Source organism: Thunnus maccoyii, chromosome 3, assembly GCF_910596095.1.
Source record: "Thunnus maccoyii chromosome 3, fThuMac1.1, whole genome shotgun sequence".
Lineage (NCBI taxonomy): Eukaryota > Metazoa > Chordata > Actinopteri > Scombriformes > Scombridae > Thunnus > Thunnus maccoyii.
Window position 1 is genome coordinate 11,662,723 of NC_056535.1, and position 285,532 is coordinate 11,948,254.

General features: G+C 39.8%; 17 protein-coding genes, 2 long non-coding RNA genes and 1 other non-coding gene across 34 annotated transcripts; 14 read left to right on the forward strand and 6 right to left on the reverse strand.

Annotated features, from left to right (window-relative positions):
- Window positions 1–888: 888 nt before the first annotated feature.
- LOC121894321 (coiled-coil domain-containing protein 63-like) lies at window positions 889–7,684 on the reverse strand. The gene is made up of 10 exons (XM_042406846.1): window positions 6,751–7,684; window positions 6,546–6,662; window positions 5,339–5,461; window positions 3,722–3,903; window positions 3,444–3,622; window positions 3,090–3,301; window positions 2,929–3,003; window positions 1,557–1,719; window positions 1,190–1,303; window positions 889–1,040 (listed from the first exon to the last, which is right to left on the reverse strand). The coding sequence occupies exons 2-10, from the start codon at window positions 6,654–6,656 to the stop codon at window positions 967–969; spliced, it is 1,233 nt and encodes a 410-aa protein (XP_042262780.1). The 5' UTR covers window positions 6,657–6,662; window positions 6,751–7,684; the 3' UTR covers window positions 889–966.
- Window positions 7,685–31,133: 23,449 nt separating this feature from the next.
- On the forward strand, window positions 31,134–41,860 carry LOC121893344 (paxillin-like). 2 transcript variants are annotated; one of them, XM_042405549.1, is made up of 10 exons: window positions 31,134–31,346; window positions 31,532–31,617; window positions 31,892–32,025; window positions 32,232–32,427; window positions 32,578–32,713; window positions 38,489–38,647; window positions 39,484–39,657; window positions 40,506–40,587; window positions 40,714–40,862; window positions 40,968–41,860. In XM_042405549.1, the coding sequence occupies exons 1-10, from the start codon at window positions 31,134–31,136 to the stop codon at window positions 41,232–41,234; spliced, it is 1,596 nt and encodes a 531-aa protein (XP_042261483.1). In that variant the 3' UTR covers window positions 41,235–41,860. The 2 variants fall into 2 exon arrangements, with proteins under 2 accessions (XP_042261483.1, XP_042261482.1); XM_042405548.1 differs by lacking the exons at window positions 38,489–38,647; window positions 39,484–39,657; window positions 40,506–40,587; window positions 40,714–40,862; window positions 40,968–41,860 and adding exons at window positions 33,482–34,972; window positions 35,958–36,487.
- A 3,973-nt stretch (window positions 41,861–45,833) lies between these two features.
- rplp0 (ribosomal protein, large, P0) lies at window positions 45,834–48,786 on the forward strand. Its single transcript, XM_042405551.1, has 8 exons — window positions 45,834–45,924; window positions 46,230–46,337; window positions 46,440–46,615; window positions 47,164–47,251; window positions 47,604–47,750; window positions 47,916–48,101; window positions 48,225–48,365; window positions 48,566–48,786. The coding sequence occupies exons 2-8, from the start codon at window positions 46,284–46,286 to the stop codon at window positions 48,719–48,721; spliced, it is 948 nt and encodes a 315-aa protein (XP_042261485.1). The 5' UTR covers window positions 45,834–45,924; window positions 46,230–46,283; the 3' UTR covers window positions 48,722–48,786.
- Window positions 47,368–47,497, forward strand: LOC121894865. Its single transcript, XR_006095639.1, has one exon. It is a non-coding gene; the product is annotated as a small nucleolar RNA SNORA63 (small nucleolar RNA).
- Window positions 48,787–50,403: 1,617 nt separating the features above from the next.
- On the forward strand, window positions 50,404–53,471 carry LOC121894080 (golgin subfamily A member 7-like). Of its 2 annotated transcripts, none has more exons than XM_042406409.1 (6): window positions 50,404–50,525; window positions 51,016–51,138; window positions 51,230–51,382; window positions 51,507–51,608; window positions 52,173–52,232; window positions 52,579–53,471. In XM_042406409.1, exons 1-5 carry the CDS (start codon window positions 50,517–50,519, stop codon window positions 52,218–52,220), a joined length of 435 nt encoding a protein of 144 aa, XP_042262343.1. In that variant the 5' UTR covers window positions 50,404–50,516; the 3' UTR covers window positions 52,221–52,232; window positions 52,579–53,471. The 2 variants fall into 2 exon arrangements, with proteins under 2 accessions (XP_042262343.1, XP_042262342.1); XM_042406408.1 differs by lacking the exon at window positions 50,404–50,525 and adding an exon at window positions 50,547–50,678.
- A 1,052-nt stretch (window positions 53,472–54,523) lies between these two features.
- r3hcc1 (R3H domain and coiled-coil containing 1) lies at window positions 54,524–62,525 on the forward strand. 5 transcript variants are annotated; one of them, XM_042407690.1, is made up of 9 exons: window positions 54,524–54,667; window positions 54,956–55,137; window positions 56,059–56,196; window positions 56,842–57,415; window positions 57,536–57,711; window positions 57,925–57,995; window positions 58,085–58,201; window positions 58,435–58,573; window positions 60,887–62,525. In XM_042407690.1, exons 2-8 carry the CDS (start codon window positions 55,094–55,096, stop codon window positions 58,542–58,544), a joined length of 1,230 nt encoding a protein of 409 aa, XP_042263624.1. In that variant the 5' UTR covers window positions 54,524–54,667; window positions 54,956–55,093; the 3' UTR covers window positions 58,545–58,573; window positions 60,887–62,525. The 5 variants fall into 5 exon arrangements, 4 of the variants coding, with proteins under 4 accessions (XP_042263624.1, XP_042263625.1, XP_042263623.1 ...); XM_042407691.1 differs by having other exon boundaries at window positions 55,006–55,137; XR_006095623.1 differs by having other exon boundaries at window positions 54,524–55,137; window positions 58,435–58,598.
- Window positions 58,785–91,330, reverse strand: loxl2a (lysyl oxidase-like 2a). Its single transcript, XM_042407688.1, has 14 exons — window positions 91,208–91,330; window positions 89,052–89,351; window positions 85,543–85,718; window positions 74,436–74,644; window positions 71,938–72,154; window positions 70,165–70,348; window positions 67,797–67,948; window positions 67,543–67,710; window positions 64,585–64,750; window positions 64,169–64,409; window positions 63,606–63,721; window positions 63,314–63,450; window positions 62,708–62,819; window positions 58,785–60,279 (listed from the first exon to the last, which is right to left on the reverse strand). The coding sequence occupies exons 2-14, from the start codon at window positions 89,326–89,328 to the stop codon at window positions 60,209–60,211; spliced, it is 2,226 nt and encodes a 741-aa protein (XP_042263622.1). The 5' UTR covers window positions 89,329–89,351; window positions 91,208–91,330; the 3' UTR covers window positions 58,785–60,208.
- Window positions 91,331–93,832: 2,502 nt separating this feature from the next.
- tacc1 (transforming, acidic coiled-coil containing protein 1) lies at window positions 93,833–122,197 on the reverse strand. 2 transcript variants are annotated; one of them, XM_042407683.1, is made up of 13 exons: window positions 122,016–122,197; window positions 107,153–107,262; window positions 101,955–103,356; window positions 100,842–100,905; window positions 100,042–100,231; window positions 99,468–99,532; window positions 98,905–99,021; window positions 98,699–98,775; window positions 98,522–98,565; window positions 97,188–97,351; window positions 96,991–97,097; window positions 96,727–96,847; window positions 93,833–95,860 (listed from the first exon to the last, which is right to left on the reverse strand). In XM_042407683.1, the coding sequence occupies exons 1-13, from the start codon at window positions 122,084–122,086 to the stop codon at window positions 95,795–95,797; spliced, it is 2,598 nt and encodes an 865-aa protein (XP_042263617.1). In that variant the 5' UTR covers window positions 122,087–122,197; the 3' UTR covers window positions 93,833–95,794. The 2 variants fall into 2 exon arrangements, with proteins under 2 accessions (XP_042263617.1, XP_042263615.1); XM_042407681.1 differs by lacking the exon at window positions 122,016–122,197 and adding an exon at window positions 108,804–109,451.
- Window positions 113,805–121,507, forward strand: aggf1 (angiogenic factor with G patch and FHA domains 1). 4 transcript variants are annotated; one of them, XM_042407687.1, is made up of 16 exons: window positions 113,805–113,895; window positions 113,981–114,042; window positions 114,305–114,501; window positions 116,352–116,451; window positions 116,543–116,730; window positions 117,041–117,172; window positions 117,285–117,485; window positions 117,688–117,757; window positions 118,988–119,096; window positions 119,376–119,427; window positions 119,529–119,630; window positions 119,745–119,910; window positions 120,064–120,143; window positions 120,240–120,367; window positions 120,462–120,561; window positions 120,665–121,507. In XM_042407687.1, the coding sequence occupies exons 3-16, from the start codon at window positions 114,316–114,318 to the stop codon at window positions 120,917–120,919; spliced, it is 1,869 nt and encodes a 622-aa protein (XP_042263621.1). In that variant the 5' UTR covers window positions 113,805–113,895; window positions 113,981–114,042; window positions 114,305–114,315; the 3' UTR covers window positions 120,920–121,507. The 4 variants fall into 4 exon arrangements, with proteins under 4 accessions (XP_042263621.1, XP_042263620.1, XP_042263618.1 ...); XM_042407686.1 differs by lacking the exon at window positions 117,688–117,757 and adding an exon at window positions 118,350–118,788; XM_042407684.1 differs by lacking the exon at window positions 117,688–117,757 and adding an exon at window positions 118,350–118,788 and having other exon boundaries at window positions 120,064–120,367.
- A 9,777-nt stretch (window positions 122,198–131,974) lies between the features above and the next one.
- LOC121894356 (neuronal vesicle trafficking-associated protein 1-like) lies at window positions 131,975–137,451 on the forward strand. 2 transcript variants are annotated; one of them, XM_042406896.1, is made up of 6 exons: window positions 131,975–132,022; window positions 132,167–132,488; window positions 132,787–132,940; window positions 133,218–133,334; window positions 134,927–135,037; window positions 136,065–137,451. In XM_042406896.1, coding segments are annotated over exons 1-6 (906 nt in total). In that variant the 5' UTR covers window positions 131,975–132,021; the 3' UTR covers window positions 136,266–137,451. The 2 variants fall into 2 exon arrangements, with proteins under 2 accessions (XP_042262830.1, XP_042262831.1); XM_042406897.1 differs by lacking the exon at window positions 131,975–132,022 and having other exon boundaries at window positions 132,143–132,488.
- A 411-nt stretch (window positions 137,452–137,862) lies between these two features.
- Window positions 137,863–154,340, reverse strand: stx18 (syntaxin 18). 2 transcript variants are annotated; one of them, XM_042407219.1, is made up of 11 exons: window positions 154,101–154,340; window positions 143,879–143,946; window positions 142,062–142,177; window positions 141,724–141,801; window positions 141,518–141,584; window positions 141,333–141,424; window positions 140,018–140,109; window positions 139,526–139,584; window positions 138,974–139,043; window positions 138,792–138,872; window positions 137,863–138,660 (listed from the first exon to the last, which is right to left on the reverse strand). In XM_042407219.1, exons 1-11 carry the CDS (start codon window positions 154,251–154,253, stop codon window positions 138,565–138,567), a joined length of 972 nt encoding a protein of 323 aa, XP_042263153.1. In that variant the 5' UTR covers window positions 154,254–154,340; the 3' UTR covers window positions 137,863–138,564. The 2 variants fall into 2 exon arrangements, with proteins under 2 accessions (XP_042263153.1, XP_042263154.1); XM_042407220.1 differs by lacking the exon at window positions 154,101–154,340 and adding an exon at window positions 145,810–145,848.
- Window positions 154,341–154,399: 59 nt separating this feature from the next.
- Window positions 154,400–157,642, forward strand: LOC121894553 (myb/SANT-like DNA-binding domain-containing protein 4). The gene is made up of 4 exons (XM_042407221.1): window positions 154,400–154,491; window positions 154,711–155,012; window positions 155,248–155,380; window positions 155,913–157,642. Exons 2-4 carry the CDS (start codon window positions 154,715–154,717, stop codon window positions 156,301–156,303), a joined length of 822 nt encoding a protein of 273 aa, XP_042263155.1. The 5' UTR covers window positions 154,400–154,491; window positions 154,711–154,714; the 3' UTR covers window positions 156,304–157,642.
- A 34,435-nt stretch (window positions 157,643–192,077) lies between these two features.
- LOC121894294 lies at window positions 192,078–201,153 on the forward strand. Its single transcript, XR_006095515.1, has 3 exons — window positions 192,078–192,458; window positions 198,984–199,040; window positions 199,174–201,153. It is a non-coding gene; the product is annotated as an uncharacterized LOC121894294 (long non-coding RNA).
- Window positions 201,154–221,382: 20,229 nt separating this feature from the next.
- Window positions 221,383–223,499, forward strand: msx1a (muscle segment homeobox 1a). Its single transcript, XM_042406877.1, has 2 exons — window positions 221,383–221,905; window positions 222,134–223,499. Exons 1-2 carry the CDS (start codon window positions 221,473–221,475, stop codon window positions 222,550–222,552), a joined length of 852 nt encoding a protein of 283 aa, XP_042262811.1. The 5' UTR covers window positions 221,383–221,472; the 3' UTR covers window positions 222,553–223,499.
- Window positions 223,500–230,098: 6,599 nt separating this feature from the next.
- LOC121893763 (cytokine-like protein 1) lies at window positions 230,099–232,420 on the reverse strand. The gene is made up of 4 exons (XM_042405777.1): window positions 232,283–232,420; window positions 232,128–232,172; window positions 231,458–231,604; window positions 230,099–231,364 (listed from the first exon to the last, which is right to left on the reverse strand). The coding sequence occupies exons 1-4, from the start codon at window positions 232,418–232,420 to the stop codon at window positions 231,263–231,265; spliced, it is 432 nt and encodes a 143-aa protein (XP_042261711.1). The 3' UTR covers window positions 230,099–231,262.
- LOC121893761 (limbin-like) lies at window positions 232,283–244,752 on the reverse strand. 2 transcript variants are annotated; one of them, XM_042405775.1, is made up of 25 exons: window positions 244,620–244,655; window positions 244,154–244,333; window positions 243,723–243,804; window positions 243,315–243,496; window positions 243,059–243,115; window positions 242,732–242,918; window positions 242,512–242,612; window positions 242,293–242,358; window positions 242,047–242,181; window positions 241,698–241,837; window positions 240,973–241,297; window positions 240,581–240,820; window positions 240,181–240,356; window positions 239,812–239,971; window positions 239,493–239,669; window positions 239,055–239,365; window positions 238,718–238,892; window positions 237,904–238,047; window positions 237,446–237,673; window positions 236,322–236,554; window positions 236,122–236,209; window positions 235,741–235,916; window positions 233,897–233,998; window positions 232,660–233,664; window positions 232,283–232,512 (listed from the first exon to the last, which is right to left on the reverse strand). In XM_042405775.1, exons 3-24 carry the CDS (start codon window positions 243,739–243,741, stop codon window positions 233,262–233,264), a joined length of 3,825 nt encoding a protein of 1,274 aa, XP_042261709.1. In that variant the 5' UTR covers window positions 243,742–243,804; window positions 244,154–244,333; window positions 244,620–244,655; the 3' UTR covers window positions 232,283–232,512; window positions 232,660–233,261. The 2 variants fall into 2 exon arrangements, with proteins under 2 accessions (XP_042261709.1, XP_042261707.1); XM_042405773.1 differs by having other exon boundaries at window positions 244,154–244,752.
- Window positions 244,753–245,254: 502 nt separating this feature from the next.
- LOC121893762 (ellis-van Creveld syndrome protein) lies at window positions 245,255–253,379 on the forward strand. The gene is made up of 20 exons (XM_042405776.1): window positions 245,255–245,922; window positions 246,041–246,166; window positions 246,413–246,499; window positions 246,788–247,011; window positions 247,147–247,231; window positions 247,335–247,433; window positions 247,585–247,713; window positions 247,813–247,974; window positions 248,116–248,332; window positions 249,287–249,435; window positions 249,654–249,752; window positions 249,845–250,057; window positions 250,197–250,306; window positions 250,462–250,663; window positions 250,869–251,093; window positions 251,233–251,368; window positions 252,326–252,428; window positions 252,559–252,685; window positions 252,790–252,883; window positions 252,967–253,379. Exons 1-20 carry the CDS (start codon window positions 245,743–245,745, stop codon window positions 253,113–253,115), a joined length of 2,916 nt encoding a protein of 971 aa, XP_042261710.1. The 5' UTR covers window positions 245,255–245,742; the 3' UTR covers window positions 253,116–253,379.
- A 638-nt stretch (window positions 253,380–254,017) lies between these two features.
- Window positions 254,018–259,407, forward strand: minar1 (membrane integral NOTCH2 associated receptor 1). 2 transcript variants are annotated; one of them, XM_042406566.1, is made up of 5 exons: window positions 254,018–254,404; window positions 255,396–257,415; window positions 257,970–258,188; window positions 258,410–258,535; window positions 258,676–259,407. In XM_042406566.1, the coding sequence occupies exons 2-5, from the start codon at window positions 255,406–255,408 to the stop codon at window positions 258,730–258,732; spliced, it is 2,412 nt and encodes an 803-aa protein (XP_042262500.1). In that variant the 5' UTR covers window positions 254,018–254,404; window positions 255,396–255,405; the 3' UTR covers window positions 258,733–259,407. The 2 variants fall into 2 exon arrangements, with proteins under 2 accessions (XP_042262500.1, XP_042262499.1); XM_042406565.1 differs by having other exon boundaries at window positions 258,410–259,407.
- A 2,983-nt stretch (window positions 259,408–262,390) lies between these two features.
- On the forward strand, window positions 262,391–268,878 carry LOC121893952 (rac GTPase-activating protein 1-like). The gene is made up of 17 exons (XM_042406171.1): window positions 262,391–262,545; window positions 262,974–263,067; window positions 263,591–263,793; window positions 264,049–264,203; window positions 264,511–264,580; window positions 264,748–264,801; window positions 264,978–265,055; window positions 265,190–265,307; window positions 265,460–265,608; window positions 265,766–265,930; window positions 266,034–266,129; window positions 266,305–266,503; window positions 266,673–266,778; window positions 267,010–267,142; window positions 267,488–267,596; window positions 268,494–268,602; window positions 268,792–268,878. Exons 2-17 carry the CDS (start codon window positions 262,983–262,985, stop codon window positions 268,865–268,867), a joined length of 1,905 nt encoding a protein of 634 aa, XP_042262105.1. The 5' UTR covers window positions 262,391–262,545; window positions 262,974–262,982; the 3' UTR covers window positions 268,868–268,878.
- Window positions 268,879–276,019: 7,141 nt separating this feature from the next.
- LOC121894521 lies at window positions 276,020–278,570 on the forward strand. The gene is made up of 5 exons (XR_006095555.1): window positions 276,020–276,218; window positions 276,834–276,947; window positions 277,126–277,304; window positions 277,655–277,741; window positions 277,895–278,570. It is a non-coding gene; the product is annotated as an uncharacterized LOC121894521 (long non-coding RNA).
- The last annotated feature ends 6,962 nt before the right edge of the window (window positions 278,571–285,532 follow it).

Genomic DNA, 285,532 nt, shown 5'->3' on the forward strand with positions numbered 1-285,532 from the left:
ATCAAGTAACATTAAACTTCATGAAATATTACAACAATAGTCTGAGTCCAGGAGCCAGGGAGAGCAGCAAGGAAGCAAGTTGTCAATCACAACTGTCAATCAACACCCACACAGCAGACATCAAAGCTATTATAAGGCTTCGAATCTTATTAACTGAGCAATAATTTCCAAAATGACCACCAGCACATTTATAAGAGTGTTCGGATTTAGTGATTTAGACCATAATGGCTTGCTGAAAAAATTGAGTGACTTAGTATTTCTAGAAAGAAGTTGACGCTTTTTGAATGGGAGTCTATTGGAGCCATAGATTTTTTGCAGCCAGCATCTAGTGGCCATCGGTGGTGTTACACTTTAAGGTACTTCTGCATTGGCTTCAGCCTCAGGCCATGGTAGTTGCTGCTTGCTCCACACGCAGCAGGCAGCTGTTTTCGGTGACACAGCTCTGCTAACCTACTATGCATTCCCTGCCCAGCACCAAACTGCTCACAAAGTTAGCAAGTAGCTGGTAAACACAGTGGAGCAATTGCCAGCTTAAGAGCCAGATACTTTCCTCAGGAGATGTTAGATGATCAAAACAAAGGAGAACCAGGTGGCCAGAAACATGACTCCACATGAATCCTAATATTGCTTGGTGTCTGCTGGATGTGTAAATTGGCAACTGTTTGCTGACATGTGCACCATAAAGACCTAATAAGGAGATGATATGCCAGATGTTGTGTTTTCAGCTCCTCTGCCCCTAGTGGCCAAAAAATTAGTTAATGCAGCTTTAATATTCATGTTCTCATATGTCAGATGCAACAGACTGTCTCGGTATGACTTATACCATTAAAATAGATTTTTGTTTCATAAATATAAAAACCCTATTCAACAAACTGTGTTCTACATATAGTAAATAACCAGCAAATTATGCTGAAATGTGTTTATTGCCATCACAAGTGTGTAAGAGACTGTTTGACTGCACCATTCTCAGTCTGATCGGGCAGACTTGAGCGAGAGCGCAGGAGACCTGCCGCGCTCGGTGTCCACAACTTCCTCACCCTCTGTAACATACACATACAGTGTACAGTTTATGCTTTAAAAACTCAATATATTATTAGATTTGATCAAGAGGAGTATTACAATTCTTCAGTCTTTCTGAAGTCTTATCTCACAGTTTCCCTGCAGGACTTAAAGAGTAGGTGTTTCATACCTGGTAGCAAGTCAAAATTGGCCAGCAGCAGGTTTTGAGGAGGCAACCCTGTCTGCTCATCTTCCTCAGTGTTGGCCTGGATCATCAGGTCACTAATACTCTGTGCAAGGATACCTGAAGTTGAGAGAAAGTAACAGGAACAGGAATGAGCAGTTTCACAGACTTGCGGAGGACGCAGGGTTTGTACTAGGCTGACAGCTTAAATCAGACATTTTTCACTTAAAACTTGATTTGTTTTAATCAGGTGAAAACACATATATAGTAATGGCATGTTTTTTATGTAATTAAAAATCAATCTATGCCTCCCAAATGTGAAAATGTATTTTCAGTGCCAGGTAAGACATTAAAAGTTATCAATTCCACCTACTAGTGAAGTGTGTGATGTTGTCAAAAGTGACAATGACGGCTGTTGGCATTATCTCGCTGACAAGGCCAGTGATGGCAGTCTTTAGCTGGTCCAGAGCCTCTTGAACCAGAGCGCACTGATTCTCCAGAGAGTCAGCCAGGCAGCTGTACTTCTCTAACTCAGACTACAGCCCAGAAAGAGACAGGAAGAGAAAGATAATGCAGCTTTATCTGATTTTTAAGAGCCAATGTCATTTTATCTGTACATGAAGTATAAAGATATATCTAGAACAAAGAGACATTACAGACACTGGGATATACAGCATTTTAAACAGGCAACACGTCTTAACGAGAGCCCATTTCTTTTGTCTTGTAATGATACCACACAATGGGGAACAATGAATGCATTTATTTATTTATTTGATGATCCAAAACAGACAGATTTAAAATAGTCACAATCATCAAGGATTAAGTCATAAAAAAGCCTGAAAGGCTTATTTCCATTGTGGTCTTCTAAATCCATGCTGACAAAACCAAACAAGGAGCACTTGACTGTAACATTGGTCACAATTGCTGGTTGTTTAGTACAACAGTAACTTTAAGGGAAAATGAACAAATTTAGCATGTCAAGTATATACAGTAACTTTGTAATGTCCTGTTGCTCCATTCATTAGTGTCTGACCACCCTTTGACCTCTTTTAGACAGGAGTTATATGAATCAGGGGACTGACAGTGCACTGTATTTAGTTGTATGAGCTCATAGGATGGGAGTGAACCATGCTCTGCTTTGTAAAAGAAATAAATTAAACATTAAAATTATATTCTTTAAGAATGAAAGGAGACATCATATATCCGGATACATGGCAACAATATACTAATTAAACTCTGGGGCTTGCCGACAGCCAAACTAATAGACCACATATCATTGCATCCAAAAAATTTGGAAAGTAGAAACCTCTTCATATTTGACGATTTTTATATATTTACATGAGTCAGTGAGAAAATTCTCTAATCTCCTCTTTCTCTTACCAAACAGGAGTGGATGATGTTAGATTTGAATCAAGCTCAAACAGAGCTGTTATATTATTCCTATACATCTGTACAAGCTTTGTTCCTGAAAACATTTAAGTTTAGACCATTTTACTGGGCTTGCGTTGCTAAGAAACACCTTGAGTCCAAGTTCACCTCTTGCCAGCAACCTGACATTACAAAATAATTATATGTTATGACAATTATAGTAGGCTCCAGACATCAGCAAACATTGCAACAGGAAATAAACCTGGACCCATTTAAAATAGTAATGTCTGAAGCTATGAAATGGTCCATATATTACGTATGTGTGTGTGTGTGTGTGTGTGTGTGTGTGTGTGTATAGCTCAGAGAGTGAGGCTCACCTCTAAATCCTTGAACTGGCCCTCATTCTGCTCATCGTGTGTGTTCTTTTCTTGTTCAAGGAACATAATGTCGCTCTGACGGACACAAACACATGCACATAAATAAAACGTACATATGTGTATTTCTGTGCAACCAGACGCTTCACAAGATGTGTACATGCCTTCTTCGTGCCTGTGCAGATCTTCATCATATTCTTTCTGTTGTGCAGCTCGTTGATATAGTTGATAAGAGCAAAATTCTTCTGTTCGTTCTGAATAAATGACTGGCCTATCTGACACAGCTCCTTTTCACCAGTGACCTCCACCAGCGTACTGTGTCCCTGCATGTACATCTCCAGCCTCTTAACTCCACTCTGATATTGCTGCTGTTTCTCTGTACCAATGGAATAAAACTAATGAGTTTATATCTTAAAAAAAACATTAAATTATGTATGATTGCTCAGTGTAACGATGAAGATTAAGATGCTATTTTCCTATGTGGAGTGATTATACTGGATCCTTGTGGAATATTATACTTCTCGTCTTGGAGTCTTCCTCCTCTTTCAAAGGAATAATTTCTTGGGACTTCTTCTCCATGAAACTGCGCAGTTTGGTGTTGTGGACGTTGAGAATCTTCTGCTGCATCTTTTTTTTGGTGTCTGCCTCAATTCCATCCCTCACCTCTAATTCCTTCATTCGAGTCTGTGCCTCTGACCTGTAGCATGCACACACACACACACACACACACACAAAATATCATGTCTCAACCCTTCCAATACACCAGTTAAAGTTTTCCACACGCATACAAACTAACCTCTGATTGAAAGCGAGGGTGGACTTCTCCCCTAGTTTGTCCATGATGCCTTGCTGCGTGGCCAACTGTCTGTTAAATTTCTCTTCGATATTGCACACTGTGCCCTTCTGCTGCAGCAGGTGAGCTATTTCTTTATGGTAATCCATGTTGCTGCATAGCATCTCATCAAACTTAACAGTGTCCTATAGAAGACCAGTGAAGAATTGGAGTTCATAGATTTCAGGTAAAATTTACTACAGAATTTAGCATCACCTCAAACCTGTTTAGGCATTAAGACTTAATGTCTGAGCATTTAAATGAGTTATTGAAATTGATTGATATTTTGGTAAATGCATTTACTCACTTTGCTGAGAGTTTGATACAAAGATTGATACCACTGTTTACAGTTTTTTACCATTGGTTACATGCATGTACTTCAATACTGTGTCCACATCTTCAAAAGTTTACATAGTCAACAACCATTCATTTAACACACAAAAGCAAATACTTCCAGTAAACACTAACACTGGATTTCAGATGACAACAACTTATGTGTCCATCAGAACACACTGAGATAAAAAACACTAACAACAGGCGACATATGATGGACTTATTATGGCAGTCTTTGAAGTTAAATCATTTTGTGATCTCTAGGTTTTGTGTGTGTGTGTGTGTGTGTGTGTGTGTGTGTGTGTGTGTGTGTGTACACATTTGTTCACACAATGTGTACATTGTATGAACAAACTTTTTATTACAGAATACCTGTACCATCTGTATAGAACGTACTGCAGTGTATTCTACAGGAATGAATCATAGAAATGCTGCAGGAAAGGCCTCAATGGGCTTTATTCTTTTTTTCTTGTTTTTTGCTGAGGAGTTGGGGGAATATAGATGTATTTCAATGTGGTTATAATTTGGCAGATAACTGTCTATATGAAGTCATGTTAGTTTTTGAACATAAACCCAAGAGATTTGAAGTGATTATGTAAACATTTGCAAAATGGGCTGCAGATCCATAGAGTTTTGTTGGTTGTTTGTGTTTGAGTGCACAAAGTATTCAGGAAATTTGAAGGCTGTAGTCACTGAACGCTTTTTGTGTGTAAGCAACACAAGTGTCATCACAGTTTGGTCCATAATTGTTGCTGTTGTGTTGACTGTGTGAAGAGTTTTGACGATGCATACTCAGTATTGAACTATGCATGTAACCAATCGTAAAAAACAGCCAGGAGATGCTTAACCTAGCACAAAGAGTGGGAGGGATAACAGCCAGTCTGGTTCTGTGCAAAGGCTTAAAAAGGTCAACCTACCAGCACTTTTAAAACTCAAACTATTATACCACGTCTGTTTAACCAAAGTGTAAAAACAGCAAGATGTGGTTTTACAGCCTGCAGTCTTGTCAAGCCCTGTGCTTCCAGTCTTTGTGCTAAGCTAAACTAACCATAGCTTTACCTCAAATATACAAATGTGTGAGTGGTATCAATCTTCTCATCTAACTCTTAGCAAGAAAGCGAACAAGCGTAAATGTCAAACTATTCCTTTAAGGTGCTGATAAGTAGGAGTGATGCTGGAATTGTAGCATCAAGGTGTGTGACAAGGTTATGGTTTAGGACAAGTCGAGATTATGTGGTTTCATAATACCTGGTTTAGTTTGTTTTCTAAGATGCGGATTTGTTTGCTGTGGCGGCGGGGTTTCCCCTCTTCTTTGAGGATGCCACCTGGGACTGCCAACTTTTCCTGAATCCTGGTCTCTGCTGCAGTTAGCTGGTGAGACGCAGGAGCAAGACACAATATATTTAGTGCAGTCTGTAACCATGTAGACAGAGACACATATATTTGTTCAGTACTCCAACACAATGAACTTAAAATATACGTTTTAAGGTGTTCACATCCATTTTGCTTCAACTATGTAGAAACTTTTTTTTATACATGGTCCTCTCCAGCACTACACAGTGCATCACTACAATGATGGGACCACTATTCCTACTCTGTTTATGAGCCAAGTCAAGTCAGCTTCATTTATATATCTCAAAATCACAAATGACACATTTTCCTCCCCCTCTATCCTTAAACCATCAATTTAAAAAAAACACCCTCAAACTAAAGCTGAAAGTTTTCTGTGATTTGAGCTAATTCATTCATTTTTTAGTTCATTCTTGGCCTTGGAAACAGTAGGCCTACTTTGACAAAATTAATTTATTTCAAGGTCCCACTACTAGCAAGTTGCCAAAGTTTCATACTGAGGCCACATGATAACAACTTGGTATTCAGTTTTTGCCACAGTGCAAAATCCATTTGCTAACTATGAAATATGGCTGAAAGCTCCAGAAATCCTATAGTTATTAGACCTTGAATTGAAGGTAGACCTTGAATTTTTTTTAAATCAAATTAATTGTCATTGTTTAATTCCAACTTCAATGGGTTTGAATACAGCCAAAACAATACAAATTCCAAATACTTACAAACTGCACTGTATGCCACCCTGTTAATGTTAAATTAGTGAATAACATAAGATTATATGGTTGAATGCCAAAATTCATAATATCTGATCACATAGCTATCACAATAGTTTACCTTATATATTACTACTGCTACTGCTTCTGCAATCACTGATCACACTACTGCTACACAGAATATATATACTGACTTGTACCACTAATATATTGTATAATATCATAAAATATCTCAACAATAAAAGTGTTAAAAATAACAAGAAATGCAATAATAATAATAACACTTATAAGCCTAGAAGTGACACACATTATATACCCCTTTGATTTTAAGCCAAAACCTTAAGGTGGTCTAACTTTCAAAGAAGGCTACAGTACATGTGTGTTTGGTATTTTACCTCCTTATCCAGAGAGACCAAATTCTCTTTCTCCTGACTGATGAGCTGCTTATATTGATCATTTTCCTCCTGGATGTCGTTGTATTGCTCCTCTAGAAATTCTGCTGCCATTTTGGTCTAAAGACATGACAATATGATGAAGGTAGCAGTTCTAACACAACTCCATGTATTTTGGGATTAATCTTTGTAGAGGATGATGACCTACCTGCCCAATATGGGACAAAATCCTCTTTGAATCCTCTTTGAATCGGCAGTATAGGACAATATTTTACTCAGAAGAAAAATATTTTCATCGATTGATCTTTTCTACAGTAAGTGTCTATCTTTCATAATGTGACGACTGAGCTTCAAACATAAACATTCTAAAAGAGTATGTGTTTATATCTATGCTTACTTGCTGTAAAAATGCCAGGGTTATTAGAAGATTAACATTTATCTAATAATCATAAATATGTTGGAATTCTAGTTGCAGTGTTTACTTTTTTGCAGCAGTTGACCCAAAAACATTTTCAAAGAAACATAACTGAAATGCACAAGAAATAAGATAATGCTGGAACTAAATGGGGGTAAAAACCAAGCCATGCATAAGTGGTGGGACAACTTGTCTTAGTGAAACTACATGACTACCCTCTAGTGGCCATTCAAGAAAAAAATAAATAAATCAAATGGAGCTGAATGCTCACCCAACAACCACAATCAAATGTAACTGGCCAAATAAATCAGAATTATCGAGTAATTCTTAGACAGCAGCCTGGTAAATTATCATGCAGCAAGCTAGAAATGATAGCTTTAACAGAAATCTAATTGTGAGGTAATGCATTAAAAAGCTGTTAGGCCATGATAAGGTCACAATAATATCACTGTAGTGCTCTGCACATTGTAAATCCCTGCAGGAATATTAAACCAATTATTTGTCACAAGAGGCATTTTACAATGTGCTGAGGGTGCAATTAACACTTTCTCAGAGAGTTTTATATAGAGATTAAATACAGCTCAAGTGGCATTTAGTCTATATCCGCCATCGAGAAATGATGGATGAATCTTCTGTGAGAACTGTCGATTTGTGCTGAGTGTGTCAGCGAGTGCCGATGGGTAAGGTGTCTGTGTGTGTGTGTGTGTGTGTGTGTGTGTGTGTGTGTGTGTATGTGAGTACAATTCAATTCTAATTCCTACTGCTCTATTTTACTCCACTGTGTTCTATTTAATTTTTTCTTTTTTGAATGTGCACTCCGATGAAGGCCACTGAGATGAAGACAATGTAAGATTTTGTTATTTCAAAGTGATCTAAACTATGAACTATTAAAGAAGTTTGTGTATTTGTACTGTATTTCATTTTACAGCCAATTTAACACTGGTTGGAGTTCTGATATGTTCTGAGCAGACTGTCTTGAAACCCACAGAACAAACAGTATGAGTCAAAAGTTTGGACACACCTTCTCATTCAAGGGTTTTCTTTATTTTATCTTATTTTTTACTATTTTCTACATTGTAGAACAATACTGAAGACATCAAAACTATGAAACACATATGTAATTATGTAGTAAACAAAAAAATTATTAAACAAACCAAAATATCTTTCATATTTTAGATTCCTCAAAGTAGCCACTGTTTGCCTTGATGACAGCTTCACACACTATTGACAATATCTCAACCAGCTGTGCCTTATCAAAAGTTAAATGGTGAAATTTCTTGGCTTCCTAATGTGTTTGAGACCATCAGTTGTGATGTGCCAAGGTAGTGGTACAGCAAATAGCCCTATTCAACTACTGCAATAATCCATATTATGGCAAGAACCGCTCAACTAAGTAAAGAGAAACGACAGTCCATCATTATTTTAAGACATGAAGGTCAGTCAACCCGGAAAATTTCAAGAACTTTGAAAGTTTCTTCAAGAGTGGTGGCAAAAACCATCAAACACTATGATGGAACTGGCTCTCATGAGAAAAGAAGACCGAGAGTTACCTCTACTGCAGAGGATAAGTTCATTATAGTTACCAGCCTCGGAAATTGCCAATCAACGGCATCTCAGAGTGGAGACCCCGTCAGTGCTTCCCAGAGTTCAAGTAGCAGACACATCTCAACATCAACTGTTCAGAGGAGGCTGCATGAATCAGGCCTTCATGGTTGAAGTGCTGCAAAGAAACGACTACTGAGGGGGACCAATAAGAAGAAGAGAATTGCTTGGACCAAGAAACACAAGGAAACGGACATTAGACCAGTGAAAATCTGTACTTTGGTCTGATGAGTCCAGATTTGAGATTTTTGATTTCCAACCATTGTGTCTTTGTGAGACGCAGAGAAGGTGAACGGATGGTTTCTGCATGTGTGCTTCCCACCATGAGCATGGAGAAGGAGGTGTGATGGTGTGAGGGGGCTTTGCTGGTGACTGTGGGCGACTTATTCAGAATTCAAGGTACACTTAACCAGCATGGCTGCCACTATATTCTGTAGCAACACGCCATCCAATCTGGTTTGTGCTTAGTGGGACCATTGTTTGTTTTTCAACAGGACAATGACCCAAAACACACCTCCAGGCTCTATTTGACCAAGAAGCAGAGTGATGGAGTGCTGCATCAGATGACCTGGCCTCCACAATCACCTGACCTTAACCCAGCTGAGATGGTCTGGGATGAGTTGGACTGCAGAGTGAAGGAAAAGCAGCCAACAGTTGCTCAGCATATGTGGGAACTCCTTCAAGACTGTTGGAAAACCATTCCAGGTAACGACCTCATGAAGCTGGTTGAGATATTGCCAAGAGTGTACAAAACTTCATGAAAGCAATAGGTGGCTACTTTGAATAATCTAAAATATGATAGATATTTTGGTTTGTTCACTACATAATTCCATATGTATTATTTCATAGTGTCGATGTCTTCAGTATTGTTCTACAATGTAGAAAATAGAAAAAAATAAAGAAAAACCCAGAAATGAGTAGGTATGTCTAAACCTTTGACTGATACTATATATACAGCTGGTCTTGTCTTCAATTAGGTCAAACACAACTGACACAGGAAATAGCACTCATATGGGGGACTGTTATATTATTATAACATATATATTAGGAACACTTCAATATAGTGCAAAGACAAAACACAAAAAAAACATAAAAGCATTTTAAAAAGAAAAAACATTTCAGGAAACATTAGAACAACATGAAAAAGCACAACCATTCAGTTAATCAATTAATTAATTGAAAGTGCATTCAATTCAAAATGCATGTGAATGCCGACAGCTGAAATAAATCGCAAAGCATTGTTGAAAATGTAGAAATCTGAAATGAATTTTGCTTGAAAAAGCTGAGAGCTCAAGTGCATTGCATTGCACTTCTGAAAAACCTGGAAGCTGAAATGCAAAACTGGCAGAATTGGAAGCTGAACTGCATTAACTACAGAGGCTAAGAGTTGAAATACATTGCTAGAAAAGCTGGAAGTTAAACTTTAATACTATCAAAGCTGGAAGTTGAAATAAATTGCCTGAAAAGGCTGAAAGAAGAAATTAAGAACTGCTTTGTATTATTATCACACTTTGGAACAGAAAAGGCATTGGCCTAAAGAGCTGAGAGTTGCAAAGCATTGCTGAAAATGCAGAAATGTGAAATGAATTGCTAGAATTGGAAGCTGAACTGCATTATCTAAGAAGCTATGAGCTGAAATGCATTGCTAAAAAAGTTTTTCGCTGTTATAATAAATTGTTGAAAAAAAGCTTAATATTTTAAAAATTATAAAAGGTAGAAGGTAGAAGCATAAATATCCTTAAAGACCAAGTTTAACATTTGAGTGGTTTCTGTAGCTATAAGTATGCAGAAGTAGTAGTCGACCGAAAAACACACAGAAGAAGAATAAACTGCAAAGCATTGCTGAAAATGCAGAAACCTGAAATGAATTTATTTTGAAATTCCAGCCTTATCCGTGGCTCCTATTACCATCTGGTAATACATATGTATGTATGTATGAACAGTATGAATATATGAACAGTATGCATGTATGTATGTATGTGCAGCATGAATCTATGCATGTATGTATGTATGTATGTATGTATGTATGTATGTATGCATGTATGAACAGTATGTATGTGCAGTATGAATGTATGTACAGCATGTATGTATGTGTGTGCAGTATGAATGTATGCATGTATCTTCAGTATGTACAGTATGTATGTACAGTATGAATGTATGCATGTATGTACAGACTATACAGTATGAATGTATGCAGGTATGTACACCATGTACAGTGTGTATGTACAGTATGAATGTATGCATGTATCCACAGTATATACAGTATGTATGTACAGTATGAATTTATGCTTGTATGTACACTACGTACAGTATAAATGTATGCACGTATATACAGTATGTACAATATGAATTTATGCATGTATGTACATTATGTACAGTATGTATGTACAGTATGAATGTATGCATGTATCCACAGTATATACAGTATGTATGTACAATATGAATTTATGCATGCATGTACACTATGTACAGTGTGTATGTACAGTATGAATGTATGCATGTATCCATAGTATGTACAGTATGAATTTATGCATGTATGTACACTATGTACAGTGTGTATGTACAGTATGAATGTATGCATGTATGTACAGTATATACAGTATGTATGTACAGTATGAATGTATGCATGTATGTACAGTATGTACAGTATGAATTTATGCTTTTATGTACACTATGTACAGTATGTATGTACAGTATGAATGTATGCATGTATCCACAGTATATACAGTATGTATATACAGTATGAATGTATGCATGTATATACAGTATGTACAGTATGAATTTATGCATGTATGTACACTATGTACAGTGTGTATGTACAGTATGAATTTATGCATGTATCCACAGTATATACAGTATGTATGTACAGTATGAATTTATACTTGTATGTACACTATGTACAGTATAAATGTATACATGTATATACAGTATGTACAGTATGAATTTATGCATGTATGTACACTATGTACAGTATGTATGTACAGTATGAATGTATGCATGTATCCACAGTATATACAGTATGTATGTACAGTATGAATGTATGCATGTATCCACAGTATATACAGTATGTATATACAGTATGAATGTATGCATGTATCCATAGTATGTACAGTATGTACAGTATGAATTTATGCTTGTATGTACACTATGTACAGTATGTATGTACAGTATGAATGTATGCATGTATATACAGTATGTACAGTATGAATTTATGCATGTATGTACAGTATGAATGTATGCATGTATATACAGTATATACAGTATGTATGTACAGTGTGAATTTATGCATGCATATACACTATGTACAGTATGTATGTACAGTATGAATGTATGCATGTATCCACAGTATATACAGTATGTATGTACAGTATGAATTTATGCTTGTATGTACACTATGTACAGTATAAATGTATGCACGTATATACAGTATGTACAATATGAATTTATGCATGTATGTACATTATGTACAGTATGTATGTACAGTATGAATGTATGCATGTATCCACAGTATATACAGTATGTATGTACAATATGAATTTATGCATGCATGTACACTATGTACAGTATGTATGTACAGTATGAATGTATGCATGTATCCACAGTATATACAGTATGTATATACAGTATGAATGTATGCATGTATCCATAGTATGTACAGTATGTACAGTATGAATTTATGCTTGTATGTACACTATGTACAGTATGTATGTACAGTATGAATGTATGCATGTATATACAGTATGTACAGTATGAATTTATGCATGTATGTACACTATGAACAGTGTGTATATACAGTATATACAGTATGTATGTACAATATGAATGTATGCATGTATGTACAGTATATACAGTATGTATGTACAGTATGAATGTATGCATGTATCCACAGTATATACAGTATGTATGTACAGTATCAATGTATGCATGTATCCATAGTATGTACAGTATGAATTTATGCTTGTATGTACACTATGTACAGTATGTATGTATGCATGTATCCACAGTATATACAGTATGTATATACATTATGAATGTATGCATGTATCCATAATATGTACAGTATGAATTTATGCATGTATGTACACCATGTACAGTGTGTATGTACAGTATGAATGTATGCATGTATCCACAGTATATACAGTATGTATGTACAGTATCAATGTATGCATGTATCCATAGTATGTACAGTATGAATTTATGCTTGTATGTACACTATGTACAGTATGTATGTATGCATGTATCCACAGTATATACAGTATGTATATACAGTATGAATGTATGCATGTATCCATAATATGTACAGTATGAATTTATGCATGTATGTACACCATGTACAGTGTGTATGTACAGTATGAATGTATGCATGTATGTACACTATGTACAGTATGTATGTACAGTATGAATGTATGCATGTATGTACAGTATGTACAGTATGAATTTATGCTTGTATGTACACTATGTACAGTATGTATATACAGTATGAATGTATGCATGTATCCACAGTATATACAGTATGTATGTACAGTATGAATATATGCATGTATCCATAGTATGTACAGTATGTACAGTATGAATTTATGCATGTATGTACACTATGTACAGTGTGTATGTACAGTATAAATGTATGCATGTATGTACACTATGTACAGTGTGTATGTACAGTATGAATGTATGCATGTATGTACACTATGTACAGTATGAATGTATGCATGTATCTACAGTATGTACAGTCTGAATGTATTCATGTGTCTACAGTATGTATATGTGTATGTACAGTATGTATATGTGTATGTACAGTATGTATGTGCAGTATGAATGTACAGGATGTATGTATGTATGTATGTATGTATGTATGTATGTATGTATGTATGTATGTATGTATGTATGTATGTGTGTATGTGTGTATGTGTGTATGTGTATGTGTATGTATATATGTATGTACAGTATGTATGTAGCCCCAACCCCCCTGTTTACAAACATTACTCATTCCTCTGGGACTGACCTGCAGCCCCCACATCCCTACCCCAACTCCCACTCTCACCTTCTACGTCCCTCCTCCTCCTGAGCAACGACCTGCAGAAAGTAACAAACCTCTGGGTGGATAGCCTCCTCTGGGACTCCAGTCTGGCTTGCTCCTCAAGATCATCGATCCTCACTGTCTCTGCACTCTCATAGCGCCTCCTCCATCCTGGGATGAAGATCCTAAGTATTCTCCACCATAATGACAGCCTGTCTGGTCCACTCCTCAAGTCTTGCTCCTCCTGCTCCATAGTCAAGTCCCTCTCCCACTGCAGCAGCTCCTCAAGCTCCCTTACCTTTTCATGGAGGGCTTCCAGCTCCTGTTTTTGCTGCTCCAGAATCACCTCGTCGAAGCCGTGAATTGCTTCCATCTCCTCCAGCTGATCTCTAAGTGTGTCCTCCATTGTATGAACCCTGGCCCGTGCCTCATTTATGTCACTCTGCTGTTTTTCATTTTGGAACAACACTTGAACCTCCTGGATTTCTCCCTGAAGAGCTTCGTTGACTTGCATGGCTTCTTTTTCATTCTCCTCAGCATGCCTCTGTTTTTTCAGGATCACATTCTCCTTGTACAAGATCTCCCTCTCTTCATCCAAGGCCTTAAATTGCATTTTCACCACTTTGATAGTCCTGTCCATCTCTTCCTGTAGAGCTTCCTTGTCCCTTGTGAGTGTAATGAACTCCTGATATAAAGCCTTCTTTTCTGCCTCCCAGGCCTTTTTTTCTTGCTGGAGGATTTTGTTGGCATCTTCCATTTCTTGCCACACATCCAAGGTCTGGGTTTCCTTTTCATGTTTTTTAGGGGAAAAAGCTATGTCTTCAGAGCTCTTGCTGGTGGTTTGCTCCTGGACGTCCATCTCATCAGTGAGCTCTGAAGCTGGTGTATTCTCATGGAATTCCATTTTGTTGGTCAAAATGCTGTTTCCCTAATTTGCTCTCCAAAATGACTTAGCCTACTCAAGGTGTTAGATTGCACCACCTGTCAATGTGCACTTCTTGTGTCTAACTGAAAATGGCTTATCAAATATCTTAGAACTGAAACACGTCACAAAGGGAATGAAGGAACTGCGAAGGAACTTATTGTTTTGGGAATAAGGTCACGTGTCACCATGGCAACAGGTAAAGAAAGCGTGAGCGTGTATTAAACCCCCCCCCCCCCCCCACAAATCACAGCGAAAGAGAGAGCGTGATCGCGAGAGTCCATGTGTTTGTTACACTAGTTTTTGTTATTTTGTTGAGCAGGGCCTATCAGATGGGTTTCCTAATTGTTCAATAGAGAGATTGTTCTTATTTAGCTCAGGTCATTATTTAGCCTCAGCTCCGATCTGATGGACAGCTGATTTATGGTAGGTCGCTCGACACTTTTGATAAGTGTCTCTCAACAGAAATTAAAGGGTCGCGCGACCTTTGCAATTTATGCTTCTGCGAAAGGTTTCAGTCGTCTCCATGGTAACCGGACGCTATCCTCCAGCCAGTTTGTTTAGTAACATTGTATCATTCCGACCGGAACTAATTACACAAGGACGTTATAAGTTATCTAAAGTTACAGACCACAATAGCAATAAGGAACTTTAGTGGAAACTACAATCTACATGGCGACGTTAGTAACACTATCTAATCACACTGCGCGACATAACACAATTTTCCAGGTGAAAAGAAGAGCGACCTACTCTCAGCCTGGAGACAAAATGAAGTTTGACAATTGGCAAGATTCAGATAGTTAGTATTATGGGCCTACAGGCTGACCTACTAAGCATGGTTTTGGTGATTTGCAGTTAAAAGGCGTTCAGGTTAAAAACTGGCAACTGACAAACCTTAGACTGTTCTCACATTTCCAAATAGGTTAGTCGCTGAAATGCAGTTGAATTCCGTTGAGTTTATCACTGTATGACTTTTAAATGTTATATTTTTACTTGAATGAAATAAAATAAAAAACGTTTTTTTTTTGGTCACTGTTGGTAGGAGGTGGATTTAAGAAAAAAGCCTGTTTTCTACAGGCCTATTGTGTGTGTATTTCATTTTAATGGACAGCAGGTAGGAAGGCATGAACTTTCTCAGAGCTGTTCAAGGCTATTGTGTGCCAGAGTGACCCTGTCCTCTAATTGTGTCTTTTAATTGTAACTAAATTATGGAGAAGATTGCATTTCTGGTGTGACTGTGGCCCTAAGCAAGGGACTGAACTAGTGGCTGATGGTCACCTCAACTCTGGCTGAAGTCCTCTGGGCAAGGTTGAAAGTCTGCTGAGGTCCAGGCTGACAATCAGGGGTCAGGGGTCACAGACAGCTGGATGGGGGTGAATTCTTTGCCACCAAGTAGATCACCATCAAATGAGGATACAACGTGGTTAAAAAAGAACACTGTCTATACATTTTACAACAATTTGCAAATCACAAGCTCAGCCTAGACTGATCATAAATTTGTGAAAGAAAAAAAATAGAGATGACATCATTAGCCTACATACATTACTATAAATCACAATACCTCCGAATATATAAAAGAATTGTGCAAATATTTGTGTGAATATACTGTATATATGCATAAATAATGACTCAAGTAGTGCAACTGGGAAATTGTTATTTAGATGGTAAATAGTAGACCTGTGATGTGACCTAGATGTGAAAAAAGTACATTGTGAAATAAAGAAAACGATTGGAAGACAAATTCTATTTACCTGCACATTAATGCAGCCATTTACACCATTAAATGAAATGTAAGTCCCCAAGTCTCCTCTCCCTTTTCTTGTTTTCTTCTCCTCTACTCTCCCACTGCCACTAGATGTCGCCGGTCCCTGTGTGTTGGGGGCCGGTGGGCAGGCAGGGGGCTGGATTGTGGACTGCTGGAGACTCCAGGGGGGCAGCTGGTTATGTGTGTGTGTGTTTGCGAGTGTGTCTGAGGCTCGCCGAGCAGGAGGGGAACTTGAGAACTTCACCGCATTCAGCCAGGAGATCCGTGATCGGAGATTTAGTGATCGGGCGCTGAATCGGCGGCTACAGTCCAGCTGTGATCGACAGAGGAGGACCCGGTGCGGCTCTCGGCATTGGAACGATTTCCGGCCAACATGGATGATTTAGGTAAGTTCGCTCGCCTTGAACGCAACATTAAAACAGCGCGCGTGTGTGATTGTGTGCCGTTGTAGCGCAAACACGTAGGCTACATTTCACCGAATAAAGGTGTGTGTGTTTTTTTCAGTAGCTCGATAGCTACAGTTGTTAGTTTGGGTCAGCAATGTTAAATGTGTCCAGGTAGGTTAAGTTCAGCTGAGCGCAGCGCGAGCTTACATGCCTAGAAAGGCCCCGCGTGCTGACATAAGGAAGCGTTACAATCAGGCTCATTGCGATATTTATTAGCCAGTATTTGAAACGTTAAAACGTGTTTGCGTGAACACGGTGCTCCGGCCAGCTGCACTGGTAGTGATTTTGGGCGACTTATTCCTCTTTTAGTTCCTCCACATCACTCAACCGGGCATGATATGGGCAACCGCAACTTTTCCATGCTCAATACTAGCAGATACATATAAATTGAACCATGGGTCACCTGACATTTGATGAGACCTATTGAGCCCCTCCTACTTGACTGTCAGGATTACATAACTGCCCCTAACACAGGTGAGATGGCAACAGTGGCTCCAGTGATGAAAACAATCATTACTGAAAGAGAAAGAAATAGAGAGGGAGGCTGTTTTTCAGTTTGATCATCAGATCCCCTGTAGTCATTTAAAGCAGATCATTTCCAGCCTTTGTCTCAGCTGATGCTCACACATGCAGTAGCAGATTGATGCAGAGGAGCTGGTCTGTCGTCCTGCCTGTAAGGATGAGGTTAATGCGGTGAATTATGGCACACTTAGTGACAGCAGAAAATGTAATGCCTAAAGGGCAGGTTGTGGTGACAGGGAGGATGTGTAGACTAGAGCTCAGCACAGTTTTTGTTGTTGTTGTTGTTGCTGCAAACAATATCCCGGTTCTCCTCTGTGACAGTTCTTTGCTATTATTTTAGTAATTTAAAATTCCTGCCTTAAGCCATACACCACATGATAACAAGCCTCTCTCTTTTGGCTTGAGTTGAACTGTGCAGTGGTTGTAATGAGACTGCTGCAAACCTTGTAGGATCGTTCACAAGTTTATTTTTTTTTTTAAAAAAGTAGAATAATTTAAATAACCAACTACGCAGGCCCCCTGTCAGTGATGTAAAAGTGTGTGCTGTAATGAAACACAGAGGGAAATCTCAGATGCAGCTCGCACAGTATTGACAGGATTTGAGGTTTCTATGTTTGTATTAATTTACAAGCATTGACTGTAAAGTTTGTGTTCTGTGTAGTTTTTACCCCGGTAACTGTTAGGTTAAGTTTAGCAGGACATCCGTAAAGTGCATTTAAGGAGTCAGGTTCATTGGATGCTAAAATAACACCAGAATGCATTCGGAAAGTCAAAGATGATAAATGTCTCGTAAAAGCTATCCAAAAACCACCCTCTGTGAGCTGCAGGTGGATACAACTCCCATTCATTCCCATTCCAGACAGGGCAAGGCTATACAGAGTGTCCTTGCTTCATTTATAGAAACTACAGCAGAGCAGCTCATTACAAGCAATCTCAGTATAGTGTTTTCTTCAATTTTGACCATCCTGTCCCACTGCAGAACATCTGGATGTATCTGATCTGGGCCATAACCCAGTTCTGTGAGTGACATCTCGGTGGTGCGGGTGAGACTATGGGTCATTCTATATCCAGTCAATATTTATGGATACCCTCTCAGCTTACGTGGGTGAAGGGCTTTCCTTAAAGTAGTTGCTTAAAAAAGAGCGTCACACAACCCAGTGTAATTACTATGTCACAGGGTTGTAAATTCTGTCATCATTTTAGCAGAGACCTATAAACATATGGCACACAAACTTAGAGAAATGTAGGCTACAGACCAGTGGTGTATGCACGTTATGGTCTTGGGATGGTAATCACAGAGGGAAATGTGCACAGCCCCTAGCATCTTTTCCTCCATCAGTTAATGAAAATTGAAAATATTGAAGTCCGGCTCTGCTTTGAAGTTGTTAAATGCAGTCAGAGATCTGAGAGGAAGAAGCAACTTAAGCAGACTTGACGGGAGGCGGTGAAGGTATTCATCCACCTCCAGGACAACAAATCCTACATATATTTTTAGCAGAGAAGAGCCCCTTTTCTCAAGAGCTGAGCCAGCAGCAACTTGAAACCTTCTACTAACCAACTGACATCTTTCTTTCCCTCTCTTTCACTTTGTTTCCTTTCCCTCATTTTTATTGTTTGATTTTCATACAACCTTCACTATCCCCACATTTGCCCACAACCTCCTTGACATGAAATGAGCGACACCGGCAGGTCTGCTTTCTCCTAATAGCGTCTTCCCCTTCAGTTGAAAAGCTGTGATTTGCATGTGTACACACTCGTCTGTTATATCTGCACGCTTCCTCCAGCACCAAGCCGTGGGAGCAGACTAGTGCTGCTCGCAGGCAGGACGTCAGGGTGGATCAGGCCCACATGCAGGGATTGGGCCTGAGCCAAAATTTATCCTCCTTAAACACTGCACTGCCCCACCCTCTCTCTTCCCACTCCCCATCATTCCTGTGGTGAACCACATAGGAAGCTGCAGGCTGCAATCTATTGACAGTTTAGAGCTTGGCTGAGTTTGTAGGAGAGCAGATTAGCCTTTTGGAAGGTTTGGATCAAGGCACATTGTGATGCTTGATGGCTGGAAATTATCGGGTTTTTACTCCGTAGTCAGTGTTGGATATAGTCATCTGAATTACTATACAAAAAAGCTCTCTTTTTTGAGTATGACAGACAGATTTATGTCACTGATGTCTCTTTTTATTTGTGCAGTCTTTGCAGTTAAGATGCTGTGGCATGTTCCGAGGCAAACTTTCACTGACCTCCCCTCCTCAGCTATCAGCGCTGCCAAGCGTTGCTCCTTGCTTCACTGCTCTGGGCCTGCACCAACAAGACATGAATGTCAAATAGCCTCCCAAGTCAACTTCCTTTCACTGACTTTGATCAGCAGTACCTTTCAGAATTTCCTTTTAGGTCTGCATATACAGTAACTGCTCTCTTTTTCTCTCACTGATTTGTCCCACTGTCACTTTAGTTGCATCATTTGAAGTGAAATGACTCCCCAGAGCCCTGTCAGCGCAGCAGCTGCAGCGTTGGAAATGTCACTCATGGAGTGGGCGAAGTACTTCTTTACTAACTCCAAATGAGATCTGATGTAGCCTGGATACTCAACTGAGTCTAAATTTAGGTTGGTTCATTGTTTTTACACCGATAGAAAAGTCAGACAGCATACATGTGGGCATTTGTCATATCCTCTACATACTATATTAGACTGTGACACACATGTCATTCATGCCTGAGTGGTAGGTTGTCACTTTATCAGGGAGGGACGTAGTTTCTATAATAACCTAATCTTCTCTTTCCCTATTGGCAGAAAAACCTTGTCACTCACTGTTGTATTCAACAATAGTTGACCTTCATATTCCCGTTAGCTTTATGACGCAGTAATGCATCAGTAACACTACAGTGCCTACATTGTAATAACTGATGAATTACCTCAAGATTTCAGGAATCTGTTTGCAGAGAGTGACTATGCAAACACATAACCCATGTTTTAAAATCGACATTATGCTCTATAGGGGAAGCCATTAACAGGACTTTCAGTTTCGTTAATTTTAATGAAAACAATTGCCATTTTTCCTTTAATCTTTAAAGGGGCAATCTGACAATTTTACATATCCAAGTCAAGCCAGCCTGGAAGACTTGTGTTTACCAGGCAGTGAGAGTCTAACAAAAGATGTTACTGAGTTGCATTACAGGAAGTGTAGGATCCTGCGTTTTTGGAGCTTGACCCATTCTAAGCACTAAAAGTAATTATTTCTTAGCCTCTGCTGCTACTTTATGGAAGTACAATACTAAATCACTGGAATACATTTCTAATTCTGAAGTCAGTCTGTACTTGGAAGTTCCCATTATTAAAAATCCCCCTCCGCATAACTTCCTCTTTACTTGAACTCAGAAACCTGGCAGGTTGTGGTTTTTGCGAATTACATCTCCAGTGACGCTCTGCTTAACGCAACAAGGGGCAAGCCTACACTAGATGATAAGTCTCTTGTGCGTGACACATGCACATAAATCACACACAGAATCAATGTAGCATCCGAAGGCTTGAGAGAATCCCTTGTAACATCCTCCAGGGTTTGTCCATCTGTTCGATTTTAAAATGAAAATAATGCTGCCGGGCTTTGAAACATATGGTGTACGCACACATACACAGACACACAAAACACTCATACGCGCTCCTGATCACAGACTGCTGGTGTGGACAGACAGCTCTGAAAGGGAAGCTGACTAAGCAGCGACAGCTCTACACTCAGCCAACCGTCATGTCATCTCTCACGGGCCCAGCACAGCATAACAACAGCCTGCAGGGTCGATACCCAGACAGCTACTGTAGGTTTTTAGAACCAGGGTTCATGTGGAAATAAGCCTTCAAACAAAAAAAACATACGTCTCATATGGATTCAAGCTAAATCTGGTCTGTTTAGGCTATAGACTAGCAGCATATTATATTGTATAGTTACTGTATATGCAGTCATTTTCCTGTGTCCTGCTATAAGTCAGTTGAGCTCAGTGAGTCCTTTTCTGAGTAGTGGCTCATAATTCGACTAAACACATACTTCATGGCAGGAAGTGCCCTTACTGACCTCTCCGTTGTAGTGGCAATCATGAGGATTCTGTGCCGACAACAACAGAATAGCCTCCTGCAGGTCACAGACACAATGTTAGTCATACTAACGTGTGGACATGCCTTATCCTGTCCTATTTTTGTTGACTTCCTTAATGTGATGTCTTAGGAGAAGGAACTGGTTTGCTTTTTGCCTCATTAAATCCTAAAATTCCTTTTTTTTCCCCCCCTCTCACGCTGTTTCCCACTTTGTCTCCAGGCAACCAGAGCAGTTCATTAAATTCATACTATATTTATGTTAATGTAGCCTTTACACTATATGCTTACAGTATAATCACGCCTAAAGCTGTTATCAGCCTTCAGCCTTCCGCCATCCTGTTGTGCTCTGATGAATCGAGTTCCCGGCTGAATATGTAGGATTCTCATCCCCACACTCTGTTCAACAGTGACTGACAGCTCGGTTGATGTGATGCCGCTGATCCTCTAATGCGAGCTATATCGGGAAAACAAGCGGGTGTAACAGTTTTGCGTAACAGTGAATGATGCCACAGTAATTGCAAACTTTTATTGGTAGCACTAACAGGAATCAAGCACAGTATTCACAGTGTTTCAAAAGGAAACTGCTGTTAGTAGAATGATAGTGGTCCTTTGCTCCAGTGTAAGAAATGCTTATTCATCATATCTTACAGTGTTAGATGGCCTTTTGAATACACATGGGTGGTTCTGTTGTGTTTCCTCTAATTGGCTCTTAAATGTTATTTTACTAAGAGGTTGTATGGTTGACGTGAATGCGGCTTTAGATAACATTTATTTTGCTATTTTATTAGGAAATGGGTTTATGCTCAGCAGGTTTCCTCTGGCCTTGGCACAGGTTTAAATAGTCACTAACACACTGCTGGTACTGGCCTATTTGGGATATAAAGCTACCACAATGAAGGCCTTTGATGAATCGGGAAGGTTGGGGGGTGGAGGACGAGTGAGTGTGCACATGTGAGCAAAAGTGAGCATGTGTGTGTATATGTGTGTGTGTTTGTGATTGCCTGTGCTTCAGTTGGATTTACAGTCAGCATCTGGCTTGTTAAAGGGGATCATTCAGGAAGCTCAATCTAGACCCCACTCGGGTTAATGACAGCATCAGTGACACTGTGTCAGGATTACTCCTCTACAGGTTTATAAGGGTGTAGGCTTAACAAGAGTTTACACACATATACACACACACATACATATGTGGGTTTGGGCGCACAGATAGAGCTGATTGTTTTCCAGTGGAATGATTTGGCCTGCTTTGCAGACCTCACTAACTCTCCTCTCCATCCTCTTCCCTCTGTCCCTGTCCTGCCGGAGGGGGACAAAGAGCAGCTTGTTTCTGGTGCTGTGACCTACTTCAACCCAGGAAAGACACAGAACCAGACAGAACTGATTATAGATGAGGAAAAAGATGTCCATCCATCCATCTATCCTGCTATCTATTTTTGGCTACTTATGCGTGTCTGGGTTATTGATGGTAGCAAGCTAAGTGAAGTGGCTCAAAAATCAAGTATCATTCTTGACCTTATAAATAGTATTTAGACTAAAAAAAAAATCTGAACTCAAGTTCCATTTATTAGCTTTTTTCAAGAGCTTTCAACCACATTTCATCCTCTTAATAAATGGATGGAGTATGCGCATTTGAAAGCTCTGGAAGTGGACCTTGAGTCGAAGATATCCTCCAGACATGTATTAAGATGTATAAAAATGCTCTGCTTGGAACAATAAAGTGTGTCTGATGTATTTTTTCCACAAAAAAGTATGATTATCACATTAAAATCTTTAAAATGGTGTCTACTCCTTTTGGCATCTACTTTAGAATAAACTACTTCTAGTACTACTTTAGAATAAACATATTTTAATGTATATTTTTTAAAAGTTTCACATTTTATCGCAGAGAAAGAAGGATATAATCTTCTAAAAGTCAATGTTGATGTCGATTTGCAATATTTGTATTGATGTAAAATTTTAAAAGTCTGTGTAAATCACCAACGGAATGGATGTCATGTTCAAACAGTACCCCAATTTTGTTGGTGCACGTTTCATCCTCTAGTGTGGCCTAAAAATACAGCTTCTTTCTGTGGGCGTAGTGGTATCACCACAGGACAAAGGCTGGGAATTTCCTGTCTGGCAATAGAGCTGAAGAAGCTGTGGATGAATGGTGAAATGTCTTTAGTTTCACAACAATAGTTGAGTGGATAGTTTCACTCCCACTTGCCATTGTAAAATCTTGATGAATGACTTCATTCTGCGCAGATATTCAGAAAAACTGCTCTTTTCCTTTGTGCTCCGTGTAGAACGTCAAAAGCAAAATAAAGATGCACATTTTTGTTAAAGTCTGCAATTCAACAAAACCCTTCAAAATGAACATCTCTACAATATTGTTCATACTCTCTTTAACAAATGCTGTACTGCTAAAACAAACATGCTTTCACCAATGTCTAGTGCACAAAAATAACCACACAGGCAATATGTAAACCACGGTGCTCACAAACTACATTTTGTGTTTCTCTCTAAGCCTTCCACTGAGGGGGAAGAGAAAGGTGGGGTAGGTGAGAGATAGCAAGAGTAGATTGTGTTTTATCTTTTAACTTGTATTATTTTAGTTTCTTGTCTCACATTTTTCCTTCAATTTACACCCTTTATTCATGTGTAGAGCTTGATGCATTATTCAGTTATTTCACTCTTCCCTCCAATTAAGCTAAGTTAGGTAATTCTTTAGTGTCCCTTGTGGGCAATTGGTTTGCAGCAAGGATTAGAAAACAATACAAGCCATATCAGAACACCAAAAGCAGTTAAAACATTTATCATAAAAGATAGTATAAAAACATTAAGCAAGATTATTAGAAATGACTTACAAAGAGACATGAAAGCAAGTGAAAAGTGCATGTTAATAACTGAAACTGCCTCAGAATGACAATGATGATGACAAAACAAAAATAATCAATTCTTCATAGTGATGATAGATATGATTTGTAGTGAGTATGTTTTGCTCTAGAGCTGTACAAAGTAATAAAGAAATTTTATTGCCAGGCGTGCCTAATATGGATTTCCCTCTCACTTTTGTAGTAGATTTAAGAGGGTGCAAGACGTAATAGGACATCAAAATACTAATAAATTAAACAAAATCCCACACTATCCTGTTTTAGGCATCGTTGCTGTAACAGTACAAAAGAGAAGCAGCATGGCTTGAGTTAAGTTGTCAGGAAAGATTAACTGCAGACAACAATTATTCACCCACATGAGTCAGGGCGTTTACTTGCTACCCTGCTCTTAATTTCTCTCTTTATGGTAATCTTTAATTTCAGATCCTTATTGCAGTTGACTATTAGTTAGAGGAAGGGTAGTTGAACCCTCCCTTTCACACGTCCAACACAACAGCTTTTTTGTACATATGTATGAGGATAAAAAACCTACTCATGAGCAGACTAATAGGGTGTTACTTTCGGGTTGAACATGAACAAGCAATGCGGTTTCAAATTCGTGACTATATCTGTGGTCAACTGTCAACTTGTGGCTGAACCCTTGTCATAGGTTTGAAAAGCACTGGGTGAATGCAATTTGTTTTAGTTTTGAGAATGTACCAAAGTTGTTGAAAAGCATTGGTAGTTCTATATTCAAAGTTCAAAAATATACCTACCAAGCTCACTAATTATCACATAATCCACACACAAACAGAAATGTAAAAATGACTAATGGTGGAGAGGTTGTAGGCCTGTTTCTTAACTTTGGAGAAAGCCATTCAAGCTAGCTGTTTCCCCCTGCTTCCAGTGTTTGTACTACCTTAGCATGAAGGCTCCTGGCTCTAGCTCCATATTCAACGTCACATATTGTCTTATCTACACACATACAGGAGTGTGTCATTTTCCACAATTTGAAAATTCCCATATGACCACGTCCACAGTATCACTAGCAGTGTCTTCTAACACTGGCTCTGTTTCGCAGGGGATTCAGTTGGTTTGCATCACTTAGCATCTTGATTAGCGGACTTTTTCTGGGCCTGAGTGTTGACTATAGTTATGGATTGCATGTGTCGTAATTGTATTGAATAGTTTAGAGTGGAGCGTAAGCTGCTGGGTAAGCAGTCGTGTTATATGACTTTATTGCAAGTGTGGGCTGTGGTGCCATTTTCATTTAATACCCCATAGCAGCATTTCATTGATTTTAAGCGTAAGGAAACTGGAACCAGGCTTTTCTTTACACTATGGCTATGAGGCAGTACAGTGAATGTAATCTAATACATAGCATCAGCTGGTTGGGTGGTCTGTACTGTTTCTTTGACCGGCATTACCATCCATCATCTACTGTATGTCTTGACTCCCACAGGTCAGGGTCGGGCGGGAAGGTATTTATAGTGGGCCTGAATGCCTCAGTCTGTCTCTGGTATGTGTAGGCAGCCTTAACTAAAGAGGCACCTGTGTACAGTGTTGTTGTACTGTTGCACCTGTGTGTGTTTGTGTGTTTCTAGTGTGATTTAATTTTGTGCTCGGGTGTCCGCCGAAGCGCTCCAAATGAACACAGGCACAGGCCATCTGCTGTCTAACACCAGCCCAGAGGGGAGGAAAGCGTAAGTGTGCACCCATCTTGTCCTGATTTTTTTTCATCTGGTGCAAGCAAAGAGGGGGATTCATCATCTCTGTGATGGTCTGTCAGATTGTGTCGCTCTGAAAGGCCATCTCTCTCACAACAGAACATGAGGCTGTCACTTTATGTTGACGTACACTCACGTTTGAAGCAACCGACTTGTAACCGAGGGTTGGTGCTCACAATAGAGATTGTTTTTACATGCTAATTTTTTGAAATATTACGTTCAGACTCTCCCTTTTAATGAGAACAGATTATACACACAATGTATTTGTCTAAAAGCTGACATTTTTTTGTTTTATTTCATCTGTCCTATCTTGCTTTTAGCCCTTTCTTTTCTGCCTTATCACACTATCTTGCTCAGTTGGTGCGCAACTCCTATTTCTCTCTGTCTCTCATATATGGGAGACGAGCTGTGGCATGTTAGGAATTCATATCAGCCAGTGTGCACCTTGCAAACACATCAGATACAGAGGGGAAAAAATACGGGAAGGGGAAAGAGGTGTAGAAAGTAGGACACAGGAAAACATAGGTGAACTTGCAGCACAGAGACAATCTTGCAGGTTTACAGCTGATATTTATCCAGTCTTGTTGGTTTCACTGTGGTGTCAGCTTTGTAAATGCCTTGGCATTTATGAGCTTGGCAAGCCTGTACTGTCTATCAACCTTGAGAAGAAAAAGCCAGAGGCATGCTCGGCTCTCACACACAACTCGACATCACCCCCTGCAGGTTGTTAAAGGCTGGTATCTTGTTACGTTGCATTTGATAAGGGCTTATTTCCTGTAATGAATCACTATCAGCAACAAAGTCTCTGGAGCTACAATGATAATGTTACACGGTGTGGATGTGTTGAGTAGTAGACAGCATTGATTCACTCTATGCAGTCGTCAGCACTGATAGGGGCTCAAGCTGTGTGTGCAGTGTCAAGTAGGCAGGATGTCCTGTCAGGGATAATGAAGGCTTGTGCCTGTTGAAGTCCAGGACCTATATTGATTAAACCTCATAGAATAAGAGTTGTGCTTTAGGATTCTTTTGTCTAATTAGATCACACTCATATTTGACGTTGACTTTGACTGTAATCAACATCAAATATGTGCTTGTCCAACATCTGTCCTGCCCTGCGCTGTTTACATATTTGACTCCTCAAATGGTTAAATGGTTTCGTTTACATTCCCTCATTTTCCTGCATCCCCCTCCCTTCATTTCCATTTTCCTCTCTTTTTCAACCCTTCTCCTACCACCCCAATCTCCCCAGTCCCCTTTTTATCTCCCTCTCTCTTCCTCTTTCTATCTCTCTCTTTCCTGTAATGAACCCTTATGCCGAGCAGCGTTGGTGTAATTAAAATGCACACCATTCATCTGGGAGGAAGGGAGTCTCCTTAATCTGCGTCAACCCACATTTTAGCCTCTGAGGATTTGCCTGCTGCGCCACGCATACACGCTCCCTGGTTGCACTCACTATCTCACCGCCATTTATCATTGTTTCAGCCCAGATGTGCCCTACTGTGTCACACATAGTGGTGTGTGGACATGGAAGCTTACAGAATGCTGTTGTTTTTCTGTCCTCATAAAGTGTGTTGGCTGCAATTGAAGAGGGCTGACTGTGTTTAATCGATGTAGGTGGTTTGTTAGATCTACATGTAGTCTATTTTAGGTGGTGAGTATTAGATCCTTCACCCTCTCATAACCTCCAGCTTCTCGGGAACTCAGGTCTCTAAGGGATTTACATAGCTTTGTTCTTAAAACACATCCAACAGAAATTATATCCCTTGTGGAATTAATTGAGGGGAGTGCTCTGACATGTTTTTAACTAATAAAATACTAAAATATGCTCGACTCTCCAAAAGTTCTTGCCTCTCCTTACAAAGCATACAAATGAGTCTCTCATGAGTTCCTCATTTTACTGTAGTTCCATTTTTGGTCACTGGGGAACTCGACTGTGCTTTGCTGTAGAGTCTGTGTGTCATGGTATGTCCTCTTGGCAGAGTAGGCTGACACACCTCTGTGTGTTTGTGTAGTTTGCAGATGAGCCAGAGCATGCCTAACACAGTGTTCAGTGAACACAGGCAATCATGAAACTGTTAGGTCTTCTTATTTAGCTTTCTATTGTCTATATCCTTTTAATTAGGAGTGTGCTCAAACCACTTTGAGGGAAATGAGCTGTGATTTCAGTTAACTTGCTTTCATTTTGATGCAAGACCTCTTAAAATTTACATTAAAATCAGTGCCTAAGAGAATATGTATTTCATCTAGCCTGAGGGTTTGTGTTTGAGCAGTAACTGTATTTTGGAACAGCAAATTCTTTTTAACCAGGGTTAAAACCAGTTCAGCTAGAGAGCTAAGTTGATTAACAACTCTTGTGTAAACCATCTGGACTAACATCTGGTGAATGAGGGCTCCACCAGCTGCAGTAAAACTTTGTTCTGACATCAGCAACAGATATGTGCCCAGATATGTTTGCAATTTATTTATGCAGTATTTCTGAGAAGTATCTGATGAAATCTAAATTATGTTCTGGCCTGTTTTCATTTTATCTTAGATGAATGTCTTGACTTGTTCTGATCTAGTCTGATCTCATCTTTTTTTAGTGTGTATTTCTTGATGTGTAAATTTGTAAATCATAACTAAGAATAAGCTGATGGATGTTCTGCGTAGGCTGTACGCCTATATCGCCATTTTAAAATGATAAAAAACAATCAGCAGCTTCGTGGGAAATGTTGCAAAGAAGAAGTGGTAACCTCTAGGTTTCAAATCCAGTAAAACCTCAGAGTATATATTGATCATCATGTTGACTTCCCCTTCTACTGTACTAGAAGTTGCACTTAGAGACTGCACTATTGAGTGCACCTGTCTATATACTGATCTTGCTGTTGGCTTGAAACATCTATGGATGTTAAATTTTACACCATACTTGGTAAAAGCTATCAGTAATGATGCTTGTGTTGTTTTTGCCTTCTTACTTCTTTGGGTGTATTAACTTGCTACTACCAAGTAAGAGATGAGGATGCACACACACGCACACACGCACACACACACACACACACACACACACACACACACACACACACACACACACACACACACACACACACACACACACACACACACAGAGTGCTGGCTGCAGTAGTGTAAACAGTGGGCTGTGCTGTATCCATAATGAACCTCTGAGGAATGTCTCTGGGCTTCTGTGTCCAGAAAGGAGTCTCTCTGCTGTGAAACCCAGTCAACTGGCATGTTAGCCATGCTAATGGTCCAAGTGGATCAGGTATGAATCTGGCTCTGCCTCTGCTGTGTCTCCTCTCTGTCTGGGAAACATTGCAGTCCACATAACCACTGTACTGATGATACTATGGTTTACTAAGCATTAATTTTCAGGTTAAAAAGTCCCTGATAGAACCTTGTTGTACACAGAATCTTGACATTATAAAAGAGATCATGTTTTAATAATCTGATTCTTGCTGTATTTAAAGACTAAATTTAATGTAACATTGCCTCTCAGTCAAGGTCAAGATAATTGATACTTCAATAAATTTTATTACTGAAAAGATGTGGTAACTATGAGTGTGAGTCATGAGTAACTGAGGCACAGTTTGTGCTACCAGTGTGAAGGAGGGGCTGATTATACCTCTATATACCTTTGTCATACCACTCCCTTAGTTGGGCATGCCACTATTGATAAGAGCTCTGCTTGCTCTCAGCTTTCCTTATTTCACAACAGCGTGTATTCCATGATCTGCTGTAACGTGCATAGTCTGCCAAAGTTGGACAGCTCCTGAGTCAGAGACTGTTTCCAGCGGGTCGTCATTTGCGTGAGTTGTATCTCTTACTTCAGCTTTCAGGCAGCTAGGTTGGAATTGGCATAGCTGGGGGGTGAACCTAAGCTGCTGCCATTCATTTTAACCCCTCCTTCTCCTCTTTACCCTGACCCTCTCCTCTGCTCTCATTTGCACCCAACTCAGCCCCCTCCTCCTCCTCTCTTGTTCTCCTGTACTGATGGTAGAGTTAAGAAAGGCAGTTCCTGCCTGGCAGACAGTCTGTTTGGGTTGTCCTCTTCCTCTTCTTCTTTCTCTGTGTTCTTCTCCACTTCCCTGGGTGTAACTTTTTTGTCGTTTTCTAAGGTATGTCTCATCTCCATTTTTCTTTACCTATAGTTTTGTCTTTCTGCTCCAGTGCTTTATTTTAGGATGGAGCCTTGATGTAGTTGTAATTGCTGTTTGGTACACCTTAGCAAAATTGGCAACACTGCAGTAGAAGCAGAATTGCTCATCGAATCAGGTGCAGTTTGAATATTTATAGCTTTATATTATAGCTTTCAACTATAAGGAATAATACTTAATTTCTACAATGATAGCTGTATATTTGCTGTTCTCACTATGGTTTATTGGCTTTGGTCTTGAATGGAACTCCATAGCCTATGATGTGTTGGTGTAGTGGTAAATTATGCATTTATGTACAAACAGCAGTTATGTACAAAGAGTTTATTCATATAAGACATCTCTTATTAGGGCAAGATTGTTATTAAATTTGGGCTTTTATTTTTTAGGACTTGTGAAATTCTGCAAGAGAAACTAAACACTGGTGTGGTGAGTGAGCGCGCTAAAATAAGCCCAAGTATTCAGTAATACAGTCTGTGCACTTCATTAAATCCCCTATAATGTTATGTCTCTCTCTACCTGCTGGTTAAGACTGCTAAATTAGTAGTTGTTTTCAAGGCCCTTATTCTGCTCAAAATACCAAGTAGCCCCTTCACGCAGAGATAGCAGCTTCTGGTGTGTAGATGGTAAATATCAGCATATATACCTGGTTATATATATATATACAGGTATATATATTATATATATATACCTGTATACCTGGTTGACTCTTGGGTTAAAGCACATGTCTAGACTCTAGGAAGTCAAGGGTCAATGAGTAACCAAAGGAGTGGCTATGACAGTCTGCATGATTCAAGTTTTACAACTCCAATCCCCAATGATGTCACTGCACATTGTTTTTGATGATTGCGAAAGAAGCTGTAATTATTTGGTCTTGTGTATATGGATGATGTTATCATGGTTTAACATCTTGGGACCCTTTTGGAAATAAGTGTTTTCACTTTAACATATTATCCATTGGATTCTTGTTTTTGTGTCTGTTATCCATAAATAAATCATATCATCATCATGGTTGACGTATTGTTTTTCTGTCATTTCACTGTATAAATTGTCATATTTTCCAACCCTGTCTGAATGTCTTCAGGCCTGTGATGATAAAATCTTCATTTTGTGTTTCCATAGATGCTTTGTTGGCGGACCTTGAGTCCACAACGTCCCACATTTCAAAGCGCCCACTGTTTCTGTCTGACGAGAACGCCTATTCCCTCCCTGTTGGGGGTCAGACCCAGCAAGACATCTGCTCTCCACCCCAAGTCCCACCCACTCCCTCAGAGCAAACCCTGAACGGACTTGACGAAACAGAGGTAAATGCACCTGTACATGTACTGTTTATGCCCTTAACAAGATATTAAGTTCAACATGAATTCCTGACTGTAAAAAAAACACTTTCATTTGCTGATGAATACAAGTCTGTATACATTAGTTGCTCCATTTAGGAATGGTCCTCTGCATACTTCATAGTAATTAAAACTTCATTTCCTCCCCTCAGTCCTTCAACTCAGCTCAGAGAAGCCCCTGGTCTAGAGATAGCAGCAGTCCGACCCAACCCATTGGTGAGGAGGACCACGTATACAGGTAGGACTTGAGGCTATATTAGTTGGATAAACAGTATATTAGCAGTCTCACAATAACTTAAACCTAAAAGTGAGTAGAATGTTCTGGGAGTATAAATTAACATACTTATTTTAGACATCAATGTCTAAAATGAGCTGCACTGACTGTTCAAATGATACCAGTATCAAAATATATCAACATTTTCAGTGTATACCATTTGCATTATTTGGCCCTTTGTTAATGATAGATATTAGTGCTGAATTAGTTCTGAATTTTGTCTCTCTATTGTGTACAGCTTCCCCAATAAGCAGAAAAGTAGTGACTCATCAGCCATGACCTTATCCTTGGGCAGCAACCTGTCAGAACTGGACCGCCTGCTGTTGGAGCTCAACGCTGTCCAGCAAAGCACCCCTGCTTTTGCAACAGAAGGTTCTCACATAGATTATTTTGCAATTTTTGAAATGTTCACTTACATTTATTTGATGAAACTCAGATGGCACCACCTGATTTGGATGTCTCTGTTTCTGTGGGGTTGCACAGAAATGTCTCTTCCCTCCACTGTATTTTGTTGTCTTGAAGTTTGCATGATGATAAACTATGTTGATATCATATTCATATTTTTTTTTCTGCAATAGAAGAGGCAGCTCCACCGCTGCCTGCCAGCAGCGTAATCCACCATATCCAGGAGAATGGAGTCTCTACTGCAGGAAAGGCAGCTCCACCTGTATTGGAGAAGCCCAAACGCAGCATGGCAGCTCGAGGAATAGAGGATGTACGACCAAGTGTAGAGAGCCTTCTAGATGAGCTGGAAAGTTCTGTGCCCACGCCCATGTAAGTGACAACTTTTTACAAAAGTATGTGGATGTTAAAATAAGTGCTTGCATATGTTAAGGTAACATAAAGCACTGTTTTACTGTAGATGTTTTTATATTTCTATTTTAATGTGAAAACAGTAATTTTAGTTTATCTTTTCTTCTTTAGTCCCACACCTTTGGTGGTGTCTGACGAACAGGAGGAAACACCAGCACAGCAGCAAGCCAGAATGTCTGCATCCTCTGCCACACGAGAGCTAGATGAGCTAATGGCCTCCCTGTCTGACTTCAAAGTTCAAAGCAATGTAAGTATGTTTTATGAGTGGGTAGAGATTGCACACTTTATGTGTACAATCATGTTTTTACATACTCATGTGTAAAAACGCAGTGGATTATATTATTTTTTATTCAGTTTCTCTTCCTTATTTGTGGTTTTTACCATGTTACTATATATACTGTAGATAGCTGTTGTTGGCAGTGTTTCACAGAAATGGAGAAATACTAGATTTCTTTGAAAGGAAGCTTCAACAGAAGCTTGCACAGAATTCACTCAGTGAACTTTTGCAACTGTCATATAGTGGCTGGGGCTTTTATTTAGTTCAACTGAAGAAAGAGCTTTTAATTCAGAACATACTTCAATATTTTTCGCACCAAACCGAAAAACTAATTTATAACATCTATAGTAGTTTTTATTATGCTTTGAATGTATGACTGTGCAATTGCAAATGCAGCAAAATCAACATATGTACCTCCCATTGAAGCCCATTTACACATAGCAATAAATGTTATCTTCGTGAACATTACAATTTTTGTTGAGACTGTGGTAAAGAGTGGACTGTACTGTATCCATAATGACTCAATGGAATGGGCATTCTAGTAATTTTTGAGATTTGAAGATTTTTAACTAATTTTTTTGTAGTATTTTAGAAGCAGATACTTTTGAGATAAGACACCTGAGTGAACTGAGACACTTCATTCTCAACGTGTTTCTCCTGGTCTCTTCTCTTTTCTCTACCATTGTGTGTCTTGTGTTTGTATGTACATTGCAATCATTACATCATTGCACCTGACAGTCTGGCTCTCAGTTGTCTGTGAATCAGGAGGCTGTAGAACCCTCATTGGTTGCTGGTACACCGGTTGTCCAAACACTAACTGCCCCATCTATAAGTCCTCATATTGGTTCAGTGGATAATGTTCTACCCTCTAGTGACACTACACCTTCCTGTACCCCTCTACCATTGGAACTCCATATAGATGAAGATGGTTGTTCAGCCACTACATCTTTGACTGGTTCTACTGTAGTGATTGCATCGTCCAAGAGCATTCAGTACTCCCAGATCCAACAGAAAGATGATGCTGACAGTGTTACTTCTGAGATCTCACATGTAGAGACCCTCAGTATCTCTAATACCCTAATGCAACCTAGTCAAACTGAAGTCAACAGCTCTACGCATGTGTCAGTCACTAAAGTCTCTACCAATGAAGCCTCAAGTCCATTTGGAAAGAGCTCAAGTCCAGTTACTATTGGCAATAGCTCTAGTCCAGACTCCACTGCCAGGAGTTTTAGTCCGGCGGTCATTTCCAAGAGCCCTAGTCCTGTCACTGTGTCTAAAAACCTCAGTCCCATTCTTAGAGCTAAAAGTCCCAGTTCACCTGACATTAAATGCTCCAGCCCAGTCCCTAAAAGTTGCAGTCCAGTACCCATAAGTCATAGTCCAGAAGCAGCTGCAGAGAATGAATGTCAGATGACGGCGCCAACCACTACAGAAACGGTGCCAAAGACAGCTAGTCCAGTAACAGTTCAGAGGCTTTCAAGTCCAGTTTCAGATAGTGCAAGTGCTGTGACAGTCCCTAATACCTCTAGTCCATTGACCATCCCAAACAATGCTAGTCCAGAAACAGTTCCCAAGAGTGCTAGTCCAGTGTCAATTCCAAGACTTTCAAGTCCAGTTCCAAAGATCACAAGTCCTGTGACAGTCCCCAATATCTCTAGTTCAACAACTGAACCCAATAGTTTTAGTCCAGAAACAGTCCAAAAGAATGCGTACCCAGTAATACTTCCAAGGCTTTGTAGTCCAGTAACAGTTCCAAAGAATGAAACTGCAGCGCCTAAGAGTCCTGCTTTAGTCATTAAAAAAACGTATACTGCTCCAGATAGCAGTAGTCCCAGAGCTTCGCCAGTTTCACTTGCTGCTGTGCCATCAAATAGCCAGTCTTCCCCTCTTACAGAAAAGCAGGGAGGTGAAGCACTGGATTTATCATGGCCATGTCGGGAGCCTTTATTAGATGATACCTTAGACAAACTCTTAGCCCCTGACTCCACCCAACCTGATGAGAACCAGCCACCTGCATCCTTTATGTCTGGAGATGAAGATAGACCTTGGGAGGAGGAAGATGGAATTTACCCTGATCTCAGCCGAGAGGGAACCCTGACACCCATGACTGAATCCAGCTGGATAGATGAGTGTTTCACCCCCTCCACCTGCCCCGGGACACCAGATGCAATGCTGGAACTGCCCACACAGCAGCCGTCTGCTGTTGAACGGCTATCTGCTTCTGGCCAAGTACGAGGCTCAACTTGACTCTCCCAAAATAAGCTGCTGGTGTTGAAGCTGGAGAGGCTTTAGGACCCCATGTGGTCTTTCTATTATTTGGTTGACCATGTGGCCTAAAATATTAATTATCTCTGACAGTAATGGCAGAATGACTTTGTCACATGATCGTTCAAGCAGAACGCATCTCTAGTTCCTAAAACAAGCTTATTTTGGGAGAGCAGCTCCTGCAAACACTCTAGGAGCTGTGCAGAAGTACAAAACACAGTGTTTTGATGAGGAGAAATTCATCTGTCTGTGTGGTGTGATGCATGTAGTGTCATTGCTTAGCAATTGCAGAATGACTTGAGGGAGAAGTCTCCCTGTAGAGGCTTCTTGTTGCTGATGTTGAAAGCTTGGCTGAAAGGATGTCTATGCACGCCCCTACTTGCTTCAGTCGACATTGGTGTGTTAGTCACAGGGCCTGGCCTGTCATGTTTATGCAACCAACGAATGATGCAAACAGTGTGTTTTAAATCACTGACTGTGTCAATACAAAACAATTGACAAGAAGATTCCACAGTAGGGCAGATATTTTTCTATTTCTTTTTGGCAAATGCATATATGCATTAATAAACAACATTTAAAAAACATGTAAGAACTATACTTCTTTGATCCTTGGCCTTGTTTGGCACGTGCAGACTTATGTGCAAGCATTTTGTGATGGACTATGTTGTCTTGACTTCAGTTATCCAGCATGCCTTTCCACAGACATCAGAGTAGTAGTAGTAGAGAATGATTTTGAATAAAAGGCTGTACTTAGCTTCTGCTAGCAAATTTAATTGGATACATGCGTGCCTGACAAAAAAAATTTGAGAATTTTGACAGAAGAATAATCTAGAGCGTTCTTGAGTGTTTTTCCTGCGCTGGGCCTGTCCTGTGTGTGTAACTCAACATGGACTTTCTGGTGAATGGTGCAACCTCAGCTTCCTACACCTCCTTATCATCTACTCTCCAGCTCAAGTCGGTTATCCGCCGCACCAAAGAGACTTCCAATGTGCATCCGATGTACAGGGAGGGACTATTGCGACGTAAAATGGGACCTGTCATTGTGAATAAGAGCAACTCTCAAGACCGACTCATTGAGGAGCTGCAGGGGAAACTGGGAATTGGGCGAGTGGAGCGCCGGCGTAAACAACAGCCAGATGATTGGCTGACAGAAGGAGTCATCGTGATGTCCAACCCACAGCGAGCACGGGAAGAAAGGGCTCTGCCATCTGTGGATAAGGTTTTGCTCATGTTTTTTTGGCCTATGGTCAAGGAACTAACTGGCAAATTTTAAACATATATCACATTGCCATAGAATACTGTTTCTTTTACTGTTTGCCTTTCTTCTTTCTTACCCCTTTATTTGTACCTTACCTTACTTGTTTGCTCTCCTCTCTTGGCTGTTTCCTTTCTCCTTCTTTCCCTCAGATCATCATCCCTCCTGAATCACCTGCCCCACAGAGAAAAGTCCTCCCCCCTCCGCAATCTCCCCCAGCACCCAAAAAGCTACCCCCAGTCAAGCAGACTCCTCCACCACTACCTCCTCCCCCTCCAACCCCTCCTCCTCCTCGAGAACCTACCCCTCCACCTCCCAAGGAGCCTACTCCTCCCCCTCCCAAGGAGCCTACTCCTCCCCCTCCCAAGGAGCCTACTCCTCCCCCGAGGGAGCCTACACCTCCCCCCAGGGAGCCCACACCTCCCCCTCTCCAGCCCCCACCATCACCTAGCCCCCCTCCCAAGCCCGTCACGCCACCTCCTCCTCCCAAGGAGTTTGTATCAGTGGGTTGTCAGACCGAGTACGACCCCATCTTCCCACCACTGCAGGCACGGTTCACCTTTTCTCACCTCTCCCTCTCCTTCTCTCTGACTTCTCTTTCCACTTTCTATCATCCACTTTCTTTCACACTTGGAATGATTTAACTCTTTTCTCTGGTTTGTAGAGTTACTTTGAGTTGTTCTACTTGAGCATGCTTGTGGGTCAGTTGTGCCTCTGTATCTATGTGACCTACAGAATTTGTCTGGTCACTGGGTCTTTTTTTGGCATCTGGTCTTCATGCCAGCTTGGAAACAGGTAGCCTCTTTAAAGCTTTGTCTGAAATCCAGTCAGTCCAGGTTATGAGTGGTGCTGACATTCAGGCTAGAGACACTGAGCCCATTTTCTAATTCTGACATCTGATGGCGCCAAGAGATGTGTGTTCAGAGTGGAGTGGAGAGTTTAAGAGCTTAGAGGCGGGTTGAGTGTATCCCCCTATGTTCCCGTTACACTAACTGTCCAGTCATGCGCAGGAATGGTAGGCTCGCAGTGCAACTGAAACCTAATCTGCCACATGACAGCACTGTTACCACCACACTTATAGCATCTCTCACAGGACTTCCGTCAACAGGTCCCACTAGGTTAAGGACCAGCATGTCCATGTTGAATGCCATGTACCATCACCTCTTTCAGAGTCCACAGTGTCTTCAATGAGGTAGTTTTGGTGAAGACTTGAGGAGTACTAGATTGACATAAGTAGTGTTTTGTATGTCAAAGGCCCAGTAAGAAGCCTGGCTATTTTTATTTGGTCAAAGGTAAGGTGGGTCATTTTGTGTTTGCGTGTGTTAAAAGGGTGCGTCAGTGTGTGTGTTTGTGTGTGTGTGTATGTTTGTGTGTGTGTGTGAGGGAGACTACATGGACCAGAGATGCTATTTTCTCTCTCAGTGGAATGTAAGAGCTCCAATAACCACACCATCTGAGAAGGTCTGTTACGTTACAGTAGTTGCATTACTAATCCAGACAAACATTCACACACACATTATAATCATATGATAACCAAAGAGACATCAACATGGATCAGGGTTTCATCAGAACATATTTTGTCATGGTTAATTTGTCCATGATTTAGGTGGGTCTTGGTATTCTTTTTCCATTTCAGCTTCAGCTCAATCTTTGTATTCCCCAAAGAGGAGTGATACCATCCTCTACAGTACATTCACCACTGCCTTTGGAGACTTACAGTGGAATGAAAATGAAGATGTCTGCTTCTTGCTCATTAACTCAGTCTAAACCCTATTAAACAATATTCAATTTTAGTGCCCTTAAACACAAATGACATTTAGATTCAGTGCTATACAGATTGGTATTCCTATACAATAGCATTTGCACTCATAGCAACCTGCATTTAGTGCAGCATATTACCATTGTGTGACTGTGAAATTGTTCACCTTGTGTACTACCAGACATTCAGGCAGAGACTATTGTACATCACAATTACAAAGACAGCTACGTAAAGGAGATTCAATAGGTTTACACAAGTATGTAATGTGATGAGGTAATTACCAAAATGATGAGAGTATACTGAATGTGAAACGCAAAAAAATCTTCAATGAACAAAGAGGAACAATGGTCATTACACCCACGCCAACAATGGCATTATTTGGCCATTTGACAAATGGCACTATTTGTCTACCCCTTGTGTATCTGAATGGTATAATGACACCATTTTGGTCTTCCATCTCCATCAGATCCAGTCGCAGGGAAAGACTTCTCCCACTGGTCCACCCAAACCAGCCAACAAGCTGGACAACATGCTGGGAAGCCTGCAATCAGACCTCAACAGACTTGGAGTCCAGACTGTGGCTAAAGGCGTCTGTGGTGCCTGCAAGAAACCCATTGTTGGACAGGTAATGATAATACAGAATCATACACAATCAAACAAGTCAGTTGTGCACATACTAAACATATACCATGTGATACCTATTGCATACACAAGTTTGTGTCTGCACACACAAATTACCAACTGAAACATCATTTAAAATACCCAATAGGTTTATAAAACATCATCATAGCTTGGTTTTTTTTTTTGTAGTTAAGAATGTGGTGAAATGAAGATTGCAGTCAAGATTTATTTTCCCAAGTTGGATGAGATGTACAGCGTTGGCTCATGTTCTGCATATCTCGGTGTGGTGCTGATTGCTTGAGGTCAAAGCCGCTTAATCTATCAATAATTCAACCAATAAGTGGCGTAATATAAAACTTGCAGCATACATTCTGTGTTTTATCAGACTTTCACTTCATGAATCCATTTCTGTGAAGGCCACATTTTTGCTTTTGAATTAAGAGTAACCAAGGTTAGCTTTTCTCATGTGTGCTACCACTTAACTTGTATGACTATTTCTGACAGCAGGTAGTATACAGGATATTCCCTGCGGGTTTTGCATGCAACTTATCAGAAAGGATGAGACTTAAAAAATATTTTAATTTGAAGAGTCCCAAGTGAGATGAAAGGAAAGCACATCAAGACATCCGTTCGCAAGAAGCACAAAGATTTTGTTTTCTGGGAATTAAAAAACTGTAATTTAAAATTTTCTAAGCTCTGAGTTTTATTGTCTACATCTGCCGCTCTTTGCCTTCTACCGTTTACGTCTTGCATGCAGAGCTCTGTCGATTTTCTCTGCTGAGCAAGGCTTTTCCTTTTGCAGCTCATTTCAATTTAATGCACTGTGTGTCCCCACTCCAGGTGGTGACTGCCATGGGCAGAACGTGGCACCCCGAGCACTTTGTGTGCACCCACTGCCAGGAGGAGATAGGCTCCAGAAACTTCTTTGAGCGTGAGGGGCAGCCCTTCTGTGAGAAAGACTATCACAGTCTGTTCTCACCGAGATGCCACTACTGTAATGGACCCATACTGGATGTTAGTAATGCATACATTAACACAAACACACACACAAACACCAGCATGGATGGGTGGATAATGATATTTATTTATTCATAACTTAATGGATTAAGTCCCTTGCTGGAAAAATCACTACATGGTGGAAATTGCCTCTCTTTCTCAAGTCACCTTTGAACTTCCTTTTGTCATCTACATCTCAAATTATTACTACCTTTGAAAAATATTTTAATTCTGGCCTGTACGTACATATCCACATTTAAATCCTTCTTGATTGTGAATTCCTCAGTTGTGTAATGAGTTTGGTGATACTCAGTAGTATTCAATATTTTTATACCTTGCCATATTGTCATTTTAGTAGCTCCTTTTTACCTATACAGACAATGATGTTGCTTGTTGTTGTTATTCTTAAAAAAAAAAAATTCTCCTTAAAAAAATCTTTGACAACATTGCGCCCTCTGGTGGCAAAGCCAAGAATCAACTGTGGGCTTAAAATGTCCAGGGGTTTGTAACAGTGGTTTATAATGAGTAATGCCTGGCCTGCTGCAGAAACTTAACTATTGTGGAGTTTTAAAATCATCTGTCACACAGTATGAGTATGAAGCTCCTAAAAAATGCTATCAGGCCTGGAAAACATGAGCAAACAGTCATAGCATTCCAGCACCTCCCACACTGTCTCTGTGGACTTCGCCTGCCCTCTACTGGCCTATGAATCACTGATGTGTTAGTTTATCCCGTAATGACAGATACACATGCCAGAATGCTGACTTTCCTTTAGAGCAACATGAGAAATCACTTAATCACTTAAGTGTTAATGGATCACACTTTTAGAAGAAATTGATTGATTGATCCCTTCTTTTGTTTTACAGAAAGTAGTGACTGCTTTGGACAAGACTTGGCATCCAGAGCACTTCTTCTGTGCCCAATGTGGAGCCTTTTTTGGACCAGAAGGTAACCAGCGGCTCTTCCATTTGTGTCACATCACCTGGCTTGTGTAGAATAAGAGCAGAGTTTAATTTTCATTATCAAAAGGAACATGCAGAGAGGGTGAGTGTGTGTTTTTTTGCTGTCCTCTAGGTTTCCATGAGAAGGATGGAAAGGCTTTCTGCAGAAAGGACTACTTTGACATGTTTGCCCCTAAATGTGGGGGTTGTGCCCGTGCCATTCTGGAGAACTACATCTCAGCTCTCAACTCCCTCTGGCACCCTGAATGCTTTGTCTGCAGGGTGAGACACTTTTTGTATCTGTAATGAATTACAATAAAAAGAAATCACTGGATCATTCTGTCAACCTCTCATAATAAATTCTTCCTCTCATCTTTTAATTCCCAGGAGTGCTTCACGCCATTCATAAATGGCAGTTTCTTTGACCATGAGGGCCAGCCGTATTGCGAGTCGCATTACCATGAGCGGCGCGGCTCTCTGTGCTCTGGCTGCCAGAAGGCCATCACTGGCCGCTGCATCACAGCCATGGGCAAGAAGTTTCACCCAGAGCACTTTGTGTGCGCTTTCTGCCTCAAGCAGCTCAACAAGGGCACCTTTAAGGAGCAGAATGACAAGCCCTACTGCCACGGCTGCTTTATTAAACTCTTCAGTTAGACTGTGTGTACAGCCATGCACACATTTAATTACATGTCTAAATGCACGTGTGGATGTGTGTGCACTCACATGATATGTATGAGTCAGTTTGTTTTGAGACAGAGGGCCTCATGTTGTGGTGGATCACATCATGTAGAAGGGTGAAAAATGTCTCTCTGACTATCAATTCTTGACTTGACACTGAAGGGACTTCCCTGGCTGTCCAACCTCTCAGGCTTGGCATTTCACACTTTTGCTAAAGACATTTTAACAGAGCCCAAAGAGATTTTTATTTAGAGTTTTATTCCTGCGCTGCGTGCAGCAAAGAAAAGATGCTAATTTCCCCCTTGTGCGTGTTGATGTATAGGAGCATATGAGGGTAGCGTTTAGACTCCCTTAGGGCCCTGTTTTGTAAATGGTTTTATTCCCCCATTGCAGGGCAACACTTTGCATTATAGGGTGAAATAGTTTTATGCAGGTATGAGTCAGCTGCTTGATTGCATGGACCATGGAGAGTTGACTTACAATAAGCAGTCATGAAATATGTTGAGTGTTGGATAACCAGTGCTTGCCCAGTGAGTGTTGGAATAATCTATGAAAAAGATGTATTTTTCTAGTTTTGGAAACTATTGAGGTGCCATTTAAAATAACCATGAAAACACCCCATATGTACATGCACACACACACACTGAACTCCTTCTTCTTCACTTCTTTAAAATACTAGTTCAAACTCTCAGCACACTCCAACCGCAGATCTCTTGATGAGACCGTCTTAAGGTGCATTTTACAGTTTAAGATATGAGTTTTTATTTTTCTACTGTCCTATTTTTCCTATGAAAATGAACCCAGATGTTCACATTCATGCTCATGTAACTTCATTTATTCCCAGTGGAACAGTAATCCAACATTTATTTGCCCAGCAGTTCTTAACACAAATGGCTACTAGTAGATTTATATCACAGATTCCTAAAATAATCATATTGAACTTTCTTTTTTCTGTAACAACTTGGAACTTTGTTTTTACTTTACTACTGCAAAGTATGTGTTGTATCATTTACTTCAATAATGTTCAAATAAAGTTAAACTTTTGCAAGTAATGATGACAAAATGTAGGTAAATAAGAATAACATGTACTATGGTCATAAATGTTGAACTTTTGGTGCAGTTTTTTTTTTTTTGAAGAAAAAAAAAGAATAGAATAAATTCAGAAGAATTCTATTCAGAAGAAATGACATTTCAGTTCAACACTTTTCTCCATAATTTTACTGTTGCTACTGTTGTGAATGTATCACTGTATTAAATATATTAGTAAGGCTGGTTCAAGATTTAAAATTTGGTTGTGTTAACATTAGTAGGGAATTTGGATTAGAAGCATGCTACTCTATTATGTAGAGTTTTATCAGCACTAGCTGCCAGTCGCTGCTACAATCAGAATCTAAATTTATATACCTATATTATGCTCGACTTTGTGACACAACTGTGTTTTGTCACTGTTTTGATGAAAATATATATTTTTGAGCTGTTAGGGCTCACATTGATATGCAAAGAGCTGGCTCTATTGGCATGTAGATTAACAACAGTTTACCCTGTTCTCACTCACTCCTTCACTCACAAACACAGACGTACCAGCTTGGATTCCAGTGTGTCAGACTTCCAAGGACACGCGGCCCTCCATATTTTTATTATGAGTCATGAACTGTGATCCTGCTGTATGAGCTGATATCAGTGCGAGGCTCACTGATGGTAGCTGGACGCACGTGTTAGCTGGTCAGGAATCAGAATACATCACCAAGCCCCCGCCAAGCCTTTAGCTAAATTTATTTAATGACTCAGTACTTTACTTGTAGCTGTTTTATCAGATATATAAGACATTGTGTGATTTTTTTTATTTCTGTTAAGGTCATTATTGCTTGTCATATTGTTTTTCGGTTGCTTTTATTTTTGATCACAAGGTGTGCAAGGAATTAATACACATTATCCACATTCAGATTGTTTTTAAACTTTGAGAATTGCTCTTGTGCCAAATGTTTCAATGCAATAAGGTCGTATACACTGTGGAGTTCTCAGTCTTTCCTGTGATTTGAGTCTTTATGGGCTGAACTCTGGGAGAGGCTTCATCTACTGTGGTGCATCTTAACTCTGAACAAATTTTACACTGTAGTAGACAAGCCAAGGGGAAATCCTCTGTACTGAGTCATTCAGCAGACAGTATAGTGTACACTTGTAGCTGATTTACAGGAAGTAGCTAGGTGAACATGGGTGTTAGAAAGACTTAACATTTGCACCTTCAGTTAAACTGTATGCTTATGAAAATGAACAGGAATTGAGTTCATTTGACCCCATGTATATTTATCTTCTTACAGTATATTGCCTTATAGTCTCTGCTTCTGTCAAAGAATTCATGAAAAAAAAAATTAAAGCCTTTTACTGTTAATTAGATCAAGTGAACTTTGTTTTGTAAATGGAGACATTCTTGTAATCTTTTACCATTTGAATTTTCTCATGAGCCAAGAATTTCTCTGGCTCTTTGTGTGGGTGGGGTGTAAGCCTATGTGGGTCCTGATTACTGACTGATTATTAAAACTGCTGCAAATAAAATGTTCTTTATTTCTGGCATTGTGTTGTCTGAAGAGTGATTTTTGTAGTGGTTTCCCTTTTCACACATACTATTAGTATTCAGTGTTTGCATTAATTCAGATCATTTAATCATAAAATAACCATTCAAACACTCAAATTGTTTAATGGTTTAATTTTTAAAATTTAATGTGGGACCGTAATAATAATTTACATGGGTTAATTTAATTTACAAGCATTATAAATGAACAGAAGATATTACTTTTACCTGAGTCTAATGCATAATAATATGCAAGTCCCTAAATAGCAATCTGTCAATGTGCAGAAGTTCAGAAAATGTAAAAAATAAGGTGCACTTCATGTGTATATCAAATGGGAACAGAACATTAAATATACAGAGTTTAATACAGTGTACAGTTCAATACAATGTGATTGGTTTCTTAGGAGACAGTTCAATACACCTGACAAACGCAGGGACAAGCCAGTATGTCTGTGTGGTGAGAGGTTGTGACCTGAAGTCTATAATTTGTGAGAGTTTGGAGCTTGATAATAAGCTCAGAGAGGTTCGGCCGACTATCCAGAATCTCCAAGTACTTCAGGTCCTGAAGCTTGTGAAGGTGCAGGAAATCCTTCTCTGGTACATGTTCATGTCGAAGTTTGAGACTTTTCAGCTTTGGAAATAGATGTGGGATTTGAGCAGTGAGAGCTCCCAAATGTGAGGGCCAGGAGTCTACGTGAAGGTGGAGGAGATTTGGTACTCGAGCTGCCACGGCTGCCATCTCCTCTGAGGATATTCCTGCAACACGCAGTGTGAGACTGGTCACTGTGGCTGGAATGGAGCTGACATACTTGTTAACAGGCGGGCCCTTGACAATAACCAGGGCTGTCAGTTGAGGGAGATCACGCAGCCATGTTTTCAGGTGACGCACAGGTGGCCCCAAGTCTTCCAACTCGTGATGTGAATGCTGGTAGACAACTGCAAGAGTCTGCAGACCGGGCACCAGCCTCATTGCATCCTCTGGTAATGAATGATCCGTGTAGTTAATAAGTTCTAAACTGGACAAGGCCGGGGCACCATCTTGTCCATGTGCTCCTCCTAAGGGACCTGGATTGGGTCTGGGATCACTGGTCCATATACGCACAGTGGACAATGACAAATGCTTGAGCTTAGGCAGGCAGCTAAGTATGGAGTGAACCATTCGAACTGATTGTTGAATGGTCCCTGTCTTATGACACACCAAAGATGTGAGATTTTTAAATTGGGAGACAGCAGATATGAGGCTATCAATACCGGGTAATGTAACACCACACACGCTGAGGTGAGTCAGCTGCAGGGGTTGAGACACTGCGGAGGCATCTAGCAAAAGACACTTAAGACTGCTTCTAATAGCCAGACGCTTTAAATTGGGAAAGTTCTTCAAGGAGTCGAGGCTCTCTTGTGAGCTTTGGTCCATCACCACTGTGGTGAGAGCAGGAAGGGACTGGGCGAGCTGTTTCCAGTCCTTAGCTTTAGTGCTCCTCACCACCGCACTGGTGACTTTCCTGCGGCGAAGGCTGGCCCAGAAATGGCTGTTGTAAGAGCCGTTTTGAAAAGCCAGAACTACTGCCCAGTCTTTCCACAGAGAGCCGTGGTCAACAAGTTTCTTGAAATACTTGCAGCATGCCCGGACGCTGAACTTGTCTGCCTCAGACAGATATCCAAACACGTGGTGCCAGACCTCTGACGGAAGCTGCGAAGGCGACACGTCCATCGCTTTGCTCTGCTGACGGATATGTTAGCTCGTTGCCTAACATCGGCATTAGTTTTAGTTTGTTTGTTTTTGTTTAGTTTCTAGTTGTCGTAACGTTCACTCTGTTAGAAGGTCATAAAAATCATTTTTAAAACCACGCTTGTCTTTTGAAGTCAGTACGGGATGTGTGTGAAGCGTTGATTGTAGTGCAGTGGCTGCAGAAGTGATTGACACAACAATAATCCAATAGTTCTTCTTCTTCCTTCTCTTTCCGTTTTATGGCGGGTAATCATCCAATAGTTGTGAAGCTCACGCCCATAACTCGACTGTGATTGGTCACTTGTCTTCTTATAAATTCCTCTCGCGTCATTCTTCTTCCTCTTTCTTTCACGCGACCCTTGTGCGCGGTAAGAATTTTTCTCTCGCTCTTTCTGTTAATGGTTAAAGTCATTTTTAGTGCAATATCACCGTATAGGATATTTAGATTTTCGAGATGGATATATGTAGCATCAGAGAGTACGTCTTTTATGTCCCGTAAGTGTCCGTAAGTTCGACCTTAAACGAATGTGGCCTGTTACCATTAGCCGGCTAATGTTAGCTAGCGTTAGCTGTCGACCGCATGTCCGGGTCTACAACGCAGATTGTAGTAGTTGTCCATTCGATTTCCCAAGTATAACGTTAGTAACCTTTTTCGTTTGTCTTTTGGATGTAGGTATTACCTTGTCTTTAAACCAGCTCTTAAGCGATCCTTGGAAGCACTGCAAAGATGCCCAGGGAAGACAGGGCCACGTGGAAGTCCAACTATTTTATGAAAATCATCGTAAGTATTGAGTTTAGATACAATCACTTGTATTTTAAATGGTATGTACATGTGTGTAAATGGCTTGTATAGAGATTAACATAATATTCCCTTTCTTTACAGCAACTCCTGGATGACTACCCAAAATGCTTCATTGTGGGTGCCGACAATGTGGGCTCCAAGCAGATGCAGACCATCCGTCTGTCTCTGCGCAGCAAGGCTGTGGTGCTGATGGGTAAAAACACCATGATGCGCAAAGCCATCCGTGGCCACCTGGAGAACAATCCTGCCCTGGAGAAGTGAGTTACTGCTCCCTCTGTCTTTGCTCTTTTTAAAGGTATACTATGCAGGATTCTTCCACTGGTGTTTGTAAACGCACAGCATTCAAAGTTGGTCCCTCCTCTCCTGCTGGAACAGTGTGGCCTCTCTGCTCTGCATGTAGCTCAGCCCTGCCCTCGGTCAAACACACCCAGAAGTGTCCCAACACAGCAAAAATAAGACTACAGGCAGAGGGCAGGGTCTCTGCAGAGAAATGCACTGCCACACACTTCTAGCAGGTCATCAGTGATGATTGAGAGGGATTATTTTTGAGTCTACATTGTTTTTAGCAAAATCCTGCATATTATACCTTATCTATCAGTTTTGATGTTGCAGGATAGTTACAGTGCAGCTTGTGTGGTGCTGTAGTGTCGTTCCCCCTGCAAAAAATAACCTGTCTCCAGCTATCCCTGTCTGTCTACATCCCCTGACAGCCAGGGACGCAAGGTCTCAGACACTTAAAAACCTTTATTTTGTAGAAATTACAATCTGCTTGCATATTGTAACAGTCAACCCTATAATTTAACAGACTCCTTCCCCACATTAAAGGAAATGTGGGCTTTGTCTTCACCAAGGAGGATCTGGCTGAGGTCAGGGACATGCTGCTGGCCAACAAGGTAAGACTCAGTTAACACCTGACTACCAAAATACAAGTGCCTGGCAGAGATAATCACTTATTGGCTTTAGTTTGCTGTCACACTTATTATATTAAGGACCAGAATGATTCCGCAAAGTGCAGGATAAGTTACAATGCAGCTAGTTCGGTACTGTATTGTCGTTCCCCCTGCAAACAGTAATCTGTTTCCACGCTATCCCTGTCTGTCAGCACCCCTTGACAGCCAGGGACGTATGGTTTCAGACAGTTTCAAAACTTGATAAAATGAGTGCCAACCATGTTCAAACCAGCTGCATAAGACTTAGTCAGCCCTAGCAAAGAGATGTACTAAACTGTTGCCCTTCACTACCAAGGTACCTGCAGCTGCCCGTGCTGGAGCAATTGCCCCTTGTGATGTGACTGTGCCAGCCCAGAACACTGGTCTGGGTCCTGAGAAGACCTCTTTCTTCCAGGCTCTGGGTATCACCACAAAGATTTCCAGGGGAACCATTGAAATCTTGGTAAGTTAGAAAACAATTTTACTGTGGTAGTGAGTTTCACATCTACTTAAGTGCAGGAAGCCTTGTCTTCTCCCCAGAAGTATACTTAAATTTATCCATTACATGTATGTTAAACATGTATCAACATTTGAATCAGTAACTAACTGGTATTTCTGTCTCCCCCAGAGTGACGTCGGTCTGATCAAGACTGGTGACAAGGTTGGTGCCAGCGAGGCCACGCTGCTTAACATGCTGAACATCTCACCCTTCTCGTATGGACTCATCATCCAGCAGGTGTACGACAACGGCAGTGTTTACAGCCCTGAGGTGCTTGACATCACAGAGGCTTCTCTGCATGGCAGGTTCCTGGAGGTAAGATGAAATTCTTGAAGTCCTTCCAAAAATTTTAAGGTGATTCACTTGACATGTTTGCTTGGATATCTGTTTAATAAATTGTCAATTCACCATGTAACTTTTTTTTTTTAAAAAAAAAAGGGTGTGAGGAACATCGCTAGCGTATGTCTGGAGATTGGCTACCCCACTCTTGCTTCTGTCCCCCACTCCATCATCAACGGCTACAAGAAAGTCCTGGCTGTCGCTGTGGAGACAGACTACTCCTTCCCCCTGGCAGACAAGGTATGATGCCTATGCACATGAACTATAAATTTGTCTGAAGTTAATCAGCAGGATAGTTTATGATGTAGCCTCTGCACTACATTGATCACCCTGCAAAGAGATTAGCTTTTTAGTCTCAGAATTGCCTTGCATGCACAGGAAACCACTTCATGTACAGGGAAACTAATGTTATACTTTTTTTTTTTTTTTGGTCATCACAGGTCAAAGCCTTCCTGGCTGATCCATCTGCTTTTGCTGCTGTCGCAGCACCTGCAGCAGCTGCCGAGACTGCTGCAGCTCCAGCTGCTGCTAAGGAGGAAGCTAAAGAGGAATCTGAGGAATCAGATGATGACATGGGCTTCGGTCTGTTTGACTAAATGACAGCAAACAGAACCAGAATTGAGTCAACAAGACCATGATTCAATAAAATGTGTCCTTCCCACATTGTGTACATTATTTGCATTAAATTTTAAGGTTGACCTCCGATCAGCATTACTACAGTGTTGAGCATAAGGTACTTGCAATTTTGACTGTACAGGTTTACTTGTATAAGTGGATGCTCAAAGCATCTGGCTATTTAATCCCTGGATAAATTCAAAAGCTCTCAAATGTCATTGTAGGATAAATTAAGCCATGCACTTTTGGGGTTGCATCAAATATCTTCCACCAGAAAACAAAAGGGATTTACTAGATTTACTCAATTCCTGACAAGGTTCAGTTCTCAAAGGCACTGAACTAAATGTAAAAAGGCATACTATATGGAACAACTACAGATGAGTCTTAAATGCTGCTGTAAGTGAATTTCTATTAATTGCTACACAGTACAGTGTGCTTTAAAATTTGTATTTGGGAAGTGATCCAGATTATCCTGCAACTGAATTTTGAATCAGAAATGGACTGATATTTAGAACCTTATTTACTATAAGGTTCTAAAAGGAACCTTATTTACTATAAGGTTCTAAATGGTGGATGAAATGTTTGGTATGGAGGTATACTGTATCATCCAGGGACAACATGCAGTGAGCAACTGTCAAAAAAGAAAACATCCTAGATATCAAGAAGAGCAGATGCTACATTCAAATTAAGGGTATAGTTTGGACTGAAAGTCAAAGATTTTTTTGGTGAAACATAACATTAATGGCAATATATTTTCAGCTTCATTAGAGTAAGCCAGAATAAGGTACTAATTAATCCCCCTAATCTATTTTGGAAGAAATCATGATTGAAGACAATGTAAGCAAAAGTTATGTAATAGTTTAACAGTCTAGTATCGAGATCCCTGTAGAACTCAGATTACTTAAAAACTTATGAACAACTGAGGGCAGGGAATCGGCCTGCACTGAGGCTATGCTCAGTTAATAATTACTGTTTAGATTAATACAGCATTATCAATTAATGCAAACATGTCATTTAAATCAATACAATAGAAATCTAGATTTATGCACTAAATGTACTGAAGTGACAGGGACATTGTTACACTAAGTTTGGCAATAAACAAATACAGTTGGAAAGATAATTTCTAAAAGAAGTCAAACTAACAGTTGAAGTCAAGAACACAAGATTATATAAGAGAAATAATAGTATTAATAAGTAAACAGGATATGTTTGAAAAGGACTGGGGATTACTGATGTATGAAAAGAGATTTTGTGTCTGGATGACTTGTTCTGTTTTTATGTTCTTATTTGTTTGCCTTAATGTACTTTGCTTTATTTTCTGTGTTTCTGTATGTATATAAGGCAGACAATAATATATTTATTGATAAAAACAAATATACATAATTCATAATACATATACAAAATACAACAAATATTGTTATTAGTCATGTATAATAATTACATTTAATTTAGCAGCACCTGTGTCTGTCTCTCGGTGTCACACCGTATTTGGTGATCCATCAGATCTGTGACCTGCAGTGTTGGAAGAAGTACTCAGATCCTATACTCAAGTAGAGGTATCCATACCACAATGTAAAAATACCTAATTATAAGTAAAAACCCGCATTTAAAATCCTACCTAAGTAAAAGTATAGAGGTATTAACAGCTAAATTTACTTTTACTTTAATTTACTTTTACTTTAGTACTTACAATGGGCGTTTGCCAAACACCGGAAATTGCGTTTGCAGGCGGAGCTGCGTCACAGATACGCAGCAGCTACAGAGGAAGCGTCCACTATGGCTGAGGTATGTTATTTTAGGGTTTTATTCGTTTTTTAGAAGATTTGCGTGTGGTTGGATGCTTGAATAACTTAACATGTTTACGATTTTTCGTTGTTTTGGATGTTTATAAATGCTAATATTGCCATACTTTCCAACAGCGTAGATGGGCCATCAAAAGTAAGCTAACGTATTATTAGCTAATGTAACGTTAGCCCGCATCATAAGCGAGTCTTAGTGTTTAGTGTTACTTTACAAATACTTTGCAGTAGCCAGTGTCTTGTCAACATCACAAATGTGGTAATTGTCACCTGCTTAGACTGATATAATAAAAGATGTCGTAGCTTTTAGCTTGATAATAGTTAATGTAGCTAACAGCTGTGTTATTGACACTCAGGTGCTGATTTCCGTCTAAATTGAAGTGTTAGCTGGCCGTACAGTAGGTGCTACTGCTCCAACCCTTCAGAGAGATACTGTTCATGTTAGAAAGTTGCATCATTTCTCATTTTTCGTTTAGACCCACAGCTTACAGGACCTCCAGCAGCCAGCTGTTTTCTCCAAGGTGTTTATCCAGAGAGACTACAGCTCAGGGACCATCTGCAGGTTCCAGACCAAGTTCCCTTCTGAACTTGAATCAAGGGTATGTAGAGAGTTCAACACTCTGGATGTAAAGGTTGTTAAATGCATGTTAAAGGCTTGTGTTTATGTTTAAACTTGTTGTGTGCTTTTAGCTTGACAAACAGCAGTTTGAGGAGACCATCCAGACTCTAAACAACCTTTACGCAGAAGCAGAGAAACTAGGGGGGAAGTCCTACTTGGAGGGCTGCCTGGCCTGTCTCACTGCTTATACCATATTCCTCTGTATGGAGACACACTATGAAAAGGTAAAACCACGTTAACACTATACTGTGTATTGCACCAGGTTTCTGTTTTGTGTCTGGTGGGGTACACAGATCTACACATCACTGTATATCTTTTAAGTTTAACTCTCTATTTCTCTGTCTTCAGGTGTTAAAGAAGATAGCCAGATATATTAAGGACCAGAATGAGAAGATATACGCTCCCAGAGGCTTGCTGCTCACTGACCCCATAGAGAGGGGTCTCAGAGTTGTATCCTTCATTTGGCTAATGTCAATTAAGTTGCATAAAGACAATATACAGCGCATGTTGTATAGTTGTAGAAGTGTATGTCTGTCTTTTTTGCACATAGCAGCACATTCATCATGTCCACATTGTAATAATGAGCTGTATCTGCTACGGGAGGTAATGGTAGTGACTCATCTCCAGATCAGCTAGAATTATCCAGGACCAGGTCCATACATAGGAAGACAATTAATAGTTGAATAGGAAAGTGTGGAAATTATACAGAGGTAAAATCAGGGTTATTGGTAGCTTGTGATGATGTTGCCTGGCCCACCTAAAATTATTTTTGTCTACATATTTTAGTTAGGGTGTTCTTAGACAATCAGAAGTTTAACTAATTTTACACACCACGTATTAACTAGTGTCTATTCAACCAAAGGGAAATATGGGACGTAACTCCATAGTTTAGGCGTTAAATATAAACATAGCTTGTGCAACCTTGTACACTAAGGAAAGCAAACTGTTGTTAATTCTATAAGATAAGTGCTTGTAGCGTTGTGTTTTTTTTTTCCTTAACCTGCTGTCTTCTAGGTTGAAATTACCATCTTTGAAGACAGAAGTATTGGCTCTGGAAGATAAAGAATCTTGGGGGTATGTTCTCACTCAGATGCATTTTTAGTGAAGAGTCAGCTCCACTGGGAAAATCTCGGGAGCTCCAATATGACAATGACAATATAACTTTAATTCAAGAAATCTGAATTTCAGAATTTTCCCAAAAGGTCAGGCATAAAGCTTGTTGTTCAGCTGTATTCAAATCAATCTCTTACACTTCATCTTTAATTGCATCATTTCATAATGACTGCAAATCACTTGGCAGGACATTTATTACCATGTAGCCTACCCAATAAGACATAATAACACTGAAAACACCATTGGCTTTACGTTTTGCTTATTCTTAGTGCTAACAGATTTTTTTTCCTCTTACCTCTTTGTATAGGATGATGACTTTGACCAGATACTGTTCATTTGTCTGGCAGCACATTCAGACACCTGCTTCACCTGAATGGATGTATATAATTTTGATCTGATCCCTTTCTCTGTTATTTATACGTACTCTACTGTCTGCCTATCTTTATGTTTATAAGTGTGTTTTCATGTCTTTTTATACATGAGGTGATGTATAAATCATGTCCAAGTTGATCAAGACCGGTCCCTATGAATAGTGCCATTGTGTGAAATGCCACTTTTGACCATGGTACTCATGAGTGATTTGACTTGTGTATTGTTTTGCAAATAATATAAAGTCGAATAATGTGTAGTCACCAAGAATTGTCATAGAAATAGGTTGAGATGGAGTTGTTGGCACCATCTGTAAACAGTAATTCTGTTATGGGTAGCACTCCACAGTATTAAAGTGCTGGTTGTAGCCTTTGTTGAGGCCAATCTTTTCTTATCTGTGCATGAATGTGACTTTTTTTTTGTGGGGGGGGGGGAATCACGTCTTGTGCAACATACATATTGGAAGTTCTGAGCTGGAGATTTTTGTGACTTCAAAAGTGGAGCATGTTTACTGTTAATAAGTCCATCACAAAATAATGATAACATGACCTAGTGCACTTTGAGAAATGTCCTGCTCTCTGCTGTCATAGTACAACTGCACTATTAATCTCCTCTCTCATATTCAGCGTTCCTTGTTATATGTTTCTCTCAAGGTTCTCTGTCTATATTGCGAACATCATCCTCTTTTTTTTAATTATCAACAAACACCACAGAAACCTTAAACACTCTGAAATCCACAGATGATTGCTATAGTTGGTGTTTGATACGACATGTCTACTTTTCTTACAAATATTGTTCTGATTATCTAAATAAATTGTCTTTTCCTGGGAATCTGTAGAGCTTCTTGTGTTTGACCTTTATTTCAAAAGGCAGATTACATCAAGCTTTGATAAGAATGAGCTATTGCTAGTATTGTAGGCAGTGGATTCCAAAATCTGTATTTCACCTCATGTTAAGTTTAAGTTAATTTATTTGTATAGCACATTTCATACACTATTTGTAACTCATGGTGTTGTACAAGAACATTAAGAATAAGAAAGACAAGACATTGAAAAAAAAAAACAAATATTGAAATACACTAAAAATGACAGAACATTAAGATGCGTTAAAATAAGAGAATAAATGCCAGTTTGTATAGGTAGGTTTTTTCTTGTCTTTTAAAGGTTCTCACTCAGGTCACCTCTTTAATTTTTGCTGGTGAAGTGTTACAGATTTTGGGTGCATAAGCAGAAAGCTGCATCCCCAATGTTTGTAAAGAGTAGCATGTTAACTTTTTATTTTTATTTTTATTGGGATAATTATTTCCACCAGTGGTGGAAAGTGACTAAGTACATTTGCTCAAGTACTGTACTTCAGTACAATTCTGAGGTACTTGTACAGTACTTGAATATTTCCATTTGATGCTACTTTATACTTCCATTCCACTACATTTCAGAGGGAAATATTGTACTTTCTACTCCACTACATTTATTTGTCAGCTTTATTTGTCAGATTTGACACAATGGATAATATAACAAGCTTTTAAAATACAACACATTGTTAAAGATGAAACCAGATGAGACCACCAAACTAGCTCCACCTCCAGAAGCTACAACAGCAACATGCTGTTTACACACTGGTGCTTCAGTATTGATAATCTAATGATGTCATATATATCAGTCAGAGGGACCAAACCACTACTTTAATACTTTGACTAAATCAAGCTGACAATACTTATGTACTTTTAATTAAGTAGGATTCAAATGCATTACTTGTAATGGAGTATTTTTTACATTGATGTATTGGTACTTTTACTTAAGTAAATGATCTGAGTACTTCTTCCACCGAGTGATCTTCATTTTTACAGCAGCTTTGGAGGCGCGTTGCTCTTATTCTGAAGAACCCAGACCGGATATGTTGTTGCTTCTGGAGGAGCGGCTTCCGGCAGCTCTGTGATGCTAGCTAGCGACTGAGCCACTGCCGCCTGTAAATAACTAAACGCTAACCTAAACCAGCCCAAGTCAAAACAGTACACTTTTACCACAACGGTAAGCCAACCGAAATTAGTATACGCATTAGCTAACGTCAGCTAACGTTAGAGTGGCAGTTACCTGACGTGCGTTATCGTTAACTGGAGGTTAAGTTATCTTTGTTTAACAGTTTTTAATTTGGTAGGAAAAAAAATACATCATAACTGGACAGCTTTCTGGTCTACTTGGCTAACTAACGTAGCTATTGTTTCTCCTCTTGTTTCTGGCTTAGCCTCTTTAACCCTAACTAGTTGCAAGCTAACGTTACTGAATTTGAATTTGGCTCAATTGGCATTGATTTTGCAGCTCGCGTCAGTTAGGTCAGTAATAAGTTCACTTCACGACACCGTCATCAGGAGCGATCCTTCTTTGTCCACCCTGGCGTTTCCTTGTTTCGATGGCCTATATCTACCAAAGCAAGAAAATGAATTCGTGCATCAGGTTATGGATGAGCTGGAAGCATACCAACAGAAGAGCAACCGCAAAAGGTAAAGTTGCCACCAGTAGAGAAACACAAGTATACTGGCCAGCTGAACAAGTGTACCATTTACTCATGTGACTGTTTTCATTCCAGTTATTTACTGGTCACACGAAATGTGTCTTTTTTGATCCAATAATTTCATTTTACATCTTCCCGCCATCTTCTTGAAGTCGTACAGTCTTATAAATAACTTCACGTGGAACAACTGTCACAGAAAGTGAAGATAAAAATGTGTTTCTTTTAACAGAATGAACCATGTTACTATCTCGAGGACAGAAAAACCACTGTGCAATTGCTGCTCATTCAACTTTAAAAAGAAGTTGATGCAGTTTACCATTGGGCCTTGTGTTTCATTACAGTAGATAAAAATTATGGCTATTGTGTACTATATGAAAAAATGGGTTTGTCCTCAATAGCAACAAGAAGAAAGCTTACACACTATAAGATGACTAAGTATTTCACATGTCCTCTTAACCTTCTGGTCACTAGACCAGATCCCAGAACTGGCTAACTCTTGACACTTGATGGGTAAATACCAAACTAGTAATATTGAACTATGAAGTAGCCTCCTTTTTATCCTGCAGTATACTACGAAGGACTCTAAAATTGAATGTTTTATCCCATCGGATGATTTTAAACCTTTAGTTTTGGACCTTTTTATATAAATGTGATTGTTCTGATGTTGTTTGAATGTACAGTATGTGCTTGTATGTATTTCCTTCATTTTGCTGTACTTGGGTCCCTCTTACAAAGCAGATCCTGATCTCAATAAGATGTTTTTTTTAAATGAAGGTTACATACAATGACAATAAAAGCCTCAACACCAGGTTTATGCTATTAAAAGTGACCCTGCTTTTATGCTGCCCCAAAAAGATATTGCCCTCTGACTGTCCATCCCTGTTGTCATGACCTCTGTGTCCCTGTCCAGTGTGCTCCTGTTCCCCCCTCTACCCAGCAGACTGCGATACCTGATCCACAAGACCATAGAGGATCTGCCAGAGCTCACCACCTTCTCCGTAGGGGATAGCTGGTGTCGTAGGGTGGTGGTCTGCCATTCTGAGCTCAGGTACCTGAACGAAGACAAGTAGATCATATGTAAAGTGTTGGTCACACATTGATTAAACCCATCTTTGAGCTGTTTGTCTTATGCATTTTCAAATATATGAGAAGCTAACTTGTTTTGATCAGGTGTGATGACGCAGTTGACACATGTTGAAGAAAAGATTCAATTTTATACAATGTACATTTCTATAGTACTTTAAACTCATCTGTTTGTTATGACTGACTGCTTTGTCTAGTTTGGAATATATGCATATTGAACAGATCAATTAAAATTGAATTAAAAGGAGAAAAATGTTACAATGATTAATGGCAAATTTAAGGTAAGTACTAATACAAATGTGGATGCTCAACAAACATTCTGTGCAAAAGTTCAGGACTATGAAAGATTAGCTTTACCACTTGCACCTGGGATCTCCATATATCTTACTTGGTCAATGTGAAATAACCATCCTGGCTAAATTGCTTAGTGTGTGCCCTTTGCTGTTGGTGCAACCAAAAGACAAGTTGGCCTGTTTTGATTCACATTGCTAATGTTTGTTTTCTAAATCTTCATGGTTGTCTTTAGTTTTAAATTGATTTTCAAGTTTTATAGAATATGTTTGAAATGGCTGTTCCTATGTAAGGACATTTGTGTGTTGTATTTTTATAGGGGTGAGATAGGAGAGGAGGACAGTGACCTGGAGGGCAACAACAGCTTGTGTGAAGAACTCCCAAGAAGTAAGGTGGAGATGGAGGGCAACGCCAAGCCTAAATCTTTAATCTCATCACGAACCCGAGGGCCTAAGAGACCAGACATGCCCCTTTACATGCCAAGAGCTGCTCGGGAGAGACTGAACTTACAAAACTCACAAAGACCCTCAGGAGACCAAGAATTGCCCAGTCCAGCATCGAGTAGCTGCAGCTGCATCAGCAGTTCATCTGACTCTTGTTCCTGTTCTGAAACTACAGAAAACACAAAGCCCTCATCCACATTCAAGCAAGAATCTCTCCCAAGTTCAGCTGATGGTATCTTCGACAGGTCGGTACTTTGTCCTCAGGAAAAGAAACAAAACTTGGTGTTAAGGCTGCATGACGATGAGCCCCTAGTCTGGGACCAGACTGTGACCTGCTTCACTGACATGACCCTGGAGGGGGATGTGAAGGAAGAGGAAGACCTTACTAGTGTGTCACGCAGCACCCACACAGAAGACACAATCACAGACACTGATGACTTAACTGAAGAGGTAAATTTATATTTAAAAATACAAATACTTAGTAATAATACTTAGTTAGATATACAGATGTTATCATTATCATCTTCACCACTATAATTGTAACCCATTTTACTGTGTTTGTCCTGTCAGATCAAGACACATCTGAAAGAGGCAGTGACTGTTTCCATTGAGCATGTCCACAATGACTACTCCATTTATGAGAATGTGTGTATCAACCCGATTGAGTTTCGCCACGTGATCGAGATCTATGACTTCCCAGCGATGTTCAAAACAGATGACCTCCTGGATGCTTTTACTGACTACAGGTGTGAGCAGAGATCTGAGATCCTTTAGCTCTCTTCAGCTCTGCCAGTTTGTCTCTATAGTTTTGTGTATTTTTCTGTATTTACTTTGCAACAAATGCTCAAAGTTTAACATCAGTGTATACCCAATATGATGAAAGATAATCTCAGACAACTGATCTAGCTACCAAAATAACAATTAAGATGTACTAAAAAGTACTTCCCTGTCTATCTCAGTGATGGTGGAATAAAGATCAAATGGGTGGACAACACACATGCCCTGGGGGTTTTCTCTAGTGAGTCTGCAGGTAAGAGCCTTTACTATACAGTGAAAGTAGTTTGTGGGTTTGAAGTTAAAAGCTGATTGTAAATGACTGAAAATGTACTAACATTTCAGTGTTTTCTGCGTCATATGCAGCACTCCAAGCCCTCTCCATCTGCCACCCACTGCTGAAGGTACGTGCACTGGCTGAGGGGAGTAAAAAAGCCAAAGGCAAGGCCATTAGACGGGCAGGTAGGACATTCATTAAACATATTAAATTATTCGTGCCCTGTAGCTACTTGAAATAATGTGTTTATTGTAGCTTAGGGGATATCTTACACAATTAAAAAACTGAGGAAAATACAGCTTTATATTGTTAATATCCTGGAGCCTTTGTGTGGTATCTAGTATTTATTCTGTGAATCATTTATTGTTTTAATGCTGGGTGATATGGATCAGATCCGTATTTCTGTGCTGTTTTCCAGAGTTTATCCAGCCAGTGAAGGAACGTCCGAGGACAGACTGTGCTGTTGCCAGGCGGATGGTGACCAGAGCTTTAGGGATACAGGGACGAGGACGGGTGCTGCGATACTGAAGAGAACTGTTTACTGTTGGCAAATACAGGTGAACAGACTAACAAAAGCCACAGGTTTGAAGCATTTTTGGTTCTCCGTTTAGTTGGCTGAGGAGTTGCTGGAAATTCATTCAGAAAGACAAATTTCTTTTGTTCAACCAACAATTCAAAACCCAAGATATTAAATTTACTACTGTATGTGACAGAGAAAAGCAGAAAATCTTCACATTTAAGAAACTGGTATTAACAAATTTATGGCAATCAATCTGCAACAGTCTTTATTATATTTACTTAAGCAAAACTGTTTATGTTACTACCATTGTGATGTGAACGCTAACATGTGGGCTAACGGACATACATACAACACGTTATCTTTCACTTTCACTTTTTAAACATATTTATGTCTCTTTACTTCACCTTGATGTCCTTTTTACAACGTTTCCACACACTGAAACATTTTGAAGTTGTAGCTTTGTCATATAAAGTGAGATTTGCTTTCACCATTCTTTATTACAGGAAATGTAATGCATTTCCACATTCACCCATGCATACACAATAAAAACTGTTGGGCAGCAATTGACATGTACCCTTATAAAATGAAGGGTCCTTGAATTTGCCACATAAAAAAAACTAATTTACACAACAATGGAGAGGCATTTTCACATACATTTTTGGCTTTTACAGTACATCCACAATGTTACAATTGTCCCTGACGGTAATAATTTAACAAAACTCAAGACAGTGAGAAAGAAAGAAGCTGAGGGGATGTGCAGATCATGAAGATGAAAATGTGAGTCTGCTATAGTGACCAAGAAATAAATCAATAAATAGAACATTTGAGCTCAAGTATGTGGAACGTAACACCTGGAAGGAAAAATAAGCACTTCCACTCAGCTTTATTCTGACTTCAATGTATGGCTGAAAATCTTTACAGATTGTCAGAAATACTACAGGGAACAAATCCAAATTATTGTCGTCATACCTCATTCTGACAGACAATTCACCTTTTGGTACCCTATATAGCAGTTGTCATCCTTTGTAGAAAGTTTAATACAGTGCTTGTAAGAGCAGGAATGATTTGTCTTGTCAGTTGTGCTTTTATAAAATGAGGTTGTTCTTAATTTAAAGCCATTGACTTTCCAACACTGTAGAAACGTACGCAATTTATACACCTCCCCTTCAGTTCAACTGTTTTGAGATAAAACATATAGTGCAAGATAATGAGCGGTTGTAGCACCAAAATATATATATTTTTTTATCTATACCAAACAAATTACAAATTAGGGTGAAGGTTTCATGTAATGGCTTTTAGTTTGAGGTTTTTTGCCTTCTAACACTTTGGCTTAGAAGGGAACTTTTGACACACTTAAAACATTATTTGGCAGCAATCTTACCTGACATCTTTCCCAATAAGCACCAGGTCAAGATCTACATTTCACATACAACAAAGGCTAGAGACAATAAGAAATAGGAACAGTTTTGTAGAGTGGAATGTGGTTAATAGATGTGGTAAGCAAGCAGTTCATTTTCTCATTGAATCATTGTCCATTAAACCAGTTGAGCCCTCAGCTCAACAATCCAGCACTGCTCCAAGGAAGCAAATCAGTACAGCCCCCTCTAGTGGTTGTCAAATATTAATATATGCTTCCCTAATGTCCGTCCGTCTTTGTTGTCCATCTTGGGCTCTACCTTCGTGAAATCTGGTTGGTCAGCAATCCAGGGAACGTTTCTTCTGTTTCTGAACTGAGTGAGCCACCTGTGAAGATAGAAAGAGAGAGAGAATGATGAAAAAATGCTGAAGCTCCAGGACAACAAATATAAACATCTGTGAATACCCAATCTTTGAAAGATGGTACCACGCTTTTTGATGTGATAGAATTGCACCATCTGATGACAAATGATATGCAGTATCTTAAGTTTTCAAATTCAGGGTCTAAAAGAGGTTCCTGCTCTGCTGCATGTTATTTTCAAATATGATACGACAAGAGGGGCAGTGTAGTGGATCTGTTGTTACGGTAATGATCTTCAAACATTTTCATTTCTGGTTGGTGAAACCTAAAAACCTTGGTGCAACAATACATCAGAGATGTGCTTCCTTGACATGCTGCAGTCACAAAAATAGGAAAGTGACCAGTCCAGTGAAAACCAGACCTGGTTTGTTGGCAGTAAAAGGTAGTGTTCTTAAAATCAGGCAAACTCTTGTCTGGATATGGCACATCAAAGAAAATCTGGCATGTATGGGTTTCATCCTCTCACTGAGGATAAAGATAAAGTTTGTCTAGTGCAAAAGGTTTATTGTGTACCATGTTGCGATATTACACCTTTTCAAAATATCATCTAACAACATTTCTTTTTGTCTACAGAAAGGCCCAGCAGATGTCTGCCACCATTCATCGGCCCTCTGTAGAAGCTTCATGGTGGCTCCTAATCGCTAGCTGATCATGACGAGTACGACTACTATCTGACACGTTTGCCTCCTTCACTGATTGCTACAGCAAGTTGGCACGCTGAAGATGGAAACTGATTGAGTCACTGCCCCACGTCACCAGCATTCGCCCTGCTGAAGTATCCCTGAGCAAAACGCTGAATTACCACCAGCCTCACAGTTGCTGTTCTGTAGCTGAGCCTGACCCCTGAACTTTGGACATTTTGTCGTGGTTTGCGTTGTTCACTGTTAAGATCACTAATAATAAGGAAATGACGTGTCAGTATTAACAGTGGAGTTTGGAACAGTCATGTGCAAATGGTGATTTCAGATAGCTGAGGAAACATTGGAGAAAACTGGAGAAGCTCTTGGCTTGTTTTGATTTGATTGCATGTTGCCTTCAAACTGAAGTTTGTTTTGAGGATGTTATATTTCTTGGGAAGGTGTTTTTTGTTTTGTCTTTGCCCAGGTAATACAGGATTGATTGCATACATTTATGTAAGTAATAATTCCTTAAACTTAAACTCAAAATGTTCATTTGTTTTATAGATTATTCATTCTCAGGACTTTGTTTAAGCAATCGGTTTTGTTGTGCACTGCAGTTTACAGTTTTTTTTTTTTGTACAACTCCAACAGGAAAAAAAGGAATATAGGGATTCCTTATAGGATTCCTTTTTTGGAGTTTTAAACCATAACAGTGTCAGATCTATTTAAAGTAAAAAATAAGATATTTAGGCACCCAGCTTATACGACACACACACACAACACTGATACACACAAGAATAAAAGAATAAAAACACAGCAGTGAATGATAGTCCAGCCACCATGCAAGGTGATTAAACTGAGAAATACAGTTGTAGAAAATAAAAAATTTAGTAGCAATGTTATACCGGTCTCAACAGAGTTTTTGAGACCAGTATTTTATTGTTTTGTAAACAGGTTACAAGAGGTTCATTTGTTCTTAATATTTTTCATTAAGAACATTTGTTCATTTGTTCTTAATAATTTTTTGTCCCTCCAAATAACACAAAACTATCATAAGGTTGTAGCCTCAGAGTTTAAGTTCTTTCGCACTCCACATTACAGAAAACTAGATAGTTTCAGAAATTTGAACAGTGGAAACTTGAATGTTAGGCCTTCTGTATCTGTTACACTACTGTTATTTTTATGTAATTTTGTCACTGACTTAATACCAGTCTAACTTCTGTAAAGAGGGTGTCCACAAACACCATAAAGTGAAAATTGTATAAGTTTGTATTTAGAAAGAGAAGATGTTCATTATTTTTTATTTTTTGTCATACAGAAATGGGCTCTTTCCCTGGAATTATCTTTTGTGCCTGATGTGAGAATGACAGAACTTGTTCTATGCATTACTTACAGTATGTTGCTAATCTGTAGAATTGAACTACATCCATTGAGTAATTTCAGGGAAAAGAAGACTTGATGGTAGCATTAAATGCTGCTCAATCCCATGAAAATATGAAAGCTGTACGTGTTTTTTAACTTAATACACTGTATAAAACAAGTTTCAATGTTGTACAATTTTAAATTAAAGATGTACAGTGTTAGGACTGTAACACTCTGTTTGCTGCTTGGATGGTTTTAACATCTGTCAGATGAGTGAAAAAATGTGGCCTATATTGACTTAATTGCCCAAAACGTTAGACTTTAAAATTTTGCTTTCATAAAAAAATAAAAATCAGTAACAAAGCAGCCTAAATTTCCACTGGACTTGACTCTTCGGTGGTAAAAGTCTCACCTATATGACAGTTGTACGTCCATATCCGTTGTCCATCATACCGGCTGCGGCACTTCATAATGTTGTTGGTATAATCTGATTCTGCAACCTCAAAGGTGGGATTTATCACAACCTGGAAGAGCACACAACAATGTTTAATGTTCATTTGAAAGCAATAAGTTTTCCTGTCACATTTACACACTATTAATATGTAATTCTCAGTATTTTTAAGGACCAGAAAATACAGGTTTAGTGATTGGCAGCAGATTGATGATGACAGAGTGACTGATGCTTTGTAGTTTTAGTCACCCTTGATTTCAGTTTAATTTAAAGTGTCTTCTAGTGGTGGAGGCAAGAGTCTGTCTCACAATTTGGACATTGCAAATGTAGTTTCTGCAGCAGGAAGTGCCCATCAGAAAGTTCCTTGAGTGTCCTTGAAAGAAACTGCTGACCCCACGTTTTAAGTTTGTATAAGAGTGCTCACAGGCAGAACGCCAAACACAAGCAGATGCAGACTTGTGGAAAGTGTTAGTATGAGTCTGAGCTGGCTGGAGATTAGACAATCTTTCCAGCAGCAGCAGATGTGCTATATCGACTATGGCTAGACTAGAAAACCAAATGTTTTACCTGGAAGATGTAGTCACCAGGCTTCACGTCTGTGATGTCGATCCACTGACAGTCGATGTCATGTCTGTAGGTATCCGAGCAGCCAACTGTGATGCCCTGTGATCCGAAGTTGGCACATTCGTACCTCTTCTGAATACCTGTCAGCATTCATATCAGTTTAGGTTTTGTATTAAGCCACTCAGATCTGTCTTTGTTAAAAACCAAACATTCCTCAGCATCATTGAATACACTGATATATATTTCAAGATAGTTTTACTGCATTTTTTCTGTGACAGAAAAGGACTGTATTTACCCTCGTCACAATGGGTGTCCTCCAGACAGAAACTGGCTTTGTGTCCCTCTGCCACTTTAGTGCCATTCAGACTCAGCAGGTCATAGTGGGTGAAAACCTCCATACTGTGGAAATGTCTGGATTGGACAAAGGGGGAAAAAATGAAACATTCTATACATATTTATATTTAACAATAACATGCTCTTATCTCTGTGCACCAAGTCATTTTGCCTTCTTTCAAACAACTAATACAGTATGTGCCTTAAAGATTCAACCCGTATGATTTCTAAATTTCACACAGTTTCACAAATACAATATTCCATACACTGCATTTTTCTCTGTTTTGTTTAAAAGGATAATTAACAAGATGTTACATATGAGTTTCCTGGACAGTCACGCTTTAGTCAAAAATCTTATCCTTATATTCCTATAACTTTCCCAGCACTCAGCATTTGACATCTGGCATTAGCATTAACAACATTCACAGCTGTGTAATTATTTGAAAATAACAGATCATGTTTCATACAGTCAGTCAGTATTAACCAGCAGCGAACTACGATCTGTGGTCCTGGTTGAAGTCTCACCTGTGGCATTCATGCCAGACCCAGGACTGGGGTCCAGACAGCGGCCTGAAGTCTGACATGCCGTTGTTGTGGATCTGGGAGGAGAAACGCAGAAGACGGCGGTAGGAGCTGGCGTCGGCTTTGTCGGCACTTGAGGACAGACACTTCTCCTCCTGGGCACACTGCAGCACGTACATGGGCCTGTCCTCCAGGTAGGTGGTCTGCTCCACAACCTGGGCATCCAGGACCAGGTCTGGGGCCGCTGGGAGGGAGAGAGCATCAAGGGACATGATGGTTTTAGGTCTGAATTATAAAATTTAAAAGCACTTTTTCCCTCATATTTCTTATTGTACTGAGCCCCTAAAATTTTCCTACTATAGCACAAGTCTTTACTGATGTAAGATTTTGATTGTGAACAGAGTTCTACAGTCTCTTACTGTGAGTACAGGAGACCCCCGCAGCGAAGCGTCCTCCTCCTCTGGGACAGTGAATGTGTTCCCCATGATGCAGACACTGATCCAGAGTCAGCTCAGTTCCTGAACACCTCACTCCACTCATCACCACAGCATTAGCTGATGGATCTCCTTCCCAGTACCATGTTTCCTGACAAAAGAGATGCACAGAAGATACATGGTAAATCATTCAGCTGAAGCTGTGTCAAGTCATTCAAAACAAATCGAGTCACAATTCTTAAGTCTTTAAAAAGTCTTCATAAGCAAATTGTAATTCAAGTCACAAGTCTTTCATGTTCCAAACAGCATCTTCCTGTCAAAATTGCTGCTGGAGGTAGATTCATATTTATTGTGCAGACATGGGAGTTGTATCAATCTTCGCATCTGACTCTTGGCAAGAAAACAAATACGCAAAATTTAAAGATAATATTTCCCTCTCCATAGACTAAAGTACATAAGTCCATCTATTTATGTTAAGAATAGCTGGAATCAGACAGAAAAAGATCAAGTTGCTTTGGAAAAGAAGTCTTGTGTGGGAAGGTTTTAAGCAGAAATATTATCTTAATTTTCCTCCTGCAGATGATTAGTCACACAGTAATCCTACTTGTCCCACAAGGCAAATATAATCAGAGAGTCTATCACATACACAGTTAGGGGTGCTATGATGTCCTCACGGTCCTGACTCAGCCTCTTTTCTAGACCACAGAGAGAGCTCATACTTTCCGGGAACTTCTATGGATGTGGGGGAGTCATGAGAAAGAAACTAAGCTGAGGGAAAAGATGGATATGGGAGTACGTGCTGGTGGGTTGAGGAGAGGGACAGACACACAGCAGTATAGTTTAAACTTGGTGTCATTTGTTCCATCTGGTGGTGGGACTCGCCTGCAGGAGTATTAAAAAGTCAGACAGGAAAGAGACTCCTGAGAGGATGATTGCCTACTCTGCTACAGTATGATAACAAAAGATAGACATTTATTATTCCTGAACCTGCAGTTAACATAAGAACTCTTATGTAATATGTAATTACAAGGTGATATGTTGTTTTGATACCTTGACCTGATTGTTTGACTTGGCACAGAATTCTCTTTTTTTTTAATAAAATGAAATAGCTACTTGTAATCACAAGTAGACACTTTATTTCAGACACTGAATGAGAAAAGCACACTGTTAAAATGTACTTAACTAAAGGATGAGTGCTCAAGTGACTACAAAGACTACAAACAAATGACATGTTGTTCCAGTAGAAGTGCATTACGCATAATTGTCCCAAACACAGTTTAGTGAGACAAACATCCTCCACCAGATTCAGTCCAAGTTCCACTTATAAAACTCCCTGATGTTATCAAAGCACATCCTCATGATTCACACATAGTTTCCAGACCTATATCACTAGCTACAGCATCTTTAACCACACATACGCCACCGGTTTCAGCCTTAAAATAGAAGCATATGTAATAAAGAACACGAGGGAGGTCTTTAACTAAACCAGCCTGGACCAGCCTCTTACCTGGAGCACTGGGGTCTCCTATAAAAAGCAAGAGGTAAGCGTAAGCATGACGAGACTGTGACGCTGCCAGGTCATGCCACAGGCTTCAGTGGTGGAGGGTCCACTAAACTTCAAACAAGAAGCCAAGGTTTTTTCCCATCACTCCCACATTTGTGTCAAAGGTTTAACATGCCTGGCCTGCTTTCTGCGTTCACTGTGTGTTTGTGATGTTTATAAGTCAGTGGCATTTTTATTTTGCCCTGTGGGATCAATAAAGCTCAAGCTTGTTAGAGTGAGAGTTAATGGCATCCACTGACACGTACACACAGAGACACACACAGAGAGGCATTTAAATGGCTAATACTGCCAGACTTTGTCCATATCTCACACAGCTGTAACTTTCATCTCCTGCACACTCAAATTCGAGGCCAGATCTCAATCTAATAATATAGGTTTACTTTCGCAGCTGCTAATGAAACTACCATAAATTTTCTCAGCTACTAATGACGCAAAATTTAACCAATTCCACCAGGTAAATCTATTTAAACTTCATGACAACTCAACATTATTCACAACCATCTCATTATCATGTTGATGCACAAACAGCATATTGGAAATAGAAATGATGAAGTCTACAAAATATCAGTCGACAAAAAATACTCTGTCCTTGACAAAAAATTAAAGAACAATGGTGAAAACTAGATGAGATTTTCATTGACTGTGTTCAGACTCACGATGTGTCATCGAATATGACAGTGACAGTGTAAGTCAATAACAGTATATATATTATTATATATTATTTTGCAGATTCATGTTTTTAATGTTGGTTAATATGAGGAGAGGTCCACTGTATAAGACCAGGGCATCTAGATTCAAAGTGTGAGTGACTTACCCTTAAAGGGGACGTATCATACACATCTCCAGGTCTATATTTATATATAATGGAATAACATTGCATGTTTTACAGTTCAAAAAAACTCTTTATTTATCTTGTACTGGCCCTTTATGCAGCCCCTCAGTTCAGCCTCTGTTTTAGTTTGTGGATCATCATGAGGAGGAAGTATAATAGTATCGCAAGCGAAGCATTCAGGGCAGGCTGGAGCCCTGGCTTTTGACTTTCAGGGAGCATTTTACATATGTTCACCTCAAGTTTTGGAACTTTGACCATGTTTAACATAGACATCCGACATTCTAACAGAATAAAAATAACAGAAAATCTCAAAAAGCATGATATGTCCCCTTTAAGTATATTAAATAAGCTGCAATGACAGTATATTATAAAATTATAAAAAAATTATAAAAAGTTCAGTTTGACATGCTAATTTTGAGTCAGAGCCTGAACTACATCCAAAAGCATCTCCTTTATACTGAAAACCTGTGCAGTAAAGATAAGCTCATCTTAAAAATGATTTAATGGCAGTGGGTGTGGATGGCAACCTTTATTCTAGACACCTTACCTGGAAAGCGTGGTTGGCAAAGCCCAAACCCAGCTGTCTGCACACAACCATGGCCTCAATGGTCCCCCAGCTGTCACTGCACACTGTGCCCCAAACCAGCGAGCCGTTCCTCTCTGTCAGGACCTCCACACGGCCCTCGTAGGGATTACGGCCACCATTTAACCGAAGCTGAGGACAGAGAGGGACAGATATGGCTAGCAGTACTATGCAAATAAATTCAGTGTTTGTTTTGCTCTACAGAAAGAGATACTCACTCTATTGCGAAAGCCCATGGCAGGAACATTACACCTGACTGCTGCATCTTCGTCATGGTTGCAGCCCACAGATTCACGGTTGAAGTAGCACTCAGTCAGAGACTTTTCAAACCCAGAGCACTCCACCTCATTCATGTGGACCGGCCCAATCCCTACAGGGACACAAACACATCAAGCACATTGATTAATTCTCAGTTTGTGGAATATGTGACTGCATTCATTTTGACTAAAATTTAGACAGCTGGAGCATTAACATGATGTACATAAGAAAACATAATTTTTGGACAATAGTCATCTATTTCCATTACTGGAAAGAAGAGAGTTGATCTCTGGATTACACAATAATTTAGGGAAACACAGGCCAGTACTGCCCATTATTCCAGCAGTAGCCTCGCCTGCCTGAGTGTTTTTTGGAACAACGAGTCCATCCAAAGACAGATGTAAGATTTCCTGCTCCCTAGAATTACAATGCAAGGTAAATGAACAGTCAGCTATGTTAAATGAAAATGAGACACTTGAGGGCTGTTTAAAAAAAAGTAAAATAAAAAAAAGTCATTTCAGTGGAGCAGATTTTCCACAATAACATGTGTGAGTACTCCCACCATGCTGGTTCCCTTCCCATGTGACTAACCAGTAATGTCTCTAGTGATGTGAGCTTTGAAACTAAAGCCAGAGACTGAGATGGACTGGCAGCTAGTGGAGAAAAAATAATTCACAACAGGCAGAACACAATGCTGATGTAACTACACAGTTAGTCTGTAATTACAGACAGTAATTACAAGACAGTTTACTATGTATAGTACATTGAAATTACGTACAATAAAAACATTTAAATCATCAAATGCGTGACACAAAAAAATCACTGTAGGTCAAGCAAAACTCTGCAAAATATTTTGTATCCTTTATTAACTGAAATGAGGGAAAAACTACATAAATGAAAATAAAGGAATATTGTATATGAACTAACACACTTCAGAAAAACTGGTTCTATTGATTACAAATCAATATCCTCTAATTGCATAGTCTCAAATGCAAATCAGGGAATCACTCCATAGAACCATTTTCTTTTGTATTTTTAGTCTAGTTTATTAGTTTAAGTTTATTTCACACCAGTGACTTCTGAAAACAAACACCATCATCTATTTCAAGTCTATGCTCTGCATGTGGTACCATCTTTGGGTCCGGAGGTCTACTCTTTAAAAAATCCCCTCAAATAACCTTGTATACTCTCCAACAAAGAATTCCTCTTCTGAAACCCATAAAGACTGTTTTCTTTGCCGGAACATTTTGTGCACTTTTCTGTTTTGCTCTGAGAATAAATAGAAGACAATTGTTCCAATGAACATGAGTCTTATAATGCCGTGGTATATTGCATTTCACAGAATCAGGTTCTGGGCCAAGATATAAACATAAATGTGCTGCTCCATATATTCCCTGAAGTCTCTTTCCTATTTGGCCTGAGCCTGTATGTGCTGACTTAAGGTCTAGACTGATTGAAGTGAGACAAAAACAGTTGGGGATATAGAGGCCAAAGATAAGGTGGAGCTGGATGTCTTTGGTTTCAGTCTACACCTTTCATTTTGACAGCTGGGTATGAGGTTTGCTTGAATTGCTTAGTGATCGTGCTGTAAATGTGAAACGTAATCAGAGCTAAAGAAAAACCTGTGGACAGTTCAATTCAATGTAATCTCGAAGCAATCCCTAAATTTCTGGAGGAACTGTTGTAGCCTGTCTGTGTGTGTGAGAGTTGTGACTGTGGTCTCCCATGCTTCAATGGAGTCTGGAGTGTACCACTAGAATAATAGATTTTTTTCAGTGTTCATCAATTAATAAATTGCTACATTTTAAAAAGGAATTACAATGAAATTAATTACATGTGCAATTAAATACGACTTTAAAATGTCCACATAAAAAAGCAGATTTTTTTTTTCAGGACTTGTGTTTTCTCAAACACATGAAAAGTTGAGACAGGTTTTTTTAGATTTCTGTTTGGTTTGAAGTGGACAGGAATCAGTTAGAAAAACTAAAGGTGATGTCATGTACTTCTGAGAACCAATCAGAACTTAGCAATATTCAAATCAAAATTTAATGACAGTTGTGAGGTTGTTTGACGATGCCAGCACTGTTAATCAATTTTGATAAAGCATCACCCACACAGTCTTGATGATTGATTGTTGCATGTTTAGTCAAGAATAATTAAGGTTATCAAAAAATACTGAGTTTTTTGTGGGGGCATTATAATTTTTAATTTATATTTTTTTTACCTGAGTTTCTTATTTTTCTGGCACACTTCAGCCTCCATACCAGTGTACCACTATATAGTGATACATTAAACTGCATCATAGCGTGACTGATTTGTAGATCATACCTTGTCCCAGTCTGGCGCCGGTCAAGGCCTCTTTGGCGCTGCCGAACCCCAGCTCTCGACACACCACAGTGGCAGCTTGAATGTTCCAGTTGTCGTCACACACTGTCCCCCACTCGCCGTTCTTCAACACCTCCACTCGACCCTCACCTATCATAGCTCCGCCTTTTAGACGCACCAAGGGTTGCTACGGAAATAGTCCACAAAAAATGAAAATAAGTGGAAATGGAATAACATTGTTATATAATACAGGAATAGTCCAGGAATTAGTGAAGTAATCTGGACATAATGACAATATGTACCAACATGTGACTAAGTGGGAAATTATTTTCAACAACATGACATAATATTCTTCATCTGTTATACCCAGAATAAATGTTGCAGCATGGTCAAAATAAAGCTGCAAACTTTACTGATAACTGCAGCAGAGATGTAAATAAAATACCAGTTAAACGTTTAAATTCACATGTGAGCTCCCTGGTTTTATTTGGTTTGATTTGTTGTCTGTTTATTTACTGGAATGCCATTGTTCAGTGATTTAGTGGTCCAGAGAGAAAATAGGTGTCTCCTTGGAAGCAAGTGAACAAATAAAAAAATAAACACCAAAAACATATACTGATATACTTGATTGTGCAAATGACAGATGTTGCGTATTCATCCATTCAATTGTTTCCAGATGTTTGACTAGAGGGCTACTTGATTAATAAACAGGAAATGTTGCAATCCTGTGCCGGCGCCATGTGATGCATTGATTATAAGATAGTGTTTTATGTTCATACACAAGTCTCTATTTACATTAGAAGTATTAGTGCTTTTTATAATGTGATAACAATGTAGAAATATATCTGCATACACAATAGATTTCAAATCTTCATTTGCACTTCACATCTAACGATTTCCTTGACTAAAGAGTCAAATTCAGGAGTTTTTAAGAGAAGGCAAACATCTGCAGTGTGTCCAGTTACAATCAGACAATAATATCAGTCATATGGTAGTATAAACTACTTGTTATGTCAAGTGTCTGTGATTCTGTTAATATTTGTCATTTTCCGGTTGCTCTCTCACACGAAGAAAGACTCCAGATGGTATTTCTCTTAACAGAATATATGACTGTTTTCTCTTTTTTAGAACTACTCAGTTTTTCCATGCATCTGATTCTGCTCAGTCTAACAAAATCACTTAAATGCAATAATTGACCATTACAACCCCTTCACTGTATTACATACTGACTGCATTCACAAAGGCATTTATTGAGTATTTTTAAATACAGTCTATGATAAGTTCTGTAGTTAAATCCACTTTGTTCCCAGGTATATTATTTGTCTATTCACATATGCCTTGAAGACATATTCCTGTACATTTATTGTACTTGTTTACTGTTTTACTGTTTTCTGTCTAATCTCAATTAAACTCCAGTAAGAACCCTGATGCAGTTTTTATTGCATCTGGATAGTTGGACTTCTCAGGAGACTCTCAGAAACTGAGTTGAAATCATGTTAGACTCAGGATTAAATCTTTTCTGGAAATTATTTTATTCTCAGGGTTACTGAAAAATAAGTTTTACTTTATTGATCCCCATGGGCAAATTCAGCCCCCATATTTGACTCATGCTAACAATGTTATAGCACTGGGTATCATGCAGAAACCAGAAACTAACTTGAGGCCATGTTGAAGGGTATTTGCAAGATTAAGGATACTTATTTACATAAATTTAGGACTTTCTTGCTGTGACAAGAGGTAACCACTCAGCTGTCAAAAGTGCACAATCTGACCTACCTCCACCCTGTAGGCCTTCCTGAAGCCAGCGCTGACACTGGGGGCAAAGGCACGTCCAGGCATACAGCTGACCACTACAGGCATGCCCTTCTCACAGGTGCTGTTGCCCTTCATCTGTATCTCCCGGCCCAGTTTGCAGTCAGACAGGTCGGCCTCGTTGCCTGTGCAGTTGACAGAGAAGCCCCAGTAGTTCTTCTTGCGACGACTGGCCAGCAATCTGAGAGGGAATAAAATAACAGAGCCATAGGCATCATATAGTCATGAAAAAAAAATTATAAATTATACTATATACACAATATACATAAGTATACATAACTCATTTTAGAGAGCATGACAGAGGAATGTTAACATTTTTTAAACTTTTCAAGCAGCCTTTGGTATCAGTTCATGCCAAAATTTTCAGACTTGAAACTTGCTTCATAAAGGCAATCCATCACAGGCAACATATGTACTTTTTGTCATTTTATGTTATGTCATTGTTGCATGGTAATACACTTGAAAGCATAGATTGTTTTGAAAAGTTTTCCACTTTGGTGTGTTCAAGTGCTGCTGAGAAGCTCCGACATCTAAGACGTAATCATTGCTCACTTTACGGCACTGCACATAGAGGAGTTTTCATCTGCATTATCTGACAACAATGAAATAATGGACATGAAGAATTTTCTATATCAAGTAAGTTTCACCTTCAGTAATTTCAAAACCACAGAGGTTTAATTTTGAAAATGGTTGGCACCACTGTTAAGTATTTTAAAACAGCATCCATGTATGGTCATCGCTTCTTTCATGCAGGACTTCACTAAGACATTAAGGAGCAGTTATGAAGGAGCTGGGAAATTGACTTTTTATTTATTGTGCATAATACAACAATTCCCTATGCTGAGGAGCACTATGGGGGTATTGTTGTCAGAATACCTTAACGTTCCCATGACTGTATAGTTAAATGGAAGTCATCAATTAAGGGTCATTGAGGAACCCAACAACAGTGGACCTTAAAGCAGGTCTGGGTCTTGGAAGAAGCAGACCGTGTAATGAAACCAGTATGAGCTACATTTACAGCCCTCCTTACAGCTTATACAGAACATGGCTTCAAATTATTTGCAATTTATGGTCTGTGAAATTTGAAGAAATTTGATTGAGAGTTTTTAATATAGTTGGACTGTTATTGGCACATTTGGTGAATAGAGCTGTACTTTGTTGTGCCAGCTAAAAGACAGACTGGGTGTGATCTTTCACCTCTGTAAAACAGTGAACCTTGTCAGGCCGTGACTGCAGTGCACACCACTCAAGCTTTGTGATCTAAAGTGGAAAACAAAGTCTTTATTGCTGGTTTTACGTATTTCATGCTTCCCTCAGTAAAACGCATCCATATGTAAGATTAGTATCAAATCAGCTGAGGTCATGGGCTCACAGCTTTAAAAAGAGAAGCATTTTTAGTCAAAGTCACCCTCCTCGCCTTTATCTTACCATATCATAGACATCCCTACCAAAGGCAGAGGCAATAATACAGGTACAGACACATTATAAAAATAAAATATGTGAATAAATGTATTTTTGATGTCTCTCTGGTCTTGATTTCACTGTTGTTGGAGTGCAGCTTTGTGAGCCTTTCAGAATATTGTAGAGGCCAACACTGACTAGAAGTGTATGATGAATATACTAAACACAAACTCACATCCATTTGTATATGTGTAAACTTCATTAAAGACCAAACCAACCAAGATGTGTCCTTCTAGGAAGGTAGATAGCCACATTTGTTTCTAAAAAGAAAAAACTGGATGGATGGATGGATAGATGGATTCATGCATTTATATTTGAGGCTGAGCTGTTTAAGAGAAACATGTTTTTCTCTTTCGTGCATCTGCCAGATCAGACGGTTTTCTCATCTGGTTTATTTTCATCTGGTTATTCTCTCATGTGCAGTGTTTTATTTTGAGCTTCATTGTTACAAGATCAAAATTAAAGACACAAATCATTCTAGGAAGTAGCTGGTTTTATTTTAAGCTACATATTAAACTGACATGACATGTGAGAGGGTCAGCAGGGACAATTAGATGCAGGCAAAAGAGCCACTGTTTCACAGCGTATTGGACTCTGTTGTTTCCAAGCAAGGCCCATCCTTCATCCGCTAAAACTTCCTCTGGCAGTGTTTGGCTTCTTGTCAAAAATCTCCAGGCCCAAGCCTGTTTAAACTCAGTGTGGAAAATGGATGAAGGGTTGAGTGATGACCAGAATAAACAAACGTGGTTATGTAACGTATCTAACGTCAGTTTGGTATGGTACAACATTCCTGCATAGACTGAGACCTAAAAGGAACCTACAGGAAATGCAATATTTAAACACATGAAAGTGTCTGTATAATATTCGGATGTGTGTTGTACTTCAGATGCTTTTTACACCAGGTGTAAATTTAAAGGGCCTCATATTAACTACGTTAAGCTGTAATTAACTAAAAGCTAAACGTTTATGTTAGAGTTTGAGTGATGTGCACCATTACTCACTTGTAGGGTCGGGTGTTGAAACGTTTCTCCGTAGGGAAGCCGTACATGCCACAGATCACCCTACTGTTCATCTCCGTCCAGCCCTCGTTGCAGATCTGCCTCCACTTGCCTCCATCTTTCACCTCCAAAAAACCTTCAGTGATGGGAATCCTTTTCCTGTGAGAGTATGTGGCCCTGATCCTGACATCCTCCACCTGCACCGTCACACCCTGAGGAACAGAACAGAGGTAATGTTTTGTCACTGTCCTGGCTATTACAGATAATATACAGAAACTTTGTCCTCTGATGGTAAACTCCATCTTGTCTCCATCTGGAGACAAGTGTTATGAAAGTAAACCAGAAGAGTTTTAGTCAGCAGATTAAATTCTTTGTTAGTGTTAATTTCAGCCTGGGTTATGATCAATCTTCAGTGACAATTAAATCTACAATGCAATTTTATTATGTTTGCACAAATTATTTGATTCCATTATATTGTAAATGTATTCTTCAAGTAGGGTAGTGATCTCACAGTAATACTGTAGGTCAACCTGTGTTAAAGATAAGCTGACCCATTAATCTGTGCTACTTTTTAGATACTTATGATGTTCTGAATAACATTTGTAAAATATTTTCCACCATAACAGATTAAATCAGGGCAAAAGGGGAATAGCCTACTGAAAAACTGAGAGATATTAATGGCAGAAAATATAAAATAAAGCTGTTGGTATCTTATAACATGACAACAGATCCTTTCATCTGCAACTGTCCTTCATAAATGTCAGCTTGACCCCTGATCAGTGTTTCAGATGATACATTGAACACACTTTTTTTTAGTGCTAAATGTCAAATCAAACATATGGAGTCCAGGGTATTATGTTCCAGTGCATTCAGTTTTTATTCCTTCTAAACCATGTTTCTGCATGTTATATTATGCAACTCACAGTACTACCTTAAATTCTATCTTAAATTTTGTCTAAACTATACTGACATACTGTATGTATGTCATTGCTTAATGAACACATTTAGATAAGTAGTGAAGTGAACATAAACTCGAATGAATTTCCAGCTATCCAAGAGGCAAGTTAAATGATGTTCATAGGATGTATTCTAAACACAATACAGCCTATGACTCAGGAGAATAATAGTGTGCAGGAATGCAAAACTGTTTCCAAAAAGAGAATTTAACTGTGGCCTTTTAGGGCGGCCTTATATCCGTCGAGTTTGAACATAAGCCTCAACATAAAATGAGTCAAGGTGAAAAATCTGAAGATGAAGTCTTTGTTTAAACTTGTTAAGTGTAACTGAGTGGCCTTAGCAAGTTGGATGAATGTGTGGAATTTTTCCTCCATCTTTGTTGCGTGCTCAGAGTTTAGAGCACAGATATAACGGCCCTTAAGAAGTCTGTAGACAACATACATCACACTTGGCAGCACAGTTTCATTAGTTTACTGGATATTTACAAATGAAACTGAAATGACAAGCTCCCTGAAACAAGCCAAAGAGAAACACTGGTCTTTTCCCTGCAGGGAAGTGTGGGAGGAATCCAGGCCAAATGTCTCTTCAATGATGTCACACCCAGCATCTTGGATAATCCTGAATTATCAGAATTATCAGATTATCAGGTAGCATAGATAACAGGAGAAGTTAAAAATATGTAATCCAAGAAATTCTAATAGTAAATCGAGATTGTAAAGAAAGGCAGAAGCTGTGGTGAGCTGACCTGCTGACAGAGTTCAGGATTGGGGAGTGTCTGCGGGTGGTCTCTGGGCTGCTATAAAGGGCTGTAAAGCCAATTGGTCAGTCCAGGGGTCACCAGTTAGCATCACGTGTCCTGAAGACCCCTAAATCAGGAAGGAATGGTAACCTTTGACCTCCCTGGCTTTATGGGAAACAGCTCCCCTAATAATTCTGCCATTGTTCACTTCCCTCATTGAGCCAAGTGCTGCAGTTTCTTCTAGGCTGAATGTGAGGCTGCACTGAGAGAGCCAAAACTCTGAGCTGCTCTGTGGTATGCAATGCTGATCTCAGTAATTTCGTAACAGCCAGCTTATTTAACTCTGAAAAAAAAACCCAACATCCAGGCATGTCTCCTAGAAATATTAAACGTTTGCCCACAGGGTGGTTTCCTGAGATGGCGTCAGCCTGCGGGAATGTTCAAGGCCTCAGGGTCTCTGAACACTGAAGACTGCAATGAAGGAGGAGCAACGACTAAGTCAGACTATTTCAGCAGTGACCCCAGTCCCCCCGCTGACCGCAGTGTTTAGAGTGGGTAAAAACTACTCTCTCATGAAGAGATTCCTGCTGGTCAGGGCATGACAGAGTGTTTTCCGTCAGCGAATACTGCCCGGCATGATGAAAAGGTGAGGAGATGTGATCATGATCAGGGATCTGAGGTTATCAAAACAAAAGCTATCTTAGTGTTTAGATTTATTTTGCTTTAAGATAGGATGATAAAACATAGCAAGAGAAGAATCACAGAGATTCTTATTTAAACACTTATTTAAACACAAGTGGGAATTGAAAAATTAAAAAAATAGAATGAACTTAAGTACACCAGATACAGAAGATGAAATCAAAAAAAAAAAAAGAAAAATGTGAATGATCAAAGTGAGGCCAGGTGTGAGTGCTAAAATACCAGACAAGACAGGGGGTATGAGGTGAGTGTGATGTGGGGCACTGAGACGGGACTGACCAGTGTTGCTTTTGGCTCAGAAGGCGGAAACTGGTCGTCTGAACGTGTGAGACTGAAGAGAAGAGGACAGACACCCACAGCTGGGATTCAGTCTCAGCACCCCCCACTAAACCCAGACCATCAGACATAAACTCAGCATAATCCTGTTTGGCTGAGGCCCAAATCCACACACCAGTCACTTTCAGCACTCACTTGTAAAGTAGTGCAAGAAAATTCTGACCACAATGCAAGCAACATGGATTCATGATTATATTTTTTCACATAGATTATATTTGATCATGTTATATGTCTAAAAAAACAGTGAAAACTATAAATTTGGAAATTTGATCTTTACAATATGAGGTGGTACTTATAAAAAAAAAACATTTTACATATAAGAAATGTGCATGGATATCATCAGAATCAGTGTAACCATAAATTGTGACAGCGAATCAGGAACATAAAACTAGTTGTAATGAGTGCAGGCTTTCCAACCTACAGGTCATATGGAGGTTATTTCACAACTCTACATTTTTATAAAGTTGCCTCATCTTTATTCCCTGACTATGGTTGTGATTCATTCATCCAGAAGAATACTTCTTTGCTGCTCAGATGAACTCATAGTTTTGTTTGTAAATGGTCAGTTACAAAAAAAGAAAAGAAAACATTCTTCATTTAGCTCTATTCAGTTGTGTCTGAAGTGAGCTTTGACCGTTACTGAACTATTTCCAACTGGAAAGCAAGCTTGTTTTTCTGACTGGGTCCCCCTCAGAATGTAGATGTGTGAACATGAGACTGTGGTCTAGCCAGTGTCTGACTAATGCTTCCACTACTGTGCATTTCTTCCGCTTTATTCAGCCTCCCAGCCCCGCTGCACGTTTATCTACACGTGCCCCTCTCATACCCAACCCCTCCTCCCCCCCTCCCCTCACGTCCCACCTTACTAAACACGGCAAGTATGAACGATAATCACGCCAAAGTTCAGATGAAAAGCAAGAGAACAGAAAGGCTCTTTGAAATGACTTTCACATCTGCCCCACCCCACTTTCTGCCTCACTGGCCCCCAGTTTGCCTGACTGAAGTGTGTGTGCGTGTGTGTGTAGTTTTGTGCTTTGCATCTGGAATATCTATCACAGAGTACTGCTCCCGATATGGTAGTGAAAAGGAAAAGAATCCTTACAATAGGTAGGCTATAGGTATAATTCAACGTGCAAATGTTTAAAAGCTAATATTTCACATTTGAAATGTTTAGGATTGGCTAACATAGCCCTACTACACATGAACTATTACCTATTAATCAAAATAATACAGTTTATTGCAATATTGTTCATGTTGGAGGGTGATTGCCTTTTTTGTTCACTTCACATCTAGGAATTGATTAAAATATCTTTAAAATATCTTAACAGCACAGCCTTTAAAACTCAAGCCTAAGCCCTACTTTCACCAATAAATCATTTACATTCAAACATTGCTGCACATGCACAGGAATAGTTTGGCATTTTAGTAAAGGCATTAGATGAGAAGCTATAGCTATAGCTTAAAGTGACAAGGGACTGCAGATGAAAACTAGCTATAAGCTAACCCTGATACAGTGCATCAAATGGCAACATTTATGTTTAAAACTGGTCCCTTTCAAATAATATAAAGGAAAAAAAAGCTTCAGTATAGCCAGGAGATGGTTAGCTTAGCATAAAGACTGGAGACAGGGGAAACAACTAGCCTGGTTCTTTCCAAAGATAAAAAAAATTGCCTACAGACACCTCTAAAACTCCCAGATAAACATTTTACATCTGGTTTGCTTAATCAGTATTTATGCAGATTGAAAAAATGAATTACAACATGTTAGCAGTATTAGTCTTATATGCTAAACTAAGCTAACTGTCTCCTGGCTGGCTTCATATTCAATGAACAGATTTAAGAGCGGTGTCAGTCTTCATATCCAACTCTTGGCAAGAAAGTGAGTAAGTAAATCAAAATGTCGAACTATTTTCCTTTAAGTGCACATGGTGTGCATTGGACTGCTAAAACAGCACAGTACACCAAACTGGGGATTTACTTTATGTGACTGCTATAAAAACAACTTTGCATTTGTATATGAAATCATGTTTACTGCATCATATTAACATTTCTTTGTGAGGCAATGTTTTTAAGCAATTCATGAACACCTTTCTTATCTAACATTTGAATAGTTCAAATTATGTAATTTCTGAAAGTAGTCTTGATGCATATGTGCACTACGCAATGATTGACATGTAATGAGTCAACACAATGTGTGAATAATAAATCATAAAGTGCAGGTTTAAATAATAAAAGTCTGGACTTTGTGCAGCCTAAAGGAGAACTGAGGCCACTGTGGGACACAGCTGTTGAACATGTGGTGGATCTGTCTGCTACTCTTAAGAGAGAAACTAGCTTCAGCCTCCTGACACCCATCAACCTTTTCTCCCCTCGATCACTCTCCTCCTCACAAGCCTCTTGCATACATCATGTTGGAGGCAAATCCAACTTTGGCTCGGGTTTCCTTTTGTTGTATAGCAGAGAATGTGAGGAACTGAAATTCTTGTAAGCGGACACCGTTGTGCCTAATGGAGAAGCATAGCCTTTGTCCTGTTTAGATGTGTGAAGAATCGAAAGACTTTTAAGTGCAGCTTTCTGTTATTACAACTGGCCTCAGACATCTTTGTGTTGATTCTAGATGTAAGTGTTTAGTCGGAGTAAACATACTAAAGGGTCTTGTGGGCAACCACAGCTGCTTTTGCTGCTCATTTTTTCCTCAACCCTCCAGGAAGACGATTAAAATGATGTACGAGGTTCTGCATGAGGTGGCGAGTGATTTCTTTCTTTACTTATGTTCTGATTTAACTTTACGTGAGCAAAATTTCCCTCTCTCATCGGCGGCTCACAATGTATTATGTAACGATTACACAAGTATACAGCAATGCAAACTTTCTGGAGAACCCACACACAGAGTAAATAACATGCTGGAATAACTTAAAGATGGACCTATAATTATCCTTAAATGACACATTACCCTCACTCATAAACATCTGGAAATCCAGTGGAAGCCGAAACAACAGGAATCTTCTAATTGAGGAAATGTATTTAAGATCCTATGGACACTGATGACACGTGCGGTGTGCCATTCCCATGTGATCAACAATCGAACACAGCTGAGTTGGTTAAAACATCCGCAAAAACAGATGATAAACAAAGTTTCCTGCCATCTCAGTGTTTGGTTCTGCTGACAAACGTAGTCCCTCCTGCTGACTGAAAGACCTCATCTGCCATCATCTGCCATAATCTGCCTCTGCGCGAATTAAACACATGCTAATAAATAAACAACTGTGCTGGGTTACACAGACAAATAAACGAAATAAAGACATGAAAGCAAAACCATGTAACCATCTAATAAACAAATTCCAGGAAGGGTTGTTGCAATAGTTTGGGGCATTAGATAATGCGTTTTAAAATCTTCAACGTTATTGATGACAGTGATACGGTCAGACAGGAATGTTTTGTTGCTGGGTCAGGAGTGTTACACAACTAGCTGACAAAGGTTGCAATGGCAAGAGACATAGCCTTTGTCTGCAGAGGTCAGATCAGCAGCAGACAGCAATAATGACAGACATAACTTGGACAAAGCGATAATTGGGAAGGTCAGGGGTTAAATGACGGCTCTGACAAGAGCTTGGACTGCCTGAGAAAGACACTCTGAAAAACTTTAAGTAATGTCTTAAGACATATAAAAATACTCTGCTTGGAACAATAATGTGCGTCTGATATGGTTTTTCCATTAAAAAGTAATTACTGCATTAAAATCCTTAAAATAGCATCAACTCCTCCCTCATTAAATTCCAGGGTCAATTAATATGCAAATATATTTCATTTCAGAGATTTAGTTGCTGAAAACAAGATGTCTCCTGCTTCACTGAAAAGTCCATTATCAGTGTTTGTGCACTGGAGACTTCAAGTTGAATATTGGACAACGATTGGCTTCCAAACTAGTTGTGATGTCACAAATCATGCTGATTTTCAGTGAGCACAGAGAAACTTTCCACTTTCAGCAGTTTAATGTGAAAACAGCCTTCTAGTGTCAAACTCTGCACATATATCATTCTGCACAGTGAAGCTGAAACATCCAACTGAAGGAACAAAAAGAAAAACACATTTTTCAGAGAAAGGGGGATTTTAGATCATTTGTAAAGGCTGAATGAAATACAGTAGAAGAAACCGTGCCAAATATTAGTTCTTGTACCAAAATAACACGTCTTTGGTTGAAAATCTTTATATGAGTTAAAAAGGCAGATAAGGCAGAATAAGCTTAGACTTCAGCCTGTACCTTTCCGGTATTTAGAGAGACCGTTTCTTGAGTTAATTATTATAAGAAATTATGCAATGAATGTTTTCATCTGTTTATGTTAAACATAACACTTTATATACAGCATGTGTAAATGGTTTAAATATCAATTGGTATATATTTTTATATCTTGTGGACCAGAATAAACACATGAAGAAGAAAAAGAAAAGGCAACTCATGCCAGTGGAAGCTGCTGTTTTCATTAATGACAGACTGATGCTTCCAGTAGACTATTATTTGTGGTTAAAGCTGAATTTGCCAGAGCTGCTATGGTCTTATACCATGTACTCTAAAATAGTCTCAAGATGTATCCCTCACAAAAACAAAATGGTTGTTATTTGAAGCAACTCTGTGACCTGTATTTCCCTTGAAATAAAATAAGAGCCTAATGTAGACACAGTGTTTGCATAGAAGCACATATACCAATAATAATTGCTTCTCCCTGTTAGGATTGACCTCTGCTTGGACTGTAGTACACACATGTGGTCAGGGTGTTAACTTTCCAGATTGAGCACAAACTGTCAATTCATGCTGTGAATAAACGCATTGAAGGAACAGTGTTGCCCGTTGCTGACGTCAGCTGGAGCATGGTTAAAGAGGTGTAGCTACACCTTTTCCCATTCCTCTCCCCTGCAACTTGAAAGGCTTTGGCCAGTCCAAGGAAATATTTACAGGGTGGGGGACTGAACTGCAGTAACACCCCAGAGACCCCAAATACACAGGACAAATAGGGAACAAAATGGGTGCTGCTTACATACACGTCCTGTAAAAATAAGGTGATTATTAATAGAGTTCTGTAGTCCATTAGTGAACATTTGAACTTCTCTTTTCTTATACTCCTCCATTCCCATTACTCAACTAGGCATGAGAAAGATACACAAGGATTTCAGATGCTTTCCTCAGGCGTGTTGTCTTTACTGAATCCAGTAAAAAACACAGTCACTGTTCTGGCTGTAGTAAAGAGACACAGCCGAATCTACCACATCTAGTATGACCAAGCAAACTGGTATGAATGCAGTCTTAAAGAGTTAGAGCATCAACCTTGTTCTAAGTTGCCAAAAAAGCATTGCTTCATCTCTATCATTCTGGTTTTAATAGGGAAACCCTCTGTGGCAGTATCTTTTAATGAGCTGTTCTCAGACAAGCTGAAGGTATGCGTCTGTCTTCTCCTCTCCCTCCCTTTCTGCCGTCACGTCCACAAACCCACACTGACTTTCCATCCGGTGCAGAGGCGTTTTCTGCAACCAGACAGGATGGTCTTCCCCCTCTCAGTGAGTGTGACTCATCTCCAAAATCTCCAAGGCTGCAGAGTGGGGGTCTGGTGTGGGCCAGGGTAGACTAATAGGAGCCTGGCAAAGTCATTAGTGCAAATGGTGGAATAGACACCATTCTAGCTGACTCTTGGATTATCTCACTTGTCTAGTGTCATGGCAGATTACGTACATGGAAAGACTGCTGTCTTATTTTGCCCAGACATGCTGAATTAGTACCTATCAAGCCATTATTTCATTACTAATTATATCCATTTAATCATACACTTACAAATACTGGAGCCAGTTGCACCAGCTGTTCGCACGTTCAAACTTAGCCTACTGCAAGTCTTTACTAAGAGATTTACACATCACTAAATTAAAACTGGTTGCACCGCATCAACTAGGTCTTATGTAGAGATTACTTTTTACTAAATATTTACACCCAACTGCGAAGTGTAACTGTTACATAGCTAGCTAACTGAACAAACTGACAAAGCTAACATTAGCTTGCTAATATATTGCCTTTTTAGAGTGAAGAGTAATTAGAGGTTATGGGATATAGTCAACAGATCTGACCTAACACTTCATTAAAATACTGGCCATTACATTTCACAAAAATAACTATATACTTTCAATTACCAATATTACGCTAATAACTACAAAATGACCAAATAATGCCAGTTAGGTTAGCATAATCATATTTCCCACTCATTCTTTACAGTATGAATATTATAACTATGACACACATCTTTCTCCATATATGCATATATAAATAAAAAAAGTCATGCCTACATTTATAAAGGATTGGCAGTTACGTTTAATATATAATCTGGCCTATTAAAGTGTCATTTTTGTAAACTATGTAACAGTTTATGCTAAGTGACCACTTGCTTTGTACAGTGATACAAATATTAAACATTACTAGTCTTTTCTACACTGCTTAAGTTTTAATGGTGCAACCCAATTTAGTAAACCACTCGTTTCTACACTAGTTAGAACTTAGGGGGGACTTTACCCACAAACTTGGATTAACAAATAGAAGCTGCAACCCAGTCAGCCAGGGCTGTGTGCCAGGGTTGGAGTAAAGTTCACGTTATTCAGTGAATCAGAAAGATAAATGAATGATAGATATTTCATCTTTTATTGTTTTACAAGACATGATACAACAAAATACCAATCCTCTTAATAGCTACAGACAGACATATTTCACTGATCTGTGTGGTTCAATCTGGAAAGTTTTTTTTTAGGATTTTAAGGAACTACACGGAGCAATGCGCTGTGAATGGGTTTTCTTTCATCTGAAGCCTCCTCTGTTCCTTTTTTTATTGTGCTGCACATCTGCTCTGCTTTCTTGTGTGTACTTGAACCATGTGTGGATGCTACTTGAGCGTTAAAGGGAAAATTCACCACTGTGAATATGATGATTTCTTAAAACTAGGTCACCTGTGTAGTAGAAATGTGCAATAATTTTTGAAATTGGTGCCCTATGACTAGAGAAACTGAGAAAAAGACTATAGATTCCCTATATTACTCTTTAGGGAAAATCCTACAACAACCAGAATGCACTGCGCGCATCCCCGTCCAATCAGCTACCTATGGTGTGTTTACAGAAGGCAGGGGGTGAGTACGTTTATCAGCAGAGCGGCCTGTTGGAAGAGACAAAGTATTATATCTCTTAACTGAGGCTTATTTTCATTTACTAAGGGTTTTTCCCTATCAAGTCTGGATATATCATACCGGTGTGCAAGGATCATAACACAAATGGTGTGCTGGAGTTAGTTATGTGGATCAATTACCGAGAGTTGCATATGAATAAGAGTTGCCAGTGGACAGTCAAAAAATCATTGAGTCTGCCATCTTCATTTCAGCTTGGTTTGGGAAACAATCATGGATGAAGGGGTGAAAAACTGCAACCAAATGCTGTTTCTTTTACCTATTTTGGATGAGGAGGAGCTGGGACCGGATAGCTCTCCAACTGAATGTAGCCGCAAAAGTTACAAGTAACACAGTCGCTGTTGTTCTGTATTCAGAGTTGGCAAAGTCCGATATAATATTCTGTCAGAAAACAAAGTCAGGTTTACCAAAGCACCACAAGGTTTGTTGCCGCGCAGGGTTTTCAGTTCCGTCTCAGTTCTCCCTGACAATCGATGCTCAAAGCCCAAAGCTCTCTCGGTTGCTGCTGTACCATAGCTCCTGTGGTCGCTTTCTCATCCACACTTTGTTTTGTCTGATTCCACAGCACTGTATTTGGCCTCATAAGTTGTAATAGTCACACCACACCTTGCAGCCGAAGTTTGTGTGTCAGGCTGCAGCTGTAACGTCGCTCCAGTAGTCGCTTTCTCCTCCAGACTCTGTGTCTGGTTTCACAGCACGATAATTGACCTTGTATCATGAAACTAGTTTTAGTTGTATTTAGTTGTATGATATTTTAGTGTCTGCTTTTCCCTTTCGCTCGTGTAACATGGTAGATGGGAGTGTTTTAGGAGACCCACCTTTGACAGTCCTTGAAGGCACAAGTACAGAAAATGAGGAAACGTAGTTTGTAGTCTAAGGCAGACCTCTAAAGTCTGCCGGATGATGCAAAATGCATCATCTTTTGTCGAGAGCAGGGAGCTCTGGGTGCAGGTAACATGGAGGTAAGTTAAACATTGTTGTAATGTTGTAATGATACAATGCTGTTTGAAAGTTGACAAAGTTTCCCTTTGATGATTCTGTGATCCCACCCTGGTGTTTACGATTGTGTGAATTTATATGCGTATATGCATGTACATGTTTACTGTAAGTGTACTGTATGTGTGCAAGCTGAATTGTGCCTACAGTTGTGCGTGTTTCTCCATGGGAACCTACCTCCTCGATGTTGGCCTGGGTCCGGATGAACTTGAAGCCTGGAATGCGCTTCTGGGTGCACACCACCCCAACATCTTCTGAATGTTTGCAGTCAGACACTCCCAAGCCGTTGGACTCACACTGAGCCAGGCTCTTCTCTTTACCAGTGCAGTGCAAATTGTCTAGCCAGATACGGCCTAGAACATAGAGAGTCAAAGATACAGGCGGATGGATATATGTTGATAAAGATTCTCTTGAACAGATCCAACAAGGAGTTTGTTTTTGCTCTGTTTAGTTTAGTTTATAATGAATAAGGCCCATGAGCCTGCTGGTATTACTAGGTTGTTATAGAGCCTATACAAAAATTTTCTGTATGAATTGTATTGTATTGTAATTGTATTGTATTTTGCTGTTGTACATAGTAGAGCTGAAACAATTCGTAGATTAATCAAGTAGTAAATCACCAGAAAATGAATCTGCAAATATTATGATAAATAAATCATTACAGTAATTTTTCAAGCCAAAAATTATTACATTACGCAGTCCAAGCTACTGAACTGTTAGGATTTGTTGCTTTTCTCTGTCTTATGAAATAGTAAACCAAATATCTTTGCATATTGGACTGTGGGTCAAACAAAACAAACAACAGACCAAATGATAAATGACAAAAATAGTTTGGGAATTAAAATGATGCTGTGCTTTTGGATATTTAAGGTTTTTTATATTCCAATGTGAGGTTTACCCTTGCTCAGAAATGAAACCCTTTACACTTGAAGTGTTGGTGCCACTCTCTTCCCACTGAGCTGCATTACCAGTCAGAAGTTTGCACACACCTTTCCCCTTCTCTTGAATGAGAAAGTGTGTCCAAACTTTTGACTGGCACTGCACATGTAGGCACAATATTCAATTCCCAGTAACTTTTCCTAATAACGGATTAACACATATAAAACTAAAATAACACAAGCCCTCTGTCACACCCTTTTGAGATCTATTTCAGCATTTCCACTGAAGTCTAGTCATACAGACAGTAAACCTACTCACGTGGAGACGTGTTTGGTCTCCAACATAACCTGACGCATTCTTTCAGTCAAAACCTGGCCAATAAATGTTGTCACGGCTGAAGCGGATCATCTGCCGTCCAGCTGGCTGTTATGAATTATCCGTGAGGGAAACCACGTAGCTGTGACCATGGAAACCACCAACAGACTGCTTGTCATTCTGACAGCCTCAACATATTACTAAGGAACATCCTGATCATACCAAGAAAGTGACTACATGTTCTACAGTCACGTAGCTGCCTCTTGGCAGCAGATGATTTGCCCTGGAACATTTTTTATAAAAAGAGCCAAGTCTTCTGGTATTGAAATACAGCAGAGCTTCCAGGCTGAAAACCAGCTTAGTCTCAGTACACCTTTGTCTAAACAAATATTCACCACTGCCAGTTGTAATAAATTTGGATTACTGCGTTAAAATTATCATTTGCAGGTCTTATGGGAATGTAATTTCACAAGCCAATTAAAAGAACAGAGAGCACAGTGCACAGGGAGCCATTAATTTTCAGATTGCGCTTTTATTGGCACTTCAGGTCAACCACATGGCCTTAACTCAAAATAGTGACAAACTGGACAGAGCACAGTGTTCCAATGAAGATCTGAATAAAAGGATTTTGTGCAGTTGCAGTTGAGCACGTTGTAGCCTTAGACTGATTAACCTTTCTGATTTTTTTTTTGACTCACTGAGATTGCAAATAATAGCTGTGTATTGGCAGCTGAGGGTCTGATAAACAGTCCAGCAGTAAAAACACTGCATCCAAGAGGGATGTCCTTGTGCTTGTTATGTTGTTAAAACAGTTGGTGGTTTCTTTCACCAGTGCATAAGTAATCATGATGGGAAATGGAAAATGCTCTTGATCACTTTTATAGCCATGTGTCTCCATCAACAACAAGAACATAAGTTTCCATTCACGCACATACACACAGCTCTTCTGGACCTCAAATATCCTCCTTTCAAACTGATTCCCGTACGAACTAAATGTCTAATTGTCAGGAATAAAGGGAACCCTCCTTATTTCCACAACTGTTGGGTAATTTTCCATTTCATATTGTGCATCTCTAGTGATAAATAAAGATTTGTACACAACTACTATAGAATTCTAAGTGCCTTTTAATAAACTTTAAGAAATATTGGGAGGGTACATCCTACCCCAGTGGTTCCCAAACTGTGGGTCAGGACTAGAGCTGCAATGATTAATTGATTAATTGATAAGTCAGTTGACAGAAAATCAATCGACAACTATTTTGATAATCAATTAATCATTTTGACTAATTTTTTAAGAAAAAATGCCACACTTCTCTTGTTCCAACTTCGTAAATTAAATATCTTTGGGTTGTAGAGTGTTTGTTGGGACAAAAGAAGACATTTTAGGTTGCATCTTGGGCTTTGGGAAACATTTTTTTTGAATAAACCAAACAACTAATCGATTAAGCGTGAACTTAATCGACAGATTAATTGATAATGAAAATAATCATTAGTTGCAGCCCTAGTCTGGACCACCACAAAGGGTCACAAGTTAAATCTGAGGATTCACAAGAAGATTAACAAGATAGGAAAGCAGAAGAAAAACAAGTTTCTGCTACCTTTTTCGGATGTTCCTCTAATCTTATCTTTCCTTTTTTTCTTGTTAATTACTGAATAATTGTAGGTGTTTCCAGTCTTTCAAAAAATATTCAAACGAAACAAGGGGGGAAAATCAAAATTACTCTTTGGTTTAACTGGTCACAACTGCTAGACTTGCAACTGGTGACAGGGCCACAAGAAGACATTGGTTTATTTAAAGGCACCACAAGTCAGGCAAAAAGGCCATCATCTTTATGCACCAAAGCCACAGTTGAAAGACAGTGAAAAAAACTGTTTCTTGTAAAATATTCTGCATGCAACATTTTATACATCATGAATGTAATTCTCGAAATTGCTAGAATGACTGTGGTTCTTTGGGAAGCAAAATAACCAATTGTTTCTCTTTTGAAGTGGGCTGGCTGGATGTGGCTGACCCAGTGGGAAAACGTGTCTTAAACAAGGGACACTGAGTTAATTAACAGCTACCAATGTTACCACCAGCAGCAGTAGCTATCACATTTACAGAGTTGGGAATCTCATTAGTGTTTTTGCAGTGATGGAGGAATTCATATGAGAGAGGAGATGAAATTACGTCTGTGTATGTCTGCTTTACACACCCAGTGTTTCCAGTCTCCCCTCATGCTCAGAGCTGATTGGTGTGTCTCAGTTCTCCTCTAATGGGGAAAACAGTGCCCGAGGGTATTAGCAGTCAGGCAGGGGAAAACATGTACCTCACTGCAGGATTTCCATGGAACATATGAAACTGCACGCAGAGATATAAGACTGAATGTGTGTGTGGTTGGCTGGCTTGCGGTTTGCTGACATTAACACCTCATGACACCTCACCTAAGTTCTATGACAGCTGAATATCATGATTTTGAGTTAGATAATACTGAGTTAAGGTCACTTCTTACCTTCTCCTCTTCCGTACTTGGCTGAGGGCGACCAGGACTCGGCGTCCACGAAGCCAAGCTCTCTGCACACCACTTGGGCAGCGTAGATGGAGAAGTCATCATCACACACCGTCCCCCACTCCCCATTGTAGAAAACTTCCACTCGGCCCTCATGGTGTTTCCGCTTCTCCCCGGCCAGACGCAGCTGGATTACATTGGAGTCTGACTGGGCATTGCACAGCACCCACATGCACAGCAAGGTGGACAGGAAACAGTGGATGGTAACTGGGCGTAGCATGATGCAGGGAGAAAAAGAGTGATCTAGAGGGAGATAAAAAGACAAATGAGTGTACACATCTGCATAAAAAATTAAAAGCTGCTGTTTCAAGCTGTATAATACTACACTGAACAATGCTTTTTGCATATTTCTAAGTGAGCTGGGCTTTAAAGGAAACATCTTCCAATGCCAAAGAGTCTGACTGAGGGCTGAATGTTATCTGAAGACAGGCAGAGGCAGGCAGTAATTTGTGGTGTGTGGTATGGTAGTTTTGTCCATAATTTGAGCGAGTGAGCAGTTTCAGTATAAAGTCTTGGGCAGTTTGGTTTGGCCATCATCAGTCTTCCAAAGACCCTTCACTGGCCTCTGCACAACCACAAGTATAAGTCTGAGAATCACTAACAGAGTTCACTATACTTTTACAGTATATTAAGCAAACAGTGAAAATAAATTTGACTGCCAATAAGAGAGAAACTGAGATTACAGAGTTTTGGTTTCTTGTGAGATTGAAGGTTATGTTGCTGAGACAAATGACAGCCTAATGGAGAGCAAATGTGGGCTCCTGCAGGGAGGGTGCTTCCCTGCTCATTTATCTTCAGATCTGCGCCTGGAGGCTGCGCAACTGAAGTTCAGAAGGAAAGTTGACCCCAGCTCAATATTTCATGGCTAACAATGAAAGTGTCAACAGAGGGACCAAAAGCCCCTAGGGAGGAATGTTCATGAACTTAAGGGAGAGAGAAGGAAGACAGTGAAAGTAAGCATGAGAGGGAGTGAAGGAGATCTCCACCTCCTAGTGTTGATAAGGAAGGGGGTGGGGGGTGGGTTGCTTTCCGAGTTGACGTCATAGTAACAGCCAAACAAACTGAAGACCAGACAGGCTTGAGAAAACACCCTGGAGTATGCAGTCAATAAATTGTTAGACCGCATGAGACATTGCTTGTGATCCTCTGAGTGAAACATCTGGTTTATCTTCCCATGAAAGGAACAAGTTCAGCAGGAGGCAGGAGCGCCTTTAATTTGGCTTTTAATATTCAGTGTGTCTCTTGTCACAGCAGATATTTTAAGTCCGAATCAGCACTATGCCAGCTTTACATTTAGCCTATAAGAGCTCAGAGTGCACTTATAAACAGCTCTGAGGGGCAAACATCACTCCAGCTGGCATGTGTCAACTCAAGATACCAGTATTTAAAAGATTAACACTTAACTTGAGCATCTGTTAAGTATATTAAGTATAAGGCACACCTACTTCCTACAAAGGATGTTCACATTTAACAGCTTGGCATTGTTATTGATCTGGCTCAGAAACATGTCTTGTAATTACAGCAACAACTTTGGGTTTCACAATGAGGAAAAATTAAAGCACGTTGCATAAGAACAATACTGCCAAACGATAAGTGAAAACTGCCGCTCAGTGAAAAGTATCCAAGGACTGTCAAGTCAACTGGAAAACCCCAAAGCTCCACATGCTGAATTTATTCATTTCTCAGTCAGAGCCAGTGCTCTTGTATTGTCTATTGTTTATTTGAGAAAAACATAAATCAACCATCAATTGACTGTTAAGCCCTGCCTAGCATAGATCCAAATTCATTATTGAGTGACAAAAGAAAGACCTCATGGATGTTTGGAGACTCATGAGATTCCCTGCAGCTTCTTGATGCCAACACCAGAGTCAGAGTTATGCTATCGTTATTTGTATCAATGCAGCAAACAACTTAAAAGGACTTCTGCAACATTAAATGCATTTTTAAAATATATATATATATATATATATATAAACACTAAAAAAGCAGCCTCGTGTTTCAAGAATGATTTAAGACAAATGCAGAGAATCCTTCAATTTGATATTCTGCTGTCTCAAAAAGTTAGGCTCTGAGATAACTTATAAGTGACAGACACTTACCTTGGCAGACGAACAACAAGCAGTACACCCTCTACCAACACGTAGACTCGAGGTTTCCAACCTGTTGGAGGGGATAGGATGTGAAGCAGCGGTTCTTTGTCCCTTTAGTACTCTGCTGGCCGTTTCCTCTGCTCCCCTCACAGCTGGCAGCGCGCTCCCGTCCCACTCCTCATCACACAGAGCAGCCAATGAGCGGCTGCCTCAGCATCCTGAACCCGCCCCTCAACCCAAACACCGGGGTTACAACACGACAGGCGCTAAACGCATGTGGACCTGAATCTGTGGGTTATGAAACCCAAAATGTCTGTAAAATGCCATTTAAATCTGACTGAATTTTACGATTCGTTTAGTGTTTAAATCAATAAGTTGATATATTATTGTGGAATTCTTTCTAAAGGTCTTTTTTTGTTTTTTCCATAAGAAGGAAACTGTTCTTTTTCCACATCCCAAAATGTCCTCATAGCTCAATGTTGATGGTCTAAAAGTGTCAACTGAATCCAGAGACTGTTCTCATGTGTAAATATAGCCAGTGCTATTGATTTAACTGAGAATCAACACTTTTGGGCAGCTCTTCGCAACTTTTAGCTACTATTACATCATGGGTTTGGCTCTCCTGTCCATATTGGTTGTATGAATGCCAACTGTAAACCGCCATTTCCAGAAAACAAGCTCAGTCAAGTCCACTGGCTCTTTTTTCCATCAGAAGAGACCAAAGTCTGTAGACCAAATCAGTGATAAAATGGTAGTAGTGAATATTCTCACAATGGAGCACATTCCTTTTTACCTTGTTATACGGATCTTGAAATATTCTGCCAGATAGGGAAACCCCAGATGTGACCAAGTGAGAAATATGAATGATATGTAAGATTGTAAGGGATCTTTTTAAATCTTACCTTTAGTGAGATAAGCGACACCAAAAACCTGTATAGGAAGTCATTCCGGGCAAATGCAGTTATATATTGAATGCAAAGCTGCTTTTTGCCCCTTTCACAAAAATTTTGTGCCACTTTAATTACTTCGTGGGGGTTATCCAGCTAACTAACTAACTAACCGCCATGCCATGTCCTGTTCTGAACTTGAGCAGGAGACTAGAAATCCATTTATTTTGAATAAATAGTGCTTAGGGTCCCATTAGGGTGGGCTCTGGATTTGTGGCACTGTGGTATTAAAAGACACCACCATGTGGTGAGAAGGTGTATCGACTGACCTGAGACATGATAGACTAAAGGGACAAATGAACACAACCTCAGACAAATTCAGTGTATCAACAGTATACATTTAACTGAGAACACAACATATTAACAGGTGAGTATTGAGTTTACCGATATAACATAAACAACATATCATCATATCATCAACATGGCACCTTAAACTTTCTTTAATTCTGGATGTTAATGATACTTTGGTGTCAGCAAATGTCCAAGTTGCTTTAGTGTCTTTGAGTGCATTTTCAGTTTCAAGTAACGATATGCTTCTGACAAAACTTTTGAGAACTTCGTCTTGAGTCCATCTGCTTTAGATCAGTTTAGATTACAAAAACAGTGAACTCCTTACAGTATCCTTTCCAACATCCGTATACATTTTTTTACATGGAGAAATAAGCTCGCAATACATCTGGAGGCACATAATGCCAACAACAATAAAACTTCCTGGCCACATTTGGTAAATTAGCCTGCTTCCAACAGGTTTTGGCTACAGGAGGAGGTGTTTTAGTGGGTAATTGGGATTTAATTAGGATGACCAGTTGTTTTGTCTGAGTAAACGTCATTAAGTTACATGTTGAAAGAATGGATAGGAGGGGAAAGCATACAGGCCGCTTCTCTCTTTTGTTCAACTTATAGTAGATAGATGACCGACTACATAAAATTGGCTAACAATATTATGTAAGTGCGTGTTAATTGCAAGCTTTTCTCCTCTCTTGTCAATCCAAAAACTTATCAACAGTCCTGCTCTAGTTGGGGGGAGCAGGAAGGTTGTCTGAGATTGTCTTTGTAGTCACGTTGCAGCAGACCAAACACACATTCATTTCTACATTATACAAAATGGGCAGCTGCTTGTGAATCACTGACACGCCACTGTTGTGAACCATGCCATGTGAGTAGGATAGACTGTCCTGTTGATAGATGCGTTGCAGCATTGTCAAATGTTATAGCATTATTGTTAAATCTGAAACTTGAGGCAACTGCAGGCTCTTGATGCCAAAACATATTGCCACTAATTACATGTTTATAAAGAGCAGCAGTAGATTTAGCTATAGAAATGGCTTCTGACTTCTCTGTAGGACTAAACAAAGACTAAATTTGGGTCTATTTATGTTTGTCACTGCAATGGTAGTGGAACAATAAGGATGTTATGTATTTATGGTTTGTTTTTTTTATGTGCACTGTGGGTTAGTATGCAGGCTTTTCCCTTTTCATATAATGTTCCCTGTCCCTTGCTATTTCTGGTGATGCAAATCACAGCACATGCTGTGAGAGTGTGAGCTTACACTTCTCACGCTCATTGGTTTATGGACTTAACTGGACATGTGTTAGAAGTCTTATACTTAGAAGTAAAAAGAAGAATAATATATTATGAATGCACTGTGCTTAAATGATTTAGACAAAGGAGGAAATTGTCATAATATTAAATCTTAACCATTTATTCAGGAATGCACAAAATATAGCAGTAAACATACAATCTGAGTATACTTCAATTTACAAATATTAGGAACATCATTCTGAATATTCTTTTCATAAAGTATAAAATTTACACATATTGTACTGTAACAATGGATTTGCATTGAAAAGCACCTTCAAACTAATGTTACACCACAACAACAGGACACGTACTGAAACCCTTTTCATTTTACAATGACATTTGGCAATTGATTGTGCTGAAGTAAAAGGAGGCTTTCACGGCTGTGGAAGAGGAGACACATCTGACCATATTGCACTTGTGTGCTCCTTCAAGTTCAGTCAGACCAGAAAATGTTAATATGGGCAATCAAGATATTATTATGCATGATGATCCTCTGCTCTGCAAAACACCAGGTTAGCCTCAGGCCTTCACCTTTAAGAGTAATGCAGCCAACCATGTACGCACATGGCTCATTGATCTATTACTGCAGATAAAGCATTAAAACTGCAAATTCATTATAACTCGCTGATGTTCAGCATATTTTGATCATAAAACATACTGTAAACAGTACACTTTGGCAACAGAGTCTGGAAACAACTGTGTGAAGGAACCAAAAAAATTTTTTTTCTCTTTTCTACAAAGTAGACAAAATAAAGGCACACCAGAAACATTTGGGCTCATATGAATATGAACACGACTGAAAAATATCTACATGGTAGCAACAGAATGTGCTCCTAACTTTTCCACACTCAAACGCAGAGTGAGTGAAAATGAAACACAGCACATGAATTAATATTACAGTATAATAAGAGCAAAGTTTTTACTACTTCAAACTTTCATCACTGTCAAATTCCCATCATATGAATAAGATATTACACAGCTGTATGTCAGATATAGTTCTCTTAAGTGCTCTTCTTATTTAATGATCCCAGAGATTAATGGGTGTCATAACGTACATGATGTCACAACTCTGTGCTTTAACTTCAAACTCTTCACAACTGAGTGTTTTATCATATATTGTTGGATGTTAAACTGTGAAATGAGAGGAATAAGCAAGCTAAAAGGCAATATAAGAAATGCACTCCAATATTGCATACAGTTAATTTGGCAATGAAAGAAAATAATTGTCAATAAAAAACACCTGCCTTGTAAAAGAAATGGCAAAGAGAAAATCTTCAAGGCCAGAAAATGTATATACTACAATCAATTTAGACACTCAATGGAGTGATTTGTCCTTTCTGAAGACTGTGTCATCAACACAGTTAATTAGAAAGTAGAGAAGCTGCAGTAAAAGATGTGCCATCTGTCCTTGTCTTTCATTATTTTTTACAGTTTCAAACACACGGACCAACAGTTGACAGTTTCATAGACCAACAGTTGAAAACTGATGAATCTTTTAGCCATAAATGATCCTTTAAATTCACAGCAAAAGATCAATGAATCATGGCTGGAACATCATCACAACGCTTCTCCTTCAAAATGATTAAAGTACACCTTGTGATAACTTTGTGCTTCTTCAGCTGTCACATGCTTTACACAATGACATTATTATCTGGTTTAATATTTCAGTCATAGAAGAAAAAATAAGCAAGTGTGATAATAATAATTTGGAAAAAATATATGAGAAGACAAAGAAAGTGTAATCATGTACAGAATTTACATCAGATGTCGCAGTGAGAAAAGTCTCACTGGGTCTTGAGCTGGAGGTAGCACACCTGCGTTAAAGTGTGACAGGGTGCCGCAGAGTTTGATTAAAGGCCTTTCAACCTTTTTTTTCTTAAGATTATATTTTTGTGCTATTTTTGCCTTTATTGGACAGTGGGTAGCGAAGAGGCAGACAGGAAAGAAGGGAGGAGAGAGATGGGTATGACATGCAACAAGGGTCCCTGGTTGGGATCGAGCCAGGGATGTTGCAGTCATGTGGCATGCGCAGTGACCATTTGGCTACTGGGGTGCTCCAAAGACATCTTATTCCGTTCCCAGTTTGGCGATCAGTTCATCACAGATTTTGGTGAGCTCCTCAATCTCTTGATTCTTTGAGAGACAAAGAGAGAAAGAGTGTTTATGAATTGGTGGTGGAAGGACAACACTGTGGTTAGGCAAACATCCCCAAAGAAACTAAAAATAGTGGAAAATATGATATAATATGGTACAAAACAACATAAATATGTTTTTTTTCTTTTTTTTCTTCTCTTCTTTTTTCTTGCTCATTTTCCGTGGTTGCTTGAGTGCTTCTGTGGCTGTATCTCTTCTTCGTGTCAACTAAATTCTGGTCTTAGCAAATGAAACACTGCCCTCTAGTGTTAAGATACGTCCCAGTGTTATAGGCAGACGTGCTTTGATACATGTGCTCAAATGCTTGCCTTTGATTGAAAGGCACAGGAGAATAAGGGTTTCAACATTATAAATTTAGTGTTATACCACTGTAACTCTTGTAATCACTGTAATCAAACAACACAATTACACCACAATATGCTTTTTTATGACGGTTTACGATGATGGATGATCTAATTGCACAGAACAAGTAAAGATACTTTTCACATGCATTCCCTTTCACTAAACGCAAATACAAAACCAAAAAAAGAAAAGAAAACACAGTGAGAAGGGGCAGGAAACATCAGGTTTTGTGGGAATTATGGTTTTAACCTTGGGAGAATAGTACTGTAATGTTACCAGTGGTGTGAAATGAAGCCCACAAATCACCTCAACTGCAATCTTATTTGTTAACATAAATAATTCCAACATACTACAATTCATTTGACATTCATACATTTATATTTAAACACTTTCAGCATCTTTTACTTGACATGTAAACTTCAAAAAGGAAAGCTTTTAACCTTTCTTTCAGAACACCCCACAACATACTGGATCCATGTTAATCATGTTTGCAGTCGTCCTACCTTTTGAAGGACAGCTCTTTCAAGTGACTCCACCTTCATCTGCTCCTTCCTCAGGCTGGCGTTTAATGCGACACCCTCGGCATTGGCCTTGGAACGTACCTGGGCTATCTCCTCATTCGCCCTGTAAGAGATTGGAGGAGACAGAAGAGATTGTCAACATGAGAGACTCTATCCAGCTAATTAAGGGGTTTTTCAGAATAAAAAAGACCTCTAATGATTGAATCTTGGAATCGCAAATTGCACACATTTAAACATGATACTTACTTATCCAGTTTCTCCTCAGCATGCACCTTGAGCGTTTGGTACCTCTGTTCTTCCTGCTTGATCCGCATCAGGTAGTCCTGCGCACACTTCTTCAGCACCTCTTCATTCTGCAGATACATGTAGAGCATGTTTAGCTGCCTGGCTATTATGTGAAGGTGGACTACACAGCATCTCATGTGATCCATTGCTCTACTGACCTTCTTGAAGCCCTCTAGAACTCCCTTCATGTTCTCATATCTCCTGAAGAGGTCAGCAAAGGAGCGCTCCACAGAGTTGAGGTCGGCCATGGCCTGATCCCTCTCTAAGGTCAACTGCCTGACTGACTTACTGCAGGACAGGGTCTTCTGCTGCTGCTCGTCCTCTGCACCCAACAGAGGGGTCAAAATATAAAAGAAGGAGAAAATAGGGTCAGCTAGCCATTTTTATGATTGAGTAAAAACAACTCTGCTAAATGCAACCTTGAAAAGAATACATTTGATTAATTGCTGCATGCAATAATAAAACATCACCAGATTACATCACCAGATATATATATATATATATATATATATATATATATATATATATATATATATATATATATATATGTATATATATATATATATATATAACATTGGTAAAGAGTGCCGCACTTGTAGCCCTTATAAATTCAAACTTAGAACAATGCAGGAGGAGAGTGATCCAAGACATACAAACAAGGCAACCAAGTATTTTTGTTTATGTTATTATGGTCATACAGTGTAATGTACTTGACTGACCAAAATGAGTCACCTGACCTCAGCAAAACAGAGCATGTAAAGTATATTCCACTTGCTGAAGACCAGACTGAAGCCAAAAAGCCCTCAACACAAGAAAAAAAAAGATTGCTGCAGCACAGGCAGACCATCACCACGGAAAATTTAAGTGTCTGCTGATGTTTTCTGGGCACAGACCATAGACAGCTATTGATTAAAAGATCTGCAAGTGAGTCAGTTACTTTATGTCCCCTATCATTTGGGGGTTGGTGAATTAAAAGGGCTAAAATTCCTACACTGTTCCCCTGATGTGGATACTAACACCCTCACACTTAAAGCTGAGACTTGGCACTTTAACATTATAGCCAGTGTTTCATTTCAATGAAGCAGAGTCAACACAAAATGTACTGTACTGGCTGGCTGCACCATGTACACATTTTAAGCGCAATGGATCCAAATATACACTGTTATGCAGTTTTAAATTGAATGTATCCTGACGTCTCAATAAACACAGTTGCAACAAAGCAGCTCTCAAGTTTATATTAATAAGGACAGAGTGTAATAGTAATGAGGCCTACACAGCTCAGCAGTGCTGCACAGAGGAGGAGAGTAATAGACCTAATTCAGTTTATTTACTTTGCCTCTTAATGATTACTAATGGTAATATGGGCTAACTGGAAGAGGATGGATGAATAAATGAGTTTGCTAGTGAGTTACATCATAGATGATGAGGTACCATGCCTTTTAGAAGAACAAAACAAAGTAGAATATACCACCAGCAGGTGGCAGTAACTTACCAATCATCTGTGCAACTGTTTTCTCATATTCTGCAACAATTTTCCTGCCAACAAAAGAATAAAAGTAGCCCTTTGTCAGCATTTTTCATCCAAGTTATTGATTTTTAAAAAAATATTTGCAGTGTAATATTTCATGAAAATTAAGGAGGGCTCAAGAGAGACAATGAAGCTTCATACCTCATCTCCAACACCTCAGCTCTGCTCTCCTCATACTTTCTCTTCCACTCATTGACCTCGATCTCTTTAGTGATAATCTGATTGGAAGATGGTGCAAGAAGAAAAAAGTGATAAATGGGTGTGTTCATATCTAAAAATGCAATGATCATCAGATTCACTTTTTGCAGTCAGCCCTCTCTGTGTGGGAGTGTGTGGGAGTGACACACCTCTTCTCTGATCAGGGTGAGCACTGCAGCCTTGTCCATTTCACTCAGAGGCGTATTATCCTGGGACAGGGTTGCTGTGACCTCACTGCCAGTTGTTTGACTCATGGATATCTCACTCTGTGAAGCATTCAGAAAACACGCAGTGTCTGACAAGCTCTGACATGAACATGATTCTTATATTTCTTTAGCAGATGGCATGTCTTTGATCAGTACTGTTGCAGGTTTTGCCTTTGATTTCACACATCACATGATTGTTCGTCAGGAGTGCTCTGGGAAAACTGTTAATTAAACATTTGTATAGCCTCAGGATTCAAGTGTGGTTGTCTTAGACAAATACTGTGTGAGTAGCTTTTAAAATATTGTAACAAAAAGGCTTGTGGGACACAACATAGCAACACAAGTTAAATGTGGCCTCAGAATGAAAACACATAAAAGTGGGATTCTAATTCTGGTTGTCATTATCTTCATCCCAATTGTGATGAAGAACAGTTAGAGGAAAACAAGCCAGTAGTGTTTAAATATTCATCCTTCCCCTTCCCAGTGTGTTCCTATAGTCTACTTACTATATCATCCTTCAGACTGCAGGTGTCCTTCTCCTCAAGGTGTTCTGTGATCTTTGTCTCAGCACCTGTGAGAAGAAATAAAACAGATAATTCTGTAGGCTGTGACAAATGTTAATGGCACAAATGACCAAAAAGAAGCAACAGACTGGATAGCATTTGTTCCCTAGCATAATATGTACAACTTTCTTATATCCAGGACAGGATTGTGCTGAGCATGTATGCTCCACTGTTTTCTTTTTCATGGATTTGAACACATTCTTTCTGCTTTGCTGTCTCTGGGTTTTAAGTGTCTGGCTCAGAGAATATGTCAATACTGGTTGTTGAGAAAAGGATGTAACTAAATCACTTTCAAATTCATCCTGGTGTTGCAACTGACACCTCTCTGCTCATGCCTAGTCCTCTAACACTGTGCCCCATGTGTACACTGAGCTACATTGCATATGGGGCATTTCATAAACACTACTGACTTAAATAGATCATAAAGGAATGTTGTGTTCTATGGTGATCAGCTAGTCCTCACAAGTGTAGTCTGGAGAGTGTGAAGATCATGTTTGTACAAAACTGAGAACCATACCATCCATAACAGGCGTATCGCTGATTGGCTGTTTTTTGACAGCTGCTTTATTGCATTCGGGCTCTTCTCTGTCCTCCTGGGTGTCTGCTGTCGGGCCTATGATGCCGGTAGAAGCCAACTTCTCCTCATCGGTGGCGTGATGAACTCGCTGAGTGATCTCCGGGGTCTGAACCACCACCTCATCCTCTGCCTGGAGACAAAGGAGCGAGATATGACACACACAGTACAATGAGATTTATTTCATACTTAAATATCTACTAAAAAAACAACATAAACACATAACTCAGTAAGTTAAAAATGTGGCCACAGTCTATTACTTCAGATATGGAAATACTGTATCACTATCCCATAGATCCATCATAACTCCAGTGTTTACTTAATATTTCCCAACACTGTTTTGCTTGAAAAGTAACATTACGATAAGATTGCTGGGTTTGACAAATTGTATTAAGACAATTTGGTATTGCACAATCTCTCAAAGATGTTTCCCGAGGATAGATAAGGTGATATTGTTGAAGGCACATGGGAGTGGCAAACTAATATTTGACTGCCGAGTGACAAGCGACAGATCTGTCACCATGCCAAGACAGCACTGCAGACCTGGAGACACTGCTGATGCTCCTGTTAGCTTATGTGATACTGTGTGTGCGTGTGTGTTTGTCAAGAGGTGAGGCCCGGAGGTTGGGCAGCTGCTGAATAATGGACATTGCAGTGTTGCTGCAGTAAGGTGAAACATTTCACCTTAATGACACAACACTCAAACACTCACAGATACAGACGCTCACAAATGCTCAAATTACCTGATTGCACACATCAAGCACCAGCGACTGGCTCTCATCATATTTCTGAACTTTACAGGAATTCCTACAAAACAAACATGATGATAATACAAGTGTTAGAATGTATAGCTGCACAAACTAGAGATCCTTAGCAAGCTCATTTACTGTACATTCACTATTTCCACTACCATATAGTGTAGCTGCAAGTATTAATCTGCATGTAGCAGCTACTGTACATGTATAACCACACTAGTGTTATCCGACTTCTGGAGGGATCACAAGACGGGACAAATTGAATGGCTGATGTACGAGGGGATGGCCCTGTGAGTTGAGGTGAAACTGAGGAAGACATTTATCTCCCTCACATGCTCCTTCTACAGCTGGCTCTGATACAGCACATGCCATGATGGGAGTAAAATAGGAAGCGAGCATGCATGAAAGAAAGAGAGAAAGAAGGAAAGAAGGAAAGAAAGAAAGAAAGAAAGAAAGTAAGAAAGAAAGAAAGAGGGCATCGATAGTGAGAGTACTTACAACAGAAAACAGAGAAACTTGGCTTGTTGATGTTGACTTGATGTCCTGAGGCCAACAGAAGTGGACGAAAAAAGCAGAGTTTTAGGGATTGCGTAACAGACGAAAGGATGAAGGATGAAGAGGATACAGCGAGATTTTAATAAGGGAACGAGAGAACAGGGGAGAGACAAAGGAGAGTGTGTGAGTGACTAAAGGTGTCTAGCTCAGGGTGTTAGATACTCTGCAGATAGTTTCAAGTTTGAGCATAAACACAAGATGCTGACAGCCCTGCAAAAGCTGAAACTTGTCCAAACAGTGCAGCTATAAACAGCCTATATATAACCTGTTTAGGAATCGCGTCAATGGCTAGTATGCAGTGTTAAGTGTTTGGCATGTGCTCAAAGTATTGTTTGGTATGCATCCCAACCAATAGCGGATGTAAATAATAATGCATTTAGCCCGAGAAAGAGCAAGCTCAGTTAAAAGCAAACCGTCACGTTTGAGTTTTTATTATCGGTGATAATGTTACAGCCTCAAATTGCAAACTCCTGTGACTGAGTGTTAAGATTACAAACATATGGATGGAAATTGGATCTCAGTCAAGCCATTTTGGTGAAAACTTACGTGACTGTCCTTTCTTTGCTTTTCTTGGGAATTTGCCTAACTTTCTTCTCCCCCGGTGGGTGCCCTGCTTTCTGTTTGCCTTGGTCTTTCACTTTTTTCTCGGGCTGAGTGGTGCTACTGGATGAGTCCTCGGTGCTCAGGGCTTTGGAGGGTTTGAAAGGGTCCACAGAATCGTCAAAATTGTCCGGATCAAAGCTGTAGGAGCCTTTAGGGAGCACTGGAGAGCTGCTCACCTCGTTATTGCCACCGAAAGGGTTGAAGTTTGGGTCATCCCACTGACTGGGATCAAAGTTATATGTTCCCTTCTTAGGAATAGGAATATCATCCAGGTTCATAGGCGCAGTAGAGTCTGAAACTGACAAAGCAGTTTCTGGAGCAGGATCTGAAACTGGTTCTGATGCTGGTTGAGAAACTGGTTCTGACTCTGGTTGAGAAACTGGTTCTGATGCTGGTTGAGAAACTGGCTCTGATGCTGGTTGAGAAACTGGCTCTAACACTGTGGGTTCTGGTGCAGGTTTGCAGGAAGTCTCTGACCCTTTGGGCTTCTGCTTCTTAGCTGTGAGTTTGCTGGTTGTCTTTTTGCCACCTAATTTCCTCGGAGGTGGCTTGCTGGGTGTCCCCTCGTCCAGACCGAACTCCAGCATCACAGGCTTTGCATCCGATTTTAGCTCCTCTGCTGGTGCTGCTGAGCTGTCCTCGCAGGCCTCACTACCGAGTGGCTCAAGTCTGGGGAGAGAGCTAGAGCCACATGGTGGGGGAGAGTTTTGGATTTTGGATCCACCGCAGGTGAAGGGGTTAAAGCTGTCATCCAGCTGGTCAGGGTCAAAGTTGTAGGTGGCCTTGGGAACAGGAAGTTCTTGTTCCTCATCTGTTTGAGCAATCTCACTCACACATGGGGCCTTTATCTCCAAGGATGGAGGTTTAGACTTTCTGGTTTTAGTCTTGCGAGTAGACTCTGTCTGGTTGGGGAGGCCATTGCATATTGGTTCTGAGTCAGCAAGAGGCTTCTCCTCAGGGAGCTCTGGAGCTGGGCTTGCTGCAGGTTCACAGCTCTGGATCAAGTCTGTTTCTTGGGTTGGAGCAGGAGCTGGGGCTGGAGCCAGATCCAGATCCAGATCCAGATCCAGAACCGGATCTGTGACTAGGACAGGAATTGGGGCTTGGGGTGGCTCTGAGGATGATGCTGTGCATTTAGTCACCTCAGGAACTGAATCAGGAACAGGCTCAGGGCCCAAGGCCTCTGACAGGTTTCCTGTTTGTTCTGGTTCAAGGGTCTGGGTGTTTATTTCCAGCGGGTCACCCATGGGGACTGCAGGCTCATCCTGACCCATGTCCTGGTTGAGGAAAATATCCTGATCCAATATAGGAGCAGTCACTATCAGGTGCTCGTCTTGCTCCACATCTGGAGACAAATAACAAAAAAATAACACCAATATTAATAAAAATCTATGCAAAATACAAGAACAAAAGAGTTAAAACAGCAAACACACACATGACTGCTGCAAATAATAATCTCTCCAATCAAATCTAACCTCAGATGTAGCTGATATCTGATTGGTTCTCTGAAAGCAGGTTACCAGCCAGCAAACTGTTCCAACTGCTGCTGTTGCCATGGCGATGTCTTACTATGAGGGTTGTGACATTTAAACCAAGTAGTGCATTTGATAGTACAACTAAAAAGGTAAGATTTATTTTGTGTTGCGTGCTGAAGGGGCAGCGGCTGCTATGGTGTAATTATTACCTCCAGGGCCATTTTGACATATCAACATATTTCAATGTGCCTGTCATAATCGCCGTGTTCATGTAATATTATGTTGCTAGGAGACTAGCAAGGCCTGCTGTGTTTCTACCTACTTCCACTCACAATACCATGTCCCCAAGTGTCATTTTCAAAATATTCCTGCAATCCAACATACCCAGAAGAACATGTACTCATCTATATTCACATGCATGGTCAATATATAAGATTCCCTCTTTGTTCTCTCACTCTTGTGTTTGTTTAGAGGCAGCTGCAGTGCCGGTTTGTAATAACAGGCCTATGCAAATTAATCCTGTGGTCAAATTTGAATATTAAGATGAATTATTTTGCATTTGTTTGCCATTTTGTGATGATAACCTTCATTTATTTTACTGTGTATCTTTGCATCATGTTGTTTTCAATTAATCCATAAAACATTATTCCCTATTAATGATTATCTTGATCTTAACATTTTTTCCAATTTCTATGGAAACGAATACATGGCAGTGGACTGCACATGTATTAACTCAAGTCAAATGCATCTCAACACAGGCACTTCCATCCATTTAAAACAACGTTCAAGCATCCAGCTGTCGTCATTTTAAAGTTAAATGCCTTTTTTTGGCTGTGAAAAAGTCTTCAGTTATCTATAAACTATTTATAAACTGTAGTCATGTGTAGACTGACACTGAGGTAGTAATGGATACTTTGGATGGGCACAGACAAACAGAACCACCAGCGTGTTTACACTGAAAGAAGTTTCTAGAGGCACTTCAGCTCCTGTCTGCCAGCAGTAGAGACAAATTCAAACTTCCTCCTCCACAGCTGCAGGGCGGGATGTTTGTGGTTGAAACAAAAGTGAACTCCCTCCTTGCTCCATACTAGTTGACCTTCGCAAAGTACACTTTTGGAAAATGTTGCCAGAGCTGTTTTACAGGACGAGTTATTCCTTAGCAAAACAATGACTGTCTTGTATTTACCATTCGCTAAACATTAGCATGTGGTTTCAGAGCACCTTAAAAAGCAAGCAGCATGATGATCAAAGCCTGATAACATGCTTTTTGTTCTGTTACTCCCCTCACTGTGACCTCTATCAGTGGCCAATACAAAACATGGCCAACCAAAGTCTTTGTTGAACCTGTTGAATTCCAGAGCAAAGGCCGTTCCCACACTCTGCTACAGGCTCCACCTCTTAGTGATTCAAATGACAATAAAAGCGCTTCCACCATCATCACACCCAAAACCCACCCAAAAATTTCTAGTCAGTGTGCATTCAGCTCTTTACTGGTCTTTACCATTAGGCAACTGCTTGGGGTCCCCAACTAAAAGGAGCCCCAAACAGCTATTTATTTATTATGATGTTTAGATATGAAACATACAGAAGTATTACTATTATAACTCATGATAAACTGAAATGGTCCCCAAAGCACATTAAAAAAATATACAACCCCCCCTCCTCACACTAGATGAATGGACTATTCTAATACTGGAGTAGCAGCTGAGACTGCTGCCACCTCTCATACTGATAGGGATGCATAAACTCCTCCAGATAACGTGCAATTCAACAAAACATCGAACAGTGAGTTATAACAAAGTGCATTTCAAAGGAAAACAAAAAGTAAAAGTAAAGCAATCATTGTAAAACTCCGGGAGGTGATCTGCTTTTCTGTTGTTCCTCCTGAAACTACCAGCACGACCAAAGTTACTAATGTTTTCCTGTTGTATTGACTCACTTGTTCGGTGATGGGAGCACCGACCCTCTTCCCCCCAAACCCTCAAAGAGAGTGATGATAATATAAGAAAAAACTGCATTCACTGAAGAGAGAGTGTCAACTAGTAGCCTAGAAGAAAAGAAAACTGCTTTCAGGTCAGAGAGAGAGAGAGGAAGACAATGTGCAGCAAGCTGCTGCTCACAGTGATGGAAGAAGTATTCAGATCCTTAAAGTCACAATACTGCAATATAGAAATACTCCATTACAAGTTAAAGTCCTGCATTTAAAGTTTTACTTGTGTTATATTATGTTACATATTACTTGTATTATTATTATTACACATTAGCTTATAAGCAACATTTGAAGGTTAATTTAAACATAATTTTAACTACCTTGTATTAAGCTTACTGCTGGGTAGTTTAATCTATAATGATGCATCATATTTTATTAGTTCATATATTTTATATCAAAAACCTTAATCTGCAAATGTAGTGGATTATCAATATAAAGTAGCATAAAATAAAAAAATATTCTGGTACAGTAAAACTACATCACTTGAGTAAATGAATATAGTTACTTTTCACTGGATGGTTTAGTGAGCAGTTCATGTCAAAGAAGCAGAGGAAACCTAGGAAATTATTGTATCCATGGTAATCAGAAACCTCCTTTATATCATATAATGAAAAGTAACCAAGTACATTTACTCAAGTGATGAGGTACTTTACTTTAATATTTCCATTTTATGCAACGATAGGCTACTTCTACTCCACTTCTACTAGGATGGTTCAGTTCCTTCTATTTCAGGGGGAAACAAGGTACTTATCATTCTACTACATTTATCTGACAGCTTGTTACTGATTACTTTACAGATAAAGATTTTACACAAAATATATCTGATCAACTCAAACTATACAGCAGTATATAAATCAGTTAAAATGACTCCACCTTGAACAGATGTTAAGTAAATGTAGGTACATTGTGCTAATAATACTTCTGCACTTCTATCTAAATACATTTTTGAATGCAATACTTTTACTTTTAACAGAGTATTGTTATTTGTGGTATTAATAGTTTTAAATTTTGAGTACTTTGTCTACCACCACTAATACCAACATTCTCAGTTACAGAAAGGGTGACAATAAGACACAAAGGAGGCCCCATGACTGACTTTTTGCCTAGGGCCCCCAAATCATTAAGTCCGCCCCTGCTCACATACTGAGCATGCAGTACAGGTTTTACTGCCTGTTTAGGTATCAGGTAACCTTGACTACTTGTAATAAAACATTTCAATTTAACAGGTAAATCCTTAATAAAAGTTGAAATGCAGTAGGTAGGTACATTCCTGAAGCAGCCAGACAACATATGTATGTAATTACTCTGGCATGGTGAACTTGATATGCCGCAGTTCAGACGTAGTAGTGGAATTCATTTAAGTCCAAATGTGCCATTTAAAATGATTGTTTTAGCTTAGCAGGTGTTTTTTGATCACTTGACTATAAAGACAAACACATGCACACATATGCGATGTCTAATTTAGAACAACATCAAAAGTCTCCTGTTTCCATGGCAACTTCAAGGCGGGACCCTGTCTATTATATGTGCTGTGGTACTACACTGAGTAACAGTGTGTAATAATAATGCCCGCCTTCAGTTAGTCAGGGGTATTGCTGCGTTCACATCTTGGACAGTATGCTGTCTGCCTCTTGTTCGTCTTTCTCTCTTCTTTATGTACTAAACAGTGGCCTCACCTGTTTTGTCTGCATCAGCGTTGTTGTTCTCCAGCTCTCCTGGGATGGCCGGAGGGGCGTGGACAGGGGTTGCTGCTTCAGGAGTGTCAAAATGACCGTCTGAGTCTGAGCTGCAGTTGCCAAAGAGAAACACAGAGAGAAGGAATGAACTTTCCAAATGTTCCAAATATGGGAAAGAAGGACTGAATGATCCTTACATAACTAAGGAGTGGAGAACATATGATAAAAAAAGAAAGATATGAAAACTACAGAAACAAAAGGCTGAATCAGTGCTGTGAATAACAACAGGCTGTGACACACACACAGAGTCACACCCTCTATTAAAATGTCCAGTACACATCTAATGGCTGATACTACAAAATTGTCAGTGATGCTTTGCATATAAATCTGAAGTATACTGAATATAATCATATGTACAATTAAATATCAAAAATATTACTATGTATCATATGCAAAGATGACTTCCTGTAGTTGCTACATGTGCCTTGCCAAGTAATGACAATCCCTAATCTATCTACATTGTACCTAGCTCTCTCCTCTGTTGTTGTAACGTTCTTTGAAAACACTCAGTACTATTTGATTCATGTCAGTGAAGGCAACTCAAATCTGAATTTGAGCAAGAGGGAGGAGAAGAGCGAGAAAGTAAAAGAAAGATGAAGTAAAAAAAATAGAGAGAAAGAGGAAATAGGGCAGCCTACTATTTCCTGTCACATATTTACAGTAAAGTCAGCACCATACAAGCTATTTATGATGTACCTATTTTCAGTCAAGATGTGAACATCACAACTGAAAACATTTTGCAATATCCTCCTTTTTAACACTAACCTGTGATTTTAACATTTGCAGTGAAGTAGCATTCAATTTAATCTGATCACTTCAGGAAGCATCACATCGTAGTAGATATTAACACGACTCTGGTTAAAGATCAACAGATCTGCTAAACACACATGGATTTTGTCACTTAACACTAGCAGGGCAGTGTTACAGTGACTGATCAATAAAATGGAGAGGTTATCTGACTCTATAAAACACACCTCTCTAAAGTCGGCAAACAAAAGGCAAAGCTCTCTGTCTTCTTGGAACAATGGCCAACATGATAACGTTATCAAAAGTGAAGAGAAGGGACGAACAAGGCCACGAAGCCTGGACGTCATGTAATGTTTGTGTGTGCAACGATTACATCATTATACTAAACCTGACTTCAATGTTGGAGTGTGTGTTATTTCTGTAAAGGCACGGAAATGAGGATGTGCCTGTGAAGCTGAGAAAAACGTTTTGTTCAAACACTGTCACAATCTAAACCACAGCCATGCCAGCCATGTGTCAGCAGTGCACGACAACATAACGTATTTGACATTTCTGCATGTAATCAACAAAATGTCTGTTTACGTGAGACAACAAACACATTTTCTTTCTCTCCAGGGGGGTGAATTCATCAGTTTGCCTCTTTTGAATTCATCCAACCGTTATAATATTTGATATTCCTCAACCTGACAGGTGGAAAACTGTAGCGCGCGCGCGCACACACACACACACACACACACACACACACACACATATACACAAACATGTGAAAAAAGCACCCTCCTCTAATCCAGACAGCATGAATCACACTGCCAGTATGGTCTTAAGGCTCCAGCAAAACACTTGCCTGAAGCCTTGAGATCTCTCCTCCTCCTCCTCCTCTTCCTCTCCTCTCTCTCCACGTTGCTCCCTCTCCAGGCTCGCCTCCTGTCCCTCTTCATCCTCTTCTCCCTCTGCCCCTCGCACAGCCGTCCATGTCCATTTGGCCCATGACACGGGTGACAGCCAAGACATCACTCCTCCTTCCACACGGGGGGTTCCTCTACCCTTTGTCGATGATTCACTGGACTGGTTTCCAGCACTGGACTAATCCTTCTCTGTGCTTTTCTTCTTCTTCTTCAGATTTCCACCCTCCCAGCAGCTCTCACATCTTCCCACAGAGCTCCTCTCTTCACATGAGCTCCCAGTTTCACATTTAGGGAAGGAGACATTTCTTGTCTACTCTTAAGGTTGTATATTCTCTCAAAATCACACAGACTTCAGCTTCTTTCTCTGTGTTTTCTTTTTTCCAGTCACACTCCCCGTCCTTCTGCCTCTGCCACAGCTCTGATCAGCTGGTTTCCAAAATGCTGTTCTCACACTCTCCTCTTCTGAGCCCCCTCCTACCTCTCCCCTCCACTTCAGGCTTGTCCACTGACACCAAACGCAATGGGGGGAGGCGGAAATCTTGTGGTGCAAAAATGAATGCAACCTTTCTTTACTTAGCTGAAAGAGTTCCCCTGTGGTTGGAGAATGGTGCCTCCCAGTCTGCCCGCTCTTCTACTCTGAAGCAGAAGGAGGAGGGGGACAGAAAACAAACACAGAGGGAGGAGGAGGAGGTGGAGGAGGAGCCGAAAACTGATGGGACTCCACATTTTATAGCCCAGAGAGAGGCTAGGAATGTGGGGCTGGATCTTAAAACCCTCTTTGCTCCCCCAGGCTGTTCAACAGTTAACTGTTTCTTCCATCCAGCAGCAGGCATGCATGACCAGGGGAACCATTTCTGCCGGATAACCCCAGTAGAGCTACCTGGCTGGATTCAATTTGTCTAAGGTTTTCAGGTGCCATGGACATAAATGGATGGTAAAAACCCACTGTAGCATGTGACACAGGTACAGAACTGTGTTGAAGTAAAGGAGGGCATGATAGATATCTTATTCTAACATCACATATGAGGTGTGCCTGAAACTCACTGCTTTCTAGAATGATGCTAAAAAGCCAAAAGCAGTCATTCAACAGAGGACTCTCCATGCAAAGAACCCTGACTTATATATGGACAAAATAATGTAAACATCTTAAGGAAAGAGACTCTATAATCACAGTTACAAACACTGCTTCATTTATCAGGTATAAAAGAAATCTGGCAATCAACTTTGGTATGTTTTCGCAGCCATAATAGAGCACATAGTAAAGCTATGTCAATACTCACATGCCAATACATTGCAAGAGTTATATGTCACTGTATTCTTTCATCCTGTCCATACTGGCCGTGAAGAGATCCCCTCCTCCTGCTATTCCAATGTAAAATGTACAGTCCTATTCGTACAAAAATGCATCCTTAAGTTTAACCAGTGCAAATATGAGTAGTGAACAGTTGCAGTTAGTCAAATCAAGCGGATATTTTTATAAGTTAGTCTTTAAGTACAAAATTTACTGTTTTTGTTACTGTGCCTCATCTGTGACTGTAACTTTGGAAGAAACACATTTTTTTGGCCAACTCTGACTGCTGCCACGGAGTGAGGACTGTATTTTGTCCCCCTTCTTCACGACTGCAGGAATGATTACAACTACCAATAACTCCTTCAGTGTACATTTGAACAAGCAAGTTGGTGGACTAGTAAAAAACTGAAAAATTATATATGTCAAAGGGAAGTGACATGACACAGACTAATCCAAAAAGAGGGAAGTTGAAATCAACCAACAAGGATTTAACAGACACTCTCCATTCAGTTCCTTTTCTCTAATTACTTACATTACTGTTTCTATCAGCCTTGTCATATCACATAATAATGAATCTTTTGTCCATCATAATATAATGATGTATACCCCAGTGCCAGAAACTCAAGTGTTTGGCTTGGCCATGCAGCTGCTAAACTCCTCCCAAACTCCCGTCGCAGAGCAGAGACACACGTGCCTCAGTCAGGCTCAGAGTTTCCACATTTTGACCAGAAAGGGTGGAGCATGTGGCTAGGTTCAGGGAGAGGGGGATCCCCGCATGCATTGATCATCTGCAGGTTGTAGTTAAAGTGTGTAGAGAGAGAGATTATTACCACTGGAGCACAATTGGTGGCTTTATTCTGGGCATAGTATCTCCTCTTTGTCTGTGAAATATTTGTTTCCAAAAGTTCAGGTGTATTAGAGCAAAAGATTACAGTAGACATTATAAACAGTAAACTTAATCATTGATCAACACTTAGCTTAGCTCATTTTTGATTAACAAACGAAGCTACAACACATGAGAAACTTAAAGTTGAATATGTGGTAGTGCATGGTCAGTGTGTGCATGTGTTTATGTCTGAAAGTGGAAAAAGCATTAAACTGTTTGTTTCCATGGATTCACTGTTTATTCTTAATGGGTCCCTGTAGTAGTAGTGAGGGGCCAATGAAGAGGCATGGTAGCCAGGAATAAGTAGGTTACATAAGAGAGGGTTCTTATTATTGTTCCCCCGAAATGAAATCATCATTATTTGTAGCCATTTTTTCAGAAACAAGCTCAAAACACTAAACTGAGCGTCTCCTCCTCTCTTTTAAAAATAAACTGTCAGTCGTACTAACAGACGAGAGCTGTTGGGCTAATGCTTTTCTAGTCTAAAAATTGCATCAATAAACATCAGTAGGTAGTGTGAGGCAGCTGTGTGTGCGTATGTGCATGTCTCAAGATAATAGACCACCCCATTTTTAAAGGCTGCTCTACCACCACCACCGCAGCCACCAGGACTCCTGCCAAGGAGTCTGAAGCTCCATCGAAATCCAAACATAACTCAAAAGAGCTCAGATTTCAAACACAGTGGGAGGAACCTTAAAGGCATTTTTGTGAAAACAGAAAGTCACTAAAACTAGAAGGAAAAACAATCTGACCTCCCCCCTATTGTGAAGTTTTTCTCAGTTGACACAGCAACTCAAATTCTGCCTGTCTCAGTAAAAATGTGACTAATGACACATTTATGTTTCGTCTCCATGTCAGGCTCAGCACAAAATATATTTCTGACAAAGCCATTCTGATATCCTGCACAGTAACTCCACAGAGATAAAATTTGCACATAAGCCCATGAAATATTTACACTGCATCGACGATAAAATACTTTAAATACACTTTCGCCATAAATAGAGACTGTATTTCAATTTTAGAGGACAATAGTGGAACTGCCTCGTTACATAACAGCCCTTCCTCTGGAGCCTAAAATAAGTGTAGACACACACAGAGAGGGCCTGGTCTTGGCAAGTCCTGAATGCATCAGAAGTTCCCGGAAATTAATCAATGTGAAAGAATGGGGGACAACAGGGAGGAGAAGAGCAGACAGAAGAGGAGGAGGAAGGAAGTCAAAATATGAATTGTTGGTGTGTGTGTGTGTGTGTGTGTGTGTGTGTGTGTGTGTGTGTGTGTGTGTGTGTGTGTGTGTGTGTGTGTGTGTGTGTGTGTGTGTGTGTGTGTGTTATAGGAGCAGGTTCTTTTAATGAGAGAAACTGACATGTCAGCACCCAAACAGAAAATATGGTCAGCTGAAAGTGACGCAAACTGAACAGTGTGAGATGGATATTTATTGACAAGTAGCAAAGACAACTAGCAGAGCAAGTTTTGCTTTGACTTAACTACACACACCACCACATCCTGCCAGGGATGAGTGTTTGTACCTTCTCCAGTAGAGAAAAGCACTCACACACGCCACATCATTTCACTCTTAACTGTCAAATGGCAGAATCAGTGTGTTGCAGTGACCCCTAGTGGTCAAAGAGCAAAATGACACCATGTCAGTGTACCATAGTAAGAAACAACCTTTGTTGAAAATGCTGTTCATTATATTCTGATATAGATAAGCCTCAATAATTCAAATACTTAGCATGAACCATAAAATTAGCATGGTGACTCACAGCCATTATATGTGAATCATGTGAATAACACCTGAGACACCACAAACTAAGTACCCTTTCCAATTAGAAGACATTCAGTTCAATTCTACTCATTTCAATCTATATAGCACCAAATCATCAAGTTATCTCAGGGCACTCACGCGGAGCAGGTCACATTAGAACAACGTCATAACGAGCAACTAGAAAGTAAACATTTTGAAGAATGTTGCAACAAAATTGCAAAAAGCCAATTGGCATGTTAGTGAACAGCAATTACACACATTTTTCTGAACAAAATGCTTTTCTGGTTCCACTTGTTCTCCAGTATCAGTTAAAAGAAGTAGTGACACAAAATATAAGGGAGTGGAAAGTGTCAAAAGTAAGAGCAGATGTACACTTACAGTGCTCCCTACTTGATTTACCATTAAACCAGACTTTGTAAAAGGGCAGGTATTTTTTTATTTTTATTTTTTCTAAACACCTTTATTGAAACAAGTATACAGCAATATTACAATACCTTGTGTATACAATTTGAGTCTAAAGTCACAAACACACAAGGGATGTGCTTACAACTAAAGGTTGCAATAATAAAAAAAAGTTAAATGAATATCTTGTAAAGCTTGCAGCAGTTATACGTTTTAACAGCTTTGTACATGCAGATATTGAAGAAATGTATTGTTTGGTATGGACAGTCAGCTCTGAAAAGTCTGGCATCTTGCTTAAGAATTTGGATTTGTGAACATAAAAATTGGTCAAAAAAGTAAGTAAATGAATCAAATAGAACTGCGAACAGAGACATGTCATATTCAGTGGATCCAAACAATATATTTTTCAAAGTGCAGGTAATTTAAGATGGGTTCACTATAATTATACGTGTAAAAGAGAAAAGGTGAATTTACTATAGACTGTATAAGGAATTTACTTGTCATTATAAACTATAAACACATTTGGTCGATAGGTGGCGGCAAAGTACTACAGGATGTGACAGATTGTACAGAGAAAAAAAGTCCGCCAAACCCGAAGAAGAAGCACTTCCGCTGTGACGTAGCTCATTAGTTAGTAAATGGCGGTCGCACACAGGGTGGACTGTAAACATTTCAACGGTTATAACTGTAACTGTCTAATTATCCTCAAAACATGTACTCGGCTGTGTCGGAAATACAGGGTAGTTACAAGATGTTTATTCTCAACTTTCAGGTTGGTTCATGTGCCGTGCTGAGAGGAAATTCACAACCAAAGAGACGTAAACGAAGCAAACGGTGAGGATCTTTCTATGTTAACTTTAGCTAACATTAACTCCAGTTGGCGGTTAGTTAAAATATAGGGATAACTTTATCTGGGTGTCTACTTTGTTGTAAGGTACATATTTCAGTATCTCATTGCTACCTACTGTCTCTGTTGAAATAACTAATTATATCCAATAGCAGATAGATCCTCGGGCTTAACGTTACGTTAACCATCGTCTATATTTTGAATCTGCTTCTGTGAATAAGTTATAAACTTTAACGTGAACGTCTTTAGCTGAAGTAATAATGGAGAACGATGATGGAGAAAAGGACACGGAGTCTGAAGTGGCCGAGCTTCGTCTTAAAGTAGATACCTTGAAGCAAGAGCTCAAAGAGTGCAAAGCCGAACTGATCAAGGTGCAGAAGCAGCTGAGCCAGACCGAGAGACTGCAGAGGAGCACAGAGAGCTACAACGAAGACCTGAGGAAACAGGTCAGTGCAGACTAAATACACCACACCTGCCATATCAAATAGTTCACTTTGTTCAGAGCTATTTTACAAGGCAGTGATGAGGTTTTTCATCAGATTGTTGTTCATCAGATTATTTAACATCAAGCCGCAGAAACAAATTTGTGATTTTGGGATATTTAAATAACGTTGAACTCACGATCCTCTGTTTTTGTCACTACATCTAAGGATGTTTATGATAGTGCAAATCATTGTTTGTGTTAATACATGCAGCTGAATGGGTCTGACTAAACTCTGTTGTTTCACTCTAGTGTCTCACATATTATAAAAGTGATTGTTCAGTTATTGCAAATGGGCACAGTACTGACACTCAGTGGTGGAAGGTAACTAAATACATTTGAGGTACTTGTATTTAACTTGAGTATTTCGATTTGATGCTACTTTATACTTCCACTGTATAAAAAAGTGAGAATATATGAGATGAGAGTATGAAACAGCCTCTGTAAATCTGCAATGACCACCCCACCGGTCGGCAAGACCCACATATATGTATTAACATTAACGTTAGTTAGCCAAATTACTAACACTATATTGGCTAACGTGCCAGACAAAAGACTAATAATATTAATTATCATAAGCAAATCGATTATGTTTGCTGGCTTGGTGCCGATGAGCCGAACACTTTTTTGACCTGTTCGCTTCCTTTGATAAAGTCGTGATTACTTTTTTGGGTGGGTGAGCCCTGCATGCCTTGCAGTAGAGGAGAGTCGTCTTCTTCATTTATTCTACACCAAGCCAGTCCATTTTTCAATAGTTGAAGCCGCAACTTTCTTTGCCGTCTTGTTCGTCTTTATTTTGCTTGCTGGTGTTGGTGTTGGTGACGGCCTGGGGTTGCTTTCATCGGGTGGAGCAGTTAGAGTTTTTGTAAGGAGGTAGTGGTCCATCCTGGCAGCGAACTTCACTGCAGGTGCAGCAGGAGTGCAACACCTCTGTCAGGTATCGTAGCGCGTAGTGTGAACAACAGCGCTGTTTGTGTGTTGAAATTGAAATTAAATGAATTGGATGAAAATAAAATGATGGCATCATGTATAATTAGGATATTGACCTAAACTGGTAAAGATAAAATTATTTTTTTCGAATTTTGGGGGCAATTTCTGCCCCTCGATCACGGTTTTTAGGGGCATTCTGAGATTTCTTGGGGCATTTTTGCCTTTGCCCCCTGCTAATTTCCGACGCTGCTTCCACTCCACTACATTTCAGAGGGAAATATTGTACTTTCTACTCCACTACATTTATTTGACAGCTTTAGTTACTTTTCAGATGATTTTACACAATGGATAATATAACAAGCTTTTAAAATACAACACATTGTTAAAGATGAAACCAGTGGTTTCCAACTTTTTTGGCTTTTGACGTCTTACAAAAAGCAGTGTGTAGTTGGGGTTACATTTCAGATACATAAACAGATTTGTGTATCAGAACTTTGTTTTTTCTTCTCTCTCTGTAGTAATAGTAGTAGTGTAATATATCAGTCAGAGGGATGAAATTAGTACTTTAAGTACATTTGCTGCTAATAGTTATGTACTTTTACTTAAGTATGATTTTTCATGCAGGATGTTTACTTGTAATAGAGTATTTTTACATTGTTGTATTGGTACTTTTACTTAAGTAACGATCCGAGTACCTCCTCTACCACTGCTAACACTAATACAGTCATTATTATGTACACAAAAGATATCATGTGACGCTACTGTCCAATCTAATTGAATCTGTGGATCGTTACAATCCTATTGACATGATATGACATGCAGTGTTAGTTTGAGACCCTGAAGATTGTTTGCCCATTGAATTTATCTACAAATGTATTGTTTCAGGTTGACCAACTGAGTGCAGAGATTCATGAAAGAAAGAAGAAAGATAAAGACAGAGTCGATGTTGAAATTCAGACAGAAGAATACGTATGGACAGACACTGGTGAATTATTTTCTTATGTACATTGATTGAAGTGGATTATCATTTCTGTTTGTCAGAAAATGAGAGAACTGATGCAAACCTTTCCTTCCAGATTATTACAACTACTACTATGGAGGCTGCTATCAGAACCCTGAGGGTGCTGACTCTCAGGAAAGCCCGATCACAGCAGCAGTGGATGCAGCTGATGGCAGCAAGGCAGCAGAGGTTACAACACCAAATGAAGCAGCAGCTGCAGATGTGTCAGGTCAACCTGACAGCAGTGTAGCAGTCACAACTGAGGTATTTTTATGATTTATCTCATGTAGGACTTCCTGATCAATTAATGAAAAATTACAAGTCCATCAAAAGATTTCAAGTCACTAGTTCCAGCATAAGTAATCACAGACGTTTCCTTATTTTACTTTATGGTTGACTCAAAAAAGAAACTTAATTGTCAGCATCAGAATTGTTGGATCAACATTAAATTGTCTATGTTGTTAACTGTTCTCAAATACTGAAATAAGGAGATGTTGATATGGATGGATAAGTTGAATTTGTAAAATTGAGTTTACATTATAAGACCAATATATGTTGTCTCTTGTCTTTTCAGGAGGTTGATGGAGGATCCATAGCTGATATGTTGAGGGCCACTGCTGAGCAGGCTATGACACAGACTGGGTTTGTCTTTGATGAGTCAACTGGGATGTACTACGACCACAGCACAGGCTTCTACTACGACTCGGTTCGTCAACACATTTTCTGTAAAATGAGGCTGTCTTTTGTTACTCTTAGCAGCAATTTTTTTTGACATTTTCTACCAATCTTTAGATCTTGCATGTTCTTATCTTCCTCAGGCCACTCAGCTGTACTACGATGCCAACACGGGCATTTACTACTACTACGATGCAGAGAGCGGAAGATACCAGTTTCATTCCAAGGTTGAGGTGCCTGCTGCACAAACCAGTGCAGAGCCTTGCCAAGACAAGAGTGCTGCTGAAAAGAAAGGCAGACGGTTCAAGAAAGGGGTGAAGAAAACCTCACACCAAGATGATAAGGTATGTAACAGCTGGATCTATTACTGGTGCATTGCATGGATAGTTTTTATTTTTGGTTGCTGACTGCTGGCTTTTTAGTTCCTCTTAAAAATTGTGATGTTTCACATCCTCATATCTTTTTTGGTCTCAGTCTTCAAATGCTTTTTTTTTTTTTTGCTTAAATTTGAGGCTAGTTTACTAAAAGACTATTCCTCTGACCTAGGTGCAAGAGGTGACTAACTCATTGGCTAATATGAAGATTTCCTCTTACTGGAATACTGCTTCCCACAGAGGTACACCTTTTAATACCAACATTCAAAGCAAATTACAAAATATATCTCGTTATTATCAACCTGGGCCTTAGTTTAATAGTTTTTGCCATCATAATAGGAGGATTTAATAGTCATAAATCACCAATACAATGCCAGTGAATGCTGCAGGATCTGTCATTCACATTAAATGTTACACTTACTGCCAGAAATTAGCATCTAAAGTAAGTGTGGACATTTTAACACAATCACTGATCATGACGGCAAAACTAGGAAAGTGAAGCCCAAGTGTTAAATACATTGAATGTTTTAATCATAAAACATTTGATAATTTCATTTTGTGTAGGATATTTCTTTAAAATCTTTAAAATGCTCACTTGTTACACTGCACAATGTCATAAACCTCTAATGACTCAAGGATTTGATTACCTGTGCTTATAAATCTTACAAAGTAATTTTTGGATAGCTGAGGATTTGGTGGAGGTCTGTAGTGAACTGTCTTTGAAGACTGAGACCAAATATAAGAATGCTGTGCCAAAACACTTGGGATCGACAAAGCCAGCTGTCAGTGAGCGTCACTTGAGGCGTAATCTTACCGTTGACTGTCTGATGCCAGGAACTCGTATTTGATGAGTTGGAAGAAGAAGAAATTGAGTGGGTCGAACGGAAAACAACTAAGAGGACCACGGATTCACGGAAACTGAAGCGAAGGTCTTGCAGTCCAGACCTGGCTCCACATAGTACAGACTTGTCTAAATGCCGAGAGGAGAGAGACAAATCTTCGTCAAAGAGGAAGAAGCAGAAAAACGGTTCACACCACAAGGATAAGGGAAGATCAAAGAAGAAAAGGAAGAAATCTAAGTCAGAAAAACGCAAGAAGAAAAAGAGTCCGGTAGCTCGGAGTGATGACTCAGAGGGGAACAGTGAGCCAGAAGAGGGTGAGATCACAGAATCAGAGAGAGAGGAATGGGAGTCCACTTCCTCTTTCTCAACATCTTCTAGCCCCCCCTCCAACGAGAGCCCAGAGTCAGAGATGGAGACTCAGAGTCAGGAAGGTGAGCGGAAAAACAAGTTGAATTCTGCTCCGGGCACACATGTGCACAATTAAGTCTTTGTTTGATCTGGAAGTAACTTAAAGTGAGTTAGATTTGACACCTTTCATTCGCTCCCAGCACTGTAGCTTTCTGAGGTCATCATATTCCCGTGGGAATGCACTCTTGACTATTTTGTGTTTTTTTTTTTTTCTTCTTGCAGTTAAAGACATTTGGCCGCCTTGTGTAAGAGTGACTGTGGTCAGATCTCCAGTGCTGCAGGTGGGCACTTTGTTCATCATCACAGCCGACTCTGCAGCAACCATTGGCAGGTTTGTGCTCTTTTCTTTCTCTTGTCATTTTGTGGCAGCATGAGTTCCATTTCAGTAAGAGGTTTTGTACTTTGAAAGCAAGCATTCAAAAGTGAGTGCACAGCATTTTTGAATGGGAGGCCAGAATGGTAGAGCTGTGGCTACCCTACCAACGACAGAATGATGCTATAAGTCATTTCTCACTCAGTAAAAATATAAGGAACTAGTCTCTGAACAAGTCTTACTATAATAATGGCTCAACGACTTCCTTGAAGACAACATACTGTCTCTTTCTTGCAGAGAGAAAGATATGGATCATGCAATCCGAATACCGGAAATGGGAGTCAGCAAGGTACCCCAGCTCACTTTACTTTTCTCCAGGAATCAACATGATTCATGTGTGTATTGCAGGTGTATATGATGTTTCTAAATGTGAACTGTGTTTGGTTCTAGTTCCACGCGGAGGTGTACTTTGATCAGGAGCAGCAGAGCTACATGCTGGTGGACCAGGGAAGCCAGAATGGAACAGTCATCAATGGCAACAGAATCTTACAGGTCAACATTTTTTTTTTTAGTTTCCTTTTTTTGCTTCAGAATCATCTCTTTCACTCATCATCCTATCAGTAAAACTTCAACTTCTTCAATGCATACTTGTTTTATTTTCTGCAGCCCAAAACTAAGTGTGATCCGCATGCACTGATGCACGGTGATGAGGTGAAGATGGGAGAGACTGTGCTGTCCTTCCACATCCACTCAGGGACTGATACCTGTGATGGCTGTGAGCCCGGTCAGGTGATGGCTCACCTCAGCAAGCACAGGAGAGAGGAGACTGCAGGTGAGCCACCCCCAAAAAAAAGCCTGATCTAATCCATTCCTCAAACAAAGGCTCTGCGTGGGATTGCATTCACTGGTCATGATTGCTTACCTTTATTATGTCATCCACCATCATGTTAGATTTACCTTTTACTCTCACTGTATTTTCCCAAAGTGCCTGCTCTCACCAAAGAGGATAAAGAAGCACTAAGACAGAAGGAGCTGAAGCAGATGAAGGCCAAATATGGCCTGCAGGTGAGTGTCATCAGGACAAGCTGCAGCCAGTTTCAGTTTACACCCTCTTCTCGTTATGCAGCCAGTCACATCTTTAAACTGCTTTTCTGTAAACAGAGTAGTGAATATGAAGAGGCCAAAGCCCTGAGGAACACTAAATACAAGGACCGAGCAGAGTCTCGACGACAGACTGTGGGCAGTGAGGGTGTTTTCCAAAAAAATGACGCCCCGGCTTCTGTTCATGTGTAAGTATGTTGACATTGACTGTAATTTCTAAATAAGGGAAAAAAATGATGAATGTAAGTGTCAATCGTGTATCTCTTCCTTGTCCTATCAAAGGGAGATCAGTGAAGTCAACAAAGGGCGGAAGATGTTGGAAAAGATGGGCTGGAAGAAAGGAGAGGGACTGGGTAAAGAGGGAACTGGAATGAAAAACCCGGTGAGATTCTGCTTGACAATGTGGACATGTCCTGTTGGCACTTTGATTCAGATGTATTGTGAAGCAACAAAATGATTTGATTTACTCATTACTTTCTCTACAGATTGAGCTTAAAATCAGAAAGTCCCAGTCAGGTTTGGGGGCTGGTGGCACCATGTCTGTAGATGATGTCTCTCTGACCAGATCAAAGTCGCAGAAGAACTGGGAGAAAGCACGTGAGAGATTCGCTGACTCCTGCCAGTCCGATATGTTGTCACCCAAAACACAGAAGAACAAATCACCCAAATCCTGGGTCAGAGCAGAAGAATCAGACGCCACAGACTCTCCTGCAGGTTTTGATACAGACGGCCAAAGCTAGGAAGAAGCACGAGTGTGTACATTCACAGTGGACTTAAATGCTGAGTGGGGAACTTTGATGCGTATCAGCAAATGTGATATTTGTAGATTATAGTAAATAGTGTTATTTTACTTTTTTAACTCCATGACTGACAATGAAATGTTGCTCTGAGAGTCGGCTGAAACAGAATCTGACCACAACTATCACTGTCTATCAACAAGTTGTCCTGTGCTGTGCATAAACAATGTCCTTAATTGGTCAGAGTGAGCTTGCGAATGTGTTTCTTCCTCTCCTCAATAAGCGAACTGTGTGGAATGTTTACAATTTAAAACACAGAGGAAGAGTGACGGACAAATGCTCACAGTCCAACATGCCTGTAGTCCAACCCACAGAGGGCAGAGCTGCCACTGTGCCTTTGAAAACGAAGAGGACATGAATCGCCTCGAGCAAATGTTGACACAGTGAAGATATATTTCTCACAGTGAGATTATACTGTGGATGAGTTCAGACAGCAACGAAACTGTTAAACCAGTCACCACAGCTGGGTTGTAACAATGTCCAAAACCCCCCTTTTTTTTCATGTTGTACATTAAACTTCGATCATGCTCACTATTATGGTTCTCTTTGATTCACAGCCTATTACATAAGATCCAGTCCTTTCATACTGTCATTGGGCAGACACACACATCCATGTACTTGTGTCAAGCCAGTGAGCAAACATATTTTACTGTCCATCTGTGCGCACTGTGCGAGCTTATCTGTGGGTTCATTTTGAGGGTGTGTGAATATTTGCATGTGTGTGTAAGTGTACGCTTGAACAGAGGCCAGTCTCACACTAACTGGAAAAAAAATGTCAGTGCAGCTACAACAGTAAACACATTTTGCTAAAGTAAAATACAATATGATGTGTTCAATGTTCTCATCGCTGCTGTGTTGTTAGAAAACATAAGACAAGTGCTGCAGATGAACATGCATCATGAAAATTTCTCAAACTAGTAACAAGCCTCCACTTGTCGAGCTGTAGCACAAGTTTTAAGTCACTGAATACGACAGAATGACAGTTGAATTGCTCTGTAAAACTAAAATCAGCATCAAACAGGTGAGTGATTTTACTCACATTACACTGTTGGTGTGACTCCTTGAGCTGCCTTGCCTGCTGCTCTTCTTCTGACTTAAATTGGCACCCATTTTGATCTTCCCACTCTCCAATCGATGGGCAATGTGTACTTCCCTTAGCTAGTAGGCATACTCTCCTGTGCTCATCTGAGACGGTTCAGCAGGTAACACTGGTGCTCTCCTGTCAGACTTCTTCTGACACAAGTTTTTTGACAGGTAGGCCCTCTTGTCCCTCCCTCCCTCCCTCCCTCTGCTTCGCAAGTCTCCTCCCTCAGCTCCCTGAACTCACTGGAAGTAAACATTCAGCCGCTGATACTGTAGTGTAATAAAATTGGGAGGGATCACATTGTGTGGCTGTGTTGGGTAGAAAGTCTGAGCCATAAAAAGATGACGTGAGTCATGAGATAAAGCGGGAATTCATTCTTATGCGAGGTTGTGGCTGAGGGCTTCGAGAGATCTGGCTTGACCAGTTTCAGAGCAACACTGAGCCAACTGTTCTTTCAAGTACAGCCTATTCATAATGTCATTTTTTCAGAAGTTATGTAAATCATGTGAGGTGATTCCAAGTCCTTAAGGGCAAAATCAGCTAATTCAAAGTCTATTCATGGTCTCTTGTGTGATGATAATAATAATAATATTTCAGGAATCGAATCTCTCTGTTTTGTTGGCTATGTTGAAGAGCATTTTTCAAACTGAACACTGGAGCACACAGAGGTTGTGTAATCTGCATAGAGAGTGCATATTAATCTTGCAGCGAGAATACACTTTCATTTGCCATTGCGCAGTGCAATGTGACTTTTCCTGAAGCAGCTGGGGTTTTTTTTAGATTGCTCTAACAGGCAAGTGGAAACAAGTTTTCTTATGTCCCAGTTGCACTAAAACAACTGTGTATATTGTGTTCATAATCCTTGTTAGTAGTGATAAAGATTAACAGCCTCAGCCTGGTTAGGGAAATTAAAACAAATCTACAAAAGCTGACATGCCTCACATACAAAATAAACAAGTGTACCAACAAGCACTCAGATTGAAGAGAGCGGAAAGAGGTGCTTTTGTTATTTCAGCACATCTGTATTTTAGGATGAGGCAACTAAGTTGAAACATTGAAGTTTGTTGGTTTAACCAAACAGAAGTAGAGAAGTCACAGGTATGATGAGAGTTTTAGGAGTTACAACCACAATATTTTAGTATTAAAGTCACTAAAACATGTCTGACTCTCACAAAGCCGCCTTGTTTTCCACCCCTTCCAGCTTTGAGGTTGACACGGGTCAAAGGTCAAGTAGCAACAGAAGGTCATCCCCTCTTTCATACCACACATACATACACGCAACCACACACAAGAAACAGTGTTGAATTTTTAAATACGATCAGACAATGAAGACAGGAGCGTCTTCTGTCTGCAGATAACAGAGGAATGTGTGAACGGTGAATAGAGTGTTTTGGGTCATTGGAGACATTAGTCAGGAGTTCCTGGTGAAAGAAAAATATTTTCTTGTCATAATTTGCATTTTGCTGTACAGGATAGACATCCATCATATTATAAATCACATACTGTTATTCTTAAAATAAAAAGGTTATGTGCACTATATCAACTGGCAATTTTTGTCTTTTAAATACAATTTAAAAGACAAAAAGAACCCAACTTTTGTTCATGCATAGGCATTTTGCTTTAAGTATTTTATTACAGTTATACTGTCTTTGTGAGACTTTTAATATTCAAGTCTATGGTCATTTCTGAGGTCATAGTGTGTGTTGTTTTATGGATTTACACACTAAGTTTAAGGTGCTCCTGCTATTTTGTTCACTCCCTAGATGGATGCATTCACTGTTTCAGGAACCTGCTGGTATGTATGGCGGTTTTTTGCAACATAAAATCATCACGAGATGATTAGAGAGAAAAAGCAAAGAATTTCTGTGTATTTTTTTCTGACCTCTCTCATTTTTGCTTTATCTTTATGAAAAACTGGATTTTTGTACATGTTCGGGTATCTAAAATCCTTCAAATGAAACAATTTGAGAGGAAAAACTACCGTGAGCTGTGTGGAGGGATCAGAAGTAGACTTTGTTCTGTTCTGTAGTGACAAGCTACAAAGGTTTGGTTATGGAATAATCTCTCACACTATACACAGGAAGTGGGGAAAAATGTTGTCCCAACACGCAGGTTATTCGGATCCGTCACCAAGTGAAGCCTGACATCAACTGGTTGACTTTGAACACTACCGCTGACGTTCCTCACTGTGCGTTAGGGGGGACAACAGTAATAGTAAGAGAGAAACTCTTTCATCATCATTCATATTTCCTCTGAACAGTGTGAGATGTCGTTTCCATGGCTTTCCATTATGGTCAGGGGCTGGGCAGGGCTGTGCTGCAAGCATTGCTCACTAGAGTCTGTAATTTTGGAAAACATACCTCAGAAAAACAGTTCGCTTAGGAAAACGTCATAATGGTTTCAACATTGAATTGTAGTTGAGTGCTTTTTGAGCTCAGAGCTGACCACAGCTAAAGCCAGCAACGGTGTGTTTATCAAATGTTTTAAAAGCGGCTGTGTAGCAGAATGAAGACCTTGTGTAACATATGGTTTACACAGAAACAGCCATGGAGTCATGTGAGTGATCACAGCCACAAAAGGAAGACAAAAGCTATACAGACAAATGGGAGTCTTCTCTTTGTAGTCCACTCCACTACAGCCAAGTAGACTGCAAAATGCAGTGTACAGATCAGATGAATAGTGAAATATACAGTATAGTATGTTATTAAAAGAAATCCGGATAAATGATATTCTAAATGAAGCATGGCACCAGCATGTTTTTGATTGTATTTCTTGGTAAAGAGGAACCCTTTTTAACAGAACTGCAAGAGTTTTACCATTTTTATAAAAAAAACTTATTAAGTATGTTTCAGTCACACTTGCTTCCACTCTTTGATCGAGACGGAAGCAGAAAATGACCCTCCCTAGCCAGACTCCACACAATTTTCATTTCATTTAAGCCACAACATGTGTGTATGTCCTCGTCTGCATCTCTGTTATGGCAACATCTCAGTCTGGCCTGTGATTCCATTGAGAGGCACGAGACCAGAAGCGACACAAGTCTGAGAAACAGTCCTGTGTTGACTCAACTTCCACCCCCCCCCCTTACCCGCTTTCACTTCCGGCTCAGCCAGCCTTCCCAGCCTCGGTGACTGAACCTCTACAAATCAGAACAGAGCTCTCAGGCTGAAAACACAGGATTGCACTACTTTAAATCGTGCTTGTTATCCTTGGAAAGTAGTCAAAAAGAAATTCCAGCACAGAAAATACACTTTTTTAAGATGAATGTTCATGTGAGAAGAGGAGAGGGGAGGTCAGGAAGTAGGGGTTTAAATGCCTCTAAAAGGTCATCTAACTTGATACTTTTGGCTGAGAGGAAATGATCCTCATTCCAGTATGAATCTTAGTTAATTCTTAATGAAGCACTCGCCAACAAAATGATCTTTTTCATGTTAACAAAAACAGGAAATTTGATTACACTATTTAGAAAAAGAAGTGTATAAAGCACATTATGTAATCCTATTAAAGCTGTCATAAGGCTTCTGTTGGAAAACATTGTATTGGAAGGAGAATTACCCTGTATGCGATGCCATGCTTCTGAGCATAAATACCACATCCAGAACAAAATTCCTGCGCTCCAAGCTCAATGGAAATTCCAACAAAACTATGGCTTCCTCCCGGCAAGTGACTCAGAGCCACTGTTGAATGTCTTCCACCTCCTGGCCTTTCCTGCTGCGAGCTCGGGCCTCAGGGTGTGTCTCCCTGTGACCTCATCTTCCCAGAAAAACCTCCAGAAACCCCCAGAAGCAGCACAGTTGCTCACATGATGCAGCCTCCACACAAATCGCCCACAATAACAAACCTGTCAGTTTATAGAAAAACACCAACAGCACTGCTGGCAGTGCCTGTTCGGTCAACCAGAGCATCAGCCATGTGTGTGTGAGTGTGTGTGTGTGTGTGTGTGTGTGTGTGTGTGCCTGAGTCCCGACTAGCATCCTGTTTATACAGCCTGGTCTCTACTGCCTACAGTGAGAACTGAAGCTTGAACCAGCCTCCAGACTTTTTAGTCTTAACTTCATTGTTTTTGCCAAAGTTCATCCCAAAAATCTTTGTGGTGAATTCTTCCTCAAGGGCAAAAATCTCATGTGGGCAAACTTTCAGTCACCTGTCTGTTAGTGTAACTCTTAACAAGAACTGCTTTAATAAGCAGACCTGCTTTACAGCTCTGTACATCACACTCACCACAAACTGCTGGTCTGGATCAACCAGTGAGGGGAATTATAGATTCATGAAAAGAGGCTTTGTGTTCATGCAAAAGACAATAGCTCTCCGCATGGCAGCTGGACTTTTAAACCAGACACAGCACATTCAGTGAGTCATCTGGCAACTACTGTCCAAAAGTCAGCAGATCAGTGCCAGTAAACGACACAAACAGTTAACTAATGGAAACCTATCTAATCAAAGCAGATAACGGCAGAAGTAATGGTGCACCTGACTGGCTGACTGACAGCTGTCAAACTTTGAGTTTCAGTGTGTAAATCTTACCTTGGTTTCTCTGAGGACTGGCAGGCTGTGACGGATCCGCTGTGAGGTTTGTGTCCTTCACAACAACAACAACAAGTGGATGAAAAAGTCCTCGGTCAGTGCAGTGAGAGGTCCTTAAGGGAGTCTGTGCTCGGGCTGCTGTTGGAGTTGCGGCTGAGTGAGAATGCTTGTTCTCTCTGCGTGGCGGGGCTTAGTCCATGTGGCTGGATGGGAAATGAACTTTCTGGGCAGCATGCCAAGAACAGAGTGGATTTTAAAGACACAGCAGTTCGACCAGACTTTACGCTGTGTGTCGCTGATTCTTGAGACTTTGGTGAAAACATGTCCCACTAAGAAAAGTGCTGTTGAAAATGAATAAGATTTTCTTATTTAAAATAATCAGGGTTGATAATCTGAGGGTATTTTACACAAATGATGACAAAGTACCCACAAAATCAGTTGTCCTCAGACAAGAGATTATCATTTCAATTTGATAAGAAAACAGTGGAAAAATGATTTAAAATGTGTACTGTAATATATATATGCCAGATGAAAGTATAGAGTGAAGAACCTCCTAAAACTAAAAGAAGTGAATTTTCAACAATATTTACTTTTATTTTGAGGTTGCTCCACATCTGCTGAATGCAACAAAGTCACACAAGCTCTTCTAGGTTTACTGTTTTTTCCAATAATGTTTACATATTATATTGATGTTGCTACTGTCACAACCATAACGTGTCAACACCATCGCTTTTGTATAGAAAGAATTATTTTAAATTATTAATTATGTTTTACAAGATGGCTTCTGTATACAACTCATGCATGTCATGTGAAAAAGTATGTTTTTGTCACCATCGTCAGACAACAACACCTGATGGTGTTGGTGTCTGACGATGGTGACAAAAACCTCCAAATCATCCTCAATGGAGGCTTGAATATAATTTATGATCACAATAAATACTAGTATGGCTTGAAATATTTCATTAACCTCTTTATTTATAATATACATCATTTCCTCTTTATTTCTTCTACACACAGGCCTACAGTATTTTCTTACTAAATGTGCCTTACTATATGTACCCCTGTATGAATAAAACCATCATTTTATAAAATCTCACTAATTTAAACGTAATTAAATTCATAGTAATTATGCACAACTTCATAGTAATTCCATTCAATTCTGACTTTCCTTTTATGTATTTTAGGAAGTTATGGCTAGACAGCAGCTATCAGTGGAAGAGCGAAAGAGAAGAAACAAGGAAGTTATCCAGAAATAAAGGAGGAATACCGGAGAAAGGAAAAGCAAACATGGAAGAACAGAGTAGAGGATGGGAAGCTAAAAGCTATCAGTGATTTGAAAGGGAAAAGAGGGGTAATAAGAGAAAGGCTTGGACACATATCCAGCAAGAGTCAAGAGAGTGTAGGAGAAAGGGCCCAGAAACACCCCCAGATAGTCCACTGGATCAGACTATACAGGAGACAGCTCACAGTAGGCAGTCTATAGCAGGGGAGAGAGAAAGAAAAACAAGAGCAAGATAATCGGGAGAAAGCTTTGAAAAGTCAACTTAATATAATAAAATATAGGAACAAAATGAAAATGCATTGGCAATGAGAGCAAACTAGAAATAAAAACATTCAAGAATCACCAAGAAAAAAAAACAGAGTAGATACTACAGGGAAGCAACCTCAAAAACCCCTCCATCAAGAAAACCTTGCTCTTCCACAACTCTCTCATTCAAGAATTCAATCAAAACAAAAAAGCAAGTCAAAAATCAAAGAACGTGACTCTGTCAGGAAGGGTTCTAAAGAAATGTCCCCTAACACACCAGACACAGCAGTGAGGGCTGACATACAACACAATGAGAAAGAGAAGGACTACTGACAAAAAACCCACTTACATTCAAACAATAACCCAGATGATTCAAGATTTCAACCATGATGCTGCATGAATGACGACTGACAAACAGGATATGATAACACAGAAGAAAATAAAGCATCAGAGAATGATTCTGACTGACACAACGAGTTCATCAAAAAGGAACCAACTGTAAAACTCAGTTATTCTTCCGTCTGTGCTTTACGTCCATTCTATGTCACAGCACCAGAAACAGCTGATCGAAAGATGTGACAGTGCCAATACTGTGAAAATGAATAGTGGTAGTTGTTGTACTAAATTGTTAAATAAGTGACTTGAGTGGTGATAATATTGGAATTCTTTGTTGTAATTAGGCCACTGAACCTTTCTTTGTTTTAAATCAATATGCTTATAATCTGTTCCTCCAATATAGTTGATTTATTAAAGCAGCTGTCTCTTTAAAATTAAAAGTGTGTTTTTTGATGTCCAAAATTGTTATTTTGTGTATTTAATGCTACTGATAAAAGTTGCATAATGTAAGAGATTTTAGAGTACATGTGAAATAGTATAAAATATGAACAGAAGTGATCAACACCACATATGTGTAGAGATGATTTAAAAGCTCTGAATCTATATTAGACTTAATAAATAGGAATAATTTGCTTTTTATTGGGTCTGATGGTGTTAGTATTGACAGTATGTAATGACAGGGAAAACACATATTTTACAAAAAAATTACAAAATCAGCAGCTTGCACTAAAATATTATTTGATTGCTGAGACCTTGTTATATAAACATAAGTTTAGATTTCTTAACATTTCATTTTTTTCTGTTCAAAATTAAAACCTGTTTTATCCAAATTCTCAAGAATCAGTGGTGTGTTACAAGAAAACACATTTTCAGCTGCTATGTTAATCAGTTCCATTCAAATGTCTGGATTTACTTGTGAATGAGAACAACCTCCCTGTATCTCCACAAATGCATATTTGTTTTACTGATGCTGTTATAGAAACTTAACTTTATGGTAGCTGAGTTATTTAAAGAGCGTCTACGTTGGCACATCAGTTAAAGTACGAGGACCAGAGATGAGAGTTCAACAGTTTATTGTCTTTTCACAGGATTTCCAATTAAATCATTGACTGTTACAGATGATTTAATGGCTAAAAGGCGAATGAAAACAATAATCAGTAACAAATGTACTCTAATAAATCTTAATCAAATCAAAGCACTGGTCATTAAACAAAGAAACAGCAATAACTATAACAATTTTACATAACTTACTCAATCAATGCATCTGTGACAGTCAACTATTTAAGTGGAAAGACAATAAACTGTTGAAGGACTCTCATACTTTAACTGGTGTGCCAATGCAGAGGCTCTTTAAATAACCAGCTACCACAAAGTCAAGTTTCTACAGCTGTAGTAACATTGACAGCACTGCATAGTAATATCCTCTGAATGTAATATCATAGATTCTTTAGTAGCTGAGATTTACATTAATTGATCTTTTTGTGTCACAAACACTCACAGATATTTCCCACTTCAGTGATCTCTCCACTCATTTTGGTTATTCTCAAACAGGTCAAACTCAAAAGGTGATGTAGGATTTTCACACCAAATCAAACACTGAAAATGAGAAAATGAGATTTACATGTGCTGCAGGTAAATCACAGGAAATGAAACATCTGTCTGTTCAGTTGCCATGAATCAGTTGTCAGTTCTATACTGGCTTTTTGACACTGAGTTGGGTATCATCATGATTATGATCACATACTAAATGGTCAAAGCTCCAGCAGTTTGCAGTTGTAAATCAGTGAGTTGGTGTCTCCCTCTAGTGTTTTTACTTCAGAAGAAGACAGCTGCAGCAGAAATCCCTGCTACACATCTCCCTGCTGCTGCTTCCATCAGACACTGCACAGCTGAAAACATTAAAAAAAAGAATGGTTTGTTTTATCATACAAGAATACCATTTAATGCATGCTTTCAGGCTGTGTATTTTGTGGCCAGTCTGAAGGCTATAAATATCAATCAGCATTCTCAGTGGCCTGAGGAGATTATAGCTACGTGCAGGTACTGAAGCCAAGACAAGTTTTGTTAATCTCTGCGGAGAAGCTTCCTGCAGAGGCTGAAGTTACTGATCTGTTGGAGCACCAAGAACACATTCAGTACACCTGCACTGCAACATGCACTGACAGTCCTTGGTTAGAAACACACTTTGCTCTAGTGGATGGCAGCCCTCCATGGTTTGGGAATTTTTAACGACTCTATAACTTGATTATAATTTAGTTTTTTCTACATTTGGTCCACAGAAATGAACCAGATTTGTTTTTTATCAAGCATCAATTAAATACTTCATTCATTCATTTAATACATACATTCCATGTAACTCAGGATTTATTTCATATCAGAAGAATGAAGGTGCCCAAACCAAGTAAACAAAATGTGTCACTTCCTCGCCACAATGTTTTAGCCTTCAGGAAACATGTGACTTGACCTTGCACACTCTTTATCAGACAAACCCTGCAAGCAGCATCACACGGAGGCACTGCAGCAGCTTTCAGAGCCACTGGACCGAGTCACCAGTCCACTATAGAGCTGTGGTTTCTGTCTCCACATGCAATGAGATCACTGTCATTTTCTCTTTGGTCGCTTCCCTTTCACTGAGGATTAACAGGCTGGACTTGATCATTTATGCACCCTCTTCTAACCCTCTTTCATTCACACTGTAGCCTGGCAACAAGCCACTGGGTAATATGCACAGACACAAGGTAGCTTCATGTCACTATTTCTAGGTGCATAATGATCAGGTCTAAAGGGCTGAAAGGATTTGAGAAACAAAAAGTAAAATAAAAAATATGTATTTTAACTAGTATATGTTTTTGTCAGTAATTAAAGCCTAATTGTTCCTGAAGATCTACGGTTCATTGTCGCAGTTGCATATAAAGGAAAGAGTTCAGGTCAAATGCATTTCCCTGTGCCACAGTTTTTTTCTCTTTTTCACAGGCCACAGATCAAATCTGACACATGGAAAACTATGACCAATTCATTGCTGTGTAATTTCAGTGAAAACAAACACAACATCCAATCACTTTAAAAAACTACTTAATGTCACTGAAATGCCCTGTAATCTTATTTTCTCAATCAGCTTCTTACTATTAGTGATTGGATCCTGCATGAACACACTGTTCCCTGCCCAATTTACAACAAATTTAGTTATTTCACATTTAATATTTCAGTTTATCGTTCTTTCCTCTGTTCTCTTATCACTGGTTGGAAGTGGGCTGGACTCAGTCGGGAAAAAGGTGATGTCACATACTTCGGTGCACCAATCAGTGATTAGCAGCATTTAAGTCAGCGTGACAATCAAATCTGATCAAACCGAACCCACAGCCCTGATGAAGCAGATAGCTGATTATTTTAGTGTTAAACCACTGATAAATAAAACCTTTTGTCTTTTATTTGTCATGAAGAGTTAATGTTAGTGTTAGAGAAATACATACAGTATAATATTTAATGTCAAATTTTCCTTCAAAGACCTTAGCTCCATGAAATTTACATTTTTGCATGAATTTATGTCAGTTTTGGCAACAACAATGATTTAAAAGTGTGTAATCTTAAAATAAACACCGTATACTTGATGTATATTATATCCATAAATTGAAATGTTCCAGATTTGCACAGCTGCTTTTGCACAATTTTTAATCTTAAAATCCCTCTTTTAAATAAAAAACCTGGATTCTCTCATCAGTGGACTCAATAAAAAACATGTTGGAAGCTGATAATGGGCTCCATCAGTTCCCGGGTTCACTGCCACTGATCAGTATGGATGGATGTGATGAGGATGTTACATCACTTGCAGTGCAGCCAGACGCCAGCAGCAGCATCCAGCTCGGAGGTAACGCGGCGCACAAAATACAGCTGGCCATATTGTGCACCAGCTCGGCTGCGTCAGATCTAAAAACACACACACTCACTCACTCACACACACATACACACACACACACAGCAGCGCTGGAAGAAGAAGTCACCGCCAGAGAAGAAATATACTGTTTGAAAACTCGGCTGAGCTGGTAAGTGTTCGGATGCGGTAAATCATATTTTTCACGGTGATGCATCAGTCCCATTATGTCGAAGCCTTGCGTGTCCTCTCCTGCGCTTTTGTGGTTAACAGGCTTTCTCATGGCCCGCAAAGCCAGCGCGCATCACCTCATTTTTGTTTGATTTGTGCAGATGTTAGGATGTGTTAAAAAAAACAACCAAAATATCATGATTCCTTGAATGATGTATGTAACCACACATTGGCATTGAGGATTATCGATAATAACGCCTTTCGCTTGGGAGTAATAAGGGCTTGTTTACCCCCCTCAGGTTGGCGTCTGTACGTGCGGGGAAAATGGTTAAACTGGGGAATAATTTCAGTGAGAAAAATAACGGGAAGGTGGTTTCTGAAGACGGATTTGACACCATCCCTCTCATAACACCGTTAGACGCCAGTCAGCTGCAGTTCCCTCCACCAGACAAGGTAAGATTTTGGATTTGATATTTTCCATTGATTTGGAGAGTCATAGTGAGGGGGTCCTTACAGAACAGACCCTTGCTGTATTTCCATCATTCCAGTTAGACCAATTAGGCTGCTGAAAATGAAGGAAAACAAAACAAAAAAAAATTATTAGTAGAAAAATCAAACCTTGCACCTTCTGTGAACTCATTTCCTCATGCAGCTACAACTGCAAGCTGATTGGATCTTTTTTTTTTTTTTGTTGCCATGTCTGTACATGTGTGTTGTGTGTTTCTGCCAGGTGGTGGTGAAGACAAAGGCAGACTACGATGGTGAGAGCAAGAAGGGGAAGCTACGATCTCCTAAAATTGCTGAGTTCTCAATAAGCATCATTGAAGGCGTATCTGAGCGACTCAAAGTAAGAATAGTGTCACTGCCATTGTCTGTGTTTCATACATCATCCCATTTTTCTCCCAATATCTCTCGCACTCTCATGCACACATGCATATGCCGGAGAGCTGTTTCCCCCCCTGCAGGCTCAGGACATTTGCCACCGCTATCCAAATTATACTCTGTGGCTTGCTCGCTCAGATCACCTTCATGTCCTGTTTCCTGCTGCTTGTCATCTTGTCAGGCTACACAGGGAGACATAATGCACAATGATTCACTTAACCCCGCCCTGAAACTCTCATTAATTCAGCTGCTGCCATGGCGATAGCCTCCAAATGGCAGCATCCCTCCCACCTCCCTCAACGCCCCCCCTGACCGGGCAGATGTGTTAAGCTGTTCACAACATATATAATGATGTAAACATATGGTTTGGTAAAGAAAAAAAAGAAAAAAAAACACAGTCCTGGCTCCAGATGTAAAAATTTGGGACTAAAAATTTGCATATATATATATATATATGTATACACGACTCACCAGTGCGTTTCCTTTTACCTTTGCATTTTTAAAATTCATATGTGCTCTGCATGCAGACGATACACTCCGCTCTCACTCCATATTTAGAATCAACAGATGAAACTGTCTCTCCTGTGTGTCAAGCTTCCTTTGCTAGTAGAGAGACATTTGAAAGGCAAAGGGACACATCACTGTCTGAGAGAACACAGCTCGTAAAAACTCACATCAGTGCTTTGAAACGCTGCAGGCAGCCCTTTCATCGCAGATAGTCTCTTTCATAATCTCCTGTTGCTTTGCTTTGTACATGTTGTACCGTCTGCTCAGATGTGTAACTGCAGGATTCACACAGACAGATAAAAAGAAAATATCTGTCTAGTTGTTAACAATCTTATCAAACCTCAGTCATCTGTGTTGGGAAAGAGTAACAACATGCATCTACTCTCTCCAAGAAATCCTCGTGTATGTTCTGTCAGCAGTCGACACTGGCACGAGGATTTCTCTCTTTCTCTGATGCAACTGCGTCAACTTATTCAGAATATAAAACAATTTCGCTGACGTCGCTTGAAATGATCAAATTTCTCCACAAGCGTTCATATTGACTTTGTGAGTCATAAAAATAACTCACACACATACCGGGGTGCAATATCTTCAGCAATAATGAGACTATTTCTCCCACACCTTGTCTTATCCCCCTCCCACATCCGAGAAACACCAGTAGCCGTTATGTAACTCCCCTGAGAGGTGAGAGCTGGGCTGTACAGATGGTCACACAAGCCATTTTCCTACTGGGTTACTACTGTATGCAGAATATCCTGTAACCCTGACAAGCTGTTAGTCATTGTCATAAATACATCGGACATATTCGGATATGTAACTTAGCGTGCACTCTATCTACACCAGTGTGCATCTCTTCTATGGATGTTTTTCATTTCAGTATTTCAACCTTGCACTGCTGTTTAAACTAGAAATAGAAAGAAGAGGAAATCTTTAAGTTTGCTCGCTCATCTCCTTTCAATAAAACTGATTCAGTAGGTTTGTGATGTTCGTAAGCTGAGCTGTGAAGCAGACTTTGTGCCGACACTGGAGCTTTTGTCTTTTCTCCTTTAGGTGACCTTGCTGGTGATCTGTGCCCTGGCCTTCCTGGTGTGTGTGGTGTTTCTGGTCGTCTATAAGGTCTACCAGTATGAGCAGCCCTGTCCTGACAGCTTTGTTTACACGGTAAACACTTATGAGAATCATTGTTTGTGACCTGCCTCATGGTGATATGTTAATATAATTTTCCAGGGTTAACTTTTGTTTTCTTGTAAAGAATTTTAGCATTTTTGTGCTACATAAACACGGTTCATTATACTTAAGCTTAGCATTTCCAGGCCTGTATTTTTTTTCTGAATTTTCCACAATTTCACAATAACAGAAGTTCAAGTGAAGTTTAGTTTATTTACCCCCAAAGCTCTACTTTGAAAATCCATTGTATTGTTTTAGAACAATTGAATAGTTTTCTGTTTGTAAATGTGATCTGTTATTGTATAATGTTCTATTTGAAGGTGGCTTTTTGATATGAATTTGATTAATCATATCACTACTGCCACATTATCAGCTTTTGATTTGTTTTTACCTTTAGGGAGACTAAGTAACTTCTAAGAGAAGAAACAACACAATCTTCCTCTAAAAGATGAAAAGTTGACTTCATAAGCAATTACATATACTATGTATAATTCAAAAAAAAAAAGTACAGCCTATCTTGATCTGGTATGACCAGTATGATGGCTAATGTTAGAAAATGATAAGTAAATATAGCCTTCATAATAATATTGACAATATTGAGTTATTGTTGTGTTTGCACTATCCACTTGCGTTAAGCTTCCAATAGCTTGGCTCATTCTGTGTGAAAGCCTAATCCATTTCCACAGGCACTTGTATAGATTAGGTATAATGAGGCTTAGCTTGTTTTGAGACTTGTTTTTCTTGTTTGGTTTTCTTATAATGTGAGATTTTTTTGCTCTGGTGTTAAACAGTACTGCTCCACTTTGTCACTGTCATTCGTCCTTTTATCTCATGTAACTGTGAGCTATGAATCACGGCTTGGTTCTTAGAATTTCATCATTCTTTCTTGAATCATACTTTTGTCACCTTGCATCTAGTTTTTCTTTTCTTTTCACTTACCCATTGTGTAGAGCGACAGATTTCTCGTTTCTTGGCATTTTTAATCTTGTACCCTCTCTCTCTCTCTCTTTCTCTGGAGCAGCAAGGTCGCTGCATGCCGGCTGGGATGTATGGCAACTACCCCCCTCAGGGACCTGGGGGCCGTGGGCGCCTCTTTACCCTCATCAACCACTACAACATAGCCAAGCAGACCATCACTCGGTCAGTATCACCATGGATGACCATCATGTCTGAGGAGAAGGTCACCCAGCAGGAGACGGAGACTGCCCAGAAGCTGGCTTAACCAACCTGGGATCAGGAGGTGGCCTCACCTGCTGCAGAAAAATAAATAATATGGTTGTGCCATTCAAGCAAACCTCAGAGTCCTGTGGCTTTCTGTTGGGTCAAATCAACTTCTCTCGTCTGAGGTGCTATGCTCCCTTGTTGATGTAGTTTGATCAGCTGATGTGTACTGTAGCAGGAAATATGTGGAAATTTTGAACACGTTTTCAGCAAAGCGAGGCTTACACTTGGCTGGATTCATGGTTTGTTTGAATAGCATACGTTATTATTTATATACTCATCACAACAGAGTGGCAAATGTGTAGAAAAAGCCACAGAAAACACAAACACCGACACACAGACACACACTCACTGTCTTTGTACATACACATATGTAACAGAACTCACTTTAGTACTCAGATTGTGAAATGACTGTGAAACATCTTGTGTCTGCGTCGCTTGTTTAAACACACATGCACGCACGACTCCAATAACAATCAGTTTGCTTTCAATCTCCGTCTTTTCAAATACATCATATACTGATAGCGCATGCAAGACCCCATGAGGTCAAGCGAGTGGTAAGATTCTCATGAGGCGACAAAGTTTGCAGCATATTTGCCACTGAGGTCATCTGTGTCAAAATATTTTACTGTCATGATATTGTGAATAATCAAAGCTTGACCAGGAGGAAAGCTTTTAACCAGCGAGAAAAAGACTATTTTAAATCATGTTGTTTTGATTCAGCCCATACTGCTCTCTGCATATAGTGCTGTTAAGGGGTTTTTAGTATTAGATGCTTACGTCTTTTTAACCAGAATTAATGATTGTCTCCATCTTCATTTAAACTCTTTGTGAACACCATGTGTTTTTTTTGCAGGCTACACAAGACTTCATTAATGGTTACTTTTCATAGCATAACTTTTATGCTACTGTATTGAATGTTTTTGCATTGCTAGTGAAGACACTGTATTGTGCAATGCTTCGCATTGATTAATGTCACCAGATGGCTTATTGGCAGCCATCAGAAATAGTAGACTTAGGTTGATGTAGTGGAACAATCTGACAGTAGTTGCTTGTCCTGTTGCTTTTTTCTGTATTTGTCATTTAAATTAAACTGTCACAAATTATGTACCTTTTTCAAACAATGTAATGATTACCATTGAAGTGCATTTGCTACATAAAAATGTTAAATGAAAAACTGAAATAAAGTGCCCACATTTCACACCGACGTCCTTGTGGAATCCATAAATGAGCAAGAACATTTTAAGAAACTGTTTTAGAAGTAAATCTTTTCAGTCCTGCTGAAACTCCCGAGTGCAGAAAATAAGTACATCTTTAACAGTTCCATTTCCCTTGAGTTTAGATCAAAGACATATTTCTGAGCGCTGCACCGTTTTCATTGGAATATAGGTTAATCCTAATAAACAGATTAGCAGAAATATCAGGAGGCTGCATGAATCAAATCTCCTGTCGACAGCTTCTTTTCTTTAGAAGACACTAACACAGACAGGCTGCAGCTTTCTGGCTGCTCTTGATGTTATCTGAGAGCTCAACATAAATTTTAATGTATTAATCATCATTAAATGATGTCCTGAAGTAAAGAAAGAAGATACAAAATGTAATTTAAAGTATGGCTTAGTTTTACTAGAATGTGAGTGGTGTGTCAGTACAGTTATGCTGTGATACATGTCAGGTATATTGTTCTGCTGCTCATAGTTTCCTGGAAAGAAAACATTCTCAAAGTTTGATAGTGAAGCATAATTTATGAATCTTTGAGGGACACAAGTTTATATTCTATTTAAAGACACGAGACTGCAGAGTCAATGCAAAGCAAGTCTACACAGAATCCTCTAGTGCATTAAAGTCTGTTCCAAATGAGCAACAGCAGACACCAAAACCTGTTTTTCAGTCAGACAAGAACAGTTATTTCCAATCAACCATTATCAATCCTTTTAGTGACAGAGAAAGACTGACTTTCCATTCATCACCGCAGTTAAAGTGGACACAGTGCTCCAAACAAAGCCCGACTCCATACAAGTGCTTTTTTACATCAAAGCTGCAATCCTGAAAGCACTGGAAACAGATTAATAAGACAGCTAAAATCAGGGAAGGACAAATTGCCATCTCCACTCGAACCCAGAATCTTCATGAAGAACAGTTTGGAGATTTTGGAGACTTTGGAGAATTGTCATTTTGTCCTCAGGTCCAGCATGGTAAACTGTACAATCAGTCTCAGTGTTGTTGTTTTTACAAATAAACCAATATGTGCCAGAGCCAGATGGTTTCTTGTCATATTGTTAGAGTCCATGGTGGCGGTTGCGTTAGCTGTCATACCAGTCCAGGAAGAGGAGAGAGAAAGAGCACATGACCAGGAAGAAGAGGATCCAAACCCGGAAGCCAGCGTTGTTTTTGATTGCCTTGTGAAAGAAGTTAACAAAAAGTGACATTTTACTGGTTAGATTTATTAACCAAAAAAAAAACATGATTTGAAGTATAAGTCACACATGGAGAACAGACAGGCTGGTTGCTTCCATCTAGAAAACCTTACCTCTCGTATATCCTCATTGCCTTCTTTAACGTTCTCTGTAGCACCAACAACCAATTGATGAATGCTGTCTATTTCTGTTTCCTGTCATGAGAAGTGAGATTAAAAATCAGGTGATGCACAACATTTTGCTCAAAACACCATGTACTCTGTATCGAGCAGGAAATGTAAGGAACTCAACTCACTTGTTGAAGGACTTTCTCAGCAAAGATCTCCTGGAGTCGCGAGATCTCTACCACCTTCCCCTCGATTTGCCTGGTGGGCACAAAAAGGAGGCATGAAATATCCCATGAAAATAGTGTGCCTAGCATATTCAAGCCCCTCCAGATGGCATTAGTATTATCGGGGCAGGTCTGGTGTTTGGTAATTTTCATCTCAAGACCAAAGGAATTTTGTTCCATCTGAAACAAACACGTCAGTGATTTTATCTGGATACCACAGAAATAATTTCATCTGCAAACACCTATGTCCTTGGGTCATTTGAATCTCGTCTGAATCAACTTCTGGTATTTGACATAACTGTCGACTTGCTGGCATTTCAATCACTAGGGCCATGTAATTTAGGGGGAGGGGAGGTGACGCTGTCTAACACACTCACACAAGAGTGTCTACAGCTCAGTGTACATCACCATTTTGCGAACAGACTAAAATTACCCACCTCTCCTGTTAATACTAATGCTGTCAAGAAATGAGGTGTGATGAAAGGGAAAGTAATACATGTGCTGAGGGAGACTCACCTCACTTCATCCACCAGGTTGTTCATTTCACTGACCAGCCTCTGGTTCTCCTGCTCAAACTAGACAGAAACACACAACAGTACTGAAACATCTTCATAAAAGATGTTTTACACTTAAAGCTGACATTTGGCAAATCTGTGGAATTAGAAGTCAGGATATGCTGTATGTTGCATATCCTGTAAGTAGACGCTGTATTTTCTAAATCACAAACCTTCAAAGGGTTCACTCTAGCAAAAAGGAAACATGAGCTGCATTAAATGTTTGTTTGAGAATATACTTGACTAACTGTGTTAATTTTGTAGTGACAAATAATTCAAACAAATTTCCACGACTTTCATTCTCCCTGAACACCTCCATACTTAAGGGACAAGTAATGAACAACACTGTACATTCAGAGGTATAGCTGAACATTCATGAGACAAATATGAATCTTACAGATCTACATATACTGTATGACATGAATAGTGAATAATGATATTTGAGGTGCCACACCATCTGGATCTCCTCAGGAGAGAGCTCGTCCTCCACTCGGCCCTCCTCCCACAGGTTGACACTGTTGTCCAGGACCTCTGACACACTCTTGTCTACAGGAAGGAAACACAAGTCTTCATGTTTCTATGAAAACTACCAACACTTCCTTCATCACTTACTCAGTCATTCACTTTCTGATCCTCTTAAAAGGTTACATTTCACCACACTGAAACCCAGAGCAGTCAAGTGTTGAAATACTGATGCATTGTTTTGTCCACACAGTGGGCGCTCACAGCATCGATCAATTTTTGGGGAGTGGTGATTAATCATTATCATAACACGATACTTGCATTAAACCTTTTTACATCATTGTGCCAAACTCACTGGTGCTTGATGGAAATGGTTTATCAAATGGAGAGGAGAGTGTACATAAGCTTCTCCAAGCAGAGAAATAATATTGTTAATACAATATTACAAGAATTATTCTGCTAAAGGAGCCAACGTTCTGTTTTATGTTGATTGTGTTTGTGCAGATACTGAATGTTCAGCCAAGATGTTTTCCACACACAAGTAGACATATTTTTTTTATTATGTTATTAAGTGCAATTATTTACTGAAAATGAATACCAACAAAAACAAAATAATTTTGCTTTAACAAATCATACAGCAATTAAAAACCAGTTTTAAAAAATCAAAAATGTAACACTACAGTTGACAGACGATTTGGAAAAAGGGGCGATGCACATACTGTGTGTTAACAGTTTCCCCACACCTGAAGGTTTGAATCGCATAAACTGGCAGAATTGTAAGTTATTGGCACGACACGTTTTAATTTAGAGGCTGCAGATAAAACACACAGATCTGTCCTGCTGCCTTCAGATGACTGTAGAGATGTAATTATTAAACGGGAACACTCTATTTTAAAATGTAAAATCAGGTGTGAATAAAATACAGGTAAGACTTACCAATTTATCATGACTGCAGTACAGACAACCTTACTAGCATTCTTACTACAATCACTTGTACAATTTGTATTTCTGATCTACTAAGCAAACGTATCTACTTCTTAAAGAGTGTCTAATCTAAGTGTTTCATTTTAGTCACATAATTATGGTGTATTTCACAATTATTGTATGTTACTTATCCTCTATGTTCTTGCCTAGCACAAAGGGAAAAGTGCACTTTCCAGGACACAAAAAACATAAACAAACAAAAAAACCATACAAAAATACCATTTTACAGCCAGTAAAGTACATATAGCAGCACTGCTGCCTGCGTCAGTCTCTGTGCCACCACAGAAATAGAGCCCAGTGTCTCAGGGGACTCACTAACTTACCAGAACTTTCCTCCTTGACAGCCTTTTCCTCTGTGGGCTCCACTTCTACTGTTTTCTCCACCCGACTGTGGTGCTCTGATCCCAGTCTTGACCTGAAACCACAGAGCACAGGGTTGTATGACTCAAGAGCAACGTGTCTTTCAGTTGCTGCAGTCCTAAACTGTAGGTAATGTGCAAATACTCACAGTCTCTTCTTGTCCACCATTCTCTTGACTCTAATTGCTCTCTGCTCAGAGTAGAGCTTACATACTCCTTAAAAACAAATAAAAGAGACACACAAGTAAACATGCAGTCATGAATCCCTAAAATATTGCTCTCCTCCTTATCAACCAGTAAATGTCCTGAAGATAAACAGATGGCGACGGTATTTTAATGAGTTGCATGAACTCACCTTTCAGATACATTTCAATGAGGTCCAGCACTGCCCCCCTGTGCTCCTTCATCTGGGCTGATGTCACCTGCTTCTCAGCTACAATGTCAACAATAACATTAAAAGACACACTCAGTGATTTTGGTATAGAGCCTTAATCTAACCACCAATACAACATCCTCTCAACTCACTGCTGATGTTTTTACACTCAACAAAGTTCAGAGATGAGTTTTTAAAACTATGAGCTGTACCTGTGAATGTATTCTGCAAGTGTGAGACAATACTGGCATCAGCTGACGGCATTTTCTTAATTTCCAATAATATTTGAGGTCATAAGGCACACTGTAATAAAAACACACCTTCATTACGTAGCTGCTTGATGGCCTCAGAGCAGGTCCTCATGAAGATTTGAGCATCCTGGTCGATCTGATCTCGTTCACTGTCCGTCATGCGGGTGAGATCTGATGAGATGAGACTGTAAAATAAAAATAATTCAATATAATTGGCCTTAATACTAACACATCCCTCCATAATTTCCATATGAGCCCTCAATCATTCTCTGTCTTCCCTCTATCTTTATTCACGTGGGGCAGGAGCCTATCCCAGCATGCACTAGATGGATGGCAGGGGAAACCCTAAACAGGTCTCCAGTCCAATTAATATTAAACACTTTGACAAACCGATACATTCACACTTCTACATATGAGCAGGTTAAAGTTCCTGTTCAGCTGAGCTATGTGTTTTTGCACTATGAGAGGAAAATGAAGGACTGTGAAAACCCAAACAAACCTAAACAGAACATACAAAGACTGTAGGGAGCATGACTGCTATTCAAACCCGGGACCTTCATGCTGTCAGCTGAGACTTAATGTCTCCCTCTTGTGGACTTCTAAGATACTATGACACTCGTGAGTTAAGAACATACAGGCCTGATGGAAACAAAAAGTCATTAGCACAGACAAAGCATGTTGTTTCTATTCTACAAAAAGTATCGGTATTAAAGGACAGGTTCACAATTTTTCAAGTCTGTCTTAAAACAACAGTCAGGTGCCCAAATGAACATAGAAACAGGTTTTGCTTGTGATAATTACTCCACCTGTTCAAATGGGCCATTAGAAGATCCCCTCCAAATACACTTACAATGTAAGTGACAGGGGACAAAATCCACAGCCCTCATTTTGTGCTAAAATGTATTTAATAGTTAATCTGAAGTTTATATGACGTTTCTAGAGTCTGAGTCAAATAAAGTGGATATCTGCTACAGTCTTTTTAGCATAAAATTCCCTCTTTGTGTTTCCTCGGACAGCTGTGATAAAATATGAAGCTGAACAAGTCCTAATTTAAAATATTTATGGCAACTGTGGCAAAATGTTTTTAAGCTGCAGTCGCAACATGTTACAACATATCCTATTTAATTATATTCTAGGGAAGCATTAATGAGGCTTTTACTTCAACGTTAGCCATACTTGGACTGACATGGCGGCCAGCTCCACTAATTTTCTTCTAAGTGAATTCAGTTGAAATCAATAGTCCATAATTATTCTGTCAGACAAAGTGAAAGTAAAAAAAAAGGAAGTTGATAAGAAAACTGAAAGACAGGAACAGCTAATAAAGAGGCTGAAGGTAGACGAGACTTGCACACCAAACCACTGACGGCTTCTTGATGGATTTTCCCACCACTAAATACTAGCGCACTCCACCCACTGACATCAGTAATGTTTAGTTAATGTGTTCAGTTGAAGCTTTATCAACAAACATAACAAAACATGGGCTATTCCGCACACCCACACCTACAAAACACAGAGGGGGCCTTGAAGGGAGGAAGGCCTGGATTAGTCCCAGGGCGTGATTTGTTCTCCACTTGGTTGCAGCTCAATTATTCCAGACAATTAGACTGGAGCCTGCCGCTATGGACCACCCTACTTGCTGCTGACCTTGTGCCAGCAGGCAGCCCCTGCAGCACACACACACACACACACACACACATACGTACACATTTGGAGACACATATTTGGAGACACGTATTTGACGCTCCCATCAAATTCAACCCTGACTCCTGACCTTCTCTGAATTTTGTCAGAATCAAAGTAATTCTCCCTTCACCAGCCTCCCATACAGCCTTGAATGGTTTTGACTGCTGCTGTTGTTGATTGTGGTGGATTACTGCGAGGCTTACCTCCCGGCGCTCACATAATCTTTCCTGTGTTGAAGCAGAAAGTCTTTGAGTTTGGTGATGTTCGTGATCTGTCGAGACAAAAAGTGAGAAGATGCATTACTTGACTTCATTACCTTCATGTCAATGAATGTCTTTAAATACTATGCCTCAGTTGCTCCTTCAAATATGCTAACCATGTCAACACGGCTTAAGAAAGGCTTGTTTAAGACGTGTACCAGGAAACTATCCCCTTGCCCCCCCCAACTACATTTAGACAGAGCCAGAGTAAATGTATAATTTAGCATTTATTGAATGTGACAGGCGACCAATGTCTGTCTATCTCTGTGGACTCACAATATTTACTTTTGACAATTCATCAACTCCGAGACATACTAAAATCAAACTTGCAATTTCCTCGTCAAACAGCTCTCATAAATAAAACTGTGAGCTGCTGCATACAGAGCTCTGACAGAGCCATCTCTAATAAGTTTTAAATTCATGATCTGTTACTATTTATCACTGAGAAAACGTCCAAGTGTATGTGTGCACAGGGAAACCAAAGGAAACTTGGTTCAATCCAATATTTGCTCCTGTAATTCGGTCAAATATTAAAAAAGACCAAATTGCTTCCCTGTCCACAGAGCTCTGCTGGCAGGGTAGGAGTGGGTGTGAATGCGTACACAGCAGGCTCTGTTACGTCCAGAAGAAGACAGAACTCAGACAAGCCGAGGATTGAAAAATGACACAATGAGTTTGACTGTGACAGCAACCCCCCGAGCGTGGGAGATTATTTTGATAGCATAACGACGCTGTCTTCGGCCTTCAGCCTTTTCACTCTAACAACCTCAATTATCAAATTGCCTTGGCTGTAAGGAGTAATCTAGCACCAGCCGTCTAATAATGTCTCTAAACATCTATTCCTAGCGTCACAGTGACCTGAAGCAGTGTTTTATTTGAGCTGACATTTGAAAGATGACAAGTTTTTTCAATGCAGAAATAAGGTGTCAACATAAACAGAGCTGAGCAATTTGCTGGAAACCTAGACCCCCCCCTTCTCTGGTTCAAAGGGTAGTTCTGTGACGTATCACGCTGCTGTGGGGCACATGCTAACCCAAGGCAAGGGCTGTTAAGGCAAGCCGACCCTTGTAATAATACAATTATTTGAGGTCAAGAGTTAATTGTTGTTCAGAGCATTTGAGCTTGGAAGGGGGTTGAGGGGGAGAGGAGAAACTTTCTTATGGTTCGAAGTCTCAAATATTGTCTGTGTTGTGTGGCGTTTCAGTAAATGAGGAAACTTGAAGCGAACTCCTGACTGTGAGTCCTGAATTACTAACACACTGGTAGGATTTTCCAAGCCTACAGCCATAAAACCCCCAATGAATAACCTGCTTCTTATAATGTCCTGGGTGATTTTGGGTCGGAAAGAATGGGTTAGCTTTTTAAAAAAATGTTTGTAAAAAAGAAAAAGATTCCTCCGAGCAATTTAACAATGCATGCAGCCATTGAAATATGTATGTATCTTACAGTAGACATAAGACATTTATTGTTTTAAGTCCAAGATTGCTCTGTAAAAGCTTTTGTTAGTGTTGGCATCTTAGTTTGTGTTTCATAACTTTTTTTGTGACCATTTTGATTGGAAGAAGTCAAGTGATATGAGGGATTTGTGTTATTTCTCACCTCCTTAAGGAAACATAATTTTCATGTTAAGTATTTAATGTTATCTATAATTGAAACAATTAGTTGATTGGTCAACTGGCAGAACATGAATGGGAAATGATTCATCTTTTCATTACATTTTTAAGCAATAATGGCAAACATTCACCGGTGTCAGCCATCTCAAATGTGAATATTTCCTGGTTTTCTTAGTTGTATATAATAAACTGAGTAAATCTCTGTATATTTTTGGGTTTTGGAGTGTCGGTCGAACAAAACAAGACATGATGTGGCATCACCTTGAGCTCTGGGTACTTGAGATGGACATTCTTTGCAGTTTGCTGACAAAATAATCGTTATTTGCTGCCTTAATTTCATCCACATTTATCCAGACCTGTGAGTGTTAAAGATGTGGCATGATTAAATGACTGTCATGATCTTATTATTTTACTATTTTAAGTAAAACCAGCTCTAGTGGTAAAAACAGGCCAAGAAACCCTCCATGGTTTCAGTAATTTTCTGTTTTCTATGTCACTCTAGGCCTACCACAAAGTAGAAAATATAATCTTTTACACGGCATGACTAATTTATCTTTTACTATAAACTATATTTTCTGCGTGCAATTGGCACTTGGCTTCAGCCTTTTATTTATGTACAAAGTATAGAGTATGTGCCTGCAGAACTGTGTTCGTGTACTGCACCTTTGTGGCCAGCAGGCAGTGCTAAATCCACAGCATTGAAACATGCTGAATCACAGAACAGACAAGGGGGAGAGGTGTGTGTGTGTGTGTGTGTGGGTGTGGGTGTGTGTGTGTGTGTGTTGTGGGGGTACCGGGGAGTGTCAAGAGTGCTGCTCTGGGGGTTGAGCTGTCTCCTGTGTGTATACATTGGAGCTCAGATTCCCAGCACAACCTCAAGGGTTTGCAGGGGGTCAGAGGGATCAATTGCTCTTGTAACTTAAGACCCTAAAGAGCAAGTAATTCCTCAACAATGAGGAAGGGGGTGGCCTTGTGCATGCGGCTCACCGTATATGTGTGTATGCTGGTATATGTGAGGCTGTGCGTGTGTATACGCGCCACCGCATAGGTGTGTGTGAGGCAGAGCTCGCGGTGAAGGCAGAAGGAGACAGTCTGCCGGGCTACATCTAATCTCGTCATCATCAAAGACCCCCACTTTACCTCCTCACTTTCTCCTTCCCCCTGCTTCCCTCCAGCCCCGACTGAGCCCAAACAAACCATCAGGGGGGATTATTATGAGGAAGAAAAGAGAAAAGGCTTAGCTAGCAGATTTCTAAAGAGCTTGGATGGCTCTTTGTTTTGTTAAATCCAGGTAACTGACAGAATTTGATGATGACTGCCCTGCTTTAGTTTAAGCCCCTGTGTGTCCTGACCGAGGGCTATCCATACTGACGCCATGCTATGTTGTGTTTAGGTATGTGGGCCTGATACAGAAAGGATGCTTCAGTGGAGGAGACTGAGCCACATGTTGATTTTATTATCATGTTTATGTCTGTCTCTCTAATGGGTTCAGTTTTGTCTTCTTATGTCTATTTGCTATAGATGCAATAAACAAACAAAAAGCGCCATCAAACGAAGCTTTTAAAGATTCTTTATGAATAGGGTCTTTGACCTTTTTGGATATGAGTTCTATTAAGGTGTTTTGATTTTTACTGAATTCACTTGGATTAAAAGTCGTGGTAAGCAGCATTTGTATACAGTCGTTTGTTTATGTTTTTGATCACGTAGATCAGATTATGCATTGATACAAAATGTCATCTTACAAAACTAAACACGATCGCCATTCATTTTTGATTTTATAGGGAGTCTGAATCATACATTAGAGATTTTGTGACACTGACTGAGGCACATCTGTAGAGACTTTGTCATACAGTATGTTGTATGGACTATAAAGCCCTTTTAGACAACTACAGCACTAATTTTGTGCTGTAAGACACATGTCACATCTTAAAATTTTCTCCCATTTACGACAAATTGGAAGTATTTAACAGGCGAGATCGTCTTTGTCAGTTACAATCTGTAACTGCCCTGCTGCTGGAGCTCGCTAGGATGGACAGTGGAGGTGACATCACCAGTTTTTCAGGCCTTGTAACCAGTTTTGGACAAATTTCAATGGAAAACTGCACTGTTTCATTCTGAAGCAAACAAAACGCGTTTCACCAATCAATTTCATATGAAACAGATGTAATGGCAGCGGGTGCCACGTTTCACTCGCACAAAACCTGTACACCACAGTAGACAAAGTGAATGCACGTGACAGACAGAGTTGTTATTTAGAAAAGCAAACAAACACTTGCGTCACAGGTGCCCCTGTATGCAGTACATTACATGTCAATAATGAATACCTTCTGTCTAAACAGTAGGAACAGTATCTGCAGGTATTATAATGTAATGTGCTGATCTGATGTTGTGATTCTTTAAGGAGCATAATTATGTAACACAGCAATAATAGTGTTTGTGATTCTTGGTTACATTTTTAATATTGGGCTTTCAAAGATATTGTAAGTAAAATGTTTAATAACAGAATAAACAGTATTTCTGAATTATCGGAACAGAACAGTCGTGTTTTCTGGAGTCTGTATTAAGCTGTTAAATCAACATGTTAGCAGTGTTTACATCTAGTTGTTATAACATCTGACTTGCCCTGAAAGCTTCACTTCCTATTTTAGAGTGTAAAATACAAACTAATAAAAATGAGCAAACACCTTGGCTTTACCCCATCTCATCACTCATTTTGCTTTTTACTTTTGTCAAGTAATTTTACCTACATTTACATGCAAGACCATGTCAGCTTCCTATTACCCACTTTGAACATAATAAAGATTAAAACAAAAATGTCATGCTTAAAATATGCTGATAAGTCAATATGGATATTACAGGCATGAGAAATATGAAAAAACATCAAACCTGAAAAATTCTCAGATCTGTAAATAATGTGATTTTTTCTCCTCATTCCAAACCATTCTGAATCAAATATATCAATTATTGATAATGGGAATAACAGATAGTTTACATATAAAGTATTTAAAACTGATCTAATTAAGAATCTAAATAAGATAAAAACAAAACAAAAAAACAGTGATTGTATGTCCTGGAAAATCTAATATATTTACCAGAACTAACAAAAACAAGGACATTTAAGGGGAAACTAGTATGGGTGACAATCCCAGGATTCCTATTTTACGTTGTGGAATATAAACTGTGCTAAATTTTATAAAAGGCTTTCAAGCACACAGCAGAAGATGATCTGACAACTTTCCTTCTGTACATCACAGACTGTAAATTGCTGAATTTGTAAAGGCTTTTGGCAATAAAAGGACTTCTAAAGGAAAACACCCATTCTCTCTTAACCCTAAATTTCTAAGGCCAAGGTAAAACAATTTCTGTGCATATAAAAACCAGAAGCCTTGTGCATTTAAAAAAAAAAAAAGTCCTACCAGCATCTGAGACAGTATGGTTGATTTGAATAAAGCCAAATAATTTGAGGAATGGAGAAAGCAACTATAAAAGTGTCTACGCCTGGAAAACAACAGACCTTTCAGCTGAGTGGATGACAAATTCTAACAATATTGTATTACTGAAGACTCATTAAAAGCAGAAGAAACAAGACATGGAGAGCTGGTACCTCTGAGGCAGCAAACAGACCTTTTCTGTTGACCTTTGCCTTGAACAAAGCCTTTCATCTACTGTAGATGAATGGTGACCACAACTGAAGCCAAAACAAAATGTTTACTGCTGTTATTTAAACAGTATTATCTGCTTTAGTTTCACTTGACACATTGTGTCATGTGAAATGACAGTATGTTATTAATACTCCATGCTTTATTCGACTAACATCTTTATCTGGAACAAAAGTAACACTAGAGTCTTTAAGCAGATGAGCACACATCTGTTGTAGTTTCATGGTTAAGACTTCCAGTATTTTGAAGTGTCAGGGTCAAGTATGCAGTCTACTGTCATCTCTATTAGAAGCATTTCAGTGACTGTAAATCACAATAACTAAGATTTGTCTAAGGACAAAGCTTGACAACATTCTTCAAAAAGTATCCACATCTGCTGCTTTAGTCTTGCTACATGTTGGCTTTAAATTGAGCCTGGTCTATTGAGCTCGATGTTACTTTTGTTCCACTTAAACAATTTTGTCTGTAGAGTATCTGGTGTCCATCTCATGATTTAGACTTTGACATACATCTGCAAATCTGCGTTTCACCACTTTTTGCTCTTTTTTTATTTTCATTTTCCTGAATCATGCAAAAACATTTTTGGTGCACGCACTGAAACAAAATCAAGATTGTGCGCAGGCCTGACAGCAGATGCCTCAAAATTCAATTTGCCTGGCTTTCATGAGAAAACAGTGCAGAGATTAGGCCGACTGGTAAAGAGACCATTTAGCAGCACATTCATCTCAGGGTGATCTCAGGAAATCACTTCCCCATGGCCAAAGTACCGACTCAGTACGGTCTTGCCTTAGACAGCTGTATGTCAGCATGTTTTACCTGTGTGCCAATATATCTGTGACTTGGTGAGCATAGAAATGAAAGAGGGAATGTTTGAAGCCTCTGTGAGTTGGAAAAAGTATTACACTTCCAGCCCTATTTTTATAAGTAATGTTATATAAAATGATAGATTTCAAACTTCCATACAGTTCACAATTTAATGAGGCTTCAACCAGACTCTACAGTGTCTCATGAGACAAAATCCTATCATTTAATAGTCAGGATTTAGTCTATTATTTCTCATATGAATTATTGTTTTTTTTACTCGCTGAAGTATTTGTTGGACCTGTGTGTGGTGTATGTTTCATGTATGTTTTCATGAATATTCAAGTTGGTACATTTTAGCTACTGTACTTAGGCTATGTGCTACCATAAATGTTTTAACTTTGTGACTTGACAGATGATAGCTTTTATTTTAAGGAGAGGCTTGGCAAAATATTCAAGACAAACACGCAAATTTGCACACTTGAGCCCTATATTCCCTAAATGGTTGACATTAATGACAACTCATAAATGTCATTGCTGTATACAGTCTGCTGCTGTGGCTGTACAGCATCTGTACATAACCTTTTAAAATCACTACAAATCTGCAAATGCTCTGCAGTTTTACAACACTAACAGGATAATAATTATCCTACAAACTGCTTTAAAGGTCGGTCTCCAACTTTGAAATTCACCCTTTATTGATCCCGCTTTATCCCGATGTAATTCAGTGGAAACATATTTATATTTCATGTTCATAATCTGACATTACTTGGGCACATGTAGTCCAGACTATCCCCCAAAACATAACTCTGATGACATTTCAAATGTTTAAAAAACATTTCGAAAAAAATATAAAGTAAACCAGATTCTTACAAAATTCAAACTAAATGTTTTGAGTATACACGAGCGTACTATTTCAATGTGAAAGTTGACATTGGGAAGAACCCCCCTGCCCGCAACAGCACAACATACTTTTAAGTGCTGGCTGATAGCCACACTTTTCAGGGTTTCAAAGAAAACACTGTGAGAAGGAGCCAATTTTGGAATACCAACACGAAAGGCACAGTGGGGAGCCAGGCACTATTTTCTACACACAATTTAACAATTTTAGAGTGACCTCCTCCATTTAAACTTGAGAAGGGCAGCATGCTGTGGAGAGAGACGAGGTGAGCGGTGAAATGAAGATCACAGTGCCCCAAACCGACCCCTATGAGGTAAAAGATTCCCCTGACCAAACCCCACCCTGCTAACACTGGCCCTCTTATTAGTCAATCAAGCCTTTTTTGCACTGCCTCGAAAGACGCAACATTTCCTTTCTCAATGAGCTACATTTTGAGTGAAAAGAAGCTTCATAGGACCACTGTGTATTTGTCAACTTTGATGTTTTCTTTCTATTTTTGTGAAGCTTCAGTGGGAACTTGGAAAGTTATGCATGTCTTGAAGGGCACCCACATCTGTTGTGCATTAGGTGCCGGCCGTCAACATTGTTACTGGGGGACCTAATTTAATATTTTCTCTGTTTTGATCTTCCACCTTTAATCACTGGGTCTTGGGAGGATCGGCTTTCTCTAAGAAATTGTTCGAGAACCGAAAGAAAATGTTATTGCAGCATGTTTATGGAATCATACATGTGAAGAGAGGACTTGCACAAAAAACACTGCCTATGTCAGGCTGTACGGAGAGAATAATGGACAGTTGAGTTCGGGGAGATGTGGGTGAAAACCGCGACATAACTGTAAGCAGTCAGGACATTCCAAACTCGCAATTTCAATTTCTACAAAAGCTGCTTCCCCGAGATGGTTTGAGATGATATCTGCAGCGCGAGGGAGACAGCGGTAGGGGGGGAGGAGAGCAGAGGGCAGGCACCACAGGATAGGTTTGGGTTTCTTTGAATCAGCACCACTGCCTTTATTAAACCACCATTTCTAATATCAATGTAACAGAACATAACAAAAACCTGGTTGTGCAGAGCTGATGTGTCTGGGCTCAGACTGATGGTTGACATCAGGTACAACTTAAAGTCCTGACTCCCCCAGGGAAATGTAAAGTGGTTCTTCAAGGTGCCTTTGAAGAGGTTTGTGTTCATAATATTCATGTCAGGCCAAGGCCTTGTGGCTGTTTAAGCAACGCTCATGACACAGAGCAAAGCTTTTCTAATGCCAAAGGCCCATCTCCTTCTGCCAACCATTGAGGATGTCTCTGTACTTTAATGGCAGAATAGAATTTGAGAGGTTTTTTTTTGTCAAGGACCCTGAACTAACTTGACACCAATGTTGCCTTTCCTGAGAAGTTTTTATGGTCAATATACCATGACATGACCCAGTATATTTCAGCTTATGTGGAATTTCTGAAGTCTAGATTAGTACACAACAAACTTAGTTTCAACACAGGAACTGAAATCCAAATGAAAATGTAATCATAACCTAAAGTTGAATATTGGCCTAAGATAGTTCAAGACATAAGCCATGTCTTTTCATTTTGACTCCAGGCGCATCAGTGTTGGGGGAGGACTGGCACTCAGACCTGACCTTTAGCACAAAATATCCTGTGCTAAAAACTGTCTGACCAGTTGGCACCAATGTGATTTCTTTTCAAACAATTTAGCTTTTGTCTGCCCAAATCTCAAGTAGACCATTTATTTATTCTGAACTGCCCACACTGGGCAGGATTTGAAAATTCCTGTAGTCTGACTTATGTTCAAGCAACAACAGTGGCATTTTCATTTCAGTGATCTATTGTTTTTCTCTGTGTAGATGATGTTTTGGAAATGATTGGTCTTACTAAACTCAAGTTGTTGTAATGCCACTACATAGTCTTCCATCCACCATAATTTATTGCAGTAGCAACTGGAACTAATTCATATATCAAAAGCTAACTTAAGGCTTTTTTGTAGCCTCTGTGTTGCAGGATTACTGCCCATCTGTGTTTCCTGTGACAGTAAACACTGTCTTACAGATGTGCAACAGAGCTGTTACAAACCAAAGCCTTATTTGCAACAATTCATTAAACGTGAATCAGTCAGAAATACAAAATGTGCAAATGACATACAAAATTGTATCGGTCTGAACGCGGCTTTAGCCGGAGATGGGCAGAGAGTTGGAAATAGCAAACATAAAGAAAGTTCCAGCCTAACTAGCAAGAGTGATGCAATGAAAGACTGGAAAAAGAAAACAGTTCTTTAGGTGATGGCTTTGTGGCAAACACCTTTGTTTTAACTAGGGAATGATAATGCATCCTATTACCTGACATAAGACAACAGAGCAACTCACACATTAAATGGGAGAATATGAAGCTTTGACTGACTCTGAGTAAAATCATTATGGTTAGTGATTTGTATGAGTGTTCTGAAATACACAATCAATATCAAGAATTAAAAAGTGACGTAAATGGAGCTGACACACTGATCAACACATCAACACACTAGAGCACTGATATACACTACACCCCTAAACCTGCACATAAAGCAGATGTGCTGATGATTCCAATTAGGGTCGGATAATATGGCGCTGTCTGATGTGAAAATGATAAAAAAAAATGGCGACTGTCTGAGATTGTCTGGCTGTCTGAGACCATTCATGTGAAGGTAGCTATTCCTGTATAGGGCCATTGTGGGCATTGTTGAAAGTCAATTAGCATGTCTGATTTGTGGCAATATTGGATTTTTTATTATTTTAGCATTAGTGTGGTGAAGTTCCTTGATTTACCAGGAGTTTAATTAGCTGGATTAATCAAAAACAGACATCGTTTGTCCATCAACAGTTTATCAGCTGAATTACCAGCAAGATACATGTTATAAAATAACACCGCGATAAAAGATTTTATTCATATCGCCCACTCTTCGCTCCCCTTTAAGCTCATGCTGCATTCATCAGAGTTGTACATATTCACTGTTGAGAGGCCTTGCTAACTATGAACAGCTGGTACACAGTAGACTAAAGTCAAGCTGTGAGTTTCAGTTCAGCAAAAGCAAACATATCGAAGTATTGACTAACCTACAGCAAAACTGTCCCGTTTTATCTGTCATTAAACGTGAAGTAAGTTTTGAGTCGATGCTAGTCCAGTTAGCTGGAGTTAGCTTGGAGAAACACTTACCACTTCTTTCGCCTTCGGTGAGAAGCCACTTTTGGGTCTGCTCCTCTTGAAAATTTCATCTTTAGTGGAGTCAAAGCCCACTCCTATCGCCTTGTTTCTGGTCTTCACCGTTTTGACACTGGCTTTGAAAAGTAAAGTTATGTCCACAGCCATGTCTGTGAGCAGCTGCAGCGCAACGCCCGCTGTAAACAAACGGACACGTCACCACGTGGTGACGTCACTGTCCTGCGACACGGTGGATTTTCCCTGAGACGAAGAAGAAAGCCTTACGTTTCACCTTAAGATTTAAACTGTATTTATTTATCATAGCGTGTTTTCTAACTCATAATATTTACACCCTGCACGCGTCTGACCTGTTATCAAGATACCCTTCGTCTTGATTCAGTTCCAGGTAGCGAAAATCTTGAAAATTAAAAAATCTCTTAAATGTGATAACTTAAGTTTAAAGAGACTTAAGTGGAAGGCTTCACCTGATAGTTAGATGATTATGTTGAATAGCACAATTAACATGCTTAATGTTCTGCACTGTGTTCTTGTTTTATAAGGCTGTGATAAGGACCAATTGTACAAACAGATAATCAATCTGTGTCTCTCTCTCTCTCTTTCTCAGAAAAATGCCCCTACAAATTATTGAAGGGATGTCCAGCAGGAAGCGGAGACCAAACTGGACAGACCAGGAGTGTCTTCTTCTTGCTCAGCTGATGCAGGAGAGGAAAGACATAATCAGAGGAAAGTGCAGCACTGGAGTATCAATACAAGATAAAAGACAAGCCTGGGAGGAGATAGCCCAAGCTATTAATAATGCCTTTCCACAGATTCAGCGCACAGTCTCTGACTGTAACAAAAAGTGGGAAAACCTGCTTGCAAAGTCAAGGGAAGAGATCAAACGACAGAAAAGGCAAGCAAGTGCAGGTGAGGAAAATCTGCCACTTCTTGGCAATAAAATGTTTTATAATTAGTATAATTAAATCTACAAATTTAAACCTGGTGAAATAAGCCAAAACCTTCAGGGTAGATATGTGCATTTGGCTGTAGAAGAAGTTTGAGTGAGGAACTTGAAAGAAGGAAAATCCATGTCTTACTGTATGCATGTTAAATTGATTATACTCATAAGATATATGGCATAACATGATTTTTTTATCCACAGGTGAGGGCCTGTCCCTTGAACAGCTCAGTACTGTGACCAAACTAGTGATTTCTGTGATGAACCTGTCAGACATACTGCAACAGGACAGAGAAGACTCTCCAACCTTACAGTTGATGGAAAATCAACAAAACAGGTAATACAGTTTTTGACTTGTCAGCTTCTTTCATGTGCCTAAAAATAGAATTTAATTGTATGCAGTGATTTATTGGAATTATGTAACTGTCATGCTGAAGCAGGCTGCCTATCGCATCAATGGCAAAAAGCATGCAGTATTTTCTTACTCTCAGTCACTGTCATGGTTAGAAATTTATTTCAACAGTGTTCAGTGGAACTTTCCTCCGTATAAAAAAAATCCCCATGAAAACTGTTCACCATGAAATCTGTGGAATATCAGAGTAACAGGGTCACTGGAAAGCTGTTTTTCAAAGCTGTGAGCAGTACAAACAAAATCCATTCACCTCCATTGTATAGAAACAGAGGCAGAAATCGGAGGTGTAAATTTTAAAACCTGGGTCAATTTAAAAAACATTCTCAACAAGGGTAGATACCACTAGAGGCACTTTATAAAATGTGCTTTTGTAATTTGGGTGGACAAACCTTGATGTGTTGAGGTTAAAATGTTTGCCAGTAAATGCAGGGATAAACTTTTTTTTCTGCCATTTCAGCTGTGATAAAAATGGAAGCGACCACACAGTAGGTGAAAGATTTGCAGACAAACATCAACCGACAGATCTTGAGCTTCCAGCATGTGCTTCAGATGTAGCCGCCTCTCCACCTGAACAAAAACTGACTGCTTTCACTAACATCCCTAAGTCACTCGCAGTACAGTTTAGTACTCCTTGTTCCACTGTCTTCACCGCCTCTGGAGATCAACCGGGTTCTCCCTGCTCTACTTCTACACCTTCAGTGCACTGCACAACTTTACAAGAGAGAATGGATTTGGAAATGTCTGTGCTAAGAAGACAAGAGGCCGTCCTCAAGCTGCAAGAGGAATATTATACACTAAAAATTAAGCTGATGAAGAAACAAGTGGAAGACCCACCTCTAAAAGACTGAAGGAGTTAGAAGATGACCTGTTGCACCTGTTTGTGACTTGTGCCTGCCTGTGAAATGTGACCAACAAAAATATAAGTGGTATTATGATTTGTCAGTTTTAATGTTGGAATTTGCAATGTGAAAGTAAATGAATTTATTATTATTTTACCTGTCTGTGTGTTGAAATGTGGTTAAACACTAAAAACATTTTACTTAGTACATATTTCATATTCTGCCATTAAGAATATGTGAGAAATGCCACTGTTGTCTTTATCACTTCAGTAAAAAAACATATGCAGATGTTACCTTGTCAGTTGTTCACATTAATTAATTTCATCCACTCATTTCTTTTTCCTCCTTCATTTTCTTTTTTTCCCCAGATGGAAATGCCAAGTAGGTCTTTTTTCACAGCCAGCATTTTGACTTGTCATAGCAGGAAAAGCACAGGTGTAAATAATAACATTAGTGATGGCTCTGTTCCATTTAGGTGTCCCTGTAAACCATGCCAGTGAGCCAGCATGCACAATACCAAGACTCTGTTACTGGAACACCAAATTAGTTACACCTGTGCTTTCCCTGCTGTGATATTAAAATATCTCACATGACAATGGTCTTTTCATTGGATGTATGAACTAGGATATGTTATTGCGTTTGGCTTGTTCAGTTGTCAGTGTTGTTTTAAGCCTATTGTAATTTTAGCATGTACTTGTATATATCTGTGTTCATATTTATGACACAACAGCAATTTTGTCTGCTTCAGGCATCCATATTGCTAAGACCACACTAATTATGAATGAAATAAAAACAAATGTGCATTCTGGTAGGTGATTGCTGTAAATCATCAAAACCTGTTAAAATCATTATATATGCCAGAAATTTAGTTCGAGGTTTTACTTGATTATACTTATTACCGATGTCTTGTAAAAGTCTTTGTACTGTACTGTAATTGCTACAATAATGATCAAGTCATTGTTTTCTCTCATAGACTCAGTCCCATGGTTATTTATTATTTGAGTCATAAGGTGTTTTTACATTTAAAAAAGTAATCCAGTGTGTTTGGTTTGTGTTTATACTGATGTAAATCAAGTATTCTTGAATGAGACTTATCATGAGATCATTTTCCTTCTGATTGTGCAGTTTGATGTTGAAGTGAATGACAGTGGAAATGATGGAATTCAGCATGTTTGATGCCTCACATTGCTTTGAAAGTTGCTGCAATATACAGTATAATAAGTCTTGTATGGTAGCATGCTACATTTGTTTTTAATTTCACCTTTATGTTCATATCTAAGGTGAAATTTTGGTCCTGTTTAAACCAACTGCTGTATTAAATACAATTAAAAGTAAAAATGCAAATCAATGCCAGTTTGTCTTGTGATAATGAGAATGTAGCTTTTACAGTATTGTATAATTATGATTATAATGAGAGCAGATCACTTATAATAAAAGTTCACACAGCATTGAAATATTTGCCATTTTAAGGTAAATACATAGTGTCCTAAAACTAGGATTTCAGATAATAAATTCCTGAAATTGCATTCAATCATTGCAGGAAGTATAATTTGTATTTTTGGAGGGGAAGTGCATTTCATATGTATAGATTTACACTGTAGGACATTTGGTTTATTTGCTGATTCATACCATTTACTCTTAAGTGCAAATTTGGAAGCTATAAATGTTTGACATACTGTACACCAATACACATATTTATGAAAATTGAACTTGGTCATGCCAATGTAAGTAAAGCTTAGAAAATGTCCTGTCTAGACAAATGTAGTAATTTGTGTGTAATATTTCTCATAAATCTGTTTATTTGTAAGTGACTGGGGTTGGCACCCAGATGTAAGCATAGGGGCCCAGAGTGTTGAATAAAAGTCTGTTATTTGCTGTGTGGTTTGCTCATTTCCTTTGTTAGTGTTGTGCCAGACTGTATTACAGCTGAGTGCTGTGACTGTCTCTCCCTTTCTGCCGCCTCAGCATTAACTCCTCGTCACTTTTTTTCATTCACTCTTTTAGCTTTGACTGTGAAAAGAGAGCAGCTTTTCAAGGACCAGGGTTATGTGCACAATCTAAGGCATGATTGCCTTTATGATACTTAATGTGTTGATGTGAACAGTCTGTCCAAGTTTCCTAACTTTTATCATTTTTTCACGGGGTGAAACACTAATTGAGCTTGCTGCAAGCAAGTAACCCACTATACTGGGCTATGATAGGAAAATGATGACGAGCTAATACTTCAACAACAATTTTCTTACTTTGTTTTACTCTGTAAAACTGAAATTCCCAACATTTTTGGTCTGATGTAGCTGACTGCTCAACTCTGTCAGATGAGTCCAGGGACCCCTTCACCTTCACCACTCAAATATGATCTTATGAATGGATTATAAACTGGATGTTATTTAACTCTAATAATTATAAAAAAAGTGTAATTTCTTACAATATTTTTTCACATAACCAACATACAACCAGTTATCCTTTACTTGTTGCTAACAGCTGTTAGCAACAGCTATTTTAAATGTTTGTTCATTCATTTTAGCTATCCATTACTTTTAGCTAACTGAATATTTTCTATCCATTACTTTGATCATTTAAACCATATAGCCATTACTTTTAACTATTTTCAGCCATTTATCCATTAGCTTACTTTGAGCTAACTATTTCCATTTCTCTGCTGGCTTGCTCATTAGTTTACACACACTGTCAATTGCAATGTTTGTAATGTGTTACAGCTCTGGTCGATGGACAGCTTGGTTATTGTACAAGACTACATCATTTTGGCTGTTTATTTCACTCTTTAACACCAATATATGGATGTGTTTTTCAAAAAAGTCAAATCACTTTTTTTTTTGAGTTCAGTAAATTGGTTGAGCTTTTTACGTACCCCAACAACTGCAGGGGTACCCTCTTGGGTAACAGTAGCCCTACAAATCACTGTTCTAAAAGTCTGTTTCTGTACTTCACTCATTCTTTTGTCAGTTCACAAATATTACCTGGCCTTTGACCTTTGTACACTGGTTTTTCTGCTTGCAATTTAGTATTTTGGAATTCAGTATCAAATGTCAAGTTTTTAAAAAATAATGTAAAATGCAAACATCCTGATAAGGCGGTTTAATTGGTTGGGAAGTCATAAATGCTGACCTATGAATCAGTTTGATTGGACGGTGGGACATTAGTTTTGACCTGTGACTCATATTTGCATAGGTGGTAGGTCAGCTTACCTCAAGTTGTGCAGTAGACTGCTTCAAATCAAACCGGGCAGCACTTTGGATCGTTGCGCTATGACAGTTATTCTTAGTTTGAATAAACATAAGTAATTATAGACATAACCATCACTATGTGCCCATGACATGTACATTTAACAAGGTAAAATGAGACAAATCAGTTAAATAACACTCAGAAACACTGAATTGATTGTTCTTACTGTTGCACGTTGGGAAATCTTGTGGTGAGTCAACCCAATACCCTATAGTATCATTTGTAATAAAAATGGCCTGAGTCACTATGTTTTGAACATACAATATTAATCTTTTAGGCTGTCAGAATGTGGCTTTTTCTGATACCATATCCCACTGAACCCTGTGACACTACACTGGATAAAAAAATACAACTTTATATATGTCTAAATTATCAGATATGGTAACCTTATCTTTTTTTCCATGCTCATCTGTGACCTAAAATATAATATTTTTTTCATAAAGTATATACAGTATTCTGTGTATGAGTGTGGGCACTGGCTTGTAGTTATTAATTTTATTTTTTTTTAAGAGTGATTTTTTTCCCCCTCTTGCTCAACTCCAGCCATGATTCCACCCCTTGCATGCCAGATTCCTCCAGACCACAAAACACACATGTGGGTCAGTTCTTGTGACTCATGAGTCACTGGGAGGGCAGAAAACAGCGCCGTGAAAATATTCCCAAGTCCCTAAAGTAGACTAATAATGATACCCTAAAAACTTAACTATGATACAACAGACTATGCTTTCTTTATAGGCATTCCTAGATACTATCTACCCCTGGATGAAGCGTCAGTGATAGTATCCATTCCCCCCGTCCCTGACAGATGAGCCATGTTTTTGAGTGTCCTCTGGGCAGTCCACTTAACTGCCTGAAAAGGAACCCCTTAATCTCCACTTTCTCTTTGTTTGGACTATTATCAGACCTGTCAGTCAGGGCTGCTTTATCTTCACAGGACTCATCTACTGGCTGTTTGACGTTGGCTTAATTCTATCAAAGGCCCTTATCGCTGTTTTGCCTGAGGATGCATCCTTCCTCTGAATTGATAGAATGCGCCCTGCTCTGATAGGAGCATCACTTATTAGAGTGAATAACACTGTTTTGTGCTTTTTTATGCATGTTGCTGGTTTATTGCTCTTACACTTTCCTGTTGTATTTTATTTGGTTGAGCCCCTTAGTTTACCATAAACACAAGCATTATTGAACTTACATAGTGCCTTAACTTTGCTGTTTGCATTGTTAATTAGTGGGGTGTAGTCTGAAACCTGAGCTAATGACACAACGATATCCAGTCAACCACCACTGATCCAGATTGGAGATAGTCCCCTTTGATGGTAGTTAACTCTGTCTTTTGGCAGTAGTCACTTGAAACAGTCCGAAAGGAATGTCATGCAGCTTGATCTGATGAAGAGCAATTACATGGGAGGGAGCTGTTGCCTTTGAGGTGGAAGCTTACCTGCCACACCCTGCAGGCTTACAAATAAGCCTCTGGATGCCTCCCAAATGTGTGAGAATGGTCCCTTTTCTTCGTGTCCTTCTCCTCGTGACAGATGTTCTGACAGGATTTGACAGGTAGTGGCAGAGAGGGAAGAGTCAGCCAAGGCGTTGAATTATCAATTTGGTTAGCATTAACAAGACAAATAGAAGAAGCCTTTTCAGAAGAAAAGATATTTGGAATTGGTGCCAGGATAGATGTTTTATTAAGTTTCTTTATCTGCTTGTGATGTCATATTGGTTTGATTAACAGGAACAATAAATATTTATTATATTTATTTGTTGTCAAATATAAAATAATATGCTATTATTTTAATGTAGGCTGGATGATACTGTGTATATGTATGATTGCACATGTTTCCTTTGTGTGTGTGTGAGTGTGTGTTAGACTGTGAGAAAGGGGTGATGTTCTCGTGTGCTCACACAGTATCTGTGTTTTATGCTTTGTGCATGGGTTTGCATGTCTGAGAATATTTAGACGTTAATTCTTTTTTACCACCATAATAACCAGGTCCCAGTTTTTGCATATGAATCATAAGCATTGCATGCAAGGTCATGTACATGTAAGCTTCCTGGAAAAATAATCATGGAAAAGACACGCAGCTTAGCTGCTTGAACCAACAAAGAACTACCCATAGGTTAAGTACAGATGTTGCAATCACAAATTGGATTTTCCATAATGCAGTCGCTGTTACAAACGCTTAACTTTATTTAGATTAGAAAGGGCATTGCCCATTACCAACAGGCTTCAGGCACAATGTCTCTGCTCCAGGGATTAACCACAATTTATGCTTTTATTTTGCTGGCGTGGTGACAGCCAAGAAGGGGAAACTTTCTAAAAAGACACGGTTACAAGGCAAATTACCCTTTACCCACTTATTTTATTTTGTCTTACTCGTCACCACAAGCACAAACAAAAAGGCTATTAAAGAAACTACTCTCTGGACATTGAGTGATTGGAATATGGCCATCAATGTTATCATTGTGTGTCTTGTATTGTTTACCCTTGGCACTAAAATGTCTCTCGATTCTTTGTAACCTTTAGTTGAGAGGTTAAAAAGAATCGAGCAACATTTACAGAGGTATATGAGTTTCATATATGATATAATCATGCCATGGCCACACTAAGACAGTCCAGATTTAAGCATTCTGGATATGCTTGACTTGATCATTTTCCACAATGGTCTTCAAAAATGGTCAGCAATTGCCCCACCAATGAAAGGGGATCCTCTTTGTAATTAAAGCCAGTAGAAAATTGGATCATTTTTTGCCTGGACAGCTTTCACATTCCAGCCTAATATGGCATTGGAAGCTTTTGAAGTTGCTGTCTTGGCAGTCGCAAATTATACCTTTCATCAGCCAATCATATGAAAATGGCAACCTGACATTCCCAATCGCAGCTTACTTTTGAGCTGGAGTCCATGTAATCAAGGAGGAGCACATGATAGCCACTGACAAATCAACAATGAATACTAGAATTACAATTTCTCAGTTATAACTCATGGAATGTTTTATTTTTAAGATCAAAGCAACGTTTTTACTTCATCCACCAAAAGTCAAACATATGTAATTATCTCTTTACTTCTTATTGGTTCAAATGATTACCTCTTCGGTGAACCCTGCATAATGCTACTTACTGTAATATAAATGTCAAGTCTTGTATGATGTAAACTGTCACAATCACAGCAAGCGGATTGAAACTGATAATTTCACCAACAGTATTCAGTCTTTGGTATCTTTTGTGACCATTGGAGTGTATCATGTATGCAACATCACAGGGTCAAGTTTGTGACATATAATAAAGGCAAAAAGTTATATTTTCCAATATGAAACTTCTCTCTTTATTTTCCTGTCAACCAAGGAAAAAATACTTTAGCTGGACTAAAAGTTGCATCCTGTTACTATAGAAATTTCTAAGGTTTAACAAAAATATAAACAGGCTTAGTGTAATAGTAAGTCAGCAAGTTTCACAGGTCAGAATTAGTCATGTTGCTTCATCATCACTGTAATGACAGTTATATTGCTTCGCCCTCTGAGCTCAAGTTGAACACATTTGTTGGGGATTCAAACTGTGGTCATCGTGTCACTGAATAGCAACCTCTGCACAGTCACCCAATTATGACTTGACAGAACTGACACAGACGAGTACATTCACACTGACACAATGGTCTTTGAGGGGGGAAAAAAAAGCTCCATGGAAGCATTTACAGAGCAGGTCACTGGTTGCCCCATTGCCTCATCCTCACTGGACAGCTGTAATGCTGAAAACCCAGAGCTTGAAATGACTTGGGGAATTATGGGCGTTAGCACAAGTCCACGGGTTCACTGAGAAAATCTACTTTTTGGTGAGAAAGTTATACTGCGGTAATTAGCGGCCTTATGTCCAAGCCGGGACGAAGAGGATAAGTAAGTTAAGTAAGTTATATTGTGGTAGCATAGGTAAAATTGTGCAATTTTCTTCTCCACCAATATAACAGTCTGTAATTTTTTTTATAATCTTTGTTGACCCATAATGTATAAAAGACAAACTTCCCCAGGACGACGATCAGCCAGTTGAGGTCAATTAAACTTGTGCTCTTCTGCTGAGAGACTGTTGGCTGACCAGCATAACCCTCAAACAATGGCCACTATTATGCATCCTCAGGCATGTCTACTGTACAGGCATGTACTTATGCCTCAGAACAAACCAACCTCCTCAGAGACACTGAAATTAAACATGAAATAATTTGTGTCTTGGTGGTTTCTCCCATTCTTAACCCCGGGCTCTGGCCAAGGCCAGAACGTCGCAAAAGACTTCATGTATTTATAAATAGGCAAAGAGAAAAGGAGAAAGAGAAGGGAGCCCAACAGATGACTGAAACCATATGGAACTGGTAGAGAGTAACTCATCTTGTGACAACATAGCATGCAGCTCCCCCCTCCACCTCAACAGCCCCCCACCCCCCGAGTCCCACTCTGTCTCATGTCACAGCCGTTCACGAAAGACTGCAATTGGAGAAGGTCAATCGGTGGCTGGGGCCAAGAACAAAGTGATCGTGATTTTCAAAAAGTACATGCGGGATCTGAGGAGGAAATGGTTTTGCCGCCAAACACTCAATTACACGTAATTACAATAATTCAACCTTGGAGGATGGTTTATTCCATTTTATTATGAGGTTCGCTCTTTCATGTCTCATCGGAGGGAGGAGGAGGAGGAGGAGGGGGAGCATCGTGAACAGCGACAGGGACTATGTGAAACAGATACTTGGGTCCCTCATATGAGTGCTTTCATTTTTTCTTTTTATGTCCTTCAGGAGTTGAGCCAATGGACCATTATCTTTTTTTCTAGAGATTTGATAGGTCACTCTCCCCACACACTAAATGCCACTTGCCTGCCGTGGCCTTTATCCTCAAAATTTCAAATAACTTTCAAATAACCCTTTGGACTAATACAACTATTTGTTAAAAGAGATATGTGATGAAACAAGCTATATAATCAATGAGTTGATTATGTTATTTATCAAAAATTTGTTGTTTTTAGCTTCTTAATCGTGAGTTTTGGTTGTTTTCTTAGTTTATATTTTTGTAAATTGATTATTTTAGGGATTTGGACTGCAACAAGCAATTTGAAGGACAACTGGGGTGTTTTACACTATTTTCTAATATTTTGTAGATTAAACAATTAAGCGATTAATAAAACAAACTGTTAGATTAATCAAAAATGAAAAAATTGATAGTTGAGGATAGTTGGGGAGATTGATGCAAATTTAACGGGGTTCTCCAGCACTTCCATATAGTTGGGGGACTCACATGACACGTTAAAAAAATGAACAGTCAAAATCAAAGCAGGAGAAGAAGAGATATCCTGACTTTGAGTCCCTATAGATCAAAGTCCAAAAGCCCTGGATCCTACATATCCCATAATGCAACCCTATGGTGTCTTTGATTAGTATCCATCCTATCTCCTAAACAGCAATTTTTAAAAATCTCACACCTCCAATTTGTAACAGAGGTTTTCTGTTAAAAATTATCAGAGAAAATACTGATGACATCATCATGAGTTATTAACTTTATTAACTTTAGAAAGCCCCCTCCAGAGCTGCAGACATACAGCTGTTTTCTGCCCCTTTAAATGTTTTAAATCTAATCTAAAAAACAAAAGACAAAACAAAAAAGACACATGGTTTTGTTTGTGTATATAAACAATGGCAATGTGCATATTCAAGATACTGGTTAGTCACTGTCTGAAAGCCTTACAGCAGATTAAACTAAAAAAATACCTTTTCCTCTTATACAAATCAAATAAAAATAGTTCAAAGGAGATGCAAGCTGTTCTGTCTGCCTGTAGCATATTGTCAATATCTGATTTTGGAATACTTTCAGATTTAACTCAAAAAGCATCTTCTCCATTAAAAAGCTTTGACTCACATCATATTCATTTGATTTGGGTGTTTTTCATTTGACAGTGGGTGATTGTGCATTTCCACTGAAGCATCTTCACGGCGGACAAAGGCCTACTCACTGTTGAACTGAGCATCGTAGCTCTTGGCTTTAAGAGTTTATAGAATTTCCCAGTCTCACTATAAATTTAACCTTCTACTGCAAAAACACACTCGTGCTCAAATATCAGCCCACTCAGTGTCAGAAGGTTAGACTGTCGAACATCCAGGTCCACACCACACCCTGATGGAAGACTGAGAACTCTATGTGATTGATAGTCACTTCTAATTTTGCTTAAGATTTTCTATGTGTTTCCCTGCTGGAATATAGGCCCCTTAACAAGGCTGAATCACAGACGTGGGCAGAGAGCAGGCTTTGAAATGCGGCAACCCCTGAACCAGAAAATATTCAAGGGGACTTAGGCATGGCACTGCGGCCGGAAATTCACTGTGAATACTGGTTTCAACCATGACCATTTGAGGGCCCAACTTTTTGGCTTTCGCATTGATTTCGAGTCTCCCCCCACCACCACCCCAGCCCCCACCCGTCTCTCCTTCTCCAGTCTCTCTCTCGGCTGTATGTCACACACTCAATTTGGGCTTCCTCTGACCTAAAAGTTGATGAGTAGCGTCTCTGTTTTCTGGGCAGCTCTTGTCAGCAAAAAATGAACTGATGCATGCCTTTGGTCCATTTGCGACACACACCAACGTGCACACGTGTGCCCACACACATACAAATATACAGTACGTCCCTTTTAGACCTGTGGCTTGCCTTCGTTCACAGCACATCACAGGGATGGCTACTTTTCTGCTCGTCCAGCAAAAACGTTCTCTCACCGTTTCCCCCTGTGTTATTTCTCCTCGTCTTCTTCCACTGCGGAGGAAGAAATTGCGGTTGAGAGTTTGGGCCAAGTCTCCCCACAGCTTGTCCTGATTACTAAGTAGACAAGTACCCATGGTTAGACGGAACCAGGACTCTCTGGTCCTCGTTTCTACTCCTTCGTATTTCAGAGTGACGATCTCTGAGGTTTCTGTGAAGGACGAGGGACCCCACTGGATGGTGGATGGTCATAAAATGAACCAGCTTTTAATCATTCATCACTTTGGTGGTTAAAATGTGTTAAGATTGTACACAAAGATAAAATAAAGTAGGTCACGACCTCAATCAGCAGTGCACACAATATAATTTAGTTTTAAATAAACAAGGTTCAACCACATGTCGCTGTGTGGTATGTCCTTATAATCTTAATGTTCTCATCAGCTCTCAGAATGCCAACCAACCATGTATTTTTTTAATCTGCAGTTTCCACTCCTCCTGTCCTCCCCCCCCCCCCCCCCCCCCCCACCCCCGGTCTCCTCCTCTGATCACTGTTTTCCCTCTGAATTGTATCAGCAGCTTACTGCCTTCCAGCCAATTAGTAAAGGCAAACACAACAACAATCAGTCTCTTGGTTTAATGCACTCCACCTCTCCAGCAGTAAATACCAACTGATTCCTATTAAGTATTGTCATTCAGAACAGCCTGCTGGCTCTGGTCTTTGTCGAGAAGAGAGGGCTCTCCTTTGAAATGGCAGGCCATACCAAAAACACAAATTGTTCAAGTGGGAGACAAAGGCTAAAGGGAGTATCACAATGGCTGATGGGGCCTGATAACAGCAGATTACAGTTAACTGGCCGTTTCTTCAGCTGAGCGGCTTGTGCTTTATGGTGTAACAAGGAAGGGTCGTGACACAGGCCGCTGGAATTGTGCGGTGTCATGGCTTTAAGTTTAATTTTCTTTTTATTCAAATACTGGAAAATGACTTCTGTTGACTTGGATTGATATATGTTTATATAAGATGAGATGTAATTTCAGTCCCAATGGGCAAAGCGGGTTGCTGCTGCAGCAAATAGCAACAGGATCTAAATCAGAACAACAATAGTGTGTAAACAATAAAGCTATTAAAAATGCAAGATATTAGCAGTGATATTTCTCGCACCAAAACCTTTAAACACTAAAGATAATGTGAGAATTAGGCGTTATGGAAGCTGTGTAAAAAATGGAAATAATTTTTTAATTACCATCGTGAGCAAGGTGAAAATGGTGAATAATTCTAAAAAAAATCTATATCTCTTAATATCTCTCTGTTGAAATGTAGCAGAATGTAGCATAGCATTCAGTTAGTCACTTGTCAGAAGAATAATCAGCAAATATTTTAATAATTAATTTTTTAGGTCATTTTTCAAGTAAAAAATATCAATAATCAGCCCTATACTCACCCTATCATGCCCACACTGGGCCATGCATAGATATAATAGTGAACATTAAAAAAAAACAGAAATATATTCATTGTAAATTATTCTTTAGGATTTTTAAGGGACTTAAAGTCAATATCATTTGCATTTTTCTTTATTGAGTAAATCAGAAAGAAAATAAGTGACCAGGTTTTATATACTGTATATTTCAACAAGCAACCATGAGATCTTATTTTCATGTTTAGTTTGGATACTTATTAATGTTTTTTAGGTTACATATTTATCATAGAAATTTTTGATTGTCAGTTTTGTACAGTTATCATTATTATTAAATGCATCTTGTCCAGCTCTGATTTACTTTTATTCTTTCACTCTTAGTCTGGGGAGTAAATTGACTTTATAGCCTGCCTGACAAAGTGAGAGGAAAAGGGTGAGAGAGCTTCATCACAATAACAAAGAAAATGTAATCAAGAGACAGTAACAAAGAGCATGACAAAAGGAGCATGCAGTAAAAAGGAAAAATGCTTTGTATGTTAATCATTCAAGTCTCCTTGGCGTCATGTGAAAGTATGCAAGACAGTGCAAAGAATCCCAGGCATGTTGCTGGTATGGGAAGACCCTGACGCCAGACCGAGTGGCGGTGCCATTGTCAATTTGTCCATCCAACTTTCTTCCTTAGAAACACAGAGAAAGAGGGAGGGATGGGAACAAAGAGAGCAATGGGTAGACAGACAGATGACAAAAGAGGATGAAAGGAGGGAGAATATGATGTAAGGAGAGAAAAGATGGAGAGAGGAGCTTCCAAACAGACCCAAAGGGGGGAGACAGGTGCCTGGAGGTTACGCTGGAGACAGAGGGGTGAGTAGGAGGCGAGGCAGGGAGATGGATGAAGCAGACCCCCACTGAGTGTCCGTCTCAGACTCCCGTCTCGGACTCCTCTGCGCTCCTGTGAGCACAGTGGGAGAAACTGAGGAAGACAGCGGCTCTCATATACATTTCTCGCACATTCTCTCTCGTTCATACATCCAATCCTCGCACATAGCCATCCTCCTCTCTCTCCCTGCTTTCTCTCTCTCTCTCTCTTGCTCATTAGGGGCCATTTTCACTTCAAAGCCCCTCCATTATCTGCCATCTCTGAGGGCAATTAGGAATGGGGTGACTTTGAGCGGCAGGCACGGCCACGGCATTATAACTACTCATCCCCTGTCATGAGGGCCTTTGTGGGGGCCGCCGACATTGATGGAGAGGATACTGGGGCCCCCGTACCTCCAGCCCCAAACCCCCACCCTTCCACATACCCCCAGCTGGCCCCCTCCTTTTGACTGGTAAACTGTGGAGTAAAACGGTGTGTAATTAAGTGGCAGTCAAAGCAGGTCCTGTTTGGGTGTGTGACGGACTTGGCAGGGGAGAGTTTGTGGAGGAGGAGAGGGTTACACAGAGTCATAAGACTTGTGGGGCAATAGGGAGGGGGTAGTTTGGGATGAATGAGAATGGCGAGAACACAATAGTGAGGCTATGAAGCGCAGAAGGGAAAAACCCACTTTGGAAGGAATAAAGTCAATGTTTACTCGCCTACAGTTACTCTGGTGTTTTGAATGTGTGAAAGAAGGGAGGGAGAGTTGTAAAAGTGAGCCACTACTTGTCAGTATGAGTGCAAACTTATGTGACAAAGAGTAAACATTTAACCAAATTCATTTAAAACATAAACCCCAACATATACTCACCCCATGGAGAGCCCGTTCTGAGAGTTATTGCCTCTAAAATGAAAGTATTGTTCATGTTCACGACTTCCATTTTGTCATTTATGGCATCTCTTTATATGAGTGTGAAACAGAGGCACAGTGAGTGCAACTGTCACCAAATAAATGTCTCATTATATTCCTTTTCCTCTCTGCAACAACTTTTACCGCTTCACATTGGTGGAAGCACACACGCATACGGCCCCTCAGTGTGTGTGTTGAGTGGTATATGAGATTTTTGTGTTTTTTTTTTAAGATGGTGGTTACTGTGTTACTGCTGCCAAAGTAATGAAAAGAGCCAACAGTGAAGTACAAAGTGAAGACAGCTGTAGAGCATTGTTAAGTAGAGATACATGTATGTTTTGCAAAATGTATAAAGGGCTGTCTAAGTTTTTTCAGAAATAAAACTGAATGAAATGCAGGATATAACTAACATGCCTCTCAGACACTCAAGATTTATCTTAGATTGTGCCTTTTTTTTCTCAGTTGAGTCTACAAAGCTCATACTCCCTTTCATATCTGCACCTTGGAGGAATGCGGTGACTGTGCTGCGGTGGAAGGGAGCTGATTTAGCCGTTCTTTGATGCTCCCACTAGTTAGCCGTCTCCCACTGAGCACTGACATCCTGTCAGCGTGAAACCTCTTCTCATCCCCCGGGTTAGTCACTACATGACCACAAGATGTTTGTGTGTGTATGTGTGTGTGCGTGTGTGTGTGTGTATGAGTGAGAGACAGAGAGAGGGAGAGAGAGTATAGTTCCTATACAAGAGGAAGGAGGAAAAGCCAAAATAGACCAAAGAAAAGGTTACATTTCCTGAATTCAGTTCAGGTTCTGTTCCAAAATAAGCAAACCTCATTCAAAATCACATTGACGTTTGTAATAACGCAAATAATAATAAAGTAATAGCTACGAATCTAGCTTTGGAAAACAGCTAAATGTCTTCAATATGTCGTGTGGTTCACTGCATATGTTGAGAAAATATGTTGGTAACTTTTTAAAAAAAGATCTAATATCATATTTTATTTATTTAGAAACAGTTTATTTAACATTTCTGTTTTTGGCGGCCTTTAAAAAACACAATTTCCCACAGGACTTAGACCAACGCAGTTTAAACTTTACCAGCTTAACAGAAGAGAGATGAGTGGAATGGCTGTAACTAGTTGATGGCTGGAAGAACAGCAGGATGAGAGGGCCTAACTGTGTTGACAGCAGAGATTACAGCTTAAAAAATTGCAAAAATAACATAAGAAGGGAGTGTTGGTGAATATCATGGATATTGTGTCCATTCAACTTGAGGGGCATGTTCCAAAACTGAGAATGGACATAAGAAGATCCTTTTTTTTTTTAACAAGAGTCATCAGCTAAATAGTGTAATGCTAAGTAAAAACAATAGCTACATGTTTGTGAGCATTCGTCACTTAATGTTAAATAATTAACAGTGCATGCTAGCTAACCAGCTAACATTATCCAAGAGTTTAAAGCCTTTTCACTCACATTTTCTTGTTCAATATCGATATCAAATGCAGTATAGTGTGTGTACATGTCTATAAGTGTAATTATACTGATAGGGGGGCATCATAAACATAGAAGCCAAAGCAGATGATTACTGGAAACAACTTGGTCTGGTGTAAACATTATGATATGCATTGTGAAACTGTGCCATCTCAAAGAAATTGACTGCATGCAAATTGACATATTCTGCAAACTGCAAAAACTCGTCACAGGTTGCAGATTGACTTCTTTGGATAATTTTGACCGATAGCCTGCCTGCTATACTTGCCAAAACTGTGAACTCACATTGTTTTTCTGCAATGAGGGATTATTGCGTGTATTTGGTGGCAGCTTGTTACTCAGGAAACAACTGTTAACAGTCTACATACCTTATTGTTTGCCATTATTTTCATAAGAAACCCTTCATTCCAACTTTCCAGCATTCACAGCTCTTTGTAGGCAATCAGAGACTGAACACCTCAGCATTCAGCTGAATACGTAACTTGTAATGTCCCTCGGGCTGGGTGGAATTAGTTGCAATTACTTTTTCAGGTACTGCAATTATAAATCCTCAACTATCCAATAAAGTAATTCACACAACCCTCAAGGGCCTTCGACGTTGTCATTTAAATGCGGTATGGAATTAGTCTGAAGCAAACCCAGGTCTCACGCCATCTTAATTGTGTAGCGCAGGCAGCCTGTGGGTGGTGGGGGTTTCAAATAGCTTTAATTGATGCTGAGGTAACAGGTAACAGAATCGCTGGGAGAGTACTGCCAGCGGGTTAACCATTGAAAATGGTGAAAGAGTGTCAGTGTCACAACTTCGTTCACAAAAACAAGCCCACAGTTAGAAAGTAAGCGCGAGAAAATTCAGAGACTGAACCCTGCATGTGATTTAATTATTGTCCATTTATGTCCATTTCATGCTTTACCTTTTACTACAAGCAAACTATGAAGATATTGTCTTTTTTGTCCCCTTTTTCTGTTGTTTTTGTCACACACACACCAAGTTATCTTACTTTTCGCTCCAACTTTGTGTTTGATTGGTGGGAAACATGCCTCAACATGCCCCCCCCCCCCCCCCACACACACACACACACACAAACTCCCTCTCTACTCCCACATCTCCAAACACCAAACTGTGAAATCCTAATGAGTAATAATCCCTATTCTCGCCTAGGCTAAAAAAGAGAGAGTCAGCAGCGCCATTGACCCTGGTTTTCTACAGCACGTTCCAAAGATTAAGCAAACACTGGTAATTGCCCCTGAGATCAGGTTCTGTTTTGACTGTTTGTCGTCTTCACGTCGCCTGATGCGTATTTGATCTGCAGTCAGATGGCAGCAGTCCTCCTCGTTCACTCCTCACATCTCAAGCACCATGCCGAGACACCAGGAAACCACCGGGAAAGCAGGGAGCCTGGGCTCATACACACACACGCACACACACACACACACACACACACACACACACTGGTAAAACATGAATTAGCAGCCACTTACAAGATGATGTGTACATGCTGTTCGCTGTGGTCGTCCTCTGACCAAGTCACAACGATGTCAGGGTTTCATGAGTTTCTTCTGAAAGTGGCTGAAAATCTTGCACTAACAAACAAACAAACAGATCACGCATGTGCTTGCATGCAATGTGCACATAAACATACTCGATTAAAGTCAAATATTTACTCATAGGCTGAAACAACAAAATGTATTTCTAATAAAGTGTAATTTGGTTTCATTATCTCATCCTGAGGTGATTTTGGAAGTCTCAGTGGAAAAAAGACATAAAATTTCATGCTTCCATGGTGGATAACATGGTCATTAAAAACAAACAATTCCTGCGTACTTTTATTGGTGCAAACAAATCATGTCCAGACGACCACAATAAGCACCACTAACCAGTCACATTTCTCAGCTTGAATAAGTCACATGGTGCCAGTTAGAAATCAAATCCCAGAATTTAGAAAACACGAATGTTAAAGGACAGAATATTTGTAAACTGCAATACAATATAGTAAAAGTAAATGTGGTATTAAACCATAAATTAAGGTTTAAAAATGAACCTGTATCACTATGTCTAGAAAAAATTTATTGGAAAGTAATAACAGGACTATACAAATTCTTTGCTTGCTATCAAAAGACAATCATATGACATTTTCAGATTGACTTCAGACGGATTTTTGGACTTTGTTCAACTCTGTTCCTCAGATTCGAGCAACATGACATGCTGACAAATGATTGCACAGATGAATCAAAAGCGCTTTGCAGTCAGTCATGACAACCTCTCAGCCAGTTACAGCTGACCTTGTCAACAGGCTCAGATCAAACCAGTCAGGATCGCGACTGTTTCAGTAGCCATGCCTGACCCGAGGAGATCAAACCAGAGGTGAGGTTAATGCCCGCTGGAGCAATCAGTCTGCTTTTCATTTTCAACCTGCTGGATCATCTCAGCCTGCTTAAAGGTCTCTGTCAAGGGGGGGAAAAAAAGTATTTTTTTGCAAGTAATTTTGACATGTCAATTATTGTGGATTTACTGTTATTAGGATGATTGCTCCAATAAATCCACCCTTTGAGCTTCCTGGATTAAAGGAGCCGTTGATATTTCTTCTGGGATGTCTGACAGGGAAACCTGCAAACAGTCTTGTCACTCTATTTATGTAAAAAAGCATTTTAGATAAGTTCTGGAGCCCTTATGGGACAAGAAACATTTTATAAAAAAATCCCTCACTATTTTCTAAAATTGATTTACTAAAATATATTCATTCAGTGGTTTGTTTTAAGTTTGGCTGATTGGCTCAATTAGTTCGTAATATTAAACTGGCTTTATTGATTTGATGATTAAGTTGTTGGTGGTTAACAATATTCTCGAACCTTTATGACCTGACAGCCATGGGAAGGGTTCGGGCTCCTAAATGAGGCATAATGACAGCCTGCGGGCAAAGCTAATACCAATAAAACCGCCTGACAACGCTACAGGAATGTTGCCACAATTAATGAAACCTACCGGCCTCTCTTCTGTCTGGTGCCAAGGCACATGTGGAACCTCTAAAAGCCTGTGTTTCTGGTGGAGTGAATTACCCCCTCAAACCAGTCACACCAGGATATCAGGATGCAGCGCTGACTGAAGTTAAAAGGCCCAACAGAGGGCCCAATCCCCTAAAAGCAATATTGTATACACGCAAGCTCTCGGGGATTGGCTTGTGTACGCTTAAACACAAATACACAGACAGAAACTCAGTTTACTGGCAGATCAGTGACAGTGTAAACACTGAGTTAAGAGAGAGATGGTTGAAAAGGCTGATGATGGACTCGCTCAAATTCTCCTGTGGAACTAGGAAAAAGCAATGTTTGGAGACGTAGTAAATAAGATTTTGTGCAGAATATTATCTCATACTTTATATTTGTCTTCAGCATGTTTGAATAAGTTGTGATGAAGAAATAGAAAACAAAATGAAAACAGAGGAACGTGAGAGGCCAGTGTTTAGCAGACACAACAAAGTGGCAGACAGCATTAGTAGCTGCATGAGGAAGACCAGCAGAGGGAGGGAGGGAGGGAGGGAGGAAGAAGGACGAAGGGGATCCTCCTGTAATTGCTGAAGCGACATGGGGGCCGATTCAAGGCCTTGGGCTGATATTAAAGTGACCCGAGAGACTCCAGACACAACAGGCCTTTAAACAGTCCTGGCTCCACTGTGGAATGAGCCTCCCACACTGACCTACCAAACATCACCGTCCTGCCTGCTTGATTGCCAGGTTGGCTCACCGATGTCTTCAATTCTGCTGATGTGCCTCGTTAGCATCTCAGGTTTGCTTGAGGTATGGATAAAAATAGACCAAATGTCTCACATGGATGGGAATTTGCAGCTGTGTGTGATTTCCTGAATGACATTTTAAAAACTTTTTAAAGGAGTCAGACGAGTTCAGGTGGTCTGACTGCGGCACCAGAAAAACATCAGCCTTTTGATTAAACTAAAACTCCGTGTAATGATAAATGCAACAACATGCTGGCATGGTGATTGTGATGAGCAACCAGTAATTACAATATAGCGTAATGAATTACAATATGCCTTAATGACAGTCATTAAGCAGAATTCTAATTAAGCATAATTTCCACTTTTTATGTAAACAGGACTGCACCTGATTTATAATTAATGGGAAGCAAAGCAGTTATGGCCGCTAGCTATGATTGGGAAAACCAAAGGAGGTTTTTTTTAAGTCTCCTACAAATCTTACAATCCACAAATGTCACAACATATCATGGGAAAATGTTATATCTAAGACATACCATGGTGAATCAGTGATAACTCTGAATATAGCAGCAGGCCGGGGAGATTTATCAGATAACTTTGTAGTATAGAAACTGTGAGAAGAACAGAGAAGAGCATGCATAAAGCAACATGAACATGCTGTACACATGCCAAACCCGAGACATTCAGACACTGTGTATAAACATCATGATGTTCTTTAGTCTTTAGTTTGGCATTTCTAACACACACACATGCACGCACTGGTCATTGAAAATGACTGCTGTACCAAACATCAAGCTGAGACTGACTCTTTCTCAAGACAAATCAGGTAAGTTTGCAGAATTGCATTACATGCACATAACACCATTTATCTAGGGATATTCTGGTCATCAAGGCTTCTCAAAAATCACATTTCATATAAAACATTTTGCTTCTGTTTCCAGCCTCTTCAATGAGGATTTGCTGCTTTGTTTTACATCAGTTTAATTAAATATCTTTGTGTTTTGGTCTGTTGGTCGGACAAAACAAGCACATCAGTTTGTTCCCAGAAAAACTACGATGGGCGTTTTTCAACTTTTTGCATATTTTATAGACCAAACAATTAATTAATGAACTAACATAATAACCAGCAGATAAATCAATAATAAAAATAATTGTTAGTTGCAGTCCTGGTGTGTTTCAAGTGCATGAGTCAGATCTTGAACCAGCCAATGTGTGTCCCTCTGTTTGCCTGAATGTATGTGTGTGTGTGTGTGTGTGCATGTGTGTTTACTGCTGTGAGGTCCAGCGGTGGCTGACTGATGCCTACCTTGGTGTAACACCATAGTTAACACAGTCGCTCTGGCTCCACAGTGGGTGGAGTCGCCAGACAACATAACTGGGCCCCGCAGCCCACTGTAATTAGCCTTATTGAAGCTGTCACTCAATGAGCCGGCCCGATCCGGTCCCAGAGCGACCTGGTGCTAACATCAAGGAGAAGGTGCTAGGGGCGAGGCCCCTAGGAGCCGCTGGCCGTGCAATGCTAAGAGCAGCTATCTGTTACTGCTTTAATAATACTCCTGACAGTACCTTCTGTTTGCAGCCATTCTCTCCCTCACAAGCTTTTCTCATCCCTTCTCTCCGAGCCCGGAGATGTGTTTTGACAAACTGATTGTTCCTTGGCATGACGTGATGTAACGAGGGACATATGTTGCAGGGGAGGAGGAAGAATATGAATGTAACATCAAAGAGGGGAAAATCAGATCTCAGACAGGACCCAAATGTAGAGCGAAGCAGGACTTTTAAATCTGTTTATGTATCTCGATGAAGATGTTTTCAATTGGGGGAAATGTAGAGCTCAGATATAAGGGCTCGCTTGAGTGTGGGTTTGATAGAATAACAAAGTCCACATGAAATAAAACATGCCGCGTCTAATAGGCTCATAGCTTTAGAGATTTCTGTTGTTCCTCTGAAACTCACAAGTGGTTTCCTCACCATTACTGCGGCTCTGACATGATGTGCTTATTAATACTCCATGTCACAGAAATACAAAATGCTCAGTAATTTCCACAAACAAGCACACACCCACACTTAACAAATGACTACACCCAAACACATATTGCTGCTCAAGATTTTTCATTCACTGTTTCATAACTTCAGTTGAGTTACTGTCTTACCAGTGCAGTTTAAACTGTGTCCAAATATCCTGAGGGTGATAGCAGTTTATTTTCACTGTAACCTCCACCAGCCATAACAAACTGTGTGTGTGTAACACAGTCTGGAGGAACATTAAAATAGGCCGCATTATTGTAGGTTACAAGTAAATTGTCAGTTGCAATCTTGTATAAGTTATTTCTTCATTCATTTCAATATATATAAAGTGTTTTTCAGCTTAAAAATGTTTTTTTTTCTTGGAGAACATAACTGTACCTCTGTCAATATTTATTATATATTATTATTTTTAACCAACAGAAGAGAAACCAACAACAAAATTAGTTGACCTTTTTTGCAAAACATTTGATGGTTAAGTCTGTTTTAGCACATTATTCTTTCTGTTGGTTAGAAAAGGTTGTTGGAGATCATTTTCACCATCCGCTGTTTGTCTAATTCATTATATTAAGATACATTTATTCAAATAATTTGCTATTGCATTCAATTGATATCTATTCCTTTCATTTTAGCAAATTTAATTTATTTTATTCAATACTTAACAGTTATGACTTTTGTGGAATTGCAGGTCATGTTATTGAGTAAACACATCAATTTCATTTTGCATTTAGCATTGTACCCCTATAACACTGACGGATCCATGATGGACAGTTTTAATAAAGGGTCAGAACTGCTATTTCATGCATTATTCGTCTTTGTCAGAACTTGGTGCCTACAGTACCCACAATGCAACTTGACCACCAGGCAGTTTGGTTGGAGACTCATGTGTGTTATGCCAGTAGCGCCTAATGTTCCCTTGAGCTGCAAGCCACAATCAGAGATGAGGAATGGGCTACGGAGGTCTGGTAACCCACTTCTTTCTAATTGCAGACACCTAATATTTTTTCATTGTCAAACTTGTAGTGTTCACCCCCAACTGACCATCACTTGAGGCAATTTATAAGATTTTGTGTGGCTCCCTCTGGAGCCACAAAAGGCTTTACACAACTTTTTCACAACACCTGTAAACAGACTTTGATGTGAAAATCTGGTGGAATTCCCCTTTAATATATTTTCTTTTAATTTAGCCTGTTAAATTTTAAGTGTATTGCAGAAAACAAGACCTAAAGGAGACACTTGAAGTCTTGTGAACAACGGACGAACAGATTTATTGAGAAAAGTTTTGGCGCAGACACGGACTGCATGGTCCTTGTAGTCCAAGGCTGGACTAGGTCTTGGCAGTGTTGGTATCTGAGCCTGCCCATGCTTGCAAACAAACTCGACCTCCTGGTTGCCAGGAGTCAGTGCGCTTTCAGGCATTAGTTATGTTGGATGGTTGGACCCCGGTACACCTTATTGCACATCTAGTTAATATGATGTAATTTTTTTAGAAAAATAAAATATATTTTCACAGTTCCTGAAGAGAACTCACTAAAGGATGTGGCCTTTTGTACCTTTGGTGTAATAACATGGCTGTTAAAGTATTTTCATGGTTGTAAGGTACTTTTACAATTATGATTTAAGAGAAAGAGGGAGTGAGGAACATTGTAACGAAAGAAGGAAACTGTGATTCCTACAGTGTGACACAATACTGGTGTGTAATGGAAGATCTGTGTAAGCATAAATCTTCTGTTTATGGAGACTTATCATATTTAAATAAGAAATATCTGTGGGCTACTAAACAAATATGCAACAAGATAGAACGACAAACTGTTGCATTGTGCATGAATGATCCCAGAGTCACTCTGAGCCAAAACTCTTGTATTGACTACTTAGTGTTAAGTAAAGTACTTGCATGCTGCTAAAGGCAGTAAAACAGCTTAGTTACAAAAGCCGGAGGTATTTGTGGGCTTAATTACATTCATTTTACTCCTGGCATTTTGATGGTAAAACACTTAGCTTAGGAATTTTCATTCCCTTTGTATGCCATTGTAATGAACACAAACCCATAATTGTTTCTCACCCATAGGCACTAACTGGGCTTTTTCATTTTCCATCACTCGCTCAGTAGCTGTGCCAAGTTTTCTTCAGGTAATGCTCAAACTCTGACTCACAGGGTGCAGGCTATGAGAGCCAGGCCAGCTTTGAATGGAGCTAAATATATACTATATTCATAAATGCTTCCTGGGATTTGTTATACAAGCTGACTCTGCCCAATGAACCTTTCTAAAAGGGCACAACAGAATCATGTGCGCTGCGTTTTGTAATTAGAATTGCTATTTAATTATGTCTTCCTTAACAGCATCATTGGGCTTTGTTCACGGAAAGCAATCACTCAAATGTAATTAAAGGCTCAACTCAAATTCTGAAAGAGCCACATCCATCACAGCTGCACTTTAATGATGAAAACACTGTGTTGGTCTCATAATTATTGTTTTACTATTGTCACAAAGGCAAAACTGAACAATATCTTATGTGGATTCTAACTGAAGGGAAAATCAGCCTCCTCTTTGGCAGTGGGCAGGACAAAGGTTTAGAAAAAAATGCACCATGAGCAGAGAAAGTGGCTTGTTGGCACGGAAGGAGCATTATTAACTTGTTGCTTAATGCTGAGTCAGTCCCTGACAAATCAGGACGATTACTTTCATGCGCCACCACGCAAACATCATCACCCACACTGCAGGATTGATCTCAGCAATGTTGCTCTTGTGACAGTAATCGCAAACAAATGTGTAATTTTTAAATTTGAATAATCATTTACTCCCGAAGGACAGATGTTTTGCTAATTTTGTATTTTGTGTTGTGAAATGAATATTGCTTGAGTAATGCCATATAACAAAATCACAGCAGTTTTATATTTGGTGTGTAAAAAAAGCACAATAACCTACAGAATATCATTTAGTTTAGGCCTTTGAAGGTTTTCTAAATATAATCCATTTTAAATTCAACTCAGCCTGGATGTTGAAAACAGATCCTAGCTGTCTTTGGGACTTTGGGTATCTGTGCCAAATGCGATGTGAAATCACACATGCTGTAGTTTTTATGAGACACGCTTCAAAACTGTTGAGCAACCTTTTCTGCAAGTTATTTCTATGCTTGCCAGGTATTGGAATGCTCCATATAAACTATCCATACATGTTGGTCATCACATCAACTAAATGTTTAAACAGCTAAGACTTAGTCTGTGTTGGGATTAAATCAGTCTGAACAAAGATTAACACTGATGAATGTGCGGCAGCATGTGGATGTGTGTGTTTTGGCGTGTGGGAGGAATCAAGGTTACATTGAAGGCTAACACTGTGCAGACAAGCTGCACTCCTCAGAGTGAACACTGGGGAGAGCCCGTCTGCTCGCCGTGAGCCCTGCTCCCTCTGCGTCCATCCCCTCTGGGTGCAACAGCAATCACTCTGCTTCACATTGTGGTTTCATTTGTTTGTTTTGACAAGAGTATTAACTTACAAAATCACACCTTGAGAGTTTGGGATCCTTTGAAAACAAATACAGTGGCATCATGAGAAATTGATGTACCAGCAGCAGTCAGAAGATGATGTTGACAGATTAAATCTGTTAACTCCTTGTGAACTCTTGTCTGTAAAAAGATAAATTACTTTACTCGGCTTATGAGACAAATGAGGCCTAAAGTCACTGCCAAAAGTTCCTCATCAAACTTGTACCGTATTTACAATCATTCAGTTTTTTTCCTTTCTTGCATTGGTCCTCTCAGTCATAAAGTGAGTCTCCTCGAACTGAAGCCATCCAAAGAAAAGAGCGTCAAACTGTCTGCCACATAATGAGCATCCCCTTTTCTTATTTTACATACGTGATTGCTCTCTTTGGGTGGTCTTACCATCATACTCTCTTATTTAGGAGCACAAACATGAGAAACGTTGGAAAATCTAATCAAGATGCAAAGATAATGACGTGCTATGTACATAAACACGTGCTTTATACAGTAGATGTTCCCCCAAACAAATTTCAAGTCTATTTAAATCATGTATGGTTTCTGAGGCCCGGCGGGACACATCATCAACGGGCTCATGAGCTGGATTCACAGTGGACATTGCGGTGTAGGGAGATTTTGGCTCACAGGTTAAAAACGCAGAATAATAGACACATAAAGACAGAAGCACTCGATCACATATGGACACACATGCAGCATGCGGACCTGCACGAAAGCATGCATGCGTGCATACGAGAGTGGAAACACACATGCTCAAATCCGCAACAACTGTTTAGTTTCTGAGTCATCACCATTTGAACACTGTGACAGATTGCTGAGAGACAGGGTGGTGCAAATAAAACACTAATGACAATATAATGGCTCATTAGCTTATGATGTGGGTAGCATTGTGTGCATGCAGACATGTGAGTGAGTGTGTGTGTGTGTGTGTGTGCGTGTGTGTGTGTGTGTGTGTGTGTGTATGGGTGTGTGTGTGTGTGTAAGTGGAAGAAATGCCTGTAGTATGAGTATGTTCCCAGGCTAACCTGACTAGGTGAGACTCTCTGGCACCAGCCTCTCAATGCAGCCCCGAGGGGAGCCATACAGTGCTGCAGCCTACGAACTGAGGTATGCACACACACACACACACACACACACACTCAAGGAAAGGGAGAGGCTTTTGTCAGTTTGAGCTTTCTCTATATCTTGTCACTGTTTAGCATGACTCCTTTCATAGCTCTACCCGCAAATCCCAATTACACTGTCACATAACATGTTGTAAATGCATGTTTTACATACTATACATAACATACTAATGATGTATAATGCTTTTTAAAACCTGTAAGTAAGCTGCACCCTTTATATTTCCATTAGCACAGTGTGTTGCACTTAACACTCGGGTAAAAAGGTAACGTACTGCTTGCTGTAGTGATGGGTGAGTTTCAGGGTCAGGTCTTTTCATGTGTTTGACATTATTAGCAGAGCTACCATGTAATCCAGACTCAATCCTCAGGCCAATGAGACTTTATTGGGGGTAAAGGGTGATGGTTATGGAAGCTATTAGACAATAATGGAATAAACTCTCCCACTTTAACTTATTTGGTCCCTAGAGGATTGTCCTTTTCCAGTGAAGTTCTTTATCGCTCAGTATTTAGACAGAATTGATGACATACCTTAAAAGGTTTGAGGGGGAGGGGGGCTCTCATTTAAAAACTCATCTCTGAGTCTGATAATCCCTGTTTTGAGTTATGATGATGAAGTTTGGTAATCTCCCAGAGCGCTTTCCCAGGGTTAGAGTGGGGGGGGAGGGGGGGATGAGCTGATGAGATACGATCAGTAACTAAACTATGAGGATGTTGGACATTAACTTTTAAATTTTCTCTTTTGGTAAAAATGAATTTCTTTTCCTGCTTTATTGAATCAAATTCGCTCCATGCTCATGCATTAATTCTACAAGAAAGTGATGTGTGACTCATTGCAAAGAGAGCACAGTGGAATTAAAAGTGATATGTCTCTCAGTCAACCATCACTGTTTTAAATTAATCTTCAAAAAAGAACAAAAACATAACACATTCCTGCTGAGTGTAACGTCACATCAGAAATGCTTAAAAGACCCGATTATGATGAGTCCTCTCTCTCTTTGTATACCAGCGTTATTATCCATCATTAGCGTCTATTACACACTAAGTTGTTGCACCGATCATCTTCTTTGAAGAGGCCATAATTACAGGGGAGGTTGCCAAAAAAGGTTTGGAAACGTCTGAGACAATATGGTCTGACGAAGACAAATTTGCTACAGGTTGCCTCCACTCACTGGAGGAGGCAAGAATGCTGCTTCAAAATGCTCCAGCTACCTTCTCTAGCTTGGCTTCTTTTTTCTGCTTCAAAGAGGGACATATTTATATGTATATATATATTTATATATATATATATATATATATATATGTACATATATGTATGAGTTTTTGGCATAAGACAATGGAGGATGATTGCCACAAACAGGAACACATGAAACTCTGGGTATTTAAATTCTTATATCTATGAGATATAAGAGAAAAGGAACATTTCAAACTATCCTTGCACTTAAAAATGATGTTCTCATACAGACAAACCGTGTGCCTGTCCTTTTCCCACCACTCATTCATCCATAGAGTGGAGGAACAGAGGTAAGCAGGAGTCCTCAGTCTAACCTGTGTGGGTCCCTGGGAGCCTGCGGTGGGGCGTTTGGCTCTGTGAGAACGTGGCGTGGAGGCTAAGCCCCCTGTTCCACTGGAACGTGTTTTCCTTTCTCCATGTTTGGACACACAGCAGACAAGTGGAGGTTAGGACAACACTCCACTAGGAGCCAAAAGACTTATCCGACAAGTAATTAGGAGCGGGGTCAAGTTGAGAGAACTAAGCCCTGTAATTCCTCCTGCAATGCTACGGGTGAGGTAAGGCCCAAGTGGAGATCCTTTTCCTCCTGAGAAGGCCCTCTAACAGCACTGAGAGAGAGAGGGGGAGACACACAGAGAGATTGAGGGAGATGGATGGATAAATAAAAAAGTGGGGAGGACAGAAGATGGTAAGAAATTTAAATTGTCTACTTTTAGATTTTACTAAACAAACATTAGAATGTACCACCTCAAACACAACATATGGATGTCTCTTTAGCTTTATAATTAATTTTTTACTTATTCAATCACTTAATGAAGACTTACAATTTTAATACTGTTTCTTTATGCATAAACATCTTGAGGTGTACACAGTGTTTTTAGTCAGATTGGCTGAGCATTATGAATACAAGAACAGATCTCAGGAATACCTGAGATAAGATCAGACAGTGAAAACGCTTGATACTGATCATGTCCACACTGTTTTAAACCTAATACCAATAAGAAAAATGGGACAGCAAGTACTTGCATTTATCCATTTGAAACATTTAAACCAGGACTAATCTCCTAAAATGTACTGGTTGATCTTTTGATCATGTTTTTTTATAGTTTGTGCTAAATAAACTCTATTTTTTATTATTTTTTCCCCACAGGGACAAATTACTGACTGCACATCCACTTTACTGCCACATGATGAACATCTGTATTCCATAGATATGTTACAGTACACAGCACAATTTTGAGCTAATTGTACTTGAGTATTTACAGTTAATCCCACTTACTACATATCAGAGGGAAATATTGTATTTTTTTACTCTACTACATTTACTTGACAGCTGTAGTTACTGTTTACTTTGCAGTATACAATATTACATACAAAACAGATGATTAGATTTTAAAAAATGATGTAATATTCTTAATAAAACATCCGAATTGTAAATGAAATAGTTAAAAAATACTACAATTTGACCATCTGCAACTTTAAATGCTGCCTACATATTAATGCATCAGGAATATTCAGGAATTAGTATATTACATAGAATAAAATAACCCAGAAAGCATTACAAATACTTTTAATCTTGATGCTGTACACCCATCTTGCTGTTAATAATTCTGTACTTTTAAATAAGTAAAACTTTCAAAGCAAGACTTGTACTTGTAATGGAGTAATCCTATGTTGTTGTTTTGCTACTTTTACTTAAATAAAGGATCTCAATATGTCTTTGGTCAAACCTTGGTCATCAGTTAATTAACAGGTAAAGAACCAAAAAATGCTGAGACAAAAATACAAGTAGCTCTGAACTGAGCTGATGAGATATCAGCCTCTTCATCGGGTGCGCGGTGTGAAAGAGACACAGTCATCTCAGGGATTGTATTTCTGCTTGAAGGTGCATTGCCTGGTGATGAAAAATCCTATTTACATTTTTGGGCAAACTCTCCTTTTGATGGTGGCACAGCACAAAATGCGTGGTCTGTCCCTGAGCCCAGCATGTTCGTGTGAGCCCTGGCGAGAAAACACCCATGATGTTTTCATAGCCACAGTAGGCCTGTGCTATTGACCTTCACCTCGGCTTTCATGTGGCCCAATCCTAAAGCAAACCTCGGAACCCACAACATGTTCATAAATCAGTCGCTCAAGACAGATCCAAGACTAATCATTCAAGTTTTGAAGCCACATAAAAAACAAAATATGGCAAAAAAAAGACATTCCTAAAGATGTTTTGCAAGTTAAATCAGTTGCTCTAAGAACTGTTATTTTGGTGCCAGTGTTTTCTCTTTCTGCCCGGCGACTGCAGATTCCTCTCTGTAAATATTGTTTTGTTTGATGCTGAATTGAAATATCATTTTCAGAAGTGCTTTCATCTTCAAAGTTATCTGTGCAGCTTTAGACAAATGCAGTCACAAAAACCACAAAGCAGCTTCATGTCAGCAGATAGGATGGTAATTTAGGCTTTTGGTTATGTATGAAATTAATACCAGAGGATTATTGCAATGTGAAGATTATGGAAGATATGGACTTAGTCTGTTATAAGTCAAATGTCTCAGGAAAAAAATAATTGTAAATCTTTGTTTAAATCAATACATCCCCATGTGATAAGTTGACATGAGTAGCAGCCTTCAGAGCTCTTATTTATTACAGTCTCTATACTGTGTGTACCATGTCTTTGAAAAACGCTACATGTTAGCGAGCACTGGTATCTGTATTTGGACATGCCTGCATGTTGTTTGTTGTCTTCACTTTGCGGTGGTGGTGGAGGATGTTAAGGAAGGAGGGATCAGCCATCTCAGCGATGGATTAGAGCGAACTCGGAGGCTCTTCAGGGAAATAGGGCCTTCATTAGAAAAATGGGAAATAGACCTCTGTTTCATAAAGAGCCATTAGCGTTTATTGATGAGACTAATGTGTGTGTTTAAAGTAAATTAGAAGGGGAGAGGCCATGCTTTAGGGGAGCTAGTGATGAAAGGCTTGCATTAATGTACATGGTAGAGGGACTGCTGTTTTTCATTTGAACTAACCGCTTCCCCAGTGCTCAATACACCAAACCGCACACGCGCACACACTCATGGACACACATACACACACATATATACCTGCTTAGATATACTGTATACTGTACATACTGACACTCTCTCTCTCACATAGGCACACAAACACACACTGCTCCTCCCTCTCAGCAACCTACACATGTAAGTCATATACTAACCAGAGTAGGCCTGGCGCCCGGGGAGTGCAGCCTGGAATTGCCCCTAAGAAACCAAATCCACTTTATCAAACTGCCAGATGTCACTCCCAATCCTCTTCCACTGGACGCTGCTTTCACCAGGCAGCAAGCATGGAGACACGGAGCCCTGCAGGAGCCTGCCGGAGCCAACATGGTGACACAGACGCAAAAACCACTGAGAGAAAGAGACGTCTCGACATTTTACACGTTTATTACCTGAAAGTTCTATTTGTACAATGCACTTATGGATCATATCACTTTAAAATACACTTAACAAACTTAACTGCATACCTGAATTGAGAATAATTTCATTTTACATGCTCACTTTTGCACTTATTCATAAATGCATACAGTCAGGTATGGACACGTGGATACACATCTGTTTTGTAGTTTTTATACTGAAACCGTTTTCTTTATTTGGTTTTTAAGTTGTTTTACCCTGAATTTAAAAGCCTATCCAGGATGGAGGCTGCAAAATAGCTTCAACTTGACATCTGATATACTGTATGTGTTGCATTTCTTTTTTCCTACGTAACAAGGTTTATCTGCATTGTCTGCAAATAAATAAAATGTTTTGTAATAAAGAGATTGTTCCCAACATTTATTATTTCACTTATAGCACTCCATTAAAATATTAGGCCTGCACAATCATAATATGTTTTTGATGCAAAGAGAAGGACATTAAACATGTTTTTCTTCTTTTCTGTCAAATCTAAAAGATCATTTTCACAGTGCCATTTCACTTCACCCGAGAAGTTGCTGTTGTAAATAAGGCATGCACAAAAATGAACTTTCCAAAATGGTAAATTATTCTTCATTACAACAGGGTCACGGTTACCGGAGATGCCAAGCTAAGCAAACACTTTTCAAAGTCCAACAGCTCCCTTGACGGCTCGAGTGCCCGCTCAGATTGAACAGGAAGTGAGCGGTAATTTGCCGTGAGTTCTGTCCAGTCTCAGAACTCCCAGACATTGTGTCGTCCAATTAGAGCAGAGTTGCATGGCTGCAGAGAGACTCGGAGCCAATGGGTCACAAAGTTGAAATGGATTCCTATCGTCCCCAGACAGTTGTTGATTGAGTCCCTGGTAATCTGTATGCTGAAATCACTCTTTCCCTTTGTCATTTTTTAGTCATGAGCGTGTGTGCATGTGTTTTACATAAATGAGCCGGCCTCGTGAATCTGAAAAATCAACTGCAAGTGGGACAACCAGAGAAAATGGTAAATATCTTTTGAAAACAAAATACTGTATTACGGATGCTTTGAGGAATGGAAATGGGAATTGGGGACATGCAATGTGAACAATATGGTTTGAATCAAGGCAACCTTATTTTGCCATGATTATGTAACTAATTACATTTCAGGCTTTTCTATTCTGAAAATGGATGTTGTCTTCAGTGGGAGAGAGACATTTTAACGCATTTCCATGCCATAATTAATTAGTTCCACTTAATAGCTTGGAAAAGGCCCCTGATTGTACTAACAACATGCTATCTTTTCTCCATCATATCCATACACAATCAATTATTGATTGGTCTTCAGAAGAATCAAATAGTGGTCTCTGTTGTTGGGAGGCAAAATCCACTTGAAAGTTGCACATTTATTTCAAAATACTAAATTTGTAATCACAGAGACAAATGATATTATACATAATTTCTCAATTTTATTTTGAACTGATACCAGCATTTTAAAAATGTTTCATGTGAGATTATTATGGTGATCTCAGTTTCTCCAGTTGGATTCTCACAGGAATGAAATTGAGCTTTTTGAGTGTTTTGTAGAAAAAGACAAAGCAAAAGTCTTTTCTGTGAAACTGATTCTTCTTTACATTGAAATTCCAAATGGTACAAACTCATACTCAATTTGCCTGCACATGGAGCAGCAACAAGAGTTAACTTACGTACTTGCTTACCCTGTATTTTCACAAACACACACACACATACACACAGTGCTCAATCTGTCCAGACACCAACAGTGAACTTATGCAATTTTCCCATCATACACAGGAAGTGGTTTCTCAACCATCACCATTCCCAAGTTGCCATGGGTAACATGGTGTTTCCTTACCATCTCTTCACCATCTTCATCTTTATCCCCTCTTTCCCCCTTGTTTGTTTGTTTCCCTGATGTTTTTATTTAAGGCATCAAAAGACACCCCCCGCCCGCTGCCTCCCTCGCGACATCCCCCCCAGCCCCAGAGCAGTCAGGATGATTTGTAAACTTCAAACGACTAAGAGCCCCAGCCTGGTCTCCTCTGCTCATTTAGGTAATTCAATAAGCCAGGGGGGACAAGCGCAGCGGCGCACTGCTTCCCCCTCCTGCCCTCTGCGCCCTCGCTCTTCCGACTGAAGCCTCTGTGGACTATCTGCAACAAATGTCAGTCTGCAGTGGGAGCAGCTTCCGCTGAGGAAGGATCCAGTGTTCAGAGATGTTTGATTCTGACATTTTTCTTTCATATCTGTAGTGTTTTTAAAAATACAGTAGTTAGGATTGTCAGACTTCTGAATTGAACTGGTAACAATAAATCTAGTATATTTCTAACGTTTTGGGAAATTTTGTTCATGATTACAGACATTTTCGAAAATGTGTTTTTAAAAATTGCAGTTTATCACTTTCTTTCAACAGGATGATAATAAGACGGTTTTGTCAACTTACAGATTTCATTTTTCAATACGGCCTTTCTATTGTTTTCTGTATCCACAGAAAAGAGGTGTACAAGACCTGAGGTGGCACTTCTTTCATTTTTCCTTTTTGAAGGGTTGTGATTTTACACCTGCAGTTCAATTGGATCGTCATAAGGTCTTAGCCTGTGAGGACAGTTGTTCATTGTTTTTTGTGACTCTGGAGGAAACTCTGATGATGCCATCAGGATTATTTTGAGTAAGGTGACAAACATATTAATAGAAAGCCTATAGAAGGGTGCATGGAGTGTGAAAGACATGGCCGGTAAATGGGGAAAAAAAATCCTGCACACCCTCTGGTTTATACTGCTGATAACTGTTCATTTATGACGTTTCAGTCTACACAATCTTCATCAGGTGTAGACTTATTTGAGGGATAGGCTAACAAAAGACTCCATTAAGTTACATTTTTGGAACTGTATAATCCATCATTTTTAAAACTTGACCCATAGGGACTACAAATCTGGATACCTCAGCCTCCCTCTACTAGATCGATTTTATCATTCCACTTTTTTAAAATCTGTTTCTTGCAAGTCTCCAACTTTATGGAGATGGAATACTAAAACACTGGAGTAGCCTTTTAATACTTCCCTTACAGTATATTGTTACCTATGAGGCCTTTATGATTAACCCTGATATTGATGTCTGTGTTTGATCTGATAACCTTACAAAAGCCAGTGGTCCAACTGAGACTCCCTGGGGAAATCCTCTCTGCAGCTGTCACATCTTTACCAGCTCATGGTAAATGCTTTATCAGTTAGGTCACTGTATGCGACAAGTCACTGTGCCACTAGTCTATCAATGCTTGGTCCCATGCAGCTTGGCATGATGGGGGTGATAAAGTGGAAGAGGTGGGGTAAGAGGAAAGGGAACTGTTAATGATATCCGTCTCCCTCCCAGCTTGTCGAGACAGAGGTGGCGGCAGGTCTAAGTAGGCATTGCCACAATGGCCCAGACCCATAAACGCTGGAAGAGCATAAATATCTTTATCAAAACCACACAGAGACATTGGTGGCCACTCCCCACTGTGGCTGCCTTTACCCACCAAATCTGCATCTGATAAACTCTCCCTCCCTACCCCACTGCTCCACATCAGACACAGCTAATAATGCCACACAAAACCTGGAGGAGGAGTAGAAGACTACTTTCACTGGCACCACAGTCCACAGAAAATGATTTGACTTCACATGACTTGTTGCAGCTCATGTTGAAACATAAATCACTGCATCGCTATACTCCAATAAAACCAGTTTTTAATATAAATAGCAATTAAAGACAACACCAAAGAAAGGGAGTGTAGTCTTCCCAAGGTTTTTATTACTGAGAAAGTTTGTATTTGAATCTGCCTTGGCTACGAGGACAAAAATGCAAATTCAAGAGAAAATTCTCAGTAAATAGAGTCAGCAGTTACATTTTGACCCTTACAAGCATTGGAAAGGAGAAGCAGAGCATCCTGTTCCCCAGGCCTGCAGCGGCTCCCTCTCCCTGCCCGAGCCCACCCCCAAAGGAGGCAGTAAATGGTCCATTTTATCTCTTTTCTGTCAACCATGACTCCAAGAGCACCAGATAGTAATCTGGGTGAAAAAAAAGAGTAAAAACAATTTAATTGCCCCCGCAATTTTTTTTTTCTACAGTCATCCAAAAACCTTTCGAAGCAAACTATGATTGGGATGAAATTGCAGACCCTCTTCCGCAGGAAGGAAAAGCTGACTAATCACCTCGTCATTAATGTTGAAGCTCATCAGGGCCCTGTTGGCACTGCCCACATGGCCACGCTGACTGCTGCTGTCAAAGCAAGGTTGGCGCATGATTTGCTCTGAAGGGAAAACAGCTTGCAGAGACGAAACGTATTTGGATTCTGCTGTTCAAATATTTGGAGCGCCCTGACACGGCTGCCGCCATCCAGAGCTGGCAAGGCAGAGACTGCCTTTAATTGATTTAATTATCAGTAATTACTCAACTGTTTTTGTGTATGCTCTGTAGTGCTGGGTTGGGGAGGAGACGGAAGGGAGGGGAAGGGGGGGGGGATCTAAGTTAATGATGTGTTTCCATCTTAATTAATGCTGTGGTCCAGTCTGGTTAAAACACATGCACACAGACACATGTAGGTGCAATTTTGTGGAGACTGACACAGATCGACGTGGAGGGTGGCAGTCTGACATGAGATGAAATGAATGAAAGGAGAATTAATTTGCTGAGCCGGAGAGAAAAAAAATATGAGGTGCTGCTATGGGTTCATTAAGGTTCAAAGCACTGCAACGTTTACTGACATATTAAAAACTCTTTCAATCAAACAATAAAACTGAACTTTCAAATGATCTGATTTGGCATTTTGATATAGCTTGAGAATAACAACAAATTAATGTATGAGTGTGTTTGCATAATCCTGCCTGTGTGCACGTGAGCTCTTGCCTAATATGTGTCTGAGAGAAAGGGTGGGGGGAGTTGTTAAAAGTCTTGAGTTCTAGCCTGTAAATGTCATGTTTGGTCGAAGATTTCCGTTTTTTCCTTCTAATTGGTGTCGGGGGATTTTGGTTTTTCAAGGGGAGGCTGAAAAAAAAAAGCGAGTGAGGAAAGCAGGGGGGAAAAATAAGCCCACAGAACTGCCGAGTTGCACTGAACCCAAACTGGGTTTTCTTTTAATGGTTCCTACTCCAGGAGAGCATAGCTCGGGTCATTAAGACGGGAAAATGGGGTCGCGCTAGAATAATAATCCCCCGCTTTTATTTGACAGCACAAGAAAAATATTGTGTCAACACATAATGGAGGTTACTGGTGATCATAAACTACATTCACTGTTCAAGACTGTGGAGGGATAGGCGGTGCTGAATTGACAACTTCAATCTAGGGATAAAATGTTGTGGCAGGTTTAGCACAAGGCATGATCTTCAAACATCTTCATCTGGAGTTTGTTGGTAGGAAAAGAAGAATTCCTTCACCGGGTCTTTTTTGATTTAATGGAGAGACCTCTTCTGGTGGAGCTTCAAAGGAGATGTTGAGCTGTTGTCATCGTTGATGCTTATAAATCTGAGAGCATTTCTCTTTCGCACACTCCATGTTTCATCCACCTCCAGCCATCCAACACCCCCACATCTCCTCTCCCCCTGGTCTCGGTCTCGACAGTGAGTGGGTTACTCTACTGTTTACAATATTTCAAATTCCCTCTCAAGTGTTTGGCTTGGCAGGTTGTCCGGCCTTTTCCCTAGCAATTACAGGCTTGCGGGGTTTCTCAAATGGGGCTTTTGAAGAAATAACACTTTTCTCCCCAAGCTCAAGGGAAAAAACGGAGACATTTGGCCAGCAGCTCATACAGTCAATCACACAGACCGAGCTCAAGCTCTGTCTGACGCATTTGGCTACTAAAATATCCTCATACCTTGTGTGTGTGGAGGCATACAGACACACACACTTTTCAGTACTCAGTCTATAGTCAGTCAGAACTCTACTGTGACTTTACTGTGATGGAATATGCAGATTTGATGCAAAATTAGAAAGCAAGCATTAAAAATTGATGAATAAACCAAATTAGAGAAAATTAGATAGTAATATAGAGTAATATATCTCATATCAAGTTTTGAATGATAAGTAAATCATGTTTACTGTACGAGGAAATGTTGACCTTTGTCATCACAGCTGTGTAGAATGTGTCAGGTCTTTTTAAGCCAAGTTCACATCAATGATTTGCAATGAGACAAAACGGTTTTAGAATGTTGCAGAGAAAATTGCAGCAGTGTGAACTGGTTAGTTGCAGAGCGTCTGAAGCCGTTGCCTGGGGTCTCAAAAGACTTACCTTGTCAAATCGCCAAGTGCAGTTTTAGAACATAATGACATAGCTATTTATCTTCAGCCAATCAGGACACAGCAGAGGACAATGCTGGAAACATGGCGGATTTCTGTACAGAGGGGAGGGAAGACCAGCTCATCCAACTTTTTGAAGAACAGCATTCATTTTACGATTGTACCTAAAAAAAAAAAAGGTACTCCAAAATATTAAACAAAAAAAACACCCTTTCTTTGATTGCAAGCATCCTGGGTGTGTGGTAAGTTACGTCTTGTTCATTTTCATTCACGGTAAGCTAATGTTGTGAGTTAAGTTAGCTAACGTTAACAAACAAAACACCGATCACCAGCTAAATGGTGGTAACATTTAATCTATTCATTGATGGTAATGTAGCTTGTAGGCTATCAAATACAAACAGAAATCCAGCTAATCCACTTAATTCAATGTATCAACACAGAAGTAGCGGGGTATGCCAGTGCGTCGTTGCCATGGAAACAGTCCTCTGTGTCTGTGTGTGTTGCTTTGATGTGAACAGCTCAGTTTTAGAACATTTACCATCAGATATCTTGGGATTCTTTTGCAAGTTGCATCCAGTCTCGTTGCGAATCATTGATCTGAACTGGCCTTTAGAGGACAATATCCGCTTGGAGTTTTCTTATTGGATAAATAAAAAACTTCCCAATTACCCATGTCACAGTTTTGATGTGTTCCTTACTGAATCGAAGCAAGCTGACGACTGAGACTTGAGAGGAGAAGATGAGGGCTCAGAGATAGATGCTGATTGTTTATTTGTCCATAATCGGCTTAGATCAGTCACCTAAGGTTCAGCTTTATTTCCCAGATCAGACCAGAATGAGTCATCATGTGTGAAGCTGTGAATGAGAGGGAAAGAAGAAGGCAAATATAAAGACAGAAATTTTGTTTGTGTGTGAGTGTGCAAGCGCAGATGAGAGCACAACAGAGAACATTTTAAGCCCTCCATCAGGGAAACAAGGACGTAAGTCATTGCCGCGTCCCATTCTGGTAATTACAATAAACGTAATTGCACAAATGCTCTGCTAAACTTTCTCTGTGAAGATTATGATGCCGAGTTCAGATGAAAGGCCCAATAACATCAACATAGTTGGCCTTGCATTGTCAGAGGGCGGAGAGAGGGGTTGGGGAGGGGGGGTTAAAGGAGGAGCAGGAGGGGGGGGTCTTGAGTTCCTTACCCCGAGGCTAAGAATCTCCCCTCCCTCTGCTCCTCCACCTCCCCTCGCCCTTCCACCCACACAAGGGAGTTAAAAATCCCATTTACTCTGACTGGAGCCAGGAGTTGGCTTGAAAAGGCCAGGGACAAAAAGCGATTTTCCACGGAACAAAACCATTACAATGGTCCCGCTTTGATCTAGGCCCCCCCTTCACTCCTACCAGTGCCAATTGAACTTTGTCACCATGCAACTGTCATCCACGAAGGGAAAGCCCTTATACTCTGAATGAAGCGGTCCACAGCAATTTACTCCAGACAGCGCTTTGAAGTGTCAGGGAGAAGTCCAGCTCCTAGTCTGCACTTTTTGGACCACTCAGCCTCTCTCCTCTCCTTCCCTTCTCTCTTTCTTTCTCCTGCCAATTTCAAATGGCCAGCAGGACAGCGTGGACAGTCCAGCAGGGCATCGAAAGAAGAGAAAGAACATTAAACATCCAGCATCTTTGGCTTTCTCTCTCTTCCCCTCCCTCCCTCCCATCTAAGTAACAGAGGCATGCAGCGCTGGCATGTGGATAATCAGCCATGGGGCCCCGCGACATCAAAAGCTTGGAGAGCCCCTAAGAATACAAATGTGAGGCCTAATGGTACACTTCATTAATGTCCTCCCCATCAAAGGCCACTTTACTGACTTGGGAGATTGACTAATTTACACATTGTGGGAAATTGCTCCCAGCCATGCGTAAAACTGCCAAGCATTTATATAGAGAGAGTCAGAGAGAGAGGTGGGGGGAGGTAAGTGGAAGGGACAGCCTCTGTTCTCTTTTCGAGTGCTTTCTTTAACTGTTGGAAGTGGCTGAAGGCCAAGCCACATTATCACACATACGAACACCGGGGAGCGCACGCCTTTGTGTCTCATAAGGATTATTACTTCAGGCATTCTGATGTGCTCTATCGCTTTCCTCCCCTTTTTCTCTTTCTCATCTTCTCCTCTTCCCCGTGTGCTAGATCCTTTTCTTTTCCAAGCTTTTTTTAAGGACTAGTTCAAATTTTTGAGCAAAGCACTACTTTGCTTTCTGAGAGTGAGGTGAGAAGATCGGTCTCAATCTCACGTTTGTGGAGCAACACTGGGGCAGTTTTGGTGTAGCAGCCACAGTTGGAATTGCAGGTTTTGTGGCGCCCACACGCCCAAATTAATGTTTTCCCATACACTTCCCATCATTAAAAAAGAAACAGCAAAGTATTAACTTTTCTGAGTATCATAAATACTAAGAATTAGTCAAATTAAGAAGTCTTGGAAAGCTACAAAAGTAAGTTGTTTTGTGCCATTCACGTGTGGAAAACTGGCAGGAAGTCACCCGGCTCAGCCAGAGAAGGACTCTAATGAGAATACTCTATGGGCCCAAGAACGCATAAGTCTAAGGAAGCCTGACAAACCTTTTTCTGGGTATGTGCCCTGTGAAAAACTTTCATTGGAATGAATGGGCCGCCATCTTGGAAGACAGTATCCAGTTGCCTAAAAACATGCATGAGCTGGAGTCAGAGCATGTTGTCTGGCACCTGTAAAAACTGTAAAGCTGACTACAACACAGATATGGTCAGTGTAGCCAGGTGTCCCAAACCTGACTTTAGAATGCTGGCCACAGTCAGAACGTCCTATTGCTGTTGACCAAGAAATATTTACAGCACGTAACTCCTCCAAAAATCACAAATGGACATAAACATTTCTGTTTATGTATGAATTAAACAGACAATATACAATGCGTATTCAGCTTTTTCCACTTTGGACAGAGACAGGCCAGCTGTCTTAATGCAAATCTATACTAACCATGTCCCTACTCCAGCGCTCTACTTAGTGGCTATAAACAATATGTTTTATATCAATAATGGATCACATGACTACTTGTATGTAAAAGATGTAGCTCATAATGATGAGCCCACAGAGGAGTATCACCTGGCTCTGCTTTTCCCTCAGCTCTACGAAGCTTTATAGCATCTTTCAACTCATTGTTTATTTCTGGCCCACAACTTTACTGTTTTGGTTCTGCTTTGCTGTTTTCAGCAAAACTTTTGATAAACCCACTAGACAGCACCAAACAGGAGACAGACATGGTGAACACAGTAGTGCATTTAGGTAAAGAGGCAGATATTTCCCTCAGAGTTGGTGGAGTCCAAAATAGGTTGCTAATGTTGCTCCCTATCTGCTGGATGTGTAAATGGGCAACTGTTTGCTATATCAACTTAAAAGGTGATAATATCTCAGTACTACTTTAGTATAGTTTGTTTTCTTTGACCCAGAGTGGCCAAAAAATCAGTTTAAAGCACAGACATATGATGAGGTTTATAGATTTTATTTTCCCTCATTCTCAAAAAGAAAGCAAATAACTGTATTTCCCAAACTTTTAAACCATTCCTTTAAATATACAAATCGACTAATCCCCTACAATCCAACTCTCCATCTTTCTCTTTGCACCGACACGTTTATATGTGTTTTTTTACAATCGCACACATCATCTACTCGCACATACACACAAAAACTCATATTACTGTCATCACCAGTTATTACAAGCTGGAGCCGCGTGCAGGCCAGCATGTTTTACAACCACGTTAACCATGCTATGGGGACTTAAGTGACTGCTTGAGATATTTTTTGTAGCTGTCTTACATACATGTTAGTGTGAACTCACCGTATGTGTATGCGTGTGTGAGTTTGGGGGGCTGGAGGGAGTTAACGCCTGCTTTGGGCCCTGACACCTGCGATACAGAGCGAGTCTTTCAGTGGGCAAATTATATAGCTTTAATTTGTCTTCTTGAAACAGTGTAACCGGCCGCAGACACTGATGCCAAGTGCCGCTCGACTGTAGCATTGAGGAGAATGTTAAAAGTGTGTTGAGTGTCTGTATATGTAAGCACAGCCTTGACATAAGTAAATACACTGGTTTGGGTGGAACACCTGTTTATGTTGGAGACTGGGGGAGCTGACAGATATTATAAAGGAGTTCTCAATGTTTTCCATGTAGCCAGAAAGTAGCAATGAAGCTTTTTCAAGGAGCTGCACTGGCAAAAGTGCTGTGCCACTGGACTTTGGTTTGCTGGCAGGAAGGGAAAGCCTAATGTGTCTCGTTTGCAATTTGGACCAACTTTTGTGGTTGGCCCAGCCTACAGTAGTACACACTTCAGTCATTGGCTGGTCAACAGACACGATTTGAATATCGTGACTAATTCGACCAATTAAACTGTCACAGGCCTTTTTTCAATGGGCCTTTTTTCACAGGCTGCTCATCCATAATGCTCTCCTCTGTTACCCAGGGCTTTGACTTTAACTCACTCTATTCACAGTGAAGTGGTGCAATGAGCTAGATCACAGAGTATGTAAAAGCATAGCCAGAGGCACTACTGGGCCAAGCCACAGATGAGGGGGGATCTTTACAAATTGAACAATGAGGTCAGTATAAACAGTTCGAGACACTGTTATTTGGCTGCTTTCAAATCAGAAGCGGTCAGGGTGGTCAAAACAAAATTTACTGGAATTACATGGAAGTCATGAAATACAATTTACTACTTATGGATATAACAAGCAACTCATAGCATCTCTAACGTGATAACCGTACCTCTACTAGTGTTAGGTGTGCATATATGTGACTTTGCAATAATCATTTCACTTAAATGGAACTGATTTTATTTAGGTAGAGTAGGACACAGAGCACTCATGAACTCTGCCTCACTGCTGCTGCTAAGCAACCCATGACCTTAAGGAAAAACACAGGTAATCCAGGTACTCATATTCATTAGGGTACCATTATCTTTTTGGACAAAAGTGCAGCCCCGAATGCATTAAGGTTTCAGTATGCTTAAAAAGAACTAGGTTGTTGATTCATGCCTAGAGGCAAAACTGTGTAAACCAGTCCCTAATGGCCTTTCTTAAAAGTGGCTGAAAAGTCTGCTGTTTCGTACAAATCAGGATAGGGGGCTCGTTAAATTGTTGGTTTAGGAAAGTTACAAAAATTGTTGGACTGCGCCCACAAGTCTGACTTCAGAAAGTTGTCAGGGGAGGGGGTCTCAAGCAATAATGGATGCGGAGAAAAATAAGGAGAAACTTTATAGATGTTCTCTCTAATCTCAAATATGCACACACTACAAGATTTGAAAATAATGGCGCATCACACACTACAAGATATTATTAAGATTATTGTGCCAGAGGGAGCAATGCACCACATCATGTTATCTCACATGGTCTCGTGGGGAAACAGATGTAAACAAAATGGAGACTGACACGCAACAACTTTGTTTAGTAAAGCTCTCCTCTTTGTCCGTACGCTTATGATATGTCTTAGAAGACACATTTTATAGACAGTCATGTTCTTGTCACATATCGTCAAGCCTTTCCTCCATTTCAGCTGTCCAACGCACAGCTTGTTATTGTTTGTTCATGGTTGCCATTTCAAAAGTCCTCTCATTCACTTTCATCTCCTTGTAAACTTGTCTCTCTCATTGGCTATTGTGGTCCCACTCGGAAAGTAGTGATGTAATTATCCAGATTTTAAATCCTAAATATCAAACATGTTTGAAATGATCGGGGAGCCCCCAATGAGTCTGTTCTGGAGGTTTAAAATTGGATCTGTAAACCCCTCACATTACCAGATAATCTGGGCCAAACATTGGTACCGACCAAGGTCCCAGACCAGAATTGTTGGGAGGGGTGAATCAGGGATAAATTGGCCCGAAACTCCTGTAGACTGAGCCCGGCTTTAGGCCATGTTCAGACAGACAACAGCACTGCGTGAAAAATGCAGCCTTCTTATTCATTTTCAATGAGGCTGTGAAGAAAATGCAGTCCACCAGCAAAAAAGTTGGCAATGGCCAATCAAACATAATGCAAGGACACATTATTGGTAGATTACTTTGTAATGTGAATGGACTAATTCCACTGTTTACTTGATGATCATTGCAATAAAGGAAAATGTTTGTCGCTGTGATAACTTTCCAGGGATGTAAATCCTTCCTTATAGACTTGTAAAGAGCTTTTCACTGTTTTGGAATCTGATAAGCCTTCAGATTCATGGATCTATTGCTTTAAAAAGCCTTTTTGGATCATACTTTATTATCTCATTGGTACCTGAAACAACACGCCCCTTTCAACACAGCTCCTTGTGATGTTTTAATCCAGGGCTGCTTTTGGTCTGAACATGTGGTTATAGAAAGTGTTGTGTCATTAGAAGGTCTCAGGTTTGTTTGCAACTGTTGAAAAGCCATCAGAAACAAAAGTTTGGCAATAATTGCGGTCAATTATTCCTGTCAGTATTACAAATTGAGAAGATTTTAAATTTAATTGAAAGGCTACAATCATTACATGCTCCCAAAACATGAAATCGCTGTATTCATATGCTTAACTAAGATGCCAATCTAGGTATATCTATTTTTTGCTCAACCGCATCATTAGGTATTTTATAATGACTATGTTATGAAAGGCATTGCAATCTATTTCCGACGTAGATTTCTTGGCTCTACAAATTGGCAACAACATGGGGCTCATAACCTTGAAAATCTTGTTTAATTGTTGGCTCTAAATTGCCCTGCAATTAAAATACTCTGTCGTTCCAGGACAAACAAACACAGCATACACTGTCAAGCATGGAGCAGAAGGTGGCCAGGATCAAGGTAATAATGGTGGATAATTGTGGGAAAGTTAGCACATGTTCAGTCAGTCAAACTTGACTCTGGTTTGTACATGTTAATGTGAGTCATTCTACGACAATTCATTGTTAATTTTTTCATTGCACTTATAACCCAGGTACACCCAAACTGTTACAAAGGTTGTCCCAAGACACAACGATGATGGCTGACCAATGGAGACATTGGGGGAGACTGAGGGGAGACTTGACATCAATAGACTAGAGTCAGGTCTCGTGAACCTCAAAGGGAGCGCTTGAATTCACCTTTTGTTCGTCCCTAAACGAGACGCTGGGGAGACTGCGCCAATCTAGTCCACAGATCTCAAAGAGAGGGAGAGCCACGCTTGGATTTAAGTAATGCGGTGCTCCTTGTTGAACAAATTCACCATTGTGACTCGTTAGTCTGATACTATCCACATACCTGCTTTTGGGGAATGCATGTGAAAAGGCGGTCTGCAGTCTCTGCCAAGAGGAGGGATGGAGTGGTGAGGAAAAAGGAGGGGCTCTACTTAATGGGTCACAAATTCACATTGAGAGGAGCCACATCTGCATTTTATCAGCAGGGCCCAGATAGTGTTACAGGGGACGATTGTCTGCAGATTGGCCATTGGGCCTTTTAAAGTGGTAAATTGTTGAGCAAAAGCAGAGCAGCACACAGGATGACGTAGCATGGTGCCGCCTGCCACTCATGGAAGCTGTCAGACTAACAGCGTTGAAAAAGGTCTGACGAGTTTTGAGGATGTATTTGAAATATTCTAGTTGTTGTTTAACTAACACATGAATGTTTCATTTCCTTATTCTGTCTTTGCAAAAAAACGTGTTTGTGTGTGAGCATGTCTGTTCAGTTATATGTACATAGGGATCAGAGCAACTCAGACTTCTAACCCTGATTCAGGCAATTTCAGCAGTCTCTAGTCCACAGTTCAAGCTAATTTTCTTTTTATTTACACTCCCCAACATCAAAAGCATCAGTGGTAATTTGGCAGAAAGCCGTTATCTGTCCAGACATGGTCTCTTCCCATGGCTGACCCAGAACATCCTCTGACACATCTTCTCCACAGGGAGCTGTGGACGTGGGGGCCAGCGTGGTCTGACAGCGAAACAAGTCCCGCGAGGCATCCGAATCCCCGCAGGGACCTCTTGTCTCTTCCCTCTGCTTCATTACCATCTTCCCCCTCTTTCTCCCCTTTCATCTGCAGTCTATCGCTGGCTCCAAGCCGCTCGCATCCGGGAATATGGTGAATAGGGGTGGGAGGCTACAGACGGAGCGGGAGCGGATATGGGAAAAGGCAGAATAAACATTACAAAGAAAGGGGATTTTCATTTCAGTTTTAAAGCCTGCTTTTTGACAATGAAAATTGACACATAAATAGAAAAGAGGCAAATTTTGGCCGTGGGATTAAAGACTTTTCCTCTCTATTACAGCTCAGGTGGTTTTAAACAACAAAGATTATCATTTTTCTTTTCTTTTTTAATATCCCCTACCAGTGACAGGGTCAACTGGAAACTGGACTTCATCATATACAGAACCTGTAATTACACATGACAGACCAATAGCATTTTAGTGGAATAACTGAAGTGCACAAATAGAAAAAATGTATAAACAGGGATAAAAGCACGAAGGGTAAAATGTATTATATCAGTCACAAGCACTACAGTGTGGATGCTGCAGGAGTTGATTTGCAGGTTTCTGATGATTATTTATTGCTCGTTATAACTTCTGCACTTAAATTTTGTGCATAAAAATGTTGCCATTGATCTTGTTTTTATTGTTGCCACATTTCTTTGCTCCGAAAGAGATTTTGATAGTTCCCTGTATGACAACATAACCCAGTCGATAGATAAATCAGTGAGCCACATTGCACAGTTCAGCAGAATCCGCTGCACAAAAGAGACAAGGGAAAGTTATTCCATTTGTCTACAAAGCGGCGGAGGCCAATAAAGATGTTCTGACCAAATCTCTTCACTTTATCTTAATTGTCTTGAGTTGATGGGAGGGAGAGCCGTTCCACTTTATGATCACCTATTTGCCCTCTAATGGTGTTTATAAAAAGGATGGGAATAAACAAATTAGGGGAGATGGACAGGATAAGGTGCACACACTCATACATGCACACAACTTTTCCCCTCAGAGCTCAGAGGTATTGCATGAACTCAGAGTGCTTAAATTGTCAAAACAGTGAGCTGGTTTGGCATGGAAAAAAAGTCTAAATGTTGTACAATTACTTTTAACCACCAGTTTTTAGTTTCACAAGATATTACTGTGGGGATGTTGCGGAAATCATAGGACAAACATTATGTTCCATCAAGTAAAAGAGTCTGGTTGATGTTTTTTTTTTAAAGTATCATAACGCTCTGATAACAAAATCTTTTTTCTTGATATATTTTGGATACATTTTATTGACAATAAAAAAGGGAATATGCACTGATTTGCTGGCCAGAGATATGAAACCATTTCAGCAGTTTCATTCAACAAGCATTAGGTAACCAGGGCTAATTTATTGCTTTCTCATTTATTGGGGGCAGCTTTGAAACACATTTTCCCATGACTCTCCTCTTTGATTTCTCTGACCTTTGACAGACACACACCTTCCCTAAATGCACACATAAATCTACGCCTAACCGCACACACACACACACACACACACACACACAGAAGGAAACATGTACACACATGCCTACCTTTGTTTATATGCATTTCTTCTGCAATTCTCTCTCTCTCTCTCTCTCTCTCACACACACACACACACACACACACACACACACACACACACACACACACTCCCTGCAAGTGGCCTTATCGCCAGACTCTCATGCGCCCCCAGACTCCACTAATCAAGACAAACTCCAGCCCCTCACCCCCCAAATCCCACCCTATCATATCCTTCTCTCATTCCTGCACCCTCCCCCCCCCCCAATCCTCCCTCATCCCCTCCCACTTGGCCCTCTGAGGCCGTCGGGCCGCACAGGGTCCCACTGTAATTGGTTTAGACATAATTTACTGCCCACTTGGTAATGTAGCATTTCAGCATCTGATAAAAATCATATCAAGTCACAGCAATGGGCGCTACGGCTTGAAAGGGACTCATTGTAATCATTTAGATACCAGAGGAGGTTCCTGCTCTCTCTCACTCACTTTCTTTTTCTCTCTGTAGTTCTGTTTCTGTCCTTCATGCACAGAAAGACTTAAATATAAACTGATATATATACATGTGCATGTAAAATTCCCTGTTGGAATTTTTCTGCTTCCTCCTCCACTTTACTTTTTACTGCAGGCCATTTTCAAGGGTCATGACAAAGCACTGTAATCATTATTGTTCAAAAGAACATGGCTGCAGTTACCCGCTTGATTACTTCTTGTTTCAGCTTATTTTTGTGAAACAAGAAAGAGAGAGAGGGAAACAAACAGCGAGCCAGAGAGGAAAAAAGGGGGACTGAGGAAAAAATCTGTCTTGAACATAAAGTAAAAAAAAACAAAAAGGGAGTCCAAATGATGTGACTGTGAATTGATGAAAGTTGTAATTATCATAATTAACTTAGTTTGGGGCTTCATATGGAATTGCAGGAAATGCAGCTGTCTGTTCTCTCGTGCTTTCAGTGAGCCATAAATTGAGCCCCAGGCTGATTCTGTTGCCACATTGGTTTCCACACCATCAGTGCTGAGCTACTGTTGCACTGCGGTTAAGAAATGATGGTGTTAGACTGCGCAAGAACAGATGTCTATTAGAAATGTGCTGTTGTTGGGATAAAAAAAAAAAATACCTGCAGATAAAATTATTTTTCAGATGGGGGTAATTAGTGTAAAAAATCAAACATTTTTAAACAGACAGAAATAAAAAGACAATAAGGATAGAAAAGGCGCATTTTATTATTTTATTACATTTATTTAAATTGTCTTTTTTTTAACCTGTCTGCCACACTGAACATCCAGGGTATACAGTAAACAGACAAACTTTTTAGTAATTTTCAAATTTTAGTAATACTTCTTTAGTGAGTTTGGATTCAGAGTTAGCCAAACTCCTCAAGTTTAAAAGCTCAATAAAACCGGATATTGAGATAACTGGTGTGATGCGTAAGGATATGAACTTTGGGTTCAATTGCGTGTGAAAGGACTTTTCTTCCAGACCTATGAGAGCGGAAAGGAGGCTTATGAACCAGCTAATCCAATGATAACACGTATTACCCCTTAGCTTGCAGATTTTGGTCTTGAAGTATGCATGTGCATACTGATTATATTAAAGCCTATATATGTAACATTATTTTAAATACAGATAATGTGGATCTCTGCTAAACGTTGGACACATATAGACCAACTAAATCTGATAGATTATAGGATATAGGAGAAACAGAAAGCATGTCAAAAATCAGAAATTAATTTAAAAAAAAACAACTCATGATTGTTTTCACTTTTTGGAAGAATAATAAAGACCTAAATGTCCACCCACCCACAGAGTTGAAAGGGTAAAAAATCCACCTCAGTTGGCAGTGGTATTTGAGATGGAAATTTAGTGGACCCTATTACCAGGTCCTGCAGTAGATAGCTATGAGCGCACAATTTGCCTTGTGTTTTATGAGCAGCACTAAATCTGGGTTTTATCAGTGTTAGGAAAATCCTGATGTGCTCTTCAGGTTTCACTGATGTTCAGCAAATTCACCACAGAAGTCCAGCCACTCTCTCTTCAAGGCTCATCTGCTGCATGCTTGACCACACAAAGGAAGAACCCACACGGCTAACAAAGGACGCTATCTAAACACTAAACAGAGGCCTCATGTGTATCACAGTCCAGATAAGTGGACAGGTGATCAGGCTGTGATCAAAGACTCAGCAATACTTCCAAGGAGATTCTTCCCTTTAAAACAATATGACTGATTGTACTAATTACCGACTGCCAACTCCCATTCAACAAGATAAGCATTTATTCATCTGTATGTAATGATTGTGAGGGAGTTTGAGTATCTTAAGCAGTTAATAATGACTCTATAAACTGTAGCTGCTTCTGCCTCTGCAGAATATTGGATTTGATATCGCCATGTTGTGTGCAAACATGCAAACTATGGATAAAATATCAACATGAAGTTACAATATGACAGTGCCAGAATGTGGAATAATCTTTTGGACAATAAGTCAAAAAAACAGAATGTGGACACACTAATATGCTGATATGCAATAAATTTAGCCTTTTCTTGCTGATCCAAAAACAGCCTTAACTGCTTTTAAATCTCCATCTTTTGCGAAACAACATTTTTCAAGCTATCAATAGTTGTATAGGATTACAAATTAAACACAAATTGAAGACTCTGGATTACAAATGTGCTTTTGGCTTGTGCCACAGTAACCACAACATAATCACAACCTGATACTATAACAGTGACGAATAAGGACTATCATTATTTTTTTTCCCTTGAAAAAATAAAAATTACCTCTTTATGTCAATCTGTCTGGCCTGAGTTACCTTTGTGCTAACTAAGAAATCAGTATTACTTAATTAGCATGCTGTGATTTGTTCTCTTTCTTTCACTTAAACAATTAAAACATTTTTGGAGGTTTAAGACATTAATTAGATAGAGTTCTATGTCTTTGCACACCAGCCTTTAGCCAAGATCCATGTTGGAAGTGACCACAAACCACCACTCAGGCTTGCCGACCCACCGTTGGTAAGTTGAGAGGACCGTTGGGTCCAGTTGGAGTTTCAGTGGCCATCTGGTGTCTAAACAGCAGGGTGTAAGAAGTGAAGGCCTTCGTGCAAAGAGCCGACTGCAGTGTCGTCTGAGGTTACGGTTACTGACTTGTCTGTGAGTTGGGTGCTTGCAGCAACAGAGGCCGCCACGACGCAGCAAATCTCACATGCCGCTGCGCTGCTGTCCAAGGGAGAACTATTAGTACTCATTCTGAAAAGTGAGTTGTTGAATTGCTCACTAAATTAAAGGCAGACTTGTATCTTCCAAAGAAGAGGGTCTTGGAAGTAAATAGGTGGTTTTCCTGATTGTTCCAAAGTAAATAAGTTAGAAAACTGTTTCCATCCACTTTGGAGCTCAATCGTCTGGGTCCTATTTACACCATGAGCCATTTAGTCATCTTGCACCAGCACATCTGACCATATGCACAGCTGAAAGGTATTGTACACTTGGAGAAAAACCTTGAGAGAGGCCAAATCTTGTCGAGTTGAAATAACAGAGAAAGGATTAACAATGCGTGTGGCTATGCGGTTAAATGCCCAACCTCTGACTTGATAGTTTTAACAACTTAATAATATGTACAAAAGGGCAAAAGTGAGGCTCCAATTATGGTGGGACTGGAGAAAAATACAATCTGTTCACAGAATTGCTTCAGGACTGGAAACCATTTCAGAAACCAAACAGCAAGTTAAGTGTTTTATATCACTTTGGTTCGTTTAACGTAGCCCTTAGAAATCAGATCCGGTGTCATTGGCGGACAAAGTAATTTTATATTAATCCCATCTAATGTGTCTCAAAACTGTGTAATGAAACAATTAATTCACAACAGCACCTTTTACCTCCTATGCCTGCAGTCACTGGAACATTGTCAAGCTTTCATAATCCCCTCACCCCAAATGAAACTACACAAGAAACTGAAACCTTATATCGCTCTGCACTGTGGTCCTGAAATCATCATTTCGCTGGTGCGGACTCTCTCAGGGCGATCTCTTCACCCAAGAGTGTGCACTTGATAAGACTTACAGGCCACTTAAGAAGCGTTTTAGGGGTTTTCAGGACCTGTCAGGAGTCAAGTGCATTCTCTTGGCTTTGTTACCGCCAAAACCTTTGAAACTCTTCTCACTGAGTTGATCTTGAGCTGCTCCTGAACCACAAAGCACGCCTCATGCACCCGCCAAAACTCACTCTAGTGTCAAACCATGGGGGATTAACTTCAGACCAATAACACGCAATTAGATTTATTTTCCCCTCTTAAGCCTATTAGACTACAGCCGAGCAGTCAGTGGTCTTGCTTTAGCTGAATTTAATTGTGTTTCTTATGCCCAATGAGCTGTGTGCTGCAGGGGGTGGAGGAGTGGAAGAGGCCCTCGTGTCAGCCTCAAATAGCCTGACGAAAAGCCACGCCTGAAGGGTTCATGAACGGCTGAGGCGATCTCATCTCCGGGGCAGAGCTCCACTGAGCTGCCTGCCTGTAAGGGAGAACGAGAACTCTTCAAACTGTAAAGTGAAACTGACACCACCCGTAATCGTGTCACTTTGCATGCTGTCCCCTTTCAAGGGCTCACTAATCCTGTTACGCAAAAATAAAGACATGACCGCATCTCCCACTCTGAGCTCTTCCGCTGTTCATTTACAGGCCTTTTTGCCTTTGTATACATGTAGGTTTATCCGCCATTGTTGGTTGAGTGGGTCTCCTGCTGCATAGCACAAGAGAATAAAGACAGGCACAAGCGCACTTTCATGGTGAATTTGGTACATATGGTTAGCAGGAAAAAAAGCCAGTGCAACTTTGAAGTTTAAACACTGAGGTCAAATAGTATAGTCTGATCTCTGAAGCTTAAATTTTGAATAAGTAAGTATCAAAAAGTACAAATATTTGCCAAGCAGAATTCCTCTTTGAAGGCCATGCCCCACACCTAAATGCCTTGCATATTTTTTCATTATTGTATGCTTATATATTTATGGAATAAATTAATAAAATACACAACTTAAATTTTCAGCCACTTTACCCACAAGTGCAAGTACCGTTTAAAAGAATTTCAACATTTTTGGGATATACATTTATTTGCTTTCTTGCAGCAAGATGAGAAGATCAACACCACTTTACCTGTATAGTAAATAGAGTGGAAACAGGAGGAATGGTATAAAAAAGGTAAAACCATAAAAAAAAAAAAAATTCCCCTACCAGCACCTCCAAAGCTCACAAATTAACACGTTACATCTTGTTTGTTTTATCCATACTATCCCCAAATAAAAATAAATGAAAAAAAGAAGTATTTTCTAAACTGGGTTCCTCTTCTTTCACATTTTATATACTTTTATGGTTAAATATCAATATAACAAATGAATAAAATACACAATTTAGCTTTTTGATTATACTTTACTTGAAAGTGCCAGTGCTGTCAATGATTTCAGGAAACAATTAGGACTGAATCCTGGAGGTCTAGCTGACAGAGAGAAGGATTCTGGCAACACAATAACCTGTGGTACCTATTCTTCTGATTATATTCACATTCAAACCAGAAACTAAATCACCTTCAAAGCCTCCTTCTGTACCTGCTGAAGTGGGAGCCTTCCCTCCATTCTCTTCTATTCCCCTGTCTCTTGCAATGTGTTCAGTTACATATGTGATGTCTAACTCCTACACAATTACAGAATTTGACAAATGGATAATTCATCCCTCCTTGTCAGGTGGATGTAATACCTTTACCAGAAAGTTGAATAGATCCATAAGAAGAGTGCTTAATCACATCCTCAGCCAGGAGGAATAAGCAGCAGACACACCTCAATGGAGACAATCAGAGGAAGAGAGAAGAGGAAGTTAATATCTGTGGCTGCGAGCAGAAACACAAGGTAGAAGACGGATCTTCAGATGCTCCTGTAGTGATTTCTCCCCAAACAACAGACATGACATACAGTACATCACTAAGTCAGCAAACATGATTACTGTATTACAATACATGGGTCCAGAACTAGGTGTGTCTTTGTGAGTTTCTATTCAGTCCATGACACCAATCCTGGTATACCCAACAAATTGCTGCCATTAAAAGTAGATTGCTAAACCCATAATGAGCCCAGTGAGCACTCGGAGACACATCAAGCCTCACGCAATCCAATCAGAACAAAAACAAACATCTGAAGCTGCAAACTCTCATTACACCATCATCCCCCCAGACCCCCACTTCAGTTTGAAACACTTCTTGATGACTGAACAAACAAATCCCAACATTTTTAGTGTTTGGCTTGGAGGGGGGGGGGGCAGATTAGTAATCATATCTCTGTCCTGTTATTCTATGTCTGGGCAGGGAGGAGGAGGTGTGGGGGGCTGTAGATGAAGGAGGGAGAGGGGTTGGTGGGCTTTTGCTGAAAACATAATTGGCATGGCCCTGGTGACACTGTCCATCAGATTGTGCTGTGCCTCTCTGTGTGCATTCACTGGGCCCCTGCGATGTTTCATTAAACAAGGAGTAGGGCCTCTGAGGAGATGTTTGTGCAGCCTCTGTGGCTCCACCACACAGCGAGGAGCACGCCTTGCCATTGTGGCCTGATGCAACTATAATTAACTACGCAACCCCAGCTCATAATGAATCGCTGCATATACATTTATACAAGTTTGTGTATGTATGTTTTGGAAAGTAGTTCTTTGATTTGAGCTCTTTGAGCAATAGCCATTCAATGTGTACATTTACATTCACTAATTACCTCTTTATTAGTAGTTTTCATTGTTAGTAGCGGGGTCCGCAATTCCCATGTGGGATTCAAATTGCTTTCACATGCACAAGGGATTCACAGGAAACAATGCATGCATGTAATCCAAAGTTACTATTTGCAATTGTATCACATTGATATCATCCTCACTGTTTACTGTCCACTCTGCTATAGTCGTATAAGAGCTGTATTAAGTTACTGCTAATGCAAACCCAACATTCTCTACTAGTGCTAGTTCAAATTAAAAGTCTTCAATTGGTGAAACACAGGGTTGCTTTTATTGTGAATCAGGTCAGCGCTGACAGTGATCATTCATCAAAAATCCATCTACCAAACAAATAATTTTTGGTATGTTTTTTTTCAGCAGATCATTTTTAATGTTTGCAAGAGAGTAATGGAACAAGAAGGAGCAGCCACAGCGAGCAGGTGACAGGCTACATACCTCCAACTTCTCAGTAAGTTAACCAACTCCACTTAATGTATCCTGCTGTTGTGTGGAAAATGATTGCGCTGTGCAAAGTATGAAATCAAATCACTGTTGCTCATGACATGATAAAAAAAGGCAGATTATTTACTTTTTTTTTTAGAAAAACAACACAAGTTTGTTTGGCTGCACTATAACTATAACAACTTCTGTTGTATTTCTGACAAAGTGGCTGCCCTCAGAATTCTGGGTACTGTAGTTTTAAACTGTCTTGCTGTAACAATGGTAACTGAGGGTGTCATCAAATCAACAAGAACTGAATTCTTATGGATTATAACATTAAAGTGAAAACAGACAATTTTAACAGCAAAGACAACCGGATTGCTTTCCGTTTTCCTCAGAGCATAGCTCCGTGAAGAAATGATCAACACCACTTTGGAAATAAGAGAGGAGAAAGAAGCATGTACACTGAATAGGTACATTGAAATTGTCACAGTTTTATACTGAATTTGGGAACAGGCAAAAGCTATTGTAATGATATGCATAGTAATAACATAGTTTGAGTGACGTTATTGCTTCGCACAAACAAGTAACCACAGCAGGGGTTGGCGACAGGTGGAGGGGGGAGTAACATTAGAAGAAAACATTAGGAGAAAAAGCATGACTTCGTTCATTCATTTAGTCCATAATGGAGACATGAAAGCAGATGGAAATTCTTTAGTATGTGTTGAGAAAAGTGAACTGGGTTGGTAGCATGTTTATGTTTTTAAAAAATGAAAGAAAGTTCGCAACGGAGACTGTGATAACATATTTTCTGTTTGTTGATTTTCACATAAACAATTACATCAGCCTGACAGCCAGCCTGACTGGATAGCGATCCAGTATTCTGTGGCTGTAGGGCTGGTAGCTTAGCTAACTGATTTCTAGGGGGCTTTCTTCCCGTTAGCTATGGTAGCTAAAGGGAAGACAGATTTGCCTGTGCAATATTCCGAATTTACCATATAGCAATAAGACAATAAGAAAAGGTCAGCCACCAAACAAATTGTTTGATATGGCTACCAATAGCTACCAGGGAAAACAAAAGCACTGTCCTCTTTCTGTTTTGGTTGCGCAATGGTTGTCGCACTTCCTTTGTGCTATAAATCCAGCCTTCATTTTCACGGGAGATCATAGCTGGTGGCAGACAGAACTGCATAGTGAAAGTGAGGCTTATAGGGAACCAATCTAAATGCCAGTGGTGTCATTATTCTATACCCATGACCCACTATGCAACCAACATTTGCTTCATAATGATAAGTTAAAGTAAAAAAGTTTAAGTCTATTTTAAAACTCTATTCATTTTCTTTCCATTGTGTGCCATTGAGTAAAAATACTGTTGATATAATTAGCAAGTCAAGCAAAAATCAAAACACTACTGAAATTTTCTGGGTCATTACTCTGTACTTGCTAAGCTACGTCCAACTTCTATTTCGAAGAATTTCAGGCCAAGTGAGCTGAATGGCATGATAGATGTTAGACTGAATGAAGTGTGGTTATATAAAAGTTATTCAGTGATGCTGTCTGAGTTTGATTGTCATCACCTGGTCGGTGCAATCATAACTCTGAAAGCATGCCTTCCTGTAAAACATCTGAACTCTGCTGGACTAAATACAATAAATTGTAACTAAATCTGCATGTCTCCAAACAATCATTCCAGAGTTTGTAATAGTTCACAGTAACAGTGAACAACCATCTGTTGGAAACAAAACCAATTACACAACTGTTACACTATGACACAGAAAACATAAACCGAGATCCAGTTGTGCTTAAAAGGACTGAGGCTCCTGGTCATGGCCCTAAACTTCAACAAAGATAATCATCAGAGATATTGAATAAGGGGGATGTGAAGATAATATGAAGCATGCAAGCCAGAGGAATCCACACTGCCTTATAAGGCCTCAAGTGGTGCAGAGAGGGCAAAGGGGTTAGTGGGGGCACAAAATGGTGGACAGTACCAGCTCATCCCCGGGAAAACTTTCATCTACGAATGTCAAAACTAAGAAAACGTTTAATAAATAATATCAAATCCAAAAGAGATTCCATTGCGAGTAGATCACTTGTGTCCCGTTGTCTGGATTTAATGATTCAAGGTACAGCCAACTTTTCTTCAACTTTTCCTACTTTTCATTCTAAAAAGGGGTCAACGCTGCAGTCGATATCCTTTTCTGAATTACCCTTAATTCCACCATTCAAGTGGCACTTAGTATTTTCCACTAAGCCATCCAATCCTGTCCTCCTACACTGTAGTTAACAGTTAGATCCATCACTAAATGGCACACTTGTACCTCTCGCTATGCTCGTCTGTCCATCAAGTGAAATTTAATAATCATATTTGTGTAACTCACCCACATAATTCCCATATACTCAACAGAAGCTAAATATATACCACTTCAACTGGCTCCACACGTCTAGTTGTGTCTGCTAGCAATTAGTATATATACGTTTGTGCGAATCCATTGTTTGGACTGCTGGCCCCTCAGAAAGATAATGAACCATAATCGTTGAGTGACGCTATAATTGCCAAGGTGTATGGTGACACGACAGCCAACACAATTACCCTACTTTTGACATCAATGCGCTCATTAAATGATGTCATTGAAATATGACACTTTGCATACACATACACACCCAGTGAGCCTTGAATTTCCACGCACACACACACCCACATACATACATTACACAGTCTGTAAAAGAGTTTACAGGTATCTTGTACATATGCACAAATACAACAAAAATGGCATTTATAAGAATTATTATGTGACAAGAGTTACTTTAAACCATTTCTTGCGTGTTCATGAGTGATTTCTAAAGTCAACAGTTTTCTCCAAAGCATTGATTTGTTACACATACATACACACACAAATGTTACAACACAAGTTTGATTTACAATAGATTTTGGAAATTAAGTGTTTCTTTATGGGTTTCAAAGAAAACACATAACTTATTTAATTATATTAATTTGTTAAAACATAAATGAAGTGAACATCTTACTTTGTAATTAAAAAATGTCAAACGTCCAAGCACTTTATGGATTCGGCACATACAGCTAAGGTTTACCGCTCCTTTTTAATCCAACTCTGTGAACCTTAACCCATATAGCGTGACTGCAATATTCATTTCTGTTTTCACTTAAATCTGGCTTAGAACTGCATTTACAAGGTGCCTGTGCAAAGCATACAAAAGTATTTCTTTATTAAGTGTTAGAAGCTACTGGTGTTTTAGTCACCACTTAAATATATGCTGTAAAAATGTGTCAAGCAAATAGCTTGTTACAGTTTTATTGTCACACCTAACGCTATTCATCCAAATCACTTTTCTTAACTGCACTCTGAAGAAACTACAATATGAGAGGCATTAAATAACACCCTACGACCCTCCCAAACACTGAATTCTCTTATTTACACACTTTCTCATATCACTCCGCTATTACATATTTTCTTATATACACACAAACACTTTATCTCTCTCATGCACACTTGCATCCCGCCTCGAAATACTGTGCTTAACCTCTCTCTCTCTTACACACAGCACTGACCAGCGAGCCCTGACAAACAGAACACAAGCGAAAGGCCACGACCATAAATAAACACAAGAATTTGTAAGGTTGACTTTTGCAATTAGGACTGCAAGGATAAATATATCTCCAAGAAACATTTTAATGAGCTTCTGCTAAGCAGCCGTGCTCTCTAAAAAGAGCACCCCAATAACAGTTCATCACTCAAAAACTGATGTAGAGAAAATTCTTGAGGGTGTGAGATATTTCACCATGTCCATTGATGGCTCAGTAAAGAGCCTTGGGCCTCATAAAACCTGAAGGCAATTAAAAGTGGCAATTTTTCACCCCAGTTTATAAATTCTGTAGCAATTAATCTGCCCAATTTGATTACGAACGGCACAAATTAAACAATAAAGACCTGTCTAATGAGGGATTAATTATGGGTAGCAGGAGGGGAGTGGGACCGAGGCAACGGCCGTACGTCAGTGTCTCCTGCAGACAGCGCAGGGCCATAAGGAAGACAAAGAGGCTCCTCGTCCATGTGGTCCCGCACTGATAGGGCCCCCTCATCACAGATCAGTAGATCCACAGTCCATGAAGCCCATAAACTGCTGGGCCATAATTGAAAGTGCCAAAATCAATAGCGTTGACAGGCCTTAATTAAATTAAATATGTCTCCCATAGGAGAGGGGTGGGGTTGTGGAAAGAGGTGGGTACGAGTGTATATGCTGCTGCCCATGTGAGCTCACTGTTTGACTGCTGGGGCATTTGGTGTACGTGCATTATGGGTATCTGACAACACCCTTAGATGACTAATGATTTTGTTGTAAAGTTACATGCATTGACATGGTTAATCCAGGAGTGGCATCCAAGTGAAGATGTCTTTTTAAATTAGATTAGACACCTATAGACATCAACATGATTTTGCAAATCTTGCACTTGAACCTTCCTAAACGTCTGTATGCTTTTGGTCACTTTAGGCAGAGATTCACTCTTATTCTTGTCTCAGTGAAACTAGTCAATCAGCCATTCAGTTGACAGGTTTATCCAGTGTTTCTTACAGTACCACTAAGTGGCTTCAGTGGAAATTAAGCAGCTCTGCTCAACAAACGGAGGCCACCACAAAACATCACCCCATCTCGGAGCATCTTGGATACTTACAGACAGTATAACTTGACCATATATTGAAGAGCCAATGCAATTTGAAAGTGTCATAGTAAAGTTATCATCTATGACTGTTTGAGCTTTATGAATCACTGGTGACTCTGTATTGCCTCAACATCAACAGGTCAGTGTTTTTAAAACTTCAGATTTCTCAAACAGTTCAGCCCTCTTGATTACAGATTTGCTCACATACAAATGTGAATGTACCCAGCAGTAGTGATCTGCATGGCTGACTGTGGCACAAATCCTCCTGCATTCTTGCTGCAGACTGCTTGTGGGGTTTGCTGCCTGGTCCATTACAACCACGAGATCTTTTGTGTCTTTAGGCTGATCCTGCTGGCCACAGGGGAACACGGAGAGGCAAAGGACATCACCTGTATAAAAAAAGCCCAACTCCTCATCATTTCTGGCTTTGCCCACATTTACAGGATTAGGCAGCCAGAGTCAGCAAAGGGTCACTGACAGAGTGTTCCTCTGGATGGAGGCAGGCAGAGGACAGGGGTGGGCAGGGGATGGTGATGGGGGCTACGAGAGGCTCAACCCCCTCTGGATAAACTTGAGTTGCAGACTGTTGAGACTTGTGAGATTAGGATGGAGCCAAGTCTGCTACGCTGTGATATGAGGGACAGGGCACACAGCGGCTCGCCATGCTCAGTACAACTTCCCAGACAAACCCCCTGATTCTGCCCCTTTTGTTATTTTGGTTTGCTTTTCTTTGGCCAGATCTAAAGAGGGGGGAGCAGTCCCGAAATGATGGTCTTAAGGTTTTTGTGAAGGATGGTTTATGTACATGGTGTCACTGGAAGGGCAAGGCAAAGATTTTGCGGTGATATTTGAAAATGGCCGAACCACACACCGCTGTATAAATCCTTATGATTGCATTTCAAAACCTATTTGTATATGATGTCAGTTCCCAGAGAATTAATTTCCAATACAATTACCTACAGTTATTATGCTTGCCTATCTTGATGAAAATGGGAAATGATTACAGCTTTCCAAGAGAAGATTTATTGGAGATGGGAAATAATAATACTTGTCATTACTGTATTGGATGAATTCATTATTTAACATGCTTAGTACTGTCAAATAAAGATTATTATTATTATTATTATTATTATTATTATTATTATTATTGTCATTATTATTATTATTATTATTATTATTATTATTGTTATTATTATTGTTGTTGTTGTTGTTGTTGATATTATTATTATTATCATCATCATCATCATCATCATCATCAAATAAAAGTGACACCTACTTTTATATTGAGATGCTATTATCTTCATTATCTTTTCTATTGTAACATACAAAATTCCTACATGCTGACAAGCATGACAAAAAATAATGTGATAAAACAAAATTTGAAAAACCAAAAAATCACCTAAGGATATATTATTTATCATCAAATCAATGCTTCTAGTAGCAGAACGATTCAATAATAGGCCTAATAATAATAGTAATACATTTAACATATTGTAGGTATGATAATTTACGATACATAGTGCTGGTTGCAGCAGTATTTATTCTAAAATAAGACTGAACATGTTTTCATTATTCCTGCAATTTGTTTTGAGAGCTCAGAAATATGGCTGACAGTGTTTTGATGCAGCACATCATTGAGCATCTTTTAAATTCCCACCACCCGATTATAGAGATGATTTGCTGCTGAAACTATTGCTTGTTATGCGCTTATTAAGCATTTCATTTAAAAATCTATTTAGTTCCTAATCAACAAGCGCACTCGGCGTTTGAAAGGCCCCAAATGCTCGTGTTATCTGAATAAATCCCGTGATTTGTCATTAGTTAATCAGTCCATTAGATGACCTACTGTATATCATATTACCCAGGCCAGTGATTTGCAAATGATTTTAGCACGCTTCCTGTTTAATGACGTGAAAGAAATAAAGGGGCGATAATTCAATTTCACACCAATACCTCGGGTAATTGAGATGTCTGTGATTGAACGATGGAATGTTGTAAATCTAAAAGCCGCAGTTTTATCTAAGTTTTACAGAGGAATGAAGACCTGATACCGCCGCTCACATGATGAAGTTATTGTGATTTTAAAGTCATGCAGAGGTCAGGCTTTGAGGGATAGTGATCCTATCTGGGTATGTGTGTGTGTGTGTGTGTGTGTGTGTGTGTGTGTGTGTGTGTGTGTGTGTGTGTGTGTGTGTGTGTGTGTGTGTATAGCTGTATCACTGAGGGAAAAAAAGACAGAAACACTGGATTAACAGACTGCTTTGCATTTAAACGCAACACACACACATTTATTTATTTTTTTAGAAGCAATTAAATACAAAATAAGATTCTTCTGGGAACTTTAATTTTCTTCCGATTTTATTATTATTATGATATTATTTTTATAAATGAAAAAGGAACCTGAATTAGTGACTGTGAAGCATACATATCTCAATAATATAATAATAACAACAATAACAATCATAATTTGAATATGTAGGTTATATTACTCTGATATATTCATATAGCTCACTTTGTAATGTTTTTATTAAACGTACAAAGGGAAGACAGTTTAATAAAACAATGCAACTTCTTTTTAGATTTCAGTTATGTCAAATCAAGAAAGAATTTGGGGGTGAAAAGAGGCGAACTTGTCAAGCTCTATGTACACTTTTAAAAATAATATCAAATACATTTTGGGTGTAGTTTGAAAATGCTGTAGAACAAGGCACGGTGATTTTTTTAGGGCAATAAATTGGTTATCAATCTCAAAACGACGTAGACCACTAAAAAATAACCTCCAAAAAAGCCTAGCGGTTTATTTACAGTAATGAACAATTAATTACAGTTATTTGAATAATATGATATTCTTTTAACAACATTATAGATGTTAAATAGTTCCAGTGACAGTGCAGTGGTGGTTTTAATTCAGCCATGAAGGTTTCAACACAGCTACAATACGGTCACAGCTGTGTTAATGGGCCAGCCAATCAGAACCGAGAGAGCACCGGAACTGTTGATATGCCTAAAAAGTTTAGTTTAATCAAAACAAGATCATTTTTTACGTCTCCTAAAAAAAAACAAGAAGGATGAAACAAGAAACTCGAGTTTATATTTCCGATTTGCGGCAGTCATCTGCATTACATCACATGTTTTCTAGCAGATCATCTTAAATCAGAAGCACCTCCGAGTCATTTTGTGGCCAAAAAAAAGACTTTTCAGAGACGCTCCTCTAACAATGTCCCCCTCCCGCTGCGCTGGCGACAACCGAGCTGAAAACCTCCTTTTCTTCTCCTGAACCGCAAGAAGGTTTTATCATCACCGTGGGACACATTCATGCTGCCTGTCAGCCGGGGAAAGGTGAGGGAGATGAATGGCGAATCAAGTTCACTAAAGCGGTGGATCTGACTGACTTAGAGAATTAATAATTCGAAAAACACCTATTTCTTCTTGTTCTCCTCCTTTTTTTTCTGAGCCGCGTAAAGTGGTTTCATCGCTGCAGATGCGTTTATCATGGTCCTCCGGCCTGAATCCTTCACAGCTGCTGTTTTCACTGCTGTTCAACGAGGCTTGGAGACTTTACAGCGAGCTTTAGGTTGAACTCTGCTGATTCTCTCTGAAACATCGAAAGCTATGAATAAAATTGAATGTTAAATATGTATTTAGTTAACTCTTATTGATAGCTATTTTATGATGACATTGACTTATATGCTAAAATTAACGCATGTTTAACTCGATATTAAATCTTTATAATATAATATTTTGGAGAACTTGAAAGCTTGAAATTCAAGAGTTATGTTATTGATGATTAATCTGTCCAGCTTGAATAAGAACCTAATTCATACATTTTATATGGCTACATATATTTTTTGAAAATGCCACATTCCTCTATTGTATTTTAAAGGATTCATGTTATATACCTGTGTTTTGTGATGACAGCCTATATTTTCTTCTGTGTCCTTTATTGAACCAGGTAAAAATAGAGATTAAAATCTCTTTTTCAAGAGAGCAGCATAAACATGGTTATAACAATAGATACAAACAACATAAACAGACAACTATCACAAACTACAAACGATATCCAGTTAATATGCAACACAAGATTTTTTATTATTTTTTTTACTGTCAATGCAAAGTTTATTTTGGAAAAATGCAAAGTGTAATCTCCTGCTGTATTTTGGCTATAATAGGTCAATTCATCTGTGACAATATTACAAACATTGTTTTGGAGGATGGAAATAGCGCAACATAAAGTAGTTCCATAGAAAAGGAGGCGCTTACTTTTGGACTTTGGACACATACACCTGCCAAAGAGACTGAAACACTACAGTCTGCAGGCGGACCTGTGAGTCAGAGTGTGAATGGCATCTTAAAGCTTAAATGACCGTGAGGCATTGTTACTTACTGGCAGCAAAGTGCCTCGATCCGCCTGATTGCGCTAATTGCTTTGAAATGGGATACATTATGTATAATTATGGAGAGCTCGGGTTGGACTGACGCTGCTCTTTCATCTGTCTGAGGTGCATCATAAAGTCGCTATCAAAATTACTTAAAACCACTAAAAGGTTGCTCAAATTATTTCTCCCAGTAAGAATCCTCTGATAAAAAGACTAATACATTAACTTCATCATGAACTCTGAATATTTAAGTGTTGCTGTCCCATGAGAAAGCGCAAAAGTCCGTTTCGCTATAAATTAAAAACGTGACCAAGATTTAGGAGTATATATACTCACATGTGCCATGTCATTGTCCCCAGACGAAAGTCATTTACTTGCACGAAGTGCAAATATTTTGCCTGAATGCCTTTTGACATCGACACTGCCTTTTATGTCTTTACAGTCTAAATTGACAGACCTTGCATGAAAAGGGTTAAGACAACTTTCAGAGGAGGCACAATGGGCCTTTGTCTGCAGTCCCTGCCTCTCGACTGGGAATCAAAGGTAGTTTATAAAGTTAAATAAAGGCCCGATGAGCCTTACAGTTGTTTTGTATCTCAGCTCGGCCTCATTTGTTGCCTCTGGATTTAAATAAAACGGTATGGTAATCGTCTTCTTCATGGAGTATCAGTCTTCTTAAAGGCCGGTGTTTGGGATGCTAATTGTCACCAACATTGTCTTCCAGCACCTCTGTCCCTCTGTTCACAAGACAAATAAACTGGAGATACGGTGATCCTTACGGCCCGCAATAAGGTTAGTAGATGTTCATGAAAACCTCAGTTTGACCTTGAGCATGTGAAATATCATCGGTAAGAAGTGAAACGATTGTGTGGCTGCATGGAGCGGAGAGCATTTATTCATCATTGTAGAAAGGATTTTGTCATATTTTCCGTTGAGCCACTCAACTTTTTCACATCCATCCTGTAACTGGACATCAAATCATACAGCATGCAGTGGGAATAACCCTATCAGAAGCTGGATAATCTTATCACATACCTGCATTGTTGTAGAGAATACACAAACCTGCTTTATGAGTTTCTGAAAGGGTAAACATAAGTTAAAAAAAAAAATCAGAAATCCTGCTATACACCTTACCGAGCAGCGCGTGTTAATGCGTCTCATGTGTGCCTATTTGTGTTTACGCAGAGTCGTTTAACGAGTTGCTGTTGGAAGACGGGTTAAGTGTTTGGGCCCCAAGCAAAGGGGACTTCAGACGGACGTGGGAGCCCGGCGGAGACTCCGGTGACTTCAAAGTTCCCCAGAGCAATGCCACTCGTTCCAGGTTAGAGGCTTTAAGTGTTTCCAAACACGCTGCAGCTGCACATGCAGCCTGCTACCTGCACACGGGATGTGCTGTGGAGGAAATGATGAATTAAGTCTTGTGTGTTAAGTTTTTTATAAACCGAGTGGTGATCTGTTGTGAAATGCAAAACAACAATAAAGGAACACCTGTGGCTGCAATTTAAATATGAATGTGCCAACCGGAAATTACTCTACCTGTTCAAGTTTTTCTTTAAAAGGAAGATTTTTTTTTATTGATGCATTATTTTAATATAGTTAAACATTATTTTAATACAATAATGTATAACCAGCATTTGTTAAAGCAATAACTATCTTCCAGTTCTATTATTTGATTCCACTTCCTCTAAAATGACAATAACAGACCTCACATGGATTACTTCCAAAATCAGGAACCCAACCAAAGAGCAAATTAGTGACTTAATCGTGTTATCTATCCTGTTTATACATTACCTAGGTCCCTGGTTAAATCACTGTTTCACCTTGAATGTTAATTACACTGTTCCAGTGAAGGAAGCTCTACGCACTAATATTTTAACCATGACTAACCACATTACACCACAAGTATAAACTCTGTGAAGCACGTGGTTCCAAAAGTGTGGTCCTCGGTCCTCCTGCAGTCCTGAAGAGCGACTTCATCATGATTTCCCCCTTCCTAGAGTTATAGCAGAATTGTTAGTTTATGAGGATGGTTGGTTTACTCCCGCACAACAACAACAACAACAACAACAACAACAACAACAACAACAACAACAACAACAAACACCTCCTCAGGCTGGGATCCATGCTCTGATGTGTATCTTGGGAAACATTTGCGCAGATGAATCCTTTTCAGCAATGGACTCTTTGGAAGTAGCCAGTGGGCGCTGACCTTTTCTTCTGAGCAGCCTGCTATTACACCGACCATAGCGCTCATTTGAATAGATGGAAATGGCGTGCGATCGGCTGAGAAAAAGCTAATTTTTCAGGCTGAATGGCTCAGTGTCCCTGGGCTAGGGCGGACCGGGTATAGAGGAGGAGGAGGCGGCGCTGCAGCTCTCAGTGCGGGTTAAACTTTTTCAATAGTCTCCCTAAAGTCGAGCGCTTTGATCCGGCCGCTGCTGGCGCCTAAAAACAACATAACTTGTCTGCCCATTAAGGAGACTGACAAATCGTGACAGATTGTTTATGCTTGGCAATTAGCGACGCAGGCGCTTTCCTGAGAACTGACTACACTGCAAAAAAGCAATCTATTTTCATGTGCTTGATTTTATGAGCCCATTTGAACTCTAAAATCTAATCTTTTTTTAAAATATTAAATCAGAATTCAGTGAGTCATGTTTCCAGTTAAAAGATTCAGTGACATAGCCTATTTTCTACAAGCGACGATAATAATAATTTTTTAAAAAGCCCTCTTTGTGGAGACTGCAGATAATGAGAAGGTACACCGGGTCGTCAGGTAAATCAATGACAGTCCTGGGTTAAATCTCTCCCCGGCTCCACGCTGCCTCCTCCTCCTCCTCCTCCTCCTCCTCCCCCTGCCCCGGCTCCACATCATTTTTGACTTTAATGGATGTAGTCAAAGGAGGAAAAAAAAAATCCAAGTGATCCCTCCCCCCCGAGCCCGATAATTACCCCTAAATGACTGCGAAGGCCGGTGTGTTTCAATCTGATTAGAGCCCCGCAGCCATCAATAAACAGCGCGCAGCAAGAGGTTCATCATACAGAGGGGCAGTAAACTGTTGTGCAATATTCAAGACTCACAAGACATATGGCTGTCTGAGTGAAGCCTGTCAAAAATGTTTGGGTCAGAAAAGTGAGTTATAATACATGGAGGGTAATAATAGAAGAAAATGCACATATAGCCGAAGTTATAAAATGTTAATAACTTAATAGATAATTGGATAATTACACTTTCGGGTTCATACATCAGTTTGTTGTATTTAGTCTTGATGAAACCATGGCCCATTAAGAGTTTGTTGTGTTTATGTTTATCTGAAGTCGTTGAAAAAAGTAACTATTGTTAACTTTCCCACTGAGATTTTGGGGCCAGCCCATCTCGCCCCTGATTGGCCGCCTCTCTCTCCACGCCTGCCTTATTATAGCCCTGCGCTCCAATTTGGTCACATAAACATGAGGATACCGTCACCTTAGGGCGCACCGCTGCAACTTTTCTGTTCCTCTTTCTGCGATCACCCACGAGAGTCACCTCACGATTGTCAGTCGGACCTGTATGGCCCCATCGATCGCCATGTCAGCTTTGACTGCTGGTTTGAAAACCGAAGATCTCCCCTCCCGCTCGGTTCTCGTCGGTAGAGGCGAGAAGCAGACCAGTCTGAGCCCCGCGGAGGACACTGGGAAGCCCAAAGTTGCTATTCTGCCCTTCAGCGTCGAGGCGCTGATGGCTGATAGGAAACCGAGCAGAGAGGTGCATTCACCCGATGCCCCGTCGGTTGCCGGGACGTCCCAAGCGCTGGGAAAGGGCGTACGGATGGGCTCTTTCGGTAGTCTGGATACTTCCGTTCCTGCTATACCCATGAGCTCCTCGTTTTCAGTGGGTGAGCTCATGAACATGCCAGAAGACGTGTTGATTAAACCCGAGAGCCCGGACAGTCAAGAGAGGACTTCATGGATACAAAGCCCTCGTTTTTCTCCTACACCTCCACGTAAGTTCGGTGTCAATGTGGTCTAGATTGTAGAAAAAATAGGGAAGTATAAAAAAAGATGTGCATTTTTATGTACTTAGTCTTTAACATGTTTGGACTCGTGTGGAATATGATCCCTTGCATATTCAACAGTTTTGCATGAGAAGCAAGTGTATTTGTGTTGCGTGCATTTTGCATTACGCATTGCACAATCCGTGGTTTTAAATGAAAACTTTTTGTCATTTACAGGAAGGTTGAGTCCTCCTGCCTGTCCACTGCGAAAACACAAGACGAACAGAAAACCCCGGACCCCCTTCACGACGTCCCAGCTGCTGGCCCTGGAAAGGAAGTTTCGCCAGAAGCAGTACCTTTCCATCGCCGAGCGCGCAGAGTTCTCCAGTTCCCTCAACTTGACGGAGACCCAGGTTAAAATCTGGTTTCAGAACAGGAGAGCCAAAGCCAAGCGACTACAGGAGGCAGAACTTGAAAAACTGAAAATGGCAGCTAAGCCTATGCTGCCTCCAGCATTCGGGATTTCATTTCCTCTCGGTGCGCACGTCCCCGCATCCTACGCAGGGTCGCACCCGTTCCAGAGGCACTCGCTGCCGGTTTCCCCCGTGGGACTGTACGCCGCTCACGTCGGATACAGTATGTACCACCTCGCTTGATAGGGACGGAGGACGAAGGGCACGTGCAGAGGGACACAAGGGGGTTCAGACTACTTTCTGAGGGCCCCAATCGCGAGGGGGTTCTGTGGACAGGTGAGGTGACGCTGTACTAAATAAAGAGGCATCCTGGCGGAGAGCTCACTGTCACATCTTGTCAGGGGGCCAGTTTCCTCCAAACAGACCCCCTTCTGAGGACCTTGAAGTTTATCCACTTCTCTTGACCTCGCCAGTAAGTTCACACACACTGCAAAAATAATCCAACTTCATTAGTCATTTAATCTTGAGTCTTAAATCTGTTTTTTTTGTCAGTGGACCAAATCTGCCAAAGCAGTGAAACAAATTTATAAAGCCAATCAAGAACAAATTGATACATCTTATTTCAGAACAATAAGATGAGACTAAATGACTTAAAGATGGACATTTTTGTGGTGCAGAGGTGGAAAACAACTTAGTGCCTGTAGGCCTATGATATATCACGAATGGACAGTCAAGTATGGACAGCAGGCCGTGTGTCAAAAGCCCACTCCTTCGCCCTCATGCTTGCAGGTAAAAGGGTCATACAGAAAGAGACAATTGCGCAGCTTGACATTTTGCACCAACAAACTAATGTTGGGCTTCCATTGCATCTGTGGGCTGCACTCACACTGCAAACACACACACACACACACACACACGTTTTAAATATTTTTTGCATTCATATCAATGCGTAACTACAGGGGTTACTGATCCAGTGTCAATGAATGCTCTTTGTGAATTTGGAGAACCACAGCATTTGTTTTTTGTTTTTTTGTTTTTTTTTATAACAGCACTGTCTGTTGTTGGAATGATTCCCTTCGGAAGGGATATGTGTACTGTAAAATAATGTATATTTGAAGAATATCCTCATTTATATTATGAATATATTTGTGACATAACTTAACAATAAATTGTTTATTCTTTTTCATTAAGCGGTTGTTCGTTTTGACTGACACTTGCACAAATTTGACTTATTGGAATTATTAAATAAGTTCTACTGCAGAGCGTACAAGTAGGAGAAAATGTGCTGGACAAGAATGTTTTCTTATGTTTAATGAAAATTTTTAAGATAATAATTCATATCTTACAATTCTTTATCTATTTTTAGGTTTAGGCCTGTTGTGAGTTTGGTAACAGGGACGTTTATAAGCAGAAGGGAATAATTATTATATTAAGCATGTAAAAAAAGAGATAAAAAATAGGAATATCAATCAGCTTGACCACAGCATGATTTAAATATTATGCTTTTTGGATTGTCATCGAGATCTTCATGTGACCCACATCTTGACAGTACATGTCCACATTTCCTCAGTTTATCGCCAGTGAATTTCAGCCTCGCAGTGCTGAAGTGCCCTCTGAATTTCAACTTGTCACATGTTATTTGTTGGAATGTATTTCTACAGCTGTTGTCCATTGCTTTGAAGCGACTAACCTAGATTTTGTTGGCGCCAGAAGAGTTTAAGGGGTGGGGATGGGGGGACATATCGACAACCAGTTGCGCGGACTTCAAAACACACCGATAAATATTGGAGATTGGTTCTCGGGGGCTAAATTGCCTGTGAACAACCCACTAGTGTCATTATGGAGTGTTTAGGGTGTAAAATGAGCCAGGTGACACCCCATTATGGAGAACACAGGGTGTTGCAACCTCACATATAAACATGTCACATTCTTGAAGCGCATAAACAACATAAACAAAATATTTAAAGCTCTGATGAGTCATTTTCTGCCATCAGCAGAAGTTAAATGACAAATCAGGGATCAGATAGGGGGGAAATTACAGGCCACTCCACTGCGGCAGTTTTAAAGGCTTTCTCTTGACTTCTCTGCCATTCAGGCAGGGGTTAAATTGGAGTAAAATAATTGCTGTAATGAGCAAAGGCAATCTGCCGCAGACGGAGGCCGGCTCCAGCGAGGCTGTAGCTCCAGGCAAGGCGGAACTTTTATCATTCCTAAAATGTCAACGGGGACTGGGACGGGCAACACTTCTCCTCTCTGCGCTGACAAGCTGCTGTCCTGAACCAGAGCTGTCAGCAAATTACAGAAGCGCACAAACTTTTCAAGAAGAAACTTTTGTTTTCTGACACTAAAATGCAGATTGCTCTAAGGTAGTCGCCTATTAAGTTATTTTAAAATCAGAATATATTCTAAGGGTTACTTTTATTCATAGTGAGGCCATAGTTTATCGCAGATTTATATATTTTTTTGCTGTATTTTGAGTATCTTCCTCAGACAGTCTCCGCTCTATTTTATCCACGGGGCATGAATTAATACATAAGCCGCGACAATAAGTTTCAATCACATGGATGAACGCTCCCCCTGAAAAGAGGAGAAACTTGACACAAAAGAGCCAAAGGGGATCCGTCCTTTCTTTAAACTCTTTCTTTCTTTTGTCCCTGGCTCCCTATCTTGCCAGGAAAACAAAACTCACTAGTTTATATCATCCAAAAGATCACAGGAGGCTGTTTGACTCCATAGTAAAACCCACTGATCTCCAAGAAAGGAAAATGAGTTATTAGAAGTCGCCTAAACAGCGAAGATAAATGAGTAATAAATGATCAGGATGTTCAATAGACCTTTGGACATTTATTCAAACAATTTCAATGATACGTTTAAAGCCTTAAACAGGCTGAATCATTATAAGTTATTTCATAATTTTTGTCAAACAAACCACCACCATCACAACAATGTGAGTATGTGTTATAATCCTTAACATTTTTCAGAAACTAGTGTATTGTTGAAAAAACAGGACTTTTGCAATCACCCAGCTCATAACATTTAGCCTATTATCTATAATGTAGATAATAAATGTTATAGGCTTGATCCCACAGAAATATACATATCTTTATCGCAACACATTTAGCCTGACGTAAATTACAAATTTATTTTCTCCATAAATCTACCTGTTAGAACTGATGTTGCTTCTCTTTTGATGATGTCAGCGGAGACAGCCTGCCGAATTTTTATTATTATTATTATTATTTTTTAACCAAGATAGGAATACATCACGCAGCCTGTATTATCATTATTCATTATTATTTTACCATAAATACGATGACTAGATACATGGGTTAATACAGAAATATATCACATTATTTGCTTATTTACACATAAGATTTGTTACGCATTTTACCATAACTGAGTCCACACATGTCTGCATATTTTACTTTATTTTAAATGATATGTTGATATATGTGCCTGGCTGTTGCGAGTTGTAGGTTCTTCAAGTGAAACTGGTATATTATTCAAAATACAAAATGAATGCAATTCAATTCATATTTGAACTTTTTATAAAAGGATATCACTGTAAGAAAACACAATACACGTCTATTATAACAATTTGAAATGCGGGGAAAATGATCGTATACACCAATTTTAGACCAGAACCTCAAAAATCCACAAAGCAGAAGTTAGTGTCTGTTTATTTCAGAGACCATACCACCACCTTCTGTTCAGAGCCGGAGTAACAACATAACACACTGGCTCTTTCGTTTCCAGAAAAAAAGGTTTAAAGTTTTACCTTTCTAAAGTCACCCTGTTAAAAATCATTTGAAAAGATTTAGGCCTATTAAAACGCAAATGAATGTGCAGGGTGAGGCCTTTTCTATAGTCGACGGCTAATGTGCAAAGTGGATGAATAAACCATGGCGATAATAATTATTTTTAAAATATTTGTGGCAAAAAACAAAACAAATTAAACTTGTAGGAGACCTCCAAATCTTTTTAAATTCTGAGGATGTTGCTGTGAGTTCACCTTTGTCATTTATAACATTTAGAGGCTACAGTTTCTTGCTGAATTGTAAAAAATGTCATCTATTATCATGTAAAAGAGGCAAGGGCAGAGAAAATAATATTCTTATTTTATCTGCACAAAATGTTAACTCTTAGCCCAAATAGAGATGACCTGGGCTAAAATAAAGGCGTTCAAGTAAATTGCATTTTACAATAAAAATAACACCAATTTCCTTCTAGTCTGACCGTATCAATTTGGCTTCACCAGCATTTCTGCATCATGAAACTCCAGGCCTGTACGTTACAGTGGGAGTCCTCTTTCGGTCAGAACTACTACTGTAAATGTTAATAATAATGCAACAATTGTGTTATAAATCAATGTTCAGCCGCCAGCAAACATTTCCCATCATCACCAATTTCTTGCAGCTGCTTAAAACGAAAAGAAACAGCTCTGCAGAAAACCAGATGTTCTTATACAGGGGAATGTCCGAAATATTACAGCAATGACATGTTTTAAAAAAAGAAATTCAGTAAACTCACCATGAAGTCGGCTTTGCAACTATCAAACAGTAAAAGTCAATTTTATCAAATGGTTCTAAGTACATCATTGAGTTGGATTTTGTTGGCCAGAAGGCCTTTACATCCATTAAATAGTACACATTTGCTTATACTGTTTATCATTACCATTATTGCTCTGGCACTTTTTTTTATTACTCTTATCTGTTTATCAGCTTGAGTAAATGATGATAAAACTGTTGCCTGTAGCTGTAGTTAAAACTGCTTCATTAATGAAGAATCGAGGCTATAAAACTTTTCAATTTGTACTTACATGGTCTGCACTGTCCACTAGAGGGCAGTGGTGTCGTGGAAGATTTTTTGTTTTTTGTTTGACCTGATTTCATGACTTTGGCACTCAAACTTGAAGATTGAAGTTATTGACCACAGAGATAACAAGAGACTCATCACCAGTGCATTTATTTAATTATTACAACAATAAATAAGTGACTTTTACTTGGTGAGCACTTCTTATTCACTACCCCCTGCTATTAGTAATCCTCCAGTGACCCTCCATTGAATAATTACTCCAACATGTAAATAATGGAACAATTGTGCATTTATAAGGTACATTTACTGTTGACAGGAGGGGCAGCTTTGGTCTAATATGTGAGAGTTTTGACTCTCAGTGTGGGTTGAACTCTATAACACAAGCCTCTATCCACAGCCAAATTTACTGAGCAGCATAATTACAAGTGGTGTGGCGACCGTGCCAATCATCTATTGGAAATTAAGGGGGAAACATTTTCTTATGTTGACTAATGAGGCAACATTTCTTTTAAGATGCAATAAAAGCACTAAATGTGATGGAAAATTGCCTGAAAACCCCATAAACAACACTGAATCACAAACATGCATCGCAGAACCTTTAATGTAAATAGGTTTCTGATCTGTCCTTTACAAGGTAATTTATTTCAACAAAGCAGAGAATGATTACTGTCACCCCTCGGGTAAGTTGTTGTTTTTTATGGTGCAGCATTTAGCATTTTTGGTGCAGTGTCACAGAACATAAAATTGTTAAATTACCTGGCCGCCTGCAGTTTAAATGTTCTGTTCTCGTTTTGCCTTAATGATACAAAATAACCTGGATTCTGCAGCCCTGTAATGATGATCAATAAGCACAGCAATTAAGCTTTATAACCAGACTGTGGCCTGATTTCTTAACAAGCCACATGCTGCTGACTAACATTTTCATTTTTGCAGGGTTAGTTAATTAGCTGTGAGGGGTTCAGACCTTGATTGTAGATCCGAAGTGCAAGAACTTGATTCTTGGCACGAAAAGAAAAACATGCCTATTGCAACATGAGCCAAACTAAACTTAAACTGCAAGCTGTAAAATGATTAGTAAAATGATTAGTCTGTGTTGTAAGATTAAAAACATCTGCACAAGAGTGAAGTAGCTGGAACTTTTATGACTCATTAAGTATAATTTATTGTAACTTGTTTGCGTCTCTTACCAACATGTTTAGGCCTCTTTCAAAGACACTGAACATTCCTCAGCTCTCATCACCAACAGCAAATACTTTAGATCTTTTCAACACTATGGCTGCAGGACAGGTGGGTATTACTCTGTTCTGACAGATTTCACGCAAGTCAAGTCTTCAACCCTGTTATCAAGTTAAATCTTGAAACAAATAAGCTGATTATGTCCTTAAATGATCAGAATCTACAGGACATAAGATGACAACAATGTGGTCACATTCTTCAATAAAGGCCTATTGTAGCCCGGCAACAATGTTGCAATCATAGAATATATATAGATAGATAGATAGATAGATAGATAGATAGATAGATAGATAGATAGATAGATAGAATGCAGACCTATGACAACGAGTGCCACCTTGTAGCAGATTAAGGTGCTGTCAAACTCCCTCTGACTCATCATAGTAGTGAAGGACAATCACAGGTGTTACTAATAACATTAACAGTGGCTCCATTCTGTCCAAGTGTCCCAGTAAGTCATGACAGTGAGCCAACATGCACAATACCAGGACCCTGAAACTGAGGCAGCTAAATGGAATCGAGCCATAATTAATTTATTATTTACACCTGTGCTTTTCCTGCTGTGACATGTCAAAATGTATTCAGTGAAAAGGTCTGTATGCATGAACTTAACTGCAGACTGCAGGACTAACACATGAAATATAGGACCTGGCTCAGGAGCTGTCTATGCCATCAGTGTAATAACTACAATCTCAGGGCCAATGTAAAGCACCCAGTTTCCTCATTGAACATATTTTTGTGATGTATAACATGTTAATCACATTGACAGCACCAAGTACAAGCATAAAACAAAATAATAATAACAAAAAACCCAACAATGCTAAAATACAAACAGTCAGGGTCTGTATCACTATGTGATAAATGCTTCAGCAAATATACAAGGTGGGAGTTTTGTGGGTAAATACTTGTTTGCTTAGATAATCAATCATATGAGGAAGCTTATTATTATCGTGTGGTAATGCAGCAGTCAATAGGTGCCACTCTGAGAACTCTTCTTGGTGCTGTATCACGTTTTGCTTGGTGGTGCAAAACATTTTACTCAGGACTTACTGGATGTTGTCAGAAAAGCAAACCCAGAACACAAACATGGACAATATGTCATTTCCGCAATCTTTTATTTAACATATTGCTGATGAGAACATACATGACACTGATCACTTAGGCCTCATTAGTCTATAAGTAAAGCCTACTGCATATTCACTGAAATCGATTACTAATCATAAATCGTAAATTCGAGCTTGTCTTTATCTTTCTTACAAGTATTCATACTGTATACATTATGTGCTGAAAATGTAACCCAAGGCCAACTCAACTCTGGCTAGTTGTAGTCAAGTGAACTGTACTACATCTAAGTCATACATCATGGCCTCATATGACCAGATGTATTAAAACTTAGATGTAATGATATCCTGGCATCAATCAAAGGGTTGAACAAAATGTGGCACATATCAGATCAAACGTCTCAGCCTGAGATGATGAAATCCTTTCACCACTGGCAAAAAACAGATAAAAAACTGAGAAATCAAGATCATTTTTGTAGCATGTTTAAGGTCTACATGGCACCTACACCACCACAGCTCCACTTACTGAGGAACTACTCTACATGCAGATAATACAACCCTGCCAACAGATGGCAGCAGAGGCCATCTATTAAATCAGGGAGGCAGATTTTTTTCCCCCTGTTAACTGATTGCTCCTAATTCAAAACATCAACTCAAAAAAAAACAAAAAAACAACTGGCAACAGCACCATTATTTATTTGTCCAAAATACATGAATAGCTACATTTCATCATTGGGAGAGTTAATGTTTACTTTAAGTTTTGCTCGCTAAATGAAAGACAGTGTGGTTTGTGTTAAACCACACTCCTCTCTCACAGTTAATCAAATGTTTTGGTTTATAGAGTGAAAATGCTTTTTGTACTTTGCTTAAAACAATGGTTGCTCAAAAATACAGCTCTATTTTTATCCAGTAGTGACGAACATTACAATAAATGCACAAGAGTGAAAATGACTTCACTTCACTTCTTCAGAACATGAACCAGTTTAGTCTTGACAGCGTATGTGCGGTGTTTCCCAGAAACAGCTGGCAGAGACTCTGGAGACAATTTTAGAAAATAAATCAACAGAAACATAAAAAAGTTGATACATACAGAGGTTTATTACACAATATAAGACATATATTGTCATTAAGTACATATAAAGAATGCCCGGTAAACTACAAAAAATATGAATGTTTCTAATGTGTCTATGGCAGTGAGAGCTCCATTATTTTATATCCATTTATTTAAGGTCATGAAAACATTGACTTGTCTTTGAGTACAAGCAGCAGCACTATGGTAACTTGAGATGAAACAAAACTAAAAATAGTTTGGATGCAAGAAATGTATAAAGGAACATACTGTACAGCTGTGGGAAAGCAATGCTTAGGACATCTATTCCTTACATAACATTCTCAACCACCATGTTCAACCCTTCAAATGTTTACTAAATGCTGTATAATGCTCCTTTAAGACATGTTAGTCAGTCCGAGGGTTATGGCAACATGACATATTTCTCTTAATGACACATGAACCTTTGATCAGCCCTGGTAAGTAAGCAGCAGTTAAGCCCGACTCACAAGCATCTCTTATTGCTTTATTATTTCAAGGTTTCCATCGGCATGGTTGGCATTCAGCAAATTTCCTGTGGAAAGTTCTGCACTCCTTGCTGGAATGTAACCACACATGTCCACTAACATGAGTCTGCAGCTAACACACGCACCCAACTAGGTAGGACATGAAACAAGCAATGTAATACACTGCAGGCTGTTGTGTTTATAGTACATGCTTTACCATTCTACATACTGCAGTTTTTTTATGAATGTTACAGGCCGCTGTACATCTGTTGTCTCTTCTCTCGTGTTGCTCATCTCTCCTCTTGCAGAAGCTGAAGTCTGTCCTCAGCGTAGTGAGGTCTGCTGTGTCCAGTATCAATAGCCTCGCAGTCATTTGTGAAAAACACCAGGTCCTGCCAAATAAACAAAGACATGTGATCGAATCACTCTTGAGCTCAAAAACAAGGATCTTCAAGGTCAAAAAAAAACACTGCAGATGTTCTCACCCGGTAACAAATTCTTGTGATGATCGTGTGCAAGTTCTGGACTTTACGCTTCAACAGCACCATTCTTGGACGCTCTCTGCAGTGCTGGTGTGGATGGTTCAGCAACAGGTAGAGAAAGTCACGGAGCTTGGTTGTGACACATGAGTTCTAGAGAGATAAAAACAACTGTTTACCACAAGCGTCTAGTGAATCATTTGCAATTCCTCATTAATGATTTTCTTTTTGCCTGACAATACAGACTGTATTAACACTCAATAGGTCAAGTAAACTCACTTGATTTTACTTTTCTTTTCTTTTTTTTTTTTTTTTTTAAATTTCATACATTATCATTTCACAAACCCTCAAACATACAAATGGGACATGGATGCATCAGATAACATTTTGTCACACAAATCAAAGAACAAAGGATAGTGATTTGATTCATTTTACATTAAATTATCTTCCTGTACATGATGAGAGTGAACTAACTAGGATTACTTTGTCATTTTTGCATCAGATTAACTCCTTAACTCCTAACATCTGACTGGAATTGAATGAGTGAAAATGTTTATAAGTGAAAAAGAGAAAAATGCAACAATTTGCATTTTCCAGGAGATTCAATAAACCCACTTCCAACACACCTGTGTGTCCCCCCCACAAGTTATGCATTGCACTGATGTTGAAAACTTACATGCACATCAAGGAAGATCGTAGGAAGGAACTCAGCACATGTTTTCTGCCAATACAACAAACATTATCATTAGAGTCATAAAAATGTAGCCTGAAAGTGCTTGAAACAACCCTTCCTGCTTAAGGCGACGATGCAGTAAAGCTAAGAGCTCTTACCGTACGATTGAGGGTGTGTATTTTGTCCAGCAGATCCATTATTTCTTTGCTCAGGCCGAGCGCTCTAGAGTAGCAGGTCGGAGGCGCGCACTCCGACAGCCACACAAAGCTGAGGAAACACACCAGTCCCAGCCTCATGTCGGATAACTCTGCTGGCGCTGCTCGGGACTGCTTCCAGCTGCGTGTGCAGTCAACACTGTTCCAAACAGTGAAGAGGAGGACTTGCAGCACTTTTAAGGATGGAGTGGTAGAAAAAAAAAATAGATGGACGGTGACGTGGAAGCGTAGCAAGGCTGAGCAAAACATTTGGGGTTTGCTGCGTTTTGGACAGTAAATCAATGCTCTGTTCATGCAGTGTTGGCTGTTTTATTACCTACCTGCTGTTTCAGTAAGATACAAGAAAATGTTTTAGGCTCAGGTGGAGTTTTGAATTTGAAAACATCAGTGTGTGTATCTCGAGTGTAAAATTATAGTCTTCACAGGAAACCACAAAACCTCAGATGGGGCCCAGTGTCTACAGTTTTGAACATGTATACAGTAGAGTCTTTGGCACTGATTTTTAGAAGATATGTACTTGACACTACTACAGACAGGAGTTTCACTTGAAAAGTGTAAGCTTTTCAAAATATATGAGTCTGTAGATTAGTTGACCATTTAAAAAATGGCAATTCAAGACAAAAACATGACCTGTGTGTCAAGGTCATACCACCCCTGTAGGACCTTGCAAATGATACTGCCTATAAACAATTTGAAGTACTAAGCAAAGAAATAACTGGAAACAGTTTAAAATCAGCTGTCTTTACTTAAAAACAGAGTTGAATGCTACATAAAACATGGAAAGTACAGAAAATGTTCTATTTTTTTGTGCTACATATCAAAGCTATTAGTTTATTTTGGGTTTTAGTGCTATCATACATCAAAGTACCATCATTATGGAGACAGAAGAGAAACTGGCAAAATTACATGTTTTTTTTAAATCTCAAGGTATGTTTGTTGGAGCCACTGAGCCTTTCTTCAGATTAAGAAAGTTCCTCTTCCTTTTCCTCTTGGGGGCATACGTGCTGTCGAGCGATTCAGGTGGATCCCGAAACACAAACAACCTTTCCCCTGTAGCAAGGCTGCCCACCGCAGTGCTGGCAGAGAGCGCTGAGCTGCGTAATGTTTCATTCACTGCGTCCATGACCCTTTCTTCTATAGTGTCACTGTGCTGCTGTGTCACTGTGCTTTCGGTCGTGGTTGATTTATAAATAGACGGTTGTGCTTTAGTAAAACTGTCCTCTTTTCCTTTCTCTTCTACCGCCAGTGGTGCAACATCTTTTGGAACCGGGAGATGGGAACTGGGGAGCAGTTTTTCCATCAGATTTTGCCTCTTTTCCTGGAGTCTGTGAGATGTGGAGGACAAAGGAGCTGTTGTTAGTGGGACTGGAGTGTTAATGTGCTTACCTCATGGTCCCTGCAGCCCATCTATTAAAGTCCTCTGATGATGAAAGGCATATTTCACTTCAATAAAATGATTTGTCTATGTTGGCGACCACTGAACTAAAAATTAGTCTTGATGAGAGTGAAACAAAGTTTTAATACAGCAGCTGGTAGCAAAACATGTGTTGAACTTACCTCTGTCTTTCCACAGAGAAGCTTGGCATATTTGGCATACTTTTATACACCACGTCTTCCCTCAGTTTGACAGGAAGAAGTCGATTAGACCCCGCGGCACACCTGGTCAGAAAGTCATCAACATATTATGGAACTGATAACTGTAATCCAACTTCTGTAGATAATGTTTGATTAAAAATGGTCAGATACCTAGCCATCTGATATTCTGATACAAAAAACAAAAATAAACAAAGTAAAAACTGCACTGCTTTTTTGACATTTCATTGCATTTAGCATACTTCAGGTGCTACCGGTGTTTGATTAGCTACATGTTGATCAGATGCTACAGAAACTATTTCACTATTTCACTTCAGATTTTAAACAGTGCACAGTGGTGAATGATCAAATTGGAGTTAACAGAGAGGACAAACTGAGAACAGATGCCAGGGATAAATTCAATAGAAATCAAAAGTTAAATCAGTTAAACTAACTTACATTGACAATTTTCACCAAGGCAGCTTCATCAGGGCAGGTAAGAAATAAACTTTCTGTCCATTTCAACTTCCTTTGATAGTTTATTTTGTGTTTCAACACAGCCCTTCACATAACACAGCTGTTGTTTCTGACCTTTTGTTCCGTTACCGTTGTCAGACGACTGCATAGCTCTATATAAAGTGATTTGATCAAAGATCTCACACTCAACAGTGCAGTAAATGAGCCTTGGCTTGTCAGATCCAAGATGTTCTCAAGTTAAATGTTAGCACAACATTTAGAGCATTTGAGTTTTACATCCTACTGTTTATTTGAATTCACATTAGAGAGATTTTAGGCTGTCTTCAGTAATGGGTAAACTCAAATCAACAAACAAAACAGCAGAAACAAAAGAACTAGAAAAGAAAAGAAAAACACATGTCTTGCATATTGTTCCAAACTTCTCTTGTCGTTTGGCCAGACAGCTCAGATCCAAAGAGACCTCATGCATGAGAGATTCATTATTCATCAGTAATGTAATCCAAACTCAGCAGGGGCCGGTCATGAGTGTTCCAGTGTATCAGGAAGAGAGGGAAATTAAAGGATGAGCAAAATCATTTATCTCTTCATCTTGGCTCAGGTAAAATGACCCTTGTGGAACAGCGTTCAAACAGTATTTTTGTTATATAAATCTAAGACATTGCTCGGAGATGGCTGTGTTTCAGCCAGCTGCTGTGGCAATGCTGCTTTTATTTACTCACTTCACTTAAAAAACTACTTTCTTAGGGCACCCTGGTGGCCTAATGGTTAAGGCGCATACTACATGACTGCAATGTCCTCACTTCGACTCCCTGCCGGGGGACCCTGTGTTGCATATTATACCCCTCTCTCCCCCCCTAGTTTCCTGTCAAAAAGCCTGAAAAAAAAATCTTAAAAAACAAAACAAAACAAAAAAAAAACTACTTTCTTAAACCACAGAGCTAGAACTGCTGAGACTCTGGCTGTGTACATTTATCCAAGCTGTTCTTTTCTTTTTCTAAAAAAAGGAAAAGAATAACACAACCCAGAGACGAGTGAAAGACAAAAGCTTTTGTGGGCACATGCACAAACTTACAATTTGCAAGAACCAGGCGATTTTGTACGAAGATGAGTCATTTGATAAAATGTACCAATGCTTCTCAATGAGGGATTGATCATCTGCCCTGTTTTCAGCCAAAGAGTGGTGTTTGCAACAGTAAATATCATACTGTTTGTTGTCCATATGGTACGAAATGACCTAAATGTCCTGACATCATTTACAGATTTACAGGTAAATACTGATTTAACTTTAAACCGCCGACAGAATAAGGCTACACTGTCCATTGTGGGGTTCAGATTGTGAACATGGTTCTTACCCCGCGTGTTCCTGCTCTGCAGACGTTGAGGCAGGGTGCTGTTTGGGGCAGAGGGCGTCAGTGATGGAAAGGAGTTCACTTTCAGGCAGGGTTGGGAGGAGAAGACGCAGGGTCTCCAGGAGAAGCTCAGCAGACACCTGACTCTGCTTCACCAGCTGAGATGCAAACTCCAGGTCCTGAGATGAAGAGAGGTTACCATATTAAATGATATTAGGATTAAACTGAAACAGGAGGGAGGCATAACATCATCTGAAGAACAGATTTTCTCTGCTTGTACTAGCATGCACATAGCACTGAGGAGAGGATGTCCCTGCATTTTCCCATGTCAATAATATGTTTCTATTAAAGGTAACATTGGAAAAATTCTTGATAAAGTCAGACCTGGTCACAGTTTGCATACAGTCTCTTGAGCTCCATCTGTTCTTTCAAATATTCTGTGGCTTGACTGTTGGCAGTCGTCTCTTGCAACCTAAAAATCACCAGAGAGTTTCAACTCTGTAAAATTTAATGGTCTGTGTCAAACCAAAGGCTTTACAGAATTCCTCATTGCTCCCGAGATAAAAAGTGACATGACGGCCCACCTCTCAGCCAACAGCGTGATGACCTGATTGCACTTGTAGAGTGCCTCCTGGAGGATGAACACCATCCTGCAATCCTGCCGTAGCTGAAACAGTCTCTCCTCCTCACTGCCCTCATCTCCTTCATCGGAGTTGTCTCGGTGTGTTTGATTTGTCTTGAGTCTGAGAGGAGATATTTCCAGGCTGTCGAAATCAGTCCTCTCCTTCTGAAGCTGTTGTTCTGCTTCCTCTAGGCCCTGAAGCAAAGAGTCAAATTAACACTTGAATGAAAAGTCTACAAAGTTCAGTGAGAAAATAAATGTCTCAGAACTTAAGAATGGAAATGAAAGTTGTCTGAGAATTTAACATTACTTAAAATCTATGTATACAATGCAGGATTTTTAGGATGTATGACAAAAATAATCCCTATCAATCATCACTTGTGACCCACTGGAAGTGTGTGGCGGTGTTGTATCTACAGAGACTCTGCACTCTGCCTGTTTTCTTTTTTTCTTACTATTTTGCTGTGTTCGGGATGTCTCTGGGCATCAACCTATGGGCAGTGGGTGCGTAGCCCTCAGCCAATAAGAGCGTGCAGGGTGTGAGGTCGGGACTCATAGCATGGCAACCAGGCTACATCGCTGGTTCCGTCTCTCTCCTCTGCTCCGCTCTGCCGTCTGTCTCTGTGTCATAGATGTATAAAGAGCTGCAGGTCTGTGTGTCTGGTTGACCGAGGCAGGGTTGAGCTACACACTCGCAGATCAGAGAGGCCACAGCGGACAGGATGAAGCTCTGCGCCTTTACGCAGGTTTGTGCGGAGGTGTGGGCGTGTTTATTTGTGCTTCAGAATGTAACCACCATGAAACAATCAGAAAAAAACCATTTCATTTCTCTGATTCACAGCTTTGTTCTCACCAATGCCGTGAATCTCTCCCTCTCTTCTTTCATTCTCTAGCTTGCTTGACCACTGCTGCTCTCTCTCTTTCTATCTTGGGGAAGAGAGGCCAACTTTGAATGCTGTGTGTTTACAGACACCAACTGACAAATCCTGCATAGTATACCTTTAATATGCCTCTCAAACCCTGTGAGCAGCCCGCTGAGCATTCTGCAATGCAACAGCACAGAGGTTAATTTTAAGTATCTCCTACCAAGCAGTGGCTTTGTATACTTTGGGCCATGTCTTGTCTCTCAAGGCTCTTTCTCTCTCTGAGTTGATGAATTAGCAGGCTGTGCAGAGTCAGCATGGCTCTGGAGGTCTCCAAGACCTTGGTTCTCCTCTCAGCCTTCTGGTAGTGGATGGTAGCCATCTGCATCGCCAAACTGTCCGCCTGAGAGCGCAGATCATCCTCTCTCTCCCTCCCCATCTCCTCCATCACCTGCCAAATTTACAAAGGATGAGTTTCAGTCATCATGTATGAACTCAAAGCACACCGTGTGCCATCTACATGTCAAAATTTAACATAGAGGCATTTATTTTGAGAATTACAGCTTCTGCTACTGTATGAACTTATTGGAAGGGTTTGGTATATTATAAAATGAATACATTGGTAAAAGCTAATTGGAGTGACAACTGAACTTTCCTTCCTTCTTTCCATCTCTCCTTTACCTTTTTCATTGCACCACTCTCCATTTCCTTCTCCTTCTCAAACAGTTGTATTCTGTCCTTGAGCTTTTTCTGGAAATGGAGCAGGTCAGATGTGTCTGTTTTCTGTCTGGCCTCGCTGGTTTTCCCCTTGGATTGTGGTTTCATCTGCAAAAACCATAATATCCATAAGGTGGTTGGGAAATTACTCCAAGCGTGCTGTTATGATGTGATTAGAAATGAAACCACTCTGTGGAGCACTTTATTATTTCAGAGTAACAATGTACACTCATCCAGTTGCCACACAATTGAAGCTGATTGCAGTGTGGTTTGTACTGGCAACCACCATTCACCATTTCTCATTTGTAAAAACATTAAATGCACCATTATCTCTTGCTGTAGTTTAACTCAAGGGGGGTTCTTCCCTTTAAGTTACCTTCAGAAATGTATCATGATGATATTTAAAACAAAAACATCATCATTAAAGTTAGCACAAAGAGAACTGAGTGGGCTTCCACAGAGACATCCTTTTATAAAGCTACAAAACAGAAGTATAGAAAAATTCAAAAGCCATCAACTGACTCCATTGAGAGCTATAACGCATAATTATGCTGCAAATATACGTAAAGTCTGGGGGTCTTAAAAATAGGGATTCTGCTTGTTCCCACCACCACCATGCCAAGTTCAATAACATATCTCTAATGTCAATAAATGCTGAACTGCTTTTATTTTAAAATTAGTGGGCAAATCAGGGTAAATAATACCTAACACGACCACCAACAGTCACTTGGCCTTTTAGAACATATAAACTGAATTCAATATGTCATTATGTGTTCACCATCTGTTGCTCGCTGTCTTTTCTCCAAGCCTCTAGAGCAGTGTGGAGTTTAGTTCTGGAGATGGCGTGAGGCAGCACAAGGCAGCGGTCCATCACAGACAGACACTTCTGGAACTCTAGTTTCATCCTCAGCCTGTCATCCTCAGACAGAGTCAGCTGGGACAAGCACAAACACCTGAGAGCAGACACAGAAAAAAAAAGACAGTTACTTAAATGGCTGTGTTGAAGGACATGCACAAACTAAAAACGTGATATAACATTTAAGTCACACACTCATTGAACTTTCCTATATTTAAATCCCCTGGAACAAGATGTGTTAGTGTACAGTGTCACTGACCTGAAGAAAGCTCTGCAGTGATCCCTGAGCTGCCTCTGCTCCTGCAGCTCTCTCTCCATGGCTTCCTGCAGAGCCTCCCTGGTGCAGCTGAGGGTGTGTAAGGCAGCCTTGCCTTCCTGGTGCAACCTCTCCTGGCCCTGCAGGAGAGTGCTCGCTCCTTGTCCCTGGGACTGCCCTGACGCTGCCTCTGGTTCTACCTGCAGCAGGGAGCGTTGCATCCCTGGAGGTGAGAGTGTGAGCAGGGTTTGGGTTGCGGAAGGCTGGATGGCTTTGACCTCTGCTATGGCACCCTGGATCACACGCATGGTCATCTATAGCACAGATAGAGGATGGAGACAGGGGGTAAACTCAATGAAGCTTAACAAAATACTTTTGTGTGTGTTTTTATGTTTTTCAAGGTGATTAGGTCGATAATGTTAAGTGAATGTGTCTGAGCACCTTGCGGATGTCAGCAGCAGCCTCTTCATCTAGGTTGTTGATGAGCTCAGCTAGCTCCAAGTTGTGAGCTGTCAGTAAGTTCTGCCAACAGTGCAGGTGTTGGGCCACCTCCATCCTTTCCTCCAGACCCTTAGACAGGTCCGACAGATCTTTCTGTCTCTGCTTGTGGACCCTCAGCTGGAGAGGGTAGGAAGCAGGATTTAGCAATAGTCATATATTACTCAAGGAATGAAATGAGAAATGTTTTGTGGTATCAGTCAACAATGGACGCACTGTATAGTGAGGGTGTTTGGAATAAAACCCTGAATACACTCCTCACCAACTCAGAGATGAGCTCTCTTCTTTTCTTAATCAGTCCACAGCGCATGGCTCTCCTCTCTTGGCTCAGTGCCTCGTCCAGTCTCTGCCTCACTATCACCAGCTCTTTCTGGGCTTTCTCCTGCAGCTGGTCTATCTGCTCAGCAGACACTGTGCTCCCTCTGGTGGAGAAGACATGCCAGGTTAAAACAGCTCTAGTCTAGTATACTTATTATGAATGAGCTTAGAACTCAAGGTTAGACTGTTAACAAAACTCAAGCTTACTTGGCCACATTTACAGTCTATAAATGTAGTGTAGTGTAGTAGTGCAACTAGATGTAAAATTTAAGCAGATTGTGTTGATGTTCTGGTAACTACAATAGGGACCAACCTTCTGATGTGAGTGAACCAGCTGTCCAAATTGCTGGAGGTGCTGGAGAAGGTGTCAGAAATCAGGCTATTAAGGCTGTGGAGGCTGTGCACCAGGAACTTCCTCTGTGCATGGCGTTCAGCCAGCACATAGCGCTGATTGGCAAGGACCACATCCAGCACCTCTTCTAGCTGATCCTGGTCAGAAAAGAGAAAGAAATGGCACAATATACACTTTTTTTCAAGTCCAATCCTTGATTTACAGTATGCGCTGATTCCCACATCTACAAATTGCTGAAAGATGAAGAAAATAAACAGAACACATACATAATTGTGTCTTATCTATTTTATTTACCGAGCATGACATTTAAATTGCCAATTCTAACATGTCATTTATCTAAAAATCTACTTTGGCTGCTCACCTGACAGGCAAAGTAATTGTGCTGAAGACTCTTAGCTGTGCTCTTCTCCAACTCGCCCATCCTTGTGGCCTCCTCCAGTTCCTCAGAGAAGATCTTGTGGAGTTCAACCCGGCGCCACTCAATGATCTGCCTTTGGACCTTGGCTGAGGCCTCTTCATGTCGGACCAACAGGATGCGCTGGAGCTGACTCTGGCTCAGCTTGTGCAGCTTCTCCAGGAGGACACTGCACTGGAGGAGCTCCTGGTAACATACAAAAACGGGATTTAGTTTAGTGAAAGCATGTAATGAAAGCAATAAACCAAGAGGATTCTACAAACCATAAAATCACAAATATCACAATCAAGAATTTCTATCAGTAAAATCTATTAACAGTACAAAAGTGGTGGATTGACCTGTTGATCTGCATGTTGACACAGCAGCTCCGCTTGGGCTTTCTCAGCAGCTTCCCTGCAGTGCTCTGCTTCCATCTCTTCCCGAGTCTCCAGGTTACACTGGCCAGCAAGGGCAGCCATGCGGGCCCCTCGCTCCTCCTTCAGCCGACCCTCCATGCCCAGCAGCTGTCCGTGGAGCACGCTGAGCAGCCTCTGTTGGGCCTGAGCACTGGCCTGGCCCCGAGACCGCAGGCCACCCAACAAGGACGACATCACGTCCTTGTAGATCTGAATCCGGGTAGCCTCCAGGTTATTGGTGGCACGCAGCAGTGTAGACATTTCAAGGCTTACAGGGATAATATGTAGAGTTAGCAGAGAAAAATAGTGAGACATTTATGATATATGAACAAAATAGTAAAAATTTGGGTGGAACAGTAGCTCAGTGGTTAGAAAAAAGAACCAGGAATGATTCATGTTTCTTCCAAGCAACAAGCTTCATAAGTGAATGTTGAAGCCAACTAAGAAGTGACTTAACATTAAGTTTCTCTTATGGCTGCTAGATGCAGGCTCCAAAATGAACTGACTGTACTGACGTAAAGAGGAAAAGTGCTGACATAAAATTACACATTGATATATTTGAAAATTTATTTCACTTGGTGATGATTTTTAAAATTAGTATTCTATTAAAGGAGATTAAACATATAAAGAAGTACTGTGTGTAATTCCCCCTTGACTGGTCTACTCACTTCTCCAAAGCCTGGTACATGTTTTGCGGATCCTCCAGCACCATGATGTCCACCATCTTGTCTTCAAATGTTGCCTCGTCTTTGACGGTCTCGCTCATGTTGCAGTCTGCATACTCTGGGTCTGAATCACCTCTGTTTCTCTGAGTTAAGAAAATATAATGTATAAACAACTAGCAATATATAATGACATTTCAAAAGAAATGTTCTAATAATAAATAAAAAACCAAGCAACATGTTGGTAAATTGTTGTTTACTGCATACAGTTTGGTTGCACAAATTCTGACAGTTTTCTTTTAACAGGCAACCAATTTTATTAAAGTAAGAAACAAAAATCAATGTCATGCCATACCATTTGCTGAAGAAGGCTCAGTCTGGTTCTGAGACCTATCAGGTTCATGGCCAGAAACCCCAGTGACAACAGCATCAAACTTACAAAGAACCCACCAACAAATCCAGCAAAATGGACACCATGGTTAGGATAAATCTAAAACAGAAACATGAGACTAAATGATGAATCACAAAATTGAAAACATTAAAGGAGTAAACATACAATTAACTGTACTCTACAGGTGTATGCTAAGTGCTCACAACTTACCCTATCAGTTGAATTCACCCTCAGTGTTAGATTAGCTGTTAATGGGCCAAACATGCTGACATCATTCTATGGGTTCAAGTAAACAATAAGAAGAGAGAAAATGATTTTATCATACTGTAATTCTAAAAACAGAAATGTTGTTTTAGTTCAACAAGGTTGTCAATTTGGGAGGTTTCTTTTCAAGTTGAAGACAGCTGAAATAGAGCAGCAGATAAATACCTGTGAGGCGTTAGAGAAGGTGAGAAAAGCTGGAAGGTTCAAGACTTCGCTCTTATGACTCCTTATGTGTGCAGTATAATTGACAACAATTTGGGATCCAGCTGAAAAGGTAAAATCAGTATTATGTTATTTATTGAAGATGCAACATGCACAAAATATTTGAACTCAACAAAAGTTAAAATCAGACATGCTAGGGTTAAAAATCATCTGCCAGACATACCAGCCAGTGAATCGATGGCAAATGTCTGGTAACCTCTTTCCACAACCTTGCCCTCAGTTTTCAGGGGCACTATTCCAGATATGGAGTCCCGAATAGCCACCTGAGACAGGTTGGTGCCACCTACTGGGCTCATGTTGTGAATCAGCAGGAAGAATGTCAGCTGAGGAGGATCGGTGTCAAGCTTTGCCTGGAGCCCGCATGATTGAGCAGGAGAGGAATGAATCACCAGATGTTCATTCTTAAATGTTCTGTAATGTTCATTTGCAGATTAAAAGTGGTCATGCATCTAGCTAAGTGTAGCTACTTCAAATAATTATATTGATGTACCTGTGCGCACTTATGAAACTTGACCCCAAATGCGGATGGAGGCGCCACACTCTGAACCTGCAGAAACATGCAACACTGAATAATAAGTTACTTTAAAGTTGATAATCACAGTATTGCTAAGCAAAGAAGATTCTGACATAAAATAAAGAATCCAATAAGTCTGTGCAAAGACTGAAGCAACCATAACAGCTCTCTAATATGGATACAATTTTAATTTTAAGAATAGTTTACAGGTACTAATAAAGCAGAAACACACCTGAGGCAGAGTGTGGCCGGGGATGTATCTGGTGAGTGTGCTTCTGCGGCCCCGAAAGTGTAAGATGTTTGACATGTATCTAAATGAAGTGTAAAAGGAGTGTTCCCATGGGCCAGCAGGGGCCGAAGAAGAGAGAGGCCCCTCTGCAGAAAACACCACAGGCTCATATGTTTCCATTGTACCTGTCAGGTAACACAGAGGACATTTTAACAGCCTTTGTTAAGCACAATTACAGAGGCTAAAATTGACAATAATAACAAGGTAGCACATGGAATTTGACCTTTATATCATCTACAGTTGTACAGCATTGAAAACATGCATAACTAGATGGTGAGTATATCATAACATTTGTTATGTTATTTATTGTTAGTGTATAGAAGTAAAGTAACGAGAAAGGAGAGAACAAACCATCCATTTTAAGCAGCATCAGCTCTTCTGATTTCCCACCAGGGTCATGTTGAGTTACATGGATACTAGAGAGGCTCTGACACTGGATAAAGGACATTCAGCATTAAACATTTAGCCTTAGCAACACTCTGCAGCCATGCATAAACAAGAGTACCTCTCAAAGCCAACAAATACCTGTACATCACAAATTAATCCAAATATAGGTTTGATTCAGAAATATAACAAAATACATATTCATCTTCCATTTTTGGGATACAACTCACAACTATAAGGTGTGATGTGTAGCTTTATTAACATCTGCAGATAACAAGCATCCTGTCAGATGGTGTCTCAGAGACTGAATCTTCATCAGAAGAGAGACTGGAGGCTTAAGATACACCAAATCTGACATGAAAAAAAGTTCTGGTGCAATTCATTTTTAGGCTACTCACCCCACGGTTCTCCGAAACAGGATGTGATGGTGGTGTCGTGTACCAAGACGCAGCCTGAGAGGTAACGTTACCATTACAATATCCAGCCCCGTACTCCAACACACCGGCACGCGTTTCACGTGTGCCGATGACATCATGACACCAACGGGAATACAGAGGAGTTGGAAACCAACATGAAACCTGGATAGTCATGAAAAAAGACCATATTGTGACCCTCTCCGCGATAAAATGTACCTGAAGCATCTATTTGGTGTGCTGCTCTCACCGAGGAGAGCCGTTAGCTAACTGACTGCATTTCTGATGTCGCCGCGGTTGAAATGAAAACATTTCCATGGCTTTTCCCTGAGAAACAATAAGTAGAGATGCGTTTCTGACGCACATTATGTTATTACTTCAAGAAAAACTATGGACGGTCTTTAAAGATGCCTATGCGACCAAAAAAGCATGATAACCGCAGCTGTTTGACCTCGACAAGTATTTCCAAAACTTGGGAAGAAACGGACTCCTCCTCAACTCAAGTGTGTCAAATGCAACAAAGTACATACGAATGTTTCCGGCGGTGCCTTTCAAGATAAAACAACATAGATGAGACTGTACGATGATTGGATATATAAACGACATATAAATATGCGAAATAACAATAAAATTTATATTATCTTTAGCACATTTGTATCATTTATACATGTAAATATTATTCTGTAGAGCCATTCCTCAATTTTCCCACAAGGATCTTTTTGTGCTTTTATATTGAAGGCATTGTCATCCTCGTCTACCCATTAGCTAAACTAATGTGGCATTCATGGACTGTCGGAATAATCGGAAAAATTAGATAGAGACTGGGAAAATTAACGTGAACGCCCCTTCATGTGGTCGAAAAATTTGGTACACTACTTAACGAAAGTTGACGTCATATACGCAGAAACATTGTGGACGAAAGTAAATGTCTGGTTTGATGGAAATAAATTTTTACTAAATCACGTATTGCATATAATTTTTTTTTTTTTGCTCACATGTAATTTGTAATATGGTATTAGGTTGTAACCGTTATTTGCTGTCCACGTAGTGACCTGGAGTAGTTAGAGAAGTTGTTTATTAGCATTAACCCTGATAACAAGTCAGTTAAAGCAATATTTTAGTGGTTTTAGTGAAAGTAGTGGTGCAGGAACAAGTAATACAAAACACTTTCTTGGTAGCGTCCATGTTGTTTCCACATTACGACTTAAAAAAACTCATGAACACACCGAAGTCAGAAGAACGACTTCCCAAGTCGGGATATGGGACCATCCGAGGAGCACGTGAATGCAGCATAATCACCGAGTTTGTCGTTTTGGAAAAAAAAAGTTTTTGCTGGAAGAGCTTGTTGCAAATCGAAGCTATAGCTATTGTTTGAAAACCTTAAACCTTTTACAGAGGCTAGGCATTTAAAACAGATGTGTGCAAGAAATCTCAGTGTGGACAACCAGAGCCGTTTTTTCTTCTCCACGAGATGAGTTTTGCTTGTTAGATGTCGAGTGTCTGGAGGCGTTATCTTACAAAATGCTAGGAGTCAGAGTTTCCCCACAGTCACAGTTTGGTGAATTTACTGAGAAATGACAGAGCAGGAGCTGATAGCGGACTGCGGCACCGATGTGTTGGTCTGTTTCGCCGAGTCTCTGCACATATACACAGGACTGCTGACAGTGGCTACAGTGTGTGGAGGGCTGTCGGGAATACTAGCTGCTGCTCTGTTGTATGTCTTCTGCTTGAAGCCTTTGCTGTTGACCAGACAAGTAAGCAAACACCGTGTATGCATGAAACCCCTGTCTGTCTATCCCAGCCAGCCCAGTCACTTTCTTTATCACTTTTCATCAAAACAATACATTGTATACTCTAATATCATCCCATCAGGGTTACAATGCAAGGAGGCTACTCGACCCTGATGATGGGGAGTTGGACAACAACCAAAGTGACTGTGTCAGCAACAGCAGAAAGGAGGCTCCAAGTGGGACAGCCAATGACAAAGGATTACTCTCTGTAATATCCAAGACACTGTCTGAGACTTATTGTAGTTTGGCACAGGTGGACGTGATAGTTACATTAGATTTATACTTGTAGATTGATGTCAAATAGTGGGTAAACTTCAGAGTAACAATAGGTTGAATTGTATGGTACAGTTTGCACAGCATTAACATAACTATGTACTGGCATTCAGGGTAGCATTTTTTCATGTTTACTTATTAACATCTCACTAACTATTGAGTCTGTTAACTCATTTACCAGGAGAAGATGCAGCCACCCATGAATAGTGATGTGGCAGCATTTGCATCCAGAGCAAAGGTGGTTTACCCCATCAACCAGAAATACAGAGTAAGTCCAGCATAATACCCAAATTCATGCCAAAAGTAACACTCATTGAAAATCTCCTAATTTTTTTTTTAGTTTATGCATAAATAATATAATCAAATAATCATTTTGACTAGAAATAGTGAAGTAAGTAAATGCAATTGCAAGCATAGTATAGTTTATTGCATTCAGTTGGTGTATGATGATACTGAACATACTGTATTTACAGCTAGTTAAAAAATATTTTCTCATAAAACAAACCACTTATATTACACTAAGATATTTCCTGTAACTTTTCATTGTATTTGGCAGCCTTTAGCAGATGGGGCGTCCAATCCCTCGCTACATGAGCACTCCAAGTTGCCAACGATGCCAAATGAGGAGTCGTCCTCCTCCACAGATGGAGAGTCTCTGAGCCAAGAGCAGGACAATGATGACAGCAGTCAGTTTATCTCATCCTCACTGGTTCCCAAGAGCCTGCAGAACCAGAGTTTCATCAGGGTCTCCCACTACCCTCATACACTGACACAAACAGGGTAGGAGTATCTTAACACTTTGGAGGGGTAACTCTGAATTGAAAGCACTGAGAATACATTGTAACCTTACAATATGTTTGTACAAATTTAAAAAATGCTTGGTAGTGATGATACTCTTGTCTGTTATGTCTGCAGCTTTGAAGGTAGGATCAGCCTTTACTGTTTAGCCCTGCAGGATGTACAACAGAACTGCTCTCAACTTCAGGAAGAAAAATGTGTGGTAAGTTTGTACTTTTTATCCATCTACATTTCTCTAAGTGTGCCAAAGTCTAACAGTGAAATGTTTTTGTCTTCTCTCTGATTATGTCTTTTTCCTGCCATAGGTTTTTATTCAAATGGTGAAACTAATATTCAGTCGTCGTTTTCCAAAAGACAAAAAAGATTCTGATTTCTCCAAGAATATTCTTCAAATGCAGCAAAAGGTAGAGCTGACTGACAGTTGGCGTTTCATACATATTGTGGTCTAAATTCTTTCTTTAGTTATTAGTGTCTAGTTGAGTGCTCGTTTATCAGTGTATAGAAACCATAATATTTAACCTTTAATCCATTTGAAAGTGTCCTTTGTCATTTTAGGAACTGGGTAAGCTGAAGAAACAGTTGCCAACAAGCCACACTGCTAGCGAGAAAACTCTTGATGCCCCCTGCACTTTGGAGGAAATAGAGAGAGCTCAGAAAGATCTTCTCGAACATGGCCTTCAAATGGTAAAAGTGAAGCGAAAACTCAGAAAATCACATTAAAGTGATACCAAGTTTAAAGGACCACTTTTATATGCATTTACTGTGCTGTGTGCCTGTTTACAGTCCAAAGGTTTCAGCAAGCAGGTGGAGGACTTGTGCCAGCATCTGCTGAAGAAATCCAGCATTTTCACTCCAGATGAAGCCCAGGATGTAACTGCTTCTCTCATCCAGACTCTTCTGTCAGTAGAGAATCACCTGATGAACACACAGGAAGCAGATGTAAAGGTAAGCAACACAAGTTTTTGGTTGGCATGGTTCAGTTTTCGTCTCACCTCGTGTCATCATTTGCAAAATGGATGGACTAAACAAAAAGTTGCTAATGACTTAATATGTGGCTCTCTGAATATATCTGTTCACATCTCTTAGAGGATCCAGCAGAAGCTGTTGTGGTGGGAGGAGCTGACAGGGCTTCTCCAATCCCAACCTGCCTTGCTAAGGCGGGAAGTTTCTCTGAGACAGGGCTTGATAGCCACAATATTGGAGCAGCTGACAAGCGATGATGTTTTGACCTTTAGCCACATGGAAAAGATACTTTCAGAAGTTCAGGGCACACTGACAGAAGGCCTTCAACAGTGCACTGAGGGTGAGATGCATTAATCTCTGGTGTGGTATTAACTAGCAGGCTACTACTAGGTTGACAAAGATAATAGAAGATGGTTTTATATAGTAAGTACTTTGTGGTTTAAGAAAGGTAATAACAAATGAATGAATGTAGTAACACAGTTCTCCAGAAACTAACCAAATGTGTGTGAAAGTTGCTGGTGGCAGGTAGCAGTAGACAACATCTAGCCTACTTTTCAAATTTACATGATGTACTCTCTCAAAATAGACCATTTTCTGAGAATCCTCTTTAGCTTCTTAAATAAGGTCAAGTTCTTCCAGGACAGCACTGAATATCATGCCTAACTCTCATGCAACATCTTTCAGCATCAGACTTCACAGAGACGTTTACTGCTGTCCTACTGTGGAATCAAAGACATGCTAATATAGTTTAAATTAACATTGTTTACATTGGTTGGGTTTTTTCCTTTTATGGGCTTGTTTTGCACGTTTTGTAACATTCAAAAATCCATCATAGAAGAGGTTATTCACTATCAGCAGCCACATTTGACTACATTAGACAATGCAGCCACAAGACCTCTTATTGTCGAGTAAGAGGTTTGACCACTCTTTAAAAACGATATTGCTCTTCCCATTTCTAACACTGTCCGTATATCAGCTTTTGCTTTCTCTGTCTACATGCATAAGCATACTCTGGAGTAGATCTAGAGACAGGTTGAGAGTTAGTGGGTATACCAAAAAAAGTAGATTACAGTTCAGATTTAAAAAATAACTCCTGGAATGTTTTAAAATCACAGACTGTGAGAGTTTTTTCTTTTTTTCAAAGACCGAACTAACATACTGTACTACTCATTTATTACAAGAGCAATGCATATTAATCAACATTTACAACCGCTTTACAAACTGCTATAATTTCTGTTTTTTGGTAATACACAACTTGTCAGGCTGATCTTAAAGTTCAACGGTCTTGTTCCAGATTGCACGAGGAAGACAAAGGAGCTGGTGAATGAAAAGTGCAGCAAAATGGAGTCCAAGCGAAAGAAGCTTCAGAGGAGCCAGGCCAAGGAGAGGAGCCGTGTCCTGGAACTGAAACAGACTCACAGTGACCTACAGCAGCTCACAAAGGTCAGAACGTTATGGATCACTTTTGCATAATGAATAGGCTAAGCAAATGGCTGTAGATTCCAACAGTTAATTAATTTTTAGGGGTGATAACGCAGTCATGGGACATTTCTGGTTCATAATTGTCTTGTATTTCCTCTCTACTATCAGCTTTACTATTAGTGGTTGCATATGTAGAAAAAAAGACAGACAAGGTATAAAAACATGTAAATCTCCTCTAGGTGTACCAGGAGCTGCTGATGAAACATAGACAGCAGCTCTCTGACTTGGAGCTGCAGCAAGACAACAGGGTGGCTGAAGCCCTCTGTGATCTTTGGAGGGTGAGAGATTGAATACTGTTTTGTGCATGTGTGTCCATACTTGTGTGTGAGTGTGTGTCCGCTATTTTTACGTAAACATCATTTATCTTCAGAAACTCCGTACCTCCTGGTCGAAGAGGCTTGGAGAGCTAGCCAAAGACATCTTTCTCACCTCTGTCCCTGCCCAGTCAAAGATCTCTGCTGAGCACTGTGAGAAGTTGTGGTCGGATCTAGAGCAAGAGCTGGTTTCACAGCTGCAGCAGGCAGAAGGCACTACCAGGCTGCAACTGGAGGACATGAGGGCTCAGCTGGATAAAGATGGACAGGTAGACACATACATACATACAGCCTCTCTATCGGTGGCAGATTAAACATTGTTTCATGCCTCTTAAATTCAAGTCTATGAGATATTTGTAAGTTTCATCATTGAAATGCTTTTCATTGTATCTGACCTTATTTGTGTAGGTATGGAGTGAGGAGATGGCTCTGGTGCAGGCCTGTCTCAAACATCTGAGTGAACAACAGATGAAGATCCTGCAAGCCATGGTGGTCAGACAGAGCTACACACTCGGCAGGTGAGATTGGAGGACCTCTTTTAAAAACTACCTCAAGTTTTTCTATTATCTGACACATTTAAGAAGTAAAGGGCTGCCTTTCGAGAATATTTGCACTCATCTGAATCTGTGGTCATGAGTTTCGGTAAAATATTGCAATATGATCTTTTTCGCAGCCAAGTGGGGAGGCTCATAGAGCAGAAACATGAGCACCTGCTGGTTGCAGTGCGGAGGTACTTTGTGGTCAGGCACTTCTGTCTGCACACTCTGAAGGAGATGAGGCTCTCCAAGCTGAAGGTGCTTTCTCAGACTGATTTCAGAGCTCTGCTAATGGAAGATCCCAGTAAAAGCCAGCCCTGTGTTAATTCAACTCTCAAGGTGGGGAAAGTATACGGTAACCGAGCATTTAATCTGAGAACACATTACAGAAGCTCTCTGTGATTTGTTTCAGAGTGATTTTGAGCACCTCTTTTATGCATCCTCAATAGATTACATCTACATTGAGGATGTTGCAGCATGACTGATTGAGAGAACTTGATCATAGCTCAAATTCACAGTTGTTCTGGTGTCATAACAATCACAGAATAGCAGTGCCAGCCTAGCAGAGAGGCATCTGGGTCCAGAGAGTCACTTGGTCGGCCACAGCTTCCAGCAGGAGTTCTTGTCTGAGCTGGAAACAGGGACAGAGCTGCTTCAGGGCCATGCACAGCTGGTGCTAGGCAACGCCCTCAGCCACGCTATCCAACAGATGATGGAGGCCCCGCCCACTGAGTCACAGGCCTCTTCTAAACAGGATGATGGCTTGAAGGTAAGGTTTAGATTTAGTTTATCTCACTGTGACGATTATTGTTGTTTTATTAATCTCACAAATTAAAGTCAAATCTGTGTAGTCTGTCTGATGAGTTTGACAAGTATATTTCAGTCCATAACCTTTGTTTCCTCATTAGCGCCACCTGACAGAGGCTGCATCCGAGAGTGTGTATGTGACCAAAGATTCTCTCACTGCACTGGTCCAAAGCTACTATTCCCACCTACAGGACATCACCAAAAAACTACAGGAAGATCAGTCAAATATAAACCAGGGTGAGATGACAATCCCAACACACACAGCCATATGTTTAAACCCTGATTTTAGTGTAAAGGCTGCAACTTTTGTCTTTACATAGACAAAATGTGTTATGTATAAATGTGAAGTATTTCACCAATGGATGCTGTATTAATGTTTCGAGCCCCACCTACATATATATATATATATATATATATATATTTATATATGACAAGATATACGCTGATACAGATATATACCAATATATCTGTGATAGGCTGATATCTCTATTGATGTTATGTGTTTCATTAGTCATAGGAAACATGTGAAACATATGATTGCTAATTTACCAAATTAATAAACATGTAAGAGTTGTAACCTTTGTGGTTCCTATCTTATTATCTTTGATTTGATAGATACAGTTTTGAGTAGATAAAACACCACCGGGTTACAAGCAGTGTGTTAAACCTGCAGTGTGAAACTCTTACACAAAAATGAATGTCCGTTACATTCAACCCCTTGCCACATGAGTTCACACAATGCTGATTAAGCCTATCACTGGCAGGTCAATCTCTCTGTATTTCACAGTATACAGAGTTTTTAATCTGGTGTCATGTTTGACATTCCCGCACTGGCCAGATGAATGCATACTGCGCATGCTCTATGGGCAGAGCATGCACACCAGAGATTTCTGATGGCCTTCCAGTTAGCTCTCTGCTAACTTTAATGGAGATAATATAATTTAATCGTGCAGCTCTTCTAGACTTTCGAAATGTTACCGAACAGAATGGATCAAATTCTAATAGCGAAATGACGCTCAAAAGAATATTTCTACTGTTTTCCAGCCAAAACAGTAGCGACGGAGTAGGCCACGGCAGAGCCTATGACGTAAGCACGTGTCGACAGTGTTTTTGTAATTATTCTCACTGCCAGAGGGGGGGAACAAAAGTCCTGCACTCCAGCTTTAATTTAAGAGTGTTTAACTTATCCTACAGATATGAATGAGAAGCAAGAGAGCAGCAGTCAGTTGAGCAAAGCCTTGCTGAGAGAGCTGGTGAACTGGGGCAGGAAACCCACCTCTTCTGAGTTTCAACAGAGGTACAATAAACCTGGCTTTGACAGAAATTTTTGACTTGTTTGCACTACCCTTTTATTTTTCTAACCCTTTAAACTTATTAAATAAGCATCGTGTTTTGGGGGGTGGGGGGGGTTTGTGTGTATGTGTCAGGGTTGAACTCCACAAAAGGAGGATGTTGGAGCAGTGTGATCTGGAGCAGGAGATGATGTGTGAGGAACTGAGGTCAAGGAAAGTAGCCCAGGACCAAACCATAGAAAGGATCAAAGGACAGCTATTGGTTAGTACACTCCATGCCTTCATGTCTTCTGTACTTGATATTAGGTTTATTAACATATGTTTTATCTTTGTCACTTTCTGTAAGCACTGTGTTGTGTCCATTAGGAGGCAGAAGAAAGCTTCATAACTGAGCTGGCAGCCTTGGCCCGAGTTTCACTCCACAGTCCAGATCCAGAACCCAGTGAAGAGGACAACACTGGTAAGCACTCTTACCCCAGAGTGCAAAGATATGTATACCTTACTCTTCTGTCTCCTGTCCTTCATGATGTTATATTTCAACAGGTGATGAGCATGCTACCATACTGGACCTACTGGCCCTGAACCCAGCATTAGACCCAGCCTTGAATCCATCACTGACTCCAACTGTTGTAACCCCCGCTGTGAAACCTACAAAAAAGAAAAAAAGAGAAAACGAGTCTCATGTCAGATGATATCTTCACACAGTAATGTTTACATATGCATACAATGATGGCCTTTTGCTAAAAGAAAAGTCTTATTTTTATTGTTGATTCCTTATAAAGTATTGCCACTACTTGTCTTTTGGTAGCAAAGTTGTTGTTAAGAGGTGGTGTGTAAAGGGACCTGTCCTTTATTTATATAAAAATGGAGTGTCCAGTCTGGTTTCAAATGTTTATACAAGTATTGTGCATAAGTGTTATAATAACGATTAAAAATTGTCACTTTCCTTTTTCCAATTTGTCTCATGTTTTTGGTGATAGAAAATAGTAACATCCTCATTTTTTTATTCACTCTCAGTAAATGGCATATCTCATCAAATCATACAACTCTTACAAAAAGAACAAATTAGATTATTTTGAACGCGTTATTAACTTCTGTTCCCTCTTTTCACCTGGCAGAAAGAAGTGTCATGTGACAGGCCTTAGTGTAATACATTATACCTACTGCACACCCACATTGCTTTTCATAACACGGCTCATTCACTGCATTGATTCCCAGTGATTCCACTGAGTACATCGGATGATGGATGTGCTCCTCTGTTAGTTGTCAGTTGAATTAGAGATGTCCATTCTAATTGTAGCAGAGTGCTACTACTCAGCGATGAAAGCCTTGCCCTACTCTTGCCCTAATGGGGTTTTAAGTACAAAGCTTTATGGATGATAATGCAGAGTAATGGTGAAACGTCTGGGAGGGCTGAAGTCTGGCAGGCAGCTCTGTGTGTAGGCAGCAATCTAGCAGGCAATTTACCCTGGACCTTATGGTTTACTGTCAGTTTGGAGTTTAAGGCCGTCAATTAACAAACATCAATTTTTAATCTGATGTTAGTATGCTCAATTTGCACACATAACCAATTATTCCAATGGCACCCTGAGAAAATATGGTTCTCGACCTCACCCACTCATACACAAGTGAAGTGTCCTGCCGAGACTGTCTCTCCTCCAATGTATCAATTAGAAATGTGGGTGTATGCAAGTGTCGTCGCTGATCTGTCGTGAGGGGAAACCGTTTGGATGTATTTTGAGGTCCCGTAGGGGACTGCAGGGACTTGTGGGAAGATGACCTGATTTCTAATTTCTTCCTCTCCTGCCTGGGCTGTGGGCTAGTCGCTACTACATACACAGAAGCCCATGAAAGGAGAATGGCAGAATAAACTGGCCCGGATCTATTTGGAATATGGCCTCGCTGTTTGCGTAAAACTGGATTTTATTTGTCATTTTTGATGGACGCAGGTGTGGCTGAAATTCTTACTCAATAGATTCAGGTAAGTGGAGAAACACCTAGGCTCGCCTCCGCTTAATACCGTCCTTAGTAAGATATTTACAACCTAAACTGCATTTGCAACACTGTGGTGTTATTTGTGTCCCAGATGGCACATAGACACAACGAGACTCGATGCGCCTGTTCAGAGGTTACATTTCCCGTCTTATCAGCATCTTCTTTCAAAGGCGGCTTGACTACCTGGATCAAAGTTACTAAATGCTTGTTAGCATGGTCATCGATACACCCTGCATTTGTTCCAAAGATATGAGGGCATGAAGCTGTAATAATAAATGAGATTAAAATGTCCACTCAGTGATGTAAAAATGTGAGCAGTGTGACGGCGTCATCAGATCAGATGATCAGTTATTTTAGGGCCCAAAATAAGGTCGCTATCCAAAGTCCCACTCAAAGGGCTTTTTCCACCAGAGCTGAAAAAAATCTTCCGCCATACATACATTTCAGAACAGTTATATGCTGACTATAAAACTACAAAATCTGAAACACTATCAAACTTGTGATTTAAGTCACTCTAAAATAATGATGCAGAGTTGCTACCCATTTAATTAAACGACAACTATTAACAAGTAATATAATAATAACAACGATAATAAGAATGATAACGTTTCATATCATAATAAAACCAATATGACATGGCATATTCTATTACTTACTGTTCTTATTAAAATGTGTTATTATACAACATTAGACAAAATACATCATATTATTAATTTACATTTTTACAATACTTGAATTCAAAGGCAGTTTTTCTTTTGTCAGAGAAAGAGGGCTGTAAACTTTCATTTTCATCAACGCTGTACATACCTTTAATGGTCTATACGTTTTACACGCACCTGCAATCCTGTTTATGTCTTTTTATATTGCTTTTTATATCTTGTCTTAATGACTTATGTGTTATATAAAGCACTTCGCATTGCCTTGTTGTTGAAAATAAACTTGCCTTCCCTTGCTAACTGCCTTGTTTTGCCTCTCAGGTGATCAGCCATGGCCAACCTGCAGCAGGAATACCCCGGGGTCCTTTTGGGGATTCTGGAGGAACTGGCTAATATGCGCCAATGGCTGACCTTCCAGGACCTTTGTCGCATGGTCAGCACCCGCTTTGACCTAGAGAACCTCATTGAGCTCAGGAGTCTGCTGTTTGCTGCTGCTAGCCGGGACCCTTGTTTCCCAGCCACGCTCTTCAGAGACCGGGTTTCCACCAGAGGCCAGGGGTTATCACCCATAGGCGTCGCTGCTGACATTGTAACCATCTTCAATCTTATACAGATGACGGGAGGGGCCCCTGATGACAGCCAACCAATGAGAGCCCAGACAGTCCTCCCTGTTGATCAGTCTCCAGGCCCCAGTCTGCCTGGAATCCACCAGCTGAACATCTCTGGTCGAGAAAGAGCACGTGCCCACTCTGACTCCAGTAGCAGGCTTATCGACCAGCACTTGCTGTTTCCGAGACCTAATTACTCGGCCCGCAAGCGAGCCAGTCTTCCCCCAGATCCCATCTCACTCGTGTCCTCCCCTCCAACCAGGGCAAGGGCTGTTTCTTTCGACTTGCCTCACACCACACTTTTGTACTCTAGTGGTCAAATCCCCAACGAGGTGATGAAGAATATCTACCTGCCTTTGGAGACGGACAGTGAGTCAAGTGGAGATTCTGCCCCCATGGAGGTGTTTGAAACTGAACAGGGAGCATCTGTTGATCAGAAGAGAGACATCTTTAGGAAGGACTTCCACAACCAGCCGCCTCTAATACCGCAGGTGACCATTAGCAGTGAGTCTCCCAGTCCCAACAAAGGGCAGAAAGGCTTCGACAACCACAGCTTTGAAATGCCAATCCCCAATCCTTACCCATCACCCACAACAGTCCACCAATCTCCAGACCAGCGGGCTAAACATGAGAGCCTCGATGACCTACAGGACTCAACTTACTTTGGACCTGGGTCACTGCCAGAGTGGTCTCCCCGGCACCTCCAGCCTCCCAGAACCCAGAGGCCCATCTGGAGCAACAAGAGTCACAGTCTAGAAGACCGGATAGGCCTGGGCAGCATTGGGATGGGGATCGAATCACAAAGAGGACAACTTCCAAGACGATCAACCCCTGCTATAAGCAATCTGGGGGGGTCTTCGGGAGGTGATAGTGGGGATAGTGGATTGCCAGGTGGAGACGATGGAGTCAAGGCTCAGGGAACCCAAACAGATCCTCCGGATCCCAGGCGCCTCCGTAGCCTGGTCCATGCAGACCGCCTCTCTTTCATGACCTCATTGGATGACCCCGAATTTGGTGAAGATGACATCAGTGCCATCTTTCGTTTCTTAGATGACATAAGTATGTGCGGTTCCACAGGAGTCCTGCACTCCAGTGACGGATCAGGGGGTATTAACCAGGACACCCCTGAGGCCAGACGTGGCCGCCTAGGTCAGCTCCAAAGGCTTTTCCACTCTCTGGAAAGCAGTGACGATGGGCTGAAGGCCAGTGTCTGTAAGCTGCTGCTCCGTATGAGCCAGATAGAACGACAACTGGAGTCACTGAATGACGTGAAGGCTGAGATTTCCCAGGTGCTGTCTGCTCTGCAGCGACTAGATGAAAAGATCCAGCAGCCTATTGGTGGTGGAGGACAAAGCCCTGGGGGGCGATGGCTGGAGCCTCTCAGTGGTGTCTCCTCCTTTATGAGCCACCCCATAACCCCTTCTGAGTCATCAGACCCTCAACCCCTGTCGGTATCTGGCCAACTGTATCCAGGGACCAGCACTAGTAGTCTGGACTGGAGCAGATGGCACACTCCTGGGGAGCAAACAGAGGGCAGCAGAAGTCAGGCTGATTCTAAAGCGGTGAAAGAAGGGAAGAAGGATGTATCATCTCGTCGTGCCTCCAAGACCCAGCTGGAGGAGAAAGGTGTCTCTGATTCGAAACAGCCAAATGTGGCGACCTCTGCAAGAGACTGGAAGGTGTCATTCTCAAAAAGTAAAGATGGCAAATCTTCACATGGCAAAACCGGACAGGTAGAGTATTTCTACTGTGTGCATGTTATTCTGTATTTTCTACGATTCATGAAGACATAATTAAGTAACAGTTTAACAAAAAATTGTCAAAATATCTGTATGTGCATGTATGTGTATAAATGTGTGAACTGCTGAACTAATTATAGGATAACTGTAAAAAAGAATAAAAACTATAGCTATAAAATGTATGAATACTATAAAAGCTGAAAAACAGAATTAGCTTCAGTTATTCATTATTAAATTAAGTATGTTTATGTCCATGCCCAGACAGTATGTATTAGACATGTAGCTGGCCTTGTGTTTGTCTGGGCAGACACGTGTGATTATATGGTTAGTTGACAAGCTGTTTAGGTCTCTTTGTGGAATATTGGTTTGATCTTTTACAGTGAATAATGTTTACAAAGAAACAGCTCATTAATTCTAATTCATATGTTTGTTTGCTGATTACAGTCATTTTATCTAATACTGCCATCTTCAACTGCCAAGTGAGTTTCATAACATTTTACAGCCAATTTTCAACTTTTCTAATAATGTTTGCCCACTTTGTTTTCTAGGCAGATCAATCAAGCAGCACAACTAACCTACTCAGCCAAAAGTCCTCCAACCTGGTGGAACAAGTGTTTAACTCATCCTTGTTCCGCCACAAAGACAGCAGTCTGACTGGTGGGCTAACCTCTGGGAAGGTTATGGATCCCAGACTGGCTGAGGGGAGGGGAAGGCCCATCTGGACTGTAGACGACAGAGAGGGACGAATCTCTCCTTTGGATTTACAGGTAAAATTTGTTGAATATTGATTTGCAAATGACTAAATTAGTTTAAAATGTTTAATTACATTCAGATAGCATTCCTGCAGTGTCTTAAACAATAAATCACAGATCTTGGTCCATAAATTAATAAGATTTTATTTATTACATCCATGGTAGGCATTCTGGGAGATTTATTAAGTAAGTTTAAATCTATTTTGAAAGTCTTTAAATTGCATCATGTCCCTCAGGCCCAGGAGTCTCTGAACCCCAGCAACATGGAGTTCTGGATGGACGACATCTACACTCCAGGCTATGATGCTCTACTCAGGCGTAAAGAGGCTGACGTCCGCCGGGCCAGGATCTGCAAGTTACTTGTACTCATTGCCACTGCAGTGGTTATCATTCTCATCATTGTCATTCCCCTTTGCACTGTGGGTTCATGAAGACTCTCACAGAGAGGCAACGTTGTTGTCTGTATTTATCTTATTTTGTTTTGTTTTTTTATTAATTTCAGCATCTACATGCTGTACCCAGGAACTTGCACGCCATTCTCATGGAGATTAATAGATGAGAGACTGTGACAGTAGGACCCTAAAGCTGAATCTGTGACCAGTTAAGATTCAGTACCTCCTCACATTTCTCTGCATGCATCATTTATGACTTCAGAAAAAAAGGATTTGAATTGTATCTTACTTTGTAATCACTGAGTCTCTCCCTCATGCAGTTACAACAAATTGTAAGTTATCTCCCATGCCAAATTTTTTTGTTCCCCATTTCTTTCATGATTTATATTTTTAATTATTTCAGCTGGCTGCAAGAGGAACTAATTAAGGACGGGGGTTTTCAATAATTCTAACATAATTCTGCGAGCATATGTTGAAACTAGTAATACTGAGCCAATGCAAAGTGTCAATTTCTTTTTTTTCCCAGTTTGCCTGCTCTTTTCTGAGAAACACTGTTACAAATGCATTGTGAATCAGCTTCAGCCTGGAGCACTGCCTGACTCTTTGTAATCATGTTTTTTTTGGGTTTTTTTGCTGTTCCCTTGAGAACTCTACAGGGCTTTTTTCTCTTACGTGTAAGATAATTGTTTTATCATTATATAAGAGTTTTACATCTACAATTTATAAGTAGTAACTGATTCTGACCACAGAAGCGTTTTTTCTTTTAGTTTTAATGTTCTTGTACTTCATCTAAGCAACAAGATACACTGCTCAAGCTTAAATCAATAAAGATAATATTTTTATAGAGTTCCCCTCCCATTTTTCAAAATGGAAAATAGCAAGTGTTAAATCCACTCATGAATGTGTTTAGGCTGTTGAGTGTTTACCAAGTGTCAGGTTTCAAGAAAAGGAAGATAAAAGTCTTGTTGTTGATGATTATATTTTGGCCGTGGAGCGGTTGAGGAAAGAGGGAGCCGTTTCCAGTAAACACTCTCTGAGTGTGAGATTCCGCTTTTAATTCAATTGATGGGATGTTTGGAGTGTAGCTATGCACATTATCTTTTCACTGTACTCATTTGGCCAGGACTTTTTCACCTACCTGCAGACTCACTCAGCACCAACGGATTAATCTGGCGTTCCTTCACAGATGATGAAAGTAGTTCTGACAGTGGTGTGACATTCCATTTTGTAAAAACATCCTGTTAACTCAGAACACATTATATTTAAACCAATTATTAGTGCAAGACTATAAAATCTGTTGGGGGTTGACACATACATGAACACCTGTAAAATATAATAAACCTCATCACTGTACCTCCACAATAAATTCTACTTTTGTGGAGCTTGTAATGTTATGTTTTTGTGGAGGCTGCTTTTGCAAGGTGTTGATTTAACTCTTTTGTTATTTTTTAGGCTTTAATGTAAAATGTTGCCTTATATTATGGACAAAAAAGAGAGACACCTTTCAATGCAATCTGATACAACCCCTTCCAGTAACCACAGCCTCAAAATGACCAAATAGTTCTGTGACAATTCTCAACAATCAACATTAACATTATATTCAACATTACTACAAGCTTCACAAACCTTATATTTATTGCTGTGCTATTGGTTTGCATTAAATCTGCAGGTGTTCATGTTATTGTGTCCACTCTTCTACATTGCCAGATATAGATGATTTTGTTTCTGTTGAAAAACATGCACTTTTCTCCACTGATGGGAGTTTGCACCAAAGTGGACAGAAACTATGCATATAACTGTGAAATATCAGTATCCAAATGCTTATTTTCTTTATCTGTATCCAGACTGAAAACTTTCACTCTCGCTTTGTGTACACAAACATGCACAGGATGTATAGAGGGTGTGTTTTGCTTCAATGCATCTTCCTAAGTAGATATATATCTGCCAAGTGTTTCCCATGAGGCTGTTTGTGGATCCATTACCAATGGTGCCACTGAGGAGGTCTAAGCGTGTAGTCAGCACAATCCGCAGGTACTTCCTCTCAAACTTCTGTGCATTAGAGCCTCTTAATACTCCTGAGATGCTCTTATGAAATTTGGACGTTGTTGCTGCAGTATCCATACTCCTTTTAGACGGACAGCTAAAAAAATCTTTGAACTCATTATTCAGGTAAACACTCTGTCTTAAAAACTGCTTGTAAATGAAAGAAAATAAGTGCAGGTGTTACAGTACAAGTAGCAGGTGTGCAATACTTTGTAAAAAGGTGGGGCTGTATGTTGACTTATGCTGCCTATGTGAATAAACTCAACAAAGTGGTAACACACCTTCTACAGTATGTTGTCTTATCCGATAAATAACAAAACCCAATTGCCTTAAATTATAAACATACACTTTACTTTAAAACATTGTGGTGAATGAAAAAATGTTTCCTGAAACAAAGTGCTCTGCATTATTATGTCCTCTTTTTTTCTCTTGGTTCAGTGCTTGGTTGATGCCAGATTGCACATGCAGACAGCAGAAATAGTCCAATAGTTTAAGAAAGTTCAGACAGTGATTGGTATGAAAAGAGAATTCTGGTAGTTAAATGATCCAGGACTGGAGGAAATGTACATATACAGATGAATAACTGATAAAGACAGAGAGCGGATATTGACTGACAGATCCTATAATCTCAAATCAACTGTAATGGACCTGCAGTACTCAGAGGACTCACACTTATACAGTGATCTGGGGGCAAGTGTAATACTAAATCAGACACACACACAGAAATCATGCATAGTTTATTGCTGACTTATTTAAAAATTTGAATGCATTGTGGACCCATGAATGTAAATTATTTGCAATTGATTTAGTGTGTGTGTGTGTGTGTGTGTGTGTGTGTGTTACCCTCATTAAATGTTGCTCAGTAGAGCTGCTGCTGCTACACCCAGATATGCCATCCATAGCTGATTAATGATGCTGTTGTGTGCCTCCTATGTGCCAAGTCCATGACAACAGGACATTTATGATTTCACACACAATTTCACCATACTGCATTGAATACTTTCATACAATGAAAGGAGAGGAGGCAGCACAGATACCTGACTGAATCACCTCAAGCAAATCTCCCTTTCATCTTCCATTTTTTCATTGTGCAGAAAAATGTCCTCCATATCAAAGTATGGTTAAGTAATTGATATCACTAATGGGGTTACTAGGAACAACTGATGTTACAGGCAGACATTTCAAAGAAAGTGACCTAAAGGACAGATCCCATGTCAGAAACCACCAGAGATACTTTAAGGTACAATATGTTTAACTGTCTTTCTATACAGTACATGGAGAGATACACTTGGTCATTATAAGCAATATAATGTATTATGGATGTCCACCACAATGTAATGTATGGAAAACTTTTTGAGTCTTGAAATGGCGATAAAGCAGTTCATTAATTGATAATGAATTGAATAGCAGAAAGAGTAATGAATAAAAGACTTGAATATGTTAGCTCAATCAATGGGTCACATTAAAAAGGAAATGATGATATAAAATTATAAGAACTTGACCTCCTAATTGAGTTATACTGTATACGAAAACTATAAAATGCTGTATTTATTTTTAAGTTGTACACAGAAGGAGACTTCCGATGTCCTCTATGATAATATGTACGTCCTGTATATAATATGTGTTTATTGCAGCTAACAAACCCACTAGTGAATGATACTGTCATCATGATGACTCCAGCTGGAAACCAGAGGAAACCTTCTCCTGCAGTTACAGATGTGGCTGTGTGGGGGCGGTAGAGTATACCTGCTCTCCACCAAATCAGCTGACGAAGAAGAAGAAAACCGGCGCTGATTTTGAACTTTGCAGAGGAATGTGCTAACTTTATCAGGCAGGTGTGGCTCTGCTGCCGCGGTAATAAACTAACATCTGCTTTTAATATCGGACGTTGTTACACTACATGCCAGCCGCGCTCTCACAGGAGATATATTGCACAGGTAACTTAAACGTTGGCGTGAAATGTTTGTTGTTTTGTCTTCTGACTAAAATAACGGTAGGTTGCTAACACAAACTTGCTAACGTTAATGCAAACATACCGATAAGTTAGCTTCATTGTTGACGCAGTGGGTAAAATAGATTTTGCTTACAGTAACAGGCCTAGTTAGTATGAATACAGTGGAGATTACGTTGCCGTTATGGCCGTTAATAGCATTTGAAGCAGAAGTTACGTTGTTTTTCTTTTAACTTACTGTAGGTTAATGTCTTCGTTTAACCCCCTAACTTACTCACTACCAATAATGGCAATATTACTGCTCATTCAAGGCTAGCAACAATATTAAACGTTAGTAAAAGAAAACTAACATTAGCACTATCGTCCAATTTACCCACTTATCATAACTTCTAACTTTATCTAACTCTGCTGCAGTGAGACACTATGGAGCCGTCTGTGGTGAACCTGTACAACCAGTTCCAGACTCTGCGAGCCCAGATGGACGGTCTGAATGAGAGCATTGAACCACGTAAGTTATTTCCACTCTCTGTTCTGGTATTTGCCACCTCTTCAAAAGCCTGCCAGTGAAACATAAGGGAGTTTAGGTGCATGCGTGGTGTAGTCAAGCTTTTTCTGCTGCAGTCTAGTTTCTACTGTGTCCTTTTCAAAAATGCGTCAGCTGATGCAATAAATTATTAACCACAGATTATGAATGCACACTCAGCACTGAGTATTGAACTTCTTCAGTATGTAAAGGCTGACCAGGCCAGGGCTAAAACGTGGTTTGAAATAGCAAGTGGGGTGCAGTTGAAATTTCCATTCCAATAGTCCACATTGCAGGGCATATCCATTTTAACTAACAAGAAAGCAGTTCCTTTGTTCATACTACAAAGCACTTTGTGTTTTTGTCCTCTTTCTTAAGGTATTTTGCACCATTGCCATTCTAATGAAAACTAATGGAATTTTGAAGACATAATACATGCAACCACCAAAGAGAAAAATAGTATATTCTGCACAGCAGCAATACAACAATCTCATCTTCTGTCGTCTAGAGTTCCTCCAGATGGCAGTGAACTTTGAGGATTGCCGTAAGAAGTGGCTGCGGGCTGATGATGAGCTGGTTTCCTGTAAAGAGATGCTGGCTAAAGCAGAAACTGAGAGGGGAGCTCTGGAGGTCAAGCTAAAGCACGCTCGCAACCAGGTGGATGTAGAGATCCGCCGGCGGCAGAAGGCTGAGTCAGTCTATGAGAAGCTGGTTAGTGCAACACTGTTTATAAATCTTGTATACTTGCACGGTTGTTTATGTGATGCCGGCGATTAAAAGTAAAGAAGCTAGAAGTTAATCTTCAGATAATGTTCTTGGTAAAGTTCATCTCATAGGTCAACAAATGTGAATCATTTTTAACTAGTGATTGCTCATTATCACTAATTAATTAATACTTTTTTTGCATCTGTGTTTTCTTATGTGTGGACCTGTCCCTCTCAACCTGCTGATTTGTGTGTCTAAAAGGAGCGGCAGCTACAGCTGATCCGGGAGCTGCTGATATCGGACAACAACGGTAGCAGCGTCCACTTGAGTGAGGAGCAGCGCTCCGCCCTGGCCTTCCTCAGTGCCCACTCACAGGCAGCACAGGCTGCTAAACCCAACCTCAACTCCAGTCGAAAGTGAGAACCTCCTCATTTGGTTCTGAAACAGCTAGGCTACACCATTATTCACTTTATCTGAAAAATGACCAGAGTGAACGCTAGACTTTGAGCACAAAGAGCACTGAGATGATAAACTGCCATTTCATGGATAAATGTAGAGGTATTCATAGTGAACAGTGTAGGGAATCCAATTCAGTTTGTAAAAAAGGTTCCTACATTAAAGCTTGTATAATTCAGCAAAACATGATGATGTTCTCCAACTAGCCGTGGACACATAAAGTACTTCAGACAGGAAGATTAAATACTGACTTTTATTATTTTACAGGTTAACTACCATCGATGAATCGGCCTCCTTGCTGTCAGACATCAGCTATGATCAAACAGACGACTCTCTAGTATGTTGACCTGTTTTGTTAAATGTTGCGTTAAACTTCTGCACTGTATATTGTAGTAGGCCTGCTGATGTGAGGATCAAATAGTGGGACAACAGTCCTCATTAAAGGACAGCAATAATAAATTGGCCTTTTAAGTACTATGGTTTGTTTTTCCTCCTTTCTTGTAGGACTGGGATTCCTCTGCCATGAAGACGGTGAGACTGCGGAAACGCCAGAAACGAGTGAGTCATGCCTTTATTGCATTTTAAATGGATGCCTCTTTGCTTGCATTAATGATGACGTAATTATGTTTCATGTTAAGTGTAAAGGCAGTTTTTAGTTTTTATTCATGTTCTTCTATACATCAGCACAAGCTTGTCTTGGTATGTGTTTTTGAAAGTTACATTGTAATCCACAGCGTTCCTCCAGAAAACTCTCTGAGGTTCCTCCACAGGCGGTGAAGAAACCTCGCTCTACTGGACGCGCATCAGATAGGGTAATGCTGACCTCTGCAGCTGACTGTGCTCAATAACATCTAAAAAGCAGTTTGTGTCTGTGAATCCACAATTTCTCTTCAAATGTACATGAGTTTGCTGAAAATCTCATAAAAAATCTGTTTATGTAATTCAGATGAATGAGTCTATAGTGGCCAAAACCACCATCACCGTGCCTATAAATGGTGGTGCTGTCGAGGCTGTCTCCACCATTGAGACTGTGCCCTACAGAACACGCAGCAGAGAGAGGAGTGGTGAGAGTTTTGGGGTTTTTTTGGTTCTGTATTTGGGATCTTACAAGTAGATTGGTCTCATAAAGTAAAAACCCCTGTATAGTTTACATAATAATAGTGTTTAATATCCTCGCTGGTTTTGGGATTTGACCAACATGTGATTGTTTCTACAGCTGCTTTAGCGTGGGCTGATACAACCTCTACTAACCAATCTGAGACAACCAGTGAAGTTCCCAGCACACCAGTCTCAGATTTCCCAGCCAAACTCAGAACCCCCAGAGCTAATGAAGGAGGAAAGACACACCACTTTGTCCCCAAAACAGTAAGACTACATTCTTATCATTGTGACAGTTAAGCATTTTAACTTAAGACTGTATCTCCAGCTCCATCATTACTACAGGCTTGTTCAGCTCGTCAAAGTGTAATCTTGTCACCTTGGGTTCTATGTGACTGTCTGGTCTTTTCCTCCTCTCACTAAGGTGATCAAATCTGAGTTCTGTGTACCATGTGGAAGAAGAACAAAGTTTGGCAAGATGTACCTTCGTTGCCAGGATTGCAGGGTTGTGACTCATCCAGAGTGTCGTGACCGCTGTCCTCTGCCCTGTAATCCTACAGCTGTTAGCACTCCCATCAGGAACACAGAGGTACATGTTTCTCAGTACTTAATGGCATGTTTCCGCTCTATAATTTTTCATTATTTTTCCTGTTCCTGTCATGTTACCTATAAAATCTGCATTCTGTCTGCAGACCACTCTGGCTGATTTTGCTCCGGTCACCTCCCCAAAGATCCCAGCTTTGGTTATCTACTGTATTAAGGAGATTGAACACAGAGGGTTACATGAGGTGAGACAGGCTTTATTTAAGTCCTTGTTTACTCGTCACCTTCGTGTTTTTCTCTGATTCGTCCCCTTGAGTGATTACAAGAGATAATTTCTCTAATTAGTTATTCCATTCAGTAGTGAGGTATCGCAACACCAAACAATGAGACTTAGTTTCTTTTATCTCTTCCTTGCCCCAGGTTGGCCTGTACAGAATCTCTGGCCATGAGCGCTCAGTGAAAGAGCTGAAGGAGAAGCTGATTAGAGGAAAGACTCTGCCTCCTCTGAACAAAGTAGAAGACATCAATGTCATTACAGGTGTTCTCAAAGACTTCCTCAGAAACCTTCCAGAGCCACTGCTCACCTTCCAGCTTAACAAAGCCTTCATGGAAGCAGCCGGTTAGTTTCTGAGATTTATAGAATCACTTACAGAACATTTTCGTCTTTATTTGTCTGAATGTTTATGTAACATTCTTTTAAGAACAAGGAATTGAATTGAATGGTGCATTGGATAAATGGAATAGCCATCTACATGTGTGTTAAATGACTGATGTTAATGTTCTTGTAGAAATCAAGGATGACGGCAACAGTCTTGCCATGTTGTACCAGACCATCAGTGAGCTGCCTCAACCCAACCGAGACACTCTGGCCTGCCTGATGATCCATCTGCAGAAGTAATTTTCATTACTGGCATTTCAGCAGTGCTAAGAAGCATTTAGTTATCTTATTACCTTCCACCAATAAGGCAGGAGTTTTGTAAACAACTTCTTGTAAACCAATGATGCAAGACAGACAGATGTTTGGGACAAGAGTGAGCAGCCATGTTGTAATCCCTTACATCTCTGCTGTACGGGTCAGCTTTCACTGTTGAGAAGACTAATTTTCCCACTGCTGTCTTTTCCCAGGGTGTCTCAGTGTGTGGATACCAAGATGGATGTGACCAACCTGGCCAGGGTGTTTGGCCCTACTCTTGTGGGTCATGCCGTTCCTGACCCAGACCCTATGACCATCTTACATGACACAAATAGACAACCAAGGGTAAAGTAAAAGAGAATAAAGAATAAGTCTATGTTCAGAGCCCTAAAACTGAAAGAATGTGGCCACATGCAGCCCAGACCACCTCCAAATGTGGTCTGAGTGATTGGATCTCAATTCGTCCTCAATGCGTCTTGGGTGCGTTTACACCTCTATTTAGAGCTGTCCACTTGTGATCGGATCACCGGAGACGGATTTTAATGCCAGGTGTAAACAGGGCCTTTGTATGGCTGTGTGTGCTTTTGTTAATTTTGGCATCAGTGTTTCCTTGGGATAGCTTGACCACATATTATGTCTGTTTGACGACTGATCTTTTTTTTTTTTTTTTTTTCCCTTCTGTCTTTCCAGGTTATCGAGCGTTTGCTCAGTATTCCTGGAAGCTTCTGGAGCCAATATGCCTATCCAGATAATCTAGGCATTGACAATACTCACCACATTGATACTCCAGATCACAGAGGTAAATTACTGAAAGATACATGAAGAATCTTTCATGTAGTAAACGAGATTTAAAAGTTCCTCCAAAAATGAATAGTGCGAGATTAAAGGAAAAATCCACTGCTGTGAATATGATTTCTTAAAACTGGGTCACACATTTAGTGCAGTTATTTTTGAAATTGGTGCCATATGACTAGAGAAAACTGAGAAAAGGACTGTAGATTCCCCATACTGCTCTTAAGGGGGAGTCCTACAACAACCAGAATGCATTGTGCACGTTTCGCCCAATCAGACTGACTGACTCTACATTATGTGGATCAATGCAAACTTACCGAGTGCTGCATTGTGCCGCTGGATGCAGCCGCAAGTTACAGGTAACACAGTTACTGTTGTTCTGTATTCAGAATTGGAAAAGTCAGATATAATAGTCTGTCAGAAAAACAAAGTCAGGTTTATTTCAGTGCAGAGTTTTCTGTCTGTCTCCATTCTCTGTGACGATCCTCACTAAGCACCAGTCGATGGTGCAGCCAGCTGCAGGCACATCTCTCTTGGCTGTTATAGCTGCCGTAAGCTCCTCCTCCACACTCTGTTGTGTCTGATTCAACAGCGTGATATTCGACCTTATCGACCGTATCATGAAACTAGTTTTCTTCCAAATATACTGATATTTAAAGTATGTAGTAGTATGATATTTTAGTGTCTTCTGTTCCCTATCACTAGTGTAACATGGAAGACAGAGTGTTTTAGGAGACCCACATTTTACCGTCCTTGAAGGCACCACTACTGAAAATGAGGAAACATAGTTTGTAGTCTAAGGCAGATCTCTAAAGTCCGCTGGATGACGAGTTTTGCGTTTGGTTAACAAATAATAGTCTGCTGTCTCAAACTGAAGATGTATTAATCTTAAATGTATTTACAGTGAGCATATTGGGACCAGTGACTACTCCAGAACATCAGATGATGACCAAAACACCTTCCTCCAGCTCGCTGTCCCAGCGTATGATGCAGACCCTCTCCAGCACCACAATGTAAGCTCATTCACTGTCTCACACACATCATTATCATCTCATACAAATCAGACTTAAGCTGCATATTTCATACGTAGCTTTGCCTGATCCAAGCTAATCACATTATGTTTGCCAAAGTTACTATCACTAAGCTTAAAATCCTCCTCCTGCCCTTCCCCTACCCCCTTACCTCTGACCCTCCATCCTTAGATTTGGGAGCAAGAGCAAAGCATCAGCTGCCTCTAACCGCCAGGGCAACTTCTTCGCCTCTCCACAGCTGAAGTAATGGCAAAGTGGGGAAAAAAAAGGTCACTCATATTGTACTGCTTGGGTATTTACTGCAATAACAGAGTATATATTAACACAATCATGTGGGGAAAACTACTGTGCAATTTAAGCATGTAACAACTTTATTACTGATTTTCTTAGTCAAATGTTTTAAGCCTTTAAGTCCTTCTAACCAGATTTTTTTTCTTTGAAAAGATTCCTGCACATACGAATTTTTAAGTTTGTTTTTGTATCTTTGATTACTAATGATTTATTATTTACCATAACTGTGGTAACACCTATGTGATTCAAGGTTTCAAGGCTTTAATGACCAAGCAACCACTCCAGTAAACCAATTCAAGGATCTTTTCTTTTGTGTTTAACACTGAGCTGTGATGTTCATAAGCTATGCATTCACTGGTGTTGGTCCATCTTTGAACCTGTGGTTGTAACCACGGCAACAAGGATGCACCAGCACACATGAAATACACAGCTGGATTGAAAAAAGAGGAGAGAAGTTGTATTATTTGCCAGTGTCACTTTGTCTTGGCTTGGTTTGCTTGTCATTGTCCTGAAACTGAAATTTTGTTGTCATGATTTAACATTTTGTTTTATATTTATGTTGATTGTGTGGTAACATGTATACCAATCACACCAATTACACCAATTTCTATACTTTAACAATACTACAATATGAACACTGATAATGAAAGGGGAATAATGTGGCATTTTGCACTGTTACTATGGGACAATCTGAGTAAATGATATTTTCTACCCAGGAATGTACACCACTAGAGGCTGCTAGTGCATCACTTTTGATATGCAAGCCTTAACCAATGAAGAGGATATACTGTATATTATGCACACAACCAGTCAGTATTACTGACACTCTTTACACTGATATATCAACAAATCATTAGAAAAACCTTAATTCATTCTTCTAACCTAGGACAGCTCAGTCAATATTTTCTCCCACACAAACCTGAGATCTGTGTAGTCATCATAAAATAACATCTGGAGCTTTAATTTATGAATGTGAAAACTGATTTGCATGCACACTCAGTATTTAAGTATTTGTAACCACAGTAGCCTTCCTGTACATTCATTAGTAATGCACAAGAAGCTACTCTTCCTCTGAGAATATTTCCTCACCGTCACCACTTTCAGCTCCAGATTTTAGCGTGATGATGATACCGGTTCACGTATGTTATTTAGGGGAGTAATGATCATGTTGACAAAAGCTGATCCACAGTATTTATTCATTAAAGCCAAAGCCAGCCAAGTCTTCCTTGCCAGTAAGAAATCAGCATAGTTCTATATTTTAATACTCCTGTACTGCTGCATTGTTTTATATGTATTTTATACATTCTTGTACATTTATTTCATGTTATGGTTTTGTTTCTTTAACGAAATATTGTCTAACTGATGTAGTTACTTTCTCCAAAGATCTTGTGGACTGAAATAAGACTTATATTGGACTCAAATGAGATCACACAGAAGTCCATGGTTGAGCTAAAAATAAAACATCAAAAGACTGGTTCTTTTGTCTTGGTGGGTGCTGTTCATGCTTGCGATAAGCACGTGGGACGAAGAACCTTGCTGAAATGAGGCCCTAGAGCATGTGAGGCATACAAGTGGTTGCGTGGGTTTTGTTGCTAGCAATTCAACCCCCTGAAAAACCCATCTTACACCTGGGCATGGATTAGTGTTACCCTATTAACTGTGAGTATGTTAATGTTGTATATTAATGCCACATTCTCACAGCCTAAAACCTTCATTCATGTTTAACACACTTCATCTTCATTTTAACTGGTGGAAATTGAATGTTGGCCATTGTTATGCAAGATCTTCAGTGAAAGAGCAAAAAGCACAGCGCTAGTTATTCCAAGGCTGACATGGTACTGAATGATAATGCAATTTGGCTCATTGTTCCAATAGTCATTACAGCTATTTCCATAATCTATTGGGCTGAGTGGGCAGGCGATGAGGTCCAACATTATTATGAATTAAAGCGAGGATCATTTATACATCTTATAGTTATTCCATTAACAGTTACTGTGCAGAGTGCTAAGCTAGGCTGAACCCATTGACATACATTTTTATATGGCCTCATTCAATACAGAATTTCGACAACACATCAGGCCCTTGGAGATCCAAGCCCTGCTGTTTGGGGGAGAAATGAAAATTTAGTTTATTCTCCCTCCCCTCCTCTCACTGTCTCTCTCTCACACACACACACACACACACTAACGGAGCTGTGAATGACTGCAGAGAAGACCCTCCAAAAGGTTTGAATTTCAAATCAGCATTAATAGTTCATTAGCCTGAAATAAGGTCTCCTGTGTGTCGATCTGCCCTCTCATCTGGGGATTGCGTGTTTATTTATGCTGTACGGTGCAGCATACGCTCGGCGGCTGCAGACATCAAACAGCTGGCTGTGTACAGTGTGTCTCTGTAGCTCCATATTCCAGCATGCCCCAGTGTACAGTGATGGAGCTCCACTCTGCTGTGGGACCACGAGGACCAAATGAGTAACTAGTCCAATTAAGAGCTCTTAAATAAATTACAATGTAAGCTGGTAAACACACAACAACAACAGCACTATTTAATTCCTCTATTTATACAGTGAACTGCAAGCAGTGATGCCAGAGGAAACAACAGTGCTATTACCATCTCTGGAAGCTGAATACCACCAATACACTACTCAATTCATAAGGTTTAGTCATTACTGTTATTGACTGATTGAATATAGGGTCTGTACACTCTAGCTATGTAGCATGTAGTGGGTGTCTGCCTGCTTGAGGTCAGGGCCAATAATGTCAGCACCTCAGACATGTCAACTCAATAACTGCCAGTCAAACCCACCCATCTGATCATATATCTAATCAATACGGTTGTTACAGTAAAAAGCCATGTTAACCACTAGACAAATGGTCCTTATATGTCTTGTGTTCGACTACTTGTGAATGTACATTTGTTACAGAAAACGCACTGTTTTACATACTGTATTTTGTCACTTGCTTAAGGGTATTTCTGTGTTCCTGCTGTGTTGTAGAACCTGCTCGCTAGTTTGGAAGATTTACTGGTGTATTAGGCCAGGCATCATGCAGATTGGCTTTTGAAACCGTATGAAAATGGGCTTGGGAGAAGGAGCACTTAGTCAGGTTTAGGGAACAAAAGTGTAATGCTGCACATTTATAAACATGAGGACCAGGACCAACATACTGCTTCCTTAGCAGGCTAAGCATGTGCTTGAAAAGTGGGCCTCCAGATTTCTTTCTGACACTGTTTTCAGTGAATTATGTGACAGATTGTGTGATCAATATGCTTTCCATTTGCTGCATTAAACATACAATACTGGTGAACAGCTGAAATACAAAACTACGTTCCTCACTGGGCCTATAAAGCCCCTGAAAAACAAGACAAGAGTCATTGTCCAATCTACACCCACCTAAAGCCTGTGAGTTTTTTTTTTTAACTGCAAATAATTGTATGGCTTGTTGGCTTTTAATGCTCTTGCTCTCTCAGTCTATCTCTTCTTTTGCTTCATCCCTCGTTCCTTTTTTTCGTTTCCCCCTCTGCTCTCTCTCCACCCCTCCTTTGAATCGAACCACCGTCTTAGCCGGCTACCATGCGTGGTCGATACCTTGTTACCACAGAGAAATCAATTATCTCGACCAAGCAGCAGGGGAAAGAAGCAATAATGAAAGAATGCTCCTCCTTCCCAGACGATGGCCGTGGTCATTAAATATGAATTTATCATTGGATGAAGAGATTTATGGAGCAAGATGCGGGCCTGAGTTCATGCTGTCTTTACAGCGGAAGTTCAAAGCCTGGTTACAAGTGTAAACTAAGTGGGTAACAGGTTGTCACACTGGTGATTGTATGTGTCCTAAAGCTTAGCCAGTGACTTGATTATTTCAGTTTGTAGAAATGGGTCATTCTTATCTGGATGCAACTGAAACAGAGATATGACAATATGCCATCTTATACCACAATATAGGCTTCCTACAGATGACAAGAATGTCTTCTTGTTCAGATGACACACCTTTAAACCAAATAACTGGCCTCTGAGGGGGAAGTGAAGGACAGGAAACACCAAAATGGTTTAGCATCTGTTGGGGTGTGCTGCATACTGAGTGGTAGTTGCATGGGATGCCACCATATTGATAAACAGAGCAGGATTTTGATGTCTGAGCGCCACTCCCTCAGGTGACAGGGGAGATGGCAGTGGTGTCAGGGATGGCTGACGGGTAGGTGGGCATGGCGGTGTTCTCTGCCTACCCTACCTGCCCATTCGGGTCTGTAATGAGCCGTTCTGACGACTTGTCTGACAGCTGCTGCTAGAAGTGGGAGGGGGGGGGTGGGGAACCCCACACCACTACCACCACCACTGCCGGGGAAAAGGAAAAAGTGCAAATGAGAGAGAGTGTGGAGCGGAGAGGGGGAAATGTGTGATTCTGGCTTGCTCTTAAGGCAGCAATAAATTCCATTTTAATGGGGCACCACAAGCAGTAGCAGGCACTCAGCAGTCTGTTGTGTTTGATGCCAAATTGTGCAGAATAAACAGATTTGCTGTGCAGCTGGTCCAAACACGCACTTTCTCTCTGTCTCTCTCTCTGACTTGCTCTGTTCCCCCTTTTCCTCACACACATACCATCCCCTCATTCCCCAGCTCCCTCTCCATCTCTCCCCCCTCCCCTCCCCTGGACATTCCAGACAAGAATTAGACAAATCATCACAAAAAGATGGCGAGCGCTTTGATTTATTTTCTTCCACTTAACTGAGTACTCATCTCCAGCTGTCACACGCACAGTCAAGGCAGAGTATTTGTTTTAACATGGAAAAGAGTGAGCTGCGTGGCACTAATGAGAAGCAACATGCCACATCTGGCTCATTTCCTTCACAAAAGATGAATCTTTGGTCATTCTGCACAGGTTCATCTTAAACAAGCATCCACGCCTCTGTATTCAGAATCAACACTGACAATAGGTGACATAGTGTTTAAAAAAGGATGTGACTGGTTGTCAAGAAGGTTTGTAGCATCATGCAGCCCTTACTAACAGTTGGAGAAACCTTTTAAAAGCACTTTAAATAAACTGTGACAATTCAAAGGCAATTAAACTCATTAATATTAAAAAAACAAATTAAGTCTCCAAAAAATAAAAATGTGTTTTGCTATTTCCTGCCAGTATTTTGGCTTGTCACTGCATATATCGTAGACACTACTGGGTGCATCCACATACACACACATGACGGCTGCCATTGGTTTTTTTTATGATTTATGTATTGTTTTCAGAAGCTGGGCTCTCGCACGTGCATGCGCATACACACTCAGACACTAAAATACCTGTATGCATGCAGGTGGGTGTTTGTGTGCGCCTTCCTGCATGGGTGCATCTGAATTCGTGAGATTGAATGTGAATGTGTGTGCAGGGGTGCATGATATGGAATAGTGCGAGAGGGGCTGTGTGCATGAATGGTCGAGTGTTTTCTGGTGAATGTGTGCAGTGACCATGTGTGAAGGTATGTGTGTGCCTCCGCCTCTGAGTTTGGGATTGTTTTTTTCTGCATGGATAGACACAGCTATAAATACTGTATATATATCATATATGATATACTCATATCTTCTGAACCACACACCCCAAATCTCATCTCAGTAGTTATTGTAGTCTCTTTTCATGAGCTTCACTTTCAGCATACACTACTGCCATTGTCAGTTTAGCTAAGAACTCTAGTAGGCTGTGACATAAAGCAGTTACGCCTCCTCTCATGATGATTCCCACAGCTAAAGGACAAGACACTCTCGAACAAGCTTTATCTAAATCTGGACCATTATAAATGAAAAGGTCTTTGTGCTGTTACACATCAAGATCATTCGCAGCATTATTCAGTTTTGTAAACATTTCTCATCATTCCCACTGGCCATGAAAGCCCCACATATTTCAACCTTCTTCCTGCGATTCTCCTATTGGTCACTAGAATGCACTGTTGCACCCTGTAATCCACCCCGGTGTCATGAAACAGCCCCTCACCATCGGAACACACCCATTAATTTCACCCATCTCCGCAACTCTATCATGTATGGTTCCCCTGTGGTTGTTAGGATATGGGAGTGGTATTGTCAGTATTTGCATCATTTGCACCACTGAAGCTCTAATTTAAACTGATAAAGTTTTGCATTGACTGCGGCAGCCGCACAGGTGACAGATATTAACATCTTCTTCCCCTGGATTTCACCTCTAGGGAAAATATTAAATTGGGTGGATCAGAGTTCATACATAAATGTCAGCAGAACAGGCACCAGTGTATGTATGAGCCTTATCACACATGCAATTCACATGTTCATGGTTACATCTTAACTGTAAGGTCGACAGCTGTTTTGCATGTGTAGGCATTCTACTTTTATCACACCCTGCTTGTGTTAGTTGATACCTGTCACTAAATGTTCAACAGCCAGCTGTCACTATTGTCAATTTTTCTTGTGATTTCCTCCACTGTGCTCTGTGTGTGCCATTAATAAATTGTGAATTAGCTCTGCATGTGCTGTACTGTGCTGAAACATTGAACACATTTGATATACTTGTAACTTACCAATATAAGATTTAGCTCAGCTTTTTGTGAACCATGAGCACATAGTTTTTTGGAGAAAATGCTTAAATATGTAGCTGTCAGATTATTGTTTTTAAGGAGTAAAAAATGTTCCATTTTTGTCGTAATACTGTTACAGTACAATAGCTTATTCGTTCTTTTTAGATGCTGGATTATGATAAAAAAGACCAATGTTTCATGATAAAATGATATGACCAAATTATGTGTGACATTTTTGCAAATTCGAAAAGGTTTATGAGATAAACATTTTCCAATGTTGTGAAACCATGGTAGTTATAAATTAACATATACAGAATGGTTATGAAACCCCTCCTACAGTTTGTCTCACTGGTATTTCAGACACAATGGCCAAAACCATTCTAAGGCTTGTTTGGCACAAAAGTCCTTGATAGAATCTCATATGTTCACATGGTAAATGCTCCCATTCACAATACTAAATTTAAGCCACCAATAACACCACGGATTCCCCACACCTGTTGCTTTTCAATTAGCAATCAAGCCTTTAGAAATAAAAGGGCTGAAAGATGGGCTCTCCATTTCTCACACCTATTGAGGGCTTTTTTAAATTTTGTTTTATTCTTTTACAGATTTGTGTGGCAGGTTTATTAATGCTGTCCCCATGAGTCCATGTCCCTTTTATACAGGCAATGGAGGGAGCATGGAAGCATGTGATGTAGCTGCTGACGCATCAGGGCTGGATTCATCATACCAGGCGATACTTTCCCTGCTGCTTTGCCAAAGAGAACGTTGGCCATGATGTCAGTGAGGCCCTGTAGCAAAAAAGAAAAAGCATAATTAAAAAAAAAAATTCCTCTAGATGCTGAAGACTTGATAAATCCAACTGTTTACAATATTTCAGAAAAAAAATCTAATATTGTGTTTTATTGTCGTTGTTTTGAACATTTACTTTATTTATTCTGTTAGTATAGTGTAACTCTGAAAATATGATAGACAATATATTCTCCACTATCATTGAGTACATCAGAGTTTAGCTGCTTCTTGTCTCATCATGTGGGTGTATATGTGATATTTGAACATTTTATCTATTGCGGTTTTTCCCTTGCAAGAGGTTTGTGGGGTTTTGTGTGCGAGTTGTGAGAAAATGAGCCTTACTTTCAGAAAATGTGTGTAATGAATTGAGAAAAAACTGTAAAAGCTAAAGGCTCCCATAAAGGCTGCCATATTAACTACACATGATATCACAAAAGTGTTAGAACAAACAACATAGTTAAATTATTTGGTGTCATCAGAGAAAATGTAAAGTCTGTTCTGAAGGTGGCACAAATAGTATTAATTTAATTATACAATAGGATATCCTGCCCATTGAATTTTTAACATTTCTTGAGTAAATGTGGACCTTTTTTACCTGATAGTGGCTTTAGATGAAAAGTCAAGGAGTCACCAAAATCATTTGCTGGGGACCATTGATATCCATAGCAAATTTCATGGCAATCTACTGAGCACTTGTGGGAAATGAGCAAATAGAGGTAATTGAGATCTTAGTATTAACTCCTTCATAAATTATGTGCCTACATTCATGTCAAAAACATCCAATAATAAACATGTAATATTTAAGGCAAAATAACCGTTTTAACTGACCCAAGTTAAATTGCACTCAGAGGAGTTACAACAAAACCTAACCTCAATGACTTCCTTCCTGTAAAGGACATGTGACACAAAACCCTCAGCACAGCAGTGGAGAGATCGCTTTCAGATTCACAGAGAATTCAGATCTTCTCCCAGGAAGTGAACTACCATGGAAGAGATGGAGCTGTCTGACTACATCAATGAACATGAGTTTAGGGGATTGAAGCAAACTGAAACTAACAAAACTGAACAATCAGGTAAGACCACAAATAAATAGACACTAAAAAAAATGAAAAATATGCTGAAAAGTGAAAAAAGATGGATCTAGCAGAAGATTAAACATGTTCATAATGTAGCAATCAGTGTTGTTTCACTGTGTATAGCCTAGATGATGATAATATGTTTATATCAGAAAGGCGATGCATCAGGCAACAGTCAACAACGTCATCATCGCCATTTAAGAACCTCAATTCACATTTTGCCAGATGTATTAGCAGACAAGTCAAAGTGGTCAAAGTTTGGAGTTTGTCAGATAGAAGTGTCTTAATACTTACAGACTGATTGCCTGTACTTTGTTTGTGTGTGTGTTTGTGTGTGACATCCACAGACAGAAGACTCCTCAGAATTGGGCTTTTGACTTTAGGAGTGATATGTATCATACAAGCTGCTCTCAATTTCTCCTTGCACCTTGCCTGTAAGTTGTGTTTCACAAATGCAAAAAATGAGCTAAGGCATATGTCACGTATGTCTGTTATTTCTATAAGTTTTTCAATCACAATTGTAACATACAGTATTTCCTGAGTGGAACTTCTCGCAATCATAACCCACAACTTCTGTTTTCTTTCAGTTTATTCAAAAGAAGATACAGATCAGTTTCCCTTCAACAGCTCTGTAATAAAAGAGGTGTGCCAGATTGACCAGTCTCAGCAGAATTCAACCCAGTTCTGTTCCTGCTGCAACAAACTGCTCAGAAGACTAATAAGGGAAAATACAGCCTTGAGAGACCGCTTACAGGACATGGTCGGTCAACTGAGTAGAGATTATATCGAGGAGTCTGGGTCTGGTTTCCTGGATGGATTCTACAGTTCAGAATGAACTCTTGGGCGTTAGGAACAGCAGTGTTAGGGCTTCAAGCATGCAACAGTAATGTTTTGTGTTTGCTTAGTTGACATTAGCTCAGCTAAAAGGACAATATGCTAGTAGCCAACTTGTTTGCCAAGTGCCCATCATAGCATCACATTTGCCTGCGAGTTACTGGTTCATGGTGTGAAATATTGTTCTAACCATCCCCTTGCAAATCTCATACACCAGGTGTATGAGATTTGCAAACAAATATGATTATATTTAATGGACTGTTAACTAAAACAGCACAAGAAAAAACTATTATAAGCAAAACTGTAGTATTTTCATATGTTCATATGTTCCCCTTTTTTTTCTTAAACCAAAAATGTTACTGAGTGAACCCCAATCTGTACATGTAAATTCAAATATTCTGAAACATTGGTGTTGAATTAAAAAAGTGTTATTTAGTCACAGTTTAATGATGTGGATTATGGAGCTTTTTAGTATCTTTGAGCTGATTGTTTTGGTTTTACAGGCTGCAACTTCATTATTTTAGTTCACTCTCCTGTGTGATGTTTTCAAAACTCTGATAAGCTCACTGTACATTATCTGCCCATCACCAAACAACAAACAAAGTTAGCTTCTTACTGGTTGACACAGTTGAGCTTTTGGCAGCTAAAGAGACAGATATTTCCCTCAGGAGTTGGTGGAAACCAGAGTATAGCTATAAGTAGAGTGAGAACTGGACTTGCGAAGTTGAACACAAACACATAATTGCTAATGTTTTTCCATATATGCTAGATGTGTGAATAGGCAGCATTTGCCATATAGGTGATAATACACTCACCAGCCACTTCAGTAGGTACACCTGTGCAATCTAATGCAATCCAATACAACAGCTCTGCCATAAATTCAACATTTATGAAGCTTCTACATTTTCAGTTTTGTTGACATTGTCAGAAAGGTGATAATTCTACTTTATGTTTACTATTGAGGGCGTAGTGGGTGGTGGTGGTGGTGTACTGGAGTGCATTATATTAAATGGTGTTCATAATATTTTGTCCACTCCATTAACATACATGAGGGGGGGGGGGGGGGAATATTGGAAGCACTTTTCAATAAAATGTTCTCCAATGTACACCAACACCATCCCCTACAACCTCAATAATAAACATAAAGTAGAATTTTCACCTTTCTGACAATGTCAACAAAAATTGAAAATGTATAAGCTTAGTAAAAGTAAAATTTATGGCAGAGCGGTGAGTGTATGTCAGTGGTTTGTTTACAGCTGGTTGCGCTGCTCCCCAAGTAGACAACAAATCAACAAATGCAGCTTTAGATAAACATTTTTGCTAGACTAACTGCTGGGATTTCCTAATTGCGTGAAGCTAGAACTTCCCTTTTCTACCACATTGGCTGGATTTCCTTATATTCTAACTAAAAGCCACTGTCTGTGTTGCTTTTCTTACAGACGTCTTGACAATCAGAGAAGTGAAAGAAACAAACTCAGGCATTTGTGTTCTTGTGATACTGACTGGACTCACATCCTCTAAAATAATGCCATTTCAGTTCTGCCAGTTATCAACCTTGTACTCCGACCAATGTAGCAGTGTCAGATACACAACATATTGTATGAGTATAGTTTTTAGTAACACTGTGTAAATATCAAAGGTACAATGTGAGAAAAAATCTCATTAATTTCTGTATCTGATAGGCCTCCTCTGATCCCTCTCAATGAGGTGAGAATGTGGGGGTGTGCCCCTTGTTAGTTTCTATAGACCAAGCACTTCCCAAAAAGGGCTCCTGTATACATAATAGTTGGAAAGGTTGTTATTGAATTCACCTTAATTGCTTAATTTGAATTATAAAATTTGATTTTGTTATTCTCTTCCTTTATGAAAGGCAACCTACAGTGTATGGGAAATGGCACTCAGTGAGTGGAGTGTAGTGTAGAGCTTTCATGTCAAAAAAGGATTTTGCTTGAAGTTATTCAGCATGTTCTTTGTTGTCGTTGTCCAAGCTTAAGACATGAATATAAATGAGTGGGCAAATTAAAATCAGGACTTCATGTTGCAAATGTGAGATTTGTAGCCATAAAATGTGGTTATACTCGCTGCTAATCCAACATTACTCACTATGTGTGTGCTTTAACATCCAGGCACAAGCATGAGGAAAAGTACTTCTCAGTCAATTAATTCTCCTTTGTCTACGTACTTTCTTGAGATCACCAAGTCTTTCTTTGCTGATAAGTTTGTCAAAGGTAAACTGACAGAAATGAGAGCTGCAGCACAGTCACTGATCATTTCTCATTAACACTGCTGGCTTTGTTTTAATTAGCTGTTGTGACTGACACCTGTGTTCCTGTGACACTGTATCCCAGGCTTGTGTTATCCTCCTTCCCAGCTGTTACTTGTCAATCACTCCAAAGTTGTCTCTTCTCTATGTCTCAAAATAGAACCACATTTGTAAAGCTGCCTTCTCTGTTTGGTGGTCCTCCGTGGCAGCAAGGGATAAATGATTTTCTCTTTTTTTAGCTTAATGAGTTCACCACACAGAAATTGTATAATGTGTCCCTGGACCTTGGGGGAATGAACATTTTATCATCATGCACTCACCATTATGTTAGTTGAAACACTGGTTAAAGGGAACGTATCATTGTTGTTATTTTCTGTCATTTAAATACTGTTATAATGTTGGATGTCTAGTTCTAAAACTTGAGGTGAACATATGTAAAAATGCTCCCTGAAAGTCAAAAACCAGGCTTCAGCCCAAGTAGGTCTATCTGCAGACTCGCAGCATCTACACAACAAACCCACTTTACTACATGACACTCCACTTACTTAGATTTAGGCATGTGTCGTGTAACATGTCGTTATGGTGACAACATCAGGAGGGGTGTGTTGTGTAGTAAAGTGAGTGTGGTCTGCAATATTGCAGATAGACCCTTCTCCTTCAGTCTACTCTGATGCTCCATTTCTAAAGTTATTGAACTGATGTCAGATCATTTGCACATGATGATAACACATCCCCTTTAGTTTGAATTTTGACCACAAACATTCAACCTTTCAACTTTTTTTTCCAAACAACTCAAATGAAACATTTATTATGAGTATCAAAAAGAGTTTGGATGCACAGCAAGAGGCAAGCACCTTCAGTCAGTGTGGTAATAGAATAAGACAAACCCTTGACAGTGTGCTTCAAACACCATGGAAACACAACAATAAAGCCAATCAAGTGCACTTGGATATTATAAAATATCCATTTTTACACATCACTTTCTATAAGCCCCCCAATAATTTTCTTTCTGCAATTTAAGTTAATGATTTATTCATCTTGATAGTTTCTATTGTGCTTGAGCTGTTTTGTGTTTACTTCCTAGTTTTGGTGTGGGCAGAATGAGACACTGCGGCGTTAGCGAGGGCTGGTAGCTGTGCCACCTGTTCACACAACAGTTGTTTTGGTCCAGTAAACACCTTATTCCCTTCACTAATCTGGCTGCAAGAAAATCATCCTTGAGGTACTTAATGTGTAGTTTTACAGTAAACGTAGTGTGATAACAAACACTTGATACACAGAATGTTGAAGTGCATTTCTGCAAATGTAGATATGGTCAGGGTATGGTTAAGTTTTTTATTTTTATGTCTTTTTGCTGGAGGGTTATGTCATTGCACAATTAGGGTAATAATCAGTATACCAAACATAAAAAACAAACATATAAAGGCCTACATGAGGATGCAAACATTCATATTCAGATATACATGCATACTTTGTATTTTATATATATATATATATATATATATATAGAGAGAGAGAGAGAGAGAGAGAGAGATAGATATAGATATAGATATGTATGTATGTATTACTGAAATCCCAACAACAACAACAAAGCACAAAGTTGAAGTCCAGCATACCCTTTTTTTCAGTGTGTATACAGTATGTGTTATGAAACACCATTAACCAACCCAAAATTTTGCATCACCTTGGCCTGTTGGCAACTGGAAGGTATGGAGCCCAATGTGTAAATCTGTGCTCTTGGTTTAGAAATCTGTGTGCATGGTTTATAAACCATGACCTCAAATTATGAATTCATGCCCACGGATTTGTAAACCGTCACTTGTCAGCAGGGTGAGACACCATTGCAGTGCCTAAGTATAAACAGAGGGCATGACAGATTCAGACTGTGTTCCTGTGCAAACACAGTGGGCTGACTCTTAGCCACTGCCATGCAGTCCCTCTGAGGGTGGAGAGAAACGCCTGCAGATGGTCAAGTATTTTGAAATGACGCAAGACAGTCCCAATTTAAATACTGATGACAGGATTATGTGCATATCCTTGTGTGCTCAGTATATGCACACACAAACACAGAGCCGCTTGCTGTACAAACAAGTATGACTTTGCTGCATATCTGAGATGTAAAATGCCAAATCAAGCACAGTGGAGTTATATGTTGTAGATGGGGGACAATTCCATCATTATAGACCAGCTAATGAAACAGAAAACAAATATGAAAAACACTTCAATATCAGTTATCTTTACATTATAATACAATGTTATATTTTATACTTTTCTCACTGTGGAAGCATACTCTTTGAAAATGAACAGAAAGATTTATTGTGTTGCTTGTCCAAGTAGTAAGCTTTTAAAACCATCCAAAGTTTATGTAACAAATCACATTTTAATTACATCATTTAAAATATTAACTAGTTCTACCCTGCAATACAAGAAAAATTCTGTTTCTTCCATGTTTTCCAGTCATCAGCTGTGAGAATGCTGACTTTGCCTAGGATATGTGGCTACAGCCTAATATTTTATATAAGGTATGTAGCCATCCCGATCATATTTAAGACACTTTACTGGCCTCTCGTTTTAAAACAAGTCAACTGGACAAAAAGTTTTAGTGTTAGCATTAGCTCATGCTAGCTAGCTACAGCTCAGAAAATTTGCTGAAATGAAAATTTAATTTCAGGTGACAAGAAATTAGAAGACTTTAGCAAACAAAAGACGCTTTTGTTTGCTATTGTGTGAAACTGAAGACCCATTGCACTCAAATTACTGCAAATTTCTAAACCTGCCACCATTATCACTGTAAACCACATTATGTGCTGTGTGAAAATACAAAGCTTGACAGGCATAGCAACAGTAACTCAGGGAGGTGGGGCTTAATCAATGCCTAAAAGTTTAATTTAATCACAAAATATTTTTTCTACTGTAATTTATTGTAGAATAAAACATTATATTCAAAAAAGGAGGAAGGGTTTAACACAGCTTACATATGTCCATATGTTCATTATATCTCTGCAGCTGAACTCTGTCAGAGTGAAATACTAGAGAAAAGGATGCCTCACACGTAATGTATTGCGCTACTCTTGTTTTACATACAATTTTCCATAGAAAGAAACAATCAACTGACAGATTCTTAAAGTGCATTTTGGGGAATGTAGATAATTAAAACTTCAAGCTGCAGCTTAATGTACTGGAATTTGCCTTTTTATTTATGAAACACCAACAGTTATGATGGGAGGATATGCTTTGACTTTTTTGTTTTTAGTTATTGTTTTTTTTTCTTTGTGGGAGAAGAAGAAGCAGACAGCTGTGGGGTTTTTTATTTTTTTTTGCAATAGACACATATTCACAATAATATCCCTGAAAAAAGGCTACCATTAAAATGGAGCTGACTAACAGCAACAGCTGAATTCTGTTTAAATAATAAACATTTCTTTATGTCTTTGGAGTAAAAGTTTTGGTAAAGCCTTGACAAACCATTCCCTATTCAGATACTGAAAAATCCCATATGCTGTATAGAATTAAAATAGTAGAATACACAACATGTCAATACCAAAATTATTAGGGTGCAGATGGTTAAAAGGAGGTGAAAAGTTTACAAGGTCTGGATTTTTATTTCTCTAAGAGGAATTACAATTATATTATTTATTTTACAAAATCTCAGTGGAACTCTTCTTCTCTCTTTCTTCTAAATGTCAAAATGCTGAGGTACAGTTGTAATTGGACCATTTGTGGTCTTGCCCTGCCTCTGATGCTTGTGTAATTCTAAGCTGTAGACAGAAGAGCCTATACCACACCGGGCTTAATGAACAAAATGAGATCTCTCTGTAGAATAAAAGTGCAGCAGACAGGGTCAAAGTTCAACACTAGCCTTTCAGCAGCTAATTGGCTGAGCTTGTGATTTCTCCCAGAAGGTCCCATCATCAGAGCCTTCAACTTCCTGCTTTTAGCCCTCTTGCTGTGACAGCTTAGAGCCAGCAACTGACCCAGATCTTCTGTTCAACTGGTCATAACTGAGATGGTTTGAGCTTTAAAAGAAGAGAGGGGATATACTGCATAGTATCTATAGGTGTTGTTGAAGAAGTATTGTATCTTTGCAAGTTGAATTTCTTACTTCTCTTCATTGTTTAATTACTATGTAAAAGTGAAGGCTTAAACTAAACCGGTTTGACCTCTCTCCTGATTGCCAGCAGCTCTAGAGGACCTCAAGAAAAACATGGTTGGAACATCCAAAGAACCAGCTTAATCTTGGCTTATGTTGGGCTCCTTTCTGTCATCACTGAAGGAAAAATCAGAAACTGACAAGAGGTGCAGAGCTAATCTTCCTGCAGTCAGGTTGCAGGGACAAGTTAGAGATAAGACGGGGCTACAGATAAGACTGGAGACCCCTGCAGCAGAACCACAAGCTATAAGGGGGAGATCCTTGGACCTGATAGCAAATGAAAGGAAGAGGCTCTGCGGCTCAGGGGCCAAGGCTCCCAGAAAATTAATTACACTGACGCCCCCATGCCGCCATCTTCAGCACCCGATGACATTTTGCTTGAGTGCCTTGGTTTGAGACCGCAAACAAGCTGTTGTGGAGGTCTGTGTGTCAACAGACAGGGGTAAGTAGAAACCTCATTTTGGAGAAATCAACTTGCAGGAACTTGAATGCATAAGAGGAAAGGTGGCACCTCAGTGAATCTCTCTTGTCCTCTTCCTTTCATCTGCATGAGCTTGACACTGACATGTATTACTCATAAATCATGTTTCTAGGAAAAGAGTTTAAAGAAATCTTTTTAAAAATCAATACAACATTCCTTCTATAGTCCCCATTATATTTTACACTAATACCTTCAATATACAGATAGAGTATCTGCAGAGTAAACAATACAGAGTCAGGCATCGATGAGGACACCAAGGAAGTGGGCAGCTCTATCAACCTCTCTGGTAATTTAATGATGTATACCCTTAAAAACCTCAGCCACTGAGGGAAGTTGCTCTGGTCCCTGGTTCACTCATGACCTGCGGAAAATAAAAACAGCTGGATGTGTCCTGGAACCATGCTTCAGATGCTCTGGGCTCGCTGTCCTTAAACTGGCCTTCCGTGAACTTCAAAGGACTTACTCAAAGTCCCTTAAAGATGCTCAGACACACTTCT

What these genes read in the sequence shown, in the direction of transcription:
- LOC121894356 (XM_042406896.1), top strand. An exon ending in AGTTCCCTCCACCAGACAAG is followed by an intron (nt 132,941 to 133,217) that starts GTAAGATTTTGG and finishes TGTTTCTGCCAG; the next exon opens with GTGGTGGTGAAGACAAAGGC. An exon ending in GCGTATCTGAGCGACTCAAA is followed by an intron (nt 133,335 to 134,926) that starts GTAAGAATAGTG and finishes TTTCTCCTTTAG; the next exon opens with GTGACCTTGCTGGTGATCTG.
- tacc1 (XM_042407681.1), bottom strand. Translation starts at nt 108,970, where the DNA reads ATGTCTTGGCTGTCACCCGTGTCATGGGCCAAATGGACATGGACGGCT. An exon ending in CGCTGATGCAGACAAAACAG is followed by an intron (nt 103,357 to 107,152) that starts GTGAGGCCACTG and finishes ATTTGTCTCCAG; the next exon opens with ATGTGGAGCAAGACGAGCAC. An exon ending in GCTGAGGTGTTGGAGATGAG is followed by an intron (nt 98,566 to 98,698) that starts GTATGAAGCTTC and finishes TTTTGTTGGCAG; the next exon opens with GAAAATTGTTGCAGAATATG.
- rplp0 (XM_042405551.1), top strand. Translation starts at nt 46,284, where the DNA reads ATGCCCAGGGAAGACAGGGCCACGTGGAAGTCCAACTATTTTATGAAA. An exon ending in ACATGCTGCTGGCCAACAAG is followed by an intron (nt 47,252 to 47,603) that starts GTAAGACTCAGT and finishes TTCACTACCAAG; the next exon opens with GTACCTGCAGCTGCCCGTGC. An exon ending in CCTTCCCCCTGGCAGACAAG is followed by an intron (nt 48,366 to 48,565) that starts GTATGATGCCTA and finishes TGGTCATCACAG; the next exon opens with GTCAAAGCCTTCCTGGCTGA.
- LOC121893761 (XM_042405773.1), bottom strand. Translation starts at nt 244,396, where the DNA reads ATGCTTCAGGTACATTTTATCGCGGAGAGGGTCACAATATGGTCTTTT. An exon ending in ATCACGCTGTTGGCTGAGAG is followed by an intron (nt 236,210 to 236,321) that starts GTGGGCCGTCAT and finishes GGTGATTTTTAG; the next exon opens with GTTGCAAGAGACGACTGCCA. An exon ending in TGTATGCAAACTGTGACCAG is followed by an intron (nt 235,917 to 236,121) that starts GTCTGACTTTAT and finishes TCTTCATCTCAG; the next exon opens with GACCTGGAGTTTGCATCTCA.
- aggf1 (XM_042407684.1), top strand. Translation starts at nt 114,316, where the DNA reads ATGGAGAACGATGATGGAGAAAAGGACACGGAGTCTGAAGTGGCCGAG. An exon ending in ACGAAGACCTGAGGAAACAG is followed by an intron (nt 114,502 to 116,351) that starts GTCAGTGCAGAC and finishes GTATTGTTTCAG; the next exon opens with GTTGACCAACTGAGTGCAGA. An exon ending in CCTCACACCAAGATGATAAG is followed by an intron (nt 117,486 to 118,349) that starts GTATGTAACAGC and finishes GTCTGATGCCAG; the next exon opens with GAACTCGTATTTGATGAGTT.
- stx18 (XM_042407219.1), bottom strand. Translation starts at nt 154,253, where the DNA reads ATGGCTGTGGACATAACTTTACTTTTCAAAGCCAGTGTCAAAACGGTG. An exon ending in CTCCTGAGGAGATCCAGATG is followed by an intron (nt 139,585 to 140,017) that starts GTGTGGCACCTC and finishes GTTTCTGTCTAG; the next exon opens with TTTGAGCAGGAGAACCAGAG. An exon ending in AACCTGGTGGATGAAGTGAG is followed by an intron (nt 139,044 to 139,525) that starts GTGAGTCTCCCT and finishes TGTGCCCACCAG; the next exon opens with GCAAATCGAGGGGAAGGTGG.
- r3hcc1 (XM_042407689.1), top strand. Translation starts at nt 55,094, where the DNA reads ATGGATGAGCTGGAAGCATACCAACAGAAGAGCAACCGCAAAAG. An exon ending in TTTCTCTAGTGAGTCTGCAG is followed by an intron (nt 57,996 to 58,084) that starts GTAAGAGCCTTT and finishes CTAACATTTCAG; the next exon opens with TGTTTTCTGCGTCATATGCA. An exon ending in CAAGGCCATTAGACGGGCAG is followed by an intron (nt 58,202 to 58,434) that starts GTAGGACATTCA and finishes GCTGTTTTCCAG; the next exon opens with AGTTTATCCAGCCAGTGAAG.
- LOC121893762 (XM_042405776.1), top strand. Translation starts at nt 245,743, where the DNA reads ATGACAGAGCAGGAGCTGATAGCGGACTGCGGCACCGATGTGTTGGTC. An exon ending in TTCAGGAAGAAAAATGTGTG is followed by an intron (nt 247,232 to 247,334) that starts GTAAGTTTGTAC and finishes TTCCTGCCATAG; the next exon opens with GTTTTTATTCAAATGGTGAA. An exon ending in CCCTCTGTGATCTTTGGAGG is followed by an intron (nt 249,753 to 249,844) that starts GTGAGAGATTGA and finishes ATTTATCTTCAG; the next exon opens with AAACTCCGTACCTCCTGGTC.
- LOC121893344 (XM_042405548.1), top strand. Translation starts at nt 31,134, where the DNA reads ATGATAAAATCTTCATTTTGTGTTTCCATAGATGCTTTGTTGGCGGAC. An exon ending in CCCTGCTTTTGCAACAGAAG is followed by an intron (nt 32,026 to 32,231) that starts GTTCTCACATAG and finishes TTTCTGCAATAG; the next exon opens with AAGAGGCAGCTCCACCGCTG. An exon ending in GGCTATCTGCTTCTGGCCAA is followed by an intron (nt 34,973 to 35,957) that starts GTACGAGGCTCA and finishes TCTACTCTCCAG; the next exon opens with CTCAAGTCGGTTATCCGCCG.
- LOC121893952 (XM_042406171.1), top strand. Translation starts at nt 262,983, where the DNA reads ATGGAGCCGTCTGTGGTGAACCTGTACAACCAGTTCCAGACTCTGCGA. An exon ending in ATCAAACAGACGACTCTCTA is followed by an intron (nt 264,581 to 264,747) that starts GTATGTTGACCT and finishes CCTTTCTTGTAG; the next exon opens with GACTGGGATTCCTCTGCCAT. An exon ending in CTCCCATCAGGAACACAGAG is followed by an intron (nt 265,931 to 266,033) that starts GTACATGTTTCT and finishes TTCTGTCTGCAG; the next exon opens with ACCACTCTGGCTGATTTTGC.
- LOC121894080 (XM_042406408.1), top strand. Translation starts at nt 50,622, where the DNA reads ATGTTTATAAATGCTAATATTGCCATACTTTCCAACAGCGTAGATGGG. An exon ending in TGGAGACACACTATGAAAAG is followed by an intron (nt 51,383 to 51,506) that starts GTAAAACCACGT and finishes CTCTGTCTTCAG; the next exon opens with GTGTTAAAGAAGATAGCCAG. An exon ending in TAGAGAGGGGTCTCAGAGTT is followed by an intron (nt 51,609 to 52,172) that starts GTATCCTTCATT and finishes GCTGTCTTCTAG; the next exon opens with GTTGAAATTACCATCTTTGA.
- LOC121893763 (XM_042405777.1), bottom strand. Translation starts at nt 232,420, where the DNA reads ATGAGGCTGGGACTGGTGTGTTTCCTCAGCTTTGTGTGGCTGTCGGAG. An exon ending in TACACACCCTCAATCGTACG is followed by an intron (nt 232,173 to 232,282) that starts GTAAGAGCTCTT and finishes TTGTATTGGCAG; the next exon opens with AAAACATGTGCTGAGTTCCT. An exon ending in CGATCTTCCTTGATGTGCAT is followed by an intron (nt 231,605 to 232,127) that starts GTAAGTTTTCAA and finishes TTATCTCTCTAG; the next exon opens with AACTCATGTGTCACAACCAA.
- minar1 (XM_042406565.1), top strand. Translation starts at nt 255,406, where the DNA reads ATGGCCAACCTGCAGCAGGAATACCCCGGGGTCCTTTTGGGGATTCTG. An exon ending in CACATGGCAAAACCGGACAG is followed by an intron (nt 257,416 to 257,969) that starts GTAGAGTATTTC and finishes TTTGTTTTCTAG; the next exon opens with GCAGATCAATCAAGCAGCAC. An exon ending in TCTCTCCTTTGGATTTACAG is followed by an intron (nt 258,189 to 258,409) that starts GTAAAATTTGTT and finishes CATGTCCCTCAG; the next exon opens with GCCCAGGAGTCTCTGAACCC.
- loxl2a (XM_042407688.1), bottom strand. Translation starts at nt 89,328, where the DNA reads ATGCTACGCCCAGTTACCATCCACTGTTTCCTGTCCACCTTGCTGTGC. An exon ending in CCATGGGCTTTCGCAATAGA is followed by an intron (nt 67,711 to 67,796) that starts GTGAGTATCTCT and finishes CTCTGTCCTCAG; the next exon opens with CTTCGGTTAAATGGTGGCCG. An exon ending in GGGGGTCTCCTGTACTCACA is followed by an intron (nt 64,410 to 64,584) that starts GTAAGAGACTGT and finishes TCTCCCTCCCAG; the next exon opens with CGGCCCCAGACCTGGTCCTG.
- msx1a (XM_042406877.1), top strand. Translation starts at nt 221,473, where the DNA reads ATGGCCCCATCGATCGCCATGTCAGCTTTGACTGCTGGTTTGAAAACC. An exon ending in TTTTTCTCCTACACCTCCAC is followed by an intron (nt 221,906 to 222,133) that starts GTAAGTTCGGTG and finishes TGTCATTTACAG; the next exon opens with GAAGGTTGAGTCCTCCTGCC.
- LOC121894553 (XM_042407221.1), top strand. Translation starts at nt 154,715, where the DNA reads ATGCCCCTACAAATTATTGAAGGGATGTCCAGCAGGAAGCGGAGACCA. An exon ending in GAAAAGGCAAGCAAGTGCAG is followed by an intron (nt 155,013 to 155,247) that starts GTGAGGAAAATC and finishes TTTTATCCACAG; the next exon opens with GTGAGGGCCTGTCCCTTGAA. An exon ending in ATGGAAAATCAACAAAACAG is followed by an intron (nt 155,381 to 155,912) that starts GTAATACAGTTT and finishes CTGCCATTTCAG; the next exon opens with CTGTGATAAAAATGGAAGCG.
- LOC121894321 (XM_042406846.1), bottom strand. Translation starts at nt 6,656, where the DNA reads ATGGCAGCAGAATTTCTAGAGGAGCAATACAACGACATCCAGGAGGAA. An exon ending in TAGAAAACAAACTAAACCAG is followed by an intron (nt 3,904 to 5,338) that starts GTATTATGAAAC and finishes GGTCTTCTATAG; the next exon opens with GACACTGTTAAGTTTGATGA. An exon ending in CAATTTTGACTTGCTACCAG is followed by an intron (nt 1,041 to 1,189) that starts GTATGAAACACC and finishes TGTATGTTACAG; the next exon opens with AGGGTGAGGAAGTTGTGGAC.